The sequence below is a fragment of the Agelaius tricolor genome, unplaced genomic scaffold (genome assembly GCF_023055355.1).
Source record: "Agelaius tricolor isolate 1412-34295 unplaced genomic scaffold, bAgeTri1.0.p SCAF_6, whole genome shotgun sequence".
Classification (NCBI taxonomy): domain Eukaryota; kingdom Metazoa; phylum Chordata; class Aves; order Passeriformes; family Icteridae; genus Agelaius; species Agelaius tricolor.
In genome coordinates, this window is record NW_027269266.1 from 1,488,185 (window position 1) to 1,774,884 (window position 286,700).

At 44.1% G+C, this 286,700-nt stretch overlaps 2 protein-coding genes across 6 annotated transcripts; one reads left to right on the plus strand and one right to left on the minus strand.

Moving 5' to 3' along the window:
- Positions 1-44,753: 44,753 nt before the first annotated feature.
- Positions 44,754-198,073, plus strand: CRHR2 (corticotropin releasing hormone receptor 2). Of its 4 annotated transcripts, XM_071428496.1 has the most exons (13): positions 44,754-45,302; positions 59,995-60,088; positions 89,525-89,644; positions 126,223-126,308; positions 133,491-133,597; positions 149,972-150,089; positions 152,327-152,480; positions 155,080-155,140; positions 159,790-159,862; positions 172,764-172,849; positions 175,902-176,037; positions 178,473-178,514; positions 196,285-198,073. In XM_071428496.1, exons 1-13 carry the CDS (start codon positions 45,237-45,239, stop codon positions 196,423-196,425), a joined length of 1,284 nt encoding a protein of 427 aa, XP_071284597.1. In that variant the 5' UTR covers positions 44,754-45,236; the 3' UTR covers positions 196,426-198,073. The 4 variants fall into 4 exon arrangements, with proteins under 4 accessions (XP_071284597.1, XP_071284599.1, XP_071284598.1 ...); XM_071428498.1 differs by lacking the exons at positions 44,754-45,302; positions 59,995-60,088 and adding an exon at positions 85,812-86,015; XM_071428497.1 differs by lacking the exons at positions 44,754-45,302; positions 59,995-60,088 and adding an exon at positions 88,905-89,380.
- Positions 198,074-259,112: 61,039 nt separating this feature from the next.
- On the minus strand, positions 259,113-285,514 carry GARS1 (glycyl-tRNA synthetase 1). 2 transcript variants are annotated; one of them, XM_071428502.1, is made up of 17 exons: positions 285,312-285,514; positions 281,838-281,939; positions 278,951-279,053; positions 277,775-277,916; positions 277,047-277,135; positions 275,632-275,708; positions 273,190-273,335; positions 272,558-272,707; positions 270,921-271,083; positions 269,793-269,957; positions 267,499-267,607; positions 267,039-267,183; positions 265,777-265,862; positions 265,195-265,304; positions 263,426-263,519; positions 261,955-262,145; positions 259,113-259,470 (listed from the first exon to the last, which is right to left on the minus strand). In XM_071428502.1, the coding sequence occupies exons 1-17, from the start codon at positions 285,450-285,452 to the stop codon at positions 259,345-259,347; spliced, it is 2,139 nt and encodes a 712-aa protein (XP_071284603.1). In that variant the 5' UTR covers positions 285,453-285,514; the 3' UTR covers positions 259,113-259,344. The 2 variants fall into 2 exon arrangements, with proteins under 2 accessions (XP_071284603.1, XP_071284601.1); XM_071428500.1 differs by having other exon boundaries at positions 267,039-267,179; positions 267,495-267,607.
- Between the last annotated feature and the right edge of the window lie 1,186 nt (positions 285,515-286,700).

Consider the following 286,700-nt stretch of genomic DNA (forward strand, 5'->3'; position numbering starts at 1 on the left):
GGAAACAACAAAAGATTAATTTAACATTGCTGACATTTGTGAAGTATTTAACTATTCTGTGCTTAAAAAATGAAAGGCTTTGTTGTACCAAAGAGAACAAAAGCCCTTTGTCAATCACCACGTGTCTTGTGTCCCATTTTAGTGACTTTAAACATTTGTTTTCCATAGGTTTCCACAGGAAGCCTCTATTAGCCTTCTGCAAGGAGCCATGGTTAATTCTTGTTGTATTTTCTGTCTCCTTTAATTTGATAAAATAAGAATAGCTCAAATCAATCACCAGGAAGGATGTCAAATCATCAGAAAGGATGTCACACAAAGCAGCTCAAAATGAGATGGTGGGGGAAGCAGTGAAGGTGGAATATAAGGAGTGAGAGTTGCCTGGAAGAGCAGGAGGTGCTGGGTGCCCTCTTTGCCTCTGCCTTGAGTTTCCAGCTTTATGTCTCTGTGGCAATGGGCATTTCCCTCCCTCTGAGCCCTGCTGTGACTGGGTCTTGGTTTGGAAAGACAGGAGTCTGCTAAGGAAGGCAGGAGCCTCCCCTGAAATGGAGAATGTAAACCCTCCCCACCCCTCTGAATTGCTATGAATTTGAAATTAAGGGGCTCTCAGGCAAAATTATGGGAGCAGGAAATAACAGTCCTTTAATAGGGAAAGGAAAAAAAATAAAAGGATAAAATAAACAATGCAGTAAACTAGAACAACACTGACAGAGTCAGAACCCAGCCTGACACCCTGTGGGTCAGGCTGTTGGCAGCAGTCCCATTGGAATTGTGGCTCAGCCCTCCTGCAGTGTCAGGGGTGGCTCTGCTGGAGCAGGGATCCTGTAGAAAGGTGCAGTCTCTGCCTCTGAAGATCCAGTGGAAGGAGAGGCAGCTGCTGTTCCTCTGGGGAATCCAGTGGAGAAGCTGTGCTGGTGTTCCAGAATCTCTGGATTATATCCAGGTAGGAATGCTTGGCTCCTCCCCCTGGGCTCACATCTCCCAGTGGGATGCTGTAGTTCTTATCAGCCATGCAGGGACATTCAATGGCTGTTATCAGCAGGTATCCCCTCCTGAGGGAGGAGTGATTGTGGTCACTCAAAAAGAGAAATAAGGCAAACTGCCTACCTGACAAAGATAATCTGCCATACAGATGGTAATTGAAAACATCTTGCATTGCAATCTTCAAGAGACTGACAGCTGAATTTTGAACCTCAAGGAGCCATTTCAGGTTCCTGTGACCTCAGTGAGTCTGCTCAGCATCCCAGGGGCTCCTTAGGGTTCTGTGAGACACCACTGCAGCCCTGGCAGAGGAGCCCCAGAATTGCAGGGGGGTCCCAAAAGCTCCTTGGATTTCTGGAGGAACTTCTGCTCTTGCCCAGCTCTTGGCATCACAAATGTGAGCATGGAAGGGATGGGGCAAGCTCTGCCTTGGGTACCCCAGGGTCACAGGCAAGGGAATATGGGGGAATTGAGTAGTTTGGGCTGTGAGATGGGCTCCCAGATACAGAATCCTCTTCCAAGCACCATCACCACTTGTCTTGTGAGCAGGGCTCAGGGCTTGTCCTGGGATGTCAGACAATGCCCACATCCTCATTATCCCATCCTCAATTTGCTGTCTCAGCTTAAAAAAAAAGATGCAATAGTTTTCATGCTCCAGGATGTGCCTCCCTAAATCATCCTTTATTCCTGGCCTGTGTGTGTGTGTCCCCTGTTGCAAATGGTTTCCTGCACTGACGTGTTCACCAAATGGAAAATTGGTCCTTTCTGTCACCTTCAAATGCATCATTTTGGTTATCTTGTGAACAGTTCTTCCCTCACCCCCAACAAGACACAAGACAGTTTTGTGCTGGCCAGTATTCCAGTTTTTCATTTAACTGTTCATGTCTGGCTATGGAGATCTACTGACATTACCAGGGATTTATCACAGGGACAGATCTTATTTGTGTGAAAACACCCTGTGCCCATTGCTGGGGCTGGAGCAAAGAGTGCTCCTGCCTTGAGAAACACACAGGAAACAAAGGAAAACTTCTGCCTTAAATCTACAAGAGCAATTATTTAGAAGCATGGACTCACAGAATCATTTAGGTTGGAAAAGCTGTCTGAGATCAATGAGTGCAACATTCCCTCAGCACTGCCAATCCCATCATTAAACCCTGTCCCCAAGTGCCACATCTACACAACTTTTAAACACCTCATGGGATGGTGGCTCCACCACTTCCCTGGGCAGCTTGTTCCAATGCCTGAGCAGCCTTTCAGGGAAGAAATGTTCCCTAATATCCAACCTAAACCTCCCCTTGCACAACATGAGGCCACTTCATCTCCTCTTGTTCCCTGGGAGCACAACCCGACTTCCCCCCACTTCCAGCTCCTGTCAGGAGCTGTGCAGAGCCACAAGGTCCCCTGTGAGCCTCCTTTTCTCCAGGCTGAGCTCCTTCCCAGCTCCCTCAGCCTCTCCTGATGCTCCAGACCCTTCCCCAGCTCCATTACCTTCTCAGGACACGCTCCAGCAGATTTGGGATGTCTCAGGTGAATTTAACCCCTCTCCTCTGGGAAGCCCCAAACTGGAGGAGGATCCTGTGGCTCTGCCTGGATGGGACCATGCAGATCCTGGAAATCAGCTCTGTTTCTTGTGTGGGGTTTTTTGTTCTGCCAAAGTAGATCACACAGTTGTTACTGTCATATTTTCTGGAAAAATCTCTTTGCTTGGATTTTTCTCTTGGGAAGCTGAGAAGCCTCAGAGAAAAAGGAAAACAATAATTATCTCATTTGCTTCTCCTGTGTTTTGCTGCTTTGGAATGTGGTTGGAGATTGTTTATCCAACAGGTGGTTGTTTCATTGATTTCATGTGAATTGTTTTGACTTAATGACCAATCATGGTCAAGCTGTGTCAGGACTCTAAAAGGAGTCACAAGTTTCATTATTATCTTTTTAGCCTTCTGTGAGTATCCTTTCTGTATTCTTCAGTATAGTTTGTATAGCATTCTTTAATATAATAGAGTATCTTAAAATAATAAATTAGCCTTCTAAAACATGAAGATTAATCCTTCCTTCCTTCATCTGGGAACTCTGCAAATACAACACACGGCCCTCCTGTGAAGGCAGCAGCGGATAGATGGAAGTTTATAGGTCAGGAACAGAGAAAGGACCCATCCATGTGGGAGATGCTGCTTAGGAAGCTCCCCAGAAACGCCCCCACTCTCCCATTACATCCTGTATATTCTCTTTGTTACATGCTGAACCCAAATAACCAAATTCTTCAGCTCCATGTCCACAAGAAACCCCGGGGGAAAGACTGGGCTATTCCTCCGAGGAGTAACAAAGGTGGGATCCAGTCTAGACAACAAGAAAACCATCCTGGCTGACCTTTGAATTTTTTCCAAGGTCATTGTGGAGTTTTCAAATTGGTATAATTAATTTCTCTTTTTTTTCGCTCTCCATAATTACTGGGAAACGATTTGTACTGTGGCCTCAGAGACAGGGAGCACTGGGAGAGCTTTGCAACTTATTATTCAGTGTGAGAGGCTTTCAAAGGAATTTTGAATGTATAATGAACTGTGAACATGGAGAGGGATTTCTCCCCCTCTCACCTTTTTTTCTGAATTCCCAGCACGATGTGGATGAAATGTGAAATATCAGGTCAAGACAAATGTGGCTGCTAAACTGTGCAGGGAATAACTGTGTTCCCTTATAATAAGGCCTCATTTCCCAACTGCATCTGTTTAGCAAAAAGGACTCCTGCAGCAGGGTGTTCTTTCATGCAAGCTTTGGAATTCAGTACTTTCTTAAATTCTTTTTTGATTCCTTGTATTGGCTGCTTAGGTTAACATGTGTCCTGAAACTAAAAGGCAGGAGAGCAGGCATGTTGTAAAAAAAAAAAAAAAAATCACAAAAAAATCAAAACCCAAAATAAACAAAAACAACAAAACAAACAAACAAAAACCCCACAAAAAACAACAAAAACAAAACAAAAACCCAAACAAACAACAAACAAACAAAATATAAAACAAAAGCCCAAACCTTAGCAAGAAGAAAACAGGAGCAAGGGAAAGTCTAAATATGAGGGAATTTCAGGGGAGTGGTCTGAATGGTAACTTCTGCACCAAGAGTGTGAGGCATATGCTGGCCTTACTCCACATCAGAGGAGGATTTGTTTCAAAAATTAAAATTAATCTTTTTAGCCCCCTAATGTTAAGCGTCCATCCATAGTGAAAGAGGATTATTGGCTGTTGGGGGAGAAGGGAGGGAAGATTTACAATAAACTCTTGAAGCCCAGCAGCTCTCTGCAGAAGGGAATTTAGAGATCTCTGGGAAAATGCTTTCTCTGGGATCTGAACAGCTCACCTGGGTGCAGGATCAGGCCTCATGTGCACCTGTGTGAAGGGGACAGGGTTTGGTAATCTCAGTGCCAGCCCTAAAAACAACCTCTGCACTAAACATGGTCAGCTCAGCTCAACCCTCAGTTTCTTAAGTTCAAACTTTAAACTCCACCATTCACAGAATCAAAGAATTGTTTAGACTGGAGAAGCCCTCTAAGATCACCAGTTCCAACCACTGACCCAGCACTGCCAAGTCCACCACTGAAACCACGTCCCCAAGTGCTAAACGTACACAATTTTTCAACATTTCTAGGGTTGCTGATTCCACCACTTCCCTTCACTGCTCCAACCCCTGGCCACCCTTTCAGTAAAGAAGATTTTTCCTAATATCCAATCTGGACCTCCCCTGGCACAACTTGAGGCCATTTCCTCTTGTCTTCCACCCCATTCCTTTTAAAAAAACACTGGAATGCAGCTAATTAGACAAATTTCAATATTGAGGCTAAAATCTGCTTTAAAAAACACATCTCCACTTAGAGGTTGAGATGATTTATTAAGTACAAGAAGCTTGGTGATTAGCCAATGTTCTGTGATCTGGAAGTAAATTTCAATAAAAAAGATGTAAGACTGCAAGTCAACATGCAAATTAAGGAAGGAGGAATGCACAGCTGATTTTAGTGCTTGCAAAGTGAAGCTGAAAAACAGGATTCTCCCATAATGATATATATCTGTATGCACAGACATCTACTTAATGCACAGTTATCCCATATATTTTAAACTTGAAGTGGTGAATGTAACTCAGAATAGTAAAGGAGATGCTAATTTGACTGTGTAACAGAGAGAGAAAGGCAAAATAGAGGCGTGTAAAGTACAGGCTTTGTGTTTTAATGGAGAAAAGCAACTCACCTTAGGCTGGTGTCCATCTTTAGCTCAATGAAGCTGTAAGAATGTGCACACTTTGCCAACATCTGCAATATATCTGCAGATAGATTATGATTTATCTGTGGTTTTATTGCATCTACAGCAGAAAAAGCCCTGCCATTTCCTAGATTGTTCCTTTCCCTGCTTCATGACTTCTCCCAGGCTTCATCCTCAGGTTTCGTGTGTCAGCAATTGAAGGAGACAAACCTCATAAATTATGGAGCTTTAAGACAGGTTTTAATTAAACTCAGTGGTCCAACAAAAATGAAAGGGTGCAGTGTTGTGGTGGGGGAGGTTGATGTGCTCCCCTGTGAGTGGTGTCAGCTCTCACTGTCAAGCCAAGGTCTTTCAAACCTGGCTGAGACACTTCCCTAGAACCCACACATTTAATAATGCTGGGAATTCAACAGCTCATACAGACTGTCTTGGCAATCCTAAACTCAGAGCATCTGTGGTCCCATGGAAAATGAACAGCACTCACATTTCCCTCTGAAGAAGTAGCAGCACAAATATCCCATCCAAACCCTCCTCTGTTGCAAGGAAAAACCAAAATTTTTCTTCCTGACCTGTGTTAAGTCATCCCCAAAGGAGATAGATGACCCAAGGAAAATGGTTTGAGTTATTCAAGCTGAGGAGAATATCTGCACCCTTAGGCCACCAGTCACTGGTGTAGAAAACATATTTTGTGCCCTACAAAAGTTTCTTCTCAGGGTGATGGTCCCATGTGGGGCTGAAATGCAGTGAGAGATGTCTCCCATCTCACAGGGCTGTGATCATGGCCAGCAGCCCTGGTAAGGGGAAACTGATAAAGGAAACCTGAGAGATCTGCCAAGCCCTCACAGAAAGTCTTATCCAAGTATTTCAGTAATGATCAAGCATAGCAGGAAACAGAAAAATCAAAGATTGAGTACAAAGAATCCATAAACAGCAAACTAATAATATTGTGGCATTATTTAGACAAAGCAGTGGGGGCACAGGCTGAGCCCAGATGGGTTTCAGGGGTGGTCTGGTGTTACTGCTATATTTCCCCAAAAATACCACAGTCTGGTACTTTTTAGAAGGAATAAATTCCAACCACGTTTGCATTAGTCTGGCATGGAGTCAACAGCAGGGTGAAGAAGGAGAGAAGTGCAGAGAGGAGGCAAATCAAAGGCAATGGGGATCTGTATGCTGCAAAATGAAAACACTCAATCCTGGCCATTTGCATCCTCTGGAATTAGAGACTTTTGGGTTTTGGTTGCATTTGATGGGCAGTAGCAATCAGGTGAGAAAAGGTTCAAAAGTTTAAGCAGATTCACCAAAAGTCCTACCAGTCAGTTAATTTTTATTTATTACTCCCCTTGATATAAAGACAACCCAGGATTTACACCCAAGTTCATCTCTTTGGTAGCTGGGGGGACTCAGGAGCTGTGGGTAACCAGCAGGAGGAAAGGTTTTATATCAAATCCTCTCAAAACACTCCAAACCACCTGAGATGCCTTATTTCAATTATCAATTTAAAAATAGAATTGGTTTTTGTTCCCTGATCCACTGATTCCTGCATGGGTGATGTTAGAATCTCATTGAGGCCCAGGGGCAGCAAGCATTTAATGAGGATTTAGCTAAATGGGTGATTATTTCGCTGTGTCTCTTTTCTTTTTTAAACTTGAAGTGGCTACAAGTTATCCTGTACTGGTTGAACTTTTAAAATATGTCACCAGGTTCTGGTCTGCAGGTTAAAATTTTTAAAAATTAAAAAAAGCCCAAAGTTATAACAGATAAAAGTACTTAAAACTGAGTTAGATGTTACTCTATCCAAAACTAATACTCAGTCCCAAATCTTGCTGGAGATTTTTTTCAAGTTTTGAGGGGTTTTTTTGTTTTGGTTTTGGGCTTTGGGGTTTTTTTTGTTGTTCTTGTTTTGTTTTGGTTTTTTGTTTGTTGGCTTTTTGGTTTGGTTTGGTTTTGGTTTGATTTTTGGGTTTTTTTTGGTTTTGTTTGGTTGGGTTTTTTTTTGTTTGGTTGGGGTTTTTTTGGTTTTTGGGGTTTTTTTGTTTGTTTTTTGTTTTTTTGTTTTGTTTTGTTTTGTTTTGTTTTGTTTTATTTTGTTTTGTTACTTTTTTTTTATTTTTATTTTCCCAAAGTTATTTTTATTTTATTAGAAGAGCTACAGCATTTCAGGAAGAGAGAGTCAAAGATTTCCTTGGACATTTGACCTCAGTTGTGACTTAGGCCATCCCCAGCCACTTTTCTGCATGTGGCCTCAGTCCCCCACTTTATTTGCTTGTGCCACAGTCTGACTCCAGCAGACAGGACTGTGGGCAGCAACAACACCATCTTGATTTCTGTGTGAGATGTGGGATGTGAGATTAATCATACATTCCCCCCCAGCTTCTTCCCACTGGCAGCAGCGTGTGCAAGAACAAGTGGGCATTTAGGGCCAAGGGGGATGCGAGTTTGGGGCTGCTGAAATCTGAAAAGGTTTCCTAAAAAGGAATCACTATGATGACAAGCAGGAGATGCCTGTTTCTCCAGGGAGAGACTGGGGGGGATTTCTGATGCATGAGAAAGGCAAGTCAATAAATAAGCATTTGCTGAAGAATAAAATAATTTATAGCCTCATCAGGAAAGCAGCTTTCTCTAAACATGGATGGCAGCATGAAGGAATTGAACATCTGTGTAGTGCTTGTCTGCAGAGCAAGGAGGATATATAAAAAATAATAATGTTTCTGAGAGCAGGAGGTCTGGGGTATTGGGTAGTTGGGTTTTGAGGGGGCTGGTTTTGGTTTTTGAAGCAGCTTTCAGGCAATTTGCCCAGAGAAGTCTGCAATACAGATATCTCAAAGATCTAAGCCCTCATGTGAAATGGAACTGGGCTTAATGTGCCTTTCTCTGGCAGTCAATAAAATGGGAGGGGAGAGACACAGAGAAATTTCATTGTTGGAAAAAACCCCACAGATCTGAAGAGCCAGGAGTGTCATTTGAAGTAAATGAGGGCAGATAGGGACACAATCGATTTTAGGGAGATGTTTTAGGTCCTGCGGTTAAAGGCTTTTACCCTGCACATAGAGGAGCACAGAGAAACATTGTGGGAGGTGACAGACCCCAAAACCTACAGAGGAGCAATCCCAGGACCCTGCTGGCCCCAGGGCTCCCAGGGGAGGCTCAACCCCACGTGTTGGGTGACAGAGGTGATGGAGACAAGAGGCTCCTTGCAGGATGGTAGGGAGAGCAGTTAGAGGGGAAAGGGAGTATTTTGGCTGGTTGGGGAGGAACAAGCATGGGAAAACAGTGGGATGAAGGGGTAGGTCCGGGAGATAAGAGACGTGGAAGCCAGATGTTGGGATGGACAAAAGTCTGAGGTGGATATGGGAAGATGCAAGACTGCTGAGTTGGCTGATGGAGGGAGAGCCAGAGAGACCATGAGGCCTGCGGGTCTGCTGAGAGACTTCTTTGCTTCCTTATGGGTCAATTCTTCTTCTTCTTGTTCTTCTTCTTCTTGTTCTTCTTCTGCTTCTTGTTCTTATTCTGCTTCTTCTTCTGCTTCTGCTGCTTCTTCTGCTTCTGCTGCTTCTGCTTCTTCTTCTCCTTCTTCTTCTTCTTCTCCTTCTCCTTCTTCTCCTTCTCATTGTTCAGGGTAGGGGATTGAAAGCACTCGAGACGGTATTTCTTGTTGGGACTCAGATGTTTATCAGTTCTTATCTCTGTCACACTCTCACAAACCCTGAGTTCTACAGCACTTCACTCTAAAATACTACAAAATGGCCCCATGTCTATCTCTACAAGGTCTTTTAAGAATAAACTGTCCAATTAAGAAATTGCACCTAAATTATTTTTACTTTTAACCCAATAACCAACACCTGTGGCTGCAATGGGGACTTTTTTATCCAATTACACAAAACCACCCAAACCCATGGAGAAGAAGGGGAAGAAGGAGGAGCAGCCTCCACCCCAAAACCTCCATCTTGCTTTATATCCATTCCTGTATTCTAAACCCTTAAACTCTGAGTTTCCCACCCTGTGCTATCACACACTTCTATCCAAACTCCACACCCACAATCCCAGTTCTGTCATTCCATTCTGGAAACTTCTCCAGGGCCTCAGGTCAGTGCAGTGTTCTCTTGGGGGTCTGTGCAATTCAGCACAGAAATCTGAAATTCTCAGCAGCCAGGGTTCCAACACTGATGTGTCTGTGCATGAGGCAACTGGAGAGGATCAGATCCAAGATCAGCTTCTGGGTGGGCAGGGTCCAAGGCCACTTCCTGGAGGGATCTATATTTTATTTATTGCTGTAGGAATCATCTTGCTCTTGGAATTCCATTTCACACACCAGAGAAATTGCTCTTTGTGGGAAATAGTAAAGGTAAGAAGATTTTTAAAAAGATTTTTAGATTTTTTTCCTGCTTTGCTTTTCCACTGTCACATTCTCCAATTGTCATCACTCAATGTTGTCCTTTAGGATTAAAATCAACTTTCAGCTTCTTAGAACCATCTCAACAACATTTCCTTGTCTCCAGCTGCTGCTCCCCACCCTGCAGGGAGAGTTCACTCAGAAATGTCACACAAGTGGTCCAGGTATCACTGCATTATTTCCTGGTCCACCAAAAGCTGTTTGCCACAGCTTGTTCGATCCAGGAAGTTCTAAACAATAACATGACATAACTCCCCACCACCTGAGACAAAAATTGCTTTTTCTGAACCCTGAAAATGCATCTGCAATTTTTAAGGGTCATTTTGAGATTTGGAGTCAGACATGGCTCAGGAAGGAATTATACAGTTAGATATTTATCTGGCTGTCTCTGCCTAATTTCATTCCTGAAAACTACTGCTCTTTGCTAGGAATGGGTCTTTTAAATGAAGAATTTATTATCACTATGGTTTGCTTTCTTTTCCACTATTTTTTTATGAAGCAAAACCATTTATAATTTCACACCACATCACTGAGCTTTTCTGTCATATCTTTCAAGTTCTTATCATAAAATAAGCTTAACTGACTGGTGGGTAAGTCCAAACTCCACACAATGAGCCAGGATCCATTTCTTTATTCCACAAGTGTGGGCAGATTATTTTATCTATTATTTCAGGTTTCTGTTTCTGATTAAACATAGGTTTTAAGCTCTTCTTTAAGTGCCTTAATGTGTTGGATTTGGCATTGTTATAGGTTTTTTATATGGGAGATGCTGTCTGGAGATTGGGACAGCAACCTGAGAGCCAAAAATACTAAATGGGATTTCTGAGGTTATGAGCAGCTTCTGGCAGATTAATTTTGTCTTCTGATTCCTGCTATGGAAACAGGGAAGGAAATGGAAATTCTTTCCAAGGAGAGCCATGGCTGGTTAGACAGCAATCTAACACTGGGTCCAAATTTTCCTTGAAAACCAAATCATAATTATACTGCAGTGAATTTACAGAATTCCCAGAATGACCAGGTTGGAAGAGACCTTCAAGGTCATCGAGTCCAACCCAGCCCCAACAGCTCAACCAAACCCTGGCCCCCAGTGCCACATCCAGGCTTTGTTAAACACACCCAGGCATGGGGACTCCACCACCTCCCTGGGCAGCCATTCCAGAACTTTATCACTCTTTCTGTAAAAAACTTTTTCCTGCTATCCAACCTGTATTTCCCCTGGTGCAGCTCGAGGCTGTGTGCTCTGGTTGTGTCAGTGCTGCTGCAGAAAGAGCCCAGGGCCAGCTGAGCACAGGCACCTTTCAGGAGCTGCAGAGAGTGATGGGGGCAGCCCTGAGTCTCCTTTGCTCCAGGCTGAACCACCTGGAGAAATCTGGGTTTACAGCCTGTGTATTAGTGGAGTGTTTGGAGACCTTCAGAGAAAAAAAAAAAAAGTAAGAGAAGCTCAATAACCTTCAGGGGTGTGAACTGTTCCGGCTCTGACCAAGGCTTGTCCACACCTGAGTGCCCAAAGTTTCTGTTGCCTGGGTCAGACATGGCATTGATAAATTCCTGCCCTGGAAATCAGGAGTATCAGGCACCTGCTGGGAGGAAAGGGAGCCAGCTGGAAATGAAACAGGAAAATCACCATCCTTGAAATACTCAAATCTCAGCTGGGAAATGTTTTGGGCAATCTCCTCTAACTTTGAATCCAACCTGCTTTCAGTGAGAGGTTGCACTGGAGGCATCAGAGGTTCATTTTCAATCTAAATTATTATAAATCATTATGAGTCCCTGGTCAATTTATATTCTATATTTTATTACATTTTATGACATTTCTGATCTTTTTATGAAGGCTTATAATGAAATCTGGGAAACTTTGTAACTTTATTAATCCATTAAACTGGAATACACACAATATTGATCTGTGTATGTGATGGCTAACTCCATCCCAGTCTGACCCAATACATTTGGAAATGGGGGACACATTTCCCTTAATTTATTTTATCTTCTCTTCCTCGTTTTCTTGTCTTCCTTCATAAAATACTGTTTTCTGAAGCGATTTAATTTATTGATTTAATGCACAAGAAAGTGTCAGTCACTGAGGAATATCCTGTCACTTCACACAGTTTTTCCCAGGTTTCTCAATGGAACTGTGGATGGGTGCTTTAAAATCATCCCTATAATGAGAATTTGGCAAAAAAGTCATATATATATATAGATATAGATATAGATATATAGATATATATGGAAATGTAAATAATAACAAACCAAAACTAGCAAAACATTTAATTAAAAAAAAAAAGATACAACAGGAAGTTTCCACAGTGTTAAAGCACCTTTTCTTCCCTGTATTCTTCTGGGAAAAAAAAAAAAAACAAAAAAACCAAAACCAAACCAAAACAAAAAAAAAAACCACCCAAAAAAAACCCCACAAAAAACCCAAACCCCCCCCCAAAAAAAAACACACAAAAAAAAAAGAAAAATAAAACAAACAAACAAAAAAACCCCCAAAAACAAAAACAAAAACAAAAAAAACCCCAAAAACAAACAAGAAGAAAATTTTGGTAAATCAATCTAGCATCTTGGGATGTTTCAGGCTTTTTCTAAGGGTGTATTTTCATAGAACACTCATTAATTAAAAAAATATTTGCTCTACTGATGGTGCCTCTCTGAGTGTGACCGACCCAGCTGTCTTCCAGCAACAAACAGGGCAGATTAAGTTGTTCCTATGCCCCAAACTTTTGTGATCTTGGCACCAGGAGAGAAAGAAGCTGTTCCTGCTCTCAGGGAGATGTAACCTGTGGCTGCTTCTCCAGATCCCCAGCTACAAGCACAGCCTGTGCTGTTAAAATTCCATCAGAATGGGTGAGCAAGCACACACCTCTGCAGGGATGATTGCTGTTCTCGCCCCTCTACAGATATCTGCATTTGCCTGAAGATAAACACGAAACCACTAAAAATGAGAAGAGGGCCATGGGTCCATGTGAAGTGGTGGTACTGGAGGAAAAGTGCAGAAATTCAAGAGACTCAGATTCAAGTACAGGAGCAGAATAAAATCTCCTACTCACTTAGGAACGTTTCCTTACCCCTTCCATGCCTGTTTTGGCTGTCTTGGGTCAGAGCTGCCAGCACATGCTGGCCCTGTACAAAATCCATGCAGTGCTCTTGAGAAAGGCTCCAGTGCCTCCTCAGAGCCCTCCAGCCCTCCTGAAGGAGGAATAGCAATGAAGGAAGGAATGCCAGACGCCAGGAAGAAAGTCTTGACTGTAATGCCCCTCTTTATCCTCAGGTTTTGTTTGTAATGCTGTGGATTTAAAGGTTTGAGGGGATTTTGTTTAAAGACTACAGAGAGGTATTTAAGGGCTTGGGCCAGGTAATACTTAAGCAAACTTGTAATTGGTGAGCTCTGGGGTGGACTCCACCTTGTGACAGTGGTAGGGATGCATGTTGTGTGTGCTGGTGATGCTTTTTTGAGAGTTAAAAATGGACCAGGCTTCCTGTCTCTTTATTTTACCTGCTCAAAGAAAATATCCATGAAGCCTCCGAAGCCCAGTCAAGATGCAGATGCAAAAAAGCAATAATAAATTTGTGTTTTTCCTTTTTTCCTGCTATTCCTTTAACTGGTATTAGTGTGTTTTTCAGTCACAAGCAAAGATCTGAGATTTTAAAAGGCTATTCTTCCTTCACTGAACTTCAGTGCTAAGTTTATTTTGCAGATGGTCTCATTAGGCAGTAAAACCAAGAGTAAAAAGATTCTGCCTTCCTAATTTTTCCAGTCAGAGCTTCCAATGGGTGCTCAAGTGAGCTCTGCCCATCACCATCAACCTGCACACGAGACTGGAGGTGTTCAACACTCAGAACCCTCCTGTTCTCATGTGGGCAGTGGCAGAAAAGGCTGCTGCCCAGAGATCTGTTTGTTCTGAGAGAGGAGATTTCCCACCCAGCAGCATTTGTGTGACACAGACACCAGGAGCTCCCAGCTGCCTCTCCTGTCCTCACCAGCATCTGTTCAGTGCTCAGCTCCAGAGAACATCTGGCTCCTCCTGGTTATTCCTGGAGCATCTGCTGAGGGCAGGGGCTTCCTCTCCAGCCCTGCATCACACCAGGGTGTTGTGTTATCAGCTTGCCCTGATTTGGGCGATTCAGTGGGTCTGAAATACTCTGGGGGGCATCAAAGGTGACTGGCCAGCTGGTCCTAACAAGGTGTGGGAATCAGAACAGCAGGGAATGGGACTTGGCAAAGTTCTTCATTGAGAGAATGCCTGGTGCTCCTGGAGAGCAAAGCTGAGTGACCTAGGAAAGACTGGTGGAACAATCTACAGAGGAGGAAAACTCCCTTGGGACAGCAACCTTAAGGAGCAATAAACAGATGTTTCATTTTGCTTGCACAGAGCAAGTGCTTGATTTCCCCCCCCAGCTCCCAAGCAGCATTCCTGCCCCTGGAGATGGTTAATCAGGACCAAACATCAATTTCTTGTTCACCCACACCCACTCCAGGCCCTGAAGTGGACAGGGAAGCTGGAGTCACACAGGCTGGTGTTGGCTGCAGGGCTCAGGTGAGTGCATTGAGAATAACTCCAAGGAAACCCTGTCAAAGTCAACAGCTGTCTCTGGTCATCTTTCTTCACCTATGGGTCTTAGAAAATACATGGATTATTCCTAAGCAGGGAAGTTGTGATTCTTGGCTTGGTGGAGCCAACTTTGCATGGGAATGTCTTTGTGGAAGTTTATGAGAGTGGGTTGTTTCCCACTCCTGAGAGTGCTGTTGAAAAATTAATAGCTGCTGAGTTGAAAATCTGATTTTTCAGGAAGGTTTCTATGAGATCATATTGGTATAACAGGGTAAAAAAGAAAAACAAACCAACAAAGAACTGACTCCAGAAAAACCATTATCGAGTGTCCACATGGCTTTTAATATTTTTGGTGGAAATTTCAGTTGGTAATTACTGAGTAACCTGTTATATCAGCAGAGGGCATTTTGTGAATCTAATGGCATCTCACCTCCTTGTTCCTGGCAGGTGTCCCTGTCTTAAAAAGAAATTAAGTGATAAGAAGCAGAGAGGGACATAAATCCTGCAAAGTAGAACAGCAGGGACTCCAGTGAGGTGGATGTGATCAGCACATGAAATCCCATTTTCTTTGGACCCATTAGGCTTTAATAGAGTAAATCTGGAGAGGAGGGGGCACAAGTGTAGGGAGGTTCCATCAGGAGACTGAAAAATATTGTGGGAGTGAGCCCAGGACTTGCAGACAGAGATCATTTGTTGTTGAAGGGATGTAGAGTACACGTGGTGCAAGTCAAGGAAATTTAAGTGGTAGCTGGGATATTCCTGCAAGAACAGAGTAGGATGTGGATATCGAGTTACATCAGCTCTCACAATCTGAGGTGACCTTTGGTAAAGGTTACTTGAAATTGCAAGAATAAGGAGAAAAATAGCACTGACATAGTTTTTTTTAAAGGTCTGGTATTTAAATTAATTAATAGTTTTCTTCTCAAAGTTTAAATTGGGAACTTGACCTGGTCTCTTGCTGAAGGGTTATTCCAGCTCCTGCACTGCAAGTCCAAGTCATTCTCACAATGCAGTTTCTTAGACCAATAGGGCTTTGTCCAACTGACTGACAGCTTAATTATTTTTGTTTATAAATATCAATTTCAACATTTTTTGTTTGTTAATAATCCACATTAGGTTTGCTGTTGGCACAGGATCAGTCCCCTCAGCAGTAGCACATCCTCCAGATATCCCTGGTGGAGGAGTGTGGAAGGAACTTGAGATGCTGTGGCTGGCAGCAAGAGAGAAATTAGGAGGAGAGTTCTGACACTGAAAATGAGATATGAGAGTCAAATTATTCCCATTACTGGCAATGGAGACAACAAAGGGCAACAACCACAAGTTGCAGCTTGGGGAGCTCAGGCTGGACACAGAGTGTGAGGTTTCCATCAGCAGGGGAGGGAGCAGAGGAATTGGTTGCTCAGAGTGTTTTGGTTTGAAAAGCCAGGTGTTTGCTAAGGAAGGCAGGAGCCTTCTTTGAAATGGAAAATGTAAATACCCTCCCTCTGAATTATTATCATTTTGAAATTAAGGGGATCTCAGGTAAAGATCTAGGAATAGGAGTAACAGGTTTTTTAATAGGAAAATTTAAAAAAATACAAATGCAATAGTACAAAAAAACCTAAAACTACTGCCAGAGTGAGAGCAGTCCCTGCCCCCTGTGTGTCAGGGGGTGGCACAGCCCCATCCCATGGGGGCTCAGCCCTCCTGCAGTGCCAGCTGTGGCTCTGCTGGAGCAGGGATCCTGCACAAGGGGGGAGTTTTCCTCTGCAGCTCCAGGGCTGCTGCAGATGGGCCTGGGCTCCCTCTGGCCATGCAGGGCAGCAGAAGCTGCTCCTCTGCCAATGCACTGGGCAAAGGCTGCTGGGCTGGGCCAGGCTCAGATTGGATCCAGGGAGGAATGCTTGGCTCCTCCCCTGGGCGGAGCATCTCCCCATGGGATGCTGGGATTGGCTCAGCCCTGCAGGGACACTCAGTGGCCATGGACAGCAGAGATCTCCTGCAGGGAGGATTGGCTGTGGGGGAGAGAAAGCAAAAACTGCCCCATGGACAGCAGAGAACTGCCCCAGCTCTGACAGATATTAATTAGATTACACACCTTTATTTCTAACTTAAGACACAGGGAATCTGTCAGATTTCCATCCTTGGCCCAGCATCCAAGACTCACCACCCCTGAATCAATCCAATGTTTGTGGTTTGCTTGCTTCAAGCAGGAGGTCAGGCTGGAGGCATACAGAGGCTCGTTCCAGGCAGGGAAGAGAGAATCAAAGCAGCAGAAATTCATGACATTTTAGAAACCTATCTTCCACTCAACAATCATTGCAAAATTCACTGACTCTTTCCTCCCCTTGTTTATTGCTTAAGTTTTAATTTGCACACTACACGTGGTGAGATATTCCTAGGAAAACGATGTTCAGCACCTCAAGATTAGTACAAGAAATTCCTGGGAAACCTCACAAATGTATTTTCCAGACAGCCTGCAGGTCAGAACAGAATCATTACCCGATTCCTTACTGCCTCCTGTCCAACAAACACCTTCTGTGAAGGAGCCCAGCTCTCAGCTCACACAGCACCTTTACAGCCCATGGAGCTGTTGCTATAACTGCTTTTAATCTCCAGTACACATTAACATATTCCTTAGTCAGGAGTTATCAGGAGAGGATGTTGTTATTTTCTGGAGAAAGGCCAAATATGTTTTTCAGTTGGTTGGTGTGTGATTTGGGGCAAGGAATAACAGCTGCAAAAGTGTTCTTTTATCTTGCTGGCTGACACTGTACTTTTGTTCCCCACAGCTCAGACAGCCTTGTTGAACAGAATACAGAACACAAGACCTTTCCTCATATTCCCCTCTTATGACTGCCCTGAGGACTTCAAAATGCCATCAAGTTGTTGAGGCCTAATAGGTTATCAGAGTCATCTGAGATGTCTGTGCATTTGTTCTTATCCCAGGGCAAATGGCAGGGGATACAAATTATCCTTCATTGACAGCCACACACCAAAATAAATGAGCTCCTCCAGCCCAGGGGCTGTAAGCACACACTGTAACCACATGGCTAAAATGGGCAAGGCTGTGGATACCCACAGCTGAGAACATTACCTGGTGCTTCATCTGTCATTGAAGAGAAATGGGAGTTCTTAGGGCACCAGGCACCTGTCAGGTTTGAAAAGTCTATTTAGGGCAAGATGAATAATGCCCAGCAAGCAGCTCTTTCTTCCCATTATCTCTGCAGAGAAACCAGGCAAAAAGCTCAAATGGCACTGTGGTCATCTGGCCTGATGAATCTCACCCACTGTCACTTTTTAAATCATCTTAATTGAGTGTCTGACATTTAAACTTGCAAACAAAGAGGAGAAAAAGAGGTGTCACACACTGCCTGTGCTAAGAGTTAATACACCAGCAAGGACTGGGTAGACAATCTTGATGGCTTCTCCATCAGGTTACTGTTCCAAGTTTGGTTTATAAATACAGCCATGTGGTATAATCAACAGATTTCAGGGCCCTAAGTGGATTCTAAGTGACATTCTGATTGGAAAAAGTACCTAAGGGACACATACACAAATGAAGAGCAGTTAAATGTCACAGCTTGGAAATGTCTGTCAGTAAAGGATTGCTATTACATAGGATATTTGTGAAGTTTTTCAGGAACTGGTGTTGGTCCTCGTGCTATTGAAGATTTCCTGCCACTTTTTGGGTATAGATAAAAATGATGTGTGACAATGAGGACAGATGAAGGCAGGACAGCAGTGCCCAGACTTTTCCTTTTGATGCTTGTAACAGAAAATCATCTTCCTTTCCATGCCCAGGCCTGTGGTCTACACATTGACCATATTCCACATCTGAGTTGAGGATATTTGGCTCATTTCCTTCAGTTTTTCCCAAAAGTGGACTCCAGGAATGCAGTCCAAGCCCTTACCAGAGTGGCACAGAATGCAGGCTGATTCCCTGATGGGAACAGTCAATATCTGGTCAAGCAGTGCTGGTTTCTTTTGTAACAAGAGACAATTTTGCATCATGAACAGAAAATATATCTGGGGCTTCTCCTCCACTGTTCCTCTCAAAGAAAGACCGTGGTCAATTCAGTCTCCCTTTTAACTGTTTTGTGGCATTCACATTTTCTGAAAAAATCCCTTCACCCAGGATCTTTCTCCTGGGAAGTTGAGAAGCCTCAGAGAAAAGGAAAACAATTCTTATCTCATTTGCTTCTCCTGTGTTTTGCTCACATGTGGAATGTGTTTGGAGATTGTTTACCCACAGGTGATTGTTTCATTGGATTCTGCTGGGAGTTGTTTTGATTCTTTGGCCAATCAGGGCCAAGCTGTGTTGAGGCTCTGGAAAGAGTCAGGAGTGTTCATTATTATCTTTTTAGCATTTAATACATATCCTTTCTGTATTCTTTAGTATAGTATAGTATAGTATTCTTTAATATAATATAGTATTATAAATTAATAAATTAGCCTTCTGATAAGATGGAGTCAGATTCATCATTCCTGCCTTTGTCTGGGCATTCCCTGCAAATACAATACTGTTTCTTTAGTGATAAGTGTTAATTAAATTTTAGCACCCAAACCATGTTGTCCTCTGAGGAACCCTCTTACCTTGTCCATCCTATTGCCTGGTATTCACAAACCTTAGAAAACTGTGAGATTTAGGTCAGTTCTTCAACACTTGTCTCTATGCCTGACCTAGTGCCCCCTTGGGAATTTGAAATCTTCCAAAGGATCTTGCTGGTCCCTCTGGCAATGAGTAGAGAAGTCTCTCAATGGCAACTTTTGAAATTCAGTCCAGTCCTAGCTATTTTGGCCAGGTGAAGCTGATTTAAATATCCAATTTGCCATAGTGGCAGTGGTGTACAGAGGGCAAGAGGAGCTGTGATTAAATCTGGTTTGAAGCACGACAAGCCTGGTGAGCAGGAGATCCAGCCTGAAGTTTGTGGCAATTTTTCTTTGTGGGAAAAATTGCAATTTGATTGATCTGAACAGTCTGAATGACTAACCTGGAATATTTTTGTAGTGTTTTCCATGTTCTATAGTCTCTCTCTGTGTCAGATGCCATGTAATGAACCATTTTTGTTTCTATAGCTGTCTGCTGTGAGGTAACATAGAGTTGCTGTGAAAAAGGAGGGGCTAATTGGACAGTCCAATGTCAAAGGGAAAAATAAAATCATCTGCTGTGCTTGTGGGAACAAAACAATTTGGGTTAGTGCTCCAGTGTGTTTGCAGAAAGCATATTTGAAATGTGTAAACAGAATTATTCCCTGAGGAAAAGACATGCTAAAAGCTCTGTTCTCTGAGCAAGGAACCAAAATGCAGAGCAGCTCCCCAAGACATCCTGAACTCTGATGCCTGTGTTCAAACCTATGGAAAAAATGCTTGAACAGAAGGTGCAGACTTAGAATCTCTCACAGATGTGATCTGACAAATATATTCATTCTCTGGACTGTTTGCACAAAGCAAACATGGCAGGAATATCAGGATAAACCAGGGTTTATTTAAAACCAGGAGTAAATATTTGCTGAACATCTCTTGCATTTTTGTAGATAAAAGGATCAAAAATAAAACCCATATGTACTCTATCTGCTCTGCTGTTTAAAGATTCTCCTTATTAATAAGTCTACTTATTTTTAGTATTGCTAAAAATCTGATTTCCATGTTCTCTGTGCACCCTGAATTAAAATGTTCTAACCTTTAGCTTATGCATCATTCCTGCAGGGGAATAAAGGTTTTTCTCAGCATAACAATCTCAACTTTTTCACCATTCCTGAAGCACTTCACAATTTAGGCTTGTCAACTGTTGACACTGAGGCAGCAAAATGCTACTGTTGTGGGTGGGTGAGGAATCTGAGCCAGCTGTCTCCCACATCCACTTTTTAAAGTGAGGAACAGGGAGGAAAACCACCCTTTGAGCACTGCAGCTCAGTGGCACAAGGTTCCCCAGATTTCAGGAGAAGGTGATGTCCTCTCAGGCCACAGGCCATGGCTGCACACACAGCAGCTGCAGGAACTCCAACTTCTCCCTCATTAGGTTTTTTGGTTTTTTTTTTTAGTATTTAGATTTTATTTAGAATTTTTTTAGTATGGACTCTGGTGTATTTTTGTTTGGACTTTGGGTTTGTTGGCAGGGATCACCCCACACACACTGGGATGGTGCTGTCCCAGAAACCATCAGCCTCATGAATTGTGGAGTCATTTGGGTGGAAATACCTCTAATATCACCGAGTCCAACCTTTAACCATGTTCACCACTAAACCATATCTTCACGTGCCACATCCACACCTCTTTTGAACATTTTCATTTGAACATTGCTGGTGACTCCATCACTTCTCTGGGCAGCCTCTTCCACTTCTTGACAACCCTTTTTGTGAAGGAATTTTTCCTCAGATCCAACCTAAACCTCTCATGGCACAACTTGAGGCTGTTTCCTCTCATCCTTTCACTGATTCTCTGGATGAAGAGACCTCCTGTCCGGGAGTTTTAGAGAATTACAAGGTCTCTCCTGAGCCTCCTTTTCTCCAGGATGAGCCCTCCCAGGTCCCTCATCTGCTCCTCATCACATTTGTGCTCCTTTGACCACTTTAAAAGCTGTTTTATTTCACTGTCTTCTGTCTGGATTCCATGGTGTCCCAGAAGTTTTGTTAACCTGTCAGAAGTTCAATGAGGAGAGAGTGATGAATTGTCCCTTATTACCTCTCATCTGCAGGAAAGAAGCCATTTCAGGTACATTTACATATCTATGTGCAGGGCTCTGGGTTGTGCTGCAGCTTTGATAATATTTATATATGAGAAATCATATCAGAATCCTTCTTATTTGGTAAATAACAACACAAAATAAATTAGATTCAGAAATGGCTGTGGAAGCGATTGCTCTGAAAGAGACTAATGTGATCCTAAGCAGGTTTGATAAAAAAAAAAAAAAAAATCCCTGGCAATTTAATTTTTTCCTTCAAAACTATCAGTGTTTTATGGAAATGAGCACAGCATTTCAACAGGGCTGTAATGTCTGGTCAAGTAAGGGTCTGACTGAATGAGCAATAGTTCATTGTTCATCCCAGGAGCTTTGGGACTGCAATTCAAATCACTCTCCTGTCAGATTTAGGCCAGGGACTTGTACTCACACTCCTGTGTCACCAAGGCATGCTGGTGCTGATTTATCCTTTAATCAGTAAACACCATCTAAGAACACTTTTGTAAAATAATTCTTTTTTCTGCCATCCACTCTCTGTCCTACAGACTCGTTCTGCTTATTTTCAGCCACACAGTTTTTATGTTAGCTGAATAACAATAATAAAACAATTATCACAGATAAAAGAACAGCTGTACCACTGCCCAGGAGAGAGGATTGTGTGGGGATGTGTGTGTCTGAACAGGCAGCAGAAATAGAGAAATGACAGCTCTTCTCCCAGTCAGTCACAGCTCTTGGAAATATAAAGACTCAATACCCAGGAAACAACATTCTGGTTTCATAAACACATTCACAACAGGGAAAAAGCTCTCTGGGAGGAGGCAAAATGAGGCTGCCATAGGCACTCACACATGGGCTGGCTGCTGTTGTTGGTATTATCACTGCAGGACCCTGCCAGCACCCTGGGGGGAAATTTGTCAGGAGATCTGTTGCAATAATCCTGCACCAGGCTCAGGTTTGATTAGCAGCCACTCTGGCCTGTCCAACGAGGCCAAGAACTGCCAACTCTTTAAACTGTACGACATTGCTGCCTTTCTGAGAGCAGGGAAAGCACAGCAGGGTGGGAGCTGGGAGCTGCCCCTCCTCTGGGACTGCTGTGAGCATTCAGCCTCCACAAAAGTGTGTGGGGCAGGACAAGGAGTGGCTACAGCACAGCAAAATCTCCTGTCTGGGGTTGGCTTGGGGTCACTGCTGGACCAAATTCTTCACCTGGTGCTGGTCAAAACCATGTGGAACTCTGGATGCTGCAGTGTCTTGGTTTGAAAAGCCAGGTGACTGCTAAGGAAGGCAGGAGCTTCCCTTGAAACGGAAAATGTAAACTCCCTCCCTCTGAATTATCTTAATTTTGAAATTAAAAGGCTCTCAGGCAAAGATTTGGGAATAGGAATAACAGGTTTTTTAATAGGAAAATTTAAAAAATACAAATGCAGTAGTATAAAATAACCACTGCCAGAGTGAGAGCAGTCCCTGTCCCCTGTGTGTCAGGGGGTGGCACAGCCCCATCCCATGGGGGCTCAGCCCTCCTGCAGTGCCAGCTGTGGCTCTGCTGGAGCAGGGATCCTGCACAAGGGGGGAGTTTTCCTCTGCAGCTCCAGGGCTGCTGCAGATGGGCCTGGGCTCCCTCTGGCCATGCAGGGCAGCAGAAGCTGCTCCTCTGGCAATGCACTGGGCAAAGGCTGCTGGGCTGGGCCAGGCTCAGATTGGATCCAGGGAGGAATGCTTGGCTCCTCCCCTGGGCGGAGCATCTCCCCATGGGATGCTGGGATTGGCTCAGCCCTGCAGGGACACTCAGTGGCCATGGACAGCAGAGATCTCCTGCAGGGAGGATTGGCTGGGGGAGAGAGAAAGAAAGAACTGCCCCATGGACAGCAGAGAACTGCCCCAGCTCTGACAGGTGGGAATAGAACACACAGCCCCAGCCACATCTTGCAACCTAAGACACACAGCAAGTGTGGAGGCCACCACAGACACAGCACTCTGCTGATGGAACCCAGTGCTGCAGGTGTAGAACATAGGATTATCTACAGGGGATTATCTACCAGTGCCTGAGCAGGGCTATTGTTTTCCCCCTCTTATGCCCAGAGCAGTGTCAATAACTAAAAAAGTGTTGGACAACTTATTTTTTAATGAATATTGCAAAAGAGCCTTGATAAAAAAAGAACTGTCCTGGTGTTCCTGCCCATTGCAGAGGGGCTGGAACTGACTGATCTTTTATGTTTAGACATTCTTATACAGGCAGCAAATATAAGAAGTCAGTCAAACCCTTCCAACCCAAAGCATTCTGTGATTCTGGGATTAGTAAGGGCCAAGTAAACCCAGCACCCCCCACAATAAGTGACAGAAAACATGACACACAAGAGTACCCCCCTCTCCAGCAGGCTCTGCTGGCTTGGAGCAGAAAACAACTGCTTGTTCCTCAATTAAGCCTGGTTCTTAAGAGTATAAAAGCTCCTTACTCAGAAAAGACTATTTACTGCTAATTGCTCCTTTCAGCTGGTAAACATGGCTCTGTGCAATCCAAGGATAACTCATCTTAAGAGTCATTCTCTTCCAAGGGGGCACAGAAACCTGCCACAGCCTCTCAGAGCAGGCTGCTTGCTCCATGTCATCCATTTCATTCTGGCACAAACTGCTGGGGTGCAGGTCAAAGGCTGGGCGTTACTTTCCGAAGCCTTTTGATAGGAATTTTGGGGAGGTGGAAAGGGGAGAAGAGAAATGAGAAATAACTGGGCAATTTACAAAGAGAAGCTGGAGAATAAATCACTCATCTAAGGGTATTTGTTCACTGTTGATGAATGTGTTACAATTCCCTTCATGCTCTCTTTCCCCGTATTGCCCTGATCAAGTTATGCTTGACCTTCTTTGTCTTTTTCAACACGACATTGACTGTTTCTATTTTTATTGATCCACATAATCCCTTCATGGACTTGGTGACATTAATATCCTCAGGGGTCTGTCTGGGTTCCAAGTCACTGAGCTGTTTTGCTTTCCCTTTCCCATCTGTGCAGGGCAATGGCATTGCTCCTGACAATTAATTCAATAATCCACTGGATTGAGGAACGCCTTTCCAAGAATCTTGTGTGAAGTGTCTTGTAAAAACATCAGGCTTGATTAGACTTTCAAACTGAGCATTCTGAGCTGACAGTGAGCTTTGTGGTTTAGCAAGTACAAACAAATATCCTGATTTGATCTGCCTGATTTAGAGCTGAAGGACTGTTATGAAACTATGAAAGAAACTAGAAAGGTATCACACATTTTGTTAATCCATAGGATTGGGAAGGTTGTTTAGTGTAAAAGATCAGCCTAGTGGTACAGGGCGTAATTTAGTGATAAAGGGACAGATCCAAGGTTGGGATATGTGTTGGGACATGTGTTGGGACATTGAGATTATTCAAACCTGGCACCATTTTCTGACCAATAGGAAATGCTGGAGAGAAGAACACAGCAGAAACACTTTCTCCTCTTGATTCAAGCACTTTTGGGGTAGTAGTTAAATACTGCCACAAAATAGGGTTCAAAGCCCAGAGGATCCCTTGGGGTGGATGTCTGAATCTCACATGGCAAGGGGAGGCAGAGAAATATTCCCCTTGGGTTGTTTCTAGAATTTGCATTAAATATCCAGGAGAGAAAAAATTCCCCTGACTTCAAGGTCTGATAAGGTTTCCACTTCAGGCTTTGCTGAGTGCTTGGCCTGTAAGGTAATTGGAGCAACATCTGGGGCACAGCTGTGTGCTTGAACCATCCTGGCTGTTCTCTGCTTTGCTTCAGCTCCTCAGAGAGCTCATTCCTTATGTGGGGGCTCTCTCCTGAAAACAGCCTGACTTCACTCCTGGGTGAAACCAATGCAAAAGGTGTCATTTTTATTTTGTCAATTTTATTTTGTGCTACTGTCACCACAGTGGTGAAACATCCTCTGCATAAAATCAGCAGGAAAAGCAATACCTGACTTTGACTTGAGCTGGGAAGGAGCTGAGATGCCTGGACCTGCTGCTGCACACACTGGTTTAGTATCTTCAGCTTCCTTTACTTCGCAGAATTTACCTCGAGCTGCTCCTGGGCAAAGGAGGACAGATTTAGACTGTTTAAAGCTGCCTTTCTAAAAATAACCCGACTAAAGCCCTCACCATGAGGGTCCTGCAGCTGCTGGGATTTCAAGGAAGAATTTGAAAGTTTGGCTCCACCTTCAGGGTCAAAAAGCCTCGTGCTGACACAATGGGAAACGCAGTGGTGAGGGAGGATCCTGTGGCAGAGACAGGCAGGCAGTGTTCCCAAACACACACTGCTATTTTTAAAGGAGAGCTGTCTTATGAAACAGATGACTTAGTGCTGCAGTCTCAAACAGGAAGTGTGAATGTGTGTTCTGCTAGCTGGGCAAGCAGGAAGATGATATTTGGCATTATTTTTGAAGTGGAGAGACAGTGGGCACAGGGCACCAGGCTGGAAAGGGTTGTTAGGATAGAAGAGCAGCATCAAGTCAAGGCATGAATATCCTGGATGAAAAAAAAAAACCCAAAAAACAATGCCTAAACCTCCTCAAATTTTCATGGCTATTATGTTTCCATTACAAACTCTGAAAACCTGATCAAATAAGCTTTCTGCTTCTCCCTGGCTGGCACACTGTAGGAAAGCATCAGTGGCTCATAATTTATTGCTGAAATTCTCTGGTTACTCTGTGCTACCCACCCCTGTGGAAGAGGGGTATGAATTTCATGAATCCAGACATTAATTTCATACCACACCACAATTTACTGCTGTCAACTCATACCCTGCACTATGAGTACCCAACTAGTTCACACTTCACTTGTTTCTCCAGATTCTGTAGTAAAACCACTGGAAAGAAAATTAGTGAAGAAAACCCTCAGAGCCCTCCAAAACTCTTTTTATTTTATTCTTATTGGTTATGGAAAGAGTTCTGAACACGTGGTGCAAGAAAAACAGAAATTCCCTATAAATACATGGAGAAGGTTGTAAATAAGCATCTTCAAACCCTGCCATTTGAAAGAATTTTCATGATTTTGAAAAGTTTAGCACTGGCAAGATCAATTTTAAAAATCTCTTCTGATCTTCTGGGTATTTACCAGAAACTGCCCAAGAAACAGAAAATGTTAAATCACAGGGCTGGTTTAGCTTGCTGTGCCCAATAACAATAATAGTTCTTGGATAACTTTTCATTAGATCTTAATAATTAGAGTCAAGATTGGCTTAGCCTAATGAATGAGACTTGGCAGTGGAGGTTTTTTTTTTTGTTGTTTTTGCTTTGGTTTTGGTGTTTTTTGGTTTTTTGGGGGTTTTTTTTGGGTTCCTTTGGGTTTTTATTTGTTTTTTTTAAAGTCTTTTACAAAGCCTTTTAAAGGCTCTCCAGCAATAAATACAAAGCCTGATTTATGATGCACAATGGAAGAAGGAAGGAAAAAAAAAACCAATCTATCTTTTCTTTTTCTTTCTTTGAGTTGTTTCCTTACCTGCTGGGTCCTCAATAACTTTCATTGTGATCAATATTTCAGAGGTGTGACAATTTCACCTGAGCAAAAGTCTTGGTTCCATATGGCATTTTCTGCAGCAGCAAGGATGCTTTGTGCTCCCTCACTTTTCTCTTCCTCACATCAGTTCAGTTGCACCCTCATGGAGCTGTTACAACTCAACAAACCAGATCCCTAAATCAACTGAGGTGGGAAAAAAAAAAAACAACCAACACAGGTAAACATTTTTTCTGCTTGTTTCTGCCACTTCACATGTCCAGAATATCACCTAAATGCTCCTCAGGTGCACTGCTTTCAGGAGGCTGGTGTAAATGGATTTTTTGACCATAGAGTTGAAATGTTTTGGCATTTAATCTGGAAAATACTATTTGCTGCCATGGTTCAGGCTGATTTGGCAAATATTCTTTGACCTTATCATCAGCTTGGCCTTTAAAGGAAAAAAAAACAAAACAAAACAAAACAATTAGAGACCATAATCTCTTCTTCCAGTAAGTGCCAAGAAATTCAAGTTTCATTCATCTTGTTAGAGAGCTAAACAACTGTTTCTTGGAATAAAGGAATTATGGTCCCCTCTCAAACTGACTTCTTGCATTTGCTGCCTGTTTAAGGATATTCAAATGTGATCAGCCTGAGTTTATTCAGGTAATGCCTCCTGGCTGAAGCAAGAGAGGGGGGGAAAATACCTGTTAATAATAGCTATGTTTTTAACTCCTAATTTAACCTACTGGTAGAGTAATGCTTGGCTTAAAGATCAAAAGTTTATCAGTTAGATTTATAAAAGTACTTCAGAGGGGAGGTTCTAATCAGTCATTGAATATATGCTCCTCTCCAAACTGTTCCATGATTTTATGATCACTGCTACCCAGTAGCACAAGATAGGCACTTATAATAAATGATGGAAATAGAAACTTTCTCTCCCCACAGATGAGGTTTTGGCTGCTGGGATTGCTCACCTCAGGGATTTGGAGCTATGAGATGCTCTTTAAGCCAGATCCCAAGTAATGAAAAATTTCTCCCCATTTTAAGGGGATTTGGCAGTTTTTCTGATTTTCCTCCCCTGGTGCAGTTGCAGGTTGTAGCAGACAGCTCTGAAATGCCCATGGCAGGGAGCAGCTGCTTCCCAAGGCAGGGGGAGCCAGGAGCTGAGGGGGATAAACCAGACAGGAGCCCCAGGAGCTCCTGGCCCTGATCCTGCCCTGCAGCACCCCAAAAAGAAGCTTTAACCACACCTGTCTTCATAGAGAGCAGGCAGACACCACTTCCCAAGGATATTTCCTGGGAATCACAGTGAGGAACCTCAGAGAAAGAAAAAACAATTCTTCCTCTATTCTCTGCTTCTGTTGTTTGTGCACATGTGGAATGTGTTAAGGAGATTGTTTACCTGAAGGGAGTTCTTATCTGGATTCTGGTGATGGTTATTTGTATTTTAATTAATTTATATTAATAAATTATTTATATTAATTGGTCCAAGCTGTGTCAACTGTTGGGGACAGTCACTGGTTTTTCTTTAGTATTTTTTCAATCTCTTTATTATAGTAGTAATATAATATCATATAATACAATACAATACAATATAATATAATATAATATAATATAATATAATATAATATAATATAATATAATATAATTTGAATAAAGCAATTGTTCAGCATTCTGAATCAATGGATTCAGACACCAATCATTCCCAGGTGTCAGGGGCACCCTAAATTCAATAGGAGGCGAGCCCAGGGATGGCACTGAGCTTCAGCCACAAGTCCAAAATCCTCAGGCAAGCTCATGGTGATGAGGCAAGTGCCAGGTTAAGGCTGGAAGTCAAGGCTGGATGAGGTGTGGGTAATCCTGCTCCTGCCATGCTGGCCCATGGTGACAAGGCAGGTCACAGGTGAAGCTGGGAGGTGTCTGAGTCCAGATCAGTGGTGTCCCTGTCCAAACACAGCTGGCACTGGCAAAAGGCAGATTTTCACCCAGCATGACCCAGGCCAAGGCTGGAGGAGCAGGACTGGACACAAATGCAGGTGGTGTCCTCAGGAGGGGTTGGTAAAGCCCCTCAGTGGCCTCAGGACTCTGTTTCTGTCCCCTTTTCCTATAAAGGGAACAGATGTTAATGTTCAGGAACACATAATCACAGAATGATTGTATGCAGGTGCTTTTATTGACAGCTCTGGGTGTCAGGGGTACAGACCCAAATCTGACTGACATGGGTTTGGGATAAACATGTTTTATATTCTATTGTTATACAACTTACATATTATTTATTAAACTTACATTGTTCTATTGTATACATTGATTTAATCCAAGCATGGGTTTCTCATGATCCCCCTCAAACTCCTAACATAGTTTCTCATGATTCTTTAAACAATAATATCTAATATCTAATGATTCTTTAACAATTATATCTAATCCCATCTAACAATTATATCATTTATCATGCACTGACTTCACATGATCTAGCAAATACAAGGTCTAACATTTTCCCAGGGTCTACCTTTAACATTAGGGCCTACTAAGCCTAACTTTCTTTCTAGCTCCCCGAATTTTGTGATTTTAAAATCTTTTACTATCACAGAGACACCTGCAGCTCATCAGATGCATCTCCCATCAAATCTAACACCCATATTTTCCTGGGTCATAGCCTAAATGAAACTCTGCTTCAAAGGAAACCTTTCACCCCAGTTAGAGGCAGGGCACTTTTGAAAACTGGAATACCAGTTATTCATGACTATATAGTTTCCATAGGAGGGATATACACTGCTTTCACAGAAGGGAATAACTGAATTAGACAATCCCTCCTCAGGATCTTTCAAGATCTGTCTGCTCTTGTGTGCAGGGCAGGCAGCAAGTTGAGGTCAGTGAAACCCAACCTGATGCTGCTGAAATGCAGTAACCAAATAGGCAAACTAGAATTTGTATCCCTGAACCATTATTTAGGAAGGTGGCATGAAGCCTTCATGAATAGTTTGACTCCTAAATCTTGGAAAATCCAGATTTTCCTAATGTGTACTGCATCTTTTCTGATGATTGCCATCTTTTTCTCCTGCTAAACCTCAGGAATCCATGCATTCATCTCCTTCAGGCTGTGCCATGGTGACTCTCTCAGTCACCTGGACAGCAGCTATAAAGAACATGACTATTTGTTTCCCCTGGGCTCTGTCAATTCAGTGTTTCCCAAACCAAACTATATCAAATCCCAGGATAAATCCCTGTGTGCCACCCATCTCCTTCTGTGGGACAATCTGCTCAAGAAGTTCCAGCAGCTCCATTCCCTGGTTTTCTTACTGAAAGATTCCAGCCCCTCAGTCTTGGAGGAGATCTCTTCCATTTTGAATTTCTCCCACACTTTCTCTCACCACCACAAAACAAAACAACTGAGCCAAAAAAGCAGTGTAGCCTTAAATACACTCTGAATCTGGGCAGGAGAAATGCCAGAGAATCTGTGGAATACTGCTGTTGCTCCTGATCCTATATGGAAAGCAATAACATATTTTTGTGATAGCTGACAGCAGATAGATTATGGATCTGTCTCCTGGGAAATATCTACGTTCTGCCAAGGCTGAGATATTCAGTCTAGTCTCAGCTAAGCTAATTCTGGACATGGAAACAATATAGTTGTGTTAGTAGGATGTTCCACTCAGATGAATTAGCCTTTGCAGCTGACCCATCCCTGCTCCCATCGAGAGGGATGTGGCCTGGGACACGATGAGTTTCCATGACTGTCATCCACAGCTTCCCACAGAAAGGAGGGCTCACACCAGGACACAAGGATGGGTAAAGCAAACCACTCTCAGACTTCCCACAGAAAGGAGGGCTCACACCAGGACACAAGGATGGGTAAAGCAAACCACTCTCAGATGTAAAATATGCCAAATTGCACAAGGATTAAGTCCTGTGTTCTTGCTTCATTGCTAAAATCAACCTGATTTTGTGCTGGTTATCCCATTGGAGTAGCCCTGGTAGCAGCCCATGCCTGGTAAAGTGAAGGTGTTTGTGTCCATGGAGATTTCTGTGCAGTCACCCAGAATCCTAAGGTCAGCTGGTATTTACATGTCTTTGCATCTTAAAACCCTTCACAAATTTTTTCTTCTAAGAATTTGCCCTTGCTACTGCAATACTTACTCTGATTTTCCTTATTAAATCTAAATATTTCTGTGGTTTCAACATTTTCTTTTCTCTTTCTGAGAGTGCCTAATTATGGTGAAAAATACACATTTTTTCTGTTCTTCCCAGCTTAACGGTGAAGGAGAATTTGAATCATCTTCCCCTTTTCTTAAATTAGGATATCTTGCCACAGCTACACACTGAGTCCTCAGCACCTCCCACCATGCACTTTAACCATTCCACTTCTGATTTGGGAAATACATGTTTTAATTAAAACCCGAGAGGGAAATAGGTTTTCTTTTTCACTTGAAATTCTGAACGGGGGAAAAAAAAATTGATTTTTCAATGGGTACTAGAGAAACAAAATTCCCCCTAAAATTAAATTAACAATTGCATTGGATGTCATTTTTGGGGGGGACATTAAAAATGTTTAATTATGATTGCCCCATCCCTGGAAGTGTTCAAGGCCAGGCTGGATGTGGCTCTGAGTAACCTGGAATAGTGAAAGCTATCCCTCCCTATCTTTAAGGTCCCTTTCAACCCAAGCCATCCCAAAATTCCATGATCTAGGATTCTATGATTTCTGCTCTCTTTTTTTTTTTCATGGGAAATAATGTAAAAATAAAAGCTAGTTTAAAATGGAAATCACACCCTGCTGCCCCTGAAAGACTGACAGGAGAATATTTCTATGGAAGTGTTCTATTCTGATTTTTCAACACAGTGTTTTATCAACTTGACATATTTCCATGATACAATTTTCTTTTGACAGGTTGACATTTCCTCATGGGAAATTCCATAGGAATGTTTCTGATGGGTTCTTTCAGATGATCTGCAGTTCTAAAAGTGAAGGCACCACTTGTGGGATGCTGAAAAGAGTTATAATCATTCTGGTGGGGGAGTTGGGAGCAGACTGATCACTGCATTTTGTGTTCTGCCTTAATGAATGCATAAACAAATTACAGGGCTTAAAGGAGCAGCTGACCTGGTGCCTCTTTATCATGAGAGCACAGATGCTGTACAAAATCCTTAATGTGACACTTAATGCCTTGGCTCTTGATGAGCATTCCCTCATTAATTGCTTAAGTCTCCAGATTTAAGCTCAGACACTGAGAAGGCAGAATTTACTACCAGTGTAAAATACACTGACTGAGAGGCATTTATTCCTTGAAAACAAATGAGCAGGATTGAGACTCAGCTTTTAAGCAGAGCTTCCCCACTGAGGCTGATGAGAATTCCTGCCTTTTTTGCATGCAGTGAGGGCCAGATCTGGCTCAGTAGTTTGAGCATTTTAAAAGTCTGAAGCCATATTCTCACTGGCTATGAAAGCAGAATAATTCCAGCTAAGTTGGCCTGCTTCAGCAATAGCACATTATCTCTCTTCTGCTTTAGATGATGTTCACAAAAAGGCCTGCATTTTTGTCATTATTTAAAATTAAAAAAAAAAACAACTTGTGTGCTTTTATGTCCTCTACAAAATGACTGTTTGTGCTATTACTTTTACTCACAACCAGTCTTCAGCCATTGAACTTTTAACTCAGATGCATGAACCTGGCAGTCATTATGTCCTCAATTCTGAGACAACCAGAATTATTGATCTTGGACCTTGAACTATCAGAGAAGGACAGGACAGTCTGTTAGCCAGTGGACCAAAAAAGGGCATGGCAAATGCAAAATCAAGGGGATATTAGCTAGGTTACCCTATTTTCATTTCACAGTTGTATTCTGTGGCTTTCAAATGGACTATATTGCAAACATAGTGGTGTCTGGAAGACTTGGAGCCTGAAGCATTTGGAGAAGGTGGTCAGGGAACATTTGTTTACTGTTTTCTTGCCTTGAAGAAGAATTAAGGATTGTAAAACAAAACTACCAAGGGTCACTGCCTTGAGCTGTGAAACTTCTGTGCTCACACAGACCTGTCAGGAATCAGTGACATCTGCATTTTGTGTTCATTGCAGACAGTGTGGTTTCATAACCATTTATTTCTTCCAGCTGAGCAGCCAGGTACATAATTTCAGATTTCAGGGAGGATGTTTGCCAGGGGGGCATTGTGCTGCTGAGATGAGCAGAGCAGATCTGCTCAAAGGATGACTCTGAGATACAAACCTTTACTAAACACATCCACCCTGATCGATTTTCCATGGCTGTGTTTCCTCAAGCTCCTGGAAAGTTTATCAGCATGTTTGTCATTGAAGTTTCCACTAACTTAAACCACCACTGCCTGTTGCTACATGAAATTAATCCAGACCTATTCACCTGACTGCAGACCTATTAATAACATTCTTTGCATGCTTCAGTAATCACAGACAAGCCATACATCTAAAAAGTGCTTTGGAACTACTGTCAAGCTCCTTTTTAAACCTCATTAAGATTGGATTACTTGGTTACATTAATCCTGGTGGCCTTATGCCAGTGGTCCTGACTCACAGTGGTTATTGTAACACATTGCCTGTAAGAATACAGGAACTAGCAAATTCAAAGGTGAGACTGAAAGAAAAAATCACAGAATAGTTTGGGTTGGAAGTGACTTTTTAAAGGTCATCTGGTACAGCCCCCTGTAATAAGCAGGGACATCTTCAACCACATCAAGCTGCTCAGTGCCCAGTCCAACCTGACATTGAATAATTCTATGGATGGATCATTTGTGCCACTGTTTTGCCTCTCTCATACAATAGTTCTTTCTTATATCTAATTTAAATCAACCCTTCTTCAGTTTAAAGCTGTTACCCCTTGCCCTGTCACTCCTTACCATTGTAAAAAGCCCTTCTCCAGCTCTCTTGCAGCCTTTTTAGGTACTGGAAAGTGCTCTCACTTCTCCCTGGAGCTGTCTCTTCTCCACACTGAAAGAAAAGCAGGAATTGGTCCCCCTGGCCCTTTTAGTGTCACAGAGTTGTCCACAGGTCAGATGAAGTGAGGAGCCAGCATCCTGTGCTTTCAGGATTCAATTATGGTGTAGCTGAGGCACTCAGAGCTGCCTTTAGATCACCTCCAACAAATTCAGTACCTGGTGCTCCCACCATGCAGTGGAAGGGAGCTCCCTGCCTGCCATCCAAGCACAAAAATATTGTTTGTGGGTATAAACACCACAAGTTCCATGCTTTGCAAACTGATGCTGAATTTCATGGTAACAACAGAAGCATTTTGGCCCTTTCTAAGTGGGGAAAGCAAAGAAGAGAGACTTAGCTTAAAACACAACATGTCAGCAGTGGAATGTGTGAGATTTGAATTCCTGGCTCTTGTGCCCTTGACATTCAAATATGGTGGTCTTTCCTTCATTTTATGTTTTGGGTTGGTTTTTTTTTCTGAATCCAAAAATCAAGATTCCTGCTACTTTGTTAGTTTCTGATGATTATGGGAACTGCATGTTCTAGAAAGTCTCATAGTGAAAGAGACTCATTTTATGGAGAGAGGGAGGTGAGGGGAGGATCAATGGGCTTCCTGCACAGAGAAACTGGCATAATGTGAGAATGCAGAGTATTATATCCTAATCTCTGGAAAATTTGATACAATCTAGCATTTGCATTTTGAAAATCACCCATCAGAATCATACAGTCATTTAAATGAGAAAAGACCTCTAAGAACATCGAGTCCAACCACTAATCCAGCACTGCCAAGTCATAGGCTTACCAACAAAGGGAGGAGAAATGGGAGGAGAAACATTTCTAAATATTCCTCTGAGTCCCCTTGGATATCAGTGAGGAGGAATTCTGTCAAAAATGAGCCCTTTTCAAAGCCAGCACCACAGGGGTAGAGGCACTGCTGGGAGGGCTCCCACCACTCACCACCACAGTGGCTGATGCCAGGTGTATTTAAATTTGCCTTTTCTTGGTTTTAAGCTTTACTTGTGTATCCTACAGTGTTGTTCTGTAAGTGTTTCCCCACTGGGCTCACGAGGATAAAGCCTGCTGCCTGTTTTAATCCTGACTGCTGCTTGAAGTAGGAGAAAATGATTCCCCTGGACAGAGAGGTCAAGGGATCAGTTGGGGTTTTTTTGTTAGAATTTTTTAGAAGGCAGGTGTGGTTCCATGCCAGGAAAGGGGATGAATCCTCCAAAGCAGGCAGTGTTCTCTGGAGACTCAGCTCTGGGAAAGCCCCTGTGTCATAAATGCCTTTTCCTTTCTTTCAGAACAAGTATTTTTGTCTGTGTTTCACTCTGTGGCTCTGTGAGCTCTGTTTGTCTTCTCCTTAATTTTAACCAGGTAAAATTTTAAAAATTCACTCAAAATTCACTTGATTGACACCATCCTTGGGAGGGAGGTGTGTGGAAAGCAAATCCAGGTGTGTGGAGAAGCAGGATATCAAACCCATCTATTCTACACCTGGCTCCTGGTGTAAATCACACAGGTAGAGCACAACCTGACAAGGACCACAATCTACTGCTGATAACCCCACTTCACTTTTTACCCCATCAGGATTTCTACAAAGACTTTTCCCAAAGGAAAAATGTAAAATAAATTGCAATGAAATACAAAATCATAGATAAACCTGGGTTGGAAGAAACCTCTGGAGATGTCGACTCTCCTGCTGCTCAAAGCAGGGCTGACGTCCCAGTCAGGCTCAGGGATTTTTCCAATGAGGTACAGAAAATCCCCAACCTTAGTTTTTAAACACATTACTTCCCTGTGGCACTGATAGGAGCTCTTTGAATGTCTTTTCCTTAAATAATGTAAAATACATTGGAGCTCTTCCCAATTTGGATCAGAAGAGATGTGCAAGCATGGCAAGAGACAACGTTGGTTTCATTCATTACTGCTGGTTCTTTCTGCCTCCATGTAGGGGAATTTCAACATTTGTACCTTTTATGGAATACTGAAAGACATGGAATTCTTGTGGAGCAGCTGCACAAATTTTAATTCAAAAAATATCCAAATATCCAAATTCTAATTCAAGCCCTATAAGGGTGATGTGGTTTTGCAGCCCAGCTGAATTTTGTGCTCACACCTATCAGAGATTCCCAGGCTGATGTGCAGGAGCCACTGTTTTCAGGACATGAGTTGTGTCTGTACCTCTCAGCAGCATCCTGAATTTTTCATGTGGCTGGAAAGAAAGATCTGTGGGGTCTGTCTGCCATTCAGCCACTAATGCTGACAGCTGCAGGTATCTGGGGAATATTATTCTGTCCATCCTTACGTGCTTTACCCAGCAGTTTTAAAGATTTGAAATTACTGAATAAAGCCTTTGTTAAGTCTGTCAAACACTTTCTGTACCTGTTCTTGGGGCCAAAAGGAAGTTGAACCATTTTAGGCACAAAATTTCAGTCCTATACAGACTAGAACTTGTTTTGTTTTGTTTTTTTTTTCTGGGATGAAACTCAAGATTCAGTCAAATGCTCCTACCAGTTTATCTGGAAGGAGAGTGTCTGGCTTGCTTTCCACCTAAAAAAAGAACACAAGACAAAAATTACACACCCTGAAGCATTTCAACAGCAGGTGTCTTTAGCTTAATATCTCTACCTGTGTTTTCATTAGAGGGTAAATTGCCTCAGCACTGACAGTAATCTCTTCCTTTCCTTTTCATGCCTCAGGATGTAAAGCAGCATTTATTGACAAACAAGCAATACCCAGAAAACTCCCATTTCTGAGCAAAAGGAAATTCTTTATTATCATATCTCTGATAAATAAACATGAAATGATTCATCCCCTTCCTGCTACCATAGCTCACAAAAATCCTGCTTGCAAAGGGTGCTGACACAGCAGCTCAGTACAGACTGGACCAGAAAAAAAAAAAAAGGAGAGTAGATGGATAAAAAGATGGTTTAGAAATGCAAAGTGGTGAGCAAGCAGCATAAAAATCTTTTCCTTAAAGGTCTGGAAGGAAATTTCTCTAAGTGCTTTAGTAGCTTCAGCGCTGCTAAGATGAATAAGTTGTGGAATTTCAGAGGAGTGTCTTTATATTTTTATGAGATGTTTTCCTGGTTAATCCACAGGCTGAGTCCACCCACTTTGCCACCTTCTCTGCAGTGTCCATGGAAACACTGGGGTAAAGCTAGAAATTAATTTTGTGGGCCCAAAAATCCAAATTGTTTTTATTGGCAGTGGGGCATCCCCTGCTAACTTCATCTGACCTTTCAGGTGAGAGGTTACAGTCCTTGCACAGGATTCAGGTAAAATTCAGCCTGGAAAAGGCTGAGCCATCCTAATCTTAGGCAGTGTGAACAAGGCCATTATTTCTGCCTTAAAGAAGTTGTGAGCTAAAAAAATCTGATGCAGAGAGCTGCTCTGGAAAGGGATTTTGACTGATAGTCAGCCAGGCCAGAGGAAATAAGACAAGCAATGCTGGCTGAGCCACAGCAGGCCCACCAGCATGTGTTTTAATTAGGTACTGCCTGAGTGAAGCATTATTCTGTAAAATCTCAGACCCTTTGAAGCTGCTGAGGCTGATTGCTGCAATATTTAGAGGAGTATTAACATGAGTGACTAACAGGTCCTCCAGCTCTCCTGCCTGGAAGAGCTCTCACGTACAGCAAGGCAGCACAAATAGCTTTGGTTCACACTCTGGGAGCCAGATGTTCATCACAGGGAAGGGTTGCCAAAGGTGGCACTAATTAATTGCTGTGAACAAGACAGGCTTCAGAAATCAAATGCTCTCATGCCTGAAGCTGGTGCCTCTCAGTGAGGATTTAAAGGTGTGGGGCCAGAGCATCAGTCACTGTGCACTGTCCTAATCCTGTGGCACTGAGGAACAGCAAAGTGGATGGCAAGTTGTAACATTTTCAGGGTGATTTCTTCTGTAGCTAAAGATTGGGTGGATTTGTGGGATTCACCTAATTTCAGTTATCTCCAATCCCCATCTGAACTCACTGTTTTCAGCTTCTTTCACAGACAAGGGAAGAAACAGGCCAAAGTGGGATGTGGGTGCTCAGATGGGCCACAGACACTTAGTCTGGGGTGTTGTGGAGTGAAGCTGGGCTCAGATCTCTGCTGACTGCAAAGGGGGAATGGAGAACACCCTATAAGACACCCTATAATAATTATAATGTCTTTTTTCAGCCCAGTCCTCCCTGTGATGGTAATTTGTTAAAATATAAGATGTCTTAGGAACTGACATCTCATTTCCTATGTCCTTGTTAAAAGTTTAGGGTCCCATGTTGGACATCTGGTGAACATCTTATGCAGAGACTGAAGTGCTAACAGGAACCTGTGCTCAGTATTCAATCTGTGTGCTTGCATTTATTTCTATTTATCAACATCATTTCCAGACCCACTGTTTACCACATGGAGCTTTGTGCTGCTGCTGGCTCCAGTGACTGGCAACACTGAGACAGCTGAAGGGCAAGAAGTGAAAGAGAAAAAAAAATCATTATGTGCAAATCCCTTGTTTCTCCTTTCTACCAGAAGATAAATAAGTTATTTGTTTATTTATGAGTGTCTTGGTAGCAAGATTTTTGCAAGCAGTTGGTATACCAATGGAAAATTGTAAAAGGAAACTCTATGGTCACATTCAGGATAAATGTTATATCTGTGTCCAACCTAAGGGTCCTAACTCACAGGGATGCCTAATTCTCATTTTTTTAGAATGTGTTGCACTGCCACAGGTTGCCCAGAGAAGCTGCTCCACCTCTGGAAGTGTCCAAGGCCAGGTTGGATGGACTGGTTTAGTAGAAGTTGTCCCTGCCCATGGCATGGGGTGGAATGAGATGAGCTTTAAGGTCCCTTCAAATTCAAACCATTCTGGGATTCTGTGATATTTAGTTTTAAGTCTGAAGTAACACAAATGCATTTGCCTCCATGCTTTGAGTCATTTCAGCCACTCAGAATAGAAAAAAAACCTGCAATAGAAAAAAACCCAGCAAGCACGATCCAAAATAGAAGGCAGCTATTCCTGGGAAGAGTGATGCTTTTCTTCAGGGATGACACAGCACCATTAGCTAGAGATAAAGAGAGATAAATTATGTTGACAGCTGAATTCTAGACAAGTGGATGTAGAAAATCCCCATTTCATGCATTCCTCCACTAGCTAAGCCTGGTTCTTCTCCTGTGTGTACCTCCAGTGTGGATTCACTGAAACCCACATGGCTACAGAGTGTAAAATTGGATTATTATTGCTGTGACTGACAAATGGATATTTGTAAAACTGCTTCTGATTCATTCACCTGCCAACTGCTGAGTCAAATTTCCAGTCCTATCCACTAACACTGACAGTGTCAGGCAAGAATGGCAAGAAATATCCTGAACCTTTTTGTTTGTTTTTTGGTTCATGATATTTCTTGCCATTCTTGCCTTGTTCTGTGAGCTTCCAGAGAGCCTGCAAACAGTTCTTGGGGGGAAAAAGGAGAAAAAAAAAAAAGTGATTTTCAAACCTTTCACTAGAAAAGGTAAGTGAGCAGCATTGCCAGATGATGGCAAGAAATAAAACAAACATTGCACTGGCAAAGAAAAAGTTTTTTCCAAGGAAATTCCTGATGGGCTGAGTGATAACCCCAGACAAGGAAATCCTAAAATGACTTGGCAGATATGGGGACAGAAATTGCTGATAGCTCAGCTGCTAAAATAATTGACACCTCAAGGAATTCAGAGCAGCCTGTCAAGGGAAGGATCCTCCCAAAGCTTTGTCTGGTGAAACTGCACTTCAGCAGGGAAGTTTCTCAGGCAATGATAAAGCTTGTCAGAAATGAGAGTGAGCCCCAAGAGACATCTTTATTTGGCAGAAAAGTATATTATTTTTGTTTCATTGGGTTCCCTAGATCTCCACTGATTACAATATGGGCTCAGCATTAAAATATTGAGGCACCTACAGTTATTGATCTCAGTCCACAAGAGAAATCCTGTCCATAGTAACATTTAAATTGCAGAACTACATTGGATGTCTGAGCCTCAAGACAGAATGAAAGCTACTCTAGCATGTAAGGGGACATGGCAAGCTGAAAATTAATAACTTACTTGAGCCCAAAAACCCAGACATAATATTGAACCAGAAATATCCAAAGAGGAAGGGAAATGGAAGAGGAGAGGAATAAGTTCTATGAATTTCTTTGCAAAGCAGTGAATCTTCCAGTTTTGCTTTACATTCACAAAAGCATTGTAATAAAAGTTCTTTTTATTGAGGCCTCAACACTAAGTTATAAGTGATTTCAAGCTAAAAGAACTGGGAGTTTAGCCCTTAAGTTGTGACATTTATTTTAAGACTGCTGATATAAAAAAATCACTCCTTGAAGAGTGAGCATTGTATGAAGACACTGCCTGCCAAGGGGGAAAACAAATATAAAATTTAGGAAAGAATCCTAGAAACTACATCCTGAAGAAAGAACTTCAGCAGAAAACTCATGAGTCAGATTTTAGTGTAATCACAGTGGATTAAAGCTGGATGGAACTGTCTCAGTCTTCATTTGTTTAGTGCCAGATCTCCTTCAGTGTGGTAAAATACAGGTGAACACTGCAATCTAAATGCAAAATGCAGAAGACATTTCTGATAAAAGAGTGAAAGAGAGAGGCTGAATCACACATTTCTCTCTGCTATTTGGAAATCCAAGATTTATTTCCACAGAATTAACTTGAAAGTTATTTGGAAATAATCAAGTTTTACCAAGAATCCACCAAAATGTCTTATCTACTTAGAGATGTGTTTCTACTTATTCGGTGTGGCTTGAAATTCTTGAACCCAAATTAGGTGATTCCTCTCATGACACATTTCCCCCCTCCCCCATTTTTAAGGTGAAACATCTCTTGATAATACTTTTCACCATATTTTTAAAATTTGTCTCTGAAACTGCTTTGCCAGGGAACTTTGAACAGCATCCAGGTTGCCACTTGTCCTTCCCAGCCTGGAGCAAAGCACCTGAAAGCCCCAAGTAGCCAGATCAGCATCCCCAGATGTGGCAGCCTTGCTGTCCCACATCTGGCTGAGCAAAGGGGAACACCTGGCAGGGCCTGCAGCCACCAGAAGAATTCTACCAGCCCATTTTGGGCTCGGTGCTCCCTGAGGTTTGTGGTGCCCTTGGGAAGTGAAGAGCCAATTGCATCTCCTTGGCAATGGGATGTGCCAAACACTGAGCACCAGGAAAAGCCCTGGGTTATTCCATGAGAATACAGTGGCCACATGAGTTCCACAGTAAAGAAAGCCAGAAAATCTATTTTATGCTGAAGGGGGTGATGCTTTCAGATAATTTTCCTTCTTTCTCCCCACTCCCAAGGTTAATACTACACCCCAGAGACTTCACTATTAGGAGCCATTTCAGACAATGGAACTTTCTTTAAATATCACCATTTTTTCCTCCATCCTACTTACATCCCTCCTTCCAGTGCCATTGCAAGTACTGACCAACTGAAGAGGAAGAAGCTCTGTGCCTTTGCTTTGTCAGAGTTTTCCTGTTTTCCTGAGCCATGCTCGTTACCAACTCTGACCCACCATTATTTCAGGAAACCATCACATTCATAATTAATAACAACCCTCCAGCTAACTTTCCTCCCTTGAAGAAATTATTCTGGTTTCAAATGTCATCGTGGCACTCACTCATTCTGCAAGAATCAGGGGGGATCTCCTCCCATTCCTTCTCCCAGCTTGGCCTTTTCCAGGTCTGGCACACCCAGATCAATTCCCCTGCCACTCTGAAACAGAGCTGAGATGCAGACAGGAGGGAACAGGACAGCACAACACTTCAGAGAATTGTAGCTGTTCTGAGCTGTCACATCCCTGAAAGGGCTCTAACTTTGTTCCTTTAGGGGATGAATAAAACATCTGATACATTGGATTTAAAATTAAATTTAAATCCAATGTTAAAATTGGATTTACTCAGATCTTGCACAAGAGGCCTAAAACCTATCCAAGTTCAAATGGGGACCCAATTTGTCCCCAAGTGGGGACACATAGAAGAGGGCTCTGGAACTCACCTGAAGGGATGTATTTGGTATTTTCTGATGTTTCCTTTCAACTGAAAGACATCTCATCACCCTGAGAGGTCCTCCAGTGTTTCAGAGAGACAAAGTTGGCACCTGATTCAGCCCCATTTCACCCTTGGTAGCTGATGTCTTGTGTGATGCTTGTGGTTATTATTGAAATTGCTCTTCAAGTTATTTCATTGTATTTTAGAAATTCCTCAGGGCTATGGACACAGCAAGGACCTAGCTGTGTTAGATGTGACACCAAGAGCTGCCCATGCCCTTCCTCCAGTGTGGATTCTTTCTGTACAGCTTCACCACTGAGAGCATTGGGGATACTTAGACTTGAAGTTCTTTCAGGAGCTTTAAAGAGGAATAAAAATCACCACCAAACAAGCAAAAAGGAGTCATCCTTGTATGGGCATGACTGCAAGCCATGTCTGAAAGTCCTCTGGGCAAGGACTGAGCCACTGGGTCCTTGCCATGATCCCACGTGGAGACTCACTCCATCTCTGAGCATTGATCTCAGGGGTCTTGGTGCTCCCTGGAAGAACAAGGCTTACATTTCTCATGCCATATCCACACATGGCTGTGAGGGCAGGGAGTGATAACTCTGCTAGACACAGGAACTGGGCTCCAACAGGCTCAGGGGCATCCAAAGCTGTAAGATTCCAATTCCCTGATCATCAACATCCATCCCAGAACAACCAGAGGGCCAGAAGCTCCTTGGGCAAGTCAGCAGGAAGATGAGGGGTGACCTTGCTCTGCCTTTCCTGGCACTGGGGTCAAGCCTGGCAAATATCTGTAGTTAAGAGCAGGACAAATGTCTTTTGTTTCAGAAACAATGGCTGTGTGGATATCTGTGTGTCTGTAGGTCTCTGTTTCCATGTTAACATTGACCAACCTCCCCCAGAATCCCAGCCAGTAGAATTCATGATCCTACAAGTTTTAGAAAAGGACATGACTGGGAGAAGAGTCCCCCAAATGAAGGAAAAGCTGCAACATGAGCTCCACCCTAAAAGAATATCCAAAAGGCAGTGACCTTATAAGCAACCCAGGCAACAAAAACCTTTGGTAGGACTTTGCAACCCAGCTGCAAGGGAAAAAGCCTCGGGCACGAGACTATGGGAATGATTTGTTTAGTCCTCAGATAGTCACAGTTTTGGGGTTGTTTTGCTCTGTTTCAATACAACTTTAAAGATTACGAGGCTCTGGACAGCGCAATAAACACAGATAAATCAAAAGAGAAAGTCATGGAAAACCTTCCTGGTTCCAGGGCACTTGATGTCTGTGCACAGGCAGCTCCAGGCCTCTCTTACCCATTCCCATGAGTTCATGGAATCCTGTCACGTGTGAGTTTCCAGTCCCGGAGGTGGATGTTTAAATGCAATAAAAAATTGGGCTGGATTTATTCCGCCCTTTTGCATTTTCATGAACGAACTCATCTTAATTGGAAGCATGCAACTTTGGGATATGGCTTTGTTTTCTTTTAATAATGAAAGGAAACAAATGCTGGTGTGCAACAGGCAGAAAAGGGAAAACTAGGCAAGCTTAAATATTTACATGTATTCAAACTGTTGAATAACCAGAGGAAAAGGGAAAATAATGCTGTTTTTTGAGAACTTTTGCCAGTGTCTTAGGAGGATTCCAAGTTTTCTAGTGTATATAAGCACCCATCTCCTTGCTGTGATGTTCATGTTGTCCTAAATGGGATTCTCGGAGGAAATTAGGAGTGTAAGTCTTGTTATAGGTGTTTTAGAGAGGGTCAGAGGCTGTTTTATCCCTTCCTGAGCAAATGACAAAAAGCAAAATAATTCAGCAAGGCCTTAAAGGAAGATGTCCAGGTATTTCTGCATCTGAGCAAGACTTGCTAAGCTTCTGCAAACCCTGAAAAATTTGCTGAAACTGTTTCCTCTGTGCCACTATGACCTTTATGCCAGTTGATTTTGATTTAAAAAACCCCAACAAACAACAAGGAGGGCTGTGGAAAGACACTGACTTGGGGGAAAAGGAAGAAAAGGCTCCATCTCCCTGAAGGAAACAGCTGGCAACAGGTGACTACACAGGCAGGGTATGGCACTGCTCCCTGAGGAAATCCAGCTGGGCTGGGAGGGAGCTGCTCCTGTCTGCTCCTGCCCCAGAACTGTGACTGAGAGCTGTGTGCCTCAGGACACAGCTGGCCTTTTGGGGACAGTCCCAGCTGCAGCTGGGGGAAGGTTCTGACTGTGATTCACGCACAGCTGGCTGTCCTCTGGGCAGATGGGGTGGAGCAGAGGGGAAAATAATCTTATTAGGCTCATTGCTGGCATGGAGAACCCCAGGGCTTGGCCTGATGCCCACACCTAACAATGCCACAGACACATCCATTGTATGGAGAGGCCAACTGGACATGGAGGGCAGGGAGTGATAACTCTGCTAGACACAGGAACTGGGCTCCAACAGGCTCAGGGGCATCCAAAGCTGTAAGATTCCAATTCCCTGATCATCAACATCCATCCCAGAGCAACCAGAGGGCCAGAAGCTCCTTGAGCAAGTCAGAAGATGAGGAGTGTCCCTTCTCTGCCCTTCCTGGCACAGGGGTCTAGCCTGGCAAATATCTGTAATAAGAGCAGGACAAATGTCTTTTGTTTCAGAAACCAAGTGTAAAATGGTCAGCCAAATAGGCAAGTTTGGGGTTGCCTGGATAGAAGAGTGTACATGTATTGGGGAGTCCTACAAGGCTTGGTGCTGGGGGATAAAGGGCTTCTCATGGCAGCTGGGAATAGCAGAGGAGGTGCCCCACAGCCTTTGGGAAGGGCATGTGGATGAATTTGGTGACCAATAAGCCAGAACCTTTTTGCCCTGGGGTACAGAGGGAGATGGGAGATTTGCTTCTCATTATCTTTGAGGTGGAGATCCTCATCACACCTGGTAACATTGCATGTTGGGCTTGAGGGATGTCGTGTTACTCTTGGAGGACAGGCAGGTGGTTCAGAGCGCTCAAGGTCAGGGAGGATTCTTCCTTTCCTTCCCAGGCTGGTAGGCTGCCATAGAATCATAGAAAGACTCTGGTTGGAAGGGACCTTAAAGATCATCCTGTTGCAACCATCCTGCCAAGGGCAGGGACACCTTCCACTATCCCAGATTGTTCCAAGCCCTGTCCAGCCTGGCCTTGGACACTTCCAGGGATGGGGCAGCCACAATCCAGGGAAGGATTTCTTCCTAGCATCTAATATAAACTTTTAGCTTAAGAAGCATCCTATTGCTATGTGCTCAAGCAAAGAGTTGTTCTCCCTCTTTTTACAAAACCCCTCTGCACACTGTGCATGCAATGCAGTTTGTACCTGGGCACTGGGGGAAGCCTGTTGCTCCTGAAAGTTTTCAGGCAGTGGAGTTAACATTTTACCTAATGCCTGGCAAAATGGGGTGGTGAAGGGATTATTAATGCTCCTGGGGGGCTGTAAGGGGTGTATCCAATGCACCTAATTTTGGAAAATGATCCCCACTGCACCCAGAGCGTGGGCAGGGAGAATCCTCTTTCTCCTGGCCACTTTGGAGGCAGTGGAATTTCCAGCGTACGGGAGGGTGGAGGAGGCTCCCCGTTATTTCTGGAAGCTGGTGTGGAAGGAGTCCCCATCGCTCGGGGAAGAGGGATCTCCATCACCCAGCGCTCGGCGAGGGGGCTCCCCACGGCTGCCGGCCGAGTGCGGCCCCGCTTCCACCCAGCGCCCCATGGAAGGGGCAGCCCCTGTGGCGCTCGGAGCCGGGGCACAGCACGGTCCCCTCGGCTGCTGGAGCCTGTGAGGGTCGCGCTCCCCCGGCGGACCCGGGGGCCCCCCGCCGCCTCCATCCCCGAGGAATCCTGGGCGGAGGGCGGGCTCGGCTCCCCCTTCTCCCTCCCTCCCTGCCTGCCGGGGGTTTGCTCTGGGACGCGGCGGCAGCGCCGGGCTCGGCTCCGGGACGGCGGGCAGGGGTCAAGGGCAGCAGGCGGGGGGCGATGCCGGCGCCGGGGCAGCGCCGAGGGTCCGGCTGAGCCCCGGGCACCCCCCGAGCCCTCATGGCGGGGCGAGCGCCTCAGCGCAGCCTCCCCGCGGCAGCGGCCGCCGCGCTCCTGCTCCTGCCCGTAAGTGCCGGGGACGGGAACGGGAAAGGGACGGGGGGTGCGGGACCAGGACAGGGACCGGGACCGGGACAGGGAGGGAGCGGGGGGACGCCCCACGGCCGCGGGGAACGCAGCGGGGCAGCCGCGGGCGCTCGGGGCTCCGTGCGGGGACCGTGCCCCGCGCCCTCGCAGGTGCGTCCCCGGCTCTGGGGCACCCCGGGCGGGCACCGCTCCCTGGCAGCTGCTGCCCGGGGATCCGTCCGTGCCCGGGGCCTTTTCGGGCTCCATCACAGGTGCTCTCAGAGACACCCTCTGCCCGCTCACCTCTGGAGCGAGTCCCTGCGCCCTTTTTAGTGCCCCCTGCCCTGTGACACAGCTACCTTTGCTCGCCTGAAGAGGTGCCAGCACAGGGACCCCGCTGGGCTGGCAGCTCCTTGCCCCAGCGGGGTTTTCTCTCAGATCTCCTCGCTCGCTGGCGGTGCCCGGTGCCCCGGCCTCTGTCCCGGCACCATGTGCTCCAGCAGCCCTCGGCGGGCAGGGGTGGCGATGGGCAGGGCTCAGCCCATGCACCCAGCCAAGCACTTGCTCCGAGTTTCTCCCGAGTGAAACCCGCAGGAAGCTTTTCCGCGTGGTCCTTCTCCATCACCAGCGTCCCCCTGGGAGATGCTGGGATGAGGTAGAAATCAGGTTGGCCTCTGTCGGACAGGGCTTCAAGAGCTTTCCCGATTTGTTTGTTTTGAACGATGGTTTTAAGTGTGGTTAAGCCAGACTTGAAAAGAAAATGTGAGAGGTTAGGCAGCTTTGAACCTGTGCAGAATTTGTAAAGGCTGTTCCCACAGCTTAAAAAAAGTGGCAGTGACCCTTCTGAACCACAGTGTAATTGGTCTATCTTTAACATTTCCTTAGATAAAGAAAGAAAATCTGTCCAGTTTCCCTAAGTTCTGTCTATTTTGGTTTGGTTTGGGTTTTGTTTGTTTGTGGGCTTTTGTTTGTTTATTTTTGGGGTTTGTTTGGTTTTTGGTCCCCTCTTTAATTTAGAAAGAAAAAGAAAAGCCAGGTCAACGACAGGATTCAGAGACAAGCAACAATTTAATTTCATTTTATTTTTCACAGTAGCTTTCTTAGAAGTGAGAGAATACTTTCTCACCTCCGCCAGTGTCGGGTTTTTTTTATCCCCAAAAGAAGGAAGAGATCAGTGCACATAGGATCACAGTGGCATGGGTCTACACACTTGCTGTTTTCAACCCAAAACCACTTCTTTCTGATCTCTGTTTCTTATTATTTTTTGTCTCCTAGTCTGTATTTTCTCTTGCTGATTTATTTTGGTCCGTAAAAATCTCTCAGTTTGTCTTTAGAGTGTGGGACTTGTCAGTGAGGTTATCAAAACTAGTCAGGTACTGAGTATTTAGCCAGACTGATCCATTCTCAGTCAATCAAGAAATGCTATGTGTTTCCTCTGTGGATACAATCTTTGGATTTTCCAGGTTTCCAGTTCTGCTGCAACTTTGCATTTGAATTATTTCTGCTAATTTTGGTAATTGTGTCGCTGCTTTAAAAACAAAACTGCCTCAAAAGAAAGGGAGAAGAGAAGGTAGATTAAGGATCAAAAAGTGAAGTTTCCATAAAATGATTTAGTCCAAGAAATGTGAACTCTGAGTGTATTCTGTGCTTTTATAGAGGAGCTTGTTTGGGTGGAACATGCTGGTGTCTATCAGGGCCTTTTGTATACCTGTGTGGGAAAATAACATTTTGAATCTTCAGCTCTGGTTGCTCCAGCTGTAGCAGAAGGTTTTGCTGCTCCTTTGGGGAGTGTTTTAATCCCTGAATGTTGTCAATAAATCTGGATCTCTGCTTTCCAGCTGGAGGGAACTTTGCACCAAGAAGCTTAAGAGCAGCGTTTTAAAACTTTGGCTTAAAGCCAAAGCTCTTAAATTCTTGTTTAACTTGAAAACACTCGAAAGTGGACTCAAAGTCAGTGCCTTTATCCACATTTGTGGATTTGAGGAAAATAGCTGCCTGTGAGAGCAGGCCCTCACCCAGTTAAGGGAGTTTAAGTTTTCACAGCAGCCGAGCAATTGTGTTTTATGGGAGCTGCAGGTTTGCAACACCCACGAGATGAGGCAACTTTGTGGTACAGAATTAGATCTGCCACATGAAAATGCTGGTGCAAATGACCTGACAGATTTCACAGGGCTGGTCAGCAAAAGGGTGAAGACTTGAACTGAGATTTATGTTCTCTTAAAGGAGTTCTGGACATATGATGCACTTGAAAACACATTTAACTGAATGTGGGAAACAAAAAACAAACCATAAAACGAAGGCAAATGAGTCTTATGACATTTTTATATAAAGTCCTTGCTAAGTTCACGTAATTTGGAGAAGGGGGGATTATTCATCAAAACCAAAAGCAAGGCTTGCTATCATTTATTTGTTCTCCTGGAGCTGTTAAAAGAGCTGGGGCAGTGTGAGTGTATCAGCCAGTGATGACAAGTTAAATAGTATTCCTGGTCTGAGGCTGCCAAAATTCAGCCCCATTGTGAATTAATGCAGCATAAACATCTCATCAGGAGAAGCCTCTCCTGGGGCAGCACTTTGTCAGGGTTTAGTTTGTAACCATCCCGTGGCAATTACTGGGTGTTGGAGGGAGGTGGCTGTGTGCTGGTGTTGGCTGGCTGTAGTTTTGCCATAAAACATTTCAGTGATGATGTTCATCCCTGCCCTTAGCCAGCAAGAAAGCAGCTTTAGCTTTTGTGCATATAAGGCAGCTGCTTACATATTATTATCCTGTCAAGAGCAGAGGAAAAGTCATGATCAAGTCCTCTAAACTCTGTGACCTTCATATTCCAAACCAGAGCGTGGTTGTGGAGGAAAGGAGAGCTGGGATCTCTTTGCAGCCTGTGCATTCTCAGGTGCAGAATTTTAATTTCAGCCTCACAGGTTCTAACTCCACTGCTACATCAATATTTCCAGGAAAGCTCTCCAGAAAAAAATGCCAGGGAGTGACTTGTGCTCATGTGATTGAGCTCCTTCAGCATCTAAAAGAGGGAGATCCTGCACAGGCTGTGCACAGAGCTGGTCCATGCTGCTCCCAGATCATTCCCAGGAACTGGGTGAGATCCCACCACATTCCTTGGGGCAGCAATGTGGCCAGGAGACATTCTAAAAAACTGAACAGTAGAAGTGATTCAGGACTTAGAGCAGGCCTTTGCACTGCTAGATTTTTTGGCTTAGATGGAGAGTGCTGTGCTGCCATCGCTCTGGGCTCGCCCCAGGGAGGGGTTTTCCTCTAAGGCCAACTCTTCATTGCTTTGAATTTGGTGATGAGCTCTCTTTGTGTCAGGGATTCCCAAGTTCCTGCTGCTGATGTGCTGATCTGAGAGGTCCACCACGAGAAAAATGGGGTAGTGGATGTTACAGACTTATTAAGGATGCATTTTCCTGTTTTCTTTTTATTTTCATTTTGCCCTATATATTAGTAAACCAAATATTTAAAAAATATTGTATTAGAACAAGCATTTGCACATTTCTAGATTCTTTTAATAGTTCTGCAGATCTTATTTTTTGGGGAGAGGGGGAGGTGAGGAAATGTGGGTGGCAACAACAAGCTGCACATGCTGCTGAATCTGTTCCTTTGTAGTTTATATCACTTTCAGGTCTTGCAGAACTGCAAACCCAAAAAGGAGATTTAGGGAAAAGCTGATTTACTCTAGATTAAAAGTTGATCCAGCAGATGACTTTTTGCAGGAATTTTCTTTCCCACACCATGTCTATAAATTGCAACAGATCGTATCCACGCCCTTATTTCTTGTATTTTACACCACTTTTAATCCCAAATGTAGTCTGCTCTTCCTTAGAGTGCAAACATTATTTATTGGATGTAGAGCTGGAGCTGTCCAGCGAGCCCCTCTCACCTCCCTGCCTCATGTGGGTGCTCAATGGCCTGTGTTAAAGCAGGCTGTGTTTATTGCATAAACATTGTCTTTGTCTCCTTATCTTTCTGTTCATGACAACTAAACTCTTTGTGATGCTTTGCTTTATCAAGCTATTTCTTCATACAGAAGTGCTTTCTTTAACTGCTAATAATTCTTTTAATCTTAACAGCTTTGAAGGTATCTATATTTGATTTAAGTGTTGGGTAGAGTATTTTAATTTTCTTCTCTGACAAGTTGCCTAAATTTGGCTGTGGTCCTTGCTACAAGAGAAGACAAATAGAAAGTAGATCAGTCAACAGACAGGGCTGTCCTTGGGGTGACTGTCTGCTTGAATCTTGTCAGTCACATCCAAATACATGAAAATTTCATTTCCAGTTCGTGGTGCCAGCATGGGGATGTTTGTGGGATGCTCCCTGCAATGTTCCTTGACAAGGAGCACATTCTGTGATAGGCACTGCTCAGCTCCCTGGCCCTGGGCTCATCTGTGTTGGCTCTCACCAGCAGATGTTCTGCTGGATCTTCTCAAGGGCTGGTCCATCTGGCTGTGGAAGGGAGAGAGAAAAGCACCTCACAGAGGTGAATTCCAATGTCCTGTCCTGACCTCTGATTCCCAAATCCCTCCTTGCTGTGCAGAGGAGGCAACGCTGAGAGTCAGGTGCTGCGAGCATGCTGCTCCTTCCCCAGCTCTGGGGTGGAGAACTTGGAATCTGCCTCTCCAAACATCCCTTAAGCCTCCTGCACAGAACCTCAGCATGTTTTCACTAAATAAGAAAGAAAATCCACTGGATAATTCAAGAGCTGAAAAGTGCTTCTTCCACGGAGCTGCAAGAAAATGAAGCTAATTCCACGAAGCCAATTAAAGCTCTATAAACTTTTGCATAATGCTGGCTGAGTTAACTGTCCACTCTGGGCTGGGTATGCTGGGAAAGTAAATAGTGAGTAATGCAGATGGAGATTAAAATACATTAGCTGTCCTCACTGCAATGCTAAACCCTTGCCCTGGTAATAGTAGCTCAAGTGCCAGAGGGCTGCAGAGGAGCTGCTGCTTCCGAGGGCTGGGGGATAATCCCTGCTGCTTTCTTTCCCCAGCTCCCTGGCAGGCAGCAGAGCTGCTGTTCTCTCTGCACTGCCATGGTTTGGGAAGTGCTGTGCCCTGGCAGGGGTGGCTTTTCCAGCACAAAGGAAGGAGGAAAGGAGGCAAAAGGGAAGGGAAGGAAGTGTGCTGACGGGCCTGAACAGGTTTCCTGTGGGGCTGCCAGCCAGGCTCTGCTCGCTGAGGTATCCATTCCCTTTGAGTGGCAGGAGCAGATCCCAGGCCTGGCCATGGCTTGGGTTTCAGGGGGCTCAGGCCAGCAGAGGCTCCTGAGCCACGCCAGGGCTGTGCTGGGCACTGTGGCCATCACAGCTCTTCCCTTGCTGCTCGCTTGTTTTGTGAGCAAACATCCCTGCCAGGGACCAGGCTGCTCCTTCTGCTATCAGCTGGCTCTTTCAAAGCAGAGAGGAGGCCCAGGGTGTCCCTTGGCTGCTGAGAATGGTGTCTCAGAGCTCAGGAAAGCATTTTTGACCAGGTGTGCTTCCAGTCAGATGCACTGAGGATCTTTCCTCATCCTGCCTCAAAACTCACCTGCTGGGACATCAGCTGTTCAGTCTAGCTTGAACTTGAGACGCCTTCCAAAGTGTAAGAATCCCCTACTGTATCAAAAGAAGTATCCTCATGAGGGTTTTGAAGTCTTGTCAGACTTGCAGTATTTCTTTCCTTCAGAAAGTAAAAAAAAAAAAAAAGAATTAAAAGAAAATTTTAAATTTTATCTTTAAACAGAGTAATAATTTGAAAATGTATTTTTATAGTATTTGGAATAATATTTCAATTATAATTATGTGAACACAGTAAAAAATCTTAGAAACATGAGTGAGAAAAACCTCAAAGCCTCTGGATTGCTGATTATTGTTCAAGATACAGTCTGTAAGCTGTTTACTGCATTGCCCATTGAAAGGCTTGGGGAATAATTGTTATCTGTGATTCTTTTCACTGTAGGGACTATAAATCAAATAAAATCGAGGAATGAGAAAATAATTTGTGCTGGAAGGGATTGCTAGAAGGCAGGGTTAATTCCAAAACCAAATCATTCTCGTCCACAGTTCAGCTGTGAAAATCTGCAAAGATGGAGCTCTCACATCTCTGAAATGTCTTTTACAACATCTCTGTTCTGATGCTGTCGTTGTCATGGTGCATAATTTTTTCTTTATGTTCTATGAGATTTCCCTTCAGTTGGTGAATGATGCCTGTCTTGATGCTGTGCTGTCAGCTCTTGAGAGGAATCTGACTCCTCAGAGAAGAGTCTGTGATTCCCCTTCAGGTAGTGAGAGATAATTCCAGACCTGGAGTTAAATTTCACTGTGATACTTGGTTTTCAAATCCAGAAGTGGGCTCCAGCCCAAGAATTAGCAGTTTAAGGAAAGATGGAGAGAAAGTTCACTGCTAATACCCAGTGCCATCTCACTGGCTCATTTTTAAATCCCTGTCAGGAAATCTTGGGTCAGAGGAACATTTTGTGGAGGATACAGAGGTACCACTGTGGGCATTCCATGGGAAGCTGAGCAGATATCTTCAGCTGATAAAGTCTTGATCCAGATGGGTTTTTTTTATCTTTTTCAGGTGGCAGAGACATGAAAAACGAAGATTAGGAGCTCAGATTTGTTGAGCTGGGAGAGCCTGTGTGGGGTGGCTTTGGAAGGGTAGTGGTAGTGGTGACAATGGATGGGTGAATGATCCTTGCAGGGGCTCTGCATGTAGATAAAGGTTAGATGAGGGAGGTATTGGCATTCACTTGGGTAAATATGACTTTTAAACTTGAGCTGCTCTGGATTCCCTGAGTGTTTTGTCTCCAGTGCATGATTATCTCACCCTGGAGTCCATGTTTAAAACACAGGTGATGGATTGGTCCTTGACAGTGGTTCCTTCTTCTGCTGAGCACTGGGGAGCCTGAAGCAAAGGCTGCTGGAATAGGGGGGTGAGGTGAATCCCATTGGAGCTGCTGAGAGGATTCACAGGAATGGGAATTGGGTGGGGAAAAAAATTACTCACAGACCTAAGGAGAGGGCAGACATGAAGGCAGGAGTGCCCTGAGGGGCTTGCTCCCCTTCCAGGCTCTGACTGTGATACCCACAGGTGTGGGGAATGACCAACAAAACTCTTCAAGGATGTGAGATCTGAAAAGTTTTTCCATTAAACAATCTTATATCAGGAAAGCTGCAGATTGTGATTCAAATGGAGTTGTGCTCATTTTTAACATCTCAGGTTGCTTTGGAAGGGCTTGGAGGCCTGGTTGGACAAGTCCAGCCCGTGTGTGGCCTTAACCAGGTTTGGTTTGTATCCCATGATTCAGAAAATCCCTCAGCACCTGCGTGGCTTTCAGTGGATGAAGAACCTCCCCTCTAAAAGCTGCTTCAGCAGAGCATGTGCTCACTGAAGGCAAATCTCCAAGTTTCAAAGACAACAGTGAAGTTCAGTGGTGGGTTCAGTGTAGCAGGTGCTCGAGGGGTTTTTTAAAATTTATTTTTGTATAAAGATTGATTTCATCTCATGCCTTAAAACTGAGCATGTGTTCAGTTGCTTTATTGAACTGGGGTCCTAATTCCCATTCCATGCAGACTTTAAGTCTCTTTTTCCAGACTTCCTGGAAGAGCTGCAGAATACATCTGGCCTCTAAGATCATGGAGCAGTGTCTCCTGGAGCATTTGGTGCTCTCTAACAAGTAGCAATGTTTTATGTGGCCACTTGGATTAACTCAGAGGGAGTTTCAAGGGCTGAAGGATGATTTGAAAAGGAGCCTATTTTTCTTGAACTGTGCTCAGAGTCTTTCCCTTTACTGTAACCTTAGCTGGCTCAGGTTTCAGGTTGCAGGCTCCTGTGAAAACTTGTATTTAGACTTTCTATCCCAAATGGAAATTATTTTTCTGGTGAAGCCAAGCCAAACAATTGTACGCTGCCAAGTGCTGCTGCACGAGTGATTTTAAGTCACTGTGTTGAGAAAGGCCAAAAACATCTTCATGCAGAGGGCTGACCTTTTTGGTTCTCCAAAAAACAAATATTTCCAACACAATAGCCCTCTGACTACTGTTCTTTGATAAGCATCTTTTTCAGATGCATCTTGTGGATGAAATCACCACCTGGCAGTGAATATAAATCCATCCTGGCCGCTGTGAAGATGATTTTCCTCTCCTCTCCTGTGCTAATCTCTGGTTTTGTCCTAAAGTAGCAGCTTTCACTGTTCTGATCGTGCATATTCCTTCAGGTGATTGGTAGTCAGCAAATATTCCAGCCCTCCTCATTCTCTCCCATGCGTTGCCATCTCTTAGAAGGAAAGAGCTAATCAGATGAACACTGGCATTTTTTATAAGAGCATTCCAAGGAATATCTGATGGGTTTTTCCCCAAAGCATCTGTTTCCCCACACCAGTGATGTAGAACTTGCCAGATGCCCACCTGCCTTGGAAACTGTTCAAACAGAGGATGGATTTTGTCAAGGAAGTTTGATTTTGCTGAGTTGAGCTCTTTCACGAATTACATTTTCATTGTGAAGTTAGATGCCTTTGTTTCCCTAAACTGAGCTTCTCTGCACACAAACTAAATTTTTGCTTTTAATTGAGCCACCGTTCAGAGCATGCCCATCCCAGAAGTTGGGGTGAGAACTCAGTCTCATTGTGGAGATGGAGTGAATTTATTTGCATTGCCTAATTGAATAACTAAAAATTAAATACAGGTTTCCCTTTTCTCTCACATTCACTCTTTTTTTTTCTTTTTTCCCTGTGCAAAGCTACTAAGCAGCAGCTTTTCTGTGTGCTGAAGACAGTGTTGCTGCAATTTTGATGTTGAAACGAGGCAGCATTTGCAACCTCAGATATTTTAAAGAAACACATGGGAAAAGCTGGAGTCTTGAGAGCAGTGGAGGTTCCCAGAGATGAAGGGCAGGAAGAAGCATCCTCCTGACCTGATCCATGCCACTGCCAGAGGTGGTTTCTCAGGAGTGGAAAATGCTTTGGCTTTATAGAGAGCACAGTTAATAGTGCAGGGTAAGACTTTGTGTGGCAAAGAAGACATGAGATGGACCCTTCTCCTGTCAGCTGTGGGCTGAGCACATTTTGTGTTAATAACTCCACATTTTTCCATGTTGGAAGGTCACTTCATCTTGCTCAGTAAAAGAAAGAGCACAGATGATCAAATAAGATGATGGTGTGCTTGTGTGTTCTGCAGCCATCATCTCTCCTTTTGTATGCAGTGTCTAAAGAAAATTTAGGAGGGATGCATCTAAGTGACTCTGTCCTTATAGTGCAGAAGACCCAGGCAGTGGAGGTCATTCCAATTAAAGATTTAAAATACTGCATCTGGAAAATTCCTGCTTCTCTTCCTTAATTCCAAAGGAATCCCTGTGTGATCAGCTCAGCTGCTGCTCTCTGTTTTGAAGTCTAAGCTATTCAATACAAATCTCACTGCTTTTCTGGGAGTGGCTTTCTGCTCAAATGCTGTTGTACTTTAATGGGATGGATTTCTCTGGGACCTCGGGAGTACTAGAAACTACTTTTTTTTTTTTTTTTTTAAGAGTTTTTGCTCTGTTGCTTTGAGGCTGTGTCAGATGTCAGCACCTCTCAGCAGGCCACCAGCAGATGTTTGACAGGGAGGCCTAACAAGTGGCTTTTATTAGAGCACTGCAGTATGGCATCTGGGAATTCTTGTGTGAGGATGGGAAAGGGGAGTGTGTGCATCTGTCCGTGTGGGGCAGCACCCAAACTCACCTCCCCCTTGGCAAGGGCTGTTCCACTGTTGTGGGTCACCCTTTTCCTCTTTGGTCCTCCCCTTCAGCTTGCATTCCTGCTGACTTCTCCCACTGTGCTGCTATCTACTGTTGGATATTTAAATTTAGCAGATGCTCCATTGTGTCTTGTGGTGCTTGTGAGGGTCCCCAGGGTGAGGTGAGAGATGAGAATTTGACTCCAAGCTCTCAGAAGGCTGATTTATTATCATATCATATCATATCATATATCATATCATATCATATATCATATCATATCATATATCATATCATAGAAATTATATACTAAAACTATACTAAACTATAGAGAAAGGATACATCAGAAGGCTTCACAAGAATGAATAATAAAAACCCATGACTGACTCCTCAGATTCTGACACAGCTGATGGTGATTTGCCATTAATTAAAAACAATTCACATGGAACCAATCAAACATTCACCTGTGGGTAAACAATGTCCAAGCCACATTCCAAAGCAGCAAACACAGGAGCAGCAATCAGATCCTTATTGTTTTCATTCTCTCTGAGGCTTCTCAGCTTCCCAGGAGAAAGTCCTGGGCAAAGAGGATTTTTCGGAAAATATCATGGTGACAGTGTCTCTGTGGTAGCCCCATGCTTGTGTTGACATTTTTGGATCCTATCCATAGCTTTGGGGGCTGGTTTAAATTCCAAAGCCACTCCTTTATATTCCTGTCACCATTTCTTCCATGTTTGAGAGGAGAAAACAACCCCTCCCATGCAGGTGAATTTTACAACACCAGTGTTCATTTGGTTTTACATTTCTATATTGCTCCACAGTGGAACTCAGTATTTCAAACCAGGACTCTTTGTTAATTCTTCTTAAAATGATGTTACAAATCCTCTCTAAGCTGGATGAAATAACCACAAATACTGGTGGGAACTGTGAGTAGGCAACTCTTGCATCTCATAGTTGATGTCCTCTGACAGAGATAAAGATCTTTCATGAATTAATGAAGAGCAGTGACCATGTCCAAGGGGAAAGGCCCAATAAAATGCCCATTAGAGAGGCAGACAGTGACACCAGAGCAATTCATCCTTTTCCCAAAGTCCTCCCAGATGTAAATGGGAAGTTGACCAAAGGCTCTGTATCTATTTTTTTTGGAAGACTCAGAGCTGGCCTGCTCTTAGTTGGTGTCCCTGCTTTGGAAAGTAAAAGATTGATTTCCACCTCAATCTTTGGCTCAGCACATTAGTTTTATTTGTTCATAAATGTTCACAATGGCTCAGAGGAATTAAGTTGGACATTTCTGTGCATGATTTAGGTAAATTTTCAGGACAAAAAAGAACTGATTTGGTGGGCAGAGGTTACGGAATAGCTGTTTTAAGAGAAATACAGTTTGAGTAAAGTCATGCATTAGTGACCCAAAGCCATTATTTCAGTACTTCAAAATATAATTTCTGTGCAGTCATGGGCCCAATTATTTATCTTTAAAATTCTACATTACTGAAATGTCTCTCTTTCTTTGTTTGTTTTGCTGGTTTTTATTATTGTAAGAGGAGTTTCTCAAGGCTGACCTAGAGCAGAGGCTGGACAGAGCTAAAGAATAAAGCAGGGATTTATTCAAAGGCCTCCATGGATGCACCTTGGGCAGCACCAGAGCCCAGCCAGGGCTGCACCCAAGATGAACCAAAATGGCCCCAAAATGCACCAGCGCTCCCGGGGTCTCTCCCTGGGATCAGTTCTGCTCCATTTGCATCTTGCAGTTCATTGTCCCATTCCAGCTTTAGCCCCTGCACTCCCACCCTGCTTGTTTTTCTCTCTCCAGCCCACGGGGTTTGTGCTCTTGGGCTGAGATTTGGATCATTTGTCCTTGGTGCCCAGCTGGAGCAGGAATTGTTTTGTCTCCCTGCTCTGTGCACAGAGCTCAGCATGCCCTGATGTGAAGCTCAGACTCACACACTGAAGCAGTACAGAACCTAAAAAATATAAAAGCTAAACCTGAGGCATCATTTGGGTTTGTCTGCTTTAAATATAATTAAAAAAAAAAAAAAGTTTTGCACACAGCAAGTCTGTTCACTGTGGGTAGCGGAGAGAAAATGAAACCAAAAGTAACATAATCTGTGGAAGGCACTTTTCCCCCCAGCCAAATTAACCTGAGCTGACCCTAAGGCAAATGTGACATTTAACCTTTCCTATTCCTGCCCAAGCTGTGCTCAGCTTGACCTCTGCCTGTTCTTCCCCACCGTCCTGGGGAGGGCTCGGCTGAACACGCGGCGTATTTACAGTACACGGGGATGGCTTGAGTTTCTTCTTTGAAGTGAGGCAGCGCTTTTGGCCTGGGAAGTGGCAGAGGGGTGGAGGGGTGAGGGATGGAGGGGGAGAAATGCCTCTGCTGTGTCACTCCCGTGCCTGGGTCTGTCATGAGATGTGGCCAGTGCAGAGCCTGCGTTTCGGGAGCTCTGTGCCTCGGGAGGTGGAATCTGTTCCTGGCTTTATCTCCCTGACCTGACCATGTGGGGAGGGTTTGCTGCTGGGGGCAGGAGTTCAGGGCCTCCCTGGATGTTGGAATTTGAAATGTCAGGAACACTCAGAACTTTGGGCCTGTAAGGCAAAGTTTAGAATTTAACACAAGGTTTGATCCGAGAGTTTAGAAAAGGCTTCCAAACTTAGGTGCTAGAAGTGAGAATGTAGATTTGTAGTTTAAAGCAGAGAGCTGTTAAGTATGCGAAAAATGTGTATTTTATGATTGGCTTTTCGCAAATATTCAAATGAATATTGTATGTGTTGTGTTAGAAAGTAATGCTGTATTAATTCTCTTAAGTAGTGTGTTAAATGTAGTTTTAGGTTATAACAAAATGTTAAAATAGAAACTATGCTATGTAAGAGACTTTTTAAGGAAAGGACTTGCACTGAGATAGCAGCCACGGGACACCTGAATCTTTCAGAGAAAGAGAATTTATTGCTCCATTATCAGAAGAAACCAACTTCTTCCTGCCTCACTCGGGCAGGATGACACCATCAGGATTATGAGGAAGAAATCAACAATGACCAGACAGAATCCTGTGTTTGAATGGAATTTATGCATCATTTATGAGATGTATGAATATGCAACAGGCTGTTGTTTTAAGGGTTAATCCTTTGCTAATGTGGGTCCCTTTTCAAGCTTGTGCTGCCTGTAAAAAGGTACCTGGATGTCAGCAACTCTTTGTTTCTGTTGCCTCATATTGTACTAATTCAAAGTGTCCAAATTATTATTACTCTAATTGTATTACTATTTTTAAAACCATTTTACTACTATTAAACTTTTAAAATTTCAAAAACAAGTGATTGGCATTTTTCACAAGTAGAAGAAAGTTTAAAGTTTTAGAGTACAGTACTGTAAGTTTGTGTGTTATAACATGATTAATTAAAAAAAGCTTACACTGTGCTATGACTCTATAAAACAAAATAATTAAGAATTAGGTCAATTTGTTAGTAGTGTTTTATTAGTTAATAAATCTTTAAAAGGTCTTGTAACTAGAAGTCTGGGGAGTTTTTGAGTTATGTGGTGAAGATGTGATCTGAACTCACCTTTCCTACCTATGTAAAAGATAAGAAAAATAAATCACATTATCTAAAGCAACTTAGAAGTCCCCTCTCTAACTCATTCAAAATTCTTCACAAATCCTCACACCTGGAGGAGAAAACAGCCCCTTCATGGAGTTTTCTGTATGAAAAGAATGAAGTCTGGGAAAGACTTTCTGTTTGTACGTCAACACTTCCTATTTTATAAAATAACAGCAAAGTGAGAAATAGGTAGAAGAAGATGCTGTACAAAGAACAGTTGTTCTTTAGACACCAACATTGCTGATGGATTCTATTGTCATGAGCATTTACTCTCCTTTTTATTAAGCAACAGAGAATTCAGTGACATAAAATGGGTTCCTCAATCACTTCACACACTTTAGAGCACTGAAATATAATACCAACCTTCAAGGGATAGGGTTGTTTCCCTGAGTAAAAGCTGCTGAATTGTGTTGGAGTCATTCTGTGTAAACAGAAAAGCAAAGGCATTTTGTGTGTTACCATGGCTTTATATCCCCCCTCAGAAAGATTTTCAGCCAGTTTCATAGATGGAAAATGGAATTTTCTGTCATTGATTTGTCACTCCTGAATTTTCCTGCGACGTTTTGTTCTGCCTTTCTTAAAGGAATTTCCAAGAGCTTCTCTTGCTTCAGGCAGGATCCCAGCTTGGCTCTGTATTTTGGTGTGGGCTTCTCTCCTCTGTCTGCACTGGGTGCTTCATTTTGAGTGTGAAAATTAAGATATCCCCATTGATTTTCAACTCTATGTCCTAAAATTTACTTGGGGTTGTACTGTTACCTTGTACTGAACCTGCAGCTTTCTCAAAGTGCCCACATTGGCATTACTGCTGTTTCTCACTGTAAGTTGCCCCAGTAGAAGGCTCAGCCCTGAATGCTGAGGGTCAGAAACTTGTGTGTCTTCCATTGACTAAAAAGAGTCACAGGACACATTACAGGGATGCCCAGTTATCCCAAATATTCCATGGGAACACCTTCTTCAAGCCCTCTGAACTGCTCTTTGCCAATTGCTGTAATCTCTTGAATGTGCAAGGATCTTTGGCACCCATATACCAATTAAAAGTTCACTGAAGAAACTCAACACATGATCTTTAATGGGATGTGATTCAGCTTTGCTATTTCAGGTGTCTCCTTTTAGGTGAGACACAGTGGATCCTGAGCTTTGTTAAAGGCATTGAGCAGCTCCCACAAGGAGAGATCCAGATTGGGTGGTTAATTTGCAGTTTCCTGCATTAATCAGGTGAACTCCATGTGATGCCCTGGAGCTGAGCAAGTACAACCACAAACCTTCTGTGTCAGGGGGTGTCTGCACCTGAGTAAATCATGAATGGGAGCTGCTCTGAGGCTGCTGGGGGCTTGTTGTACTCATGAATGAGAAAATCTGTTCCAGGCTGCTGCTTTACCTGCTTGGTTTCTTTCTGTTCCTCCAGATCGTTCTCCACTGTGAATCCTCTGTGAACCTGCCCTTGTCTGTGCTGCTGGAAAAGTACTGCGAAGCTTTGTCAGCCCGCGCCAACGTCACAGGTATTTATTCCTCTATTTCTTGGTGGCTTCTTGTTACTGGAGGATCCATTTTCAAAGTGTCCTTGCTCCAGGCACATCTTTTCCTGCTGAGATAAATATACTGTCTCCAGCCTTGGCTTTCCCTTGGTGACAATGTCCAGTGGTGTGACAAGGAAGGAGAACTTGGAATTTTACACACCTGGAGTAGTTCCCTTCAGGGGAACTACTGACAGCTCTTTCTCATAGTTTAATCTATTGAATTAACTGTACTTACTGACTGATGTGATAGTTGAAAATTAATATATTTGAAATGTCTTCTCCATTTATCCAGACCAGATTTTAGAAGCAGGGCAAAGCACTTGTCTCTTGGCTAAAATGCACCAGCACAGAAATGATGCTGTAAGAAATCTGAAACTGGATCCAACTTTGTTTCAGAAGTGGGAGAAGCATGCTCAGAGCCACTCCTCTGCTGCATGACTTGTGTGCTGCAAGGAATGGTGCTTCTGGGGGAAAAAACTACATTTCTTCTCTTCCTCTTCACTTTCTTTCTCCCCTTGGTGAATATTTGTGGAGGGAGGAGCTTAAAATATAATGTAGGTATTATCATTCAGCCAGTTCTCCATCCCTGGAGAAATAGCAAAGGAAACGAGGCTCAGGGAATTAAAAACCTTTCTGAAAATTATGTTGGATCAGTGGTGTTTTATTCTGACTTAATCTATTCCTTAAGGACAATAAGCTGATCTAGATATCAGACTGAAGTGTGAAAGTTGTGGTGCCTGAACTGCCTCTCAATTTGCATATAAATGGGTGTGTTGACCTGTATTATGAACCTGCCCCAAGCTCTGCCCCTTGGTGCCATTGTGTTCCAGGAAGCAGCTCTGCCTCATGTAGCAGGTTTGTTTATATCACTTTAATGACCATCTCTTCCATTCCTTAGCTGGAAACAAAGGGAAGATAAATGAGGTTCTATATTTGGACCTTTCTTTTAGGTGTTCTTTGCCTCTTGAATGTGTTTGTAAATATTATCGTAGAACTTGCCATTTATTCATGAAGTGTTTTTCCTTGTGCAGAGCTTCTATTTTAGAAAAAAACCCCAAATTTTCACGCCAGGCTGTCTTAGAAGTGAGCAAACAATTTATTTTTCAGTTGTTGACAAAATATAATTTTCTGGGCTGTTTATGTGATGCATGAACACACAGCATATTCTCCAGTGGAGTGTGGCTACTGGAACAGAATTTTAATGGCAAAAGGGAAGGGAGAAGCTACAGAAGCCTCTCTTCCATTCCACTATCTTTGTGAGGTATCACTGATCAGAGGTAAAGCAATGGAAGTTGATATTTATTTAGTCAGTGCAACCTGCAGCTTATTTTAGAACAAACTTCCCTATGATACGTTAAAATCCTGAGAACCTTGAGAGTGGTTTTATACAGGTGATAAACCCCAAATATAGTAAAATATAGTAAACCCCAAATCTGCTCCATGGTCAGCCTCAGGTACAAGCATGAGGTGAACTTTGGGACACCCTAGGGACAAAAATTCACTTTAGCACGGACCAGTGATCTTTTCTCAGTGTGGAGGGTCATTAGCAAAACATGGTGGTTGCCATGACCTGTTGGTTTTGTGCTCCATGAAAACTGGATCTTCCAAACAGTCTGGGCTATTCAGCTGTGAGCCTTCTCATTAAAAATAGAGGTCTGAAATGCAATCACCACCTCTTCATGGTCAGTAGAGCTCTGTTGGTACAGTTAAAGACCAAAGCACCATTTAATCCTAAATTAAAACCTAAAATGGAGCAGAAATTAAATGCTTTTCCTTTATTGGGGTCCAAGCATAATGAGCTTCTGGAACTAGGTCTGCTGTAATATTTCAGTGTCCAAAATGAGGTGAGCTGTGTTGCAGCCCTCATTTTGAACCTGATCATGACAAGGATGTGTCCCCTGGGAACATTGGTGTGGATGGAGAGAGCCAGACCACAGAGCCTGCAGTGTCTGAGTCTTTCTCTGGCTCCTGTTCTTTGACATAGTGCAGATATATTCTAGAAGGGAAAAAAATCAAGAAAAGAAACCCAAGGAGAGCCATATTGAACAATCTTTATTTAGCTAGGAGAACAGTAAACATTAAGCTTTGTAATTCGTTATCTTCCCTGTTTCTTTTCCAGAAGATGCTGTTAATTAGTCCAATATGTTAATTTCCTCCTCTTATAATTACTAATTTCACCCCCAAATATGTTCACACTAAGTATCCCAAACAGATGGCATAAAATGCTTTTGAGAATGTAATGCATGGGTAATTTCACAGAATGGCTGAGAGAATGACATTGTAAATTCATTCTGAAACAATTTAAACCAAGAAATACTTTTTCAGAGCTTGAAAGCAACATAACTCATTTTCTCTTTTGGGCATTTTTTTCCTTGAAAAATCCCTAGATGGCACCTTCAGGATTGCTTGGATTCAGTTCCTGAGCATGATGGTGGTGTCAATGAGTGGTTTAGGGCATTACAGAATCACCATCAAAGCCATTAGCAGAAGTATGTTTACCATGAATTTGTAAAAGTGTGAGTTAGCAAAGTTCAGTGTCAAGGTCCACTCTATCACTTTTCACATGGATGAATCACACAGAGGAAAACCAAGTTAGAATTGAGACAGAATGATTTACACAGAGATGAAAAATGCAAAACGGCAAAAGGGACCCTTCTGTTGAGTCATGAGGGTCAGAGTAGACCTCCCTTGCTTGTTAAACTCATTACAGAGCTTAGGTGCAGCTCAGTTCAGCCTTAGTCCCAGACCTGGTGAATGGTTTGTCTAATCTAAAGGATTACAGATGTAATTAATTAGCATCACCTAAAGCACCACCATCAAATGTATCCCAGCAAAAGGGGATCTTAATGGGATGTTGTAAAAACACCAATTCACCACAGATGGAATTTTTACACGGCTTCTGAACCAGCAGCAGGATGAGGTTTGTTCACAGTTTTTAGTTGGAACTCTGGATGCTGAGAATTTCAGACTTTCTGTGCTGACAGGCACTGACCCCCAGGAGAACACTGCATTTGACTTGAGGCCATGGAGAAGGCTTCCAAAATGGAATGACAGAACTAAGATTATGAGTGTGTAATTTGATTAAAAGTGTGTAATATCACATGGTGGAAAACTTAGAGTTGAAAGTTTAGAATATAGTAATATATGTGAAGCAAGACAGAAGTTTTAAGGCAGTAGCTGGTTCTTCTTCACCTTCTTCTTCATGGATTTGTGTGGTATTTTTAATTAGACAGAAAAGTCTGCATTGCAGGACACAAGTGATTAGTTATGAAGTTAAAAAATTTAAGTGTCATTTCTTAATTAGATAGTTTAGCCTTAAAAGACCTTGTAAAGAAAAATAGTTAGACATTTTGTGACTTATTAGTGAAATACTGCAAAACTCACGCCTTGTAAGACTGTAATATAGATAAGAAATAATCAACATCGAAGTCTAAACACGAAATATCATCTCAAGAGCTTCAATCCCAAACTTAACAGAGGCAGAAAAAAGCCAAAAACCAACAGTGGATTACAAGATTTTTAGCAGTTCCTAATCACTGACTAATTTAACATTTGCAGAGGCTGTCAGTAGAATTTATTACAACTACAACAGTCAATCACAGAGCTAAGATGGCAACATTCATACTACACTTTCTGTAGGTATCTAAATTTCCATCCTGGCTACAATCTGGGTGGGTAATTACTGGAATCTTTAAAATTCTAGTAACAATGGAAGGTAAGAAATGTTCCAAGGCTGTCGGGGAATGACTGAATATTCCCACTGTCGCTCCCCACCCAACATGGTCTCTGCTCCCACCCTGGACACACAGTAGTCCTTGCTATGGGGTCAGGGACACTTCACCAAACTAATTTCACAAAGACCATGGCCTAGCAGGAATTCCTGGGATCACAGAACAATCCAGAAGAGATCTGAGTAATGGGGGAAATGCATCACACCAGATGGGAAGTGTCTGTGTGTTTGTGTACCTGAAAAAAAAAATTGTGTTTAATTATTACTTCACTTTCATATATAAGAGGAATTGGTTGAAATGGCAGAATTTTTTTTTAATAGGACTCAGCTTAGGATGTTTCTAAAGTTGTAATTTCCTGGCCTGGTTTGACTAGAATTACAATGATAACCAGGATGAGCAGGTGGCTATAATTCTATATTTGTGTGTGATACAGGCACTGAGTTACAGCTTGAATTTTTATAGGAACTTAGAGAACAGAGGTCCTCAGTTCACACTGATATTCCATGCATTGTGGAATGTTTTTGCATTATTCCCTTCACATCCCTTGCCTTTCCCATCTAACGTGTTTCCACAGGAGACTGCAAGTCTTGGCTTGCATCTGATCCTGCTTAATCTTGATCTGCATGGAAATCTTTTGATCCCCCTGTTTGTTCCATTGACACATTTGACCACACAATCTTTAAGACCTTGTCAAAAGACAATTCATCTGAAAACAAATTAAAAAAAAAAAACAAAACAAAAAACCAGCATGTGGATGGCCAATGCTACTGTGCCTTATCAGTATACAAATCATATTCTCTGTTTTTCTTCTCTTTCTTCCCTTTCAGTCAGTTTGAAGGTTGCAGTTTGCATTTATGGTGTTTAAGTGTATTCAGACAACCCAGTAAAGGAGAGGCAGTAAATCAGATGTCGTGCACTTCATTTCAAGAAGTCCTGGGATGCGCTGAAAGGAAAAATGATTTGTTCCCCCTGGTGACTGGATCCTCTTGAGCTGGGGGTTGGTTCCTTGCCCTCATTCTGGTCACTTTGTAGTGAAAAGTGAAAGGCTGTTGTCTCCCAGAAATGGTGGAAAGATCCTGATTCTGAGTGGCGCAGGATTCCACCCGTACAAATCCAGGCTTACACTGCTCCTGTGTTGTTGCCTGTGTTTTCCAAGTCTCTGGGGAAGCTGTGGTTTAATGAAAGTGTTGGTGCATGTGGGAGAAGTGTATCCAGGGATAGATCCACAACTCATCAAAGATGCTCATCAAGTCTCCAGCTAACCTGACATCACTTGGAGTTTGCCATCATTTTCCCAGTTGCTGGGACAGTGTTTTATTCCAGAGGCTCTGCTCAGAACTGGGAATGTATGAATAGTGTTGTTCTTGGCTGCCTTGTTGGTTTTAAATAATCAATTTCAATCATTCTTGAATCAATGATCCTTTCAGTGGATGAAAGTTTTATGACACAAGCATATTTGATAATTCACTTTCCATCCCCAACTGCGAAGGTGAGCCCCTCTCTGCTCCGGGGGTTATTTATTTCTGTACATCACACCATTCTGTTTCCTGGAAACAGAAGATTTGGCATCATTACATCCCTAAATGTCCCTCCAGAGTAATGGTATGGCAGAAATTCTCTCTGCTTCCCTCCTGATTTTCCCAGCAGGCCACATCAATGAGCAGCCCCATTTGGAACGAGCTTTGGATGGGCAATTTATTTTCACAGATGCTTTCACTCCCTTGGCTGCAGCTCCCCACGCTGCTCCTGCAGCTGCCTGGGGGCCAGGGTCACATCCACAGCACCCAGTCACTGCTCCCAGGCAGAAAGATAACCTCAGACATCAATGTTTGCACCATCACCACTCTAGCTGGGCACCAGCAGCCTTCCCAGTGCTTCCTATTTTCAGATGTTGCAACAGCACTGTTTAAATAGAGGTGATGATGTTGGTTTACTTTCCCACTGCCCCAAATGACATGCCAGGCAGTCTAGCTCTGCTTGCTTGTGCTTCCCAAAATAAAGTTGACAGTGCTGTGTGTTGTTGAACAATTTGTATTACTGCCCTTATAATTTTAAAAAGTTGCATTTTTTTTTTGAGTCTGGTGCAGCTCCAAACTGAGGATATGGAAATCCCTTGTGTATTAGGAAACCGTAGACAGTCCAACAAGTTTTGTGGTCCACTAGAGAGGATTATTTAGAGTAATAGAAAAATTTCATAATGCCAAGGTTGTGGGTTTGATCCATGTATGACCCATTCACTTAAGAGTTGGCTTGATAATCCTTGTGAGTCCCTTCCAAATCAAATTATTCTGTGATTTAGGTTGGAAAAAGCCCCTAGGACTATTCCAGTCCAACCACTAATACAACACTACCCTGTCCACCTCCAAACTATGTCCTTAAGCACCACATCTAATTTCTAAATTTGCTGTAGAAACAAAATATTTATGAGGGGTTTGGGGGTTTATTTTTTGGGTAAATGATTTATGGATGAGATAGGTAAACACATCCAAAGGTTCCCACTTTTATCCTAGGTGTCCAGAGGCTGATGAGCTCTTCCAAATCTACAACAACAAATCTCTAAGCTGTGCAAAAGAGGCTGTAAAATCTCAACATGAAACATGTTTCAGTAAGAAGCTGCCCCAGTGCCTTGGCCCCATGGAAAAGTGCTTTTGCAGAACCTCAGTAAAGCACCAAAGGAAGTAATCTGCCCTCTGATTTTACATGACACAGGAATGTAAAGACCCTGGGAGCAGACACTGAGGTTTTTTTCATATTTCAGAAGTGTGGCACACCTCAGTCCTGGCTCTGTCACCTCTGTCTGGTGCATTCCCAGCAGACCCTCAATAGTGACTGTTAAAATGCCCCACTCCATCAAATATACCAAATCTTTGAATTTATTCAGTTGGTACAATAAACACCATTTGCTGAAAGTGGTTTCTAAATTACATACCATTTTTTTTTGCACACCTGATAGATAATAATACACACTGTAGAAATTCTCATTTTGTCAAGTTCCACAGAACAGATCAAGTGCCTTTTCTGCTCACACAGAATCATCTCAGTGTGTCTGCTCCTAAATGAAAACACACCCTGCCCTTTAAATCAGCATTTCTTTCTGGGTTTGGGGGGTGATGAGCCCTACAAGGGTTAAAATAACACTGTGGCCAATCTAAGAGTAAACCCATCAGAGTGGTACTACAGAGGGCACTGGTCTGAAGGATGGGTGGGTCAGAGGATGTCCAACATCTGCAGAGCTGCAGGATGTTATTAGGTGCACTGTTATTAGGAAATGGGAGAGATTGGGTGGAACAGGCAATTTTTTTCTTGTTGTTTCTCGTTTCAGTTTAGTGCCCAAATGTAGGAAATGGATTTATAGAAAATTCTCCAAGCCTGACAGAAGGCTCACACAGTGTGTGCATCTGTATGCAAACCTTGAGATAAGAAATGCTGACTTAGGAATGCCTGGAATAGGACAGACCTTGTTGAAAGAGAAATTGAACTAGAAGCAAGTTTCAAAGGGTGGCCTTGCAAATAAGACTGGATACTTTGGGGAAATAGAACTAGGAAAGATGTGTTTTAATAGGATGTGTTTTAATAGGATCCATGAGGGGTAATTTTAGATGACTGGCTTTAAAGCATTTACAGCGTGATGTGGCAAAAGCTGATAGGTGATAGAAACACTTATAGTGTATTGTAATTAGGAAATAGTTGGCTTCTGATGTGATTGTGGTGTTCTGGGTCAGAAAAGAGCTTAGTCCAACACCCATGAACCTATGAATGAGTTGACTCTCCAGGTTGACTCTCCAGCAGTGAGCCTCTATGTGACCATGGTCACAGGGGTTCTGGGATGAGGCAAGAGACGAGAATGTTGACTCTATGATCAGAAGGCTTGATTTATTATTTTATGATATATATATATTACATTATAACTATACTAAAAAGAAAAAGAAGGACAGGTTTCCTCAGAAGCTAGCTAAGATAAGAATAGAATAAGAAGAATGAAAACAAAAGCAGCTCTCTTGGACTCTGTCTGAGATAGCTCTGTCTTGATTGGCCATTAATTATAAACATTCAAGATGGCCCAATCAAAAATCTACCTGTTGCATTCCACAGCAGCAGATAACCATTGTTTACATTCTTTTTCTGAGGCCTCAGCTCCTCAGAAGAGAAAATCTTAAAGAAAAGATTTTGGACAAAAGATGTCTGCGACACCTCTAGATGTGCTCTTGCTGACACACAGTCATGGTCTCACCTTTGTCTCCCTGCTTTGGACAAAGCCAATGTTTCCATGCTTCTTTTGAAGAGGTCTTCTGACCACACTCAGAGGAAGATTCACCACAAAGCCAGACCAAGGTGAGGCTGAGCTCCATCCATTTCCCTGTGAGGGTAAAGTCTGTGTGGATAAAATCATGTCTGCTGGTGCTGCCTTCCTTCAGTACCAACTACTGACAGCAGAAAAAGAGGGTGACCTTCCACCCTCTGTTCTTGGTGTGTTCAAGATGTGCCCAAATCTGTTTGAGGATCCAGCAGTGGATGCTTTGAGGAAGAGGAAGGGAAAGGAAAGGATACTTCATACTTGCAGGTGCTGTTCTACCTTACCTTGGACTAGAATTTGAACACAGAAAATGGATCAGAGATTCAACTTGAAGAAATCACCTGATGCAAAGCTGTAGCTGGCCGCTCCTTGTTTAACTCTTGAGTTGCATCACTTGCTTGAACTTTGATGAATAAACTCTGTTATGCAGGGAATTAATTGGCCTTGGCCAGCCTTGAGATAAGAACATGTTATTGTATAGTCATAGAACCACAGAACAACAGAATTGTCTGAGACCTTTAAAATCACTGAGTCCAGCCCTCAACCCAGCACTGCCCAGTCCACCTAAACCCTGTCCCCCAGTGCCACATCTACACCTTCTAAATACCTCCAGGCTGGTGACCCAGCCACTTCCCTGGGCAGCCCACTGTCCCATGTACATAAAAATAATAGTTAAGCACTAAAGCTTGTCAAAGTGCAAAGGGAACCTGTAGAGCTCCAGCTCTACATTGCTCAGCTTTCTTATTCCATTACCAAATAAGAACCAGAAGGGTTATTTTTTTCCCCTCCAGGCATTCATCTTACTTGTTAAACTGTCAGAGGGTGGACACTGGCTGTATAAGAAAGAGATAATGGAAAATGTTAACATGGTTTATGTAAGCCACTTGGACTTGAACTGTTCAACACTTCATGCCCTGTGCATCTTTTTTTGTAGCAGATTCATTCTCTTTGTCGTGCTACTGCTGTGCATAAATGGTCAGACAAAAGGGTTGTTTATGGATGCAGATATTTCAAGTTGCACATACCAGTAGCTAAGAGGTGACACAAATGAGAAACAGATTGCTAAGGGTATAAAATGCTGGGTGGTCTCAGCTCCACTGATGTAGAACAGGAGCCTGATTTCAAGGCTCCCTGCTCACCCTCTGGACTCTCCACCTTGTGCAGATATCCCTGGTACATCAGGCCAAGCATTTAGAAGCTGATCTCTTGCCTGCTGTCACTGTGAAATACACAGGGAGTTATTACCATGCCAGAGAAACCTTGTCCTGTATCAGGAAATCCTCTGGGATGAACATGGGAGCTGGGAGAGTGTTCATTTATCTCCTGTCTCTGTGTTGTTCCCTAAATATCCACTGCTGGAAACTGGAAGATGCAGTAGGTAGACCCTCAGGCAGAACCAAAAGGGCTGCCCTGGTATTTTTGAACAAGCCTGGGTTTTTTTTATTTATTGAGTTTAAAGGCAGCCTAAGGCCTGCTCAGCTGAAGATGCCTACTTTGCAATATCCAGAGTTACAGGAAATTAATCATTCCCCTAAGAACCTGCTCTTTCTTTGAAAGTATCCCTGAGGTAATTCCACAGCAGGTGGGAGACTATTACTCACTGCCTCCTGTGTAAATAAAGGGGAAAGAGTTAATATCAGCAGTGAGATGTATTTGCAATTTTGCTGTTAATCTGTTCAAGGAGAGTGCTGGTGAGTTCATCCCTGTGGGTGTGAAATCTTTAAATGAATCCTCAGTGTGGAGCCATACCTCAGTGGGCATGAGCTCTGAAATGTGTATCAGCTAAACACAAGATTTCTCACTAAGATGAGAAGCTTCATATCTGAGCAATTTGTGGGTTGTTAAACATACCTATATATTATACCTATAGAACCTATACCTATATATATTATAGGTATATATATTATACCTATATGTTAAACATACCTAATATATATTTTAATATATGTGTAAAAATATACACATAGAAGTATGTATCAATATCTGATTATTTTAGAAATCAAAAGTATCATTATGCTGAAACTGTCCTTCCAGTAACCACTGGGTAAACTCAGTTCTAGGATTTAGGAGTATGATCAGTATTTTTTGCTGTCTTCTCTCCAGAAAAATGTTTCTGTTCTCTTGTTTGAGTTAATTTAAAACTTTGCACAGATCTCCATTTTATTCATGGATAAATAAACTCAATTTACACATTTATTTATGCAGGATGCTTACCAAATTTTTTTCCCCCCTGTTACTCCTAGAGGTTTTAAAAGTCTTTATTTTCAGAGGAAGGAAATGGTATTTCAATGCCACTGTTGCCACCTAAAGTGCTTGTCACTTCTGCTTGGGTGAGTGCCCAGTTCACTCAGATGTGGCTGCTGTTCTCTCACATTGTTTTGATGGATTACTGGTCTTCTTTTATTTAATTTCTTATGAAACCTTCTCAGTTCCAAATGTAAAAATCTTATTAGCAGAAAAAATACAAGTTTTTTTTAGGTTGCTGTAAAATAGCTTGTTGTGCTACAAATCTCTGATGTAAGTAATACAGAAATTCACCCACTAGATCGACTTTTTAAAAAAGGAATTATTTTTTACATGATGACAGTGAAAATTAATGTAGCCATCCATAATATTAAATTCTGGGCTGTTATTTCCCCTACCTAGAGGATAAAATTTTATGACCATTTTCAACAGGGAGACAGAGAGCTCAGGGCCAGCAGCTGAAACATGCACAGTAAAAATTGTTATGTCTTCTATTTTTCTGTTAAAATAATCAGAATTTTATCAACATCCACAAGACAATGAAATAAATGTGTCTGTTTGATTGGGGAAAACACACAGTAAAGGAAAAATCTATGCAGCTTTATATGGTATCTGTAACCTTGTTTTTCTGCAGTCCCATAGTCCACAGATGGAACAAGCAAAGAATACTTGATTTTTGATCTGCATTGCAGATTTCAGAGCACTTTGTCACTTTTTATCTCATTCCAGGAGGCCTGACTGTGGTGTATTATGTGAAGTCCACAATTCTGCAGTTACTTCTTCCTTCCAGTGTTGCAATGAACAGAAATACTTTGTTCCGGTTAACTTTGTGTAGACTAAAACATAAAAAACTCATAGCAAAAGCAGAATCCGGGTAAGATGAGGGGTGGATATTTTTACCTCTGTTCTATGTACGGTGAAAGATGAAAAATGAAATTATTTGCCAAGAATTCAAAGGCAGCCACCAGAGGAATATCAGAACTTGAGCCTTTCTCACTCTGCAGGCTGCCTGCACTACTTGGTTGGGCCTGAACCCAGAGCAATTAAAAGCAGCTGACATTTTTGCATTGCAAAAGTTTTAAATATTCTGTGGTAGCCTGGCAGGCCCACACACAACCTGAGAGCTTTCTAATTGATTGATGCAACTGCTCTTGCTTTTAGCTGAGTGTCTCAAGTGTTGATATCTTCATTTGATCTTCCTCAGAAGTGAAGCTCATCCTTACAGTCCCTGCTAAAAGAATGGATTCCATTTGAATTTTTGTGGCTGTTGGGAAGTTCCAGGGAGCAGAGGCAATTGCTCTGGAGAGGGGAGTGCTGAGGTGTTCACAGTGAATAATGCAGTGACTGCTAAAAGCTCAAGTAAGGGCAGTGGAGATAACTTGTCCAGCATTAGCTGGAGCTGGGTTTGAAATTCCTCTCTCTGCACCACTCTCTTCCTGTATGAAATGTGCCCCTTAACATGTTCTGATGTGGAGAAAATAGGATATAAATGTTACGACACTGACAGTGGTTGGTGTGTTTTGTGCTGCAGAAAAGCCTTTATGTCCCACAAAAGATGGTATTTAAGAGGTTTTATGGAGCATGGGGAAGGTGATCAGCATTATAAAATCATCTGTCCTCTTTATCTGTGCCATGGATACAGCTGGTTACTGATATGGAAATCTTAATGGGGGATGCTGTGGGTGTGTTTATGGGGTAAATAAGTATATTTGCTTAATTAATTAATAGGCAAGGTGGGCAAGGATGTTATGGGAGAGGATGAGGATGTGGGCAAGGCAAAATCCTCATCTGAGCATGTCCAGCCTTTGTGTGATCTGAGCAGTAGCTGGGAAGTCTCAAACACGGGATCAAACCTGACAAGGAAATTGAAACACAGTCCAAGTGAGTTAAAGCAAGCTCTTGATTCACTTTGGTCCTGGCAGACCTCTCTGAATATTGCAGAATATTCTGGCACAGCGCCTAGGAGGGGTCTGCTGTGGGATTTTCCTCAAAGAGAATTTGCCCAAACACCTCAGCACACGCAGTTACAGGGTTTAAGGTGTGACAGAAGTGCTGCTAACCTTGTTCCCATGACAGCCTTTGGTCTGTCCAGCACTTCTCCTCCTGGAATCTCTCAGGCTGTCCATGAATAAGAAGCAGAAGTGCTGCATTCCAAAACTCTTTTTTAATTTCTCTTCATGTCAGTGCTGTCTGAGTCAGTGTTTGCCTTCACCTTCTCTACCCTGTTCCTGAGACAGTGAAGATTCAATGCTCATTTGGGAATTTCACTGGCTGGGGAGGGGCTGAGCAGCTGGGGCACAGCTGAGTGGGTGTCTCTCCCCTCTTCTCCACACTTTTCCTGTACTCTCTTCCCTCTTCCTTCCTGCTCCTTCCCAAATTCCTGAGATGTAAGACATCCATCTCTCACTCCATCTTCTTCTTTGGACCCTCAGGTCCCGCTCTGCACCTTGGTGCAGATTTTTAGGTGGCCCCACCAGTGCTTATTCACTTTACAGAGCCTGCTGGGCTGTTGGGAAGATGGGGGTCCTGGAGATGAGGTGGAGCAGGATCCAGAGCTGGACTTTGCTCTGAAAATCAGGGTGTTTGGGACTTCTTAGGGTTTTCTTCTCCTGCTGCCATTTCTGCACAAGCTCAGTGGTCTAAGACTGAATGGAGAAGCAGCTGCCACGGGATATTCCAAGAAAAATTTTCTTTCAGTTCCCCTGATGTACTGAGGGATTCCCAAGGAGGAAATACAATTACAGCCAGAGTGTTTGCTGTTCCTTTCTGGTTAGGAATTTCCAACATGATGGCAATGATAATATAAAATTTCCCATAGGTAAAAACAAACTTTAAAACATCTGCTTAAAAGCTTAATACTTCTGGTTGCTAGTCATTGCCTAAGCGAGGGTAAACTGAATTTTACCTTTAGGAAACTCCAAATCATGCAGATTTAGGAATGTGTTTCATTTTCAACAATTACTGCTAGAGATCAAAAAAAAAAAATCTTGATTTCTGTAACTGTAAATATTTTCCTTTAACAAGGGAAAATATTTTACAAGCTTGGAAAATCCATTTATTAAAAAAAATCATATTAAATCCATAAAGGAAAAAAATGTCCTTAAAATCTATTTCTCCCCATTATGTCTAATCGGAAAATGATTAGAAAATTATTAGAAAGTTAGAGGCTTGTCTGAGTAAATGCTGAGATTTCCACACTTTAAAATAATGAAGATAAAACTCACTCTCCACTGTGGATGCCTAAAATTAGAAGAGAATAATTCTGCCCCTCATTTTTATCCTCCTATTCTCTGATTTCATTCATTTTAGTGCAATTAAGGTATCATCAACATTTTGCAGCCCTTGGCGTGCATTTTTTGTGTGTTTCTCCAATAAACTGAATAGTAAATATCCAAGGAAATTGCTGTTCTGAACAACAGGGGTTCAATTAGGGAAAGCAGCAAGTTCATTTTGAAGAATGATCCTAGAATTACTGGAATCATTTGTGTGGAAAAGACCTTTACAATCATCAAGTCTGGCCATAAATCCAGCACTGCCAAGCCCAGCACTCAACAATGTCCCCAAGTGCCACATGTACACAGTGACTCCACCCTTCCCTGAGCCTGGCTCAATGCTTCCAGCCCTTTTGATGAGGAATTTTTTTCCTAATATCCAATTTAAACCTCCCCTGGTGCAGCTGGAGGCCATTTCCTCTAGTCCTATCACTTGCTGCTTGCCATAGAACATTTCTTTTCCATTGCTGTGGGCTTCTGCTTCCACAATTTGTGTGCCACTGAAGACCAGTTTTGGTGATTCATAACGAAGGAATCTACTTTAATGCTGAAATAACAGCATTTTTTGTGTCATCAGCACACTTTGGTGTAGATTATGTATGTTCAGAAACGTAAAGGAAGGGGCTGTTTAGACTTTGGCTCCTTAGAACTGGAATGGTTGTTAAAGTGCAGGCAGAATTACTTGAAAACTTCTCAAAAAACCTTTTGTGAGTAGCAAGAGGGACAGCTGGAGTCAGGTGATAAAGCCAAAGAGGGCTGGTTGTGCTGCTGCAGCTGGGAGAGGAGGACACATCATGTCCAAAGGCAAGGGAACAAGGATTAAAAAGATGCAGAGTCTGTTTCTAGCCTGTTCATGCTTCAACCTCAGTATTTTGTCCTCCTGCAGAGGGCCAGGTCACCCAGGTGCCTGCCTGCCTCTGAACCAGCCACTGTCTTTGCTGATTTACAGTCAGTGTAAGGAAAGAGGCATCTCCAGAGGGATGGCTCCTGCTAGGAGCAAGTCACAGGATAAAATAAATTGATTCATGAAGGAATTTGTATTCCTTGCTGGAAGGTTACCAGCTCTTCTTGGAAAACTTCATTTTCTATACCTGGTTCTTTGCAAATCCGTGTAAACTCGGCATTCATAGGTTCCCAGCTGCTTTCTATTTTAATCGTTTTTCCTTTGTTTTTACTGTTTCAGCCCATTAATGAAAGTTTTTAGGAGACCAGTGAGTTCTGATTTTCTGGGGCACTGCTAATCTCAGAGATGGAAACTCCAAATCTGGCTCATGGTTATAAATCATACTTTTATTGTTAGGATTCATTTTCTCATTAGGATAGGATCTAGAAGCTAAACCAGATCAGCATGTCTCTTGGGATAAACACTGCAGATCTCAACATAATCAGAATGGAGGAGAATTTTATCCTTTAAACAGTAAGAGTTTATTGTTGCTTGTTTGCCTCCTTCCTTCCCTTTGTATTTATTCTGGAAAGGATGTGCTTCAATGAGATTTTTCGTCTCTTAACTGCTGCTCTTAAAATTACATCAGTCCCAAACTGATGGGCTGTATTAAAAGTACAAGTGTAAATGCTGAAAAATTAAAATCTCTTTGTTATGCAAATGGCAGATACTCAGCAGAAAATCCCCCAAATCAGCACTTTGCAGTAGCTGGATATTTTCTGAGTGCTTTGCAGGAATGTGGCAATGTTGAGTTCTTGGTCCTGAACAGTCCAACTCCTACTGGGTCCAGAAAATGGGGCAAAATGAGCTGGTTTAGTGCTGTTGCTCTGGCTGGTTGTTTGTTACAGCCTCCCCCATGCTTCAACACACACCATGGATTTGTCAAGTCAGCAGGTGCAGTTACAGGATACAGCTCATTATTTCTAATTATTTCTTCACTTTATTCTTAGTTGGTGCTGTTGGTTGGTAAAAACAAATTTTAGAGTCATAGAATGGTTTAGGTTGGAAGGGATGTTAAAGACAATTTAGTTCTGGGCAGGGACACCTCCCACTGTCCCAGGGTGCTCCAAGCCCTGTCCAGCCTGGCCTTGGGCACTTCCAGGGATCCAGGGGCAGCCACAGCTGCTCTGGGCACCCTGTGCCAGGTTCCCACCCTCACAGGGAACAATTTTTTTCCCAATATCCAACCTAAAGCTCCTCTCTAGCAGTGGGAAGCCATTCCCCCTTGTCCTGCCAATCCAGCCCTTGTAAAGAGCCTCTCTCCATCTTTTTTGTTGGCTCCTTCAGGCGTTTGAAGGCCACAATTGGGTGACCCCAAAGCTTCTCCTCTCCAAGCTGAACAAACACAATTCTCCCAGTCTTTCCTCCCAGTAGAGCTGCTCCATCCCTCTGATCACCCTGGTGCCTCCTCTGCTCTCACTCCAACACCCCCTTGTCCCTCCTGTGCTGGGGACCCCAAGCTGGACACAGGACATCAGGTTAGGAACAGGATTCCTATATAGCCAAAAGAAAATCATCACAGAAAATTGTACAGAAACAAAAGCCAAAGCAAAGCCTCAGTGGAAGTGTTCAACTCTGCACAAAGTGAGGCTGTTTCTACAGGAGAGATCTTCCAGGCCTGATTTCAGATGGAATTCCTGTCCCTTTATATTTATAGCACAGACATGTCCCAGGGAGCAGGTGAGCCCAGGTTGTTTTGTTTTTATTGCTAATTGAGAAAGAGACACTTTCAGAGGACAGTTTATCTGATCCAATGTAAGTGTCTCCTTTATGGTGACAGAAACCATCCCAGAGAATCCACTGACTTCCCAGAGTGGATCCCTCTTGACTTTTAAGGGAACCTGGAAACTTCTCTGCCCTGACAGCTCCTCTGCAGACCATAAACTGAGACAAATGATCCCAGCCACATCAGCTGCAGCTCACAGGAGTGCTGGCATGAGCAGTGCCCATCCATCAATTTTTTATGGACTGCTTAGTTTATATTTTCTGCAGGTTTTGCCTCCAGAAAAGACTTTCCATAAAAACCAGTATAATTCTGCTGAAGAGGGGTGGTGTTTTCTTCTAAAAAACATAAATTGCTTATTCTTATATAAGAAGTTTTTTATGAAGAGATGATGCTGTGTTTGTTTGGGTTTTTTTTAATCTGAAGAGGGTAAATTGGGCTGCTCTTTTTTCTCCATAAAACAGTTTTAAATCCATGTCTTTCTTGCTGTGGGGGAACACTCAGCTATTGATTTCTGTGGAGAGTGGAATTTTAATGTTAAACTCACAGGACTGTGCTGGAGAAATAACTTTCACTTATAATCATAGAATGGGTTGCAAGGGACTTTAAAGTTCATTTAGTTCCAATGCCATAATAATAATAATAATAATAATAATAATAATAATAATAATAATAATAATACCGACAACAACAATAACAACAACAACAACAATAACAATAATAATAATAATATTAATATTAATAATAATAATAATAAATAGATAAATCAAAATATTGCAATAAAAAATAGAGGTGGAGAAAGCTTTAAAAAGTTTAATGTTTAATATACATAATGTAGACAACCACCAGTTAAGTCAGACACCTCAGACTCCACTTCTAGGACATTGCAAGTGTTGGAACAGGTCTCCAACAGGTCCAACCTGGCCTTGAACACTTATCAACATCTAAAATTTAAGGATCCAACCCATTTATTTCATCTGGGAAGCTGCAGATTTAAAAAAATAATCTAGGAAACTGATGTAAATTCCTGCTCAAAATCTTACACCTTTATTCTTCTACATTTTCTGTCACCTGGCAAGCTTAAAATCCAGTACAATTCTGACTAAATAATTAAGGTATAATTTAAATGACCCCTAGGATGTTTCAGCCCAACTCTAGCTAATTTTATATTCAAAGACAGAAGCAAAGGCCAAGAAAATCCATTTGTCCATTATCACTGGCATTTTTTTTTCTATCTGTGTTAGACTGTCTCAAAGGATTTGGGATAAAATGACCACAGCCAAGGCTCTTTATTCAAAGCTACTTCTAATTCATGGAAAATAAAGTATTTTCTGCCATGCCTGATGGGCTGGCTGGCTTGTGTCTCAGTTAGAATTAAAAATATTCAAGCTAACTCAGAGAAGTCATACAAGGATAATGTTAAAATCCACTTCCCTCTCTGGCTGGTGGGGAAAAAATTGATTTTGATTCAGGATATACCCAAGAGTTTGGGTGATCAATGAATGACAGAGATGTAGGGCACAGTTCATCCCAAATTATTATTCTGGGGTGATCAAAGCCACTTATCTTTTATTCTGGTACTCAATATGGCTTTAAAAAAAGATAGAAAAATGTGTTCTGTTTCCACAAAACAATTTAGGTTTGACTAACTCAGCCCTTCTGATCCAAAAGAAGCAGGGGAGAAAGAAACAATCAGAAATGTTCACTTGGCAATGGTCTGATGTTTGATGATTGATCCATCAAGAGAAAAATGAACCAGCCTGGGAAATTGGTATTGGGGTGGGAAATAAGTCAGAAATGAGCTGGCAGGAGGCTGAAATCACACTTAGCTGGAGAAGGAATTGGGTTGTGATTTCAGAGCAAAGCGATGGGGAGCAATGGGTGATGAAGGCAGGCACTGCTGGCCTCCTCAAACCCATAATCTCTGTGCAGCTCATAAACTTGGGTGGAAAAGGAAGTTTTCTCTTCAGGGAAATTCATCTCTTACTGTAACAACACTTTTTGCTGCCAAAGGCTGGACAGTAAAATGCATCTTTTTCCACATGTGGATCTCTGGATGAAGCCGTGAACTCTTCCTATTTTGATAGCTTTTTGATTGATTTTGATTTTGCATTCAGGTAACTCCAAGCAGGATTTTTTTTTTATTATTTTTGCAGTGTTTCTGTCCTCAATCAGACGTTTCCTTTGCAGTAATGAAGAATTAGGAGAGCCCTCCAGTGGCCGAGGGAAAGGGATGAGCTCTGGCAGAGAGCCAGACCAGCCTGGAAACCAGGGGCAGAAATAACTGCAGCATATTTCAGAGCTAGGAACTGTTAGGGATGGCTTCTACCCCACTTGCATTAGTCCTTTGTGCCAGAGGAATCCCACAGCACCTGAGAAACTCTGTGAGGGAAATAATATGTGGGTATTCCTTCATTATTTCAGTCTAAAAAGGGGCTATTTGCGTGAAGGGGATAAACTTTAGGGATAAACTGATTGTTTTTATACTTAATAACTTTACAGGAATTGAAAATGAAAATAAATTGGTGCTCACAAAGGTAAGTCTTAGTATTCAGAATGCAGTAACTGCCAAAAAAAAACCTCTTCAAAAGAAAATTAACAATTATTATTTCTTCATTTTGTAGTCCCCAAAGGTAAAGCTGTGATGAGCAGGTTCTTGTTGCCTGAAACATTGCTGTAAGTGATGATTCTGATGATCTTATTAACTGGGAAAGGGTAGAAGTGCTGAAAAATAACTTTTTCCAGGCATCAATCACAGATTTTGACATGTGCTTATGATAGCTGGCAGTTAGCAGCATCATGGATGGGCACTCTGGGGGGTGGTGGGACGTTTGGAAGGTTAACAAGGAGATTTGATGAGTTCAGAAGAGGAGCATCACTTGCTTAGCAATGAGATGTTGTTATCTTGCCTTTGCAATTGAGTGTGAGAGCATGTGAGTGACAAAATGTTTAATCAGAATGTTCCATGTTTTCCCCAAACTCATTCTTTAATATTCATTGGGGCGAGACGTGCAGTTTTCCAAATAAAAACCACATTAACACATCCTGGGGAAAGAAACCCAGCTGTGCTGTCAAGCAGATTGGGAGTGCCACACTTCCCAGGATTAATTTGTTGCTGCACCTGTTATTAAAATCTCCATCCCACTGTCAGCTACTTGATGACATTTACCCATGTTTTACAACTATGCTGAAATAAATCTGTTTCAATGTTGGTGCTTATTTCAGTTTTCAGGGTTTTGTTATTTCATTTTTTGCTTTGAATTCTTGTGGATTGATCCATGGCTTTTATAAAAATTCACTATAACCAATGCTGGTGGAACCAGTTACAGATTGAGAGCTGCATCTCCAATGTCTTGATAAGAACAGAAGAAACTTGGGTTTTGAGGCTTTAAACTGTTTTCCAAGGTTTATACTTATTCTGAAAGTTCTTAGCCATAAAATGGGCACAGACAATTTACAGGTGGCTCAAATTGTATGATTTAAAATAATAGGTTTCTGTAGGTTTTATACAAGATCATTAAAATTCAAATAAAAACATAGCATTTTAACAAATATATGTGCATTTCAAAGCAGCAGGAAGTCCTAGCTTTCAATTTCTGTCTGACATGTAAGTGAAGCTCCAAAACCCATCTCAGATATGTGATGTGTTAGCAATTGACAGCTCTTTCCAAAGTACAAACATATCTTGGGGTGAGTAATGTCCTACTAAGTAGAATATCTAAGAGTTGTAAATTTGAAGATATTTGTCTCCAAATCAAATGAATCATCATTCTCTGAAAGTGTCCATTTCCCTGGAGACTGTTAGGGAACCTGATTTAGTCTAGACACCCAAATTTTTGGTGGCTGGAATTAGGTGAGATGAATCCTTCTGCCTCTATGAACCTCTCAAATACCCTAAACCATGCAAGACCTGAAGTACCCGGAGCTGCAGAATCAGAAATACTGACCCTGGTGGTGAAAACATCAAGGGGTAGTGAGCCAAGCAAGGGAGGAGATCTGGAGAGGGTTTTTTTATGCCAGGAGGTGTCCAAAATTCTGTGAGGTGACTGATTCCAGACACAGGCACAAACTATTGCAGCAGAATTAATGTTCTGACATCCTCCCTGTTCTTCTGGGGCTGCAAATGTGTGCAGCAGCAGTTTGAAAATCACAGATCAGGCAATTATTACATTCTTTTTCCTCAGTTATCATGGCCATAATAATATTATGATAATCCATTTTCATGCCTAATCATTCCAGCTGGGGTTTGGTGTGACTGGATCCTCCTCACTGTCTGGTGAAAATGATGTGTTTGAGAACCCCTGTCTCAATTCTCAAAGTATTCTCAGTATTCTGTTCATCATTCCTGCCACTTCATTTCCAGGCTTTTTCTCTGGTGTTTGCTGAGTGGTGGCTGGCAGAGAGATGCAAATCTATTACACAGTGTTTGTGTTGTATTGATTTCCTCTGGTAAATAATTCCATTAAATCTAAGACATGGAATCTCTGAACATAATGCTGCTGGCATTGTGATAGTCCTGTCCTAACAGGACATTTTTCTTCTCATATTTATTCCTGATGTGTTTAATTTCAAATAGTTTTGCTTGGTCTCCTATGAAATGATATGCCCAAAGTTAGGGGATTACAGCTGCCAAACCCTCCAGGGAGACAAGGTGGGCGAGTGTGGAAAAGCTCAGCAAACAATTTGATATTTGTTCAGGGCATCTGGAGTGGGATTAATCTGATTAATGCAGACATTTACATCAATCCAAGCTGGTTCCTCTTCTAGACAGCAAAGATCTACTCAGGGTAATGGTTAGAGCTGAGGACAAAATCAATCTCATCAGGTGAATCTCATTGCAAAAGTTCTTGGTTTTTTTCTGTTGGAGTTAACTGGAATCTCTGGAAACATTTGCACTGGGGACCCCATAAAGGAAGTGTCCAAAATTTGTTTCCTCTCTGGGATGTGTTGTAAACATAACAATTCAATAAAGGGGAGAAAATTGTCAGGAAAACTTTAGTTGCTCTACAAGGCTTGTGCTACTCTTTGTCTTTTAGGAGGTTTGCCACATTTATGATGAATGATTTAAATTAACTCAAGGAATAAAAATCTACTACATAGAGTAAAGCCTATGTATAATAGTGAAAGCCTCCCTGTGACATGCTGCTGATGGGATTGTTCCCTTTTATGACAGGCCCAGGTTTTGCCCACTCTGATATCTCCAGGTGTCCCAGAACAGTTGGAATGCCTGAGTGCACAATGTTTGCCTTGTGGCTGCTGCTTCAGAAGGGATGGATCTTCCCAAGGTCCTGAGTTTCTCTGCCAGCCTCATGTGGCTATTCCAGACATGCTGGAGTACCTCAGATCTTGCAGGTCACACACTTCTGGGCAGTGGAATCAGAGTCTAGATCCTCCTTGCCAATAAATGGCAGCTTTGATAACTCATGGAAAGCAGAGGCTCAGAGCAGTCTTGAGAGCTGGCAACTCTGCAGTGTTTCACTCTGTTACAAGTCCTCGATTTTCCACTTGGCTTGGGCCCAAAGGAGTACAGAAGCCACTGGCCCAGGGTCCCAACACCAGACTGAGGGTGCTCCTCAAAGAAAACCCAAGCAAATATGAGTTGGATGGGAGTCACAACATTGTAGCTACCATGTGTGCTAGGCCGTGAAGGCAGGGCCCAGACCCCAAAGGGTTAATTTTCTTACTTCCTCTCTTAAAGCTGCTTAGGAAGCCCTATTAATTAGATCATGGCAGTTTGAAACAGGCTGGTTTTGTTGGTGTGTCTTGGTTTGAAAAGACAGGTGTCTGCTAAGGGAGGCAGGAGCTTCTCTTGAAATGGGAAGTGTAAACCCTCTCCTTCCAAATTATTACAATTTTGAAATTAAGGGGCTCTCAGGCAAAGATGTGGGCATAGGAATAACAGTTCTTTTATTAGAAAAAATTAAAATGCAGTAATACAGAGCAACTCTGCCAGAATCAGAGCAGTCCCTGTCCCCTGTGTGTCAGGGGGTGGCACAGCCCCATCCCATGGGGGCTCAGCCCTCCTGCAGTGCCAGCTGTGGCTCTGCTGGAGCAGGGATCCTGCACAAGGGGGGAGTTTTCCTCTGCAGCTCCAGGGCTGCTGCAGATGGGCCTGGGCTCCCTCTGGCCATGCAGGGCAGCAGAAGCTGCTCCTCTGGCAATGCACTGGGCAAAGGCTGCTGGGCTGTGCCAGGCTCAGATTGGATCCGGGGAGGAATGCTTGGCTCCTCCCCTGGGCGGAGCATCTCCCCATGGGATGCTGGGATTGGCTCAGCCCTGCAGGGACACTCAGTGGCCATGGACAGCAGAGATCTCCTGCAGGGAGGATTGGCTGGGGGAGAGAGAAAGAAAAAACTGCCCCAAGGACAGCAGAGAACTGCCCCAGCTCTGACAGATGGCAATAGAACACACAGCCCCTGCCACATCTTGCATTTGCAACCTAAGACATGGTAGCATCTGATTTGGGTCATTTTTAGAGCTGGGATACTGAGCAGCATGATCCTGTGGTTTTTGTCTCTCTTTGTGCTTTCTGAGCTACCTGCTGTTTCAAAATCAGGCACTGTGCAGTGCCTGTGAGTGTCCAGAGGAAATGAGGGATTGACTTCTGAAAATTTTGTTGTCTTTTGTTTCTGTACGTCCTCCCAGTTTATGCTGCATGGGAAGACCACTCAGATCTTCCCAGCATGCACTGAAAGGCAGCACAACAAAGCAGAGTGGGGGGCGGGGAGAGCAAAAGTTTGGCATATCCTGAATTAAGCCACAAGGAACTTTGTGGCTGATGTGTGCTGAAGAAGAGAACAGGACAAGACCTCTGAATCTTTACATCCTTTCTGACTGTGGTCCCATTGTACATAATAGAACGAGTGGGACTAATGAAACACATCCTCATGGTCATCATTCGTTCAGATGGGACTTAACCTTCTTTATTTTTGCTGTCTTTTGTGCTTATGCTGTAAACAGAGCACCAGGCCATTGCCAGGCATAGATAAATATATCAGATGGGTTCCTTTGTGTTTTTGTGTGTCTGTAAAGAGCTGACTCTGAATTTGACCCTGTATAAATTCAGAGTTATTCTGGAATGCTGCTGTGCTCTTATGCAGTAGATGATGTTCTGTACATTCATCCAAAGCAGCTCACTTCAAGAAAAATAGCTCTGGCAGTTCATTAGTGTGTCAAGGTTGGTTCTTTTGTGTGTTTTGTGTTCTTGTAATCTCCCTGCAGTGTCTCATCGTTTGTCTCATGTAACATGATTCACTCATGCAGGTTTTATAGCTGTAGAGAATGACAAGTGTATCAATGTGCCAAAAGAAATATATTGATACTGTATTGAAATGGCTACAAGCCATTTATTATTTACACTGTTGGATCTTTTTATACCCCCAGTAAATATTTTCTAGCATCAATGGAGCTGCAAAGATTCATCACCACAGACCTGCATTTATTAATTTTATCTTTGCTCAGTGGAGTCATACTTCATTTCTAGCAATAAAGAATGTCTCCTGTTTCTAACAAATGAGTCTATCAGCTGAAACGAAGATCTCTATGTATCTGTGTCTAATCTTCCTCTCCACATACAACAATTTTCAACTCTGAACTTTCAGTGTAGGTCTCAAGTAGATGCAGAAAGGACCAGATTTTGATTAAAAGTGTAGCTCTCAGTTTGAGAAGTTTTTTGGTTTTTTTTTAGCAGCGTACTCCTGCAGCAGAGTGGAATTCATTGTGAGGAGCTGGGGTGTGGTGTGGCAGAGAAGTCAGCAATATGTGACATATCCATGGCAGTTCTGGAGCTGTCTGTGGAGATCTTTAAGCTGTCCCCAGTCTCTTGCTATTTGAATTACCTTGCTCCCTATGGTCTGAACGTGCTCCCACTCTGTAAATTGCATTTACACACCTGGAATGGGAAGATAAATATTCTACCAGCTCATGGCCATGTTGTCACTGCATTTGAGGTGTGCAGGGAGAGCAGTTTTACAGTGCAGCTTGAGAAGGAGGGCCTTGAGTTTTGTGGCCCAGAAGCCACTTTGGTAAATTTGTACCTTCCTCAAAGTTCTGCATTCCTTACCAAGCTAAAAGGCAGGTAAGGACCTGCCTGCTCAGGTTAGAGTAGGCAGCCAACCTGTAGAACACCCATTCATCATCATTGGCCAGCTAGCCTCATTCACCTACCTCACAATCAGCCTAGTTTTATTCCCCCTTGCAGCACCCCTAGAGAATAAACTACTCAAACTCTAGTTAACTCTAATAGTTTATAAAAACATTGGTCTTGTAAGCCAAAGATTGAAGACTAAACCCCTTCTTAGAGTTACCCCACCATCCTATCTCAGGAAGAAAGGATTCAAACCCTCATCTCCAACTCCCGAAGCTGGCATTTTGAACTAAAAGGAAAGGACCAAGCTGCAAAGTCCCAGTAACTTGAAAGTTTGATGCTGAAAGGTCATTGCAATAACACAGGATAACTGGGGGACACTTTTTAGAGAGGAAAAGGAGATGAGAAAATAAATTATTGTGCCATTTGAAACCATCCAGCCTCATATTTAGAAGTGACAGCTCCATGAGCGAATTAACCGAGCAGTTTATACATGAGATGAGGAGTCTGGATGTGGATATACACACCTGGGTTAGGGGAAGAGAGCTGAAGAGCCAACACTGGGACTGTGACTCAGTGTGATACCTCCACACTGGTGAGGTAGAATTCCTGAAAGCCAAATGGCACTGAGGTACAGAGGACATTGGTGTCACCAGATGGACAGGGGATGTGCATTTCCTGCCCTGAGCCTTGTTGGTACAAAGCAGAGCACAGGGTGACTGCTGTGCCTGGAGAGCAGGAGCTCTTCACACTGACAGACAGAGAACATGAGTGATCAAACTGTCACTGTGGTGGGAGGCTGAAAACAGCACCTTTTCTTTCTCTGAGGAAGGGAAATGAGGAGAGAACTTGTGTTCTGGGTTTTTTCTATTTGTTTTTTTTTTTGTTTTTTCCCCCCTCCTCTCAGTTATCATCCTGGGTCTTGAAATACACCAAGGAATTTCTTGGTTTTGTGTAGATTGAGTGTCTGAGGAGAAGTCAGGTGGTTCTGGAGCTCCTTCCACCCTCTCCAAACACTTCCAGTGACTGCCTGAGTGTGCATAGAGCTGAATTTGGATGTTGCTGGGTAATCACAGCTCATCCTTGCTGCTCACTGTTAGTGGGGCAAACGAAAAGCTGTGCTCTGGCTAATTCCATCAGCTGTGGCTTGGAGTGGGTTGGAGATGAAGAAAGCAGCTGTGTAGCAGTGGTGGGAGGGCTGACATACAGAGGTTTCCACTGCCATTTATGAGCAGAGCTCGTTCCTTTCCCAGAAGAACTGCAGGTGACCTTTTAACAAGTCCTCTTTAAAGGGTCTTACTGAGCTCAGGTTTATTTGTCTGTCCTGTTCTCTTCCAGAGCCTTGCACATGCACCCAAACCAAGCAGTGAATAGCAGCATGCAGGAATGAGCCCACTTGGAAGCTGGCAAAGCTTTTCTGCCTGCCAAGAACCAAATCCCAGCTTTCTTGGGATGCTGAGGAATTTCCAAGGCAGATCTCTGCTGCCTGCCAAGCTCTGATTTGTGTCATGTGCACCACGGCATGGGCAGGGAAGCAGAAGTGTCAGCAGCTGCAGGATTTCTGTCCATCTTTCATATCACTGAAATTGCTTCTTGCATGAAGATTTTCACATCAAGTGAGTCCAACTGACAGAGTCAGGATTTCACTAGATCCAGTCAGAGGGAAACTTTGGTGAAGTGGTTAATTGTACCCAGGGATAGCTGCAAAAGTAGTTTTTTCATCAAGAGGTTACAGTAGTACTGGGATTATTAAAGAGTGGTGCTGATTTGTGGACTGAGGGACAGTAAATTATTTTCTTCATTCAGACTTAATCCTCAACATTCATCCCCTCTATATTTATTTTTGCAGTGGGTTTTTAAATTAATATTAAATACATGGAACACAACAGGATTGTGCAATACATAATGCTTCTAAGATTTTCTAAAATTTGAACTGAAAAGATGAAAATCAGTTTAGATTGAAGATTTTCTAGCTCTCCTCACTTAAATGAAGAAATCATTCTCCTGATCCTGAAAAAATATTTAGTTTAATTCAGGGCTATTGTTTCAGGTGCTAACCACTATAAAGAACAGAATTGAAATGAAATCCAGCTTAGTGTTCAACTCTGTAATACTTGAACCATTAAAAAAATCTTCAAGAGTTTATTCTGGAAAACACAGGGCAGAATTAGGAACATGAAACATTTACCAAATTTAAAAGTAGTTACTTTTTTTGAAACTGTCATTCTTTTTTTGTAATTTATTGAGTGATGAATTCCTCAAAAAATTCAGGAAACTCCAGTACCCAAAGCCTCTGAGCAGGATTTTGATTCCAGTGTGCTGAACAAACAGCATGAAAAAATAGAAAGGGCAGACAGTAGGTGAGAAATGAAGACTTTTGGCCAGGCTGTGTGATTTTTCTCCTGCAGAGAGGCAGCAGAAGCAGGAAAAAAAAATAAACTTAAAACCTCCTGGACCAGTGTCCTGCTGACTGCTCAGTCCTGCCTGGGTGGGAGCAGCCACTGGGCACATTCAGGTGCTGTCCTGTGAGGAGGTCTCAAAGCCACCCCTGAGGAAAAAAGGGAATTTTATGAGCTCAACTGAACTGTCAGGAAGGAGAAGATGAGGGTTTAGAGCACCCTTTATCCCTTACTCTTGGAAGCTGAAGAAAAAGGGTTTTCTCCTCAAAGCACTGTTCAAAGCCAGCCAGTGGGTTGGTCGTGGTCATGTTACATGACTGATGCTAAAAAAATTTCCTCACCTTCTTTTTGGGGTTGTAGGTGCATGTGACAAAGAGATCTGTTGGTGTTGAGAAGGGTTAATTTGTTGCAATTGAGATTTCTCCAGAGGGGCTGCAGTTTTGGGAACGTTCACTTGGGAAGGAGATCAAGGCTCCAGAGAGAGAAGCAGAGAGATGCATTCACTTCCTCAGTGTCTAGAGAGTTAGTACACTTGTTATTCTCAGGGGTTTTTTCATATTTCAAATAAAAATACTTATCCCAAAACCACAGTGGCACTCCTCCCCTCTCTGCCACTGCAGTCTGAAAATGTTAAAAAATCTCCAGATTCCCACATGGCAAAATAACATCCTGGCTAGTTCTCTCCTCAGTGCATGTTGTTAATTTATTTGTTGTTCTAACCCAGTTATTTTTTCTTTTTCCTCTCTCTGGATGCCACAATTCTTTTAGTCCTTCAAAAGCAAAGACTAAAGCCCTTCAGTCATAAATATGAATAAAAGGAAAGTCCAGGCCTTTGCAGGGTGGGAGATAAATATTATAGGAAGTACCACTGCTTTGAGCTCAGTGTAAGCACCTTGTCCAACCTAAAGCTGTGAATAGACTGGAAATGTTTCATTTTGCTATCTTCGCCTTCTTTTTCTGCATTCCTTTCTGCCACTTCTATATCTACTGATCTTGGTCTACTCCCTTACAAGTCAGTTTTTTGTTTGCTTCCCAAAATCCTTCTGAATCTGTAATCATAAATGATTCTCAGAAACCCTTTTTTTTTAAAGAATTTCCTCATAGCCTGGTATAGCAAGTCAGAAAGGCTGGCCAGGTCTGAGCTGCTCTCCAGCATGTTCCAGGGTGCTGCCCTTCACCCAGTTCCCACTCTGCTGAGTTTTGATTTCCCAAAGATAACCAGCCTTCTGGGCAGGCAGCTCCTTCCAAATTTCTCCTCCTTCCCCTTCACCAGACCCTTCTCCTCCTGTCCCACACTGACCTCAGTTTGTCAAGCCCTTTCCTCTTCCCTCTCTCCCCACACCAGGATTTGCTGGTTTAGAGGTTCCTCCTCTTTCTCCTGGTCAGTCTGGGTGCTCATCCTTTCTGAAAACCTTGCCCCCTGCTACCACTGGAAAATCACAGGGGCATTTCTTTTCTTCCTCTTCCCCTGAATGATCCATCCTTTGCTTCAGAGCCCTCTGTGCCTTGCCCTGCTCTGCTGTTCACCCCGTCCCATCCATGTGAGGGGCTGAAAGGTGTGTTCCTTTGGTGCCCTACTCTTCTCACTCTGTCTCTTCTGTGGGTCATAATTCCAGATTTCTTTACTCCAGACCAGGCTGGATGGGGCTTGAAGCAAGCTGGTCTGTTGGAAGGTATTGGAATGAGATGACCTTTAACATTTCTTCCAACCCCAACCTTCTGTGATTCTATAATTACTCCAGATCCCTTTATCCCAACACCTCTCTTCTGTCAGATCATCTCCTTCATCCCTGCTTTTATTATTTCTCTCCTTTCTCAAGGCCTGCACAGCAGCTCCTGGACCGGGTCCCTCCTTCCCCCCCTGCCCCAGCATCCCTGCTCATCCTCAACTCCACGCAGCAAAGGCAGGAATTGCTTCACTCCACACAAAACCCGAGGAGTTCTCCTCCTCTGATGGCTTTTCCTGTTCTCCCTGGCTTTCATTTGCAGCGAGTATTTTTTTTTTTTTTCTTTTTGCAAAAGCTCTCATCCCTGGAGCTAACAATAAAACTGTGCCTCAGTGTGTCGGAGGGAGGGAGGGAGAGGCAGCAAGGAGAGAGAGGGAGGGAGGGGGATGCAGCAGCACAGCGCTCTGGCACGGTGAGGCGGCATCTGCGAGCCCAGGGACACCGAGGAGAGCAGAGCCCCTCGCTCCGGGCTCAGCCCGATGCCATTGGCTCCCGAGCCGCTGGATTTAAAGGGAAGAGCAGCTCGGAGGGCTGAGCCGCACAGGCAGACGCAGCCTCAGCCAAGTTGTCAGCGCGCTGCGAGCAGCAGAGGCTCGAACGCACCAGACTGCGGGGTGCCCGCGCCTTGATGCTCCTGTGGCTCCAGAAAGGGGGGAAAAAAGAAGAAGGGACCAAAAAAAAAGCAGCCAGAAAGGAGTGAAGGAGCCTGATCCAGTCCAGCAGTCCCAGAGGGAATAATGGATGTGACCATCTCTCAGTTCATCTTAGAAGAATTTGATGTGAACTGCAGTCTCCTGGATCGTTTACACGAGACTTTTTTAGAGAGTTCCTCTCTCCCTTTCCTGGGCTTTGATGGTAGGAATTGTTACCTGGTGCAGAGCTCGGGAAAAGCTTTAGAAGTGCTGAGATTGGGTTTGTTTTGTGATGCAAAGTGCGTGGCTTTTGTGCTTTCTGAACCGCTTCTTTTTTGCCTTTCTGTCCCGTTTTTTCTAACCCCAGGTCCGTACTGCAATGCCACCACGGACCAGATCGGGACCTGCTGGCCCAGAACCTCCGCGGGGGAACTCGTGGAGAGACCCTGCCCCGAGTTCTTCAATGGGATCAAGTACAACACCACCAGTAAGTACAAACTCCTTTCTTCTCCCGCAGATCTCGTGTTCAGAAGGCGCCTGGGGACACCCAAAATCCATTTCCATTAAAGAAAAAAAACCAAAACAATAAAATAAAACCAAAAAGTTTGCTTGGGAATCAACATTTCCTCCACATTCCAGCCTGTATATTCAAAATTTTTGCCTGGAATGGTGCAGATTTCTCAGAAGCGCAGACTTGTGGACACTGTTTCCTCTTTGCTGGAGTGCATTTAGGGAGATCCAGGCAGAAAATATCCTCTGCAGTCTGGGGAGGGTTTGTTGTGTGTTGTGCTTTGTGTGTTTGTGCATGTGTAGCTGCCTACAGCTCAGTGTGTTCGTAGCAGTGCTTCGCCCACCTGGGTAATTAGACAACCTTGGGCTCATGGAATACTTAATCCTACCACCTAAACTGTATTTTCAAAAGACAGACAGTGCCTTTTCCAGGCTGTGTGAGCAGGGGTTCAGACCCTGCTGGGAGTTGGATGTATCAGACAGAAAGAAGGCTGAGGGCTGCAATCTGTTTTAGCAACTTCATCAGGGACTGGCTGCTGAGGCTGGAGCTGCATCAGCTCTGCACGGGAGACAGGAGAGGAAATTAGGAGGCAAATAATATTCAGAGCAAGGGAGCGTGGGGGCTCCTTAGAAATCTCCTGGATGCTTTATTCTTTGAGGTAAACAATCATGATGATTCACTACAAATTTGTTATTCAGGCTGTGGGACCCAGGCACTCATTTCCTTTTGCTTATCTGTCAATACCCTTTGGACCTTTCATTAAGAGTTTTTAAACATATTAATTCCAAATATGTGCACCCACTTGTTTGTCTCTCACTTTTTCAGTGTAGTTTTGATAGGGATAATTTCATTCCATGTAGGGATAATTTCATTCCATGTTTCACTCTGAACTTTTGCTTGGGTGTTGGTGATCTCACTTGCAGGTAGTGTTAATTTTGTGTGGCCAGCATCCCATAAAAGAGTGACCCTGACATTTTAGATCTTATTTTTAAACTTGTAGAAAGTGAATTTATTCCTTCCCCAGCTCTAGGTATCATGGTCAGATAACTGGCCAGAAGTTTGGTGTGTTGGTTCTGTGAAACAAAGTCCCCTGCCAGGTTTGTTGTCAGGGACAGACTTTGAGCAGAGTAAAAGTTGCCTCAGAGAGCTGCAAAATCATCCTAAAGCCCTCTAATCTCAGACCTGGCTCTTTGCAGTAAAACAGGGGGAACCTGGAATGGGCTGGGTGATGCTGGCTTTGATTACAGCAGGTACTTCACTGCTTGGACAAGTCTCACTTGAGACCAGAAGAAAATTTCTGAGAATTAAGGGCAGTGCAGAACACAGTGGAAAGAATTTAAATGTTTTTTCTGTATATGAAAGAAAAAAAAAATATTGACTGCCCCAGTTTGGTTTTTATAAACTCTGTTGATGCTTTCACTAGTTCATCAATGACCTGATTTAAAGTTTTCTTCCCTGCTCTCCTTCTCAGTGGTGGCTGGTGCTTGTATTGCAGTGCTAATGAGTTTCTTAAATTCTTTGCTCTTAAAACAATGGCATGTTAATTAAATTGAAGACTAATAGAAATATGTTACTTAAATGCTGAAGCATTATTTTCTGAGGAAATGGATATTTTTCTCTTTTCAACATAAAGTGTGAGTAGCTACCTCCAGTTGATTTTATGCATTTCCATGTATGTGGTTCCTCCAAGATGTAGTGCAGAAAACAGAGGGAAGGATTATATAAAAATTTGGTCAAATTTTGGAATCAGCAGCTCCTTGGGAAATAGCAGTTAAGTGATTAAAGCTTGGGAAAGCAGTAGAACAGCAGGTTAAGGTTTCAATACACAGGTGCAATCTCTTTTGGCATTTGAAAAATAAAATTACTGCATGCAGAACATGTTCAGAATTTGGGAAAACCAAATACTAACTAACACATTCTGACCACTTGCATGATTTCACCAAGTTGGTTTGTGGGCTGCCTCATTTGTAATGAGGCTGATTGTGCTGAAAACCTCAGCTGTGTTCCCCATACAGATGATAAAATGAGCACAGACAACTGATTAAAGAATGGGAAATGGATCTTGCAAATCTCAGAGGTGAATAATACAGCTCAAAATGAGGGTCTGATAGGAGATGGCTTGAATCAACATAAGATTTCTGCCTAGGACATGTAGTTTTGTTCTATTTTGGTTTGCATTTTGATGAGGCAGAGGGAGAAATGATGGTTTGTTATATCATACTGATTTTTTTTTTTTTGGAGAGCAAAATCAGACCAAGTTAGAAAAACCACCTTGCATTGCCTTTTTTTTTACTGAGAGCTTATCCAGCTCTAGGTTGTAACTCAGCATTTATTATACTACCAGGTATCCCATGTTCGTGAGCTGCCACCTTTTAGGAACTACAGCTTTTTTTTTTTTTTTGGCATTGATTTTGTACATCTGTGAGTATATTTTGTATATCTGTGAGTATATTTTGTATATCTGTCAGCATATTTCTCATTTGAAAGCCTGTAAAAATTTTGGATCCGTTTCGGTGATTTCTTTTTCAGTTTTAGAAATCAGGCTCTCAAAGATTCCAATTTCCCACCAGTTTCCTGAAAGCAGCTCATCAGCTGCAGGGAATGAACCCAGCAGCATTCCCTGTCAAGGAAAGCTTTTGAATTGTAGACACTGGCAAATGCAGACTGGGAAGTGCCCAAACTCGGTGAAAAGCTTTTGAAAAACTCAGAGAAGCACCACAAGACACTGATCCATGGCCAAGTTTTGGTACTCATGGGGCTGTTTCTGCCCCTCACTGTAGTCTCTGTGCATGTAGGGGATGGAATTCAAGACAAAAACTGACAGGTAGGTTCCTGCACAGATCAGCTCATCAGAGGCTTTGGCTGCACCTCCCCTGCTTTGTGTCCATCCTGTCACCTCTCAGGCTTTGCTGTTCGCTCTAACTCAGGTGGGGAATGCTATCAAACCCTGCCAATGCCAGCAAAATCAATCAAAAAGCATTTTAAAAGCTCCTTAAGAAAAGGAACTTGTGCTGAAAAAACTCCCCTCCTGTTTGCCACACTAGAATAAACTGTTTGTGTAAAATATTTCCATCCTAACTGCAAGAAATTCCCGTGGTGATTTCTGTGCCTGGGTCTGTGTTTCTCTGTGTCTCCTGGGAGCTGCTGAGTGACTCAGATAAGTTTCAGCTGCATTCATAAAACAAAGTCTGTCAGTCTGTGAGGATTTTTTATCCCTGACATTTTGTTATTTTGGTGATATGTTGGGGGTTTTTTCCTCCCTCTTTATTTGGGAAGTAAAGTCACGTGGACAGATCACACTCTGGTTACTCTGAAGTGTGAATATGGGCAAAATGCTCTTTGACCAAGGATCTGAAAATTATGCTATCCACTTACAACTATGCAATTTTTATGTATTATTCTCAAAGGGGAAAAAAATTAAAAGAAACAGGGAAAAAAAAAGTCTGTGTTGGTGCAGTGTGTGACTGTGCACTTGTCTCTGCTCAGGTTCTATATTTAGTGGAAAATGACAATATCATTGCTGCCCTCTAGATGTGTTTATGCTTTGACAGTGTGAAGCTTTTAGTCTTGTTTTAGGAAACAGATTAATTCACTTACTAGGATATCCTGAAGCTTGATTAATTCAGCAAATGGCCCATAGTGAGCCTGGTTTTGCTGCTTGCTATAAAGCAGCTGTTCAAGCACGCACTTAGAGCGTGTTACAGGCTAAAGTATGTCTCCATTAACACTTCCCCTACAGATTGCCCTGCGCAGAAGGTAAAAAAGCAGGGTTAAATGTTCATCTGATGGACAAAAAGTGTTGGCTTTTGTAGCCTCAACTGAATTGAGTTTGTCTCAAACACCTGGTGTGGCAGGGGGGTGTTCTGTGGTGACACCCCTCCATCACAGGCTGCTCACTTTGCTCTGGGCTGCAAGCATTCAGAAGATTTCTCAGAATTAAAACCCACAAAGCCAGGTATTTCCAAGTAGTATCAACAGCTAATTTAAGAATTTAAGCTCTAATACAAGTCAGAGCTCTAATTGACAGAAGGGGTGAAGCCTGGGGAGTTACTGAGCTCAGCCTAAATGAGCAGCTCAGCTCAGCTCAGCAGCTCCTGCAGAAGTGACAGTGCTCTTAGACATGCCATGGGGTATTTTGGTGCTGTTTCAGCCTTGTTGTAGGTTTGTGTTTCATCTCTCAGGCCACACAGGTGTTGCAGATGCTCAGTGATAAATGATCCCCTGCCCGTGTTCCGGCAGTTGAATTCCTCCCTGGGCGTGTGTTGTGCTGAAGTGATCCCACACCTGGGGATTGAGATCAAACTGCTTTTTTGATCCACAGGAACAAAAGGTCTCTGTAGTTCCAGCTCCCTGCCTGCAGATCCCCCTCTCTCTCTCTCTCTCTCTCTCTCAGTTTAGGGAAGCTCTTTGACTGAAACAGCCACTTCTCAGGAGCGTTTTGGATATCACACAAAGCATCCTCCTCACAGGAGTGTTTTGGATATCACACAAAGCATCCTCCTCACCTTCTCCGGGAACTGTGCAGCTGAGAACAGGCACATAATCACTGCTAACCTTGTCCTGATGGGGACTTGGTTCCTCCTTGTTCTGAGGGGGTGGGCACCACCTTTTCCTTGGCCCTGCAGCTAGCTGCCTGCTGAGGAAGCTTTGGAGAGGGTTGGTGACTGAGCAACTGCTGTTCACCTGGATGGGCATGGGGGAAGGAGCCCCTGGCACAGGGATCACACCTGTACCTGCTAGCAGGGCTTGCTCCACAGTGAGAGAAGAATTCCTGCAGTTCATGGTTGTCTCATCTTGAAAACAGAGAAATAATCTTTTGTGTGCTGAGGGAAGGGGGAAGAAGTGAATTAATAGCTCTTGTGGTATGCATTTCCCCTCTTTGGAAAGGGTTTAAAGGGATGAGCCAATTTTTAAAAGAGCTAATTTTCATAGTTTAAAACCCTGTTCTTTTATGGAGATCTAACCTTTGCTCCTTTTCCTTCTGATTAATTATTGTTCAGAGTTCTGGAGATGTGGCTCCAGCCTGCATATAGAACATGAGCCTTGCTAGGAAATCAAGTCTCAGAGTCTTGTTCGTGTTTTGTGGGCAAGCCCTGTCCTGATAATTACAGAAATGTGCACTTTTAGAAGTGGCTGGCCCAGAGGCTCAATTAACATTTTCATTTATGTTTTATCTCATGTATTTTAGTGTCTTGACCACTTCTGTTGATCACATTCACATGACTTACTTGTTCCCCAGAGGTTTTTCTGGCTTGATTTCTAAAGGCTGTGTTTTTGAAAGCAAAGTCCTGCTGTAAATGACAGAGAGCCCTGAAGTTCTGATGGCTTTTCATCATTATTGGAGAGAAATAAAATGTCCATCAGGGGCATGCATATGTGTTTCCACATTAAAAAAAATTACTATCAAACCCTAAAACTACTCTCACCTCCTCTGTCTTCTGTAACCTTGTTAGATGTCCAGAAGGCTTTTATCCCACTGTTTAATGACAGGGGATTTGGGATAAAAATAAATGTTTTGTAGCCAATTTTAGTTATGGAATCACTAGAAAAAGATTTTCTTTTTTGTTAAAAAAGTCTACAGCCTTGCAGTAGCCATGTATCAGCCATCCTGGGGGGTGAAACACAATATTTTCAGCTAGGAAGTCAAGAGTACATGAAAACACAGTATTTTCACAGCTAGGAAGTCAAGAGTACATGAAAGTTAAAGGAAGGAGACTGATGAGAAATGCAACAAACTCGACAGTGGAAAAAAAGAAGTCCAGAATTGGAATTCTGGGGGAGGAAATAAAACATCATTTTTAAGCTCGTAAAGGTTCTCTCTGAGGAGATCAGATCTGCAGCTGATTAGGTCAGCTTGTCTCCAATAGCGCTGTGTCCAGATTAAGATTTCAACCATTTTTGTTCATTTTGTCTTGCTAGTTTTGCAGAGAAACACAAATACACACATCTTCCACAAATACAGTGGGAGGCTCTGGATTTCAGTCATGCACAGATGGGAGAGGCTTCACTTGCTCCCCCCCAAATTTTTCTTCTTTTTTTTTTTTTTTTTCTTTCCTTTGTGAAGCATAATTTGTGGGATGAGATGGCTCTGATTTTGTAGTCTGGAAGAAAAGTGTTGGAAAAAATATTTACGAGGAGGAATGAAAAGAATCCATTTTTCTTGCTCCCACTACTATCATCATGTAAAACATGTGATTTCTTCATTGAGCCCAGGACACAAGTTAATTGCTGTAGTAAAATAAGGAGGTTGTTAATGTTCCTTCAGTCAACATTCAAGGACCTTTTCTCCAGCCAGTTAAACATGGATTTGTACTTTTGTTCTTTGCTAATGACTTGAGGTAGCTTTGCTGTGGTCCTGTTGCACCTGATTTGGATTCTCTTCAGTTTAGGCTTGGCTTTGGGGCAAAATTCACCCAAAACTTCACCAAAACTGGAACTGTAGCTGCCATTCTGCACCAAAGTCAGTCAGACCTGAGCAGTGGCACATCTTGGAGAGGGCTTTAAACCCTGGGCCATCTGGAGGCTCAGCAAACAAAGGGTTGCCCACATTATTTTGGAGGCTTCTTTGTGATTCTTTCTTTCCCTAAGGCAGCTGCCCCATCCATCTCTCTGGAACTTGCTGTTGTCTAAGCTGGCAGTGACTTCCAGCTGGCAAACAGATGGACTGAAGTCCATTTCTTTCCACAAGTTTGGAATTAGATGATACTTGCAAAAATGTGTGCTTCTAGAGCATGAGGAGGAACAGGGAATGGCTCAGGAGCAGGTGGGGAAGGGAAAGAAGTAAATATATCACAAATCCTCATCACACCATACCAAAATGAAAGGAAAAATCCCATCCAGCTGCATGCAGCGTGGACATGGGATTTCTTGTTCCTTGTGGATTGGGATTTTTGTTTCTTTCTTGTTTCATGGTGCTTTATGAGCCATTTTCCACCCAGACAAGCTGTGGGAGGCTGAGGTGGAACTGTGAACAGTTGGGGCTGTTCTTGCCAGGTTCTGAACACCTGAGACTCTCTGGGACTCACCTGAGACACTCTGGAGCTCACCTGAGACACTCTGGGGCTCACCTGAGACTCTGGGGCTCACCTGAGACACTCTGGGACTCACCTGAGACTCTCTGAGACTCTCTGGGGCTCACCTGAGACTCTGTGTGACTCAGGGGGCTGCAGCCTGTGTTTGCTGTCGCCAGAGCTGGGGGACAGTGTCACCGGGGCCCTGGTCACCCGCCATTCCGCCTGCCAGCCACAGGGTGTCACTTAGAGTGCAGGTAAAGCCAGTGTCCCCTGCAGAGTGACCCTGCCCTGGGACAGAGCTGCTCCCCATCCTGCTGCACGGCTGAAGAGCCTCGCTGAGGTGGACAGGGACAAGGACACCGTGGGAAGGACGTTCTGGGATGGATCCTGTGTCCCCTCTTCTGTGGGGTGTCGCCTGTTTCAGCAGGGCTGCTCTGGAAAGCTGCAGGAAGGGCAGTGCTAAGCTTTGTTCCCAGCGGTGTGGTGGGGCAGAGGATGAGGAGCTGTGCAGGGCACAGTGCAGCCGTTCAGGGGTGAAACAAAGCTGTCAGAGGAGCCTGAGCAGGCTGCAGGAACCGGCCCTTGGATGATGCAGGGGTTGCTCATGGCTGGAAATGCTGTTTTCACCATGGCATTGCTGCCCTTTTTACCCTTCTGATGTCTCAGTGCTGTCCCTGGCAGCAGCTGTTGGATTTTCCCTCAGGACCTGGCAGATGCTCCAGGTGCTCCCACTGACCAGGACCCCTGCCAGGGGGCTCAGAGACCTGGCACAGAGCCCAAAACACCTGTGGGTTTGATTATGACCCATGGAGCAAATTACCAACCTTGGGTGAAGATCTGCAAGCCACAACGTTTAGGTTAGAATAATAGATTATTCTATTAGAATAGGATTATAGATTCTAATATAATTATTAGATAATAGAATTATAATTCTAATAGAATTATTAGAATAATATTATTCTAATAATTCTATTAGAATAATAGTGAAGTTATCACGGAGTGGAAAAATAGATTTTTGGGGTTTTTAGAATGGGCATTCAGGAGGCAAGATGGAGGGAACTGGGCATGTCCAGCCTTTCTCCTTCTTCTTCTTGGCCTCCATCTTCTGCTGTGATGTTGGCACTTTTAGATTGGTTTAGAGTAGAAGCTCACCGTCTAACATAGGTGATAGGTATTGGACAGTAATTGTAAACATTTTATACATTGTAGTTTTTAGTATAAAAGATAACACAGCCCTGGGGCAGGCAGAATGCCTCTGTCTGTCCTGCTGAGTGAAGAACAGGAGAAAGAATTTTATAGATAAGAAACAATAAACAACCTTGAGACAGAGAACTGAAGAGCTCTGACTCCTTCTTCAACTGCTGGGCTGGGAAAAGAGACTTTCCAACACATCTTGGGGTCACTCTGAGCAGCAGATCCCAGCATGTTACCAGTGGGGCAGTACCATCTCAGCTCTGACCTGCCTGCTGTGCAGAACAATTAAATCAATAAATTAGGCAGATTTAGGTTCTTTAGGTTTCCCTCTGTGCTCTGCTGTGACTCAGAAGTATCTTTGCTGTTCATGTAATGGTGAATCTTTGCAATTTCTGTGGCTTGGAAGAACAGACATTCAAGCTGCATCCTTGTCCAAATAAAATTCTCAGGCTCTGACAGTCATTCAAGGCTTTGCCTAAGGTTTGCTGTCCTGGGAAAGGGAACCTCCTACACAGTTTTGGACCCCAACATCCAGACTTGACACCCAGATTAGAACAGCCATTCTTAGCAGCTTGAGAAGTTGATGAGAAATAAGGTTTCCCATGGAAATTGAAGTGGAATGGATTTTTAGTAGATATTTTCTTTTTTTTTTTTTTTTCAGTGTGGTTTTCATTCCCCTCAGATGTTATTCTTGGAGTTCATAATTGGTAGCTCTTGGGACAAATTCATAAAATCAATAAAACTAGGATTGCTTTATGCTGACTTCTTTCTCTGCAGGGCTGGGAATAACAAAGGAGCAGATACTGCTTCATATGAGACTTGTGCTGGGAGAAGCAATACTTTGAAACAAATTATAGGAATAGAAACTCAGTGTTTTTTTAAAGAAAGAAAATACTCTCAAGTCTCATGAAGAGTTTTCCCTGGGAAACCAAAAGAGGAAGAACCTTTCCCAGTTTGGTTTTATTGTCCCAAACCCCTGGTGTCTGGAATGCCCTGATCATGCTGTGAGAGAGGAATTAATGCAGAGGAGCTGCATCCTCCTCAGTCAGCCAGGGAGTAGTAAACAGAGCATTGGAAAATAGAAAATGTGTTATGGAAATGAGAGAAACACAGAAAATAGGAAATTAGTTTGCTAGTGCAGAAAATAGGAAATTGGTTTGCTAGTGCATCATCACCATTTTAACTAAACTTAGATGTGACTTCCTAAGGATTCTTTTTCTCATTTCTAAGAATTTTTATCTAACTTAGGAATTGCTGAATTATGCCAGCAATCCCTGAAACATTGGCATTTGTGTATTTCAGAGTACCTCCTGAGCAGTCAGGACTTGTTGCAGGATCTCCAGGCTCCACACTGATTCCTGCTCTGCAGCTGGAGCAGCTGATGCAGAGTTTGGGAGCAGAAGGATTTTCAAGATTGTTGGTTCTGGGCTGATCTTAACACACTTGAACAACTGAAAACTCTGATCTCTGTGTGGGAACCAGTGTGGAAAATGGGAATTTGGGTGCTGGAAATGGATTTCTAGGATTCACAAGGAGGGGACACCCTATTCCTTTGGAGGACAGCAGAGCAAAAAGCTGGGGATGAAGGGGAAAGGGAGAAGCAGGATTCAGAGAGATTTCCCCATGTTGGCCTTCCACAGAGAAAGCTCCTCACAGGTTCCTTCCTAGGGGGAATTTTTCCTGTTCCAGGAGCTCTGGGGGGGACAGAGAGACTCCTGACTTGGAAAGCCCTTTTGAGAAGTCCTTCTCATCAAGGGCTTATTTTCCTTTTCAGGATGTGGATGTGGAGGGTGATGTCCTGGGTGGGATTGCAGGGATCTGGACAGGGCTGCACCTGTCTGGGTGAGTGGGGACAGTGACCCCATCACCGACAAACAAGGCCTTTGGAGAGAGAGCCCCTTTAAGGGGAAAACGTTGTATTAAAGTTTTACTGTACTTTGTATTAAAGTTTGTACAGGATCTCATAGGTTCACTTTTTGGTTAATTTTGGCCTTCTAATCCAAACTTCTGGATTTCCCACTCTACAAAACTATCCTGTATAAACTCACCCACTTGCCCCTATGTCATTAATTACCAAATTAATGTCTGAAAATGCACATTTCCACTAGAGCTGCCTGTGACTCAGGAAGTCTCCTTAGCAGCCCAAAAATCAGAAGGCTTTTGTTGGCTGTGAAAGTGAGGGAACAAATTGCCACTTGCTGCTTTCTGTTTCCAAGCCTGTCTCAAATGGGACAGGGATGAATCCAAGTGCAGTTGTGGTGGTTCACTGCATCACCCAGTTCCAGGAGTGGCTGTAGCAGTGGGAATTCTGAGATTTGCTGCTTCTCACTCCTTTTTGGGAAGAACTAAAAAGATCCCCACAAAGATCTTTTCACACAGTTAAGTCATCCTTGTCCACCTACAAATCCATTTTCAGTCTGGGTTTTCTTTTTTGCCTTAATCTGTTTTGAATCCCTTCATCTCTCCTGTGTTCACAGCATGTTTCTCCTGAGAAAAAAAAATCCAACAGTAATAACAGCAGTTTTATTTTCCATGAGCACTTTGCTTTATTCCTTCAGTGAATGCTGAGGGGGATAGAAGGATCTCTGAGCTGACCCAGTGAGGTGAGTGTGTCAGAAGAGCACAGACATCAGAGCAGGGTGTGATTCAGTTTATCCTGGGGATGTGTAAAAAGCTCTCCTGAAACTAGAAATAGGCTGATCAGTAGTTGGATTTTTCAGCAAACAGGGGCAAAGTCTTTGCTGTTTTACTGATTCTCTGTTAGATCTCAGCTGCAAATCTGTGGCTGAGTTCCTGAGATTACAGATGACCACACTCACTGCAATTACAGGGCTTTGAGAGAATCTAGGGGGTTATTTTTTCATCACTTCTTTGAGTGGTCAGATACCTGCCTGTCTCCTGGCTGAATTCAGTGCATTATCCCTCCTGGGCTCTTTATTCAACCCCATTCTCATTTTCCCAGGCCCTGAGCAGGCACAGAGAGGCATGAATGGGGTGGATGTGAATGAGTCACTGATGCTCTGGGACCAGCTGAAAATCAACTGTGTGTGCACTCAGCTTCTGGTGCACCTGAGCTAAAATTCACCTCCTGAAACCTCAGGGAAAGAAATTGATTTCTCAGTGGTAGGTCAGTTATGTGTGTGTGAGTCTTTAGGTTCCTGAGTAGCTTTGAAAACCTCACTGGGATTTTATTTCATTTCCTTCATGAAATGAAGCACTTCTGTGAATTTTGAGCATGGAGCTGAAGAAGCTCTAGCTTTGCTTGGTGAAAATAAGCCTGATGTAGCAATAGGACATTGCAAGTTAGATCAGATGTGTAGGGGGATACAGTATGGGTAAATAAAGGTGGTATAGAATGTAATCTTACCCCCTAAAGAGCTGCAGCTGAGCCAATTACTAAAGATTAGGAGCAGGCCTGATGTTAACAGGCCACACCTGTAGCCAATAATTGGAGTGTTATAAAAGAGTGGATGGGTGGGATCTGGAGTCAGTTGGCTGCTGTGAGGACAAGGAAGAGTCAGTGCCTGGAGGAGCTGCCTACAAGAAACATCAAGGAGGTACAAAACTCTGGCAATGTGGAACCCTTCCAATGTAATGATAACAGAACTCTTGCATGCTGTATATGACAGCACAGATGAACTCTGCAGACATTTCTGTGGTTCTGTGGTGTCCCTGCAGATCTCAGATAGATCCTTTAATAGCCCCTATCACCAACTGTTTGTTTTTCATGGATACCTGTGAGTTAGTGATGGTGTTTTCTCCATGAAGAACTTGAGCTACCAGATGTGCATCAGAGTGAGAGTGATCTCAAGCTCTTGCTTTGATTCCATTTACCTATTGATGCAAAATATGTGATTTTCCTGCACCATTAAAATGGTTTAGTTCATCCTTTGCTTGCTTTTAGGGGAATTGAGTGATACTCATGGGGCACTGACCTTTGTCTAGTTGCCATGTTACCTCAGTGAAAATCAGCTGGAAAAGGCAGGGCTAATTGCTTTGATTTAATCCTGAAATGTCAATGACTCAGTGATGGCTCATTCATGGAAGTTATCTGCTCGAGGTGGAAAGACTGGATAAAAATAAAAATAGCTTCCTTGGGATGAACTTTTAAGTGCTGGAAGTTTCAAATCACAGTATCAGAGAATGGTTTGAATTGAAAGGTGCCTTAAAAATCACCTAAATCTGGCATCTCTGCTATGAGAAGGATAAAGGGATGGGGCAAACCTATGGGAAGCATGCAGAAAGCATTTGTGTCTCAGAACTGCAGTGCCTCACCACTGGCATAGCAGGCAAAAATCTGAGTTGCCATCCCAAAGAACAGCAGGTGAGAGAAGGGAATTGAGGGTTAAATACCAGATGTAAAGAGTAAGGTGATACTGTCCCACATCCAAGGCATAACAGACACAATTCCTGAGTGCAGGGCCCCCAGAGCCTCTGAACAAACCAAAATTCAGCAGAAGAAAATGTCAGACCCAAAGTATTTGTCTTGTAAATGAAAAGGGGACATGCAGCTTGATTTTTAGTATGTTTGGCCTAAGTACCTTCTCCCTTCCCTTATCTCAACAGGAAAGAGATGTCCATAAATTGGTTTTCTTCATTATTTTTCCTTCTGTCTCTCAGAGGATGTTCCTGTCCCCTGATTTGGTGGGCAGGCACATTGCAGGACCACAGCCTCCCATTAGAAGCACTCTGGTTCTGGCTGTGTTGCCTTCAGAGGGAATTCCAGAGCTTCCCTGGCCCCAGCTGGCAGGGATCCATCTGGGTGGGGCTGTCCTGGAGCCCTGCTGAAGCCAAGAGGCAGCACTGTGTCCAGTTCTGGGCCCCTCAGTTTGGGAAGGACGTTGAGATGCTTGAGCTCATCCAGAGGAGGCAACGAGGCTGGAGAGGGGCTGGGAACACAAACCCTGTGAGGAGCCCCTGAGGGAGCTGGGGGTGCTCAGCCTGGAGAAGAGGAGGCTCAGAGGTGCCCTTATTGCTCTCTCCAACTCCTGCAGGGAGGCTGCAGACAGGTGGGGTTGGTCTCTGGCAGAACCAGAGCACACAGCCTCCAGCTACAGCAGGGAAGGTACAGGTTGGATATTAGGAAGAAATTTTTCACCAAAAGAATAATAAAGTACTGGAGTGCTCTTCCCAGGGAGGTGGTAGAATCACCATCCATGGGTGTGTTTAAAAAAAGACTGGACATGGCACTTGGTGCTATAGTCTGGTTGGGGTGTTAGGGCATAGGTTGGACTTGACAATCTTAGAGGTCTCTTCCACCCTCATGATTCTGTGATTTGTGGCTGTGCCAGTGTGAAGGGAAGGGATGGAGGCAAGTTCCACCTTGTTTCTGTCAGAACAGGCAGCAAATGGGACCTGTTCATACCCTGCAGCTGGTCCCTGCTCAGGCTCCTGTCCTTCAGCCCTGCCCTTTGTAAGTTAACTCCAATATTTCAGCCACTCTGAAGCTTTCCAACTCTGGAAAGACTTCTCTCCTCCTTTTTTTTTTTTTTGGTTTAGAGTGCAAGAAGTTCCCTGCTAACATGTCACCTTTATTCCTCAGTGTCATTAATTTCTTTGGGGCTGAGCAGGAGAGTTTTGAGGAGAGAATCGATGTTTTGCAGTGCTTTTTAAGAGTTTCCATACAAAGACTTTTGGATGTATCAAGTGCTAAGCAGGCAGCTGGATTTTAGTGCCTTAATAGTGTTCTTTTCAGGTCTCTTTTTCAGTAGTAAAAATCTTCTGTTCTCAATAAAGAGATGTGAACTAAATGGAAAGCATCCCTTTGTGTGGTCTGGGAAAACCAGAGATACTTTCATTAATCCTTTAGAACTGCAGAAATATCCACAAGGTTGGATATTTAATTTGTGTAAGTGCTGGGTACAGTCACCAATATATTTGTGAGTTTAGCCACAAGATTTCACAGCTCTGCGGCATTCACATGTTCTCAAAAAATCCCTTTGCCCAGGATTTTTCTCCTGGGAAGCTGAGAAGCCTCAGAGAAAAGGAAAACAATTCTTATCTCATTTGCTTCTCTTGTGTTGTGCTCATGTGGAATGTGTTTGGAGATTGTTCACCCACAGGTGATTGTTCCATTGGATTCTGCTGGGAGTTGTTTTCACTCATTGGCCAATTACGGCTAAGCTGTGTTGGGACTTGGAAAGAGTCACAAGTTTTCATTATTACTTTTTTAGCCTTCTGTCTGTATCCTTTTTGTATTCTTTAGTATAGTTTAGTATAGCATTCTTTAATATAATAGAGTATCATAAAATAATAAGTTGGCCTTCTGAGAACATGGAGTCAGATTCACCATTCCTCCCTGCCACAGGGGTCCCTGTGAATACAGTACAGCTCTGTATCTCTGTTTTCATGCCTTGCTGTCTTGGTGCAGGCCTGCTGGTCTGTAGCACCTGCAGGTTTTCTGTGTGCCAGATGAAGTGCTCAGTTATCACAATCACATTTATGCAGCTATTTGCTGCTCTTCTGCAATGCAGAGTTGTTTCCTAGGCTACATTTCCTAGTATAATACAGACCCTGTTGTCAGATCCCTTCCAGTGGTTTTGGCTTCATTCCTTGATCCAATGAAGATAAATTAGTGAACTATCCCGTTTTATCAGCAGAGATGGGCTTTGTTTTCAAAAAACTGAATTTTATTTTTTCCATTACTTTTTTTTTTTCTGAAAACACACTTCAAATACATCAGGCAACTTTGTAGCATGGATGAAGAGGAATTTCAAACTCTCAGGCAAAGTGATGTGAGCCACAGAGAGGAAGAAGCAGCCTTTGATCAGGCTCTGCATTACCTTTTTCTAAAGTGCTAAAACCTAAATAAAATGCAAAAACTTAAATAATAATGTATTGATTCCTTGAAGGCTTCCCGGTGTCACCCCTTGGGTGCAGGGGGCACTTTGGGTGTGATGAGGAGTGCAGGGTGTGTGTGACAGGGTCAGCAGCCCACAAGTGCAAGAAATGCAGCAATAGTGAAACCAGCAGCTTAATTCTGGGTCCAAAATGTGGGAAATGCATTTATAGAAAATTCTCAAAGCCTGACAGAAGGATCACCCAGTGTGTGCATCTCTGTGGAAAACTTGAGATGAGAAATGCTCTTAGAAATGTCATGGAATAGGACAGACATTGTTGAGAGAGAAATGGAACTAGAAACAAGTTTCTAAGGATGGCCTTGCAAATAAGACTGGATACTTCGGAGAAATAGAACTAGGAAAGATGCATTGTAATAGGACCCATGAGGGGTGATTTTAGATAATTAGCTTTAAGGCATTTACAACATGGTGTGGCAAAAAGCTGATAGACCAAGAAATGCTTATAGTGTATTGTAATTAAGAAATAGTTGGCTTCTGATTGTGATGGTGTGAATTATAACATCTGTATTGTCTCACCCTTCTTGTGAGACTGAAAATAAAATAGAAGTTTTTAAAACACCTCTCAGTTGCCCCAGCTCTGGGTCAGAAAAGGACTTAATCTGACACAAAAAAGTGCAGAAATCAGGGTTTGTACTGAAAATGTAGCAGAAGGCGAAACAAAGCTACTGTCAGGAGATGGAAGGAAAGAAGAAAACAAAATAGGAAAGTGTGGAGGTCCCAGTTGTGGGTTTCTCTGGGTCTGGATTGAAGGCACTTAAGGCAGTATTTCATGTTCACACTCAGGTGTTTATCATTTCTTATCAGTAAAACAGTCTCACTGCTGTGAGTTTGGCAGCTTTTCATTAGAAGGCACAAAATGCCAACAATCTCTTGTTCCAAGGTCTTTTCAGACCAAATTATCCAATTAAGAACTGACACCTGGATTATTTTCCCTTTTAACCCAATCACTGATCCCACAGAGCTGCAATGGGGACTTTTCTGCCCAATTACAAAATGCCACCCAAACCCATGGAGAAGGAGGAAGAAGAAGCATGGAGCAGAAACCCAGGATGACACCCTGTGCCCTCCATCTGCTTCCATCCACAACACACTAAAAACCCCAAAACCTCAATTTCTCACCCAGTGACACACCTGCACTGCTCTCTATAATCTATTTCACACTTGTGTGGATTCCAGTCTATCTTGAAGTCTGGAGAACTTTCTCCATGAATGAGGGTCAGAGTCAGTGCTGCCCTGGGGGTCAGGGCAGCCCAGAGCAGACACAGAAACATTCCCAGTGCCCTGGGTTTCCACAGGAAGGAGAGGGCTCAGCTTGTCCTGTGCCTTGTGGGGTTTGATGCACAGTGAGTCTGACAGGCTGACTCTGGAGCTTTGTGTGTCTGCTCAGCCCAGCTCTCACACACCCACCTGAAGGAGCCACAGCACTTGCAATAAATCAGCATTTTTGAGTGCCCCAGGCAGTGCTGATCCCAGCTGTGCTCTGGGGCAGGCAGATTTCCAGGTGCAATCCTTATTCCTGAATGGGTGTCATTAGCTCTCCCCTCTGCCCAACCTTCACAGCTGCTTTCACTGCCAGCAGTCGCTGAGATGAGCTAATTACCCAGATTATGCAATTTTGCTGCACATAATACATGTAATTTTGTAATGAAGGAGTGGTGCTATGTAATAACAGTTCACACAAACCTGCCTTTGACATGAGGCTCTGGCAGGAAGCTCAGCAGGAGAAACTTTGCATAAAAGAGTTAAATAAGACAATCAGATCATTGATAGGGAGAAAGATCTCCAGACATTTTTGTGTTCTTTTGGAATTGCTAATATATCCACAGAGATTTATTTTTTAATAAGTAGATTTCAGCTGCAATAGTAGCAGTGTCATGAATAATCAGATGAATTTCATGAATACAAGCAAACAAATGATTCACAGAAGACTTGAAATCATCTTTTATTTGCACGATCAGGCAAAATATTAGTTTTGCTTGTTGCCACACTGTGGCTTGTTGCTGTCCTGGTGTTTGTTGCAGTCTTCTCTTCATAAAATAATAGAATAATTAAGGTTGAAAAATACCTCTAAGATCATCAAGTCCAACCATTAAACCGGAACTTCCTGTTTGCTTCTTTCTGTGTGGACAAGATTATTGATTATTGATGGTAAAATTAGCTTCATTTTGCTGGCACTGTTGTGGGGCTTAAGGACCAGATTTTTTTTATTTTTTTAATAAGCTCTAAACAAACTCTGGAAAATATTTTCCCCAGGCAACTACTGGGAGTCCAGAGAAGAGCTGTGCTGGGTTCGCATGGCAAAGGTTTGGTAGCAGAGGAATGCAGGAGTGGTTATTCTGACAAGAGGTGGTCAGGGGCTGCCCCTATATTTACCAGAGCCAAATTAATTAGCTAAATTGTTAATTACTCACTAAAATGTCTTTTTCTCATGCTCCAAGTTTTCTATCTTATTTTATCCCCTTATTCTGGTGAGGAGAGATGGAGAGCAAGAGGTCTGGTGGGCACCTGGCAGTCACCCAGGGCTGATATCCCAGGGGGATATCACATTAATGCAGAAAAATTCATCCTGACATATTTTTTACAAAATTCTTCAAGCTTGGGAATACAGTTGGGAGGGCTGAATGCTGCAGAGCTCAGGCTGCTGTCCTAGGGAGAGACTTCCAGAAGGCAAACTGGGGCATTTGATTGGAATTTTAAATTGGAATATTTATTCAATCTCGTCTCTGACTGTATTTTACACCAGGTGGAAATGCTTTAAATCCAGCCTGTGGTTTATGGCTAAATGCACTCCCTGGTTTTCAGTCTCAGAGCAGAGTCAGGATTCAGAGTGCTGACTCAGAGACATTTTTATCTCTCAGTGAAGTCATGAAGAAATTCTCTCTGCCTGTAGCAGATATCTTTCCCAAAACAGACACACCAGACTAAAGTGGTGTTATTTTAAGTGAAATTCCAGCTCAGTTGTCTCACTTCAAAGAATATCAAAATTATTCATTTTTCATTGAAACAAAGGCCTTGATCTGGGGGATCATCATTCCCTAGAAACATTTTTAAACTTCCCTGAAGTTTCTGATGTCATTTGACATGACATATCCTGTTTGGCATGGTCCTTAAAATCCCACAGTAATGAGAGTTTCTGCCTTAGCTGAGGATCTCAGGCTCCAGCCTGGTGCCACCAGCTGATTGTTGAGGAGCTGTACCATGACACCTCCAAGCTCTCCTCCACTAAATGATCTCCATTCAACTTCAGGAACTTCAGTTTCTGCCATTTCAGCAGCGTTTGTGAATCAAATTCCCTCTCAGTTATCACAAGGAGGGTTGGCTGTTAAACTGCTGCTCTCTGGCTGCCCGAACCCTCCTACAAATGTGTTCTGTGTAACTCAGTGCTTCAGTTCTGAGGCCAGTCACTTCAAAACAGACCATAAACAGCACTGTTTCAGGGTGGGGAGAAGTGAAAGTGTGAAGAAAGTGGTAAAAAAACAAAGGAGAAAATAGATGTAAAGGAAAGTTTGTAAACTGGCAGTGGTCACTTGTAATCAAGCAGCATTTCCTGCAGTCTGAAGCATCCTGTGAGTGGTTTTCATAAATTATTTCAGTACAAAGGTAACAGATGCCCTTGGAGTCATTGGCAAATGCATTTTGCACTGTAAATCTGTTTAGAGAGATAATGATCTGTATTGTTCTCTCAGACTGAACTAAATCCTTAGTACTTCTCTGAAGTTAAATGTTTCTTCCTGACATATTTGTGATGTGCAGTCATGTAACAGCTAATTACAGTGATTAATTGCATATCACAGAAGATGACCAGAAGAAACTGTTACATGAGGTATATTGCATCTCCTTTGTGTTTCAAAAATAACAAGAGCAAATTTTAATTACCTTTGTGCTGTCATTAGAATAATCTGCTAGCTTCTTCTATTGATTAATCTAAAGATAAATTCTTGTGCACAGGAAAGTAAGAGACATTTTCTTCTAAACACTTCATGTGTAATTACTTAAAGAATCTTCTATCTATAGAAAGATTTAGATTCTATTTTAAGAGGAGAAGTGTTTGAGGGTGGTGCATCAAATTATCTCATTTCACATGATATAATTAAGATCAGACAGCTGAGAAGGGAAAAAAAAATCTTGTTAATCATTTAATTTTAAAAGCCATTATTGGGAACTACTCCAGCTACTCCAGGATGTTGTAGCTGCGTGACAGTAAATCATCTTTTACTCACTAACACTTCATTTGTGGGCTGCTCTGGGGGAAATCTTTCTTTATGAGGCACAGCAGGGGAAATGAAGGTTCAGCTGTGAACTCCCTCATCACAGAATCAGAGAATGGTTTGGGTTGGAATGGACCTTAAAGATCATCCAGCCCAACCCCCTTTGCCATGGGCAGGGACACTTCCACTAGACCAGGTTGCTGAGAGCCCCATCCAACCTGGCCTGAAACACTCCTAGGGATGGGGAATCTCTGTTTTTGTTGTGGATAGAATTTACAGAATCATAGAATCAGAGAACATCCTGAGTTGGAAGGGACCCACAAGGATCATCCAGTCCAGCTCCTGGCCCTGCACAGACACCCCAATAACCCCACCCTGTGCATCCCTGGGAGCTTTGTCCAAACACTCCTGGAGCTCTGGCAGCCTCAGGACTGTGCCCATTCCTTGAGAGCCTGGGCAGTGCCCAGCCCTCTGGGGAAGAGCCTTTCCTGATCTCCAACCTAAACCTGCCCTGACTCAGCTTCAAGCCATTCCCTCAGGACTTATCACCAGAGATTTGAGATCCATGTCTGCCTCTCCACTGCCTCTCAGGAGGATGTTGAAGACCACAGTGAGATCTCCCCTCAGTCTTCTCCTGTCCAGTTGAACAAGCCCAGTGCCCTCAGCCTCTCCTCATAAGATTTCCCCTCTAGACCCTTCACCATCTTCACTGCCCTCTTTATTATGAGTCAGGAGTGTCAAGTCTTAAGGTCGGGATTAAATGTGTGAGACTGAATTTCTTGTTCAGATTCAGATGTTTATCAGTTCTTATCTATGTCAGTCTCACAAACCCTGAGTTCTACAGCACTTCTCTCTAACAAACTAAAAATGGAGCCCCATCTCTCTCTCTGCAAGGCCTTTTAAGGACAAAATGTCCAATTAGGGAATGACACCTAAATTATTTTTACTTTTAACCCAATAGCCAACCACCCATGGCTGCAATGGGGACTTTTTTATCCAATTACACAAAACCACCCAAACCCATGGAGAAGGACCAGCCTCCACCCTAAAACCTCCATCTTGCTTTATATCCATTCCTGTATTCTAAACCCTTAAACTCTGAGTTTCCCACCCTGTGATATCACACACTTCTATTCAAACTCCACACCCACAATCCCAGTTCTATCATTCCATTTTGGAAGCTTCTCCAGGGCCTTAGGTCAGTGCAGTGTTCTCTTGGGGATCAGTGCCTGGCAGCACAGAAATCTGAAATTCTCAGCAGCCAGGGTTCCAACAAGGAGTAATTAGTAGAAGCCATCCTTGCTATGCTTGTTGTGGCCATCACTCTTTTGAGCTGGTGTTTTTTGTTGTGTACTTTGAAGTCTCCTCACTGCCTGGCTTGGATCCTGCACCCAGCCTCCAGTTTCTTGTTCTTACACTGTTTTTTTCCTAGCCTTAGCTCACAGGAATTTTGGAAAGGTGCTGTTTTCAATCTCAGCACCACAAGGTCTGGGTCTCTGCCTGAGGCTTTGCTGCTGGAAGTGAAGCCAGTGCTGTGCAAAACCTCCAAGTAGAAAGACTCCAATTCCTAAGACTCAAAATGTTCTTTTGTGGGTATTAATCCCTCACTACACCTGCTAAAATCATGGAGGAATCAAAGTCCAGACTCTGGGAGTGTTAGCATCTCTTCAGGCTGTGGCTTTCTGCATGGTCTGTGTGCACCTTAGGTAACCCTGCCACACCAGCCCATCCTGAGAGAATGTACAATTTCATTCAGATTTTATTACTATAGAATTCTTCTAAGCCTAGTGCTAGAAGACTGTAGCACTGAACCTCAATATCCAAAATAAAGGGGGTTTTGTCCACATGAGGTGGGCTTTACCTTGCTGAACTTGAGCCATCTCTGAGTGATGACTCCTCAAAGCCTTCTTAAATCCACTTCTGGTCAACAGAGAAACGGGAAGGGACCAAATCACCCTCTGGACATGTCCATCTTTAACAGTAATCCCAGAGGTCTCCACATCTGAACTGTTTCTGTGACTAAAAACAAGTGAGGAAAGCCTTTTATCTCATCTTGAAGATGGACGGGCTACTTGCACGGGCTTGGAGGGGCACCACTGCAATACAAGCGGAAGAGGAGGCTTGCAGAATTATTTAGGTGTATTTTGTGAACTGATAATTAGAATGTAGCACTATGGACCTTTGTATCATCATTTTTAACAAGTTTTTTCCCCCCCTTTTCTTTATTCTTCTCCTCCTATCTTGTCTAGAGATAAGTTCTGACCCAGCTCTGGAATTTCATTCCTTCAGGGGTGACAAATGGATCCTGAAGGAAGAACTGCAGGTGTTCCAGAAGGTCTTTGCCATTTGGCTTTGCTCTGGCAATGGGAGGTGACAGAGTAGTTGGACACAAGTGGGTTTCCCTATTGCTCTGTTTTAAAATAAAATTCATAGGGTAAAAAAGGGAACAAGCAGAGCTTAATAGAACAGCCCTTAGTTCATCCCTTGAGGCACTGGTCCAAAATGAGCATTTCCAGTGGAACTGTTAAGTAATTGCTTATTTTTCTTAGAGAGGAGGCTTGAGGATTTGGATGCACATTTGTGCAGAGGTTTTATATTGCACTGCAGATTTTTTTCATGTTCTCATTAAATTGAAAATAGGTCTAAACTTTCAAGCTAGCATATTTTTCAAAAATATCACGTAGCTTTTCTATACCCCATTCATGATGCGCACAGGAGGCTTTTCTTGCTGTAAAACATAATTCACTGTTCTTCAGATGCAATCAGTATTTCACTCCACCTTTTAAAAAAATGAAGCTACCTTTTAATTCGTCTATCAAAGAAAACAGCTTTAGTATCACCGTAGCACCTTTCCCACGTTTGATATACAAGTCAGTAGCTCATTATTACTTGGCAGAGGAAGTCTAAAGCTGAATTAATTTGAAATGTGTTAACATTTCAGACATTTTTTCATGCACTTTGGGTTCTTTGAAGTCCAAAGCAGTTCATCTGCCCATTCAAGCATCTTCTTTTCCTGGTGTTTGTAGGATATATTTTTTCTTTTTTTGTATTCTACACCACATTTGTGGCAAGTTTGGGATTTAAGGTTTTATGGTTTGGTACCAAGGAGAATATCAATTAAGCAGTCCTCACTTGACTACCCAGTGGTTAAATATTGTTCACTAAATTTGCTCTTGGGGAGCTCGTTTTGTAGTTGAAAAGCAAATGGCATTGAGGATAAATCTGCCTCAGTGTAAGAGATGTAATGTATGAGTTTTCAGTAGTTTTTCTTGTCATAAGAGAAGATCTGAGAAAATCTGTTGCCAAAGTCAGTAAATGTCTAAATGGCAGTCTCAGCTAAGTGGAAGTGAATTATGAGCACTAAACATTTCTCTGAGGTGAATGAGCACTTCCAAACATATTTTACCTGATCTAATTGCTCTCTTTGTTGAAGGAGATGGTAAATCTTTTTTTAAGAGATCTTTTTTCCCATCTAGTTTCTAAAACTCTTCCTGCATTGTCACTGTAAACAACCAATCTTAGTGCCCATCTTCTACATCAGCACGACACGAAACCAGCAGGTATTTAAGGAGCAAGAAAATCCAGCTCTGAATGACAGGAGCTTTCTGCAGCATCCTCCCTTCTAGCCCTTCCTGCAGTTACCTGTATTAAACTAAATCTGGGAAGTGCTGAAGCATCACCAACTCTTTTATCCTCGTTGGAACACTTGGAACATTTCCTGCTCCTCCAGTTCTTGGCTTATGTCCTTGCTGGATGCAGCATTTCTTTAGGGATGGTGTTGGCATAAGAAGACTGCCCTGCTCCCCTCTTTTATTGTTTAATTTCAGTCCAGATCAAATTTATTGTGCCATTGCCAAATCCCTGGTGCCACTGTTTATGTCAGGACAATGTCCCAGGAAGGTGGTACATAAATCTGTGGCATGGTTAAACCAGCAAATTTGGGGTCTGGAAATTTCTAGATTTGAAGAGAAGATCTTCATATCAGCTTTAGAAAAAAAAGGGAAAAAGTGAAGTATAGGGAAAGAATGTTGAGGAAAACACTGAGCTGAGCTGAAACAGTGACAGATGTCATTTTAGTGCTCTGAGAGGGGTCTAGAATATTTATGGGGTGGGGAGAGAGCTGTTCTGTCCTTTTTTGTACTGTGAGATTTATATGAGAACCCTAATATTAATGCCCTGCTTGTAAAGCTGTGCAGGGTGTGCAGTGCTCAGTGCCAGTGTGAGATGATTTATCCTTTCCATCCACATCCTTACCATTGTGGAACTGCATGGAGAATGAATCCTCCTATTTCCTGCAGTTCCCAGAGCTGTTTGAGTGCTTCAGGCAGCACTGAGATCACAGGTATGTGGGTCTTTAAAAGATGTGTGTGATGATGTTGGAGCTGCCACACCACGTTTGCCAGGCTGCAGGGAACCCAAAACCACATGGGATGCTTCAGAGGTGGCCCACTTATCATTCCTGCTTGAAATAAGCTCAGGATCTTAAGATTCATCAGGGAGTTTAGCCAAGAAATGAAGCTGGTGAAATGCTTTTCTTAGACTGTCACAGCATGTGCTGACAGCATTTTATGTGCTATAAAATTAGAAGAGGTTTTAAAATTCTCTTTCTCCCTCCCATGACATTTCAAACCCCCAAAGAGACAATCATTAGCAGGTGATAAGAAAGCACCTTCCCACATAACAGCAGGCTTCCCAAATGAGAGATGCATTGTATTAATCAGTTTATAGCAGGGGAACAACCTCTTCACCTCTTTTCCTCTTCCTGGCCAACAAGTGATCACTCAGCTCCTTGTGCATGGGGGAATCTCTTGTGGACAATCATTTGTGTGGGGGCTGAGAGATGTCTTGGGAAGCTGGGCTGAAGCAGAGAACCCAGGAGCAGTGCAGGCAGTTCCATCTCACCCTCAGAGAGCCAAAGGCATATCTCTGATCTGCATTTGCTGGTTGATAAGATGCTGTGGGCATGAAAACAGCCCTTACAGAACAATATGGTCCTTCACAGTTCCCTCTCAAAATTAATCTTGTACTTCTTCACTTCCTTTTTGATATCACTTGCAAACCAAATTTCCTGGTGTCTGTACAGCACTAGCAAACATTATATGAAATATTATTTCTCTCAGGTTTCTGATCTCACTTTAAGTTTCAATAAGTGCTGTCCTGGAGGGAAGGACTGGCACATGATTCATATTCCATGCTGTGTTTTGGGGAAGTCTAGAAATGCAGCAATGGAAGCAACAATATAAAGTATGGAAAGGGGAGCCTGGAGGGATTCAGCAGTTGGTCAGTTGGTGAACTTTTAAATCCAAGTAGCACCATCAGCCTAGCAATTGCTTATCTACAAACTCAGCTATCTCCTGCTGCCCTTCTCAGCACAGAAAGCATCTCTGGACACTGAGGTCCCCAGAGCAGTGCTGTGCTGGGTGATAATTCCATAAACTTTTTGGCACTGTTTTCAAGGATGGGAAGAGAAGAACTGAGAAGGAGGCAAAACTGGAGCTCAAAAGCCCAGTGCTCCTTATTGTAATTTATTTAATGAAAATTTCCTGTTCCTCGTTGTGGCTGTGTAAGAAAGAAGATCTGAGGTAGGTGTTGCTTTTCTCCTGGCAAGAACTGTTTTTAAACCTTATCTTTCACCCAGTGGGAGAAGGAATTTATGTGGAAGGACAGCCCACAGCAAAATGTAACACTGTTAAGTGTGTGTAAAAGGTTTCTGAGACTTGGAATTACTGTATTTCGCTGTATCTGCAGGGACTTGACTTTCTCATCTCAGACAAACCTAGTCTGTGATGGCCTAAAGAAGCTATTTATAACCCCCACATCTGCAATCTCCACAGACAAAATTCAGCCTCGTGATGTTGCTGAATATTTTGCTTGTCCCATAAAATTGTTTGGTTAGAGAAAGGGTTATATTCAGACACCTTAGGTTCACTTCACAGAAACTGGGAGAACCTGCCCATTCTCATCCCCTTTTTAAACTTGTATTATTAGAAGGGGAAATGTGGTTCAGCAGAATGGGCTCATATCTGCCAAGAAACATCTGGAATTTCTTATGTTCCTATATTAGGCTTTGCTATGAAAGCTGGCAGGGGCTGCTTTGGCAAATGGTCACTGGTCTGATGTTTGCAGGGTTTTTTTGTCTTGCAGACAGTCTGTTTCTTGCCTGCCTTCTCCTGATGAATATTTAGGCTTGGGGAAAACACAGGAACTTCCTGGCAAGCACACACAGCACGAGCTGACAGCAGCGGATGTTGTGTTTTTGTCCCAAGATGTGCAAGTGTGACAGGACCTGTCTGAATCATCCCCTAGCGCTGGCGTTTTTAAAAGGCAAGGGTTCTTATAAAATGCTGGATGTCTGATCTGGACAATGGTTTGAAATGGAAAAATAAATAAAAAAAACGACCCAAAACCACCTAACAAAGAGAATCCCTGTAAGGCCAAGCAACTGTTGTGGTTCCTGTGGTGGAGGCAAACCCCCAGTGCTGACTCAGGGATAATAATCAGGTTTTGCACATCCTCCTGGCCTTTTAGCCTAACTCATTCCCTGTGTTGTGTGTGATATTTCCTCTCAGCTCTTATTTTCTGTCTCTCCTGTGTGCTGCTTTCCTCTCACAGCCTCTGCTGCTGGACCAGAGGTTTCATGTGAATTCCTTGACAAAAGGTATTTGAACCTTGCCAGGCAAATACCACATGAATGAATGGGTGCATTTTTGGAACCTGCCCTCATCTCTCTTTTTCTCAGCTACCTTTCTCATTATTTTTGCAGAGTTCTAAGAGCAGGTCAGGATTATTCCCAGTGAACACTGAGTCTCTGCTACATCACAAGCCATCCCTACAGCTGCTGTGCTTTGCTTTTGTGACTTGGACTCATAAATTCCTGAATAAATTCCAGGCAGTGAAAGCTCTCTGAGAAGAGTATTGCTTCCCACATTCCCACTTTGCTAAGGCAAGAACTAAAGCAGAGGGAGGCTGCACATACTCCTTTCTTTCAAGGGGTTGTGCAAATTGTCTTCTCCAGTCATCTGTCCTAAACTCCAGCCTCCAGCTCCTTTGCTCTCCCTCTCCCTCCTGTGTTAATCAGTTGGAGTTTCTCAGTCCCACAGTGCTTTACTACAGGTAATAAAGCACAGTTACACCTCTCATTATCATTGCCATCTCTCTGTGCATTCAGTAATTATGCCAGGTGACTAATTGAATTTTGAATTTCAGCTAAGAAGCAATTACCATAAAGATGAAACATCATTACCAGCCTGTGCCCTCCCAGCCTTCCAGAAGGGGGTTAGGGAGGGAGTTTCATGGCTCTGTGCTCTCCTGGTGTGTCAGGCTCAGGCACAAATGGTGCTGCAGCCCTGGGTGATGCCTTTCCTGCTCCTGGTGCCCTGCAGGAATTCACTGCCACTGCACAACAAAGGAAGAATTACTGACCTCTTGGACTAACCAGCAGGAAGAACATTTTCTTAGCCTACACCTTTCTGTTTTTTAGGGAGCTGTGTATGTGGAAGTTCCCTCTCCATGCAGGTGGAAGTGTTCTGGGCTGGGGAATCTTTCCTGGTAATTTGTGCATGATCCATGCAAACACAGCTTGGATGATAGCCTCTTCCTTAAAACAAAAATTGCATTACTCAGAGTCAAATGAAGAAAGTCTTTAAAATAAACATAAAGTGATTGTTCCACATCAAATTACAGACCCATCCAGGCCAGTGTTTTGTTTACCCCAAGCACCTAAATTTAGGATTGAAGAGGCTTCTATTTGCTGTAGGTGATTAAATCCCTCCTGTTGTCATTGTGGGGTCAATGGAAGAACAACTCAGCTCCATAAAGTGAATGGCCATGGATCAGCTGAATCTGTCTCAACTGTGCTGGCTGCAATCTTGAGATCAATTAATTAGCTTAAATTTGGGGATTTAGTACAGTTTAATGGCCTGGGTTGAGTAGATGCCATGGACATGACAGGTGACCTCAAATAGTGCTGGATGTCTGTGGCAGGATGGACATTGGAACCTTCACTCACACATCAGCATCAGGACATCAGAGTTTAAATGGATTAATCTTGAGCTCCTCTGTAGAGAGCAGTGTAAGACTAGGACAAGTAGGACCATCACAATCAAAACCCAACTATTTCTTAATTACCATGCATTATAAACATTTCTTAACCTATCAACTTTTAACACACCATACTGTCAATACTTGAAAACCAATAATCTAAAATTACCCCTCATAAGTGCTACTACAATACATCTTCCATGGTTCTATTTCTTAAAAATATCTAATCTTATTTGTAAAACCATCCTTTAAAACTTATTTCTAATTCAATTTCTCTCTCACCAATATATATCCCATTCCATAACGTTTCTAAGTCAATATTTCTTATCTCAAAGTTTGCATACAAGTACACAGTATGTAAACCTTCTGTCAAACTTCAAAAATTTTCCATAAATCCATTTCCCACAGACTCTCCTGGGTGTTCTTGTAGTTTCCAGCAATCCAAGTGTCAGTGACTTGCTGAAGTACAAGTGATGTCTGTGCATCTTCTTTTGTGTGACACCTGTGTGACACCAGGCCTGTCAGGAGAGATTAATTTGAGTAACTGGGTGTGGAAATAAGCCCAGCCAGAATTTTATTTTCAACAGGGTTTTGGGGCGTTATACAATTTCTGATTTCCGTTCAGCTAAAAGTGAACAGGTTTGGGTTGGGAGTTTGGTTTGACTTCTATATTTTGTTGGCTTTTTTTTTTTCTCTTTTTTTGTGCTGAAAAACAGATGAAGGCAAAAAGATGATAACCTGAGGAATAACCTGTGCTTTGTAATCTCCCTCTTTTATCTTTCTTTTAAAAGATACACGGAGGTCTGAGCTGGAAACCTTTGTGTTCTGTGTGTGCTCACCCCTGGGGTTGTGCTGTCTCAGGGCTTTTCCTGCAAACTGCACAAAGCCTTGGGAGGCTGCAGGCAGGACTAACCAAGCATTTGTCAAGTGCTGCTGAGCCTCTTCACTGGGTTTGCTCTCCCTGTCTGCTGGGTGTTCCTCAGCTGTTTCTGTAACATTTCAGAGCAAGAGTTTCCTCAATCACAAGCCATGAAATAATTTCTTAAGGAAGTTAATGTAATGTAGGGATAATAATGATATATTTGAATACTAATTCTTTTATTATTCAGTTATTAATAGGAGGGTTATCACAGGAGCTATGAGCAATTTGGGATGAGGAAGGCAGCTTCAGGATGATTCCTAAACCATCCTTCTCAGGAGTGATTGTCTTAGGAAAGGGCAGCTTTGGGATTTGCCTGTCAGTGCCCACACCTCAATCCTGAAACAATTCAAAACAAAGCTGTGATGAAACAGAGTATTTGCTATAAAAAAGTTGTATTTTATGGAACAGTTTTTGCTAACCCTGAAGGCACAAGGAGTGAAAAATATTGGAAGAAATTGTGTTTCCTGAGGTGAATCATGTGGGATCAGAAAGTCAAACAGAACATGTGGTATTTTTTGTGAGAAGCTTTACATTAGCAGGTATTTCACTGAACAGGGTTGAAAAGAGCCACTTTTCTGCCAGTTCTGCACAATTTAGTCTATGGGATGTTCCTAATGCCACTGTCAGGAGCCCCAGCCTGGGCCAAGGAGAGTCCAAGAGCAGGTTGGACAGGGCTTGGAGCACCCTGGTCTAGTGGAAGGTGTCCCTGCCATGGCAGGGAGTGGAACTGGATCATTTTAAACTCTTTTCCAGCCCAGAATATTCTGTGATCCTCTGTACAAACAGAACTGAGTACCTCAGGTGCCCTCAATCTCTGTAGGTCCAACAGAGGGTGCCTTGGGCTAGAAACCCACAGAATGTTTTTCTAAACTCTGAAGGAGCCTGGAGCACTTCTAAATTTCTGAAAGGTTCTGTTCCTGCCTTTGCTTTTGACCTGTTCTGTGACCTGGGTGAGCCACTTGAGCTCTTCAGCTGATGGGAAATCAATGCAGCAAGTGAGCATAATTAGGCTGCTCGAGGTTCTTGCAAACCTTTTTAGGATTTCTTGGCAAAGGAAAACAATAGAAACCTCATCAACATTTTTAATGTGCTTGAAAGCCTGAGGACACATCGCACTGAGCCAGACAGAGCTGAGTTTAGAAATATTTTTCTAGGGGAACATTTCTTGCCTAAATTATGATTTATCTGCCTTCCAAGACTCTCCTATAAGTGCATTATATTTCTGTACAAATTAAAAAAACCCAGCTGTGACATCCAGAGAAAACCTCTTGGCTTTCAAGCTGATGTTGGCTGATGTACAATGAGCATCAGTTGGATAACTGTTCTTGCCTCTCCTTATTTTTGTCAGAATATCCCTCATTCACAAATAAAATATGTGGAGAGAGATTATTTTTATTTTTTTTCCAGTCTCCTGGATGTCACAGTTCTATGCTGCTGTCACTTACAATTTCTAGAAATAGTAAGCAATTGTCCTGATGCTTTGTGAATCCTACCTGGCTCGAGTTGTCACTGCAACAATCAGGAAAAAATAAAGCACCAAAGAGGGAGTGTGGCACATGAATAAATAATTTATAGCCCCATGATTCAGCCCCTATTTTTAGAAGCTTGCTGTTTTTCTGAGACTTTGTAAAGGGGCTAAGAATAGTCTATACATGAAGGGATGTGTGCCTTATGCAACACAGGTTTTTTTCTGTCTCATTTGATCAGACTCCTGTGAAATCTGAGCAGCCAATCTGAGGAATTTGTATCATGCAGTTCCTGCTGGATTTACTGGGGATCATGATGGATAAATACCCAAGAGAAAAATTTTTTGCCTAATACTAAGCAAAATGTCTTGAACATTAAATGAATACAAATTGTTTGGAGGAGACACTGGGAGAATCTTGCAATGTTCCAGTGATTAGAACTCCTTGGAAAATAGGAATCCCTTAAAGTGGGTTTGAATTCCTCATGAAATCCAATATTGGAAGAAACAAAAGTTGAGCTTCATGTTGTGAGCAACTCCTAGGCTGCAACATTGGGCACTGGGATATTTTGGGCATTTTTGCTGTCCCAAAACTGCGCATTTCAAAATCCATTTATCCAGCTTTAATCATGGCATTGAGACAAAGCAGGATTTCTCAACTGTCTCTTCTGATTTAACAGACCAGCATATCACAGAAACTATTTGAATTTATATCTATGGGGAAATCTCACTTACTTGGGCTTCTTTTCCACTGGAAAATTTGGCATAAACACCTTCATGTTGGGGGCACCATGGGCTGCTGGGCTGTGCCCTGAAGCCAGAGCAGGAAGGGATTAGTGAGATGTGGACAAGACTGGCTGAAAGCTGATATTCCAAAATTATAAATTTGAACTCCACCTGTGGCAAATATGCAGAACTAACCTAGCCTGAAAAGGATGGCAAATTGCTCAGCTAGATCAGAAGTAAAACCAGTTTAATAGTTGTCTTAAAAAGTGAGAAAAAAAAAAAAAAAGCAGATATAGGATATTAACAAATAAGAATCACAGTGGAGAGATTTACCAGACTGTCTGTAAGAGTTTTACAAAATAATTACTGAAAATTCCTGAGTCTGTGCCACAGTCACCCCTAACCCCACTTCCCAAACCCCTCTGTGCTCTAGGGAGTGTGTTCAGGGGTGTTCTGGTTTTCTGGTGGAAGGACCCTTCATTTCAGCTCAGCTGACAGCTGCCATGGAGCAGCAAGCTGCCAAAGCAGCCACATACCCTCAGCTCAGGAATTTACAGGCTGTTTTATTTATTTATTCATTTTTCCATTTATTCTCTTCCCTCCAGTAGCTGATGAACTTGGCTCAGGATTCCGTGGCCACTCTGTAGAATCCAGGAGATGAGAGGCATAAATAGCCAGAGAAGTCAGATTTCCATTTTAATGATAACTGGAAATGTAAACCTTATCAAAAAGTCATCTACATGAAACGTGGCAAGACAAGTAAAATCTCTTTCAAAAGCAGCTTAGTTCCAGTAGTAAGGGACAAGGTGCATGATGGCAGTGCCTGCATGCAGGGTCTGGAATTGTCTTTCACTCACTAATGGCTGGGAGGAGGTGGTGAACTCCCTGCTGAGAATGGCATCCACTTACCTGCACCCAGTGCTCCTGTCTCCTGTTTGTGTCGTGCTTTTAATGGCCTTTTACTGACTAAACACCAGCCTGCCACCAGGCCAATCCATACATATTGAGTTACCACTGCCTTCTGAAAGGCTGTGTGCTCTTCAGCAGGGTCAATAAAAAAAGAAAAATACAAAAATACCACTCGTCAAACGCTTCCCTTTGCATACCCCACTCGGAAATGCAACATAATCTGCAGTTAGAAATGAAATTACGGGTTAGGTTTTACCTCATAAGATGATGTAGAACATTGTACCTGAGCTGTGTTATAAAGCTGTTCCAGGGGATAATTTTATGCAGTTAATCACAGAACCACAGGATGGCTGAGATCCACCTGCAGCCAGTTGCCCAGGAGCGTGTCTTAAAATGTTTTTAAGTATCTTCAAAAAGGGAGACTGCACAACCTCCCTGGGCAGCCTGTTCCAGTGTTCTGTCACCCTCACAGCAAAAAATTTTCAGTGGATTCTAAGGAGGGGACAAATCACAGCGAGGATGACAAATATTGGATGTTGCTGCTCCATTTTCTGTTTAGACACACACTGAGGGCTCTTCAGAAGAGCCCTCTCTGGCAGTGTTCTTAATAAAGGTGAAATAAATCGAGGTGGAATTCATTTTACATGAGTTCAGATGTATAAAAGGCACATTTCTGTTTGGGATAAAGGTCCTTGAGCTGATTTGTGAAAAACTGCTCTCATCCCATGCAAGTTTTCCCAGAATTATTCTGGTAATGGTGGTGCTGAGTCGCAGGGATGCTGAGGAGAGTTATGGGAAAACTGCAAACAGAGTTTGGATGTCTGCCCCCTTTATCAAACAGCAGAGTGTGAGGAGTCCTTCAAATGGGTAAATAAAAGTCTGTGAGTTTCTCTCATGTTCTTCTACGTCAAATGAAAATCACTTTCCATTATTATTGATGTATGGGCTCAAATCTAGCTTGATCAGCTTTTTCTTTTTTTCTTTTTATTGAAACAACAAAGATGCTGGAGTTCCTTAAAAGTCTTATTTACCCTGCAAACAGACAGAGCTGTGTTTATCACAGTCTGGGTTTGTTTTTTTTTTTAATAAATGCAATGTTTCCATTTATAAGCATTTTGATAAATACAATGTTTCTAATATAAGACTTTTATTACTGTATTAAGAATTTCTCTTTATTTGACTTTTTATCGTATGTATTGTGAATCTGTTAAAATTGTGGTGGTGATATATCTGTAGTCATGAGGTACTAGATCATAATTGCAGAAAGTGTTCTTTAATAGTTTTTTGAAGTATGGAGAGTTTAGATTACTCTCTTTTATTGTTTGTTTTAAGTTTTTAATTATGTCGTGTGTCAGTGGTATTTTTGGGATTTGTTTTTTCTCTGTTATAAAATAGCAGATAATAAAATACTATAAAACTCACAACTTATAAAACTATAATATAAATAAGAAATAATCAACATCTAAATCTAAACACAAAATATAATCTCAAACACTTCAATCCCAAGCTTAACAGAAACAAACAAAAAAAACCCACAAACCCAACAATCCAACACTAATTTTCTTCTTTATTCAAGGAACTTTTGCTCTCCACCTTGAATTTCTCACTTGCTCTTAAATGGTTCTACTCCACTAAGAATAAAATTCAGGCTCTCTGCAGCGTGGGTGTGTGTGTATAAATACATAAAAGTGAGACATTTCTGTGGGTGTTAGGTTGTTTATCTGGATATATTCTGTGAAGAGCTATAAAATAATAGACTGAGCTGGACTTTCCCAAGAGCTGGAGTCAGGGAGAGTTGGGTATCCCAGCCGTATTCCTGCCAAGGCTTTGCTGTGGCCATGCTCAGATTTTTTACCTGCCTTTTTGTGGTGTGGAATGAGGTTTTTCAGGGGTGGAGACCCCTTTTACATCACCTCAGTGTCCAGGAGAGCTGTGAATGGTGCTGCTGCTGTTATGTGTTGTTACCATCATATTTTCTGGAAAAATCCCTTTGCCAGGATTTCTTCTCCTGGGAAGCTGAGAAGCCTCAGAGAAGAAAGAAAACAATAATTATCTGAATGCTTCTCCCTGTTTTGCTGCTTTGGAATGTGGTATGGAGATTGTTTACCCAACAGGTGGTTGTTTGATTGGTTTCATGTGAATTGTTTTTACTTAATGACCAATCAGGGTCAGGCTGTGTTGGGACTCTGAAAGCAGTCACAAGTTTTCATGATCATTCCTTGTAACCTTCTGTCTGTATCCTTTCTCTATTCTTTAGTATAGTTTTAGTATAGTATAATATGATATAATAATAAATCAGCCTTCTAAGAACATGGAGTCAGATTCTCAATTCCTCCTTTGTCCTGGGGACCCCGAAAACACCACAGTGTGACTGGGCTCTGCCTGCTGTCCTTGGCTTTCCTGGTGGAGTATGACTCTGACCAGCACCCCTGAGTCAGCCCTCGGGGAAATAGGATGATGCATTTGCAGCCTGGAGGGGCTGAAATCCATTCTGTGGAAGCTGGAAACCCTGAGCACTCCTGGAAATTCCTTTCTGTCCAAGCAGTTCCCTTTTACCTCCCTGCCTGTCTCCTGGACTTGATGATTAGGCAGAAGAAACCAAGAGCCACTAATCTACAACGAAAGGAAATCAGCATTTTTAAAGTGGAAGGAGAGACCATAGACTGAGGCCCAGGAGTGAATATTGGATGATGTGTCAAGAGCTCTGTGCATAAAGGCTGAGTGCTGCCTGTGCCATCCTGACTCATCTACTGCTCATTATTCATTTGCATGAACATTCAATCTCCTTGTCCAGCTGTGTTTTACAATGACAATATATTATTGTGTTATACAATAACAGCATATTATTATGTTATATGATATTACTGTATTATTATATAATAAACAAGTGCAAGTGCACACAGAGCACAAATAACCACATCTTGTAACAACCAAATCTCTATTTGGTGTATTCCTTCTTGAAAATAAAGTCAGGAAGGAAGGGGAAATTATAAGATAAAGTATTCTGAGTTCTTCAGTATGTCATTTGTCTAGGAAAATGAGATTTTACACAATCGTTTTTCAACTAGGAAAAAATTAGTGCTAATAGCTACATTTCTTTATTATTAGCTCTTGTTGCCCTAGAAAGATCATGTAAGTGTTCTTTTCTTCTTGGGTGTTCGTTGTTTGTTTCTACAGTGGCGTTCTCAATTATTCAATTATGATTCTTCCTTTTTTTTTTTCCTTTTTTTTTTTTTTTTTGTGACAGTCACTAAGAAAAACTGAACTTAATCCAGTGTCTTTCTGCACACAGTGCAGGAACAAGAGCTGCTTCCTCCAGGTGCCTCCAGTGTAGGTCTTACCTCACCCAATAAAGGAGATGTTTCTCCTTCAAAGCACTGAATAAAAGAGCTGCATTTTGTCATTAAAAAAGAGAGAGGGAGAGAAAAAGAGAGAGAGAGGAAGGGGGGGAAGGGAAGTTCAGGGAAGTGAGAAGAGAAGAGAGAAGAGAAGAGAAGAGAGAAGAGAAGAGAAGAGAAGAGAAGAGAAGAGAAGAGAGAAGAGAAGAGAGAAGAGAAGAGAGAAGAGAAGAGAGAAGAGAAGAGAGAAGAGAAGAGAGAAGAGAAGAGAGAAGAGAAGAGAGAAGAGAAGAGAGAAGAGAAGAGAGAAGAGAAGAGAAGAGAGAAGAGAAGAGAAGAGCTTTACTGTGGAGTATAAATTAGCAATGACAGCTGGAGTTTGGATGAGAGGTTCCCAGAAGCCAGATCTGCTTGCTGCTGGTGTTGAGAAATGACTGATACTGGAGGAGATCCTGGACAAGAGAAGTTCAGAGTTTGATTTCCCCCCTCCTGTTCATGCCCTCACCCTGTGGGAGATGTGCTGTGACAGCTCAGAGAGCTGCACTGATGTGGGTTGTGCATCCCCAGTGCCTCTCAGCACGGATTGTGTTTGTGCTCTCCACAGCTGAGCTGGAGCGATACAGTCAGGGAAAATGAAGAGTCAGAATGAGTAAAACAAGGGTTTGAATGAATAAAATGATGGTTTCATGTGAGCAGTACTCTGGAAGTGGGACTCAGCATCCGACTAAGCATCAGCTCATCTGGAGAGTCAGGAGTTTGCTGCAGAGGCTCAAAGTCAGCAACAATCCTGCACAGGGAGCTTCAGCACTGGCCAAAGGAGGGGGCAAATGCAAGGGCTTTTAGGGATGTAAATCAGATCCTATCACCTGAACTCCACTCAGACTGTTTTGTTTAGTTTGTCCTTATCACTCCAAAAAGGAGCTGTGGAAAAGTGTCTCTAGACACCAGCAATGAGAAATTCAGTGATGTGTGCAGGTACAGTGTCATCTGGAGCATCTGCAAGGACTGTTATTTGTTGACTTCCCTTCTCAGTAAGAAAAAGGACCTTTTCAAAAGTCTTTTTACCTTTTTCAAAAGCACCTTTTCGAAAGTCTCTTGACCTTTTTCAAAGGCTGGTGTCAGCAGCACATTTAGGACCATTTGATTTTCCTGAACTGAATGACCGTGGCAAAGGCCCAAGAAGAAATTGGGTAAAAGGCAGCAACAACATCATGAAGAGTCCATCAGGAAGTTGCCTGTATTGGTCCTTTGGGGATCTTCCTGGATTTCCTGTTTTATTTTAATTCTCTTGTTTCTAAGAAACAGTTCAAAACAAGAATGGAAAAAAACCAAGGACCTCTTTCTTGGGATTGGATGTGCCTTTGAGGAGTGGAGGAAGGTTTGTACAGGAAAACTGCAGTTTTCTCTTAGAATTCCTAGGGATGAAGAGAGTGCTTGCCAGAAATTGAACTCCCCTCTTCACTCCAGTATTGCCATGTGTAGTTCCCAGAGCCCTGCAGGGTGATGTTGAATTTGGACATTAAATCTCTGCTTTGGCAATTTGTGATTTTCACTTAGGATCTGTGAGAACTGGCACCTTGGGACAACACCAGGCGTGGTTTCAGTTGAAGTGTTCTCATACCTTTGCTGTCTTCTGAACTGATACTCTGTAAGAAAAAGCTGTTAATAAATACCTTTAAATACTCATGGTCTGTAGATGTGTTTGTTATTTATTTCTCCTCTTCTGAGTGGGTTGCTCCAGTTATCACAGAGGTGGGATAAGTTGATTTGCCTTGTAAATAATCTGTTCTGTCAGTCTTGTCTTGAACCTGTGAAATGTCTAAGCTGTTCTAAGTCCAGCACAGAGTGTTCATCTCTCTTTTATTTTGGTCTGTACCAGGAAATGCCTACAGAGAATGCCTGGGCAATGGGACATGGGCTTCCAAGATAAACTACTCTCAGTGCGAGCCTATTCTGGATGACAAGGTCTGTATTTTTCCCTTCATTCTTCTCAGTGAGATTTCTCAGCATAAATGAATGCAAAACTAAACTTAAGGTTAATGTGCTAATTTGGGACCTCTGAAAGAGATTCCATTTCTGTCTCTGCAACAAAACCTCCCTGTGAATTGAGGCAAATCACTTATCCTCTCTCCATATCCCCTACTCACATGTTTTCTTAAAAAAGGATGCTTTATCTCACTCTGTCCCTGATGATGTGTGTTTATGCAGATTTTTCCTAGCTTTGTTCAGAGCCTACAGCTGCTACAGTAAATGTTAGCAATAATAACAATAAGACCTAAAGCCTCTTTGGCACTAAAAAATAAGTTCAGCCAGCTGATTCCACCCTATATCTGCCCATTCTGAGGTCTCATCAACAACTGACCTTTACAGATCTCAATGTCATTTCTCCTTAAGCAAATATGTAAAGGGGCAGCAACAGAAAAAATACATAAGAAGTAGACTCAGGACCCAGCTGTCTTTAAGAAATTGAACCAGTCTTGCATGATGTAAGAGTTATCGGATTTAAATTAGCATATGGGATTAAGTTCCTTCAGAAGGGCTGTGAGGAATTATGCAAAGCCCTTTTGTTTTCAGATGTCTCAGAGACATCATAGACATTCACCCTCACACAGTTTAAGCCTTCAAGCCCTTCATACTCTTCCTCCTGTGTTGAGTGTTGTGGTGGGACACAACCCCATAAAGGCTTTGTGCTGTCTCTGCCAGGAGTGGCTTTTCCCTCTGGGAACCAGGGTGGAGCCCAGCAGCTCAGACTGGTTTGTTTTGGTGATGCCTTCAGAAGGCTGACCTAGAACAGAGACTGAATGCAGCTAAAGAACAAAGCAGGGATTTATTCAAAGGCCTCCATGGATGCACCTTGGGCAGCACAAGAGCCCAGCCAGGGCTGCACCCAAGATGAACCAAAATGGCCCCAAAATGCACCAGCGCTCCCGGGCTCTCTCCCTGGGATCAGTTCTGCTCCATTTGCATCTTGCAGTTCATTGTCCCATTCCAGCTTTAGCCCCTGCAGTCCCACCCTGCTTGTTTTTCTCTCTCCAGCCCACGGGGTTTGTGCTCTGGGGCTGAGATTTGGATCATTTGTCCTTGGTGCCCAGCTGGAGCAGGAATTGTTTTGTCTCCCTGCTCTGTGCACAGAGCTCAGCATGCCCTGATGTGAAGCTCAGACCCACGCACTAAAGCAGCACAGAATCTGAAACTATAGAAGCTAAAAGCTGAGGCATCATTGGGATTCATTCAACTCATTGTGTCCTTGTAGTTGTGCCATGCCAGGGACAGAGAGGAGGAAGATGAGATCCCACATTTAGTGCTCAGGGGCTCTGTGCTGCACCCCAAAGATCCAGGATGTGCTTTGGCTCTGGTGCAGCATCCATCCTGTAAGGTCCACGTGCTTGGTCAGTCTGGGTTTTCTCTGGTGAATCAGAAAACAAATAACACACCAGCTGCTGAGGAGGAACCTGTTCTTACCCTCTGGCTAATTTAACCCCCCTCCTTTTCCTAGAGGCTTCTAGGAATTAGGAGAAGTTGTGCCAGTACCTGACTGCCACCCAGAGGGACATTCAAGGTGTTCTAGCACAGTGGAGAGGCTCCCAAGGCAATTTAGGCCAACCTAAGCTGGGACCACCCCAGTGCAGCCCCTCATCCTCATTTAAAATTAAAAGCTAACTTGCTGCTGGGTCATTTTTTTTGATGAATCAGGTCCCTAAAGCATCTCAGTGCATTGTTGCAGGAGTGCTGGGGCCAGCACAAGCTGGGGCACTGGAGCGACAGACTGGCCATGTCTTAAAAGGGAGCAAGAGAGGGGATGTGGAGCAGCCAGTGCTGATTTGGAGAATGGGGAGCAGAGCTGGGCCAAGATTTGAGATCTGTGGTGTGGTTTAGGTGGTACAGGAAACCTGAGCTGGGAGCAGTGAGCTGCAGCCACTCAGGAAAAGGCTGCTGCATTTTAATAACACTCATTATGTGTTTGCATGGGTCCCAACAGTGGCTGTCTGTGCACAAGCAAATACAGAGGGGTTTTATTTGAAAAGGCTGGAGAAGTGTTGTGACTAGAGGACAGGATTATTCCTTTTACTCTGTTTTGGCTTTTAAAAATTTTGCAGCTATGGTGATAGCTTAAAACTCCTTAAATAGCATGTTTCTTAAACAGATGAAAGTGCAGATGTTCCCCCACCCTTGCTTACAGAGGCTTAAAAACTCATTTATTAGATCTTTAAAGATTTGTGACAAGCTTTGCAAATATTAATATTTGTGAATATTTTTGAAATCTCTCATAATGCTCAGTGTTACAGATGAATACTTTGTGATCTCAAAAAAAAAAATAGAAAAAAGGAACAATCCCCACAGATTTGCTCCATTTTGATTAAAGGTGAGATTCAGGCACACAAGTGGGTCTATTGTTATTTGTTGAGTTTAGCAGATGCTAAACATCAGCTGGGGGGGTAATGCCCTGTGACTTGTGTTGATTTTTCATCCAAAAAACCAACACTGCTTTTAAGCTTGACCACTCACAGGCAGAGTGCTAAAGAATCACCTGATTTTAATTCAGTGATTGATAACAGGGGACAGGAACAGGACTTTTCAACATCAATCCCATGCTTTATGACAGAGTTTTGGTAATGTACCAATAGAAATGTTATGGTTTTCCCAGCTGTGGGTCAGTCTTAGGGGCCATCAGCTCAGTAACACCCATTCACTGGGTTTATTAATGCATCACTGCTCTGCTTGTGGTTGAGACCTGTAGAAGCAGCTGCTAAAACTCTGCTCTGGGACTGATTTGCTGCAGGATTCCCACTCTGACTGAGACCTAGTTCCTTAAATGTAGTTGTGTGGTGTGGTTTAAAATGTCCCTTGGAATGCCTGTGTCCTTCATGTCCAGAGAAGGGAATAGAGCTGGTGAAGGCTCTGGAGGACCAGGAGCAGCTGATGGAGCTGGGAAAGGGGCTCAACCTGAAGAAAAGGAGGCTCAGGGGAGACCTTGTGGCTCTGAACAGCTCCTGACAGGAGGGGACACCTGGGGGATTCAGGCACTGCTCCCAGGGAACCGGGACAGGAGGAGAGGAAATGGCCTTAAGTTGTGTCAGGGGAGGTTTAGAGTGGGTATTAGTGAAAATTTCTTCTCTGAAAGGGTTTTCAGACATTGGAACAGGCTGTCCAGGACAGTGGTGGAGTCACCATCCCTGAAAGAATTCAAAAACTTGTGGATGTGGCACCTGGGGACAGGGTTTAGTGGTGAACGGGAGGGTTGGAGTCAGTGATCTTCGAGGTCTTTTCCAACCTTAAAAATTCTGATTCAGCAGCAGCCATGGAGGTCCTGCCAGGACTAGCTGGGAATCACAAGTGTCCCCATTGCACCTCAGGGGACACAAGGTGCCTGTGTGTGCACAACTGCCCCTAACCCTTGCCTCGGACAGGTACCCAAGTGCTGGTGTCCTCCTGTCAGACTGATCTCACCCTCTCAACAAATAGCTGGCTCCTCCTCCAGGCACAGGAACAAGATACAGAAATAATTTTGATCCAGCTGGATGTTTAGTGGCACAATGTGTGACAAATGGAAAGATTCTCCTCAGCCTACAAGCTCCTGTGTTGAAAAGGCCTTCACTGCATCTGACACAAATCTCTGTTCTTAGTGAGCGTCTCAGGCAGCACAAAAAACATCTTAGCCTCCAAAAAGAGCTATAAATCAGGAACTTTGGTGCTGTGGTCTGTGGCAGCTGTATGTGAATTTGCTTCTGCTGATGTTTTGAGGTGGCTTCAAGCTGAGTAGCTGAGTTAGCACCACGCTGGGCTCAGGCTAATGTATCCTGCATAGGAGCACGGTCACTTCAGCCACAGCAGCTCCCAGCTGGCTCAGGATGGGAAAGCAGTGAGCTCAGAGTCATCTGGCATGACAAAGATACTTCCCAGTTGCTTCTGAAAGTCTTTGGAGAGGTGTCCTTAAGCTGTGCTGGTGCTGAGATCATCCTGGCACCGGGAGGAAATTGGAAGTGACTGACTGGCAGTGGCGTGTGCAGCCTCCCAGGGAGACATGAGCTGTAAATGCTGGCAGGACCTGTCAGTAAGTTCTGTTAGAGGAAGCCAGATCCTTGGCACATGGTCTGAGAGTGCTCTTATTAGGTGGTTATTGATTCAAATCACTCACTGAATTGTTTAGGGCAGGTTAAGCAGTCACATTGCAGCTGAAGCAAGGGGTAAAGTGCTCTAGACAGAACGAGTCTGTCATTAGCCTGGAGGGGAGCCCAGCATGCCTTAGATGTGCAAAGCCAGTGCAGGTAAAGACATTGTGCTGTCATTCCTCAGTTTAGAAGCTCTGGAGACACCTCTGCCAGGTTTTAGAAGCTCTGGAGACACCTCTGCCCCACCTGGTGTAACACGATTGTCACGTCTAAAGTCATGGAATGGGATTGCAGTGATGTGACCTGCTGTGGCCAGGGGGTAAAACCATCTTTGGATTCACCATCCCTGGATTCCCCATTCCTGTATTCCTCATCCTTGGATTCCCCATCCCTGGATTCTTCATCCTTGGATTCCCCATCTCTGGATTCCTCATCCATGGATTCCCCATCCCTGAATTCCTCATCCATGGAAGTGTTCCAGGTCAGATTGGATCAGGTCAGGGGTTCTGAACAACCTGTTCTAATAGCTAGCACTCCTGGCCATGGCAGGAATCATCATTGAGGTCCTTTCTGACCCAAACCTTTCCAGGATTCTGTGATCTCCTTCTCTAGCTCATTTCTAATTTCTAGCTCATTTCTAGCAACTCTCCTCCTAAGCCTGAATAGAATTTAAATCTTTGTTTTAGTGAAGCGAATCTTGCCTGCAAGCAGAAGGATATTGGGTAACAGGAGAAGGTTGTTGACATTTGAAATGTATTGGTGTCCAAGAGGGCGAGTCAGAAAAGAGCTGTGCAAGTGTTTGACATGAGCTGAGCTTTGGGGAGCAAACACATAATTTCTGGGCACGTGCTTTTCAGCCCTGAAGACGTTGCCTCCCATTCCAGAGATGCAGATTGCATGTAGGCTGGTGGAAAGTGATCTTGCCACCCTGTCAGCTTAGTTTTCCCTAGGCACCAAGGCAGTTCTTGTTTCTGTGATGTTTGAATTTGCCTTCAGGAAACCTCGTTAGCATCAGAAGCAGAAAATACGAAAGTCGTGCCTGTTTTTCCTTCAGCATCGGTGCATCAAAAAGGAGCTTCATAAGTTTATTTTTTCCAATTAATTTTCTCATGTTTTGAACCACACCTTCTTAAAACTTGAGTGAAGTTCAGATAGTGTTCAGGAGCCAAAGGAGGGTCAGACTGAAAGAGCAGGAACCTTGTGCTGGAAAAACACAAGGTTTGCCATCTCCCAGAAGATTTCTAGCCCTAAATGAGCAATTCTGAACACAGTCAGATGGGTTTGGGTTTTGATAGTTCTGTCAGAAGCAGTGGATTCAATGATCCTTTTGGGTCCCTTGGGATGCTCTGTGATCCTCTGGCTCTGTCAATTAAGCAGGAGAGTCAATGAGCCCTGCAGTTTGCCAGGGCATTGTTAAATAAAACAGCATTGCACAGGTAGGCAGAGCAGGTCAAGTGACTTTTCTTTCCCTTCAGGTGTCCCCTCAGCTGAAGGATCAATAAAACACAGTGTGGAATTTGAATTCTGTAGCTTCACTTTGTTGCTTTTTTTTTTTTCTTTTCACCTCCAGGCAATTCAGAAAATGGGCCCGTGGATGGGGAAGTTTATTTTAGGGGATTTTATAATAGACTTAAAAATACTGTGCGTGGTTGAGTTGTGTCCAGAAACAGCACATTTACTCTGTGAGCTGAAGATGCAGGCAGGTTTCAGCACAAAAATGATTCCAAGAGAGCTCCCTGGCTCTCTGGCAAAGTGCTGGAAGATGCTTATCTTCACAGAACAATGGAACAGATGAGCTACAGCTGCTGGTTGTAGTTTCAGCCAAACATTCATTCACTGACAAATTCCTTTCACTGGAGTAAAATGTTAAGGGAAATTGTTGGGGAAAAAAATGAAAAAAAAAATTCAACCAATTTTTTTTTAAATGATGCCATTTGTAGGATTTTACTTTCATATTTTTATCACAAGGGAGGAAATGTAGGTGGTTGGTTTTTAAGAGCCTTGTTCTTCTGAAGGAGGGCAACATCCCAATGTGGGGAAAGATCTGCTTAACTTGAAAAGAAATAAATGTCAAAACCAATAACAAATATATTTTTCAGGGACATTTAGTCTTCCAGTAGCAAACCTCTTTTTAGCCATCTTCAGTATTTATCTGAATAGTGTCTTTCTACTTCTTCCTAGCCAGGCAAAGAGAGGAGATGCTTCTGCTTTCTCCAAAGCCAACAGCAGCCCACCAATAAAGATGTTTCTGCAAGGCCAAATTTTGGTCTCTAAATCCCTAAATTCACTGATTTAGATGGGAGCACTTCTGTACTTAAAATTTTATTTACAGGATTAAAAACTTGCCAACAATCTCCCCCACATGCAAGGAAATAGACACTAATACAGAAAATTTCACTACATATTTGGTATACCTGCTAAAAACAACAGGATCCCTGGTTTATCAGAACTGAAGGGACAGCACTGGATTCCAGCTTTTAGTCTGCTTTGGTTTGAAGGATAAAGATCACAGCCTGCAAGGAATGTCCCCCAGAGGAAAACCTGCCTGTGTGGGAAGGGCTTGTTATTTATTCTTGCTGACATTTTTGTTTGAAAACCAAGCCATTTGAGTAGGAAAATGGCATAACCTGGCTCATTAGGACCATGTTGTTTCCTAAGAAAATGATGTTTTATAACTTCTGAAATTCTGAGATGTGTCTTTAGGTTTGTCGCCTAAAATGACAAAGGTTTAAAACAAATAAATCTGAGGAAATGGGAAAAAAATAATAATAAAAAAAGGGGAAAGTGGGGACAAAATAACTTTTTTTGCAGATAATTGTAAGAAACTGTGGACAAATCCCAAAGTGAAATGACACCAAGCCTGTGTGCCTGGACAATATATTTGCCTTACACAGAGGCATCAGCCCTGGTACTATTATATCATTATAAAGTTGAGAAAAATAGAAGTAATGACTGTTTTCTGAAGTGCTAAACTGTTCCTGGATGGCAGTGCTGGGAGACTGATGCTGATTTAATGCTGTTATCTCTTTACCTCCAGAGGAAGTATGCGCTCCATTACAAGATTGCTCTCATCATAAACTACCTGGGCCACTGTATTTCAGTAGGGGCCCTCATAGTTGCCTTTATGCTTTTCTTGTGCTTGAGGTGAGTAATGTGTTTGCATGTTTCTAACTCCCTTGGGTGACACTTTCTGGGTTGCTCCAGCCCTCTCCTGACTCTGTCCAGGTCATGGGTGGTCCTGAAAGTGGTCATGGCTTTTATATTCTTGAGCAGATCTGTGGTGTTGCTGACTAATGTGCTGGATGAGCTCCTCCTGAGTGTAGGAGCTGAAGCCTGTTTGGGTCAGGGAAAGAACTGAACATGATTTATTGATGCAGGAAAAAAATTCAGTGAGCACAGTGTTCTTCATTAAGGGAGACCAAGATCTGAGTGTGTCAAGCTGCAAGTTTTGAGGGGAAATTTTGTTTTCTCCCAAGGCAGAGCATGGTAATGTCTTGCATTCCCTGACAGCTAAAACCTGGATCTAAACCAAAGGAGACAGAACAAAATCTTTCCATTTTGTTTTGGGTTAATTTTGGTTTTTCTTTCATTAAAGGGCTTAGAGTTTTCTTAAATAAAAAGAGGAACATCATTAGTGGAGCTTAATCCCCAGCAGTGCTGATGAAATGATGAATGCAAATCAAGGGGACTGCATAGAAACCCTTCCCTGATCTGGCCCAGGGTGCTGAAGGGAGTTTGGCAAATGGAGATGTCAGTGAAAGCAGAGTGAGGGCTACAGGGAAGAGAAAGGACAAGAGGAAAGGCAAATTGGTGGAAAACAAGTAAATGTGGATCAGTCATCATATGTATCTCCACAGCCTGAATCACAGGAATGTATTTTCATAGGAGTGGCCTGATGGGTTAATTCTGGTTTATTTCTTGTATTCCATGCCTGCCATTTCTGTATAATTTGTGCTGTATTGTCCAGGAGAGTACAACCTCAACTTCAAACCAGCTGCACTGAATGCTGTGCAATGATAATCCTTAAGAAAAACCTTGTTCTAATAGCAGAGGATGAGCTGTGGGTGGAGGACATCCTCCCCCTGGCCAGGAGTGCAGCAGGATGATTGACAGTGACCTCAGTGCAAGAATTACTGTTTTCCTGGAGCAGAGCATCCCCAAAGCCTTAGCTAAGTCTTCTGAGTATCCCTAACAAGGCCTTTTCTAATAACAATAGGAATCTTCTCGCACTCCAGAATCTAGAAACAGAATAATCTATGCTAATGGAAAGAAAAAAAGCACCTTAAAGCATTAAATGGGAACTTTTATGATGCATCAGTTTAAACTTCCATTTCAAGCCCTCTACAGTGCATACAAAGCTAATTCCCACAGTGCTTGGAGACCTGAATGAATTTGCACTGCATAAAGAATGCAAATTATTCATTGCAGGAGCTATATTCCCTGCTTTTATGCTCAGTCTTTTATAAATGCTTGAGTAAATAACACAGAAACAATTAGGTAGGATGATATAAATGTTATCCAGCTTCAAACACAGAGGTGGCTCACCTGCATTCTTCTAAATTGTTCTTCTGTTATTTAAACTTTAAGGTTTAAATTTTGCACTCAGCTTCAACATTAGAAACAACAACTGAGTAGTAGCAATTAAGAATTTCCTGTACGTGCTGTGAATTAAGATAGTGCATCTCTTCAAATCCCCAGTGCAAAACGTGTCCAGTGTGCAGCCAGAGTTAACCAGCAGGAGATTCCTCAGGGTCTTTCAATATACATCCATTTTCTAAAGTTCTAGAGATGTTCCAGGAAAGGCAACCCAAATTCATGTTTCCTTGCAGGTTGTCCCTACTCAAATTTTGGGCTATGGACATCTTTGTCAAATTTCCCTCTATAAAGTGCCCCAAGAACAAATCCGTTTTGATAATCAATTTCTATTATGTGAGGCTTTTTAAAATGCTGTTTTATTTTGGATGGAAGAAGGTATGATGGAATTGGGTGGAAGGAGAGAATTTAGGTAATTCCTGGCCAAAAAAATACAATCTGATAGCTCCTCATCTTGACCTAAAGTAGAAATCTGCCAGTTCTTTATTCTTGCCCTACTCCATCCATCTACCTCACTCCATGAGTCCCTGCTGAGGATGAAAATAGAGGAAAATGCAAGGAGGGTGAATCCTCACTGAGGTCCTCAATAGAGGACCCCCAGGAAGATTCAGGTTTTACATCTGCTCCCAATCTTTGTGCTTTTCCCCAGGACCTGCTCAATTTTCCTTTGCTCTGACAGTGCAGGTGGATCCCAAAGGCAGCTCTGTCTCAAGGGGGAGGCTGGAGCACACCAGAACTGCTGGCAAGGCTTTGGGATCTCTCACTCCGGGGGTTTTAGGAGCAGGTGAAATATTTGCCTGGCATGACAAAAGGTATTGCTGTTTTGAATCCAGTAAAGGATTTGTTCAGCTGGTCAGGAGGGTGTTCTGCTTTTGGAAATGAACTTCACCATCACTGGTGCTGCCCCAGCCCAGTGGGGCTTAGGCCTCAGTTGTGCTGAACTGGGAAGGGGGAAGGAACTGGATCTCAACCTGATTTTTCCAAATTTATCCTGTCACCTTGTACCCAGCTTCATTCTTCCTCCATTCCTTAAGCAACTTCATCCTTCGTTCACATCCCGCCCTTCATTTAGCAGAAAAGTCCTGCTGCCCTAAACACTGAGGAATCAGAGTGTTTTAAGGGTCAGGAATCTCAGATGGAGCAGCAGGTGATGAAATCATCTGCCATTTGTGTCCATAAGACCCCAACACAACTGGGAGGGGATGAGAGCTCAGCCAGGGCCCCCTTTTCCTGTGAAGACCCATTTCAGCCTTGTTTTCTCCAGTTCTGTTGCACCTGAACCTCTGCAATGACAACCAAGCCAGTAAACATTTCATTTAGCACCTAAATAATAAAAAGTGAAGGAGAGGCCTTGATTATTGCTGGCACAGTGGCTGAATGCCAGTGAGTCACTGTGGCAGCAAGTCAATATCACTTTCTCAAGGTCTAAATGTTGGTGGTCTAAAAATTGTGAGAGCTGTTCTGTCTGTACCATGTGAAACAAAAGAAACTCAGCAACAGAAAAGAATACAGCAAGAAGGAAAAACAAAGGACTTGTGCACAAAGTGTGCTGCAGAAGTGGATTGATGTCCAATACAGGCCTTGGAGAGATTTGCTCAGGGTACTTCATTTGGTATTGTTGAATGGATCTGCACTGCTGGGATTCTCAGTCTGTTTGTCCTCATTAATAGTCAAGGTTTGCTCCCTCCCTCCACTGACTCAGCCTCATCATCCCACAGAATCACAATCTCACACTGCTGAAGCAGAAATTTTCCATAGGAGGAATTCTGCTATCAATAATACCAATCAAGCTGAAGAAAAGGAAAATAATAAAAAAAATAAAAATCCAAAGGATTAAAACACTTGGTTTGAATCACATTTTTCCTTTGCTGTTGCTGATAATGCAGAAACCCAAATTGCTTTGTCCTGGATTTTCCTTTGTCACTGTGCTGTTAGAGCATCCTCTGAGGTAGAATAAGAGTCCTTTGTAAAACTCCTGACTTGTTATTCAACAATGTGCTGGCAGTGGCCAGCAGTGACCTGGGTGGATTCCATCAGAAGAAGTTTTATTTGTGCAGTGGTTATCAGAGAAGAAGTAGGGGAAGAAAGGTATTTGTTCTGGGAAGCATCCACGTCCCTGCTGAGTTTTGAATCCAATAAAGGACAGTGCTGACAGGAACACAGGCTGGAGATTAAAAATGCTATGTCCTTGCTGGATAAAGGCAGCTCTAAAAACAACCAAACCCAGAAACATTGTCATAACATCTTCTGTCACTGCTGTGGTGGCAGTGAAAGCAAATTGAGGTTTTGAGGGAAATTCTGCTTTCTTGTAGCCCTTAAATATAGCTCTTTCAATTTCCCCAGTAAAGCATCTGATATGTTCTTTTCTCACAGGCCTGAGGCAGTGTCCCCATTCTTTTTTATGATTACACACAGATTTCCTAAATCTCACATATTATTTCTCCCCAAAAGACTGGAACTTTTTATTTCCTCAAACAATGTAATCACTTTTTTTTTCATTCTTCTCCCCCCTAACCATCTCCTATCTACTTTCCTTTATCCTCTCCTGTTCCAAGCTCCTTTGAACTACCCTGTTGCTCTTCAGTCTGCTGCAGGCTTGGCAGGATTGCTGCTGCAGGCCTCTGTTGGTAAGAATGGAAGAGTTTGATGAAATAATTGTAGAAACCTGTCAGGAGAAATGCAGAGCATCAATACAGAGCAGGTTTCATAGAGCAAAGTGAAGTGACACCTCTCAGAACCTGCAGACTGGGGATATCTCAAGTGGGAAGGAGATGTGCACAATTAGTTCTGGTTTGCATTTAAAAGGATGAGGTTTCTGGTGTGATTAAAGCAGAGTAGACTCCACATCTCAGGCACGATCCTTTCTTCTCGTGGAGCAAGAGGCAGGAGCAGGTTAGAATATCACTTAACAGAGTTGATGTCAGTGCTCCATGTCCCCCCTCACCTCCTGCCTTCCCAGCCAGCCCAGCTCAGTCTGCTCCATCTGCCACTTCTAACAGCAGAGCCTTCGTTCATGGTTCAACACGTGGCAATTTTAAACTTCCCCATGAATCCTGGGCTGGGCTGGGGGCAGTTGGGTTTGAACACAGCTCTGTCCCACCCTCTAACAGTCCACAGTGAAAGCCCCAGAGAAAGGCAGGTATCACTGCTAAAAATGAAGGGATGGGACTATTTTTGGGTTAAGGAGGATTTATTGCTCAGATAAACATCAGTCTCAGAGCTGTGAGGTTTTAGAGGAGCAAGCAGTCAGCCATAGCTCAAGAGTAGTCACAAGTTTCTTCATTACAAGGTAATACAGAACTTAAGTTTCTAACTTAACAAACAGTTGCTATAGGGTTTATTTTGGTTTTCTAACCTATCACTTTTACTCACTTTTGCACTGTGGATACTTTTGTTCAATAAGCTTCTGTCTCACATGCACATAAATGCTTCTATTATAACTTCTAAACTCAGCTTATTCTATACAACTAGACTTTTACATTATAAACCTTTCACTATCTTATTAATACAATTTTTCACTTATTTAAGGCATATTCTTACTTACAACTGTAGAAACTTAAGTTTATGATTTTTCTACTTTATATCTGTATATTATTTATATTATATCTGTATATCTGTATATTACATCAATCTAGGCTTCATCTAAGGTTGCAGATCAAATCTTTCAGTGTCTGCTTTTTTGATTTTGCTTTTCCAATTCCCACAGGCAGGAATGAAAATTATGGAGCTCTGTAAATAAGAACAAACCCAATGAGGGAGGCATCTTTAAATACAAAACATCTGAAGTGCCTGTACTGCCTGAATCTCTGTGAAGAGTCTCATCTGATGAACTCAGATGAAGGCCAGGAACACTTTTCCTATTGATTAACCCCAGGCCACTGCCTTTGCTTCCCACTGCCTTTACTTGTCCCCTCTTCATCTCACATGTGCAGGACTTGTTCTTTACACTCTTTGTGTAGAGCCTACCCCTCACAAAATAAAATCCCAGACAGCGGGGCCCTCATGAGCTCCTGCAACAATACCAGTAATTAAAAATGTGCCCAGAGAGCTCTGTTCTTAAAATGTGAAAGGTTTCACAAGCTGCATCTGAAATTGTGGTATTGTAACCTAGCACAATGAAAGCCACTGAGGAGTGTTGTTGCTGCCTATAAATACATCACCATGGGATAAACACTGGAAACTGAAGAGCTGCTTATGATCAAGGACAGTGTCAGTGCAAGGAAAAATGGGTATGGGTGCTCTACAGACAGATTTGTGAGTGGATATGAAAGGATGATTTCCAGCCCAGAGCAGCATGGTAGAGGAAAAAAATTGAGTCAAACTAGAGTATCAGGAACTTATTAAATGTTTTTGCTCAGTTCCTTTCTTGATCTGAGGTTTGGAGGCCACTTTCTATCCTGTGCTAGAAGGTTGTCACTGCTGGTATGTTTCTGTTGCTGCCAAGATTTTGGCTGTAAGTTTTTGGAGATGGATATGAACTTGTTTGAATTCTGATAATAGAACTGCTCTTACAAGGTCTAGATCTATGTTGACTGACAGGCTAGAACTTGCCTGTGTTCTGCTTCTGATGATGATGGAATGGTTTTGGGAACAGTGGAGGAAATATTGCAACTTTTCCAACATTTCGGAGAAAGGAGGAAAGCAAAGTTGGGTCTTTGCAGTTTATATATGAATCATGCTCAGGAGTGCAATTTGATTAAAAAAAAAACACATCCTGAGTCATCTCTGGGAAGGAAAATCAGAAAATATGTTTTCAAGATGATGTTTAGAGTTATGACCTGCAGATGCACCTGCAGCTGTTCAAGTGCTAAATGATTCAATTTCAGTTTTCACCCATAGAATTGCATACATAGCTCCCTCACTAACTCCACTGTAGTTGTTCAGCACTCAGGAACCTTGTCCTCTGCCTACTCTAAAAGATCATTTAGGTGCTGGAGGGTGTCCAGAGAAGGGGATGGGGCAGGGGAAGGCTCTGGAGCACCAGGAGCAGCTGAGGGAGCTGGAAAGGGGCTCAGCCTGGAGAAAAGGGGGATCAGGGGGGACCTTGTGGCTCTGCACAGCTCCTGACAGGAGGGGACAGCCAGGGGGGTCAGGCTCTGCTCCCAGGGACAGGAAGAAGGGAAATGGGCTCAAGTTGTGTCAGGGGAAGTTTAGGTTGGATATTAGGGAAAATTTCTTCACTGAAAGAGTGATCTGGCATTGGAACAGGCTGTCCAGGGCAGTGGTGGAGTCACCATCCCTGTAAATTCTCAAAAACCTGGTGGATGTGGCACTTGGCGACAGAGCTTAGGGCTGCTGGGTCAGTGGTTGGATTTGATGGAGGTCTTTTCCAACCTAAACAATTCCATGGTTCTGTGAATTCTGCTGCTTCACATTGCTCTGTCAGCTAAAACATGAGAGAGGGGAGAGGTGGAGATTTCTGTCACCCCTAAATGGGCCATGGACACCCCTGGCAGCCCTGGGTTGCCTCTGCCTGTTATGGGAACAGCAGCTTCCCTGGGGACGTGCCCAGGCTGAGCCACTGGACACGATTCCTAATGCCCAGAGCACCATGAGAATGAGGAATTTAGACCAAGCTCAGGAATGATTATCTGGGAGGTTGCCAATCTTTCCTGAATTCCTGGCCAAGTGCTCCAAAATAATTAAATATTTCACACCATGTCTTGGTGTAAATGAGGCCAAGGAGAGTGTGAACAGCAGCATCAGCAAGTTCAGGCTTTCCTCCTTGGTTTATCACCACAGTACCTGCAAATGTGGATAATGTAATAAACTTTGCTAATTGTGTAATTGTATTAAAATTAAAAAAAAAAAAACAAAAACAAAAACATATAACCTTTGAATTCTCTAGCCGGTCATTTAAATTAATTTGGTTTCAGATTTTTTTTTTTTTTTTGTATAATCCCATGAGGGGATTATGAATGAGGACATGCTGTGCACTGTATTTCCCAAACAGCAGCTGTAAGGCAGATCAGCCACTCTGAGCTCTCACTGAGTGGCTTCTGAAGTCCTGTCTCTGATTTGTGCAATCTCATTGCAGTGGTCACTCTCCATGGAAAACATTCACCTTTCCACAGTGGGGACTGATAACTACAACCTGTGTCAGCAAACCTGAGCTGCAAGGTGCTTTCTGCTCAAAAAGACACTTTGCAGCCCTTTTTCTCTTTGTTCAAAAATTACTGGCATCTAACCACCATTGAGCAGAGGAAATTAGAGCAGAGTCCTAGACCTTTTTCTTCGGCCACAATCACAAGCTGCACTAAAGAAAGTCATCTGTATTTTTATCATTCTTGTGAAAATTGGGAATTTTCTGCAATGGATGTCTTGATAGCGCAGTCAAGGCTGGAGTAGTGTTTGTGGAGTTTGCAGGGGCTGGGTTTCCCTTATTTAAGGGAATTTGAGTTCTCCCTTATTTAGGCAGTGAGCACAGCCAGTCTGGGGCTGCCCTGCCTGTTGTGTGTTTTGTTGGCTGCATCCCTCCCACCCCTGGAACATCAGTGCTGGAGGCCCTTGTGTCTAAAGCAGGCAGGATGCCCCATGTCCTGTGATGATTAAAAACTGGCTTGAAGGCAGGAGAGTGAAGCTTTGGAAAAGACAAGCACACAGATGCTTCCACAGTGGGTTTATTTTTAGGGTCTTTGCACATCCTAAATACTCATGGAAGCTGCTGCTTCACCTCTTCACCTGAGCATTTCACTCCTGTCCTCCTGATAAAGCTGTCACCTCCTTCCAGGCTTCCATTCTTCCCTTGCTTTTCCTGTGGGAATACTTACATTCCCCCAGGCCACTGCCATCAAGAAGTTGATTTTCCCTGCCAGCCTCTCCAGCTGCTGTTCCCATCTGGAAGCATTAGCAGTTCCAGAATATGTCACTGATTGAGCACACAGGGGAAAGAAACCATGGGGGGACCTCAGGGGAGGCTTCCATGTGGGTGAAAGCAAATAGGCCCTGACAGGCACAGAGCCTGGGAAATAACTTGCTGTGAGGTATTCTTCCCACTCTGTGCCATTTATGGCTTGTGGATGTGCTTTGCCTGCCTCAGAAAAGACTAAAGAGGGGAAATAATTTTTTAAGTATTGTCCATGATTCTCCTTCTGGCCTATTCCAGTCGTGGGATGGGAAGGGTTCCAGCAAAGGGCACTCCTATTTCTCCTATCAACTGTTTCCAGAGAGACTTTGGGACAGCAGTCTTAATTGAGCATCATTATTAATGGAATACTACATGAATTAATAGAAGGTTTCCAAGCTTCCTTAATAAAGTTTTCATTTGCAGTTATTTCAATGCAGATAATTCAACTGCTTCAGCGAGCTTTCAACCATGCTGGCACATTATTATGATTGTTAATGTTAATTGTTTGTCTCATGCTTTGAATCAGAAAATAGTGGCTCTGTGCATCCCAGAGGAAAAATACCACTGTATGGATAGAGTGAGAAAAAACCCAATAAATGAACTGAAAGCTACTTTGAGTTTTAATAGGACTATTTATGGATGTCCATTTCTGAATCAGCGAGGCCACCTTTACAGAAAGGATTGATGTGATTTTCTTTCTGCCTTTCCAGATCTCACAATTTTGCAAGTAAAAGGAATGGGGTTTCTATTCCTCTGCTTTCTCTGTAGAATCACACAATTAAGGTCATTTGGTGGAAATAATAAGCAGGACATCCTCTCTCTGCCAACAACCAGAAGCTCTTCCTGCCCACCTCTGACCCAGGCTGCAGTCAGCTGCTGGAGAATTTTGCTTTTTTTCCCTTTGCTGATGTTTTCTTTCATGGAAGCCCAGCTCTGACACCCTGCACACAGTTCAGGATGTTGGTGGTAGGAAACTGAGTCAGGGAACAACATGGTCTGTTCTCAGATCAAATGAAGGGGTTCTTGTGTGCAATTGCTCACAATACACCTGGCTCTTGATTAACTAATTAGGAAAGCCAAGGAGAAGCATGTTGGCTTTCACCTTAATTGCTTCTTCATGTCCAACCTGCTGCAGAGCTGAGCTGAGTGCTCCGTGTGTGTGTGTGGTGAGAGGGAGGCTCATCCCAAATCCCAGATAATCTCATCTGCTTTGGCCAGCAGTGCCAGAGACAGGCTCTGGCACTCTGGATTCACTGGAATACACACATCTTCCTACAGACCATGGAGATTCACTGAGCTTGGAGTAGACCTCTGAGATCATTGACTCCAACCATTACCCCAGCACTGCCAGGTCCACCACTAAACCCTGTCCCCAAGTGCCACATCTGCATGGTTTTTGAACAATTCCAGGGATGGTGACTCCACCACTGCTCTGGGCAGGCTGTTCCAATGCCTGACCACTCTCTCAGCAAAGAAAAGTTTCCTACCACTCAATCTAAACCTTCCCTGGTGCAACTTGAGGCCATTTCCTCTGGTCCTGTCCCTGTCCCCTGGGAGCAGAGCCTGATCCCTACCAGGCTGCACCCTCCTGTCAGGGAATTCTAGAGAGTGAGAGGGTCTCTCCTGAGCCTCCTTTTCTGCAGACTAAACACCCCCAGCTCCTCAGCTGTTCCTCATCAAACTCCAGATGCTTTCCCAGCTTTGTTTCCTTTCTCTGCACAAGCTCCACTGGAGTTGTCCCCAAATTCCTGCAAATAACAAGGCACTTCATAACTGTCTCCCATGAGAGTGGGCTGTCACTTGCTACACGCCTCTACCCAAAGCCTCACTTCATCAGCCTTTGAAACAGGTTTGGTGTCATTTAGACCAACCCATGATGAAAAAAACCCCAAAATTCTCCTGGTGACACCATGCCCAGACCAGGTACTGATGATCTGCTGGCTCTTCCTCTTCCTTTCTTCATCATTCCCTCCAAATGGAAGGACAGAGAATGGTATTTGTGATTCTTATCCCTTAACCAGTTGTCTGGGTCATGAAGACATGAAAACATGAGGAGATAAAACATGAGGAGATGAAGACATGAAAACATGAGGAGATAAAACATGAGGAGATGAAGACATGAGGACACCTCTGCATCAGGCCCTTGTCAGAACCTCCTGCTCTTTCAGGAGGAGGTATCTGGATACCTTTCAGCAGGGAAAGCACTGGTTCTTAAGAAATCATGAGGAGCCAATCAACCCCTTAATTCACAAAGCCAAGATGCCTCCAGTGGCGATATCTTTGCTCTCCATGTCAGAAATTGTCTGTCCTTTTCTCTTCTCAAGGAAATCCTTTTCCTTCTGCCTGCTCCTTCACTCAGGGTGACACACACCCCTTGCTTGTGCCTGTCTGACCCTGCTGTATTTCAGGGGGATATTTCCTGCCCAAAATCAGCTCTCAGGCACAGCCAGAAGTGAAATTGCTGCCTGAACTGCGTGGCTGCAGGGTGCAGCACCAAGCACTCCTCCCAGTTTGCTCCCACAGCCCATGGATGAGCAATTTCTTGCTGTCCAGATCCAGGCTTTTTTTGTTCCTTCACCTTGCAGCTCCCACAGGACAGGAGGGGGTGCATTTGTGAGGAAATGCCTCCTCATCCAGCCCTTGGGAGTGGGCAGACAAGCAGAGAAGAGGAACCCACACAGACAAAGATGTTCTACTGGGAATAACAGGTTATGAGCTCTTCAATCCATCATGTTAGTGGAGTAACCCATGGTCTGACCCCAGTGAACCTAAACCACAAAAGGAGTCCAGTGGCTCTTGGGAGGAGTTGGAGCCACCAGTGAGGTCATTTAATGCATGTAAATGCAGCCTCTGAATCAGGAATATCTTCTGACTGCCAGGAGCAGGGAGGTAAGAGCAAGGACAAACTTGCAGTTCAACTCCCTTGTTTCCAATGCTCCTTCCCAAATTAATTTTTACTGATCCCCACAGGGACTGACCCCCAGCCTAAATGGCACATTGGTCTGGGTGAACATGGAAGTTCTTATGTCTTTATGTTCTGACCTCAATCTTTGAGTCTGTGGTCAGTGAATTCCTGCAATTTCTCTCTTTATTCCACCCATCCTCAGACCCATGCACCAGGGAAGAGCCAGCAGAAGAGTCCAGCCAAAGCTTTGAGCAGTGATTTTTGTCTGAAAAGGATTAGGGTAGGAAAGAAATGATAAATTCCTCCTCAGTGGAAGCCTGTAGCCTCAGTCTGTGGTGTCTTGTGATGTGCCAGCCTTCAGGATCTCTGGGGTGGTGATTTGTGCTGCTGTTCTTGCTCCATTCAGCACACATCAAGCCTTGTAAAACAAGTGGAAATGGCATAAGTGATGTTCCCTGACATGAAGAGGAATAGGAAACCTTCCATCATTAGATCCTTTGGGCTGTGGAGCTCTGCATGGCTCTGTAAGTCACAATGCCTTGCCAGCAGTGCTGTAATTGTGTGTGAAGCAGTTCAGCACTCATTTCTCCCCTCTCCCACGAGATTCTTTCCCTCTTGAGAGGCAGCTCTCTGCTCTCTGTGCTCTCATTCCCTTCATGTTGCCACTGCCACCACCCCTAGATTGGGATATTCCCCTCCTGAGGTAAGAACAACCCCCAATTTCTTAGCTTCTGGATTTTGGGGGAATTCATTCATGCCAACCCCCGTGCCTCCAGAAAAGCTCAGTTCACTAATTTGTAACACAGCTTGATGTGTTCTGAATTCCACCTCCTGCCAGTTTCAGAGTTATAGGAATATTCTTTTTCTGTGCTGCCTGTGAGGGCAGTTACTGCTGCTCCTGGAGCACAGGTTTGGTTACTTTCCCACTGCACAGAGCAAAGCCAATAATTAATCAAGGAGAAAGGAACTGTGGGGCTCATTGGCATAGAAGACTGATAGGAGTGTTTAAGTTTTCAAAATGGGACAGGTCATTTTCATGACTAACAGGGGTATTTACATTTAAATTAAGGCTCATAAATTTAAGCTACCTCCTATTTAACAAGAGCCAGGAAAAGACCTGTGGAGGATGAATTACTCCTATGAGTATTCTGAGTTTTTTTTCCTCAGGCTTTGAGATGAATGAGTGTGACAAGGTCAGCTTTGTCCTTTCAGCAAACATTAGCTGTGCTGCAGGTCTCCTGTTGTTCAGCACTTTGGCTGCCCAGTTTGGGAAATGTCCTTCATTCAGTGCCCACCTCAGACCCCAGCCTGGCTGCAGAGGTGCATTCTGTGCACAGGGTGAGCTCCTGAGCCCAGCAGAGCAGTCTCACCTGAAAAAAAAAAGCCTGGAATGGGGAGACCCTTTCCCCAGCACCCCTCCACATGCTTTACACCTGCCAAATTGCAGTAACTGCACCCATCAGCAGTGCCTGAAAATGAGAGCAGCTTTCTCAGGTGCCTGCCAAGAGATTGTTCCCCTGTTCCATGGACTGCAGCCCTGCTGTGCCCTGCAGCCTCCACACACTTTATTATCCTGCAGATTCTCCCTCCCCACTGCAAACCTGACACAGTTATTTCCCAAGCTTTCCCTGCCCTTGGCTGTTAATTGCATTATTGCCACTGATTTCTGTGCTGGTGGTAGTTAGAGGAAAGAACAATGGGCTCTGGGCTCATTGTGAGCAATAACAAACTTTCAGTGTCCAGTTGGGACTCATTAAAAGAAAATAAAATGGAAAAAAAAAAATTAGGGAAAAGGTTAAAACCATTCTGTGCCTGGGGTCACATCACTGCCTGAGTTATTTGAGAAAGTCTGTGACACTTTCAGTCATCTCTCAGGTTCCCTTTCATGGCTCTGTTAGCCCCAAAGACAGGAAGCTTTTCAGCAGGTAAAAGGGGCTGTTGACCATCCAAGCCACACACCCAGTGTCTCCAGAAGGGAATGGGGCAGTGGTGTGAGGTCACTCATACCCAAAAGATGGCTTTTGCTCAAGGCAGTGGGACAGGAGAGCCAGCTCTCCTTGTTCCATGTGCAAAGCCAAAGCTTCGGGCTTCATTTTGGTCAATTCCAGCTGCTGGCCACATTTATATACTTCATTTTACACCAGGAACACGCCTTCCCTCAACAGACAGGGCTTTTTGAAAACAAGAGTGTTTTAATGATTATCTGTTAAAATTGGGGGTTTCCAGCACAGACCAGACCCTCTTGCTCTGGGTCCTGCACAGATCACTAAAAGTCTGAAGGGTGCAGAGTGATGGGCAAAGAATAAAAACCAGTAGGAACCAAGAAGCAGTAAAGATCATGTAGGCAATAGATAAAAACACAGAACCATAGAATTGCTGAGGTTGGAAAAGAAGGGATCATCAAGCCCACTGAGTTTGTCAAAGAAGACAATGTGGTTCTGATGACTGGGGGAAAACCTGTTTTTTATGATCCCAAAATCTACAACTCTTTATTTGATCCTCTTTGCCTGTGTGTCCAGTCCAATGTCCTGCTGTAAATCTTGTGGCAATAAGATTTCCCCTAGCCAGATTCAGTGATGTTCCAGCTTATGGAATGATTAAACTAAAAAATATCTAAATATATCTCTATCTAAATAGATGCCTGCAGCAAGGATTTTTTTTCCCCACTCCTTTATCTTACCTTTGCCAAGAAATACATTCAAGTGTGCCAAATCTGTTTTGTTGTTAAAGCTCTCAAAAGCAATTCCTTTCATCTCAATAACTCACAGTTTGACCTGAATTTCCTTAGTTTTAGTCCCCTGCCTCCTTCTCTCCCTAGAAGCAATGTTTCAGACTCATCCTTTCATTTGCTAATCCTTGACCTGGAGGGGGTGAATAAAACACAGAGGTGAGGGGGAGCTGCAGGACATTTATGGGCAGGAGATGCACAGAGGACAGCCCTGAGCAGGATGGTTCAGAGCCAGGGGCTCTCCTGGGGCTCAGCATGGGCAGCTTGGTTTCCTCATTTCTTTGAAAGCCAAACCCTGAACCTCAGCCTTTTGTTAAAAGTGAAATTCTCCAAGTGAGGCTGGTCTGACATGTCTGAGAGCAGCGTGTTGGAGTTTGTAGCTTAAATAAAAAGAGAAAGGGGTCTGAGCAGCTGGAGATTCGTTCTCCAGATTCACTCACCATGAGTCACTGAGGCTCTCAAACCAAACACCAATTTAATTCTGGCAGCCTGACTTGTTAAACTCAGAGGTGATTTACCATTGGCTTAGCAGGGTTATACCTCTGAGTGTCTCTCTGTGATTTTAACAGAGGTGATTTTAACATTGGCTTAGCAGGGTTATACCTCTGAGTGTCTCTCTGTAAGTGTCTCATATGTGGGAGGTCTTCTGTTGTTTTTTTGTTGTTTTTTTTTTTTCTGAAGTGCTTGAGATCTCTGAGAGATTTGTGAGGCTGAAGGACACCACAGAATTGCTTCTGGCCCTAAGACTGACTCATTTAGCCCTAAGAACAGTACAATGAGCGAGGAAAATGATGTTTGTTGTTAAGAAGAGTGGCTTGTTTGCCTTGCAAAAGGCCTGAAGCAACAAAAAGTTGGTTTCTGGATTGTGCCTCTCTTTTTATTGTCCCTGGGGTGAGATCAGTCCCTTCCAGCTGAGAAGCTTTGAGCCACTTTCTGTGTTTGTCCCACATTATCTGGCAGCTTCCCTGGCAAGCAGGGAGCCTGATATGGCCACTGCCAAATCCCAGGAAGTGCTCTGGCTGCTTGAAACCCTGTGGAAGTGATTTTCATAAATGGAGAGGTGTTGTATTTGTGGGATGCCCCAGGACAGGGAAGGAATGATGAATCTGACTCCATGTTCTCAAAGGCTAATTCATTATTTAATAATACTATACTATATTAAAGAATACTATACTAAACTATACTAAAGAATACAGAAAGGATACTTCCAGAATGCTAAAAACATAATAATGAAAACTCCTGACTCTTTACAGAGCCCTGACACAGCTTGGCCCTGATTGGCCAAAAAGTAAAAACAATTCCCATGAAACCAATGAAACAATCACCTGTGGGTAAACAATCTCCAAACACATTCCAAAGCAGCAAAACACAGGAGAAGCAAATCAGATAATTATTGTTTTCCTTTTTCTCTGAGGCTTCTCAGCTTCCCAGGAGAAAAATCCTGGGCAAAGGGATTTTTCCAGAAAATATGAATGCCACAGAGAAGGGGTTTGCTTTGAGCTGAGAAAAGGCAATTTAATTGAAGATTCTGTAACTGCAACGCTGCAGCTTGGCACTTTCCATCCTTTACCAGTTCACAAAGAATCAAAAATGTTTTGGTCTTGAACGACTGAACCTGTCACGAGTGACTCTGTCTTGCTTCAGTGATGCTTTGTTTTCTGGCAATTGCATCATGCCCTGGCTGCCTCCTGGAGCCATTTCCAGCAGCAAGTATATTTGAGATGTGCCCTCTCTCTTTTGTTTTATGGCACTGCTATGGCACCCCAGCTTACTGTAGCTCATATTTTACATTGTGCTCATAATTTACATTGCACCAGAATGGGGGCTGGGGAGGGACTAAAGCCAGACACAAATATTTCCTGATGAAGGAGGATGTGCAGCTCTGCCTCATTTTAGGTACAAGTTTAAGCCAGCTAAGCCCAGGATTGAAAAGCAGGCAGTTAATGCTCTCCTGTTACATTAATTCAAACTCACACAGGTGAACCTGTTCAGGAATTAACCAAATGTAAACTATTCCAGCTTTGCCACTCCAGCACAAATATTTGTCACTAAATCTCCTCCTGTGAGCAACTCAGCAGCCTCCAGGGCAGCCTGGTTGTTCAGAGGCTTTTCTATCAATTCCAGTGGTTCTAGAGATGGAGGGAAGGGGAGCAAAACTAATAACCAAGGATGAAAGAACAGTTTGAATGTTTGATTTTTTTTTTTATCTTCCAGTAGATCCAAGCAGTTTCACTTGCTTGACTTGATTCAATTGTGTTGTCAAGACAAATTTGTTGTCCATGGCTTTGCAAAAACACAAACCTTCTTTTTCACAGAGTAACAGAGGGATTGCAGGGGGATAAACTATGCAATGAGCAGAATTTACTCATTTGTTCTGTATGGTTTTTGATGTGTGGGTGGATATATTCATTATATATGTTCACTTCAGTGTGTTTCCCTGCTCAGGAGTATCAGATGTCTGAGGAATATTATCCACTGGAACTTGATCACCACGTTCATCCTGAGGAATGTGATGTGGTTTCTGCTTCAAATGATAGATCACAACATCCATGAGAGCAATGAGGTGAGTGCAGGGAAGTGGCAGGGCCCTGCCCTGGAGCTCAGGGTGCTGAGTTTCTTTGTATGGATATTTCAAGGGACACTTATGACACTTATGACCCTTACACCACATGCTCAGAGAGGTTTCCATGCTTCTCTTCATTCCAGTGTCAGCTGGGCACTCATCATCCTTGATTAGCTCTTCAAATGTAAGATCTGACATCTGAACTTCAGTCCCATGCTTTGGGAAAACAAATAGAAATCATTAGTGCCCACATAAAGAAGATGTCTATGCATAAATCTCAATTATTACTCTTCCAGAGCTCCTTGGAGAAAATGTAAATTCTGTTAATTCAGTGTTTGCTCTGTCTGTGCTTCTGGCAGTGTCACACTCCAGAAAATGGAGTTTATGAGCTTTATGGTCAGCAGTTCCATGCTGTGTGACTTGCCCCCTCATGATAATGCTGCAAATCTCTAGTGAGATTTTTACAGTTATTTAGGAAAAATCTGTTGGAGACAGGACTCAAATACCTCTTAAAATGTGAGCACAAGGTGACAATGAAAATATAAACCTGCAAATATAAGGATGGGGCATCACATGCCCCAGTTTTCATTAACTCATCTTTTCTCTGCAGCCTTATTGGGAAAGGTGCTTTATACAAGCTTGGTGAATACTTTGTTATGTGATTGTGGGATAAGTCAGTCAAAGTAGCACCACCAGAATTAATGGGAACATCATTTATTCTGGCTATTGATGTGATCTCTTCTGTGCTGATCAGTGGAGATTAAATAACACATACAGAAGCATCAATGTGGAAATATTTTGCATTAAGCTTATAATGCTTGCAAAAAAAATCAAGAAGGAATGGGTGAAGTTATCTGGAGCCTCATGGTGGGTACATGTGGGGATCAAGAATCCTCAGTTAAATAAACAGAGAGGTGTGAACTAATGAGCTCTGCAATTTTGGTTTACTGTTCAATTTTAAAAAATCCACAAAGGAATTGCTCAAAATTCATCAGAATCTTCCCAATCCACCATCCTGTTCCTCTTAGTTCTGACACAGGAAAAATTGACTTGGATATAAAGGTTTTTGTACAGTTCCAGGAAAGTGAAAGGAAAAGAAAGGAAATTTTGTTTAAACAAACATTTGAAAACAAAATGTTTAAGCTTCTGGGTTGTTTTAGGCTTTAATCCTATTTTAAGGGTGAAGCCAAACTAATTATCAAATATTAATGAAATAATACAGAAATGAACGTGTTAACACATCCAAAAGATTTCTTCTTTTTATTTCCATTCAATACACAGAAGTGATCACAACTTGTGGATGGGCTGTCATTTTGTGACTGTGCTTCTTGCCCAGTAAATTCTAAAACCTCAGAATTTTACTGGGCTTGGTGGTGCATCTGTTGCTCTGTTGGCTGCCTGTAGACCATCAGTATCTCCTGTCTGTGAAGGCTAAAAAAAATTAACTGAGGGTCAGAGTTGGAAATACTTCACTAGAGCTAATTAAAAGGCTGGAGAATGGTGAGACCAAAATGACCCAGGTAATTAGAGTTGTTCCTCAGATGTCTGCTTGGCAAGAAGGAAGTTTTCCCAGATTTAGGTGAGCAGCACTGTGGAAATTACCCTCGGTTCCCTGTGATTTATTGCTGGGATGTTCCCATCTGGAGCTAATTGTGCCTCCCACAGCTGTGCTCTCACTGCACAGCCATTCTGGGGAGGAAAAACACATTTTCTCACATTTTACAAAAAATTCCTGTTGAGGTTGTGGCAAAATTCAGAGGTGACATGTGACATTGTGTGACTTACAGAATGAAGCACCAGTGGCAGGAACAGAGGGGATAAATTGGCTGGTAAAAACATGCTTTTAAAGTTTTGGTTTTTTTTCTTTAAATATCAGTTGTGCTTCTTCTCCTCAGTGGAAACCAAGCAAGACCATGACATTGACACAGCTCACCTGTGGTGACATGACTTGCTCCTCTTGGAGGCTTGTTCTGGGACCTGAATTTTCCAGACAGGTTTGGATACAGCAGATCCTGTGTGTTATGGTCAGAGCCAGCCTCAACAGAAGGTCACAGATGGATCTGGGAGTTCCTGTCAGCACCTAAAATACTGTGATTCCAAGCCACAGGATAAACCTGCATCCCATGAGTGAATTCTACCATTGATTTTTTTTTTTTTTTAAAGGGAATAACAACATACAGAGTCTTTGAAATGTTCTCACCATGACTTTAAAATATTCTTTTCTGTTCCCTTTCCAGCCCTGGTGTCGATGTATTACCACTGTCTACAATTACTTTGTGGTGACCAACTTCTTCTGGATGTTTGTGGAAGGCTGCTACTTACACACTGCTATAGTGATGACTTACTCCACTGATAAGCTGAGGAAGTGGGTCTTTCTCTTCATAGGATGGTGTAAGTGACCTTTGTGGTTAAAATGGTGCTCGGTGGTACCTGGCATTAAAGTGTTAAAGACAAAGAGAGGCAAGAATAGATATTATAAATCCCCCTGGGGTGAAATCTGGACCACTCACTCTGAATAGACTTTTCTAAGTGTGGAGCTGACTTGAAAAAGAGCCTCATTACCCACAGCTGCTGAGGGATTTGTTCCTAGAAAACAGCCTTTAGCAAAGAGTCACACATCATCTTTGGACTGTCCTTGGGGCTGCCTTTGGGATGCTGTGGTCAGTTTTGGTCCTTGAGGTCAGAAAGGGATGTGGAAAAACTGAGGAGATTCTCCAGCTGAAAATGTGATCAGGGATCTGAAGGCCATCAGCTGTGATGTGAGGCTGAAGGGGCTGAGCTGTTTTAATGTGGCAAAGAGGAAGATGAGGAGGGATCTGTTTGGTACCAGGAGTGATCTGAAAGAGAATTACAAAGATGATGGAGCCAAATGCTGCTTGGTAATAGCAGGTGTTGTAAAAAGGGACAAAATCCATAAACTGCAGACTGGGAGGTTCCAGTTGGGTGTTAAGGAAACAGAAAATGTACCAGGGGATGGTGGAACACTGGAATATGTGACATAAAAGCTGTGAAACCTCTGACCTTGGGGTTATTAAAAATTTAGCCAGGCTGTACCCTGGGTGAGTATTGAAGGTTCTGCTCAGAGTAAGAAATTGGAGCAAACACCTTCAGAGATCCTTCCCAACCAACATCTCCATGTTTTGAACTCTGCCAGGAGATGTTTGCCAGGACAAGCCCATGCAGGCAGTTTGTTCACTTGAATGAAAATCTAAGGTCAAACAGAACTAGTGAATCTAGTAGTTTTTTTCTGTTGAAGGAAGAAAGGTGGAAGAAAGTCACCAATACTTTCTTTTGTGAAAGCAGAATGACATTTTGTTCAGAAGTGCCTCTCCCTCTCTGCAGAAGTAATTGGATTGCAATTCTGAAGGCAGAAACAGCCTTTGAAACAAAATATGTCATTCAATCCAAAATCAAATGGGAGGAAAGAGGAGTTGTAGTAGAAAGAAAATGTTTATTTGGGGAGTTGATTCAATTTTTTCCCCAATAGTTTTCAATTCTCTCAGCAAACTGGAAAATCAGCTGCTTACACAGCTCTCACACACCCACAGACTGCTTTGATCCTTGGTGTTTTCACTCCCTACCTCTGTCAGAATCCTCTGGGTCTCTGATTACCAGTGTAGGAGTGTTGTGAGCTGAATAAACCTTTCCAGCCACCTTGTGGGTGCACTCTGGCTCTGCTCTGCCTCCTCATACACATTTTTTTACCAGTCTTATTCTCAAATCCCTATTCTTCACTTAACAAGGAAAAGTAAAATGTTTTCCTTCAGGAGAGAGGACATGGCTCCATTTTCCCTGTCCATTCCTCCAAGAACATGGGGAAATGAGTGCACCAGACCCTTTAAATGTGTGTGGTGAACAAGATGGAACAAACCCAATTATCTGAAGGGCGCAGGAGCCACCAGGGATGATGGGGCAGGAGATCAGAGCTGCTGAGGTTCAAGATGACCCCACAGCAACTCAGCCCCTCTGTGTTGTGGTTCTCTTTCCATCTCTTCCAAGTCTCCATTGCCCACAGAATGGGCAGCAAGAGGGAGGTTAAAAGAGACAAATTTGTGTCAGAGACAAATGCACCTCTGCTCCTCCATGGGGGTCAGAGTCACTGGGGCTCTGTCCATGCTCTCACCTCAGTGATTTCAGTGGTTTCAGAGACATCAACCTGCACTTTGGAATGGGGAATGGAGCTGCTGAGTCTGGGTTTTCCTGAGGTGAGAAGTTTAAGGGGGAATGGAGAGGCAAAAATCTCCCCTTTGAATTTTGACATCCCCTTGCCTAAGTGTGAGTCAGGAGGCCACTTCCATTTACTCTTCCTCCCTTCCAGGTGCCTCCTACAGCAAATCTCCTTCAAACCAGCTGGTTTGGAAGGCCTAACACAAACCCTTTATAGGGAGTGCAGTGATGTCTGTAAAGTTAAAAAGTAGCTGGATCCTTCAGAAAGAGAAAAAACCCCAAGAATTCTGATACTGCAAGATACCAAGCTATTCTTTCTCATAATCCTGTTTCATAAGGAACACTGAACTCAAAAAAAAAAAAAGTGGAAAGTTTTGAAATTGTGTTTCATCTAGAGATCCCAGTATGTTTACAAGCTTCTTGGAGCCTGGGAAATAAAAACCTAAACACTCACTTCCAAGTACTGTCTTTAGAGATTCTGCTGTACCAACTGCAGGAAAATGAAAAGGGACCGAAACTGCCTTTAAGTCAGCCAAAATTCTTCTGGTCACTTCTATGGAAGCATAGGTATTTATGTGTGTGTTTGTTAATATTTTTATTAACTTTCCTTACTAAAGTTTTGTTGGGATGATCTTTTTTCATTTTTAAATGAAAGGATTTTAGCAGTTGTGATGTCTCAAGCAGACTAAGATAGGACCACTATTGTTTAGAGTCTCCCATTCATTAACTGAGACTCTCCTCACACAGATATGAGTTTAATTTGGTACCATGGACACATCCATCCATTATTAACTCCTAATTTTTTTTTTTTTTGCCCCTGCAGGTATTCCCTGCCCAATCATCATTGCCTGGGCCATTGGCAAGCTGTATTATGAAAATGAGCAGTAAGTGATGTTAATGTTTGTGTTTGTATGGCTGCCTAAACAAATCAGGAAATGAGTACATATCTGAACCATGTCCCAGGTCACATATTCCTGCTTCCCCTGGCTGTGCATTTCCTTCTTCCTCAGTTTGAGGAGCTGCTCCTTGCTCAGCCATTCCCAATCCCTGCCTGTCCTCCCTGATTTCTCACACGTGGCATTGGGGAGCTCTTGTTCCCCAAGAAAAATGTCCCTGAAGAGCTGCCAGGTCTGATGAGTTCCTCTGTCCCTAAGGACAGGTTCCCAGGGGGATCTCATTCTCCAAACAGCTGGAAGTTCCTCTTCTAAAATGGAGGGTCCTGACTTTGCTCCTTGCCAGAGCTTTTGTCCATTTGTCCTGAGCACTGGGGGAGTCATGTGCTGCTCCCAGGAGGTCACACCCAGCCAGATGGACACAGGCAGCAAACATGGACTGGCTGCAGCTTCCTGTGGAAACCCAGGGCACAGGGAATGTTTCTCTGTCTGCTCTGGGGTGCCCTGACCCCCAGGGCAGCACTGACTCTGACCCTCATTCATGGAGAAAGTTTCCCAGACTTCAAGATAGACTGGAACCCACAAAAGTGTGCAATAGATTATAGAGAGCAGTACAGGTGTGTCACTGGGTGAGAAATTGAGGTTTTGGGGTTTTTAGTGTGTTGTGGATGGCAGCAAGATGGAGGGCACAGGGTGTCACCCTGGGTTTCTGCTCCATGCTTCTTCTTCCTCCTTCTCCATGGGTTTGGGTGGCATTTTGTAATTGGGCAGAAAAGTCCCCATTGCAGCTCTGTGGGATCAGTGATTGGGTTAAAAGGGAAAATAATCCAGGTGTCAGTTCTTAATTGGATAGTTTAGTCTGAAAAGACCTTGGAGCAAGAGATTGTGGCCATTTTGTGCCTTCTAATGAAAAGCTGCTGAACTCCCAGCAGTGAGGCTGTTTTACTGATAAGAAATAATAAACACTTAAATCCAAACATAAATTACTATCTCAAGTGCCTTCAATCCAAACCCAAAGAAACCAACAAGTACCCCTACACTTCCAAGACTGTTTGGGACTGCCCAAAATTCAGGAAAAATGGGAATTTCCTCTTTCTCTGTCTGGAGTATCCATTTAAGCTGTGTGGAGGTTGAGCTGGGGTTCAGGTAGTGCAGCTCCTCATCGTAGTTTAAAAGCTTAAAATAGAAAGAATGTTAAGAAAATGCTTCAAGCAACTTCTTGACTTTTTAATCTTTGTATTTAATAGAGATCTTTAATATCTATTAATATTATTTTAATAGAGATCTTTGTATTTAATAGAGATCAGTTGCTGCACAGTGAGGCAACTATAATTGGTACTGTGGCAAATATCCTGCCTGGGGTTTATCACTTCTTTAGCAAAATATGGCAACTCTGGGGAAAAAAAAGTGCTGTTAAATCTCAATTTAAAAAATCACCCACAAATTATTAAGAGCTATTGCAGTAGTTTCATTGATGGGCATTTGTTAAGGGGAGGAACATTAGTGAGATCTAATTAACAATAGTGATAAAACCAGTGGTGGATTTGGTTTTATAAAGAACTATCAGAGATCCCTGAAGAATATTAAGTAGTGCTATTCAGCAGAAATATGTTTTACATATCTGAGTCTTATCACAACTGTCTTCCTGAATTGTCCTCTTCAATATTCAGGGGGTGTTTATTTATCTTTCCAGAGGTAAAAAAAAAAAGAATAAAAAGTGGTTAAATGGCTTTTATTTCCCACAGATGCACCAAATAATAGTCAGTGATTTAAGTTTCGCTTTTTGCTTTCAATGAAATTATTTTATTGCAGGAACAATGGCTTGTGTTGGATTTAAAGTAAGAGTTCAGATGATTGGCAGAACAGTTTGCAATGTCTTAGCTAAAAGTCCTAGTTGGAACAGTTAAGACTCTAAATATGAAATATTTTTAATCAATTGCAGACATTTGTAATGTTTCTGGCAAATGACTGTCTCCTCTTGGCGTTACTCACCCAATTTATTAGAAATATTTACATTACAGTATAACAGATCTGGTTTATTACTAATGAGAATAACACAGACCTAAAAAAGCTGTTGGATTTTTTTTTCTTCACTACCTACAAAAGGAACCTTGGAGCATCAACACCCCTGGAGAGTCCTGTGTTGCAGAGTCTGTCCTTGGCCACAACCTTGTTTCCTCAGTGTGGAAATAAATCCACATCAATTCTTCACTCAGCACAACCTTGGTCTAATACTGGACTTCAGATAATAAATTTCAGCATTTTGGTCTTCGAGCTAAGCAACATTTAAATTCCAGAGAGCAACAAGAGCAGCCTTTGCCTGGAACCTCATTTGTGCTCTACCAGCTCAGTTCCAAATTCTTTGCTGCCTTTTTCTAGCCCACTAATTTCTGCCACATGCCTCAGTCCTGCTTCATGTAAGTCCCACTGCTAGGGCAGCCAGCTTCCCAGGAACTCTTTGCTCCTCTTAGTTCTCTGAGTTTCAGGCAATAAAAAATAGTTCTCCCAAAATACCCTTCAAAATCTGCTCTCAAATGTAGATCTTGCAAGTTGTAGAGAAATTTGTTTCCTGCCCTTGGCATATCTTGTAATTTTTTTTTTCATGTCTTTCCAGCTACATTAAAAAAAATAAAATTCAAAAACACAGTTTCATTCATTTAAGGCTGCCCTGGGGATTCTTCTTGGATGATAACTTGGCTGGAGGAAGAACCTTATTCCAACTCTTGCTCTCATGCCCAAATTTTGGAGGATGAGTTGCAAAATTATCAATTCACGCTCAGTGCACCGGGGAATAGCAGACATCTTTCACATTTCTAAAACATTCAAAGCTCCCTCATTCATTTGGAACTTAAAGGATGTGGGAACTGAGCCAAGAAAAAGCAAATAATTGTGAGGTACTGAACTGTTGCTGATTCCAGCTGTGTACCTCAACACCCCTGTCCAGTCAGAGCATCTTGCAATGGTCAAGTAGCTCCTCCTGTTTTAGCAAACACCACATTTTGGAGAGGGGCTTTGAGGGTGTGGCGTGATCCACAAGGATCCCATCTGAACCAGAGCTTTCCTGATCCCAGCTCATTTCCCCTGGACTTGTGAGGTTGTGTCTTACAGACTCCAACCTCTTTGAGGCAACCCATTACATCTTGCTGCTTGTAAAAGTGCAAATGTGGCTCTGTGGTCTCTGTGGCTCAGGAATTATCTCTGTTTCCATGGTTCCAGTGGCACTAAATTATCTGTTTCACAAAGAAAGCATGGGGAAGGCACAACTTTTACTGTATAGATTTGTTATGGGGTATCCATGACAGGGAAGAAAACTCCCAGACCCTTGAACTCCAAAATCTACTTCCTAAGGGATCTGGAGCTCCAATGATCTCAACCTTAAGGAATTATGAATGCGAATCTGTCTTAGCTTGGTGGAATCCTGGATGCAGACCCCATGGCTGTATCTGTGAAACTGAATTAGCTGGGCCTGGATTAATTCCTAGGGCTCGACTTCCAAATAGCATGGAATAATTCACAACCCCATCATTAAATCTTCTTGGCCTCCAAAATCAGGGGAGCTGCAGTTTGTGGACTATTGGGAATGTCCTCTGGCTCCTGCTAGCTCCAGATTTGTTCCCCAGGAATAGTTTTGGCCTTGGTTAGTTTTTGGCCTGGACCAAAACTACCCCAAGGAAAAGGGAATGGTGTGAGCTCAGACCTGAGCCCAGGCTCTCATTCATTTACCAACACAAACAGAGCAGATTTATTATTCTCAGGGAGGAGGATGAAGGGAGTGTCAGTGTGGGTTGCTGTGAAATCACGGGGCTCTTCTGTTGTGTAATACAGCAGGGAGAAAAACACTTGGGATTAGTGGAAGTCAGGCCATGTGTGGGTCATGTGTGACACATCCAGGCTCTCCTCTGCTCTGGGGCTCACCTGTGATTTCTCTTCACCTGAGTCCATTTCCCAGCCTGTTCTGGGTCATCCCAGACAGCTTGGAAAGGAATGTTGGAGCAGGAATTTGGTGGCTTCACATGATGGCTCTGCTCTGTCTGCTGGCTCTGGTGGCCATGGAATCATTAGGGTTGGAAAAGGCTTCTCAGATCGTGGAGCCCAGCCACTCACCAACACTGCCAGGTCCTCCACTAAACCCTGTCCCCAAGTGCCACATCCACATGGTTTTTGAGCACTTCCAGTGGTCCCCAGATTCCTTTAAAGCCAATGGGATGACTTCTCATCCATTCAGTGTTTTATTTAGACAGCATTTCCATGCAACTTGAGACATTGCTTTAATTAATTAATGTGTCTCTGGGCACTGCAATGGATAACAGGGGTTTTTTCTCTTACACAGAATATTTCTTTAATTCCATTCTCAGGCATCCTTCTTACAGCAGGTTCTCATATTTCTTACCAATATTCACATAGGCAACAGCCAAAACCATCAAGGGAACATGAATGTTCTAATGGAGGGGAAAGTGGGGCTCAGATCTGTGTCCAACCACAGGTCATGTGCAGCAGAAAATTCCATTACTTGCTAATTATTTTTATATAAACAGTGCAGTGAGCAAAGGAACACCTCTCTATAGTGTCCTTCATATTGCAGCCTAAAAGAAGTGAATCTATCTTACAAATTGCTTTCTTATTTGTTTTGTCTTTCACAGGTGCTGGTTTGGAAAAGAGCCAGGGAAATATATTGACTACATCTACCAAGGGCCAGTGATTCTTGTTCTCCTGGTAAGTGTTTATGTGGGTGGGAGGACACTGCCATCTCCCACTGAGAGAAAATTTCATCTGTCATGTTCCACGTCTGCTTTTGTGAAAAATAAGACACAAACAAGGCCAAACATCTTCAGGTGTTCTCTGAAAAGGCCACAGCAGATAACACTGCAGGAATTGAAGTGATTTGGTTTTGGCTGTTCCTTTGGGTTTGGGCAGTTCTTTCCTCCTCCCTCTGCAGTGCTGTTTGCCTTTGTAGAAGGTTTTGAGGGTAGAAAGGAAAAATGTTAAAATCCAGGGGAGCATTACAGTATCTGCTCATCCATCTGGGGCTCATGACAACTACAGCAATTCTGTCACACACATTATTTAGAAAAAAAGTAATAATCATAGTGAGGAATTTTATCTTGCACAATCAGCTCCACTTTCTCCATCACCAGCACTGCTGTGTGTTTGTTTCTGGATTTCCTGTTGTAAAGTTTCCTTCCCAGTGCTGCCCACGCTTACCAGGCTGTTTATCTGTTTACCCAACACTCCATCTCTTGTGCCAACCAAGATTAGGCAGAGGGAGAAGGAAGCTCATTCATAACCCATTCTGAGCCTTCAGCTGAAGCACAGTGGTGCTTTCCCAGAGACAAAACAAACCTGGGTGTGGATGGAAAGTATTAGTTAGCTGTTAGTAAGGACAAAGTTGAAAAGAAATTATTCTGCTCTTCCAGGTAGATGAACCAACAGTGAATTCCCAGGACTCAGTGGGTTCCCCCTGTTAGGGAACCAAGGTGTCTTGGTTTGGAAAGGCAGGTGTCTGCTAAGGAAGGCAGGAGCCTCCCCTGAAATGGAAAATGTAAACCCCTTCCCTCTGAATTGTTAGGATTTTGAAATTAAGGGGCTCTCAGGCAAAGATATGGGAACAGGAATAACAGTTCTGTACTAGGAAAATTAAAAATACAAATGTAATAGTATAAACAAAAAAAAAAAACACTGCCAGAGTCAGAGCAGTCCCTGTCCCCTGTGTGTCAGGGGGTGGCACAGCCCCATCCCATGGGGGCTCAGCCCTCCTGCAGTGCCAGCTGTGGCTCTGCTGGAGCAGGGATCCTGCACAAGGGGGGAGTTTTCCTCTGCAGCTCCAGGGCTGCTGCAGATGGGCCTGGGCTCCCTCTGGCCATGCAGGGCAGCAGAAGCTGCTCCTCTGGCAATGCACTGGGCAAAGGCTGCTGGGCTGGGCCAGGCTCAGATTGGATCCAGGGAGGAATGCTTGGCTCCTCCCCTGGGCGGAGCATCTCCCCATGGGATGCTGGGATTGGCTCAGCCCTGCAGGGACACTCAGTGGCCATGGACAGCAGAGATCTCCTGCAGGGAGGATTGGCTGGGGGAGAGAGAAAGAAAAAACTGCCCCATGGACAGAGAGAACTGCCCCAGCTCTGACAGATGGCAATAGAACACACACTTATCTTACAACCCAGGACACAAGGTTTGCTGTAGCTGTCCCTTATGTCACTCCAGCCCCCACAGGGAAGGTGCAAATGCTCCTGAGCAGGCACCACTGGCAGCTTTCTCAGGGCTAAGGAGCCTTATGTTCTCACCTTGTCAGTGCCCTGTTCATGGGATTCGGTGTAAAAAACGTTTCTGTGCTGCCCAGCAGCTGATCTGAGTGTGTGTCCTGAGAGCAGGAGAGTTCATTTCTGTTTAATTGTTAAGATTAACAATCTTAACAATCATTTCTGTGTTAATTGTTAAGATACAGCAAAAAGATCACCTGAAAAGAGGAAAAAGAAACCCATAATAGAGACAATTTTTATGTAAAAATTCTTTATGTTCTAAGGAGAGAAATAGCAATGGGTGTGATATACAAAATATAAATTGTGTAGCTCAGGGAGCCATCACAAAACCAGAAAGAGCCTCACAGTAAATTGCCCTCATTGATACAGAGATTCCCTCACAAATAAATCCTATTTAGACAACACAAGGTGGGAGATTTGTGACGCTTGGAGCATTTGGGTTTCGCATCATTGCCTGGAAATTTGTGACTCTGAATTTTCTATAAGCCCTTTAGTCCACAGGATCTGTGAAATCATTGGGCAGCATCTCTGACAGATACTATAGAGTCATGAAAATGGCTTTTTTCTCCCCAGAACAGCACTGTAAATACTTAAAGACCCCAGAGAGATCCAGAAGATGGAGGTATGGTTAGGGGCTGCCACTTTCTGTACAGGTCATTGTATCTGCTTCTAATTTGGAACAGCCTTAAGCCCCCTCTAGACTGGGCCAGTGACTGAAGAGCCCAGAGCTGACACTGAACTGAACCTTCCTACCTTGGCCTGCCTGCACTTGGGCCCTAATTAAAACACTAGTGAGATAACAGCAGTAATTGCACTGTGGGGTGGAAAGGAGCTGATAAAATTTAAGGACAAGCCCTTCCTCCCCTCACTTCAGGGTTATTCCCTTAGAGAGCACTGCTGGGGCAGGAAAGCATCCCTCTGCAAACAAAATCTAAACTGCAAATCTGAAACCTCCTGTTACAGCACAGTCCTGATTCCTAAAATCTGCTGCCCTGCTTTGTTTTATTTTTTATTTGAACTGTCAGTTCATTTTTGGAGTGTTTCTAATTAAAACCCACAACCCTACAGTGTCTTAAAGCCACTTGACATGCTTGCTTGTTTGATCCTTATGAGAATAAATTAAAACTGGGGATAATGACTGAAGCATCACTTGCTGTTATTGGAGTCAGTGACCCTTTCAAGGGTGCTGTGAAAAGTGCTGGATGAAGGGCACTGAAATTTGACATGTGCCATGTACCCAGGGCAGCACAGTCAGACATCACTGCCCTCAGATGGGATTATGTCAAAATTCCATTTTGACACACAAAGTGCTGCCTTCCTCTTCCCTCCAGTGAACAGTGGCCACCACAAGTGGAAAACAACAGGGATTTCAGGAAGAGGACAGTTCTGAGACATCTTTCAGTCACTGCTCATGAGCTGGAGTTGAATTAATGAGGAATTGAAGTGGAGCTGTAGCTCTGTTTTGTGAAATAAGAAACAGGACAGGGCACAGGCCTGATGGGACAAGGGGGAATGGCTTGGAGGTGATGGAGAGTAGCTTGAGATGGGATATTGGGAAGAAATTATCTCCTGTGAGGGTGGGAACCTGGCACAGGGTGCCCAGAGCAGCTGGGGCTGCCCCTGGATCCCTGGCAGTGCCCAAGGCCAGGCTGGACAGGGCTTGGAGCACCCTGGGATAGTGGAAGGTGTCCCTGCCATGGCAGGGGGTGAAACAGGATGGGCTTTAAGTCCCCTTCCATCCCAAACCATTCTATGACAACTCTGTGGGACAGCTATCCCAGGCCTCTGCTGGAAAAACAGAGAGACACAGAGGTTACAAGGAGAAATTGGTGTTATTTCCAAAAGAGGACTAACTAGAGGAGCACTAGAGGCTTTCCAAAAGAGGAGTAGAAGCTGAAATTCTAAATACTCCATGAAATTGCAGTTCCTGTGCACCTGGGGCAGTTACAATTGGCTTCAGCCACCTGAGTGAAGAGCCAAGAGCTCAGTGTCCAGCTCAGGTGAGCTTTGGTGACCCCCTGGACACATCTTGGTGTATTCCAGAAGCATCATTGCACCAACCAATATGATTGGAGTGCTGAATATTCTTAGAGGGATAAAACTTGCTTCTAAAGATGCAATTCTGTTGAAATATTATTTTTAAGGATTTTTTTTCTGTCAACAATTATTTCCACTGGCTTTGATTTCTCATTTTCTCACCTCTGTGCACTGAGCTGTTGCAGCACAGATGGTGTAACACAAGGATCAGGTCATGCAGGAGCTCTAAGCCTCACTGGGAAATAAAGATTGACCACAAAAATGCCTTTGATCATGGCAGCAGCCCTAAAGTCCATCTCCACATCACATTATTGTGTTGTGTTTTGGGTACAAGACCTTGAGTGAAGCAGTGGAGTTGTTGGATTGATTGATTGATTGATTGATTGATTTTCTTCTTGTCTGTGTGTGTAGAAGGAGCTCAGAGATTGACTTGAGCTGAAAACAGGCTAACTATTTTAGAGAAAATTGCAGAAAAAAAGGAAACTGAATATAAGTGCTGAATCTGTATATTGGGCAAGAAACCTGTATTTTTATTGACAAAACATCTGAAGGAGAAAATTTAGGTAATGATCTTTTTTTTTTTTTGTTTCATTCCTGAATGGATTTTGACTTCTACATATCCCACAAGAGAATTAATAATTGAGCACATTGGATGCTTTGAAATTTAACTTCTCATAGCATGGAAAGACACACTCTATTAGATATTTTCTCTTCAATTGAACACATTGGGTTTTTTCAATTCTTTTCTCAGAGTCACATAACCAAGTTATAATCACTGAAGCTAAAGAAGAGGCAAAGGGTTGGATAAAAATGCCAGGGAAGTGAATTCCTTAATAAAATCAGTGTATCTTCCTGATTTCATTAAGGAAAACACATTTCTTGTGTTCACTTTGAGATGTAAAACTGCCAAAGAACTGGTGAACCACAAAAACAGAGCAGGGTCAGAGGCCAAGTCTCAGAGAAGAGGCATCAGAGGCATCAGAGGCAGTTACCTGAGCTGTTTTTCCCTCAGTGAATTCTGCTATGAGCTCACCCCAGCTATGAACTGCTCTGCAATATTTCTCAGAGTTAAAACTGTATAAATTTGTCATTTTTCAAACAGGCAGATCAATTTTTTTCCCCCAAAACCTTTCATTCAGCTTTAATAGATATCTTTTTTTTTCCCCCTCTTGTGCTTGAGAACTGAAGAGTTTTGCACCCTCTGGAGTTTTTTGTGTCTGGTTAAAAATAATTCACTACAACCAGTTAGTTGCTGCAGTGAGTGGGTGTATGAGGTGGGGGAGGCCCTGGAGTTCACTTCTGCCTCTGCCTTCATCATTTATTTAACTTTGAATAAGTTAGATTGCTGCTCAAAGCTCAGCTTCTCCAGCTCTAAAGCCACTTTAATTATTATCTATTTAAAAATGATCTATTTAAAAGCTATCCTCCCTTGCTTTGAGATTCCTGGGTGACAAGTAGAGGAGTTAAGGGTCCTTATTTCAGTGTGGGATTTTGCTCAGGAGGGAAAACCAGAGATAGCCAAGAGGTCTTTATGATGTGCTGCTCTTTAAAGATGCAGCATTTTTGTGGTGCCAAGATCAAACCTAACCCCAGTAATCAAGGTGTGACCACACAAATGGATTTCTACATCTGCATCCTCTTGCCTGGTTTATCTTCTTTCTCAGTAATTCCAGGTGGGTTTTTTAGTTTCCTTTCTTCTGCTGGGAGCTGAGATGAGGTTTTCAGGGAGCCAGTGAGTGCAATTCCAGCATTTCTTTTGTGAATGAAAACTCCCAAAGCTCATAACCCTCCATGTAAAGCTGAGATTGTTTTGTCTCCCCATGGTGGTACCTTCCCATCAGGTGATTTCCAGTGCCAGGTTATTCCCTGATCACTCAGTCCCTGGACAGCCCTTTGCAATCAGTCTTGGTTTTTGCTGCTCTGAGCAGTTTGATGCCACTAAAAATCTGTCAGCCTGTTCTTCAATCCCTTTTACAGATCACTGGGATTGCTGTGAAACAGCACAGACCTGCTGCTGGCCTCTTTCTATTGAGAAATCAGAATAATAGATGTGTATATATCCATATATATATATATATGTATTCCTGCCCTTTTCCCTTGTGTTCTTATGCACAGTGCTCTTCCCCACAAGCCTGTAACAGCCAAATTTCTCTGGGAACCTCTGGAGTGTGGAATTGGAATTCCTTTCAGGGAATTGTCCACTGGGTCTCTCTTGTTCTCTAATTGGCTCTTTCAGAGGACTTCACAAACCACATCATTCTTCCCTTTGCACCTGGTTTCTCTTCTTTACAAGGAATTTGTCCAGACCAGCTTCAGGTTATGGGAAATATCAGTATCTCAATGCAGCAACCACTGGCTGATGCTCTGCAAGGCCTTGATAGGAAAAAAAAAAATAATTCAGTAAATACCTGAGATAGTTCAGTTTTTCAGAACCAAGGCTGTGGAAGGACAGGGTGTTTTTAAAGTTTGTCACATCAGAGAGTGGAGGTGCTTAAGCTTATCAACAAAATCAGCTGATTAATTGACAAAAAGGGATTTTTCTTAAATGAGAGTTATCCTTATCCACTGTCCCAGGGTGTTCCAAGCCCTGTCCAGCCTGGCCTTGGGCACTTCCAGGGATCCAGGGACAGCCACAGCTGCTCTGGGCACCTGTGCCAGGGCCTGCCCACCCTGCCAGGAAACAATTTCCTCCTAATACCCAATCTACACTAACTCTATTCCAATTTAAAGCCCTTCCCCCTTGTCCTGTCACTGTCTTCACTTATATTGATCTGTCATGCTCCATTTCAGACACCATAGTCCACATTGCTGAAGTTCTTCTGATCTGCTAAAGAAATCAAAGTTTTCTCAGCCACTATTTTATGTAAATAATTATCTCACCTGTGTATGTAGCTCTATACATTTCATTTATGGGTTTTTTTTTGCTGAAAAGCATTCTGTAGTCCTGTGTAAGCATCCTCCTTGCTGATACAATTGCTTCTCTGAATATTTTCTTGGTTTCTACTGACTCTCTTCACACTTCTGTTTCCACTTCTGCATTGTTCTGTTTAGACACTGAGATTTTATTATTATTATTATTGATGTATTTTTTCATTTCCCCTTCTCCTTCCTATCTGAATGGCTTATGTTTTTTCTCAAACACTGATCAAATTAGTTTTCTTATTGATTTTTTTTAAATCTCTTTCTCTAAAGATGAGCAGTTCCTCCACTTCTGCAGCTTTGCAGTTCATGACCTGTTGACATCCTTGAGTTCTTCTTGCAGGACTTTTATCATAATTTCTGCTGTTCTGCATGCAGGCTGTGCTAGCTGCACAGAGCACAAAGATAATGTGCTGGTTTGATTACAGTCCATCCAGAATTTATCTCCAATTTTGCCACCATTGCTATTATTGACCTTCTGCTATTCATATTTTGTAGCTGTGGAGTCAATAAGTGCCCAGCAAGGTGTCCAATATCATGTACCCTCTACAAATTTCCTGAAATTTCTACTTCTGTTTGTGAAATGTTCATTCTTCTTAATCACATAAGGATTTCTTAATCAAATAAGGATTTCAGGAATCCTTATTCCTAATTGTACATAAAAGTGTTTTCCAGCCCTTTGCCCAAAGGACTCATTGTGGTGCCTGTGACCTTTGAAAAAGAAACTTCTGTGATAAAAAGCTCTGTCTGAGGATCAGGTCAGGCCAGCATGGTAGAACAATTAAAACAAAGCATTAATTAACTGGTAGAGTGCTCATCTGAGGTCAGGGTGGCAGCATCCAGAGCTCTCACTCAAAGGACTGCTCTGATCCCAATTTGGGCTACTTAACCCTGAGGTGATTTTACAGCACTGCATAAAAATATGAAATCTAAATAGAATAATTTTTATGGTCCCTGGGAGCAAAGAGGAACAAACATTCTAGGAAGCAGAGGAGCACAGGCTTTCTGTGAAGCATGAAATACAAAACCCAGCTGAAAATGAGCAAAATAAAAGCCAGTTGTCCATTAAATTCTCAAAAGAAAGAGCAGAGCTTAATGACCTCCCTTTTAAACTCCTGGGCTTGAGGAAAACTGCAGAGAAGCCCTCAGAGTCAGCATTGCCTCTTTTGTGCACTTTGGCTATTTCATCTTCATAAGGGAGATAAATTTCCTCCCAAGTGGAGTTTGCTTTTTATGAGAGAAAAATTTTACCACCAAAATCATTTACTGAGAAGTTTCTTTTGGTTTAGAAGAGTTTCTGAGCTCGTGTGTTCAGGTTGTGATAGAACAGTGCCAAAACAGATGGCTCAAATACTTTCTGGATCACTGGCTTGTAACTCCATTTTGGGGGTCTGAATTTTCATCCCAATTTAGAAATGGAAAGACTAAACTTCTGGCAAGAAATGGAAACTTTTTTTTTTCCCATCTGTACTTGGAGAGGGTCTTATTCCAGTAACAATGATATTCTTAGCATGGCATAAATAAAGGAGAAGAAGAAATAAGCCATTTTATTCTATCTTCAAGACTTTGCCTTTGGATTCATTTTATTTACCAGTAAATGTCAAGGTAAAAATCCTTAGTTATATTTTCCATTAGGAAGCAGAAAACATGGATAAACAGAAATGGATGAAAATAGAAAATGAGCCTAAAGAGAAATAAAAAGGATGCACTGCCTTTTATCATTACCTCTCTTAAATGACCTTTCCTGGGTTTCCATTGATGGAACTGATGTGTGGGTTTTGTTAGAGCTGCCCAGCCCTGAGGAATTAATCTGTTGACACAGAGCTCTGATAATAACAAAGAAGTCCTTGACAAATAATTGTGAGCTTTGGTTAATACAGCACTTAGGCTCTTTCCTAGGAAAACTCACTTTGCAGTGGAGTGAGATCCTTCTCCCTCTGAAACACTGTGATCTAGCTGAGGAACAAAGAGCAGAGCCTTCATCTGCTCTGCTGTAAATCAGGCTCAGTCTGGTAGCCACTAGAACTGGATGGATTCTCTCCAGCTGAGAAAACAGCTCCATTTTCATCTCCCAGCCTTCAGCCCTTGCAGGCTGTGTGCAGCAGCCTCTTCCCTGCTTGATTCCCAGTTCATGTCCCCTCTCCTGAGCAAACTGCCCCCATCATCCCCACGAGCTGTGGTCTCAGGCCCAGCAAGGACAAATAGACAATTAAAACCCCATCTGATTATGCACCAAAAATTGATCTTCAGATCAATTCAGAAATAGTTAAAATAGTTTACTCAGACATCTCTGAGTGCTGCTAAAAGACCCTACTGAGCCAAGTGTCTTTCTGAAATGGAGTTCAGAGTGCCATCAGAGTGGGGGTTTTTTTAAAGAAATCATTAAAAGTGAACACACTGAAATGTGCTTCTAGAAAAGAAAGTATTTTTCTGTGACCACATTTTCCTCTTCTCCCTTGGATTTTTTGCTTGCTAAGATCTGCATTGTAGGGGTGACCCTATCCAAGTCTTGGAGATCTCTCAGAGAAACCTAAAGAGAGACAAAATGTTGGTGCCTTCAAACATTTTTGAGTTTCCATAGACTGCAGTGTCACAGAACCTCATTGACACAGCCCCATTCACTTCATTGAAGCTCATGTGGGATAACTTCTGAAGATCAGTGGAATATTTGTGTGGGCAACTGCTTCAAGTCCAAGCCCTGTTAGCTCAAAGCCACTCATTTAAAATATGTCAAATGAACCACTGTTGAAAAGTTTCCACTTCTTTGCAGTGAATACAAATAGATCTTGGGATAACCAACTGCTTAATCTGACAAGAAATTATGCCAACCCAGCTCAGTTCCTTATGCTCTTGCTCTTCTAATCCTCACTCTGGGATGGAATTGATTTATAGCCAAGGCCAAATCACTTCGCTTTTTTCTCTTAGGTACTAAATCCAGAATGGGGAAGAATCAGTTATTCCTTTTCCTGGAGAAACTGTGGGATGAAGCCAGCAGCATGAGCTGTGTGTGTAACAGGAATGCACCTATGTCCTGTTCTGCTGCAGAAACAGCTGGGCAGAGAAACTTAGGAGAAAGTGGAAAACTTTCTCCTAAGTAAGGAGATAGAATGTAAGAAAATAAAGATAGTGCAGAAAGTAATCTTATCCCTCAGGAGTTGCAGCTGGGCCAATTATCAAAGATTAGGAATAGGCCTGACTTTACCAGGCCACAGCTGTAACCAGTGAGAAGAAGATGCTATAAAAGAGTGGGGTGGCCCCTTGAGAAGGGAACTGGAGTCAGTTGGCTGCTTTGTGAAGAAGAAGGAGTGAGTGCTCTGAGGAGCTGCCCACGAGGAACACCAAGAAGGTCTGAAACTTTTGTGATAAGGAGACAACAGTATGGAACCCCTGCAATGAGATGACAACAGAAAACCAAGCCTTGAAGGAGCTTCACACATTCTAAAGGAGATTCTAAAGCCAAAAGGAGTTGTGTGAGGAGTTGTCCGGTCCAGCTGGAAAAAGATTGTCCTTCTGGGATGTCCCTGCTAGCTATCCAGCACTGCTAGCAGTATGGGGGCACTGTCCTGATCTCCATGGTTCGGGACAGCACCTGAGGCCAACGCTCTGTGCTGTGACAGCAGCGTGACTTTGTAGTAGGACATGGCTTGGCTTGTGGCTACAGTCAGCAGAAATCAGAGCGCGCTCTCCAGCTGTGGTGAATCCAGGTTTATTGGGTCCCAGGGGAAACCAACAGCCAAAGAGAATGAGGGAGCGGTTGCAACAGTTTATAAGGAGGGAGGGACACGGGAGGAGGCAGTCCTTGGATGAATAGGGTTTCAGAGGGGAGTGGGATACAAAAGATTGACTTAGGGAGAACACCAATGGGGATAACTTGAGGGTGGGGCCCCGGCCCCTGAACCAATCACTCGATGCTCTAGCTGGAAGTTTCCAGAGAGTTCCAGAGAGAAGGGTGGGAGCACCAAGTGACGGACAGGGCACCGGGGAGGGATTTGAGAAAGGGTACCTTGATCTCAAGGCAACTGGGGAGGAGTTGGGATAACTGGCACCATAAAGGAGGGAAGGGAGAACCAGGGCAGAACCATTGCATGATAGGGGAACAGAACAGTCCAACTTACACAGACACAACACAACAGTTGTGAATTATTTTTCTAAGCTCCCTTCATGTACTGAAAAGGCCAGAGGATTCTCCTGACTCAGTGGTGGTCCCCTGCATCCAAGCCATCACCTCTTGGGTGCACACATGAGACCCATTTTTCCAGCACCTTCCTTCCAGCTCAGGATACTCTCCTTCCCCCTGTCCCATTCACCAGCCTTTTAAAAAAAAACCCAATTCTCTGGTTTGCAGGTAAAGGCAGACTGGTAAAAGACTACAACAATGATGGAAGAAGCAGATTCAGAGTCACTCTGAAGTTCAGATGAGATTACTCAGGAGGAGGATTCAGTTTGAGTGGCCAATGCTGCTGTTACCTTCTCCTAGAAAATGGACTTAGAAATTATGTTCTGGCAGGGTTCCTTAGACACCTGGGCAGTTTTTTAAGTCAGCACTGAGGAATCTGCCTTCCTGGTGCTCCTGCAGAGAGGTGAGGTCTCTCACCAGCTTTGTGTCACATGTGCCAGTGCCACTCACAGGCTTCAGGGGTGCCTCAGGTGCTGCTCTGCTCTGGGCTTGGGCAGCTGAACTGGGAGAATTAAACCCAGACTTTTATAGGACGAGAGTGTTTCTGGTGAAAGAACTCCCAGAATTTTCAGCTAGCAATTCTTCTGGACTGATGAATCACGCCTCTGCAAATGAATTTCACAAAAGGCCAGAATCCCTCATTTTCTGATGCAGGCTGTGGCAATTTGAATTTCCAGTTCAGATGGCAGGATGCTGTCACATTGAAGCAGGACTCATGAAACTTGAAATGCCTTCTTCACCCAGCTCATCACTATAATGCCATGTGATCAGCCCCACTGATATTTGGAATTTTCTCTTACCTTGGAGTCTGTAATTCAGTCTGGCACTTTTCATTACAATTGCAAAACTGGCACATTTTGGATTGATGCCTTTTTTGCACCCTTGTTAGAAATAACTCAAGCATGGCTCTGAGCTGATAGAGAACCTCAAGATTCAGCAGCAGAATTGCAGAGGGAAGTTTTCATTCTGTGGGTGAAGGTCACCCCCATTCACCTCCTGTTGGGCAGAGTCTATCTGAACATCTCTCTTTGTGTTACTGAGAAACAGGGCAGGCACCAGTGTGAGGAGTTTAAGATTCAATTCAAAACCTCAGATATGGAGCTGCTTTTGTTGCTGATAAATAAAGCATGAACCAGTATCAAGCTCTTAATATGACAAAAAACAAATCTGAGAAGAACAAGCACACAGGCTGCAGTGCTTTGTTTACTTCTTGTACTCCCCAGGGCCCTGCTCTGCTGAGGAAATCATTTCCAAAAACGCCGTGTTAACTACTAGAACAGCATTTTTGTATCTCACATAGGGTGTTTACACAATTCCCAGTGCTGCCAGTCTCCCAGAGTCTGCTCAGGTGTTTTATTGCTCCATTTGTTCTGAGCCATGGAGCAGGAGCCACAGGGAATGCTCTGATGGATGCCAAGATACGTAAACATTGAAATACACCCCATAGCATGGGGAAAAAGGAGCATATTTTGAGAACACCTTTCAGTTGGCAGCTCTGCTGGGGTGTTTGTAAATATTCAGATGTCAGTCACAGAATTGTTCCATTCAGGGGCTGAAAAATGCCAGGAGCCCCTGGGATTGTGTGTCAGGTAAATATTTTTTCCCAAGCTGTGCTGGGACTTCAGCAGTTGTGTAGTTCTGACAACTTTGGGACAGACCCATGTCTTGTAAGCTGCCCTGCTTTATGCTCTGAAAGCAACTCCAAACCTGCTCCTAAGAGCCAAATCCTTCCACTGATCACAGCCTAAAAATCAATCTTCTCTTCACTTTGTTGGGTTTTTTCATCTCCTGTTTGCACTATGCAAGAAAGTTGCCAGCAGATGGTACAGCAGTAATTAGAGCAAATATCAGTTCTCAGTGGTGAGGCTGCAGCACAAATAATAATTAGCCAGCTCAGCAGATTGAAAAGGGGAGTGGCAAATCCATCAATCCCACCTTTAGTTCCTCGCCAGAAAAGGAGAACAGGCAGTAAAAAGAAGCTCTTTCTTAGGGCAATAATGTACTCCATTTTCACTGCTGTTTTGGAAGCATTAAGAGTTGTTGGATCTTTGTTGTATAATCTGGTATTTCTAGTAAACTTCTGAGTCTGTTGCAATCAGTGGTAAAGCCAAAAGGCTGTTTTCAGTCAGATTGAAACTATAAAATGTGCTTTTTAAGGTGTATCATATCCTGCAAGCCATTTTACTGACTGGTTGCATTTTTTTCCTCTCTCTCCCTTCTTTTCCAGATCAATTTTGTATTTCTATTTAACATAGTTAGGATTTTAATGACAAAGCTGAGAGCTTCAACCACTTCAGAAACAATCCAGTACAGGTAAGTCAGCTTGTGATTTCTGGTGCTAACAAAGCTCTGCCTTGATTGTCCTGTCCTCGTCCCATCTTTGTCTTTCCAGGTGCCACTGTTGATGGAACTCATAAATTAGACCCACAGTATTTATGTGTGCAGGCTCTCCAGAAAAGCCTCCCTGCATTTTTCTGTCCACTCCATTTCAGTTCAGGCGTGCCCCAACACACAGAGAATCCCCTCCTTTCCATGAAATCTGAAGGATTTGGTCTCATGTGAGGACAGATTTACCCATTTCTGTATGTACACAAATGTTTATAGAGTAAGTGCTGCATCCAGCTCTGGGCTGCCCAGCACAGGAAGGACCTGGAGCTGCTGGAGCCAGTCCAGAGGAGGTACCAGGATGATCCCAGGGATGCAGCAGTGGGGAGAGGATGGGAGAATTGGGATTGCTCAGCCTGGAAAAGGCTTTGGGGTGACAGAATTTTAGCCTAAAGGGAGCCTGCAAGAGGGTGGGGAGAGACCATTGACAAGGGTCTGGAGTGACAGGACAAGGGGAAATGGCTTCAAACTGACAGAGAGTAGGTTTGGATGGATATTAGGAAAAAACTCTTCCCTGTGAGGGTGGGAACCTGGCACAGGGTGCCCAGAGAAGCTGTGGCTGCCCCTGGATCCCTGGCAGTGTCCAAGGCCAGGTTGGACAGGGCTTGGAGCAGCCTGGGACAGTGGAAGGTGTCCCTGCCATGGCAGGAGGTGGAACTGGATGATCTTCAACCTTCCAACCCAACCCTGGAATTCTGTGATTGATGTATTGTGGTGGTTTGACAGGAAATGTGTTTTTTGGGATGCCAGTATTAAAATCTGAATATCCATTGGCCCAACCATAGCATCCCAAAAAACACATTTCCTATCAAACCACCACATGTATGCATACAGGTATTTAATGCTCCATTTAAAATGTAGGGGAGGGGAACGAGGGGTGATTGTGCCCCTTCCTTCCAGCTGCTGCCAGAATTAGTGTAACCACTCAGGGGCTTGTAGCACAGAACTGATCCTCAGCTAATCAGTACCTTCATTTGGGTTTGGCTTCTCAGGGAAATGAGTTCCCACACCCAGCAGACCCCACAAGCACTGGGATGGCAGAAAGGAAAAGGCAGGAGGGAAGGTGGCCTGGCCCCTGCAGACAGCAGTGTGGGCTTAGATCAGCCTTAACAGCCTAAAAGCAAATTCTCAGACACCAGGAGATGCTGAGTGCCCTCCTCTTGTCATCTGCAGTATCTTGGAAGATATTTGAAGGACTTAGGGACTATCAGGTCCTTGCAGTAGGAAATGGCACAGGTTTTGTGGAGTGAGATCAGTCACTCTAACTCATTTCTGGATAAAATCTCAGCATATCAAGCTGAGTTGCATCTTGATGTCCTCAAATCAGGCTGCACTTTGGAGGCAGTTTTGCTGCAGTAATGGGCTCTGTTGTTTTGCCTGATTCCTTCCTTTTGCTCCTGTCAGGGTTTTGTTAGTGAAGTTCATACAGGGTCTGAAGTTCAGACCCTTCTCTGCACATTTCCTGAGAAATGAAGGGAAGAACATCCCTTTTTCTTGCTCAAACCTCATGCCATAAAACTAAAACTGGCCTGAAAAAGCCTTGATTCAAACCTCAGTACATTTTTATCCCTTCAGCAGCTTGCAGGGAGGCATTAGAAACATTAGAGTGAATCAATCTACAGCAACTGCCATTGTTCCTGAACAGATGACAATGATCCTTGCAGGCTCTCTGAGGGAGTTGTCTTTTCCAGCCTAAATGGAAACTTCTAGAATTCCAGCAAAGCCTTGATGCTCTAAGGCAGAGCAGTGCAACCCTTTGCTAAGCAGATATTAAATTGTGTGGCAGCTGGTTCCTTAAGGCTGGCACTTTATCCTGACACTGGTTTTGTGCTCCCCTGCCTGTCTTTATCTACCTCTTATGGCATTATCCAGGGATTTATACAGATTTAGCCAAATTTCAGCCTTGGTATTCATACAATGACATGCTGCTATCAGCTGACAGCCCAAGACACTGTTACAGCACCAATAATAAGGATTAGTTCCTAATAATTCTGTTAATCATTGATGATTATTTATGATCACTCTTTCACCACCTGCTTTGTGATTTGTGGTTCCTGAGACAGCCCTGAGCAGCTGAGTTGGGTGGGCAGATGTTGCAGAAAGTGTTTACACTGCAGACAGCATCAAATGCTGGGCACAGAGCGGGTCTCAGCTGAGCTGGGCACTGATCACATCTCCCTGGGGTGTCAGAAATCACTCAGCAAACCTGCAGAGAATCCCAAGGCTGCAAGCCTCGCTGGTAGGAGAGAAAAGGAGGAAGAAAGAGAGGGATATAAATCAGGTTCCCATTCACCCCCTGGAGTTCAGAGAGTGGGGGAAGCAGCAGATTCAAAGGCTGTCCTGGGACACTTCCCCAGGTGGGCAGGACTGCCCAGGCAGGGAGGGTGGCACTCTGGCCCTGCTCCTCCTTTCCATGGTTGTTCTTCCCTGTGTTCATGTTGTATTTTCAGGGTCCCCCATCATGGGGAGGAATAATGAATCTGACTCCATGTTCTTAGAATTTATTATTATATTATATTTTTTATATTTTATTTTTATATGTTTATATTATATTATAATTATATTATAATTCTATAATATTATATTATAATTCTATAATATTATATTATAATTCTATAATATTATAATTATATTATAATTATATTATATTATAATTATATTATGGAATACTATACTAAAGAATAGAGAAAGGATACAGACAGAAGGCTAAAAGATCGTAATGAAAATTGTGACTCCTTCCAGAGTCCTGACACAGCCTGACCATGATTGGTCATTAAGTCAAAACAATTCACATCAAACCAGTCAAACACCCACCTGTTGGATAAACAATCTCCAAAGCAGCAAAACAGAGGAGAAGCTAATGAGATAATATGGTTTTCCTTTTTCTCTGAGGCTTCCCAGGAGCAGAATCCCAGGTAAAGAGGATTTTTCACACAATGTGACAGTGACAGTTCATTTGTTTCCTGTTCCCTGCCCACAGGAAGGCAGTCAAGGCCACGTTGGTTCTCCTGCCCCTGCTTGGCATCACCTACATGCTTTTCTTTGTCAACCCTGGCGAGGATGACATTTCCCAGATTGTTTTCATCTATTTCAATTCCTTCCTTCAGTCTTTTCAGGTAAGAGAGCAGGCTTACAGCTGAAAGCTCTATCCTCTATACAGCTCTGTCCTCGCTGCTTTTCAGCCATGAAACTTCAGGCAATGAAGTCTGTGATAGAAATTATAGTTGCAAATTGTTAGGAAGGATGAAAGCTTGACAAGAAATCTCACAGATATGTGTGCTTGGCAGAAAAATTTTTGAATGTAGAATCTGATGAAGGAATAGAAATGAATGCAAGTTTTGATATAGAAGGAAAGAATTGCTGAGCCAGTCTTACTGGCTAACCAAGGAGGCAAAGGCTGTGTGAGTTAGAAGGGGTTTTTATGGCTTAGAGCAAAGGATAAACCCACCTCAAACAAGAAGATGTTTTTACCAAGCAGAAAGACAGCACAGGCAAACAAGGCAGCAAATGCTGCAAGTAAAAAAAAAGGTCTCAGAATTTTCCACTGCAAGAAAGCTGAAAAACAACTTCTAGCTTAAACTGTAATGTACTAACTTTTAGTGATTGGAGAATAGTAACATGAATATGGTAATTACAGTAGTTATGACAGGCTATAGATACTAGTTAAGGCATAGATTGGTTCTTCTGTATGAAGAAGCTCAGCAAAGGAAAGTATAGAATGCATTGTAACCAAAACCAAAGGGTCTGCAGGGCTGCCTGCAGCTGGAGCTGGCAGCTGTGGGCACAGGCTCTGTCACCCACACCCTGGGCTGCTGTAACACCTGGGATGCAATAAACTGCATTTGGAAGAGCTGCCTGGGGTCCCGCATCTCTCAGCAAATAGCTCAGCTTAGTTCACACAGGAACAATAGATGTACAAGAGTGTCATGTGGAGTGGGAAATCCTCTCAAGTGTGGACTGGAGGGATTCATCTCCCCTAAGTCAGCACTGAGTTCAGCTCCTGACATAAAATCAGTAGAGAGAGAGATGTTCCATTCCACCTGCCTGAGAGAGGATGAGGGGTCCCCCTCCTGAGGTGCCTCTCTCTTCCCAGGGCACACACTGGGCTCAGACTTGGACTCAGTGTTGCTAAACCAAAGGGAAACAGCTCCTTCCTGTTGGACTTGCTGCTCTGTTTGGCTTCTAAGAGTCTCCAGACAAGTTTTTGTTTATTTAATCCATCAGTCTCACCTTTAGTTCCTCATTGCACCCAGAAAAGGAGAAACTCTTTGTTAGGGCAGTAATGATATGTTGTTCTGTGCAGCCAACAGCCCATTATTTAATTAATGTTAGAAGTTATGTAATGTGGTGATATTTATTTTTAAGGGATGTTAGGAATTTATTTTAACTATTTTCTCTGATTCAGAAAAAAACGACATGGTGAGTGTAAGTTTAGAACTAGTTGGTTAAAAAGAAAGGAAGACAACAAAACATTAACCAGCTGCTTTCAGAGAAATTCCTGATATTTTCCATTATTCAAAGATCATTCATGTTTCAAGGGATGGATCACTGAACAAACTTTTGGTAGGAATTTCTCTGGGAGGAAAGGGACAGTGTTTCAGACACACTTGAGCTGTGCTGCCCAACCTGCTCTGAGCCATCAGCCCCATCTCCTCCCTGCCCTGGATTAACTGGAGCTCTGACAGGATGGAAAAGGCAGTGGAATGTGAGAAATTGCCCCAACTCTGTGAATCTGACACAAACCCAAAAACAACTGAACACCCTGAAGGATCTTTAGCCACTCCTTTCTGCCCAGGTGGGTCCTGCAGCTTTACCTCCTGAACTAGGGTGGGAATTTGTTTGACATTGATGTTTTTACCTCCTGTGTGCAGGAACAAGTGCTCTGATGCCCAGGATATCACTACAAGCATGCAGCTGGCAAGCCAAATCTAGGGTTGGGTTACTGCTCTTACTGATTGCATCCCACCAGAAATCACAGCTGAATATCCAAAATAAAAAATGTCCCCTTTAACCTGACAAGGGAGGAAGCTTGGCCTTTACCTGTGAAGTAATTCCACACTTTGATTCTCTAAAATTGATTGTATTTTTTATCTGCTGTTGCTCAGTATCTCAAAAAAATGCTGCATTGCTCTTTAGTTCTATGAAGATGTGTGTAAGAAAGCAGGCACAGGGAATCTCTGGTGGCTGGTTAATGTCTCTGGTGGTTCATGGTGATAATAATTACAGCCCTAAAACCAAGATGGGCAGAATTCCACTCTCAGGAATTCCAGCCTTTGCAGTCACTGCTGTCAGCAGATTGCCCAGAGCCTTTGAGCTCAGGTGAATTTAAGCAATCTGATGATGCATTTGCCCTCTTGGGACCATCTAAAGCCATTTAACACCCCTGTGAGTGCCTGGGGTGTCCCCCCAGAGCTGTCAGCCATGGCACAGCTCCTCTGAGGGGGATTGGATAATGTAGAGATGTTTCAGCCCAGCTGCAGGGACAATCCCCTCTGTCAGTAACAGTGTTCAAATATTTACCTAATAATTGCCTGCTTTCTCTTCTCTCCAGGGTTTCTTTGTGTCAGTATTTTACTGCTTCTTGAATGGTGAGGTAAGTAATTCACCCCTGGGAGGTGGAATTTGTTTGGGTGCCTGATTACAGAGACCTGAGATTTTTTTTACAGGGGGTCCCAGTCCCATCAGTCTCTTGTAGAAGGCTCTTAATGTGCACCTGAATTTTCCAGCCTTTGTCCTCAAAACTAAATCAATTTCAGACTATTACCTGTGAGATCAGGGCAGAGGGAAAGAAGTTTTGCCAGATAATAAATTTTCTGTTCTTCATCTTAAGACTTCTTTGAAGTTACTCATTAATTTAAAACTACAATTTCTGGGCATAGCTAATTACTTCTGAGCTGGACTCTGGTTAAGGATATGCTGCATACCCATTTTTATAGTACCATGCTGATCTGAGTGAGTTTGTCCATGTGGGTCACTACCTCTGAGTGATCACTGCCTGTTGCCTTCAGAAAAGAGGGTTGAAAACAGATTAAATCAGAATTAATATGAGGTACTGCTACTCAAGCAAGAAATGCTTCACTAATAACCCTCAGGGTTTGACTTCCACCCCAAAGTGTGAGAGATTTAAATCTTTCCCCTGCTTACATTGTCATTGACTCATTTACCTGCATTAAAATGTGTCATCTTTGTCCAGCTAAAATTTTAGTCTCTGCAGAAATCAATTCCATATTTCATTATTCCTGCTGTATTGGTATAAACTTTGTTTGTGCTGCTTCTTAATTTCATTGTGGGCTATGAGAAAGAATGGGCATGGCTTAAAGAGGCAGAATTTTATTTTAAATATTTTCATTTTACAAATTTATTTTATTTTTATTATATTTCTTTGTTTTATTTTACATTAATATCTTTCCCTCTTCCTCATTAATTCTGAGGTGATGCTTACAAGAAGCAGCTCAGTTTTCTGAGCTAAGCACATCCACTTTTATATCCTGGCATCAGGTTTCTCTGTTCTCTTTCCAACTTTCCTTCCATAAATTGTCACCATTACATTTGCCTCTTAAAAAACAGGGAGTTTAAATCTTTCTCCAAAATACAGGTGCCTGTAGAACTGCATTTACCTCAGGCTGTGTCAGGGGAGGTTTGGGTTGGGTATCAGGGAAAGGTTTTTCCCCAGAGGGTGCTGGGCACTGCCCAGGCTCCCCAGGGAATGGGAACATTCCCAAGGCTGCCAGAGCTCCAGGAGTGTTTGGACAACACTCCCAGGGATTCACAGAATTCCCAGAATGACCAGGTTGGAAGAGACCTTCAAGGTCATCGAGTCCAACCCAGCCCCAACAGCTCAACCAAACCCTGGCTTTGTTAAACACACCCAGGGATGGGGACTCCACCACCTCCCTGGGCAGCCATTCCAGAACTTTATCACCTTTCTGTAAAAAACTTTTCCCTGCTATCCAACCTAAATTTCCCCTGGTGCAGCTCGAGGCTGTGTGCTCTGGTTGTGTCAGTGCTGCTGCAGAAAGAGCCCAGGGCCAGCTGAGCACAGGCCCCTTTCAGGAGCTGCAGAGAGTGATGGGGGCAGCCCTGAGTCTCCTTTGCTCCAGGCTGAGCACCCCCAGCTCCCTCAGGGCTTCCTCACAGGGTTTGTGTTCCCAGCCCCTCTCCAGCCTCCTTGTCCCCTCTGGATGTGCTCAAGCTGGGATTTTTGGGATGTCTCTGCAGGAGTTGGACTCAATGATTCTTGTGGGTCCCTTCCAGCTCAGGATATTCTGTGATCTACTTGTCATATTCATCAGGTCTGCACTGTTCCAGCAGAAGGAGAATCTTCCTGTAAATAGCAGGCTTTTATTAAGTCTTTTTTCCTTTTTCCACTGGTGTCCCAGTGACCATCAGGGGCTGGAACCCAGGCCATGTGATCTCACAGCCAGTCAGGACTTTCTGTCACCCCACTTCCATTTTGTGGCACTCAGACTTGGAGCTGTTGGCTGTTCACAGCAGGTTTTCACTCTTCTGGATGTTCTGGCATTCTTTCAGCTGTTTTTACTGGGAGAAATATCCACACTTCCCCTTGCCTATACCAGTCTGAAGCTGTCTCTCCAAAGCCATGAGCCAACATCCCATGTCCTGTGGCCTTGATGAGTTCAGACATAATCGACCCTGTCAAAGGAGGGTGATTCACCTCATGCACTTCTAGGCCTTGAGAGCAATCTACTGGGAGATCTGGACTGATTCCAGACCTGACTTTCCAGCTGTATCACACTGGGAGTAGGTATTTCTGAGGGAGTCTGTCCAAGGTTGAGACACCCAGCTTGGGATGTTGATTCATGTCCCTAAACTCAGATATCTGGTGCTGCTGGGGAGGCTGCAGAGGATCTGAGGCAGCCCCATTGCTCTTACCAGCTGATCCAGGATCTGGAGGAGATTCTCATCTGTTGTATTTGCAGGGACCCTTGTGGCAGAGAGGAATGATGAATCTGACTCCATGTTCTTAGAATGCTAATTTATTATTTTACGATACTATACTGTACTAAAGAATACAGAAAGGATACTTACAGAAGGTTAAAAAGATAATAATAAAAACTGACTCTTTCCAGAGTCCTGACACAGCTTGGCCCTGATTGGCCAAAGAGTGAAAACAACTCCCAGCAGAATCCAATGGAACAATCACTTGTGGGTGAACAATCTCCAAACACATTCCACATGAGCACAACACAGGAGAAGCAAATGAGATCAGAATTGTTTTCCTTTTTCTCTGAGGCTTCTCAGCTTCCCAGGAGAAAAATCCCGGGCAAAGGGGTTTTTCAGAGAATGTGAATGCCACACTCATCTGGCTGGGAAGTGGGAAAGCCAGCTGGGATCCAATGGGGTTTTTCAGATGGCTCTTTGGCAGTAATTCAAGCCAGCCAATAAAACCTTTTTGCTTTTGGAGTTTTTTATCAGCTTGGTTTACAACAAGCATCTCCATCTGCTCACCTGAGCAGCTCCAGTCTGGGCTGGCTCTCCACTGCATGCCCAGACACCCTGCTGCCATGTGGGCACCCACAAAAGCTGAATTTGGGAGGGAAATCTTCCCTGTAGCTTTTTTTGACATCTAATGTGCAACTTCCACTTGATTGACTAAACCATGGCAACTCTCTGACTGCTTCTTTGAGGTGAACCACAAGTCCAAACCCCCAAATATTAAATATTGTCTATTTTAAAACTGTGAAAAAAACTTTGGGTTCATCTTAATGTACTGTGACAATGTTTTTTTGGAATATCAGGAAGCTTTTGCAGGATAAAATTTCCTGTTCTGTTCAAGCCTCAGCTTTGCACAGCACTGAAGGAAGCAGCAAACTCAGTGAATTTTCAGAGCTTTCTGGGTGTGTAATCACATTGTCCAGAACACAAATTTGCATTTCACAGTGCACTATTTTAAAAGCTGAGCTGCTCCCAGCCAGGCATCCCTACTAGAAGTGGTGATGAAGGCAATGCCACTCAATCCCCATGAGGTGCCAGATTTTGCTCAAAAAAGGGAAAAATAACCTGTGAGGAGCAGCCTTTCAGTAGCCTGAAAGCTTCATAGAAATCACTGAAGCCTTGTTGGTATCTCTTCAGTGAGATATCTCTTCAGTGTTCATGGCTGTGGTGGATGGATTGATAACTTGCTGTCTCAGAAGGTTTTAAATAATTCAGGTTTTCCAGTTACAGCAGAGCTGGGTTCTTTAAATGCATGTAAAGGTCTTTATCAGCTTACTCATCACCCCCCCATCCCCAGTGCCAGGCTTTCTCTGAATGATGACACAAGCAAAAAGCCTGGAAAATCCATCAATTTAAGCTTTAATAATGCTGTGATCTCAGCTCCATCCATCCCATCCTGTGTTTGATACGCATCCTGCTGGGCACTTACAAACTGCCAGTAGCTGTCTGTAGTAGAGCTCAAAAATTATGGATTGCCCTCAAAAAAACCCCAAAGTTTCCCTCATAAGATCTTCAATGAGTGCTTCATATCTGGGAGACTTGTCCCTTCACAATTCATGTGTTTCCTTTTGCTATTGGACTAAAAGCTGCTGCATTTAGTGGAAGGCAGAGGAAACACCATTGTGGGTTCCTCAGGTGTGAAAGAATGGCTGTAGGGATGTTCTACTCCCTAGGAAACAACATTAAAAACCCTGATTTGGGTTTTTGTTTTTTTTTTTTTTTTCCTGAGGCTCAGTGTGCGATTTCACTGAGTTTTCTCATCAGGAAGTATTTTTGAGGAAGAAGGAGAATAATAGGGACTAAAATAACAGACACATTCCACATGAGCACAACACAGGAGAAGCAAATGAGATAAGAATTGTTTTCCTTTTCTCTGAGGCTTCTCAGCTTCCCAGGAGAAAAATCCTGGGCGAAGGGATTTTATCAGAGAATGTGAATGCCACACTCATCTGACTGGGAGGTGGGAAAGCCAGCTGGGATCCATCCAGATGTTGCTTTCAGCAGCCACTGAGGGACCCATGCAAAATTCCTTCCCTGTCCAGGCTGGAATTGGATGCAGCCTTTGAAAAGTTGTGATGGATTTTAATGTTCTCAGAATAAGGAGAGCCTACAATTAACACCAGTCCCTTGTGAGGAAAGGAAATTGTGCAATGAATTTACTGCTTGTGTTTTAAAGTGCACGTAGAGATTTTGCAGTGAGATTTAGTAAATGTTGAGACTATTTCTCAATCTGATGTGAAAAAACACTTGGTTTGGGTACAGGGAAAGCATTAATAGCAGTTACTGGAATCTGAGCAAAAGGCAGAAATATTACTTAAGGCTGCATTTTGACACAGGAAATGGGACCATGTGTCCTGACAAACCTGCATGAACTGAAAACTAAAGAGTAAAATTCTGCTGGCTCTGGTAGCTTTATGCTGTACCCCTCAGTACAGTTCCCACAATATCTGAGCAGTGCAGTCTGTGTAGCTCCAAAACCTCTGCACAACTAAAACTGGGTTTAAAAATCAAAATCAGCATCTTAAAAACACTCAGGATGTGAGAGGCTGTTCCAAAGTAGAGTTTGCCTACAGAATTGGCAAGGGTTGAACTCGATGATCCTTATGGATCCTTTCCAAGCTGAGATATTTTGGGATTCAGGGATTCTGTTCTGTGAAGTTTCTGTCCCTTTGTCTGTGTTCCTAGAGTTCTGTCTGTGAAGTTTGGAAAATGAAACAGCTGAGAGTTTTTTCTCTGTAACTTCTGTTGATTTAAACAAACATGCCTTGAGATCTAACCAAAAATGACACCTTGGTAACCCCTGATACCACCACAAAATGTCCTGATTTTCAGGGATTTGGTCTCACAAATGTGGCAGCACTGGAGGGGAAAAGTGAAGCTTTAAAATTCAGTCCATGCAAAGAATTTCAAACAGTCTGATTTTATTTCCTTCATTTTTGAGTGGACATTTGACCTGGGCTTGCAGCCACCTCCCCTGCCCTCCTTTCCACAGAACACAGTGCTTCACACAGCTCCTGGACTGTGAAGCTGAAATAATTTCAGGCTTTTTTGGCTGCATGAGAGAGGCTGTCAGGCCCCTCAGCTGAAGATAAAAAAATCAGTAAATCAAAGAAACAATCTAAGATAATCAAGTTCAGCCATTCATCACACACTGCCAAGCCCCCACCACACCATGTCCCCATCCACAGCTTTTGAACACTTCCAGGGATGGGCATTCCACCACTTTGTCAGCCCTTTCAATGCCTGACCACCCTTTCAGTGAAGGAATTCTTCCAAATGTCCAATCTAAACCTCTCCTGCTGCAATTTGAGGCCATTTCCTCTTGTCCTGTTGTTTCTGACTTGGGAGCAGAGCTCAATCCCCCCTGGCTGTCCCCTCCTGGCAGGAGCTGTGCAGAGCCACAAGGTCCCCCCTGAGCCTCCTTTTCTCCAGGCTGAGCCCCTTTCTCAGCTCCCTCATCAGATTTGTGCTCCAGACCCTTCCCCAGCTCTGTTCCCTTCCCTCTTTCCAAGCCTTACAGACAAATTATTGCAGTGAATCCACGGAGGAGAAGCAGTTTGGATTAAAAGTTTGCAGCTTTTTGTGTTTTATTGCTTCTGAAAAGGTCTGAAGTTGTTTTGAATAAAGTGTGTGTGTGCCATGGGTGGGCACAAGGGGCCCTTGGCACTTGACTCATTAATTTGCTTAGAGACTTTATGGAAAAAAAAAAGTTACATTTTTTGGACAGAGAGAAACACTAGAGGGCAAAATATGCAAATTGCATTTAATCCAAGTGGAAAAGAGCATCTCTGGACTTCCAAGAAAATTGACAATGAGTGGTTTCTGAGAAATTGAGGTGTTATGAAAATTGGCATAATGAAAAATCAGTATGCATTTATGTTGAATGCCACTTCAGAGTGAATGCAGCTTGTGAACTTCTGTTTCAATGACTGCAAAAAAACAAGATGCTCCTCAAAATGTTTTCAGTCATCTCACAGATCACAAGACTGAATTTAATTTCAGGTAACACTGGATTTAAAAAAAAAAAAGGGTTTAGAATGGAGATTTTTGGAGCAAAGATAGACTTTACGTGAGCATGTAGTGACAGGACGAGGGGGAATGGCTTCAAACTGAAAAGGGCAGGTTTATACTGGGTATTAGGATGAAATTGTTCCCTGTGAGGATGGTAAGACCCTGGCACAGGGTGCCCAGAGCAGCTGTGGCTGCCCCTGGATCCCTGGCAGTGCCCAAGGCCAGGCTGGATGGGGCTGGGAGCAGCCTGGGACAGTGGGAGGTGTCCCTGCCATGGCAGGGGTGGGATGGGATGAGGTTCAATGTTCCTTCCAAGCCAGGCCATTCTGTGGTTCTGTGAATGGTGTGAAACTGGGCTGGAGGAATGAATGCCCACACACCTCCTACTGGAGCCTTTTCACTGCTGGTCAGTTTTTCCTTTCAGTTCTTTAGGGCAATGTCACCATTGAGTCAGGAATGGGAAGAAAGGTGACACTTGACTCCAACATTCTCGGAGGCAAAAGGCTCCTTAATTGCAATTTGACAATATTTCTAACCAGCATCATTCACCCAAAACCTGAGTGGTTCTTAATCAACAGCCCTCACATGATTTCTAATTAAGGAAACACCCTTTGGTGAACATCTTATGAGAAAACAACTGTTCAAAACACCAGCTGCAAGACTGTATTCATTCTTTCTCTCAGTCTTCTTAAAACTCCCCAGAACAATTCCTGGCAAAGTTTTTCTGTTTCTCTCTCTGACCAAACTGTCAGTATCCACAGGGGAAGATGGTACAGCACCCCCAGCATTTCTCTCCTGCCTTTGACTCATCCAAAGTTTCTTTAAAGGAAGAGGGATCTTCCATCCATTACTGGTGTCATGTCTACCTTTTAGCCAGACTTTAACAGTGATGGTTTTCTCCTGAGACAAACTAAAGTATTTCAGAGAGAGGCAAAGAGTGCATTTAAAGTGTTTCATATTCCAAATAGGGCTGGCTGCACTCCTGCTACCTCAGCAGTGATGATGGCAACCAGAGGATAACAGAGGAGTAAGAATCCCTGCTCCAGAAATCACTTTTCCTTGTTATCAAGTGTTTCTTGCAATTTCCAATTACCACCAGTTCCTTTAGAGAGTTTAGTGATCCTTGCAGACCTTTCCAACCATGATGGGAGAGCCCAGCATGGCCATCCCTAAGCAGGAGCTTGGGAATGGCAATTCAGTGATCCTTGCAGACCTTCCCAGCCATGATGGGAGAGCCCAGCACAGCCATCCCAGAGGAGGAGCTTGGGAATGGCAATTCAGTGATCCTTGCAGACCTTCCCAGCCATGATGGGAGAGCCCAGCACGGCCATCCTAGAGCAGGAGCTTGGGAATGGAGGTGAGAGGGTTTGAGAACAACCTACATCTACAAAGGGATGGTGCTTGATGAGGGGGTGCTCATGGAAAAGCAAGCTCCACTCTGAAGCTGAATGAAGGGAGCAAGGCAAAATTAAACAGGGAAGAAAAAATACAAGAGTGAGGATGATGAAGCACTGGAAGAGAGGCTCAAAGGTGTTTTGAGATCTCTGTCCTTGTTTGTGCAGAAAATGACTTGGTAAGACCCTGATATAATTTCAAAACTGGATAAAACCACTGTGTTGGATGTGCTCTGATCACGGTATGGGACCAGAGGCCTTCTGATATCCCTTCCTACCTTAATTATTATATAATTATGAGTTCTGTGTCCATAATAAAGTGCCTGTCCTTCATTTCTATCCATATCCTGGATGGATACATAACCAGCCAGACCTGAGTCTGAAAACATCCTTTTAGAGCCTGAATTCTTAGCTCAGGACTCAGACTCAGTATTATCTGACCAATATCAATAATCATCCATGAACCGACATTTAAAATGCAATTAACTGGCTTGGAGAGAAGACATCATCAGAGAGGAATAGATCAGATGCCACTGTAAATTATTCTCACAACAAGGTGCAAGGCAAAGATAAATATGTTTAATTTTTTTTTCTGTTGACCCTTTAGCCAAGCATCATCTGTCTTTCAAAATCTGTTAAGCTCAAAGTGGCTTGCTTTGATCTGATCATCTTGGGAGGCTGTTAATTAGAACTGCCAGCTCTGAGTCACCCCTGAAATGGTTTCTCATCCCCTGCCCATCAGCCCAGGCTGGCTCCACATTATTCATCCCAAGCCCACAGGATGTGCATTAAGCATTCCTTAAAATCTCTGAAAAAATATGAATATGGAGTTGGACTGGAGGGCTAAAGTTTAATTCCCTTTGCCCTGAGGGTCCTTTCCCATCCCATTTTCCTCCTCATTACACCACTGCTGATGTGAGGGTGACTCCAGAGCACCCCACAGCAAAGCCAGAGGGGCTTGGGGTGGGCTGGGTGCACCCCTGGCCTCGCTCTGCTGTGGGCAGTTCTGGTGCTTTGTGGCCCAGAAGAAAGGAGCAGCATTTGTTTCCAGACAAAAATGTGTGGCAAATCTAATGTATGGCTGGTCAGAATTATTGCAGCTTCTTGAACTGTTATTTAGGATACCAAAATTGCACTGCTGTGGCCTTACAAATAAACTTAGACATCCCAGGCTGTGAAAATATCCCCAGATTGTAATGAATTGCTGCCAAAGACCCTGGGAAAAACAACCAAAAAAAAAAAGGGATTGCAGACTAATTAAGCAGGATATTTTTTTTTTTAGGCAGAAAAAAAAAACCCATAACAATTACATAAATATTGGTGTGATAGAGGGTACCTGCTGAAACAAAACCCAGCATTGTGCCCAAGCTTTGTTTTTGTTTCCTTTGAGCCTTGCAGGTTGTTTTGACTACATCCCTTCCTGACCTCAGGAGGATTAAATCCAGATAATGGCATCTTCCTGGGGATGTTCAGTTCAATATTTTTCTGATGGTAACATGAGCACCCTTAGCCTGAGGGGTTGGGTCTGTGGGAGCCTTGCACAGGTGCAGGTGCTCAGTGATGTGGTTGATTTATAAAACATGGATAGAGACACTCCTGTCTCTCTGGGAGCATCAGAGCTCCTCACCTGGAGATCCAAGGTCTGTCAGCCCAGGGCTCTCTGTGCTGAGGCCACTCTGCTTCTTTGCCAATATTTGACCAATACAACATTTGCTATTAAATCCAGCATTTGCCATCCATCCTCCCTGAGGAACTGTCACAGACATATTTTATGAAAAACCCTTTTGCCAGGATTTTTCCTCCTGAGAAGCTGAGAGGCCTGAGAAATGAAATGTAAACAATAATTATCTGCTGTGTAAACAATAATGCTGCTGTGGAATGTGGCAGGTCCATCTTTGATTGGTCTCATGTGGTTGTTTTTAATTAATGACCAATCACAGGTCCAGCTCTGTCAGGACTCTGAGCAGTCACAAGATTTTAATATCATTCCTTTCTTTTCTAGCCTTCTGATGTCTCCTTTCTCTTTTAGTATAGTTTTAATATATAATTTTCTTTTAATATAATATATATCATAAAATAATCAATCAGCCTTCTGAAACATGAAATCAAGATTCTCATCTCTTTCCTCATCCTGGGGACCCTGCAAACACCAGCACAAGGAACACCCTGAACATTTGGAAAACTTGTAAAGTACCATTTAAGGCATCACCTTACATTTATTTAAGTTCTGCTAATTAATGGATGGGATTTTCCCACCCCTCAAATCCTAAACACCTAATACATGCACAGAACCAGCTGAGCTTCTCACCTTCAGCTTCATTTATGGGCAATGATTCACACAAATGGAGACCTATTTTAATTGTCTCTTTTTGATGAGGTGCTGCCAATACCTTAGGTCTTATTAAGTCTCTACAGGGAGAGGCCAAGACTTCAAAAATCTCATGAAAATTAATTTCACTGCAGAGTCAGGCACAGTGAGACCAGTGCCTTGAAATTTAAAGATCCACTTTGCTCATCTGGACATTGTTTGAAAGTCCCTCTTGTTCATCTGTAGCTTGCAAAAAGATCCATTCAAAATTCATCAGCCTTCCACAATTTGCAGAAATAAAGTCCAGAGTTATTCTCCAGTCACCTCCAACTGCAGCACAAGGATCTGGAACACAGCAAAAAAGGTGCTTAGATGTAGGTGGAAGTTGTTGAATTCACCACTGCAACCTGTTTTCAGAGAAAAAAAAAAAAAAATCAGTCTTTTTTAAAGCCCATCGAGATCTATGTAAACTTTACTCATTTAATTAATTTACCTTCTTATCAGGATTTCTGGGAATAAAAAATGGCATTTGAGCAGAGCAAGAACTTAATCAGCCACAGACTGCTGAACACCATGAATATACAGATGAGATGTGAGGAAGAAATTCTCCCTGTGAGGGTGGGCAGGCCCTGGCACTGGGTGCCCAGAGCAGCTGGGGCTGCCCCTGGATCCCTGGCAGTGCCCAAGGCCAGGCTGGACAGGGCTTGGAGCAACCTGGGACAGTGGGAGGAGTGGAATGAAATTATTTTTAAGGTCCCTTCCAACTCAAACCATTCTGGTATTCTGTGACTATTCTACAGACAGAGAGTGTTGAGATAGATATAGAAATAGGTATAGATATAGAAATAGATATAGATAGATATAGATATAGATATAGATATAGATATAGATATAGATATAGATATAGATAGATATAGATATAGAAATAGGTATAGATATAGATAGATATAGATATAGATATAGATATAGATATAGATATAGATAGATATAAATAGATATAGATAGATATAGATATAGATATAGATATAGATATAGATATAGATATAGATGGGTTTTTTGTGCTACTGTTGGGATTAAATGTGTGAGATGGTATTTTATGTTTGGATTTAGATGTTTATTAGTTTTTATCTATATTATAGTTTTATAATCTGTGAGTTCTATGGCACTTTAATAAATTAAAAATGGAGCTGTATTTTTTTAAATAACATCTTTAAAGAGAAATTGTTTAATTAAGAAATAATACTTAAATTATTTTTATTTTTAACTTTATAATTAATTATGTGTGGTTTGTAATGCAAATTTTTTTTATTTAATTATATAATAGTACTTAAACCCATAAAGAAGAAGGTGAAGAAGAATTAGTTTCTGTTTTAAAAGTTTTATTTTATTTTTTACATATATTATTATATTTTAAAATTTTAAACTTTAATTTTTTTTTAATTATGTGATATGTTATACTTTTATTTAAACTACACACTTGTAATTTTAGTTTTATTATTTAATTTTGGATGTTTTCTCTATGGCTTTAGGTTAAATGCAGTGTTCTTTTGGGGGGGTTAGTGTTTGTTGGTACAGAAAGGTTACAGTTAGGATTCTAACAAGAGAGGACCTGCTGTCCTTCTGGCCCTCACTTGTGAACACTTCCAGGTGAGGGATGTCCCCTGGGGACAGAGGGTGGTGACATCCCAATAGCCTTAATTCCAGCTTCCATTGCTGTGGCAGCTCATTTATTCCCACTCTTCTTACTGTTATAATAACTATTATATTTTAGAATATTATTATTTATAAAAATAAATAATTAGATATATAATTTAATATATATTAAATATACACTATTTAATATATTTATTATATAGTAAATATATATTTACTATATAATAAATATATTAAATAGTGTCTATTTAAATTTATATATACTATTATATATTTAAATATATATATATTTATTATATAGTAATATTGTATATATTATATTTAGTATATTTATATATAAATATTATTTTTATATATATATAATATTTTATTTTATATAATATTATATTATAAATATTGTTTATATCTCTATATATATAGATAGATAATATTTTAGTATATTTTAGTTTTATTACATCCAAAAGTTCCAGGTGAATCGTCCCCTTTGTTCTGTGTAAGTGGATCAAAACTTCTTCCTCTCTCCTAATGATACATGACATTTCTTCCAAAATGTTATTTCTAATGTTACTCAAGGCTCTTTTCTCAGCTCATTTCTAGTTGAAATGCAGTTTCTATCAGTTTCTTGCAGATGCAATTTCTTGCAGTTTATTTCAGCAGTGTCTAGCACAGGTAATAGCAGCACAAGGTTGATGTCTATTTTGTCAACAGAAAACCTTCTCTGAATGTTTTCATCCTTCTCTCCATCTCTTTCATTTATTTTGTTACTCTGCTGTGGAGGAGGGAAAAAAGAGGTTTTTAACAGTACTTTTTATTTAATATGCTCTATAAGTCTGACAGGTGCTCTGATTAGGTGATCCAGTCAGAAGAGAAAAAGTTCCCCACTGATTTCCTTTCATCCCATTATCCAAATCCTTTTTCTTGACTGTTCCAAAGCAGTGCCCACGCTCTGTAGGCACAAAGAATGTTGGCAAACCTGATTTGACCACAGCTCTGAAACTGGGATTATTGACTTTACACATGGCAGAAAGAGCTGAAAAGGGCATTTCTGAAAAAGGACCTGTTGCAAGAAAGAGACAGACCAAGGGTCAACACAGGCACTCTGTGCTCAGAGCAGGGGAAATTTTGGTTCCTCTCAAGCAACTAAAGTTCCACAGAGGTGAGGCTGATAATTTGTGTTCCAGGGCTCCTTGTGGAGCTCTAAGCACTGATGACAGCCCAGAGCATCCTTGGGCAATTGCAGGTCATAAATGTGCTAATGCTGACCCTGGGACATGGTCTTGACTCTAGAAAGGCTTAATTAATAGAGGAGGCTGCTCTTACAGAGATTAACAACCATGTTTGATAGTTGGTATTTTGCATTCTCTTTTTCTTTTACTCTTCCACTGTGCTATAGCCTTTTTTTGGTGTCTTTTAACACATTATTACAGTAGCCACAGCCACTTTTTTTTCTTTTCTTGCCTAAAGTTAACCTAGCATCTTGTTTCTGAGTTCAAGTACAGGATATAAATTTGGCCTTAACATTTTCTGCTTGCACTCTGGTCACATACTAATTGCAGTTAATTATTCTGTCATTAAAAAATGCTTTGCCCTCACCCTTGAAAGTGCAGAGCCCATTTCCATGTGCCCAGTCCCTTAGGAATGGCTCCAGCTGTACAAGAAGACAGCATTTTTGTTATTTTTTTTTAATCCTGTCTCAGACCATATCACAAAAGCCAACTGCTTGTTTAGACTCACATCTTTATCTCCAGGTGGCTCTTTTTGACTTGGTTGGCTTGAAGCACAAATGATAAATCTAATCTGGCTTCAGTGGCTGAGTAAGTATCACTTCACACTGGTTCCTCAGGGGAAAAAAAAAAAAAAAACCACAACAACAAAAAAACCCACAAAAAATAAAAAATATTAAAACCCAAACAACAACAACAACAAAAAAAAACCCAACCCACAAAATTTCACTGCAGAAGAAAGGAAGAAAATTTTTCTAAACCTCAGCATTTGGTGACATCTGGGGAGAAAGGAGCATTCAAGAAGCAACTTCCCTGTGCATCTCAGGGCTTCAGGGGACAGCTTCCCATGACAGTGGTTCATGTGTTACTTAAACCACTTGTCTGGTTTAAGCATTCAGTTAGGCTGGGTTTGTCCCCAGAGGAGCAAGGAGTGTTTAATTCCACAGGTCTGAGTGCCATCCTCAGGGCAATTGTGTCTCTTTCTCCACTGTCTGTACTGGAAGCATAAATAATGGATCCAATAATTGGATGGGGGTTGGAACAACCTGGTCCAGTGGAAGGTGTCCCTGTCCATGGCAGGGGGCTGGAATAAAATGAACTTTAAGGTCTCTTCCAGCCCACACCATTCAGTGATTCTGTGATAATTGGCCAAGATTAGGAGTGAGTCTGTCAGGGGAGGTGCCTCCTCCTTTACATGGACTCTGGCACATGGATTTGCTTCTGGGTGTGCTTTATATCCTCCCTCCCATCCAGAACCTGGGGCAAGGATCCCACTGCAGGTGGAACCACGGTAGGTTTGCCAATAGTGAATTCCCAAGTACAACACCATGGCACAGCTTTCCAGTGTTCCTCCTGGTTCCCAGGAGGGCTCAGTGAGCCAGGGAGGTCATTTTGGGGAGAAGGGGATGATGGTCCAGGCTGCTGCAGTTGGTGATGGAGTCCATCCCTCCTGACTCTGCTGTTTCATATAACTGTGCCATTCAACTCATTTTATAACCTGATCAAACCCCATCATGAAACTGCTGGAGAGGTGTTGAAGCTACTGCTCCATAATGAGAGGCTCTTCCAGAAATCCTCTGCACTGTTGTTGAACCACATTGTTCTCATTCTCATCTCCAAATCACTCATGATGATCATGCTCTTCCTGGCAGTGCTGTCTTTAATTTCCCTTTTATTGGTGTTCTCTCTTCTCTTTCTCCAGCTCTATTCCCCCATATTCTTTGTTTCATTAGGTTCTGTCTGACCCCTACTAAGTGTAAAAAACATTATTATTTATATTGAAACAAATCATTGATTGAAAATTAGAAGAAACCCAGAGTAGCTTTCTCCTCACCTTACCTTAGAAATCTGCAGCTGCTTGTCTTAAATCACAGAAGCATCAATTAGGTTGGAAAAGACCTCTGAGATCACAGAGTCCAAGCTATGACCTAAAACCACCATGCCAACCATGGCAGTAGCACAGATCACAGCTGAGAACACAACGAAAGAAAGAAACCCTCTGCTCTGATTTGCCCAATCTCTGCCTCTAGAAGGGCTCTGATAGAAAAGCCACATTTCCAGGTTGAGGATTCCTCTGAAAAGGCCCTAAAGAGGCAATTGCAAAAGTGTTTTCCAGGCTGGTACTCAAAGACCTGCAGTATTCCATGGGCAAAGCTGTGCTGGGAGGGGATTGTCTGCTCACAGTTTCTCACAAGCAGTGCTACAGCCCAGGGCTCTGAAAGCCCACCCAGAAATGGGACAATTGAAACCAGCCAAGAGAAGAGGAGCAGTTTCCCCTTTTCTGTGTCCTCCTTGTGAACTCTTCTGTGTTTTAACCATGGGGCCTTCACCCTGTTCATCTGGGGCACCTAAAACTGACAGGGTGTGTGGTTTGGGTTGGAAACACCTCCAATCCTGAGGTGTTGCAACTCATCTGAGCACACTTAGACAGGACATTTGAGCTGCTCTGAAGTGGGGCTGGAGACTGTGTGTTCCTTGTGTTTTGAGTAGACCTCACAAAGCCCCTGCAGACAGTCCCCAAGCTCTCAAATAAATGAAGAAAAGCAATGTTTCTTCATCTTTGAGCAATTTTATTTTCAACTCCACCTTCCCTGCAGCGCCAGTGGTGGTGACAGACACGCCCAGGGTGGCTTGGGTTGACCTCACCCAGGTGCTGAGAGCTGAGAACCTGTGCCAGCAAGGGCTTCACAGGCTCTGAAAGCTCCTCCCAGGCCTTGTGCAGTTGCCATGGCAGCTGATGCCTTTGAGGTCTCCTCCACAACAGCATCACTGCTGATAATGCCCAAAGTTCCCCTTGTCTGTGGTAAAATGGGGCTTCAAACAATCCTTTACTATTGGGGGATGCAGTGAAAATAAGTACATGATAAAGACTAAAAAATATCCATGATTAGATAACAATATTGTCTGAACTTACCTAAATTTATAATCCAGACATCTTAAATAGAGCTTGTTGTCTAGACTCATTTTATAACCAATTAAAGGAAATAGGTATTTTTCATCTGACCACAAATATCTGGTCTGTTTTGGACACCTGCTTTAGAAGGAGATGAATCATCCTCTTTGACCACACTGACTGGTTCCCTCTTGGTGAGGAGGAGATCTATAGGAGATCTATAGATCTATAGGTTGAGGTGTAATGTCTATATTGCATTATCTATAACCCCTCTTTGTAAAAAACGATGGTTTTGGTTAAAGGAGGCTCTGGCTTGATATAGTTTTATGTAACAATGCTTCTTCCAAAGTTCACTAGATTCCAGGTTGGCAGCAGAACATCAGCATCCTTTCCAAGTGTCATGAACAGTCCAGGCTTTGGACTCTTCAGAAATCTGGGCCCAGATTCCTCTCACCTAATTTTGTAGGCTTATTTATCTCCCTGGGTTATGGGTTTGAATTGGTTTCCTCTCTACAGTAAGCAGATATCAACAAGAATATCCAGAAATTGGTCCAAATGCTTCATGCCAGGTTCTGACTTTGAGTCTTCCCTGCCAGGGATTTGGCAGGGATTTGGTCTATTTTAGGAGTATTTCAAGCCTTCCCTTTCATTGTGTTTAAGGTTTAGGGTTCCCTTCTCCTGTTTTTCTCTTGCTTATATATGTATATATTTGAGCCAGAGTTCCTGGGCTCTCTCTATACTCCAAGGGAGAAAAAAAATTACACTTAAATTCAAGGTTCATCTGACCTATGGGTCAGCACCTGCTTGAGGATGACCTTCTGCTGATGTGGAGCAACTTCCACTGCCTGCTGGAGGTGCTGGGTCAGGTGTGCCAGAGCTTGGTGAGATCCCCTGTGATTCTTCACATCCAAGGGCAGCAGGGGCCCCTGGGATGGGGCTCTCCAAGAATTCCATCAGGTCCTGGACAGACCTGGATGCACCATCCATCAGGTCCAGCCATCCTGAGGGCTCGATTCAGTTGTGAATGTTTAGACTTGTTGGAAATGCTCTGGGGTATTTAAGACACCAGATACAGGACATGAGGTGTGTAAAATGTTTTTTCCCTGAGTCAAGTACTCAAGAGAACATCAGTGAATTAGAAGCTCCCATTCAGGCATTTGAATCAGTCCCTGTGGTGCCTAAAGAGGCTGACCTGGAACAGAGGCTATACAGAGTTAAAGGAATAAAGTAGGGATTTATTAAAAGGCTTTCAAAGGATACACCTTGGGCAGCACAAGAGCCTGGCCATGGCTCTGCCCAAGGTGGACTCAAGAGGAACCCAAGATGGATGCTGGGTCATCAGTTTTCACACTTTTATAAGTTTTGGTCCATTTCCATATTGGGGTTAATTGTCCAATTACAGCTCCAGGTTATGCAGTCCCATCCTCCCAGATTGCTCTCCTCAATTTGCTGTTGTTTGCACTTTTTGGGCCCAAAGCTGCAATGGTGTCCTTGGTTCTGGGGCTGGAAAAGGATTGTTTTGTGTGACTGAACTGTGAGGAGAACCTGCTAACACTTTATATGAATTTCAGAGTTATATACCAATGCAGTACAGAATCTGGAAAATATGAAAGCTAAACCTTAAGGCATCACTCCCCCCCCTTTAAAAGCTTAAGGCATCACCTGTGACAATTTCAAGCCTTCCCTCCCACTGTTTGAGGTTTAGGGTTCCTTTCTCCTGTTCTTCACTTGCTTGTCCCAGCACTGTCCAGCTTCCCTTTACACCTGAAATGGTGCCTTGACGTTGTCCCCTGTGTTCCTCCCCAGGTGGGTTCTGCTGCCAGGAAGAGGTGGCACCACTGGCAGGACCACCACTCCCTGCGGGTGAAATTCTGAAATTAAACCTGAAATTGTGCCTTCATGTTGTGCCCTGTGTTCCTCCCCAGGTGCGTTCTGCTGCCAGGAAGAGGTGGCACCGCTGGCAGGACCACCACTCCCTGCGGGTGCGCGTGGCTCGGGCCATGTCCATCCCCACGTCCCCCACGCGCATCAGCTTCCACAGCATCAAACAGACCGCGGCCGTCTGACCCGCCACCGCCGCCACCACCACCAACACCACCACCACCACCCCGTGGCCTTCAGAGCTCTCCTGTCTCCACTCCCGCCCCAGAGCCCCTTCCTGCAACCTGCAAACTCTGCTCCTTTGGCCCCACTGATCTCTTTCCAGTGAGGGGCCCATCCTGTTTCATCTCCCACGTCCGCGATGCTGCTTGGAGGCAACCAGGAAAAAGCCTCTTGGAGTTGGTGGTGGTAAAACAGATTCAAAGAAGGAACAGGTTCGACCCTGACTGCATCCTGTGGAAGTTCACAAGGCAAAGTCTAAAACAGCACACTGGCAGGAATAATCAATTTTTTTTTCACCTTACTTTCTTTTTTTTGTTTGTTTATATTCCCCCTTTCATATTGCGGTGAGCAAACTGTTTTGAACACACTGCCCATCTCACCCTGTACATTGATTCCCAATGATTTCAACAGTTTTGGTGTATAATAGCCCATCCCTTTCTTGTTTTCTTTGTAAAAATGTTTCTTCTGTGCAAAACTGTCATTTGAGAACTTGTGGCAGCAAGAAAAAGAGCGTCTGAATGGTGAAAAGGTGTGAAAAGCCTGAATTTATCTGCCTTCCCCATTTCTCTCTTGGACAGACTGGGAATTGTCAGGGCATCGCTGGACTGTTCCACACAGGGCACTTTGCCTGGTGAGCACCATGCCCTGCTCTTACACAGATTTTCAAAGGACAGGAGTAGCTCTAAGTGGCTCTACAAAATACTCTCATTCCTCTTAGCCCCACGCTTCCAAGCACAGTGTAAGTGGAAAGCCTTTGGAAAGTGGTTTGTTTTCAGCTCAGAGCATTAGGGCAGGGAAGGACAGCTCTTCTGGGTTTAAAAAACACAAAAGGGAAGCACTGTAAAGATAATACGGATGAGAAGAGGATATTTGTGTTCCAAGGATAATGCTACGTGCTGCACAAAAGTATCTATTGAGCATTTTGAACTAGAGCAGTTGTATCTACCAGGCTTTTTATGTGATGTTCAAGAAAACTGTATATTTTCAATAATAAACACTACTCTGGGTTGGTTTCAATAAAACCAGGCATCGTTTTCTTTAACTCTGGAAAGGAAGAGGACATCTGTCTTGAGAGTGGTTTTGCAGCTAAAATCAGGGAAGGAAATCCTGTTTGGTATAGTGAGCCAAGAAGAAGAACAACCTCATGATAATATCCTGACATGGGGGCATTTAAATGCAAGAAGAATTGCCTCCCTTCTCAGCTCATGGTTTCGTACTGGATCCCTGGCCCTCTGCACTCTCTCCACTGGGCTTTGCCACAGCAGTAAGAAAAATGTTGTGTTATACATTCTCCATCACCTGCATCTCAACAGAGCTGGAGTAATTTGCTGTTTCCACTTTTATCAAGCTTACTCTGAATTTTCTTCAGATGTTTTATAGGACTTTTCAGCACGAGCTTGATTTAAACCTCCAGATTTATGTTGCTCTAGTTTTCAGGGGCTGGAAAATCTCTTGGAAAACATTGTTATAAATCCCCTGCTTATGGGGGGTGGGGGGGGGGGGGGTGGTTGTCTGTCCTATCAGCTCAGTCATATTCAACTTTGAGCTTGCTGGCAATGAACAGCAAATTTAAATAAACAACATTTTGTAACTTTTCCCTCTCCTAACTCATTTGGACTCATGTGCTTCAAAGAGATAACAGAGGGAGGAAGGAGATTTGAGTGCCTGACGAGAGAGGACCTGCTGTATTTTCTGAGACCCCTGATGAGAGGAATGTTGAATCTGACTCCATGTTCTTAGAAGGCTAATTTAATATTTTATGGTCTATATTATATAAAAGAATACTAAATTATACTAAAGAATACAGAAAGGGTACAGACAGAATGCTAAAAGAATAATAATGAAAACTCCTGACTCCTTCCAGAGTCTCAACACAGCTTGGCCCTGATTGGCCAAAGAGTGAAAACAACTCACAGCAGAATCCAATGAAACAATCACCAAACACATTCCAAAGCAGCAAAACACAGGAGAAGCAAATGAGATAAGAATTGTTTTCCTTTTCCTCTGAGGCTTCTCAGCTTCCCAGGAGAGAAATCCTGGGTGAAGGGATTTTTCCAGAAAATATGACAGTGACAAGGATTGGGTCAGTTCTTTTATTCCTCACAGCAGCAATGCACAGCCCCTGGCATCTTGTGTTTGAAGGGAGGGACACATCTACAGGTTAGAAACATGCACTGTGAGTATCTCTGTGTTTGCTCTGGCTCTGGGCCATGCTGGGAGGAAAAAGGGATTTGCAGGGCAGCAGATTCTGTCAGAAATTGCAGGTTATTGATGCTGCCAGGAGTGTAGCAGACATGGAGCAGGTCTGAGTAGAGATAGAGAAGAAATTTGGCAGCTGAAGCAGTGAACTAATGGTTAACTCTGGGGTCCTTTAGAGTTACCTCAGTGAGCCACTGGAATGTATCAGAGCCAGGGCACCCACTTTGTGCCAGTGTTTTGGGCTTTTGCTGCAATGCCCCTAGTCTCACTTACAATAGTATTCCCTGAACATTTAAGACAATAAATAGGTGAAGACAGTTAAATGTGGTTTGTGTCTTAGTAAGTCAGGTGGCTGATCTTCCACTCCACTTGGTACCTACCCAAGGAAATTGTGCAGCATGAAGAAAATTAAAATAACCTTGTCAGCTCTGCAAGCTCTCACCCCCAGGACTTTGGAAGAAGTTCTCAGTTCACTCTCCTGACAGCAGTTGTGCTGCTCTTGTCTCTGCTGCATCTCTGGTCCCACAGGTGGACAGCTAACATCTGTCACCAACAGCATTTGGGACATCCAGGCTGGATGACAAAATGCTCTCCTTTCCTGGGAACACCAGCCAGAGTAGCTGCTGGTGGCATCCCAAGGCATGGGGTGCTCAGAAATTGATTAATTTGACTTTAGCTCTTTGGAAATCAGCCCAGGAGAAAACACCTGGGAGCAAAACAGATAAGCAAGAACTTCCATTTTCCCCGGGTAGCCCTTCATAAAAATGCTGGAGGTGAGCCACACACCCTCATGCCAAGAAAACAAATAAATATTTCTGAATTTGCACTGAGTGATGTTGATCTTGCCTTTTAACTGTGAATCAATGGTTTGGTGATTATCCAGGATACCTGTGAGCAGAGCTGCTGAGCTGTTCCCCAGATGTCTTGGGCAGCAAAGGGGAGTTCCTTGGCCTCTCCTGAAGGTGAGGACTTGGCTGAGGAGCAGCAGTGTGGAAAAGCACCCAGGGAGCTCATGGATGCTGAAATCAACCCAAACCAGGCGTGTGACCTGGCAGCAAAGCTCTGGGATGTTTTGAAGGAAATTATTATTCTACTTTGCACTCCTTAGACCACAGCCAGATGCTGTGCCCAGTTTGGTGACCCCAGCACAGGAGATATTCATAAACTAAAGCAAGATCAGCCACAGGGGCACCAAAGTGCTCAGGTCTGGAGCACTGTCCATGTGCAGAGATGCAAAAGGACCCGATTCAAAATGAGGAAAGGATTTTGGATGGAGCTAACTACAGCCTGCCAGTACCTCAAGGTGGCTGACAGACCCAAGCCCTTCACAGTGGCTTGAGGCAGGAGGAACAGGCAAACTGTAACAAAAAAGGGCCAGATAAGATGGAGAAAGGAGGAAGTTTTTCCTCAGAAAGGCAGTTAAGCAGTGGCAGAGGTTTCCCAGTGAGGGTGGGAGATTCTTTGAGGATTTTTTCAGACCCAAATGGATAAAGCCCTGAGCAATATTCTGAGCTTGCTGTGAGTAGGGGGTTTGGACTGGAGGCTCCTGAGGTGCCTTACAACCTGGATTATGCCATCCTCCAAGCACTGGTATTGTCAGTCATGCCTCTGAGACAAGAGAAAAATGAACACGATCAAGGTCTGGCTGCTGCCTTTTTCCCTGTGCACCAGAGGCTTTGGAAACATGCTCATGTCTCCTCCCTTCAAAAGAAGCTTCTTCCTTTGCTGTCTCCTGGCAGGAAGGCAAAGATGAATAAAGTCACTCTCTTTAGGGAAAACTCTCCTCTTTACTTTGTGATGCCTTTTAAAGCCGTGCGTCCCTTTCAACAAAACAATCATTCATGGCACAAGTCTGGGCTGATTCAGATGGAGCTTTTGGATCAGCAGGAACAGTCTCAGCTCATCAGTGCCAGGAAAATGGTGGTGGGTCTGTTGCAGTGACAGCATCTGTGCACGCGTGTGTCTGTGTGTGTGCTCATGCACACGTGTGTCCACGGCCCCCTGTGCATTTGAAGAAAATGGATCAAATTTCTCTGGATTTATGGCTTATTTTGCAGGAGGAAAACAAAGCTGCTTGTGTTCAGTGAGTCATTATGGAAATGAACAACTATGAGCACTCAAGTGCTTGAAACAAGACTCTCCAAAGCTCTTCCAGGAAAATGTTTGCAGTGCTGAGCACCACAGATCATGTGTGTGCCAACTGGCTGGGGCACAAGTGTAAGCTGACTTTGGAGCTGGGCTAATTGCTTCCCTCTGACACTATTTAAATCTTTTTTTTTCCCCTTCTCCTTTGCAGTAAATGCCCAGTTCCAGCTTGCAGTGGAGCCAGCTGTGCTGCAGTTACTGAGATGCAGAATTGAGGGTTGGATTCCATCACTGAACATGTGCAGGACAGCCAAGGGATTGGGGCCTGAGTAGAGGGTGTGAGATCCACAGCTCCAGCTTCCAGCAGAGCATCACACCCCTGGGGATGTGCTCTGCAGTGAGACGAGGTCGGGTTTCCACCCCAAATGGCTCTGGGGTGGAAAATGAGTTTTGAATGCAGAGATGGAGTCACTCAGTGCAGCCTGGGGCAGGAGGATGGGCAGAGAGGAGTTGTGAAGGGACAGGCCCTGCTCTGACCACCCTCAGACTCATGGTTCCATTGCTACCTACTCCTGCAGACAGCCACCACAAGGCTCTTCTCTTAGTCCATGGGGAGAAAAAAAAAAGCAATTTTGGGATTGCAGTCCTCTGAGTACTGGGTATCCCTACATGGAAAGGATATTGTAGGTTCATTAGTGTGAAGGTTTCACATCAATCCTTGAAATTTTCAGAGATTAATTCACTTCATTCCTTTTCTCATATATGTCTTCTACAAAGCTGGAAGAAGCATCTCAGGAGAAACTTTTGGAAAAGTGAAAATATGTAATTAAACCAAAAACCTGGATCACCTGGACAATCCTGTTGGGTTCTACATTGGTTTCTTAAGTTTCTCCACTTGCTAATTAGTGCAGGAGAAAGCAAATGCTGGTTGGTGTAATTACCACAGAGCAGTGCTGTAGTGACCTTGTGCTCTGAGGGGCCAAAGCTTGGAAGAAGAACTCCTCCAGCTTTAATGAGATTCCAGCTAACGAGGCAGGCAGCCTCCAGGAGGGCTGTGTGTGCTCAGCTCTGTGCACAGGCTGTGAAATGACAGAAATGACCCTCCTGCCCCATCTCCCCTCTGCACCCCAGGCCTGCAAGGGCTCATCTCAGAGGCTGAGCCAATTAATTGCACTCTGCTGATTGACAGCTGTCAAAGGAGCACTGCAGCCTGCCCAGGTGGCAGAAGGACAAATTGCTGGGTGCTGCTGGTGAGGGCACAGGGAGCAGCAGGGTTGTGTTCACAGTGCTAATGAGCTGGGAATAGTTGTTAACCTGGCTCATCCCAGCCCTGGCCAGCCACAGCCAGCCTAAAAGTGCATTTCCACAGTAGAAACCCTGCATGTCCTGCCTGGGGTTTGGTGGTTGACTCACTCTGACCTTTGCTGGTTGCTGACTCTCAGCCCAGCAGTTCAGCCAAGGAGCAGCAGCAGTGGCAGCCCAGGGATGCTGGCTCAGCAGGGATCCCCTCCACGAGGGAAACTGGGATTGCTGCTGCCTGGCAGGACAGGAAAGCTGGATCTGAGGGCAGCCCAGCTCCTCTGGGGGAGATCTGAGGTTGCCATGGTGTGGTGGTGCTCACAGGGGTCCCAGGATGAGGGAAGAGATGAGGATCTGACTCCATGTTTCAAAAGGCTTGATTTATTATTTTATGGTATATATTATATTAAAACTATGCTAAAAGAATAGAAGAAAGGATTTCATCAGAAGGCTGGCTAAGAATAGAAAAAGAATGATAACAAAGGCTTGTGACTGACTGAGACAGTCTGTGCCAGCTGGGCTGTGATTGGCCATGAATTAGAAAGAACCACATGAGACCAATCCCAGATGCACCTGTTGCATTCCACAGCAGCACATAATCATTATTTACATTTTGTTCCTGAGGCCTCCCAGCTTCTCAGGAGAAAAAATCCTAAGGAAAGGGTTTTTCATAAAATATCATGGCTACAGCCATGGTTCTGTGTGTCCCTGCAAGCCTCCCTGGCAGGGACTGCCCCAGTTCTGTGAAATTATCCTCAGGATAATCTGGGATGGAGGGGACCCTTAGAGGTGATCTGGTCCAACCCCCTGCACTGAGCAGGGGCATCTTCAGCCAGGGCAGGTTGGTCAGAGCCCTGAGCAGGCACCTGTGCTCAGGGACTTCAGAAATTGAGACTAAGGATTAAAGAATCCTTCTCTCTAACAAAAGGATTGTGTTCAGGATACAGAAACAGGCATTTAAAAGATGGTTTATTGCAAAATCAGTCTCATGGAAGGGTGAGACTGTAAGGTTGTTGCATCCAAAGCCATCACATCAGAAGCCCTTATAATTCTAGTTACAATGTCTTTTATAAATTTCTTATCCAATCAGCTGCTTCCACAAAGCTCACTCTTATCTTCATAACCAATTAATTGCTACATTTTACACAATTTGCTGCAATGATTGCAGCAAATAATGCACTTATTTTCTATCCAGTCATAACTCTACGGAAACTTATTGCTCTATCTTTTTACCAACTCTACAAGTTCTATTGTTAGACTTTAATTGTCTAACAATAGAACTATATGGTTCTATAGTTCTATAGAAGTATAATTAGTAGTTATAATTAATTAATAATTTATTTATAGTGCCATACAAGTGTAATTAAATACTATCTTGCTTAGTCTATTTGTTTTCTTATATGAGCCATATTTCTACTTGTTTAAAACATATTTCTACTTAACCTACCAATCTTTATTCTTATTTTGTGTTTGTTTCACTACTGTATTCTAAAGCTCCAAGCCTTCCCCAAGGTCTTAGGTCAAACACTGTACCTCTCTCCATCTCTGTCTCCATCTCCATCTCTGAGCTTGTCTGTTCAGGGCCCTGGGAGCTCTCTGTGCTTGCATTTCCCACAGGACTGGATAAGCTTTTGGAGAAAGAAACCCAAACACAAATCACAGAATCATAGAATTCTCCCTTTGGGGTGCACAGGTCCCTCAGTGCCTGTTCACAGAGCAGCTCACACAGTGTGGGCTCTTCTTGCAATGTGCAACACCAAAATGCACAAAACCCCGTGACAAACTGACAGGCTTGCACAACTCAATGCACATCTGAAACCTGCTTTATCCATAGATTTCTGTTGAAAGCATGTCAGACTCAAGTGACTTTATAAATACCCTCAAACATTCTTGTGTGGTTTTCAGTGTATATGAACTTGACATATTTCTGACAGATCTGCTGCAAATATCACAGATCCACTGGAGCACAGAATGGTGTGGGTTGGAAGGGACCTTACAGATCATCTCATTCCAGCCCCTGCCATGAGCAGGACGCTTTCCACCAGAAGGAAAACACTCAGTCCTGGGTTTGGAGTAGGAGAGTGATGATTCCACTGGTCATGAGCTGCCTCCTGTGCACGAAGGTGCATTGTCTGCACAAAGCAGCTCAACACAAGCATCCACTAAATATGCTTCAAGGTTTTGTTTCAGCTTTGCTGATGGGCATTTTCTCCTTTTAATGAAATTACTCATTCTGCATGTTTTACACACTCCCTGAGAAAAATCTGCACCCAGCAATATTGCTCCACATTTGTGCTGTGCTCCAGGCTCACCTTCACCTGTTTGCAGCAGCTGCCTCTCTCATCCGTGTGCTTTTCCCCCTCTTGGTGTGCACAGCCTTTCAATATGTGCACATACTTGCTTTGCTCAGCACTGACAAGCATTGGGAAGTTGCTTGCAAAGCAAAAAAAAAAAAAGAGAAAAAGTTGCATAAAAACATTTTCTCAAAGCTGCCAACATCATAAATCTTCAGGAACCACGCAGTTCCCTCTCCTGCTGAACTCATAAAGGCAGGGATGTAAAAACCCAAACAGCTCCAATCTGCAGCCTCTCCAACTCACAGGGCTCCCAGGGGGTGGGAGGAAAGCCTTGAGCCTGTGCAGCCCCCCAGCTCCTTCCATAAATCAGATTTCTCACAGGTTCTGCAGTGACAGGAGCTCCCAGCCGCGAGATGTTTGTGGTTCACGTGGGACAGACTCCTTGTGAAATGATTGCAGCAGCCCCAGCTGAAATGCTGGGCAGCCAGAGCCAATTAAAAACCAAACCCATCAGACTCCTGGTCCCTTGTTCAGCAAGTGAGGATCACTTTGCTTTTCCCTGTCACTCACACATCAGCATCTTTTTGGGTGGTGTTATCCAGCAGTCATTCAGAAATGAATCAACAACCTGAGCAATCAAACCCAGCTCTGTTATTTTGCTGCTCACAGACAGTTTTAGAGGCACAGCAGTGTGTGTGCCACTGGAGCAGGCACATCCATCCCATCTGTGGCACTGCTGAGATGGGGATATTTTGTTTGCCAGGACCAGATTAACATCTGCATCCAGAATCAGGTGGAAGACTGTCTTAGGTTGAAAGATGTTAGTGGGGCTGTGTGTTCTGTTCCCATCTGTCAGAGCTGGGGCAGTTCTCTGCTGTCCATGGGCAGTTTTTTCTTTCTCTCTCCCACAGCCAATCCTCCCTGCAGGAGATCTCTGCTGTCCATGGCCACTGAGTGTCCCTGCAGGGCTGAGCCAATCCCAGCATCCCATGGGGAGATGCTCCGCCCAGGGGAGGAGCCAAGCATTCCTCCCTGGATCCAATCTGAGCCTGGCCCAGCCCAGCAGCCTTTGCCCAGTGCATTGCCAGAGGAGCAGCTTCTGCTGCCCTGCATGGCCAGAGGGAGCCCAGGCCCATCTGCAGCAGCCCTGGAGCTGCAGAGGAAAACTCCCCCCTTGTGCAGGATCCCTGCTCCAGCAGAGCCACAGCTGGCACTGCAGGAGGGCTGAGCCCCCATGGGATGGGGCTGTGCCACCCCCTGACACACAGGGGACAGGGACTGCTCTCACTCTGGCAGAGGTTTGTGTTCTTTTTTTGTACTATTGCATTTGTATTTTTAATTTTCCTAATAAAGAACTGTTATTCCTATTCCCATATCTTTGCCTGAGAGCCTTTTATTTTCAAAATTATAACAATTCAGAGGGAGGGGTTTTACATTTTCCATTTCAAGGGAGGTTCCTGCCTTCCTTAGCAGATACCTGTCTATCCAAACCAAGACAAAGACTCACCTCAAACCCTGCAGAGATGAAGCCAAATGTGCAGCTCTTGCACACAGGGAACATTTGGTGTGTGGGATTCAAAACAGGCTTTCAAAAGGTGGGGGATTCCCAAATATCTTTTTGCTTTATGACAACTCCACAGGATTACTGGCCCACCTCTGTCCCCAGTTAAGCAGGAATCTCAAATCTGCTGCAGGAAAAGGCACCAACACCTCAATTCCTGCTTCTCTCCAAGAGCAGGTGAAGCTTCCACCTTTCCGTCAGGATTCACCTCACTGAGAAAGACAAGCAGAATGAGGTACCCCCATGTGTGTTTTCTACATCCCCTGTTTTCTGGTAGGATTAAACTGAGAAGGGTAAAAAAAATTAGAGAGAGCAAAAGCCATAAAATAATTGTAACTCACACGAAGTGCCAAGGAAAACATTCCCAAGTCACAGAGGAGTTTTTCACGGCAGAACTGCTGGTCTTGGATGGAGAGCTGAAGGAAGAAAAGCCCATCAAAAGCAACTCTGAGGCTTTCCTGACTCAGCTTTGGGACTGGGATGTGCCATAACCCCTGAGGCAGGCACGTGGCTGCTGGGCAGCTGGGAGGAAGCCCCTGCTGTGGAGATGGAGATGGGAGCAGGCAGTGCTCCCTTCCCCAGCCTGTGGGTGGGGAATGGCTCCTGTTTGCCAGCCAGGGGCACCAGCAGAGCCTGCACACAGGGAAAACCTCTCCTGTGAGCAAAGGTGTGGGATTGACAGGGGTAGGACGGTCAGGACGGATGGAGATGAGAGATCTCTGCAGCCAGCTCGTGGAACTTGGGGTTTATTGCCAAGGGCCTGGGTGCAGGGCCCTGCTGGGAGCTGCCAGACACAGCTCAGAGCAGGCTGAGAGAAGAGAGGGGGAGAGAGGATGAGAGAGGGAGAGAGTAAAAGGGTAAGAGAGTAAAAGGCAAGAGCTAAGAGACAAGAGGTAAGAGTGCGAAGTTCCCATTACAAAACCATAACTCTTCTTCTGTGTTGAATATTCTGATTCTCACTAACCAATCTAGTACAAGATACAAATCCTACAGCATTTACATACAGCCTATAAGAATCATTACATTACCATACTGTCTTACATTTTAAACCCTAAAAACTCCTCTTTGGGCCTCTTCTGCCAAGCTGGCAGGGTCTGCTCTGACCCTTGGGCCTGTCTGCAAGCAGAGGGTGTTGTTTCATCAAAAGGGGATTACCTTCAGCTGGCCACACCATTGTTTTCCAGTTGTTCAGTAACTGAGGGATCTCAAAGCTTGCTTTCCTTTCAATCTCACTTATAGTTTCCATATTCTCAAAATCTTTTGCCAGACAATCATATTTATAAGGCTTTCCTGTTTCATCTTCCCCAACAAAAAGGGTGGGAGAATTGCTCAGCCTGGAGAAGAGAAGTCTCTGGAGAGACCTCACTGCAGCCTTTCAGCACCTAAAGGGGTTACAGGAATCCCAGAGAAGGACTTCTGACAGGAGAGGGAATGGCTTCAGACTGGCAGAGGACAGGGTTAGGTGGGATATTGGGAAGAAATTCTTCCCTGGAGGGTGGGGATGCCCTGGCCCAGGGTGCCCAGAGCAGCTGTGGCTGCCCCTGGATCCCTGGAAGTGCCCAAGGCCAGGCTGGACAGGGCTTGGAGCAACCTGGGACAGTGGAAGGTGTCCCTGCTCACACTTGGAAGTTTTTAATACTCTTTTTTAATACTCTTTAATAATGCCTTTTACATATGAGATCCCCTGGCTCACCAGAGAATTTTTGCCATTTTTCCACATGTTACAGAAGAGATCTTGCAGTTTTCAGTGAATTTAATTGCCTCCTTCATGAACAAGAAGGTAAGCAAAGCAGGATTTCACATGGGGCCAAACATGATTTATTTCCAGTCTTCTGTTGTGGTTTATTAGCTAATTCGTACACAGCTTGGATCAAGAGTCATTATGAGCTCGTGTTTTTCCAGCATAAATTCACTGTAAGTAAAGAAAAAATAGCTGCTCACATTAGTACTCAGCATAAAATTAAAAGGGAATTACTCAAGGTTTGGCATGAATTAGTAAATGCACAGGCAGTGGCATTTTAGAGTCAGACAGAGGATAGTTAAAAACCTCTCTTCTGCCTTTTTCACAGATGCAGGTTTTATTTGTAGTGTTTTGGAGAAATCAGTGAGTTTAACTGATTCCTGGCCATTTCATAATTGTCTAATTTCACAACAGTCAGGAGCTTTCAGCAGGTGCCCAAGTGTGAGATGGAAAAGATCTAGGATCCTCACATCCCAGCTTTTCCCAGATTTTTTTCCTTTCTTTACTGATCAGGAATATATGATTAAATCTCTCTATATAATGGATCCATCAACAGGTTTTTCAGACTCTAATAATCTATCCACAGAAGTTCAAAGCCAGGTTGGACAGGGCTTGGAGCAGCCTGGGATGGTGGAAGGTGTCCCTGCCCATGGCAGGGGGGTGGAAGTGGATGAGCTTTGAGGTCCCTCTCAACCCAAACCATTCCATGATTCCCTGACAGTGATGAATGAGGCATTAATTGAAATAACATTTTCCACTCTTGTTTGCTTTGTGCTGTTCCTGGCGAAGGGGTTGTGCAGGCCTGCAGGTAGCAGTGGCTGATTTTGAAGCAGCCTCAAAGCTCTTCCATATCCCTGAGGCTGGGAGCAGCCTGGGTGATGAGAATTGTGGAGATCTGAGTGTCATGGGCATATTTTATGAAAAATCCTTTTGCTAGGATTTTTTCTCCTGAGAAGCTGAGAGGCCTCAGAAACAAAATGTAAACAATGATTATCTGCTGTATAAACAATAATGCTCCTGTGGAATGCAACAGGTGCAACTTTGATTGGTCTCATGTGGTTGTTTTTAATTAATGGCCAATCAGAGTTCAGCTGTTTTGGACTCTGGTCAGTCACAAGATTTCATTGCCATTCCATTCCTTTCTATTCCTTGCCAGCCTCCGGATGAAATCCTTTCTTCTGTTCTTTTAATATAGTTTTAGTATATAATATATATCATAAAATTATAAATCAGCCTTCTGAAACATTCAACATTCTCATCTCTTCCCTCATCCTGGGGCCCCTGCAAACACCACCACAATCTGAGTTCACAGAATTCCCAGAATGACCAGGTTGGAAGAGACCTTCAAGGTCATCGAGTCCAACCCAGCCCCAACAGCTCAACCAAACCCTGGCCCCCAGTGCCACATCCAGGCTTTGTTAAACACACCCAGGCATGGGGACTCCACCACCTCCCTGGGCAGCCATTCCAGAACTTTATCACCATTTCTGTGGAAAACTTCTTCCTGCTATCCAACCTGTATTTCCCCTGGTGCAGCTCGAGGCTGTGTGCTCTGGTTGTGTCAGTGCTGCTGCAGAAAGAGCCCAGGGCCAGCTGAGCACAGGCACCTTTCAGGAGCTGCAGAGTGATGGGGGCAGCCCTGAGTCTCCTTTGCTCCAGGCTGAGCACCCCCAGCTCCCTCAGGGCTTCCTCACAGGGTTTGTGTTCCCAGCCCCTCTGCAGCCTCCTTGTCCCCTCTGGATGTGCTCAGTGTCCCAAGGTCCTTCCCAAGCTGAGGGGCCAGAGCTGGGCACAATCCCCAGCCCAAACCATTCCAGGATTCTGTGACAGTGATGGAAGAAGCATTAATTGAAATAACACTTTCCACCTTCTTGTTTTCTTTGTGCTGTTCCTGGCAGAGGGGGTGTGCAAGGAGCAGTGGTTGATTTTTAAGCAGCCTCAAAGCTCTTCCATACCCCCGAGGCTGGGAGCAGCCTGGGTGACAATTCCTGAATTCTTTCAGGAAGTTCATGGCAGGGTTTTAACAAACTCCCAGGAATGTTTGGTTTTCCAAAAAACTACCCTTATTATGGAAAGTTCTCCTTTGCCAAAAGTTAACCCCCGGATGAGATCTCAGACATTTTCCTCCAGCCCTTGTTCTCAGCACATGGGAGAGATCAGAAACGTGGACACTTTGAGATAAAAACTATGAATGTTCTCAAGCAGCTTTTATTCAGATATTTCCACTCTCAGGCACCACTTTGTGGCTGAACCAGACCAAGCCCCAGCCATTCCAGGCTGATGGCAGAATCATTCCTGCTGCCACAAAGGGTGCATTTCACTCTCAGCCACTTCTGCAGGGAGAAAGCAAAACCCAGAATCCTTTCCTTCCCCATGGCTACAACAGCTCTGTCTGTCAGGAGTTCCCTGGAAATCTGTCATTGCATCATAGCAGAAATTAACTTCACCAGGACCGTCTCAAAGGGAGGGAAAATTGGAAGAAAACATTTTGCAAAATGTTAATGAACTTGTTCGAAAAAGAAATTTCTTTTTTATATTAGTCTTCTAAACTTTTATCACTTTTATCTTCTACACCTTTATCACTTTTAATGAATATTAATCCAGAGTTTGGAACCAAGAATGATTTTCATGATGAAAAAAAAAATAAAACTATGCAAAAATGGACAATGTCAGGAATGTTATAACAAATTAATTTTGGGTATTCATAGCTTTTATCCCTTGAGAGTTTACAAAACAAATGAGTTCCCTTAGTCAGCTCTTTTTTCAAGTGCTTGCTACCTTCTAGAGTTTGATCAGAAAATTCAAGGCCTCCTTTTTAATCCATGGTTACTCTGTAATTTAGCCCTGTCATAATTCAAACCTTGGCCAGGAGAATCTGGTTAACATTAAAATAAACCCCTAAATAAATTCGAAGTGCAGATCTTGCTGTCTTCATTCAAAAAGTCTTAATGCCACCCACCAATTGCCTTGATTTCCTCTTTCTTTTTTATAGTAGAGGAAATGTATTGTATTTGAATATCTGTATAGAGGCTTTGCCCCAGAGGTCCCGGTTGTCCTTGATGGGCTGCAGCTGTGACCAATGAGGATAACTGGGATAAAAGGGGGTGGGTTAGCCAGTCAGGGAGAGCCTTGGAGGAGCCCTGAACTGAGGGAGAACAGCATGCAGAAGAAGGAGTCAGTGCTGTGAAGATCTGCAGCCATGAGAACACACCAAGGAGGTATGGGCTTTAGAAATCTGATAACAACAGCATTATGGGACTACAGAAATAGAACAACCATTGGTGACCCCGATGTGATAGTTGGTAGAACATGAGACAGCTAAGAGCTGTGAGAAAACATAGCCTTTGGGTCAAGGAGCTGTCAAAGAGTATGGCCTTTGAGCAAGGAGCTATGTGTGTTGTACATGGCCTGTGAGTCATGGGGAAATGGATGTATTGTACTTGAAGTATTGTATGTAAAACCTGCTTCTGTAAGTAAAAGAAAAGGGGGAAATATAGTAGAGGAAATGTATTGTACTTGAATATCTGTGTATAAGCTTTATTCCAGGAGGTCCTGGTTGTCCTTAATTGGGCTGCAGCTGTGACCAATGGAGATGACTGGGATAAAAGGGGGTGGGTTAGCCAGTCAGGGAGAGCCTTGGAGGAGCCCTGACCTGAGAGAGAACAAGATGCAGCAGAAAGAGTCTGTGCTGTGAAGATCTGCAGCCATAAGAACACACCAAGGAGGTATGGACTTTAGAAATCTGATAACAACAGTATGGGACTTGAGAAATAGAACAACAACACTTTTTGTCCTTTATGACTAGAATAAACTAAAATCAGTCACTTTAACCCCAATTTGTGTTATTTTTGGACATGGCCTTGCCCTGTAGATGACAAACTCCAACAGCTTCTCAAGGTACAATGAGGATGCATCCTCTGGTGATGGATGAAAGGATCCATCCTAGCTCATGTGGGACGTCCAGGATGAGGGAATGCACCTTTGAGCTCCTCACTCAGTAAAAGGGAGAGGAACAGGCACTGTAAGGATGAATTCTCCTTTTATTTTATATATGTGCTGAATTCCCTCAGCACAGAAATTATCCACATTCTGAACCTGCTTCAATCCACCTGGATGGTTTCACTGGGGCTTCACTTTTATTTTGGTCTGATGTGATGATGAATCACATCCATTGTTTTCCATGGAGCTCCTTTTGGATCCAGAGTGGTGCAAGTGGGAGGAGAAAATTGCTAATGATATCATTATCATCCTTTTAGGGGAAATCAGCTCCTGAATCAGACTGTCACTACAAAATTCATTTTGCCAACTTGAACACTGCAATATGTATTTATGCAGAAATTCTATGTGGGGAAAAGTACAGAGAAAAAAAATATATTTTAAAAATCTGTCTTCAATGGAAACAATAGGGGTAAAGCAACCACTAACTAAAAAAAGAGGAGAAATCTCTTCTTCTGGAGGGATAGATGATATGAAATGAATCAGACAGAACAGAAATGAAAATACTCAGAATCTTCATTATCTGCAGTTTCTTTTTCATTCACTTTCAGAGGAAGCAGCCAAGGAAAACCTCAGGAGATCCCAAAGGACAGGAGATACCTGAGTGCTGCCAAGGGAATGAGACCCCTGGACAGTGCCTGGGGCCATTCCCAGTGTGCAATAGGCCTTTCCAGACTGTCACAGGAGCTGGAAATCCCCACCAGAGGCAAATGTCACTCTCAGAATTACTCTTCACTTCAACAGTTTTACTCCATTATAGCCCCAGTGAGTCCTGCTGCTCTGGTTTATATCAGCATTCACCCAAAACATTCCTTGAACACCCTCAGCATTTATTAGATATTTAGATATTAGATGTTTATTTCTACATATCTCTGGTGTGAACCACAGGGAGATTTGGTTGTGGAATCGGCTCTAATTTAAAGAACATAGAGGACCAGAGTGAGATCTAGCAAAAAATGCTCACTCTGTCCTTTTTTGTTTTGTACTTCCACCCCATGCTCCAGTAAAACAAAGCAATTTGGTGCTTTTTTGGGGCTGCCTCCTCTCTTATCTACATATCCATCTACCTGAGGCACCAAAGAAACACAGAGCACAAAGGGCTCCCCTAGAGGGATAAGAATATGCCAGAAGAAAATTCCAGGTTGGACAGGGCCTGGAGCAGCCTGGGACAGTGGAAGGTGCCCCTGGCCATGGCAGGATGTTCTTTAAGGTCTCTTCCAACCCAAACCCTTCTGGAATTCTAGGATTTCAAATGCTCCTGGTGAGGCCGTGGAGATGGAGGTGCCACTGCAGGAATTCCTCTCTGCACAATTCCTTCTCCTGGGCCAGGAGAGAAAAAGCATAACACAAGTGAGCACCACAGAAACTCAAGCACCTCTTATTTTTTAATTTTTTTTTTTATTTGTAAGAAAGAAGCAACAGAGTGTGGAGTGAAGCCAAATTAAAGAAAAAAAGTCAGAAGAAGGAGGTGACCTTGTATTTCCTCTCTGATTAATGCAGGTTATTTATTGTGAATAGCACCCCTAGAGACTGTACCTTGTGCTTGAGGCACTTTTCTGTCTATAAATAGAGAGTGCTCAAGGCTGTTTGAAAATATATATAAAAAATGAAGAAATAAAACATCCCAAGAGATCATCCAAGGGCAGCTTCTACGGGAGCTGAGGTCATAGAAGAGAAAGTACAGTGAGATTTAGAGGTGTGTCCTGCCTCATCCCAGGATTCTGAGATCTCTGGTGCCTTGCTGGAGAAAAGCAGTGTCTGTGGAGAGATCTGAGATGATCTCTGTATTGTAGGTGACTCATCCTGAGCTGAATTCCCTCCTGGAGCTGGGGACTCATTGGACTCACTGGAATTCCCCAGGGTACTGGAGACCTCTCCATGGAGCTGGGCCAGGTAAAACCAGCTGGGATAACCCAGGTGGGGCATAGAATCATCAAATTGGAGAATAACTGAGGTTCAAGAAACCCATCAGTGCCAGTTCCAGTGCTAAACCATATCCTCAAATACCTCCAATGGCAGGAGATGCTGTCTGGGCACTGAATCAGGACTCCAGTGTTATGTACTAAATGTTCTCAGTCTCCTCCATGGGGCATTTTTCCTTCCCTCGTAGCCCCAGAGAGCCAAAATCTGGTAGGATCTGTGATCTCAGGTGATTTGTCCTTGTCCCCAAGCACCTCACCACCTCTAACATGGTTCTCCAAGGAGAGGGAGTTGTGCTGTTGTTTTGGACTCAGTGAATTTCAGGGGCCCATTTCTGTGTGGATGAGGCACTCACAGCTTTGGACTGTCACAGTCACTTACCCTAAACAGTAAACACCTGCATTCCCTGGGAGTGGAGGGCATTTGGTGTGGAAACACTGAAATACAGAGCCTGAGCAAGGCTGATCTTCTGCAGAGCCACTTCTCCCCACTTCCACCACAGCAATTTTGTCCATGCAATGTGAAACCATTGCAATTTGAGAGTTTCTGCTGCACTGCAACCACTCCACTTCCCAGCCCCTGCTCTCCTAGAGAGAAATAACTTCTGTGTGAGAAGGAGGTAGGGAGGTGAGGTCACATTAAAGTGTTCATTATCTGGAGAAAACATGGTGTTTTCTCCAGACAATGGTGTTTACTCCTAGAGTGCTACTTGGGAGAAGATCAGAAAAAAAACCAGAGGTAACTAACTACATAGATTAATAATAATAGTAATAATAATAACAATAATAGATAAATTATTAATTGATATAATAATGATTATGATAATTGTAAATGATAAATTATTAATTGATATAATAATAATGATGATAATAATAATAAAAAAAGGAAAAAAGCCTCGCTGAGATAATCCAGTCCTGGAGACAAGGCACACCAAGCCATGGGGTGTTGGCCAGGTCAGAGCCAGGTTTTGCCTTGCAGGTCAGGTGGGTTGAGGGAAGGAGCACAGGGTTACCATCCATCAGCTGAGCCCTCCTGCTGCAGCACCACGTGCAGCCCTGACAGGCAGGGAAAGGCTGGGGCTGCCTGAATCAGCTGCAACAAAGCTTCTTTTTCATGATCAAATGTATTGGTGTGAAGAGACAGGTGTCTGCTGAGGAAGGCAGGAGCCTCCCTTGAAATGGAAAATGTAAACACCCTCCCTCTGAATTGTTAGGATTTTGAAAACAAAAGGCTCTCAGGCAAAGATATGGGAGTAGGAATAACAGTTCTTTATTAGGAAAACTAAAAATACAAATGCAGTAGTACAAAAACAGAAAACAACCCACTGCCAGAGTCAGAGCAGTCCCTGTCCCCCTGTGTGTCAGGGGGTGGCACAGCCCCATCCCATGGGGGCTCAGCCCTCCTGCAGTGCCAGCTGTGGCTCTGCTGGAGCAGGGATCCTGCACAAGGGGGGAGTTTTCCTCTGCAGCTCCAGGGCTGCTGCAGATGGGCCTGGGCTCCCTCTGGCCATGCAGGGCAGCAGAAGCTGCTCCTCTGGCAATGCACTGGGCAAAGGCTGCTGGGCTGGGCCAGGCTCAGATTGGATCCAGGGAGGAATGCTTGGCTCCTCCCCTGGGCGGAGCATCTCCCCATGGGATGCTGGGATTGGCTCAGCCCTGCAGCGACACTCAGTGGCCATGGACAGCAGAGATCTCCTGCAGGGAGGATTGGCTGTGGGAGAGAGAAAGAAAAAACTGCCCAATGAACAGAGAGAACTGCCCCAGCTCTGACAGATGGCAATAGAACACACAGCCCCAGCTGTACCCTGCAACCTGAGACATCAAGCTTGAATGGTTTAACTGCAAAAGCTGCCTCTGTCAAAAGTCACTCATTTCTGCCACTGTGGACACAAATTATGTGTCCAGTTTGGCAGTGAAATCCTGCACAGGCATCCCCAGCACCCAGCTGCTGGCACTGACCTCGGGTAGAAAAGTGTCTTCTATTTGATTGCCCTGTGTTCCTTCTGTGGTCCACAGAGAGCCAGTTAACAGCATCAGGAGGCCAGAGATGAGATAATCATCTAAAAGAGGAATTTGTAAGAGATTTTTAGGCCTCTGTAAGTGTCTGTTTCTCTCTGATGGTAATAAGTGAACTGAGGGGAACTGGTCTGGGTTTAAACAGAGACCCATTGAATCACAGAATAACTGAAGATGGAGGGGACCTTTAAAGGTCAGAGAGTCCAATGAGCAGGGACAACTTCAATGAGATCAGGTTACTCCAGCCCCATCGAGCCTGGCCTTGAATGATGGCAACTGTGACAAGGCCTCACCCCCTGACTGTTAAAATCTTCTTTCTGGTATCTACTCAAACCTACACTCTGTTGTCTTGTTTTTTTAAGTTTTTCTAAGCCTTCTGATGTTTACATTCTTGTAACAAACTTTCTCACACACTTTCTGTAAATAACTTATTGTTCTGCATTCTTTTACAGAAGAGGAGAAATTTAACAGACTGTTAGTTTGTTCAGTGTCATTGGAGAGGTGGCACTGTCACCCTCCAATCCACTGTCACTTTTAGAAATCTATAAAGGTCAGAGTCAGAAATTAAAAAGACTCTTTTTTACCTTGGAGAGCTGAGTGTCCACGCTGTTTTATTTCATGTCCTGTGCAACAGCCCTCTTTCAGTTTGAAGCCATTGGCCTTGTCCTGTCACTCCATGCCTTGTCCCCAGTCCCTCTAAATCTCTCCTGGAGCCCCTTCAGGCACTGGAAGGGCTCTGAGGTTTCCCTGGAGCCCCTTCAGGCACTGGAAGGGCTCTGAGGTTTCCCTGGAGCCCCTTCAGGCACTGGAAGGGTTCTGAGGTTTCCCTGGAGCCTTCTCCTCTCCAGTTGAACACTCCCAGCTCTCCCAGCCTGGCTTCTGAGGTTGTCAGATGGATCTTTCCTGATCTGTTTTTCCCCAACCCACACAACCTTAACCAAAACTAGCTGAGGATCCAAGGCATTTATTGAGGACAATTCTGTGGTAAAAGCAGAAGACACCACCACAGCACAGCCTGGTCTGAAACAGCCCAGCTGTTACACACAGGCAGCCAGAAAACCCTGAAGAACAGCAATTTTCTTGTGTCAAAATGTTTTGCTGACTGCAGGCTATAATTAAAGGAGGGAAAATAATCTTGAAGGCTTCTTTTTGTCAGTTCAAGGCAATGCTTTAAGTTTTAGCTTTCATATTTTCCAGATCCCGTACTGCATTGGTATATAACTCTGAACTTCATATAAAGTGTTAGCAGGTTCTCCTCACAGTTCAGTCACACAGAACAATCCTTTTCCAGCCCCAGAACCAAGGACACCGTTGCAGCTTCAGGCCCAAAAAAGTGCAAACAACAGCAAATTGAGGAGAGCAAACTGGGAGGATGGGACTGCATAACCTGGAGCTGTAATTGGACAATCAACCCCAATATGGAAATGGACCAAAACTTATAAAAGTGTAAAAACTCGTGACTGGAGTCCATGCTGGGTAGAGCCATGGCCAGGCTCTTGTGCTGCCCAAGGTGTATCCTTTGAAGGCCTTTTAATAAATCCCTACTTTATTCCTTTAACTCTGTCTAAGTCTCTGTTCCAGGTAGCCTCTCTAAGCATCAAAGGTCCTGTTAAATATCTCCAGTTCATGAGTGCTTTGATGCAGCTGAGAAACTGCTCCCAAAAACACATTTTCCCTGGAGCATCAACACACTGTGATCTAAAGAAATAGGGCAAGAGTTCTCAGCAAAAAATCCCAACCTCTTTAGGTCTGACAGTGTGTGCAATTTTAAATCCATTATCCACCAATCTGCCAGCTGTGCTTCTTCCACCACTTTTTCCAACAAAAGTATTATATCAGAGGCTGATAGCTGTCATAAGGCTTTGATCCATCTTCAAATTGCCATTCTGGATTGAATATGACATTGTTAGCTGAGTCAAAGCAAGAGACATTTCTCTAATTCCAGCATTTAACAGCCTTTCTGTCTGCTAGCCCTCCTCAGCCATGGGAACAGGGGAATATCTATCTTGGGTCTGTGTCCCTGTGCTCTGAGATAGGCACTGGCCTAATCTTTGTGTTTCAGGCACAAAAGTAAACCCACAACACAAGCCCACCCCACCCTCTGAGACTGTTCCCTGACTCCTTTTTTTTTTTTTTTAAAGTAGGAGATAAACAGCTTTGACAAGATAATCTACTCACTGCAAGGGAAGGAGCTGATGGAGACAAAGTGCCTGAAATAACCCCCAAAACCCAGTTCAGGGGCATCCACAGAGCAGTGGCACCATTGCACCATCCAACAGTGATGGATTTCTGCATTTTCCATGGCATTTTCCCTGTGGGGGAGGAATCAGGAGCCCAGAATCAGCTTTGTGCAGGCTTTGGTGTCAGTACAACTCACGTGCACACCCACAGTTTGCAGGGCAAGCCCTTGGCAATCCCAGCAGAAACATTTGGGATTCAACAAGTGGCTCTTGACTGGAGCTTTCCAAAATTAGCAAACTCACTCCCCACCCACAGAGGCCATCCCTGCCCAAGCTGTGAGTGCTTTTTTGGAGTAAAGTAGTATTTGTGTAGCTTGTGGAGCTCCAACACAGCGTGGAAAATGCTGCTTGTTCAAGCACCTTGTTGTGATGTACAAAAATAGACAGGGTGTGTGTTATCCTTCCATGTGAATGGGAACAGGGTAGGAAACAGGGACCATGGAAGGAAATTATGGAGGGGTTGTGCTGTGCTTTAGTCCTTTGAACAGCCTGGGCTGGGACACCAGCTGAAGCCACAGCAGGAACGTGGACATCTCCTGCAAATCTGATGGGAAGAATGGGTCAAGGTTGTGATTTCCTGGAAAACTGATGGGAAAAATGGGTCAAGTTTGTGATTTCCTGGAAATCTGATGGGAAAAATTGGTCAAGGTTGTGATTTCCTGGAAATCTCAAGGGAATAATGTCAAGGTTCTGATTTCCTGCAAATCTCAAGGGAATAATGTCAAGGTTGTGATTTCCTGGAAATCTCAAGGGAAAAATTGGTCAAGGTTGTGATTTCCTGCAAATCTCAAAGGAATAATGGGTCAAGGTTGTGATTTCCTGCAAATCTCAAAGGAATAATGGTCAAGGTTGTGATTTCCTGGAAATCTCAAGGGAATAATGGATCAAGGCTGTGATTTCCTGGAAATCTCAAGGGAAGGATCTTCCTCAGAGATGTCCAGGAGCCAATCCCAATGAAAGCAGGTAGAAGTCATGGGATGAGGCAGTCACCCACTGAGGCTAAAGACTGGGTGTGTCTTGGTGTTCAGCTGTGAAAAGACAGCAGGAATTTCAGAGTAAAAAGGTTTACTGGCTCCTCTGGTTTATGCAGCAGACTCATTTAGCTGTCTGGAGTGAATGCTAAACCTTCAGAAAGGAAAATAAATCAGGTTGTAAAAGGAATCAAGGTAAAAGTACCCAAATAAATGCATTGAACTGCTGAGCACCAAGTGAAAATGCAAAATGCTGAACACAAATTACAGATGTGTACCGAGAGCAGCCATTCCTCTGTCCCTTCAGAAATGCCTCAGTGAGAGCAGGCCTTTCCCTATGAGCATCCCTTTCTCAGGCTGGACATGTCACATTCCTGACACCATCCAGGGGCTGTTTATTGCCACTGTGAAAACTCCAGGGCAAAGCAGGACAATCATGGAGTCCCTGCTCAGCCTGGTTTCACCTCACAGTGCTGCAGAATTGTCTTCTCCTGATCCTTTCTTACATCTGCCAGGAGACTGCAGCTGCTCAAAGAATCCAGGAAGTGCAATCTGAGAAAAGATCCTTCCTACCCAGGTTGGGTTTATGTCATGAAAGCTTTGAGAAGCTTTCTGTTCCCACTGAGGAGCTCTCAAGTTCCCATTCCACCTCTGAGTCTGAAATCCTTGTTGGATTTGCAGAATCTGTGCTCGAGGGGCCATCAGATGCATTGGACTGGTGGGGACTGGAGTCTTCTGTTCTCTCCCCATTTTCTTGCAGACATGGAAGCCAAAGTTCTGCAAGTTCAAGCAGGGATTGGCCTTCCTGTTCCCAACCCTCATCTCCCTTTTTAGCCTCTCCAAAAAGACACCTGTAAGCCCTCCTTAAGGATAATCTTAGTCGGCATCTTCTCCAAACACCTTGAAAAGCTCATGAAGAGACCCCAGATCCCCAAGAAAGCACCAAAATTCCACAGCTCTGGGTGTAAGATCCATAATGAGGGATGCAGGACCCCAGGCAGCTCTTCCAAATGCAGTTTATTGCATCCCAGAGGTTACAGCAGCCCAGGGTGTGGGCGACAGAGCTGTGCCCACAGCTGCCAGCTCCAGCTGCAGGCAGCCCTGCAGACCCTTTGGTTTTGGTTACAGTGCATTATAGACTTTCCTTTGCTGAGCATCTTCATACAGAAGAACCAATTTATACCTTAACTATTATCTATAGTCTGTCATAACTACTGTAATTACCATATTGATGTTACTATTCTCCAATCACTATAAGTTAGTACATTACAGTTTAAGCTAGAAGTTGTTTTTCAGTTTTCTTGCAATAGAAAATTCTGAGACCTTTTTTCTACTTGCAAATTTGCAACATTTGCTGACTTGTTTGCCTGTGGAATCTTTCTGCTTGGTAAAAACATCTTCTTGTTTGAGGTGGGTTTATCCTTTGCTCTAAGCCATAAAAACCCCTTCTAACTAACACACCCTTTGCCTCCTTGGTTAGCCAGTGAGACTGGCTCAGCAATTCTTTTCTTCTATATCAAAACTTGCTTCCATCTCTATTCCTTCTTCAGATTCTACATTCAAAAATCTTTCTGCCAAGCACACAAATCTGTGAGACTTTCTTGTCAAACTTTCATCCTTCCCAACATTTTCCTCTCTGCAGACCAGAGAGCTCCGTGAGCTGCCCTCCTGAGGGGTTTTGTTGTTACCCACGGAGCAGCCCTGGGAAATTTCCTGTGTGGTTTGGAAACTGCCCCTGCTGGTTCTGGGCAGGGTCAGTCTGTCTGTCCCCCCTCAGAGTGCTACCCTGATGTACACCGGCATGGCTGTGATGTCCCTGCTCCTGCGCCCCTGGGCCCTGACATCTCCTCTGCCTTTCCAAGCCCTCGCCTAACCCAAGCTCCCCTGCAGGTCATGTTGGCTGCAGCTTTCCCCCTTTCTAGAGAGCTGCTTCCTTCTCCTCGTCCTCCCAGGCCTGCTGAGGAGCTCTCCAAGGAGTTTGCAATGTCAGAACCCCCTCATAAATCAGATCTCTGCAGCTTTCCCAAGAAGGAGCGCGCCGGCGCCGCCGCGTCCCTCGGAGCCGTTTCCCACCCTTCCCTTCCAGGGCATCCAAGCTGCTCCCTGCATTCTCAGCCCCCAGAAATTCCCCCAGTGTTTTTTCTCACTGCGTTTCAGAGAGCACGAGTAGGTGTTTGCAAACAAGCCCAGCCAAACACGACGCCCCACGCTCCCCCATCCTGACTCAACCCAGGCATCAGGGGGGAATTTGACAAATTGCAATGCATTATCTCATCCCTGCTGCAGCTTTCACCCACGCCCTGTCCAATCAGCAGCCAGTTAGCCCACTAAAAATGTCAAACCAGCTCAGAAAAGGATGCTCAAAAATACCTCATTGCTTTACAGAGCCTTATGCCGTTCATAACTCTTTTCTGCAAGGTTGTTTTGGTTTGGGGTTTTGTAATTGTTTCAGCAAACTGGCAGCTCACCCAGCCTGTGACACTGAACAATCAGCTGGGTACTCAGCAGCAATGAAAGAACACTTCTAAAGTTGCCATCCCAGCCTTCAGGGCCTGATGGCTGTTGGTAGCAAAGTGATTCCTCACACTGACACAGCTGAAATCCACTAATAAGCTCCTGCTGAGATATTGCTTTCTCACCCATCCAGCAGCAGAGCTGCTGAGAAACTCCCTGCCAAAATAAATGCCACTGAGAACTCCACCTGTCCTTCCCTGGACTTTCCAGAACAATGTCTTGAACAACAACAACAACAAAAATAAAATAAGTGGCATCAGGAGAGGAAGAGAGTCTGACATAAAGCCCATCTCTGACCTTATGATTGCAATGAGTCTTTTATAATACACAGGAAAACCAAGTGACTCTGGAGAAGACAAGGAGGGAAGGGGGACCATATGTCTCACCTCTGTGGCTGTCAGCACGTTTCTGACTTGTTAGAAAACCTGGTCCTCAGCCAAACGCTCTGTTGTCACTTTTGTGAGCAAGGCCTGGAGGGCACAGCCTTGCACTGGCAGTCCTTGGCTGTGTGTGAGATCCATGCTGTCTCCACAGCAGCAAAATGCCCTCAAGAAGTGCAGTCAAAAGAGTGATGTGGCTTGGGGTTGTTTGATGGGAGTAACCCACTGAAAACCCCAAACCCTGCAGTCGGGAGGTGGTGCTCTCAAACTGAATTCTCAGAAATCTCAGCAGTGTCTTTGTACCCCTCCCTCTGTGCTCTAAATACATCTCAGATTTTAGCACAGCACCAGCACAATAGGATGCCTCACTCAGAATATTTGTCCCCCTGTATTTTCATTCTGGAAAAACGTGCCCATGTTTGAGACAGGGTGTTAGATTGTGGCTGGTCTGTCACCCAAGTCCCCAGGCTCTTCCAAATGCCAGGTGTCCCAGGGAGAAGCAAAACCCACTCACCTCTAGATGGCAAAAGGCATCCCCAGCATGCCCTGTCTGGTGCCTGGGGGTAATTCCTACTACCCAGCTGTGCCAGAGAAACTCCTAAAGCTTTCCATGAGATAACCCCACCCCAGAACCCTCAGGGAAAGGTAGGATTTGGTGCACCTGCCATGGCAGAATGCCTCCATACCCCAATCATTGGGGACAGCAGCTTTGCTTTCCCTCCCTGGAGCTGCACAGCTTGGTGCCAAATATCTGTCAAACATCAACATCCACCCCCCTGCCCTTCATGCACAGTGTCCATCCTTCTGTCCTCCTACCTGCCCATCTGAACTGCTGAAAATCCTGGGGTCCCTAGAACCCCCAAGGATTTTCCCTTTACCAGATCACAAATAAGTGAAGCCCTTTCCATCCTGCTCACCACATCAGTTGATAAACCCCATCAAACTCCTCCCTCTTTCACCTCCTTCTGCTTCTCCTCCCCCTCTATCCACCAAATTACCCAAACCTGCTCCAGCCACAGGTTCACAGCTGGTTCATGAGATCAGTGCACAAATCTTGAGGAAAATCCAGGAGGAAAAGCCAAACATCTGGTTTTTTATCCTTAGGGCAGATCCAGGAGCCATAGCTGCTCTTTAGCCAGGGAGAATATCAAGGAATAAATCTCTGGCCAAAACAGCTTTTAAACCTGAGCTGAGCTAAGGTGTCACATTGCCTGGACTGTGAGCTGTGGCCTTACCCTAGGACAGGTAAAGGACAGGTAAAGAGTTTCCCCCAACCCCAAACTGGCACTGAGACTCTGTGAGGGCTCCCTGGCCTGGGCTGACCCTCTGTTAGCACAGCCAGTCCTGCCTAGGAAAACACTGACTAAAATTAGCAGTGGGAAACACAGAAGGGCTGTCATGAATAAGGTTCATAGGCCAAAAAAAAAAAGAGCTGGAAGTAGAAATAACTTTGATTAAATTAACTGGTGGGTCTATAGAAAGTAAACAAACTGTTGGGTGCACAGGATGTTTCCTCCAGGAGCAAATTTTCCTCCAAGCTGCTACTCAGCCTTCAAAACTCAATGTGATTTTGAGCAATCACACAGATTTGTAACCAGTTGCTAAATCTGGCAGAAAAACAAGGCTTCCTTGCTGTCCCAAGTGCATATGGAATTCAGGATGCTTGCCAGGGAAGGGAGGATGGATGTCTGGGAGTGTGATGTGCTTGAGTGATGGGGAGAAGGCAAAATGTTTTGTGTTTATTTTTGTCTGGGGTCAGCGTTGACTCAGAAGGAAGGCAACAGAAATTTGGGCAAACAAATAAAAAACAACCAGGTTTTCTGATGGCTGGAGCTGCTCATGCCTGCAGGTGCTGAGTGGTCACTGGTCTCATGAATCATTTGGAGGTGTGAGGACACAAAGCCCTTTCCTTTATTTCTCTGAAAACCAGCCTGGGGCTGGGAAACTCACAGGGAGAGTTCATTGAAACCTGGATTAAATACTCCAGCCTCAGCCTGAAGATATTTTTAGACTGAAGTTTGTTTTGCTGTAGAATCTCCCACAAGCTCTTCTTAGCTTCCATCAGCTTGGAAAGCACCAAAGGAGAAAAGACAAAGGAAAAGCTCCCTACAGGTCCCTAAGGCCATGTCCATGCAGCTCTGCACCAGGCTGAACAGCTTAGACATGCCCAGGACAAGGGTGAAAGAGCAAAGAAATCCACAACTGGGCAGCTCATCCCAACCCAGACATCACAGAATCACCAAGCTCCAGGTTGGAGGGCACCTCAAGGATCATCTGGTCCAATATTGCCTGGGAAAAGCACAATCCAGACAAGACAGCCCAGCACCCTGTCCAAAAGAATCACAAAAGTCTCCAGTGTTGGGAATCCACCACTTCCCTGAGAGATATTATTCCAGTGGCTGATAGTTCCCACTGAGAAGAAATTTCCTCTTGTGTCCAGCTGGAATCTCCCCAGTGTTGGAACCCAGGAAATTCCTGTGGCTGCCCTGGAGGGCTCCAGCCCCTGCCCAGGGAGCTCAGAGACCTTGGCACAGAGCCCAAGACCCCTGTGCCTTTGATTTAGCCCTTGGAAAAAAACAATTCCCAACCTTTATATGAAGAATTACAAGTCAAAAGAGTTTAAGCAGAATAATAGTGAAGTTATCACGGGGTGAAAAAATAGATTTTTGGGGTTTTTAGAATGGGGGCTTGGGGTCCCAAGATGGAGGAATTTGGACTTGCCTGTTCCTTCTTCTTCTTGGCCTCCATCTTCTGCTGTGATGTTGGCACTTTTAGATTGGTTTAGAGTAGAAGGTCACTGTCTAACACAGGTGATGGGTATTGGGAAGTGATTGTAAATATTGTACATGTAGTTTTTAGTATAAAAGATGAGGTGGTCACAGTGCCTCTGTCTGACCTGCTGGACAGACCTCTGCAGGCCAGGAGAAAGAATTTTATAGATAAGGAGCAATGAACAACCTTGAGACCAAGAACTGAAGAGCTCTGACTCCTTCTTCGACTGCTGGGCTGGAAAAAGAGACTTTCTGACACATCTTGGGGTCCCTGTGACCAGCTAGAGATCCCAAGACCCCAGGAGTAACTTGTACCCATTACCCCTCATCTCTTCCATGTAGCTCCCCATAAAAAGTGAATCTCCATCTCTGCAGCCACTCTTTAAATACTTTGAAACACCAAGAAGACCTTGATCCATTACACTGAGATCCATGGAAATGGACACAGTCCTGTGCTCCAAAATATCTGTGTCCCTGAGCTCCAGACCCAGAAAGTCAGAATTATGAAGGAAAATAGGTTCCTAGGCTCAGCCTGGGTAAAGCTGAGCCCATATTGCCCCTGGGACCTGAGCCTCAGACCTAGAGGGTCTCTGTCTTTTCTCCTCTGGAGACACAAAGTTTTCTGGTGTTCTGTTACCTTCCAGACTGCAACAGATTTCCCTTGCCAGAGAAAAAAGAAATCCATGTTCACCTGCTTGTACAGGTCCTGGAGGAATCTCTCTGGCAGGCAAGAAAAAGTCCCTGGGAAGAAATTTAATCCCTAATGTAAAATGTAATCCCTATTCTTCAATTAATCACTTCATCTGCAATTAGGCTAAAGCAGTCATATCAGATGTCTGGGTCAGACCTCCCAGTTCCACTTCCATCTACCAGGCTTCACCTTAATCAGACACAGAGAGTGATAAGAGCTGGTCTGCAGGGAAGGTCACTCATTTCTGTGGGTAATTAGTGATCCCTGCAGTAAAAATGCTGTTGTGCTTCCCCTCACAAGCTCAGTGCTTCAAGGGACTGTACTCCAGCCAACCAAACAAACCCAGGCTGTTCATTCCTTCACAGGATGCATTTTCAGAGCTGTGACTGTGCATGAACTGTGACTGTGTTTTTCTGTCTCACATTTACATTGTGCTGGTCTCTGGGGGGAAAACGTGACAACAGCACACAAGGCACAGGGCCACAGGGCTGGAGAGGGCTCCACGTGGTGCCACGGATGGATTTATTTATTTATTCCTCTTGCACCTTCCAAGGCTCCTTGTGCTGTGCTAAGGAAGCATCATGCAGGAATGAGGAGAGCCCAGAGGCAGGAAGACTGAAGGCAGGAGTTGATAAATTGCAAGTGGGTAAATGAGGTGAAATGGGAAAATTCCAGACACACAGTGCTTGACTGTATAAAACTTCTCCAGGAATAAAAAAACAGTGTTGCAGTAGCCATGTCACCATTGCCTTTCAGACCATCACACCATCAGGGCTTTGGAGCTGGGATCCAAAGGACCCAAAGGATCCAAAGGCTGGATCTTTTGGGAAAATTGCTGGTAGACTCCCAGCAGAACTTGTCTTTCCACATTTCCAGAGCTGCTTTAGAGAACTGGAGGGAATGTCACCTTGTTAGGAGAAAGATTCCCAGGGACACTTCCAGGCTCCTCTGGAAGAGCATTTGCCCAGTGTGCATGTCTGTGCATTGGGAGGACAGGCTCAAAAGCAGAGCAGAGCAGGTGAGGGGTGCACCTTGCACAGACTGTCCCCTCTTGGGAGCAGAGGGATCAGGGCACTGGAGCTGCTGGGCAGCCACACAGTCCAAATTCTGGCTGCAAAGGGCAGGGGACTCAGAGGAGAAGACAGCAGGTCCTGTGTGCATCTCTCATCCCAGAAGAGGGATATGATGAGGTGTTCATCGTTTCTGGTGGTTTTATGGATGTGTTGGTGACAATTTGTCTCTAGTTCTTATTTACCACATGTAGTCTGTTACATACATTCAGAACATACAAAAATATTTATATTTTATAGGGGTGTTTTTATACTAAATCACAGAATCACAGAATAACGAGGTTGGAAGAGACCTCTAAGATTATCAAGTCCAACCCATGCCCTAACACCTCAACTACAGCATAGCACCCAGTGCCATGTCCAGTCTTTTTTGGTTTTTTACACTCAGAAAACCTAAATATCAGCTCAGCCCAAATAAACCTTGATCCCAGGACCCACTGTACCACCACTGGCACTGGCAGAGGTGACAAGCACCTTGCTTGCTTGCTTGGCAATTGCAGTTTCCAGCTGTCTGCTGAGTTTTCTGCCTCTCTGAGTCATCTTATGGAATATTAATGGCACACAAATTACTCTTTGAAATGCTCTTCATAGGCTGTCCAGGCCAAAACCAAGGCTGAATCCAACAATGTCACTGTTTAGGATGAAATTGCCTGGGTTGGAAGGGGAGACAGGATGTTCCCAGCTCTGGGGCTGCTCTCCTGCTGTTCCAATTAAATTTATGTGAAAAGGCAATTTTATAAGATTAACCAATTGGAGTAGATTGCCAAGAGCACGACAGTGCAGGTGGAAATATTTCAATGGCAATACCCCGTGCAAAACTGGCCAACCACATTTGGGTAAATCACAACGAGCTCTACCAAACCACTCACAGTTTGTGAGAGTCTTTGCTGAGAAGCAGCTGGGAACATATCAGAGGAATGAAATCTGGGGTGAAAAATCCTGGAAAACTCCAAGTTACAATTCCCGATGAGTCAGGCCAGCTTGCCCTTTCCCACACATCTCCCAGACAACGTTTGGAATTCAGCAGGAGGTGGGACACATCCATCCACATCATCCCTGTGAACAAGCTGCACCAAAATGATGTTCATCCCTTTTTACAGAGACATGGAAGATCTTGGTCTCAGGAAAGAGTTAAATTAGAAGCTTGTTGCTTTTTTCAACGTATCTGTATCTTTTAAACACAAAGGATAATACCTGCAATCACATAGCACAAGAGATGTTTTCTGCTAGTTGGGATTTAGCACAATAAGACTTCTTTGTTTGGGAAGGAAAAAATTATTCTCTGCTTTAGGAAAAAGAAAGGGAGAAAAAAAAATCATATATCTTCCATTTAGGCTTCTATTGAGAGAGATTATAATGAAAAAAACCCTCATTTTAAATACAATAATTTCATTCTGCTCATTTTAACTATTATGAATTGACACTAACAAGTGAAGAACGTGGCTCCTTTTTCATCCCTTTCTTCCTGTGCTTTTACACTTTTGTCAAGGTCAGAGCAATTAAGCTTTACTCTTTCCACATGATCAGCTGGTCAGAAGCCCAGGAGAGGAACAGGCTGACCAGGCAGAATGTGATTCCAAAGGCAGGATGCTGAGGAGAGAGAGAAGAGAAGAAACACTCAGGTGCCATTTCTCCAGATTAAATATTATGCTGGGAGGCATTCAGCCCTTGCTCACTGCAGAAATGTGTGTGAGACCTGGTGAATTTTATGTTTATTGCTTACTTTTAATGACCAAGATTGTGATCAGCCCAACCCAACAATGACCTCCAGCTCACTGGAGCCTTTTTGGTGCCTTCTCTGGAACACTCAAGTTGAAGATTGTGACAGTCTGCAGAATAAAGTGACAGAGTGCATCATGACCAACGTGAATTTCTCTCACAAGAATGGAGTGGTTGGGCCCATGGTTCACCTTTCCAGCCCATGGAAACTTCGGGGTGATCTCTCTAACCTTATTTTTGGGTGTTAAATAAGACAATAATAATTTAGATAATTTAGAGCATCCTGCCTGGCTGCTGATCCAGAATGTCACAGCAGACACCATTAGAAATCTCCAGCAGCTCTCATTAAGCTGACTGAATCAAGCTCTTGCACTCCAGGGAATGGCACTTAGACACCTAATTCATGAATAAACTGAGTTTGGACTTTGAAATGTCTTTGCCTCCCCCACAAGTTGTCCTGTCAGCTCCAAAGGCAGCCACCTCCACTCACCACCAGAGTCAGACACCTCCAGGCCCATTTGAGGTCATCAGAGAGAAACTGGCTCTTCTAGATCACAAATTACCTACCCCGGGTTTGGATGAGTGAGATCTCCTTACGAATGTCTAATCCAGAAAATATAAACTTATGAGTGATTGTCTCCAGCTGCATGAAAAAACATTTTGTCTTCTCCTTCCCAGTTATCATCAATGATTTAGGCAAAGCCTTCCAAGATTTCTGTTCCCAGTGGGAGGGTTCATGAGTAGAAACTCCTATTTTATCCAGGAGTCAGTATTCTCTATTTTATCTATTTTAGATATTCTCTATTTTATCCAGGAGTCAGTAGAGCTCTCCCTTTTATCCAGGGGTCAGTATTCCTTGCCTCAGGAGACCTGTAGGTCACAAGACAGGATTTCCAACCCATTCTGTTTCTACATGGAGTAGGTGGCTCAGAGATGACCAGACCAGGTCAGGGTTGTGGAAAAAAGAGATTGAATAGGATTGTTTGGAAAGCACTCTGAGCTCCCCACCATAACATGGAGGTATGAGAGAAGCAGAACATTTCAGCCAGGGGCTAGAGCTCCCCTTCTGTCCCTTGATGGCCTTCAGCATTGTATTGGTGAGTTCTCTTCTCTTCTCTTCTCTTCTCTTCTCTTCTCTTCTCTTCTCTTCTCTTCTCTTCTCTTCTCTTCTCTTCTCTTCTCTTCCCATGTGAGCTGTCCTTCCTGGAAGAAGAGCAATTGTTTCCCACTCAGATCTGCCTCCCTTCCTGTGGCACTCCTAACTGGAACCTAAAAATGTCATAAACTACAAATAATGAAAATACACTACAAAGGCCCAGAAGTCTAACCCATCATCTCACCACACAGACTCCTCAAAGGATAACACAGGAACCTTCCCCAAGTAATTCCACCCCCTCTCCTCATCTCCCTCACTTCTTAATATCTCCATTTTTCATCAAAACATCCTGTTTGTCTAAAACCACAGATCTCTCATCTGGGTAAATCCTATAGCAGTGGATCTCATTTGTATGTAAAAAAATATATCAAAAGAGGCACCAGTGTTTTTGAAGAAGCTCACTGTGTTTTCATCCTAACAATTTTCCCCTCCTACTGTCAGGGAGCTGTTTCTGTCACTCGTTTCAGGCAAGAATAAGAAGTGGTGATAAAAGGAAGAAAGCTTGTGAAGTGGCACCCTGCCAAAACAGCAAAACTTGCATTTTCCCCTTCCTCCATAACCATATCAAACCCAATGGTTTCTCACAAAGAGGAACCTACAAACTGAGGGGGTTGCAGAGACATAAATAATAACACCAGGGGAACAAAGGAATAGAGGCCATGGACAAGGAAACCCCAGGGACAAGGGTGAGAAGGAAAAGGCTCCTCAAAACCCCATGTGCTGCTCTGGGAGCCACTGCTCACCAGGAGCCACAGGCAAAGTGTGTCTGCAGCATTTCCTTTTTCTCTCAATTGAATTCTTCATTTCTGCCAAAAAAATTCTTCAGTGGTCTGTGGTGTTTTCAGAGACCCCCGCTGAGGGGAGGAATGATGACTCTGACTCCGTGTTCTTAGAAGGCTAGTTTATTATTTTATGATCTATATTATATTAAAGAATACTATACTAAAAAATAGAGAAAGGATACAGACAGAAGGCTAAAAGATAATAATGAAAACTCCTGACTCCTTCCAGAGTCCCAACACAGGCTGTGATTGGTCATTAAGTTAAAACAATTCACATGGAACCAATCAAACAACCACCTGTGGGATAAACACTCTCCAAACCACATTCCAAAGCAGCAAAACACAGGAGAAGCAAATGAGATAATATTGCTTTCCTTTTTCTCTGAGACTTCTCAGCTTCCCAGTAGAGAAATCCTGGGCAAGGGGATTTTTCAGAAAATATGACAGTAATCTATCTCTTGAAATGTGAATGATCTCTGAAGGCAAAATATTAGAATTTTCTCTGAAAGCAGCTGGGTAAAGTTTTGTCTTCCTATGGGAGTGTCTGCCTCAAGTTTCCCTTTAAACAATTATACCCACCATGTCTTATTTTTCTGAATCAGAGAAAATAGAAATACATTCCTATCATCCCTAAAAACACATCACATTAAATAATAGCCTCTAATATTAATTATAAATTGGGCTGTTGGCTGCAGAGAACAGCACATAAACTTTTGGCTGGTGATTCTTACAACCTGCATCCACCTGCAAACATCCCTAAAATTCAATCTTTCAACTTTCTAATGCATTCACTTTTTCAACTCTTTTCTTTTTCAACTCTTTTCTTTTTCAACTCCTTCTGTGTGTTTGGGAGCTGGAATGATTGACCCTCTCTGCAAACATCACTGCCAAGGCAGACACAGCCTGCTGAAGTTGTCAATTGGCTCCTGTTGTGTTCTCTGTCTGGGGATTTCACAGGCAAAACCTGCCAAAATGAGCAGTTTTCTGTCTTATCACAGCTCCACAAGGGTTTTGCAAGAGGAAAAGTGGGCTTTCCATGCTTTCCCTTTTTTTTGTGGGATAACTAACGCATGTTTGGGGAACTCGGCTCATCCTGTGGGAATTTTTCAACTTTGGCAGTGGTAAAAATCTAGCAAATGGGGATTTCCTGGTGGTAATTAATTACAAAGGCATCAGTTAAAGTTACAGATTGTTAAATTTGAGCATCACTTTTAGGCGTTTTAGAGGGTCCATTCTGAAGCAAGATTTTGTCAAGCCCTTGAATGAAATCTCAAGACTGAACCCACAGAGTCCCATGGATGGCTGAAAAAAAGCATAAAAAGCTGATGATGTGGGTGTGATTTTTGCAGGAGAGGCTCTGAATCTGATGTTTATTCCACTGCCTTGGGCCATGGCAAGGCAGAAGGCTTGACTGATTTCTAGAATGAAAGAATGTACAGCTTGATAAAGAGCTGACTGATTAGAGGCACTTCTCAGCTAATGACCGTCAATTAATGCTAATTTCCAAAGAGCAGCAGAGCAAAGAATGGATTCCCTCTGGCTACAAGGAGCTGTCTGCAGAGATCAAATAACTTCCTTCTCTGCATGGCTGCATAAAGCAAGGAGTGAAAAGTCTCAGAGCACAATTGGGTTGGGCTCCATGATCCTGAAGGTCTCTCCCAACCTGGTCATTCTGTGAATTCCAGGCTGAAGGATCTGGAGCATCCTGACTGTGTTTACACTGTGCCTGCCTGCTTTGGATTTTAGGACTCAACATTCCTGTCTGTCCACACTGCTGAGAAATATATCTTGGTGATGCCTTCTCCCCTGCATCCTGTAGCACAGAGCTGACTATTGTTGTAATAGGACACATAATGAGTGACATGGAGGCTGAAACTTCTAAGGTAAAAAGAAGGAAGTTGATTTCTTGACTTCAATATATATAGAATTTCCAAAGTGACTCTGGATTGGAAGATGAAATTGCTACTTTTCTAATGACACTGGTTAAACTAATAGTCTATCAAATTTTTCTTCTTCCAGAAAGGAATGCAAAAGCAATTATTATTTACATAAAAGTGCATGAGAACTCTATTACAAAAATGTAGACATCAGAAGGCTTAGAAGAACTTAGAAGAACAGGGTGACAGACTATGGCACTGGCATCTCCTGGGCTGGTGGACTTCAGATTTTCTCTTGAACAATTCTCTGACTTTTCTCAGCAAGTCTCAGACTCCCATCAGACACTGCCAACACCTTCCTACCATCCAGAGGATGGCTCTGACACAGAACAGCTCTCAAATAGACAAAGGAACAGGAATTCAGCTGTTTCATGGCTCCTCTTCACCCCCTCCTTAACACTGACAAAGCTTCAAGTAGGGCCAGGGCAGGGCCCTTCAGAGAAGGGGACACAACCCTGTCACTACCTGGCACCAGCCACGCAGGGCTGGCACTGCTGGGACACTCCAAGAGTAGTTCTAGAGGCTCCCAACAGACCCTAAAACTGGATACTGGCAGGAGACTCCAATCTCCAACCTGCAATTCCCAGTGCTGGGGCACAGACTGATGCTGCAGAAGTTGCTCTGCCCAGCTGGAGTTACTCTGGGCAAAGCTTCCCATGGACTGGCCTTGCCTCTCACACTGCCTGGGCTTTAGGAAGGGAAGAGGAGAGGAAATGAGAGCTTGGCAGGTGGATGGGAATGGGAAATGGGGGGATCACCACCCCTGGAAATGCTCATAAGGTGTACCAAGGTGGCACTGTCTTAGGTTGAAAGATGGGGTTGTGTGTTCTATTTCCATCTGTCAGAGCTGGGGCAGTTCTCTGCTGTCCATGGGGCAGTTTTTTCTTTCTCTCTCCCACAGCCAATCCTCCCTGCAGGAGATCTCTGCTGTCCATGGCCACTGAGTGTCCCTGCAGGGCTGAGCCAATCCCAGCATCCCATGGGGAGATGCTCCGCCCAGGGGAGGAGCCAAGCATTCCTCCCTGGATCCAATCTGAGGTGCTGGCCCAGCCCAGCAGCCTTTGCCCAGTGCATTGGCAGAGGAGCAGCTTCTGCTGCCCTGCATGGCCAGAGGGAGCCCAGGCCCATCTGCAGCAGCCCTGGAGCTGCAGAGGAAAACTCCCCCCTTGTGCAGGATCCCTGCTCCAGCAGAGCCACAGCTGGCACTGCAGGAGGGCTGAGCCCCCATGGGATGGGGCTGTGCCACCCCCTGACACACAGGGGACAGGGACTGCTCTCACTCTGGCAGTGGTTTATTTTCTTTTTTGTACTATTGGATTTGTATTTTTAATTTTCCTAGTAAAAAACTGTTATTCCTACTCCCATATCTTTTCCTGAGAGCCCCTTAATTCCAAAATTATAAAAATTCAGAGGGAGGGTGTTTACATTTTCCATTTCAGAGGAGTCTCCTGCCTTCCTCAGTGGACACCTGTCTCTTCAAACCAAGACAGGCACTTGGGTTTAGTGATGAACCCAGCAATGCTGGGTTAGTGATGGACTCAGCAATGCCAGGTTAATGGACTCAATCTTATAGGACTTTTCCAACTTTAATAATTCTATATTTTCCCTAAAAAGCATTCCCCTCTCAGCAGAAATGTTGTCACAAGTGCTGAGAAATTTTCTTGGAGATTTGTGGGGGAGCCTCTGGAGGGATTGTTCCTCATGGGTTCTGCTGTGTTGAGCATGTCAGCTGCCATCATCACCTCTTTGGGGTGTGGATCATGAACCCACCAAGTTTCACAGGCAGCCTTTTCCCCCACAAACTGCCTGGCATATGCTGCTCCAAATGAGAAGGAGGAAACTGGGTAGGGATTTTTCTGGGAGAACCTTAGGTGTGTGAAGGGGGCCAGATGGAATGAAATAACCCAGAAGAGCTGAGAAGTCACATGTTTGGGAGCTTCTTAATTTTTTGAGTGCCATGGAAATGAATTTTGCACTGCCCTTTGCTACAAAAGTCCCCTTGTTGATCACACATCCCCCAGAGAAAAGAATGGGGAAAAGCTTCACATTTCTTGATCATCACCAAATACAGATAACCTGAATTCTCCTCAGGAAAGATGATCACAGCACTGTCCTCCCTGCATTTCCAGCCATCATTTTCAAATTACCACTTTCAAATTTTCGAATTCCCATCATTTTCCTCCCTGTCAGTTTACAAACACATCCATTATCATGGGACATGACTTTTGCTTTGTTAGCACATGAATGAAGGGATTCCAAGACAAGGCAGAAGTAGAGTTGGCAGTATTCTCCTTCCACATTCCTGTAATCACTGTGGGTCAAATAAAAAACAGGAGGAAAACAAGAAACATGCAAATATGATTAAGTGGGACCTGCAAAGTCAGGAGCAGAGACACGAGGGGCTTCTGTGCAAAATGTCCAATGCAGAAAGGCTGGGAGAGCTGGAGGGAGGAATATTCACTCAGAAATAAATACCTGGACAGTAAATACCTGTCCAGTTCAGTCAAAAGTAAATGCCTGGCCTCCATCTGAGTTAACCCCTTCAGAGCTCCTGAAACCAGCAGAGATCTGATCAGTCTGGGGAGGGCACAGCTCAGACATGACCCAAAACAACCCAGATAGACCATGATGTGAAAGAAACTGTTTTCTCTTTTACAGCAAGGTACTCCACAGTGATTAACTCAGCTGCCTGCTTGGTGAGGAAGGACAGTTGCTTTGGACATATTGGCTTTATTTTACTGGAGCCTTGGTTTTTCTCACTCTCTGGACACTCAGTTCCTCTGTGCAGAGAGACTAAGCACTCCTGATATTCCTGGAAACCTCAGTTATTCTGTTTCACTTACTGCTGCACCGCTTGAAATCACATTATTACAGAGAATCTCAAGTTTCAAAAGATTTTTTTTTTCAAAAGATAAATTCAGAGCAAACTTTTTTTTCCCCCTTATCCTTAAATCCTTTTTAACAGATTTCATTATTTTAGAAAGAGTTTTAACTCAAGGGGTTCAACTTTGGCAAGTTCAACCAGCATCTCTGGGGAGCAGCTGACAGGAGCTCCAATCTGGCTGATTTCACAGGTCCTGTTATCTTTGCTCTGGAGGAAAAAAAAATTCTCCATCTACTGATAAAAATATACTGAGAATTCTAAATCCTGACAAGTATCTTTATTTCTGACTGATGTTTTTCCTCAAAAAAGAGGTCAAAGCCTGAAAGTTATTGGAAGAAACAGCTTTCCAGCACAAATGTCCTCCCTTGGGTGAGGAAAATGCTCTTTTCTGCTCCTCCCTTGGTGAGCAAAGTGGGCTCCTGAGTGGAAATATCCATCTGTGAGGACATTTGGATCACACAGAATTGGCCTGGTTTTGTCAAATGCAAGTTCACCTGCTCTGATGTGGAAGAATATTCCAATTAGCTGCTGAAATGTAGATTTTTATTGCCTTTGCACAGCCTTGATACCCACAGAGGGAAGAGAGCCATGAGACAGAGCCTTTAGAGACTTGTGCTCCCTTGGGATACAAGCTGGAAGATGCTGGGGCAGAGCATCTCAGAAGTCAGGAAATATTTATGTTTAATCCACTGAGCCAAATCCACATTTTCTTTCTAAACCAACCTCACAGATATCAAGGAGACTTTCTGCAGACCAAGCAGAGGGTTTATCTCCCCTCCTTTTGGTGATCTGGGTGTCCAGTCTAAGGCAGATGTCCAGAGAAATAGGATTCCCTAGAGCACAATTTCATCCCTTTTTCTTTAGGGTTGGGCTAAAACCCATCATTTATTGACAGCAGAGGGACTGCAATGAGCAAAACTGCCTCAAATGTCTGAACTTAGCTGAGATGAGATGAATCCCAATGTGCTGCTCAGCATGGGTGGGGTTTTGGGATCTGCTCCACAGCAGGATGCAGCAGGCTTGGAAGGGTTTGGGATCTGCTCCACAGCAGGATGCAGCAAAGCTGGGAAGTTGTGGGATCTACTCTACAGCAGGATGCAGCAGATTTGGGAAGGGTTTGGGACCTGCTCCACAGCAATTTGCAGCAGACTAGGAGAGTTTTGGAATCTTCTCCACAACAAGATGCAGCAGAAAAGGGGGGTTTTGGGATCTGCTCCACAGCAGGATGCAACAGAGCTGGAGGAGATTTGGGATCTGCTCCACAGCAGGATGCAGCAGAATGGAAGAGTTTTGGAATTTGTTCCGCAGCAGGATGCAGCAGGCTTGGGAGGTTTTGGGATCTGCTCCATAGCAAGGTGCAGTAGGGCTGGGAGGGTTTTGGGATATGCTCCACAACAAGATGCAGCAGAATATGTGGGTTTTGAGATCTGCTCCACAGCAGGATGTAGCAGAGCTGGATGAATACAGGAGAATACAGCAGATCTGGGAGGGTTTGGAATCTACTCCACATCAGGATGCAGCAGAGCTGGATGAGATTTGGGATCTGCTCCACAGCAGGATGCAGCAGAGCTGGGGAGTTTTGGGATCTGCTCCACAACAAGATGTAGCAGAACAGGGGGGTTTTGGGATCTGCTCCACAGCAAGATGCAGCAGAGCTGGGAGGGGTTTGGGATTTGCTCCACAGTAGGATGCAGCAGAGCTGGGAGGTTTTGGGATCTGTAAGGTGCAGCAGAGCTGGGATGATTTTGGGATTTGCTCCACAGCAGGATGCAGTAGAGCTTGGAGGGTTTTGGGATCTGCTCCAGAATGAGATGCAGCAGAATATGGGGGTTTTGGACTTTTTTCCACAGCAGGATGCAGCAGAATAGGGGGGTTTTGGGATCTGCTCAACAGTAGGATGTAGCAGAGCTGGGAGGGGTTTGGGATCTGCAAGATGCAGCAGAGCTGGGAGGATTTTGGGATCTGCTCCACAACAAGATGCAGCAGAGCTGGAAGAGATTTGGGATCTGCTCCACAGCAGGATGCAGCAGAGCTGGAGGAGATTTGGGATCTGCTCCACAGCAGGATGCAGCAGAATGGAAGTGTTTTGGAATTTGTTCCGCAGCAGGATGCAGCAGGCTTGGGAGGTTTTGGGAGATGCTCCACAACAAGATGCAGCAGAATAGGGGGCTTTTGGATTTTTTTCCACAGCAGGATGCAGCAGAATAGGGGGGTTTTGGGATCTGCTCCACAGCAGGATGCAGCACAGCTGGGAGGTTTTGGGATCTGCAAGATGCAGCAGAGCTGGGAGGGTTTGAAATCTACTCCGCAGCAGGATGCAGCAGAGCTGGATGAGATTTGGGATCTGCTCCACAACAAGATGTAGCAGAATAGGGGGGTTTTGGGATTTGCTCCACAGCAAGATGCAGCAGACTTGGGAGGTTTTGGGATCTGCAAGGCGCAGCAGAGCTGGGATGATTTTGGGATCTGCTCCACAGCAGGATGCAGCAGAGCTTGGAGGGTTTTGGGATCTGCTCCACAGCAAGGTGTAGCAGAGCTGGGAGGTTTTGGGATCTGCAAGGTGCAGCAGAGCTGGGAGGAGGAGCCAAGGCAGCAGGCAGGAGAAATATGGATCCAGAACTTGGAAATCCTCTCCAAGCACGAGGCTGGGATTGTGCCACCTCTGTGGATTGCTGTTGGATAAACAGCCCCATTTGTTTCAGACACACCACGTTTCCACTTTGCAAAGCTGAAACACGCTCTACTAAATAGACACAATCCAGCAGCCCTCTCAAAGGGAAACCTCAGGAGCTCATTACCCAGCATTAGGACTGTGGCATCAATTCCGCTTCCTTCTGGAATGAACACTGGGATTTATTGGCTGAGAAGACTGGAGCTTCTTCATCCCTGGAGGTTTCAAGCAGGTGTTAGACATCCCTGGATAATGTGAACACTGCATTTCATAGAAGAAGGATTTGAAGTTTGGCTCGTTTGGATAAAGCTTTCTTCATGCAGGCCAAAGAAATGCAGTGGCACTGCTTTCTAAGCAGGATTGTGCCAAAGAAACACAAAAGAGAGGGATGTTCCCAGCCAGGATGAGTCACTGATTTCTGTTTAGCTCTTCAGAAAGAGCTGGTCACTAACAACAATAAAAAACTAATTTAAAATCATTCCAAGAGGGAATAGAAGCACTGTAGGCTAGATGTCCTGTCCTCCTCCTCCCTTGTGGGATTCAGGTTCTCTGAACCTGAGAGAAGCAGAGAAGAGAATGATCAAAACAATTCTTATCTCATTTGCTGCCCCTGTGTTTGTGCACAAGTGGAATGCATTATGGAAGATTGTTTACCTGAAGGGATTTGGTAACTGGATTCTGGATTCTGTGAGTGTTTTGTTTCCTTGACCAATCTCTGCAAGCTGTGTCCTGAGGGTCGGTCAGGAGACAGTCAGGAGATTTTGTTCAGTTGAGTTCTTGTTCAGTTTCAGTTTATATGTAGTGTAACATAGTACAGAATAATATAGTATAATAAAGTAATTAATTAGCCTTCTGAATCAATGGAGTCAGATGCATCATTCTTCCCTTCATCAAGGGGTTGCCTGCAAATCTGATACTCCCTTATTGACCATCTAGGAAAGTGGATGGAAGCTTGGGGTTTATTCCCAGCAGTGTGTTAGTGCTTTATAACATGGGGTAAAAGTGCTCTGGGCCTTGTTTTGCCCACTGGTGAAACTGGAGATCCTGGCACTGACCTTCCCTTCCCAATCCCCTGCCAGGGAGCAGCAGGAGTGAGGTGTCCCTGCTTCCAGGAGCACCCAAAGCTGCCTGAGGGCTGAAGGGGTTTGCAGTGCCCAGGAGTGGCTGAGGAGAGGGAAACTGCACTGGGATGTTTTCCCAGGCTGCAGGGATCCACAGGGCTGGGGTGCCTGAGGCTGCTCTGAGTGCAGCAGCTCTGGTTGGTGTGACAGCAGCATCTCACTGTGCTGTGCCAGTGATGCCTTGTGCAGGCTGACCTAGAACAGAGACTAGATGGAGCTAAACAATAAAGTTTAATAAAAGAATAAAGAATAAATAAAATTTATTTAAAGCCCTCCATGGATGCACCTTGGGCAGCACAAGAGCCCAGCCAGGGCTGCACCCAAGATGAACCAAAATGGCCCCAAAATGCACCAGCGCTCCCGGGGTCTCTCCCTGGGATCAGTTCTGCTCCATTTGCACCTTGCAGTTCATTGTCCCATTCCAGCTTTAGCCCCTGCAGTCCCACCCTGCTTGTTTTTCTCTCTCCAGCCCACGGGGTTTGTGCTCTGGGGCTGAGATTTGGATCATTTGTCCTTGGTGCCCAGCTGGAGCAGGAATTGTTTTGTCTCCCTGCTCTGGGCACAGAGATCATAATATGATCATCCCATAATATGAAGTTCAGAACTACACAGTAAAGCAGCACAGAATCTGAAAAATAGAAAAGCTAAAACCTTCAAAATATAAAAGCTAAAAGCATCACCAGGAGATCAGACACAGCTGCCAAGGATGGCACAACCACAAGCAGGTTCCACTCGTGCTGTGCTGACTCCAGGCCACAGAACCATAAAACCACAGAATGGTTTGGTTTGGAAGGGGCCTTAAAGATCATCTCCATCCATGGGCAGGGACACCTTCCACTAGAGCAGGTAGCTCCAGGTCCCATCCAGCCTGGCCTGGAACACTCCCAGGGCCAGGCAGGAAGAGAAGCACCAGCCTCTCTGGGTCTGGAGGCTGTTATAGATGTTTGTTGTATTTTTGTTCAGGTTTAATAAACCTTTTAGAATTTTTAAAGTGAGCAGTTGTCTCTCACAAGGCTGAGCAGGCTCCTGCCAGGAGGATCCTCCATGGCCTGGGTCAGGACCCAGCACAGAGCAGGGCAGACACTGGTGCTAACCTGAAACACAGCTCAGACACCCCACAAAACACCAGAGCAGACAAACTCTGACCTAAAATTTGGGGGACTGAAAGAGCAGACTCTCAGAATGGAGAGAGCCTGGTTCCTCTCCAGCAGGAGCCCATATTCAAAATCCATTGACTCCAACAGCAGAACAACAAAGCCCTGGCACATCAAAGGTTTCTTTTATGGTGCTTTTCCCGTTAATAAGCATCATCTGCTCCTTTCAACAGGAGAGCCATCCCCTGGTTTGCTCCCAGCACTTGGCTGTGTTTGTGTAACCAGGGGTGGCCAGAGAGGGGACTGACAGCTTCCCAGAGCACAGGAGCAGCTCTGGGTGACAGCAATGGGGCATTTGGCTCCCAGCAAAGGCATTGTGTCTGCCTGGAGAGTCCTCCTGTTCCCAGTTCTGCAGCACAAACCACCAACTCAGCCCACAGAGCTGGAGATGAGTGTTTGGGGTCACTTAAAATGACTTTTAATGACACACAATTAGCGTTTGTACCAGGGAGTTGCAGCAGTTTTTCTGGAGTCCACAATACAATGGATGTTTTTTAAGCTGGGAAAGCTCTTGGAGTGTAAAAGCAAATTTTTTTTTTACTAAAAATTGCAGAAATTGGAGGTATTCAAAAGTCAGCTGGGCATGGTCTTGGGCAGCCAGCTCTAGGTGACCCTGCTTGAGAGGAGGATGGGCCAGGTGACATCCAGAGGTCCCTTCCACCCTCAGTCAGTCTGTGATTCTGAGTGAAATCCCTTTAAATACAGGAATAATCCATCTGCTGGGCTTCATGCAGTTTTCCTAGAGAGCAATTTGATATCACCATGGACAGCCCAGGGTGCACACCCAAAGTAAATCTGTGTATGGCCTAAGGAAGAAAGGAGAGAAGAGGTAGGAAAAGAAGTATTGTTCTGAATTTCTGCTCTAACCCAGTGGTGCCAGCACGTGGGGCAGGGTGGGTAGGGCACAGAGGGTGTGAGAGCCATAATGAGGGATGCAGGACCCCAGGCAGCTCTTCCAAATGCAGTTTATTGCATCCCAGATGTGACAGCAGCCCAGGGTGTGGGTGACAGAGCCTGTGCCCACAGCTGCCAGCTCCAGCTGCAGGCAGCCCTGCAGACCCTTTGGTTTTGGTTACATTGCATTCTATACTTTCCTTTGATGAGCATCTTAATACAGAAGAACCAATCTATACCTTAACTTTTACCTATAGCCTGTCATAACTACTATAATTACCATAGTCATGTTTCTATTCTCTAATCACTAAAAGTCAGTACATTACAGTTTAAGCTAGAAGTTGTTTTTCAGTTTTCTTGCAGTGGAAAATTCTGAGACCTTTTTTCTACTTGCAGCTTTGCTGACTTGTTTGCTTGTGCTCTCTTTCTGCTTGGTAAAAACATCTTCTTGTTTGGGGTGGGTTTATCCTTTGCTCTAAGCCATAAAAACCCCTTCTAACTAACACACCCTTTGCCTCCTTGGTTAGCCAGTGAGACTGGCTCAGCAATTCTTTTCTTCTATATCAAAACTTGCTTCCATCTCTATTCCTTCTTCAGATTCTACATTCAAAAATCTTTCTGCCAAGCACACATATCTGTGAGACTTTCTTGTCAAACTTTCATCCTTCCCAACAGGAGGGGTTTTTGATTTGGGAGCATCACAGCCACAATCCTTCCTTCTCCCTCCTGACAGAGCAGGACAGAGTGACCAGGAGCTCTCCCCAAGAAAACAAAACCAACATCAGGTTCAAGAAGTCTATTGACTGTAGGAAGCAGATAAGTCACTGTGATCTGGCCAGGCTTGAAATCAGCACTGGCCCCATTTGTGCTTACACCAGTTTTTCATTTTGAGCTGTTATCAGATGAATATGATGGATATGGAGGCAGCCACAGACACTGCAGTTGTTTTCTTTGTGGCAGGAGGGGAAACTGTGGGCTTGGGCTGCACAATGAAGCTCTAAGACGCAGGTCAAAAAAAGAAAATATTTCCTTGCTAATCAGATGCTCAAAAGCAATTAAAGAAAAGCAGGGGGTTGGAATAGCATAGAAAATTAGTTGTAATTTTGAACACTTTATTCTCTTGTATCACATTTGCCTTGCTGTGAGAGCTGTTTCCTAAATTAACACAAACAATCCCTAGTGCAACAAGGCAGTGAGGGGCTCCCTCAGCCTCAGCTGGCACCTCTCATGTTTGCAAATCTCAGGAGCAATCACAGGCTCACCTGAACAAATAACTGGGCTCCCTGCTGCCTTCTCTGCCCACACCCAATTGTCCATCCCTCCTGCATTGTGTGTACCCAGCACAACATCCCACCTCTTGCTCTGAAGCCTCCTGGATGTGATTAATTGTGGCATCTTTAATAAAACCTCTGGCAATACTTCCTTCTAAATAGGAAAAAGAAAAGATTTCGTTTACCCATCCTCCTTCATTTTGCCAAATTTCATTTTTATTCCACTGTATAATTAATCAGGCAGTGGTGCATATGACAGCTTGGCTTAAATTTGGTTCTCACTTCCCCTATGTAGCCCTGTCAGACACAGCTGGCAGGTCAAACACGGGGTTGGGGTTGTCTGAAAAAGCCACACAGAAATCTCCAGCCTGGATCAGATCTTTTCTCCACCAATTTCAGCATCTTGTCTCCAATGGCAACCAGCTCCAGGCCCTCCAGAGAGCGAGAGGTGCACGGGTGCTGGAGGAGAAGGATTCATAAACACCCAACCTGCCCAAAGGTGTTCCTGAGCTAGGGGGGTCCTCTGCCATCAGAGGGTGGCAGGACACACTCCCACAGCCCTCCTCTGCCTGGTGTGGCATTCACATTCTCTGAAAAAATCCCTTTGCCCAGGGTTTTTCTCCTGGGAGGCTGAGAAGCCTCAGAGAAAAGGAAAACAATTCTTATCTCATTTGCTTCTCCCGTGTTGTGCTCACATGTGGAATGTGTTTGGAGATTGTTCACCCACAGGTGATTGTTTCATTGGATTCTGCTGGGAGTTGTTTTCACTCATTGGCCAAGCTATGTTGAGACTCTGGAAAGAGTCATGAATTTTCATTATTATCTTTTTAGCATTCAGTATTTTTTCTGTATTCTATAGTATAGTATAGTATAGTATAGTATAGTATAGTATTCTTTAATACAATATAGAATTATAAAGTAACAAATTAGCCTTCTGAGAACATGGAGTCAGATTCATCCTTCCTGCCTTTGTTGGGGCATTCCCTGCAAACACAATACCCTGGGTGGCTGCTGATCCTTGTTCCCTCTGAGTGCCCATGGGACAGTCCAAGCCACCCAGAGCTTGGTGGCTGCTCAAGGGTTCAGCCCTGTGGAAATGTCAGGGGGTAAAATGGGAGAGGTAATTATGTTGTATATCATTAAAAATTATTTTCTGCAAAGTACAGGACTTCAGGCACTCTAAGGCAGAATTTGAGGTCATTTCAGTCCTGTGCTGATCTCTGCACAAGGGAAGTGCAGCACAGAACCTGCAGGTGCACAGGGCTGTGAGATTGACTTTTCACCCTTTCTCCATGTAGGATTTCTCTCCTAGTTTCATTCATTTCACCTTCCCACCAAACACCTGCAGGCTGGTTATAGGCACCACTGCAATAATTTGCTTCTACTCCTTGATCCCTTCCCAGCTCTGTGCAGATCTGTTCTTACAGGTTATTAATGCCACAGATGGGTAAGCTGGACCTGTGTCTTGCCTTTTGCTGACCTGATATGAGGAATGATCTCCCAAAGGAGGACAGGGCTTGGACATGCCATGCCAGCACCTCTGTGTTTCCTGGAATGACTGTTCATATCAGGACATCAGATCATGATGCAGAGGAGAGGATTTGGCAGGTGAAAATCTTGGAGGATTAGGGGGGTTTATGAGGAAAGGAGCTTGGGGGTGAGATCCGGGTCTGGGAAGACACTGGGAAATAATTCTCATTTAAATAAGAGCAAACAAAGGCAAGTTTATAATATATATTTGGGAAACAGAAAGAAATGTGGAGAGAAACAGAGAGGATGAGAGCAAAACACGTTCACACATACATACTGCCTAAATCCAAGAGACTTTATTAGACCAAAAGTGAAGCATTACCTTAACAAACAAAATAAAACAAACAAACAACAAAAATAATCACAAAATCCCCACAATGTAACAGCAAATTGTCCCAAGTGTGAGGCTTTCTAAGTGGGAGAACCAGGCAGGGCTTTCACTGGCATCTAGTGGTGGATTGCAGAGGCAGCTGATGGCACAGCTTCACTTCCAAAGTGGATTTCCCTGGGATAGTGGAGACACTTCAGGCTGGGGCATCACCACTTCCAAACTGGGTTTAAAGAGATGCTTTTGGACCCAGCCTAACTCTGTCAAACTGTCACAGTTTTCTGTGTGAAACACTTTGTGCCTGAACATAAAATGCTTGGAGTCTGTGTTTCACCACACGAGCAAAACCTTGGGATCGTACCTAGGAATATTTGGTCTCTGTTTCCTTGGATTTTGGGGCTTGGCATGAGTCTGAGGGGACATCAGGCAGATCTGGTCTGTTTGGAGGAGAGGCTGAGCTGGGGCTGGGGAAATGCAGGTGTCAGTGGAGAGGAACAGGAGCTCTGAGGGTGCAACTCCTCTGCCCTACAGGAGGTGACCACTTTGGAATAAGCTAAATTGTGTCCCAGTGGACAAATGGACACATCTGGGATGGCACAATCCTGGCCCCTTCCTCCAGAACCTTCTGGAAGGCAAAGAAGTCAGACACAGACAGTCTCCACCCCTCCAGTTCTTCACCCTGTTCCCACAGCATCCATTCCAGCACTCTTGGATGTGTGTGTCCTGGTGGTTTTTGCATCCTCACAGATGCTCCAGCCCCACTGTGGCTCTGTTGTACCCACCTGGCAGCCACTGAGAACCTGCCATGAGGGACATGGTTAGGGTGAGGGTGTGAGGAGTGCAGGAAATCCTTCAGCAAGAAGGAGACCCTGAGGTGGCACCAGCAGATCCACAGTGTGGGGGTGTTCACAGGGGTCCCAGGGCGAGGGAAGAGATGAGAATCTTGACTCCATGTTTCAGAAGGCTGATTCATTATTTTTTGATGTATATTATATTAAAAGAAAATGATATATTAAAACTATACTAAAAGAATAGAAGGAAGGATTACATCAGAAGGCCTGAAAGGAAAGGAAAAGAATGGAATGATAATAAATTTTGTGACTGACCAGAGTCTGAGACAGCTGGACTGTGGTTGGCCATTAATTAAAAACAACCACATGAGACCAATCCCAGATGCACCTGTTGCATTCCACAGCATCAGATAATCATTGTTTACATTTTGTTTCTGAGTCCTCTCAGCTTCTCAGGAGAAAAGATCCTAAGGAAAGGATTTTTCATAAAATGTGCCCGTGACACCTCAGGGGAGCAGAGGAGCTCTTCCCTTGTGGGGCTTCACCTGGGACCACCTGGCCACCCCCAGAGCATCCACACAGGGGAGAGACCCTTTCCCCTGGGGATGTGCCTGCCTGCCCAGCAGAGGACTCACACCAGGGTGAGATCTGCCAGGATGTCTCCAGGATCTCCCCCAGGGCCCAAACACACACCCCTGGCGAGGGGAGCGCGTTGGCCTGCGCCCAGTGCCAGAAGAGCTTTGTGAAGAACTCTCAGGTTTGTTGTTGCTGAAATGGCTCCCCAGGTGTTAAAAGTCTTTTTTCCCAGCCCCGTGCTCGAGGAAGAAGTTGGGATTCCTCAGCTCTGGTTTTCAAGGTTGTTTATTTTCTCTTATCTATTACATTCTTTCTCTGACCTGCTGAGATCTGTCCAGCAGGTTGGTTTGTGGCACACTGACCACCCTTGGGGTGATGTTGGCTTTTTATACTAAAACCTATGTGTACTTTATTTACAATAATTTTCCAATACCTATCACCTATGTTAGACAGTTTGTCTCTACTCTAAACCAATCCAGAAGTGCCACCATCCCAGCAGGAGATGGAGGGCAAGAAGAAGAAGAGGGACAGGACACACCCAGATTCCTCCATCTTGTGTCTTGAACCACCATTCTAAAACCCCCAAAATTCTACCTTTTCACCCTGTGATAAATTCACTATCATTCTACTCAAACTCTTGTGGCTTGTAACTCCTCACAGAAAGTTGGTAATTGTTTCCATGGGCTAAAATCAAAGGCACAGGTGTTTTTGACTCTGTGCCAAGGTCTCTGAGCCCCCTGCCAGGGTCTGGAGCCCTCCAGGGCAGCCAGAGGGATGTCCTGGGCTCTGACAAAGAAGGGCACCCTCACAGCCCACAGGGAGCTGCACAGGCAGGAGAAGCCCTTCAAGTGTCCCCAGTGCAGCAGGGGCTTTGGGCAGAAGGCCATGCTGCTGGCTCACCAGAACGTGCACCTCTGTAATGTCTCCTCAATAAATAAATATTTAAAGAATAGAAGGAAAACTGAGCCTCTTTTCTGGTTTCTTGGGTGGTTTTATCACAAGCATCAGTGAAAGAATCCACATTTTTTTCTCCCCACACCGCAACAGGTGAGCAGTGCCAGAGCCAGGTGTGCACCTGTGGCAACCAAATGGGTTTAACTGGAGATTATCACAGAATCACAGAATGGTTTGGGTTGGAAGGGACCTTAAAGATCATCCACTTCCAACTCCCTGCCATGGGCAGGGAGATCAGGGTTGAACAAAGCAAAATCTCCTCAGTAGCAAAACAGCCTTCATCCTTTTCTTTCTAAATCCATTAAAAAGGCTTCCAGATAACAACAAAATGCTTAAAACCCAAATCATTGGCCCATTTTGCACTGCATAGATGTAACAAAAACCCACCTTTGTAAGCATTCCCTGAGAAGTGTCTGTCACCAAGGAAAAGGATGCCCACAAGTGAATTGAACAGGTAAAACTGAAACCAATGGAGTTAAACCAAAGTAAAAGTCGTGTTAATGAAGAGAGATCCAAGCTCTGATGACTTTTAAAAAGAAATCTGGTTTTGCACTATAGTAAGGTGTTGCTGTCGAGGCGGTCACGACATAAAGCAGAGACTACAAGCAGTTTCAGTTGGTAACACTTTATTATTGAATATGGCTGATTTTTATACACTTTCTAATTGTTTATCTTTCTTCTATCTTTACTATTGGCCACAATAAATCAACATAATACTATTGGTGAGAAGTTATAGTGACTTAATTAACTTTCTAAAAATGTTTCATCTAGTTGCAAAGTTCTTCTATCTTTCTTCTCTCGGTCTCCTTGGCTACAGCCTTGGAGAGAGCTCCTTATCAGTTTCTTCTTACTTCTCAGCTTCTTCTTGCTCCTTTAGCTAACAGGCCCACTGTTAGCCCCTTCCACAGTAAGGCTTGTCTTGAGACAAGCTAGGCACATTTTTTCCACAGAATTCAGGAGGAATTTGGCCGACGACTGTAGCCATGATATTTTCTGAAAAATCCTTTCCTTAGGATTTTTCCTCCTGAGAAGCTGAGAGGCCTCAGGAACAAAATGTAAACAATGATTATCTGCTGCTGTGGAATGCAACAGGTGCATCTGGGATTGGTCTCATGGGGTTGTTTCTAATTCATGGCCAACCACAGTCCAGCTGTCTCAGACTGTCTTGGTCAGTCACAAGCCTTTGTTATCATTCCTTTTCTATTCTTAGCCAGCCTTCTGATGAAATCCTTTCTTCTATTCTTTTAGTATAGTTTTAATATAATATATACCATAAAATAATAAATCAGCCTTCTGAAACATGGAGTCAGATCCTCGTCTCTTCCCTCATCCTGGGACCCCTGTGAACACCACCTTAGAGGATCACCTCACTGACCATCTGTGTGCAAGACCTCAGCACCAGTTCTGTCTCCAGCCTTCAGCACAGCCTGCCTGGATGGAGATGGAGCTGGGCACAGGCTGTGGTGGGAAGTGTTTGAGCAGGGGAGCTCCTCTCATGCTCAGTGGGACACACTTGGTGCTTGGCGTGTCCTCTGTGGTGGGAACCAGAGGGTCCTTGGCTCCAGAGCAAACATCTGCTCCAGCAGAAATGCCTTGGGATGTTTACTCGTCCTTTGAGAACAGGATAGTTCCCATGAGAACTGCTTGGAGAATCCCAGGCTGTGGAGAGTCTGATGTCCCCAGAGATGGGGAGTGAGGGGAGGAAAGAGAGCAGGGTGAAAGCTGGGTGAGCAGCAGGGCTCTGAGTATCCCACACTTCCAAAGGAGCTTTGCCTTCTCAGATTTGACACTGAGGAATGAGTATTTGCCCTCCAGCACCCCCCTGGCTGCCTCTCATGCCATCCAGAGCCGAGGGGAAGCTGCCAGGCAGCACCATGTGGGACCATGTGGGGCTCAAGGTGTGCTTGGAGCCACCTCCTCCATCTCCTGATCCAAATCCCTCCCTTCAGAGGGATTTCTTGTGCAGGAACAAAGCCAAGGGCAGAGATCTCCATCAGAGCTCCAAAGCTTCTGGTTTGTCATCCCCTGCAGATCTTCTGAGGGGATGAGGCCCTCAGGAGGCCCTAATGAGGCCGTAGAAAAATTTTCTATGGCCCTTATGAGACCATATTAAAATCTGTGACCTCAGCCAGCTTTAAGGTCCCTTCCACCACAAACCATTCTGTGATTCTATGGTTTTATCCCCAGGAAATGTACCTGGTGCAGCAGCACAAGGTCACAGATGTCAGGGGAGCTGTTCCCTTCTCCTCTGCCTCTTTTCTCCTGCCTTCTTCTTCAACAAACCAACTGCTTCAATGTGTCACCCCACATCCTTAAACAAAAACTGACAGAACCAACAAAAACAGAATGAGAATATGAAAACATCATCTGTGACAGGGCATAATCCAGAGTGAAAAATGGAAAACTGGAGCTGTGCTTCCCAAGATTTCAAATATAATGGCATTTCCTCCCCCTGAGGATACGAAATTCCTGTAAAAGACAGGTATAGCTTTTCTCCTATGGAAAGGGAGAAACTAAGGGAAACATTGGATCTCAGCAAAATCCCAAAAGCAGGATATGTCAGAGGCACACCCTCATCCTTCTGTTCCTCCATCCCATGCTTTGAAGCAGTTGTGGGCTCATTTAATCTGAATAATGACTGAATAAGGAGAAATTGGTTTGACTTCTAAGTGACACACATGTGAAATCAGAAAGCACAAACTGCACAAAATATGCAGTGCCCAACACAGACTGAACTCCTTTTCACAGTACTATTTTTTTTTTAATTAATAGTGAATGAATTAACAACATTTTCTTTAAAACCTCCTAATTCTGAGAGTGTGTCCCCAGCATTTTGACCTGTGCTGCCAGAGGAAGGTGCTGCTGATAAACAGCCAGGCTGAGTGGCTGTGTCTGGAGTTCAGCCAGGCCAAGGACACTTCTCCAGCCCTGAGGGCACCCAGCTGCCCTGCACCCACACAGATGAACCCCATTTGGGGTGGCATCATCCAGCTCTGCCATGGGACCCATCCCTGGCTCCAGCCCTGGCTCAGGCTAAAAGTTTCAGCATGAGAGTTGAGAAAATTGTGCTGTGTCACAGACACGTTTTATGAAAAATCCTTTCCTTAGGATTTTTTCTCCTGAGAAGCTGAGAGGCCTCAGGAACAAAATGTAAGCAATGGTTATCTGCTGCTGTGGAATGCAACAGGTGCATCTGGGATTGGTCTCATGTGGTTGTTTGTAATTCATGGCCAATCACAGTCCAGCTGGCTCGGGCTCTCTGTCTGAGCCACAAGCTTTTGTTATCATTCTTTATTTTTCTATTCTTAGCCAGCCTTCTGATGAAATCCTTTCTTCTATTATTTTAGTATAGTTTTAATATAATATATATCATAAAATAATAAATCAGCCTTCTGAAACATGGAGTCAGATCCTCATCTCTTCCCTCATCCTGGGACCCCTGTGAACACCATCACAGTGCTGTGCACAGGAATATAATTTTTTTTTTTTAGTTAGTTGTCCCTTCAGCCTGAATCAGCACATGTCCAGCAGCCACCTGATGCTCCAGGAGCTGAGCCAGGCAGGCAGGAGCGTGGATTTATTGTGGCTTTCTGAGGGCATCAGCACTGCTGGTTGTAGCACAGCCTAATCCAGGCAGGCTGCTCCAGAGCTCCCAGGAACAGGCTTCCCTTGGAGCTGGAAGGAACCATTTTCCTGGACTCCACCTCACCCTGTCAGGCAGAGGATGCTGACCTGGCTCTGCCACTATCACCCCAAATGTCCTTTTTCAGTCCCCTCACTACATTTCCCTTTTGTGGGGAGTTTTGATCTCCACAGACAAAAAGGTCATGGAAGAGGAGAGCAGGAGAGCTCATGGAGTGATTCCTGGGGGTGTCTGTGCAGGGCCAGGAGCTGGGCCTGATGCTCCTTGTGGGTCCCCTCCAAGCCAGGATATCCCATGAATTCTGTGATTCTCTCCTTGCCCAGCTCTGAGGGGTTCAGCCACAGAGCAGAGTGAGAGCATCCACGTGGACAACACGGAGGTGCCTGCTGGGGTTTTATAATGAGCAGCTCAGTTTAGCTGCAATTAAAAATCAAAATTATTAATTTTATTAATAATTAAATTATTAAAATTAATTAAAAACAGCAATTAAAAAAAGACAACTCTAGTAAATAAAAAGCATTTCCAGCCTGCTGCAGCACAGGCACTGCATCCCCCTAAAACAACACCAAACTTTTTATTTTTGACAGATTCCATATGCTGCATTCCCTCACTTTATTCTCTCCCAGTAGATCTGTTTGATTTTGAAGATTCCCTCCAGCATTTCTGTCCTTTCAATTGGCCTTTTTTCCCCCTACATTTGTTTCACTGGTGGTAAATCCATCAGCCCTAAACAGGCAGAGTGATAACAGACCGTGATAACAGCAACACACACCAAACCCACATGAAAAGCTGAGAATGAATCCATTCACTGGGAAACAGGCCGTGGTGGAGGACTGCTGCTTCCTGAAAGCTTTGTAGCCTTTTTTTTCTTTTTGTTTTGTTTTGTGCAAGATGTTCTTGCTCCAGTAATCTTTGCACAGCTCTGCCCTATTTCTGCAAGCTGCAGACACAGCAAGGCTGGCTCAGCCCTTGTCCCCAGTGCCCCCCTCCTCACCCCTGGCTCGGGGATTTTCTTTCAGGAATGAAATGAAAGTGGGGAATAAATTACCCAGAACGCCTTTTCTCACTTGTTGGGAAAGATGAAAATTGGACAAGAAAGTTTTACAGATATATATGCTTAGTAGGAAGATTTTTAAATGTAGAGTTTGATGAAGAATAGAGATGGAAGTAAGTTTTGATATAGAAGAAAAGAATGGTTGAGTTAGTTTTACTGGATAACCAAGGAGGCAAAGGGTGTGTTAGTTAGAAGGGGTTTTTATGACTTAGAGCAAAAGATAAACCCACCCCAAACAAGAAGATGTTTTTACCAAGCACAAAGACAGCACAGGCAAACAAGTCAGCAAATGTTGCACGTAGAAAAAGGTCTCAGAATTTTCCACTGCAAGAAAACTGAAAAACAACTTCTAGCTTAAACTGTAATGTACTAACTTTTAGTGATTGGAGAATAGAAACATGAATATGGTAATTATAGTGGTTATGATAGGCAATAGGTAAAAGTTAAGGTATAGATTGGTTCTTCTGTATTAAGATGCTCATCAAAGGAAAGTATAGAATGCATTGTAACCAAAAGAAAAGTATAGAATACATTTGTAACCTAAACCAAGGGTGCAGCTGGAGCTGACAGCTGTGGGCACAGCTCTGTCACCCACACCCTGGAGTGCTGTAACATCTTGGATACAATAAACTGCATTTGGAAGAGCTGCCTGGAGTCCCACATCCCTCATTTCAGCTCTTCCACTCACTGATTTCTTTTGCCTGTGTTTTGTATTGCTAATTATCCCTCTGCACACAAACAAACGGGAGCTGGGATGGTGGAGAGGCAGCCATGGACATCACAAAATCGTGGCAAAACTCCTGCCCTGATGAGGTGACAGCTTTTCCAGCCAGGGGATTGTGAGTGATGAGTACCAGACTGTGTTCCTGGAGCAGGGATACAGGGAGAAAAGGCTTTGCCTCAGCATCTTCCAAATGAGACCCTGGAGATCAATTAGAGAGGGAGCAGGGCCTGGCTGGACACAGCTTTGGAAGAGAGAGGCAGCTCCCTGTTTATGGGATGTGCCTGGGGCTTTCTAGAAAAGTCTGACAGCTGTGGGGTGAATGGAGATAAATTCTCATAACAAAGCCTCTCACCTGCAAATCTTCCCAGTGTGAGTGAGGAAATTCACAAAGTTTGGAATAGATGTGTTTTTCCCTGCCTCAGTGGCTGCAGGTCCACAGGGTAAGATTTTGGGGGGTGCTTGTGCAGGGATAGGAGTTGGACTCAATGATTTTTGTGGGTCCCTTCCAGCTCAGGGTATTTTGTGGTTCTGTGATTCCATTTTGAGTTGGACTCAATGTTTCTGTGAACTCAGGGTATTTTGTGGTTCTGTGATTCCATACTTTATCTTACCTGAACTGATGGAAACACCTGAGCTGGCCACCCTGTATTCAAAACCAAGTGAAAGAAACAAAGAGATGGGGAAAATGATTTTTCTGCTCCATTTACATTATGACTCTGGGATCAGACTCCAGGACTCTTTCTGGCTGTGTCTCCACAAGCAGCAGAGGGGAGCCAGGCTTGGAGTGAGACATCCCTGTCAGTCCATGGTGCTTTTAGCCTACAGAATAATTTTATAAATTATTTTCTTTATAATTTATGAAATTATTTGGGAAGAACAGTGAGGAGTTTTTACTTATCAGACAGAATTGGTGCATGGGGTCAGCACTGCAGATGCCTCTGGTGCAAAACCTCTCTCTGGCAGAGTTGGCTGTGCTGGTGGAGCTCTGCCTGCAGGATCTCTCAGGGAGATTTCTGCTGCAGGCAGGAGGGTGGAGAGGCTGGTATAACCCCAAAATTTCCCACTTATATCTTTTATGACTTTGTTTCCATTTAGTGGTGGGCAAAAGGTATCTGGGCAGGACATGGAGTAACATGGAGTAAGTAGCAGGAGTGAAATATTAATATATGATCCAATGTTGTTTGCTGTTCACGGAACAAAATAAATGGAATGTTGTACTTATCCTTCATTTTAACATCACATCCCAGCATGCTTTTGCTGTGTAGGATCCTCCAGCTATGAGACTCACTCATCCCCCTAGATTTTTTTGTGTACGTGCTCTGATTTGCAGGTAATTTGCTGTAAAAGAAATGAAATAAAATAAATAAAATAATTAATAAAATAAATATATATTATATAAATATATAAATATATGAATATATAAATGATAAATTATATAAATATATAAATATGTGAAATTATATAAAAATATGTATGTAAATATATAAAATATGTATAAATATATATCTAAATATGTAAATATATAAATATATAACGGTATAATATATAAGTATTAAATTATATAGATATACAAATAAATATAATATAAATATATAAATATATAGATAAAAATAAAATCTGTACTAGAGAAAGATGTGCATCAGTGCTGTCAGATTCAAGTCATTCTGAATGTGGGGGGAAGTGAGAGCTCAGGATGGAAGCATCCACTTGGGACCATCACCCTCATCTTGATCCAGCTGAGGGGAGGATGGTGTGAGGCTGAGGTTTTCCTGCAGGAATCACTGAGAAGGAGCTCAGCTTTCCAAGTCTCTCTTAAACATCTTGGAAAAACACACTCAGGGTCCTCACTCATGTTGGTGTAAATCAGTCAGGAAAAATCTGTCACGAACAGAGGTACCTGGGATGCTCCTCTGGGGACATCTCTGGGCCAGACATCACCTGGTGACCCAGTGGGATGTTTCAATCCAGGCTGGATGGGTTTTGGGGCAGCCTGGTCTAGTGGGAGGTGTCCCTGGACATAGGAGGGGGTTGGAAGAGGGTGAACTTTCAGGTCCTTTCCAACCCAAACCCTTCCATCACTCTGTGATTGTTTCCTTAACTGTTTTCTGTCACTGCCATATTTTCTGAAAAATCCCTTTGCCAGGATTTCTTCTCCTGGGAAGCTGAGACGCTTCAGAGAAAAATGAAAACAATAATTATCGGATTGCTTCTTCTGTGTTTTGCTGCTTTGGAATGTGGTTGGAGATTGTTTATGCAACATGTGAATTGTTTTTACTTAATGACCAATCATGGTCCAGCTGTGTCAGGACTCTGGAAGCAGTCACAACTTTTCATTATCGTTCTTTGTAACCTTCTGTCTGTATCCTTTCTGTATTCTTCAGTTTATTTTTAGTATAGCATTCCTTAATATAATATAAGTACATAAAATAATAAATTAGCCTTCTAAGAACATGGAGTCAGATTCTCAATTCCTCCTTCATCCTGGGGACCCTGAAAATACCACATTTTTCCAAGCAATGGATACCACATTTTTCCAAGCAACTCTTCACTGAGCAGGTGAATTTCTGGATTCTCCAGCCTCCATCAATCCCCACTTCCATTTGCTGGTTGAGGGAGCAGCTCTGCCCCTTCTCCCCCACAGAGGACATTTGTTATTCAGAACAAAAATATTACATTTCTGTATTGATTTAATCAAGTCAAAATTCATAGGCAGCATCTGTGCAGAAGATAAAATGTTCTGGGACAGTTTAGTCCTTTTCTTATCTGAGTGATTAGGGTTATGTAAAGTCTTTTCTCTCAAACACAGAGATGGAGTTTCATAAGCAATGGACCAAAATAGTGCCAAGTATCCAACCACCTCCCCTCAAACACACAGGATTAGTACAATTAATCTGTGGGCATTAGTGACCAGCAGGGTTTTGCTTGGAGGATATAATATATATTTATTATTTCATATCTGATTTCCCCCAAGAGCAGAAAATTCACCTGTGGGCTTTGCTCTTCATCGTTATATTTTTTTTCAAATGGCTCTGTGGGATTTGGAAAATTATTGAGGGGCTCCTGCTGAGAGGAAAATAAAGCTCAGGGGTATTGGTGAGGTGGGAGGTGATTGTTCCCCTGTACTTCACTCTCAGGTAGAGCTGTGCCCTGCTTTGGGGTCCCCAGCACAAACAGGATTTGGATCTGCTGGAGCAAGTCCAGAGGAGGCCATGAAGATGCTCCAAGGGATGGAGCCCCTCTGCTCTGGAGCCAGGCTGGGAGAGCTGGAAGTGCTCACCTGGAGAAGAGAAGGCTCCAAGAAGACCTTGGAGCCCCTTCCAGGGCCTCCAGAAGGGCTGGAGAGGGACTGGGGACAAGGACCTGCAGTGATCAGACAGGGGCCAGAGCAGCCAATGGCCACCAGAAAATGCAAAGCAGAGGAAGAACAGCCTAAACACAAATCTTTCCTCCTTCCCTTCTTTCAAAGCTGTCACCTTCAAATTCTATAAATTATTCACCACTTCCTGTATTAGAAGAGAAAATGAACTTTTCAATTTTACTCCTTCTCTTCAAACACTTCCTGAAAGTGGGGGTGATCCTAATCTGAATCCACAGCTGATCCAAGGGATGGAAGGGGAAACCCTGAGGGGCTGAAGTGTGTCCAGGGAAGGGAACAGAGCTGGGGAGGGGGCTGGAGCACCAGGAGAGGCTGAGGGAGCTGGGAAAGGGGCTCAGCCTGGAGAAAAGGGGGATCAGGGGGGACCTTGTGGCTCTGCACAACTCCTGACAGGAGGGGGTCAATATCTTGTCCCAGGCAACAGGAGATAGGATAAAAAGAAACAGCCTCAAGCTGAGACAGGTGAGGTTTAGATTGGATATTAGAAACAATCTCTCCACCAAAAGTTGAGTGGTGGGCTTGGCAGTGCCAGGTTAACAGTTGGACCTGACCAGCTCAATGCTTTTCTCCAACCTAAGGGATCCTGTAGTAAATTAGAAAAAAAACCAGCAGGGTTTGCCAGCACTTTTCATCTTTCTGAGCTGTATGAGATGAATGGGCAGTGTTCTCCTGTCCCAAAGCAGGGAGATGGCTGCAGATTACAGAGGTGTTACATGATCAGCCTGGATGGGAACATGGAAATGAGGGTGGCAGAGCCATGTGGACTCAGACTGAGGCTCAGCAGCCCCTGCTTATAAATACTAAACTCTGCCTGTGTGGCACAGAGGGTGAATTGCAGGTCACAGCAAAGATAGGAATCAAAAAGGTTTAAGCTGAGCTTCCAAAGTGCATCTGTTGGAGCCATCTTTGTTAGGACAAGCCTGTCACCTTCATCAGTTTTTCTTTTTTATCAGGGTGATTTTTGCAACGCACCAGCGAGGTAAGGTTAATGTTGTTACCTTCAGACTCCTTCCCACAGCATCCCATTCCAGCAGCAGAGCAAAACCAGAGGTTTCATGACACCTGTTTGCAAAACCTGCTTGAGACTGAGCCAAATCGTGTCCTGGGCTCTGCCAACCACAGAGGCTGCACCACAACCATCCACTCTTGGGGTGGTTGGATGGGGCTTGGAGCCCCCTGCTCTAGTGGGAAGTGTCCCTGCCCATGGTAGGGGGTTGGAGCAAGATGGTTTGAATCTCCCTTCCAAAACAAGATGGTTTGAATCTCCCTTCCAACTTGAACTGTTCCATGATTCATTCCAGGCACAGTTCTGTGCACTCCCCTGAGGATGAGCTGCCACAAGTTACATTTCTCAGCCTCTCACAGGTTTGTTGTCCCACCTGCATTAAAATCCATGCTGCAAAGCCATTTTCAGCCATTGAATTAACAAAGAGCATTAGAGCCAGGCAGTGCTGGAGGTTCAGGGCTGCAGCACAACGGAAACACCCAGGAGAGTTAAAAATAAGCCATTTCAGTGCCTGAACACCATCTTTCCACTGCTATTTTCTGCCTGACAGCTCCCTCTCCTGGGAAGCAGGTGCTGTGCTGGCTGAAGGTGCTCCCTGCTCAGCTCCCATCGGTGCTGAGAAGCAGCAGGACAAGGACAGAGCCTCCCAGGGTGAGTTCAGGCAGAGTGGCATCAGGCAGCCCCTTCTGAGCCATTTCCTGCAGCTGCCTTTGGAGGAGTTGGAGATTCCTGCATGACCAAGTGCTGGTCAGTCACAGCACCCAGGTATGGGGGACCCACAGGGGATGGGAGCAGCTCCCAGCACTGCTGCTTGGGGGTGCTGGAGTTAAATCTGCACTGTCCTGCCCTGAATTTCTGTCCTCAGATATGTCCCAGCCCTTTCATTTGTGTGAAACACAGGTGAGCCATCAACTTTTTGGAAATCGTGTGAGTTTTAGAACAATTGTGTTCAGCTGGGTACATCTCCCAGGCTGTGAAATAAAAAGGAGCTCAGGGATGCTGGGCAGGGCTGGAGCACCACCATCAACATCCATCCAGCAGGGGTCCAGGTCCCACCTCCTCCAAAATCCTCATCCTTTGCCCTCTGCAACAGCAGGAGCACCTCACTTGTGGAGGAGTTCAAACCCCTGTGCCTGGCACTGGTCTGGTCTCCACTTGAATTAAACATCATGCAGCTGGCTCAAGAGCTTGTTTTATATTTCAAATAACAAGGTTTTTAACTACAAACCACACACAGGGTGACCTGCATCCTGGGCTAAATCTCCCCTTTGAAGCCCAAGCAGTGAAGTCATGACAATTTGCTGTTTAATGAGTTCCCTGGCAGTGGTTTCCCACTCCCTGTGAACTTTCCCAGTCACTGCAATGTTTGCTGATTTTCCATGAAGGATATAGCCCTGCTGCATCTGCTGGGATGTTTAATTACTTTTATCAACCATGGACAGCAGCAGGGGCTGGGAGATGGATGGAGAGGAGTTGTCCTGACTCTTCAGCCACTGCTGAAAAGGTGGACAGAGGGAGTGTCTGGCAGTAAGCAGGTCTCACACTTACTTGGAGGCAGACAGGTCCTTCAAGGCAGCTCCAAACCCATATCATTGCAGGGACTCCTCAAAAGCAGGGACACCCCAAAGCACTGATGGCATTGGAAAGCCCTTGCTGCCCTTCTCCAATGCCCCTGGTCCATCTGCTTCTGGAGAAGCTTAGCTAAAACTGAAGGAAATCACTCAGAAACCTTCCCTAATTGCTGTTTGCCTGCCAGGCTGAAGAAGGCATCAGCTGCCAGTGCAGAGAAAGCTCCCAGTCACATGAATCCCATTGATGCTTTCAAGCATCCTCTCCTGCATCCTTTTTTTGAAGCTTTTCCCTGCTGAGTGTCAGAGCTTCTGATGCCAGGGACTAACACAGCTAATGCTTCCCAAAGAGGATCAGTGCCCCTACAGCTGACAGAGCCAAATCCTGCTTTGGGATGCAGAAAGGTTGGGATCAGTCCTGATTCAGTTCCCACAGGCTGCCAGGTGGGGCAGGCAGGTAAAGCACAGAGGGGAAAGTGTCCTGAGCTGCATCAGAGGCAGGGCAAGGAGGGGGATCCTTCCCCTCTGCTCTGCCCTTGTGAGAGCCCACCTGCAGTGCTGTGTTCAGCTCTGGGGATCCCAACATGGGAAGGACCTGGAGCAGCTGGAGTGAGTCCAGAGGAGGCCACAAAGATGCTCTGAGGGCTGGAGCCCTTTTACTGTGGAGAAAAACTGAAAGAGCTGGGAGAAGAAAAAGCTCTGGGGACACCTGAGAGCCCCTTCCAGTGCCTAAAGGGGCTCCAGGAGAGCTGGAGAGGGACTTGGGACAAGAGCCTGAGTGACAGGGCAAAGGGGGATGGCTCAGAGTGCAGGTTCAGATGAGGTGTTAGGAGGAAATTCTCTCCTGTGAGTGTGGGCAGGCCCTGGCACAGGGTGCCCAGAGCAGCTGGGGCTGCCCCTGGATCCCTGAAGTGCCCAAGGCCAGGCTGGATGGGGCATGGCACAGCAGGAGGTGCCCTGCCAATGGCAGAAGGTTGGAACTGGATGATCTTTAATATCCCTTCCCACCCCAACCATCCCAGGATTTGTGTTTTCTGACTTCTCTTTAAATGAGTGTTTAAACCCAAGCAAGAACTTGGAGAACACTTCCCAGCCCTCTAAAGGGAAGGTTTCTAGCCCAGGGATTTCTCAGTGGGATGAGAGTCTGCAAGACAAACTGTGAGGCCTCTCCTACCTGGCTCAGGTCAGGAGGGTTTAAGGCTCCTCAAAACCAAGGTACTCCAACAGCACAGGGATTTGAACTCCTCCAGTGCCCAGGGAGGTGAAAGGGTGCCTGGATCTTCTCCCACCTGCTCAGGGCAGTCTCTGGTTTCAGCCCTTGCTGCCAGAAGACACTGAATGAAAAAACAACCCTGCCAGCTCTTTGCTGCTCGCTCCCTCAGCCAAGGAAACCAACCGTGTCCAGCAGGAGCAAGAACTGGAACAGGATTTTCCAGCCCTGCTCTGTCCTCCTGTGTGCAAGTGCTCCCAATTCTGCAGAAATACAGGTATGAAACACCTGCAGCCAAAAATACAGCACTGAAGCCATCTCTTGAGGTGGCTGCTTGAACCACAGTGGAGAAAAGAGGACTGGCACTGGGATCACCCCTTCACAAACACAGCCCATGCACCTGGAGCACCTTCCACCAGAGCCCAGGGTGATCCAAACCCAGATGAAATCCTGTGCATGAACCTGTAACACCCACAGCCCTGAGCAGGAGGGCAAAAATGAGAGAAAAAAGAGGCATTTCTAAAGAAAGCACAAGGCTGCAGGAACAGAGAGGCAGGCATATACAATGGTGGTTTTATTTGTAACACCTTCAGCTCAGGCTGCAATTATTTCAGTTTTTAAAGTTAAATCTGATCAGCAATTGAGGAAAAGAAAAAAATATCCAAATAGTCCCTGTGTGCACAAATAATGCAGCTTTGAATAATACATGGTAAGTTTATTTCATATTAACATGAACAGTAAAAAGTGGACATTTTGACAGGATTTTACTTCAGGTCCTTTTCTTTATTCCTCTATTGTGTCCTTTTTGCCAGTCTCTTGTCCCTCAAATTGTGGATACTTTGCCTCAACATCAGCCCAGGTGAGATAACCGTTGGCCAGGTCTCGGATGATGCCAGGAAGTTCAGAGATCTGCAGGAAAAGCCACAAAGACAGAAGAAACACAAAGTCACCAAAATCAAGCTGGATATTGGGCATTTTTTACATCAGCAATAGAATAGGTTCAAAGTATCTCCTGGAAGATCATTTTTGGGGAGAAAAACATTAATTAGGACACCTTAGATCAATCTGTTATTAGGGTGATCCAGGAGGGAAATGGTCAACCAAAGCAAGGTAAGGTTGTGCAGCAGTTTGGGAAGGGAAAAAAAAACCCAAAGTTTTTTTACACACATCCCAAAGATGCTGTAAGCCAGGATTCAGCTAGGCCCTACCTACTGTAAGACCAGCACCAAAGAAGCTGCAAGTTTCCTTTTCTTTGCTGCTCACAGCACACTGTCATGGTGCAAAGGATCAACCAGAAAGCTGAAAATGTGCAGAAATTGAAGGATAGCAAAGTCTCATCTCTGCTGGTCAGCAGTGAGAGGTCACCCAGGTGACAGAGAGACAGAAGAGTGCCCTGAGGAACTGGCACTGCCTTTTACAGCCAGCCAAAACCCCAGCCTGCTCAGCAGCCCCAGGCACTGCAGGTGCTTCTGTGGTGCTACAGCTCAGCCTCACAGGTGAGCACCATCTCCTCCTGTGCCTGGAGTGAAGGCCAGGGAGGAAAGAACATCAGGGAAAAAAGAAAACCCTGAAAACCTCCCAAGACTGCAGATCCACAGCTCTGAGCAGAGGCAGAGCCCACCACACGGAGGATTTTGCTATTCCAGTCTGCACTGCAGCCACACTGGCAGAGTGTGCTTAGGGCACACACAGCTTTGGGGCAGTGGTTCATCAGCTCCTGTAGTGCTGCACAGGCAACACCAGCTGCAAGGCAAACCCCAGTGTTCTGCCTCTTGGTGCCTGTGGATTACAAGGAGCCCAGCCTTTGAAAGCCAGACACAACCCAGTCAATGATTGAACTCAGCAGCCTTCTCTTGGAAAGAGCCACTCCAAAGAGCAGTGTAGTCAGCACAAGGCATGGCTTCCAGGTAAGATCAACACCTCTGCATGCAAGAAAAACAAAAGCTTCTGCTCACTTTATCAGCTGGGCCAGCACTTTCTGTCTGACCCATATCTGTTCCTGGGGATTTGTCACAACAGCTAAATTGTTACAGAGCTGGAGGCAGCTCCCACAAGGATTACTGACAGATCAGAACCAGCAGGGGATGTTGTCCTCAAGGCCAAAAGGAGCACCCTTGCCTGTGCCAGCCCTGAGCCTGGTGGGGTCACACCTGGAGTGCTGTGCCCAGCTCTGGGCCCTCAGCTTGGGAAGGAGCTTGGGACACTGAGCACATCCAGAGGGGACAAGGAGGCTGGAGAGGGGCTGGGAACACAAAGCCTGTGAGGAAGCCCTGAGGGAACTGGGGGTGCTCAGCCTGGAGCAAAGGAGACTCAGGGCTGCCCCCATCACTCTCTGCAGCTCCTGAAAGGGGCCTGTGCTCAGCTGGGCCTGGGCTCTTTCTGCAGCAGCACTGACACACCCAGAGCACACAGCCTCGAGCTGCACCAGGGGAAATACAGGTTGGACAGCAGGGAAAAGTTTTTCACAGGAAGAGTGAGAAAGTTCTGGAATGGCTGCCCAGGGAGGTGGTGGAGTCCCCATGCCTGGGTGTGTTTAACAAAGCCTGGATCTGGCACTGAGTGCCAGGGTTCAGTTGAGGTGTTGGGGCTGGGTTGGACTCAATGATTTTGATGGCCTCTTCAAACCCAGTGATTGTGTGAGTTGTGTGAGCTGTGTGAGTTCTGTGTAAGATGTGTGAGCTCTGGGAGCTCTGTGAGCTCTGTGAGCAGTCTGAGCTCTGTAAGCTGTGTGAGAGCTGTGCAAGCTCTGTGAGCTGTGTGAGAAGTGTGAGCCCTGTGAGCTGTGTGTGAGCCCTGTGAGCCGAGTGTGAGCCCTGTGAGCCATGTGTGAGCCCTGTGAGCCGTGCCCTGCCCTGTGAGCTGTGTGTCAGCCCTGTGAGCCGAGTGTGAGCCCTGTGAGCCGTGTGGGAGCCCTGTATGAGCCCTGTGAGCCGTGTGTGAGCCCTGTGAGCCGTGTGTGAGCCCTGTGAGCCGTGCCCTGCCCTGTGAGCTGTGTGTGAGCCCTGTGAGCCGTGTGTGAGCCCTGTGAGCCATGTGGGAGCCCTGTGAGCCGTGTGTGAGCCCTGTGTGTGAGCCGTGTGTGAGCCCTGTGAGCCGTGTGTGAGCCCTGTGAGCCGTGTGTGAGCCCTGTGAGCCGTGTGTGAGCCCTGTGAGCCATGTGGGAGCCCTGTGAGCCGTGTGTGAGCCCTGTGTGTGAGCCGTGTGTGAGCCCTGTGAGCCGTGTGTGAGCCCTGTGAGCCGTGTGTGAGCCCTGTGAGCCATGTGGGAGCCCTGTGAGCCGTGTGTGAGCCCTGTGAGCCATGTGGGAGCCCTGTGAGCCGTGTGTGAGCCCTGTGAGCCGTGTGTGAGCCCTGTGTGAGCCCTGTGAGCCCTGTGAGCCGTGCCCTGGCTGACCTCGGCGCGGATCTGGCGCATGGAGTCGCGGTCGCGCAGCGTGGCCGTGTGCGGGGTGCGGTTCACGGTGTCGAAGTCGATGGTGATGCCGAAGGCCACGCCGATCTCGTCCGTGCGGGCGTAGCGCCGGCCGATGGACCCCGCTGCATCATCCACCTTGTGGGAGATCCCGGTCCTGGTCAGTGCTTCGGCTGCAGGGAGCAGAGCAGGGATTGGTGCATGGCCCCAGCACAGGCTCCCCCATACCCCTGATGCCTTAAGTTTTAGCTTTTGTATTTTTCAGATCCTGTACTGCCTTAGGGTGTGACTCTGAACTTCATATAAAGTGTTAGCAGGTTCTCTTCACAGTTCAGTCACACAGAACAATCCTTTTCCAGCCCCAGAACCAAGGACACTGTTGCAGCTTCAGGCCCAAAAAGTGCAAACAACAGCAAATTGAGGAGAGCAAACTGGGAGGATGGGACTGCATAACCTGGAGCTGTAATTGGACAATCAACCCCAATATGGAAATGGACCAAAACTTATAAAAGTGTAAAAACTTGTGACCCAGCATCCATCTTGCATCCATCTGGGGCAGAGCCATGACCAGGCTCTTGTGCTGCCCAAGGTGTATCCTTTGAAGGCCTTTTAATAAATCCCTACTTTATTCCTTTAACTCTGTCCAGCCTCTGTTCCAGGTCAGCCTCTCTAGGCATCACCCCATGAGGTCACGCCTGTCCCAGGTGCAAGCAGCATCTCAGAGCCCCAGTTTTACTCTGACAGAACATCCAGTGTTCCATTCTTTGTAGGACCACAGGGTCAGACCCACCCCGTTCTCCCAGCTCTCCACATTGCACTACAACCCTCACTCCAAGTGCAAAGTCACCAAGTTTTTCCCCTTGTCATCAGTGCCATGACTCTGCTTTAACACCAACCCCAGCCCCACTGTGCAGGGCACATCCAGAGCAGGGAGACCAAGTCCAAGGCAGAACTGGTGCTGACAGCAAAAGGCACTGTCTGACATGCAAGCCCTGTTCCTACCCTTCCTCTGTTCAGTTTTATGGCCCCTATCTTTGCCCATGATGCTCACTACCAGTGGGCAGCTTGACAGAATGGTTGCAGGCTCAGCAGCTCTGGGACAGACTCAATATATTAGGTGGCCAATAAAAGCAAAACAAACTTTAATTACAAAACAAAAACCCCCACTGCTCCAGCTTCTCCTAAGCAGTGGGAAAGATTTATTTTTGACAAAAAAGGAAAAAAAGCAATGTCTTTTACACTCCAAACTAACAGAGAGACAAAGATGGTGGTGGGTTTTTTGAGCATAGCTGAAGAGTTTGATGGGATACCCAAAGCTTGTGGACACTCAGCTGGTTCAGGTCAACAACTCTCCTTGTGCACTTTGGAGAGCCACATGATCCAAATGCTATTTTGAGAGCCCTCTCTTCCCCATGCACAGCCCCATCAGCCCCAAAGTGCTTAACACACTTACATAATTCCTTGACAAAAGGCATGAATTCCTGATTCTGGCTCAGAGGAAGAACGGAGCACTTGAACGGTGCTACAACAGCTGGGAAGCTGAAGTACTGTGGAAAAAAGGAAAAGCACAAGTCAATAAATACAAGTTTAATGGTCAGATCAGACTCAGAGGTGAGAATAAGCTCTGACTGAGGCTGGAGGCAGGGTGAGTGTCCATGGGGAGTCTCTGGCCTACTCTAGGGCATCAGCAGTGACATCTCACACCACTGGAGCAGGACTGGTTTTCTCCAGCCTCAATTCCCCCTTATTTCCTGACAGGTAAATGTTACCTCCCACCAGAACAGGTCTATTAGAGCCTTCCAAAGAAATCTAACCTCATCTGAATTACAGAAAAATTAAGGGTGGAGGTGTCTTTCCAGGAGATTTAGTCTTAGGCACAGTCTAAACCAAACTGTTTGAGACTCCACACACATGGAGCATATGCAGCAAAAAGGTTTTTAGAACCCTTCACAGACACCCTCAGAAAATAAAAATGTACCAGAAGTGAGGGGAAAAATAGTAAGATCTTTCCTGGCAATCAGCAAGGTATCAAAGGGACAGAAGCAATGCATGTGAGATGTACCACAATATAAAGCAGCCCAGGCTACATGAAAAGTAAATGGGTACTAGAAGGAAGGTAAACCCAGTATTTTATACTTCAGGAGCAGTTTGGGATTCCAAGTCAGCTGTGTCCTAACTCTGGGCTCCTGAACCTTGTTCCCTCAGTCATAAATGTACCATCCTGTGACACCCCAGAGACACAAAGAACACTTTTTTAATGTTATATTTCTTTTTTATGAACACAGTCCAGGAGCCAGGAACAACGAGCAGGAAGCAGCACAAAGTTTCCAGCCAGCTTCTCATGTGCCACCAGCAATGGCACAGAGCACCACACCTGGGCACTGGCTGGAGGAAGCTCTGTCTGAAACACACACTTTCCTCTGGCCCCTGCTACAACAAAGCTTCAGGTCAAGGTTTTAGGGGTGTCCAGAACCAGAAAAGGCTGAATTTCACAAGGGACTGAGCAAACAGTCCATTGTCCACCCTGCTGCACAGAAGTATGATTCCAGGAAAAGCAGCAGCAAGAAAGGGAATTAAACACTGAAGATATGCCATTCTCTGAGCCATGGAACACTGTCAAGTGTGGATCCAGAGGAGGAATTTCTCACCCCCTTGCCAGGAATCCAGCAAGAGCCTCATGCACACCTGAGCAGAATGCTCTCATGTAAAAATGAAAAGTACTCCGGTGTCACCACGATATTTTATAAAAAATCCCTTCACCAGGATTTCTTCTCCTGGCAAGATGAGAAGCCTCAGCTTCTCCATGTTTTGCTGCTTTGGAATGTGATTTGGAGAACTGCTTCCCCAGCATGTGAATTGTTTTTAATTAATGGCCAGTCACAGCCAGCTGTGTCAGACTCTGAGTCTGTCATGGGTTTTCATTATCACTGTTTTCTAGCCTTCTGTCTGTATCCTTTCTCTATAGTTTAGTATAGTTTTAGTATCTCATTTCTTTTAATAGAATATCATAAAATAACGAATCAGCCATCTGAGAACCTGGAGTCAAATTCTCATCTGTCACCTCGTCCTGGGGACCTTCACAACACCAACACTCTGGCAAAACCAGCAATGCCACAGCCCAGCTGGGCTTTCCCATCTCTGCTGGGCATTGTGCAGTGCTGTTTCAGCCCTTTCCCTGGATGCCAGGGGAGGGCAGGTGCCTGCAGCTGGCCCAGCCCTCACCGTTCTCTGCTCGTCTCCTTCGCGGATGCGGAATGTGTGCTCGAACACTGTGTACATGATCCTTCCGATGCCAAACGACGGCTCAATGACATTTGGGATGATTTCTTCCACTGGAACACAAAATAATGCACATCACCATTAAAAATGTGTTTAGACAAGAAGAAAGATGTGGTTGCTGATGCTGTCCTTTTGCTCATGTGTGGATGAGTATATGGAATAAAAGATTAAACATTTCTGCTCTAAATACAAATACCTGAAATAGAGATTTGGACTTAGCTCATGTACAGGACATATTTAGGCTGTAGAAAATAACTCAGGGCCCTTTCTCTGGCTTCTTTGAGGAACTAAATCCATGCATTTTGGAAAAAGTTTCCTTCTAGCCCCCTTTCCTGTATCAGGACTTATCTCTGTGGAGATGCAGTCATTGACTCTCCAAAAGCCTTCCTACTCTTAAATTTTGAGGAAATTACATTTGGCATTTTTCCTATTCTGTGTTACAATACTAACAGGACAATGCTACCAATAAAGTTCATACTCAAAATGTATCCTGATGATGCTCAAACAACAAAGAATCAAATTTACCATGTAATGTTTTCTGAAATCTCTTCACAGTAACCATGTCCTTTGTTAATATAAAAGTTTTCCCTTCAGTTTCAACAGTGAATTCCCTGCAAATGAAAAAGAAGTCATTTAAAAGCTACAGCAATAAACAAACAAGTTTTATTTCCTTAATTGCATCACTTGTTTGACTCTGAGAGTGTGATGATAGAAGCCAGGGAAAACCCCAGAGATGAAAGAAACATGTAGCATACCCATTAAAAGAAATTTGCATTAATAATAAAATTACTACGTGTACATTAAAAGCAACCATTTTCATAATCACAGTGAATTTGCTGTGGTTAACAGCCTGAAGCAAAGTCAATTGGGAAATACTCAGGATGAAGCCTACACACCAAAGAGATAAAGGGAGGCACACAAAGCAGGCACTGGACTATCAATAAAAGCAGGGATATTGCTTCTAACTCATCTACTGAACCATTCCAGGGAGATTCTGGATGGACTAAGTTTCTTCTCTGCAATCATTTCTCTGCCCATTTTGAGTGCTACTGTTTTTTCCTACACTCTCACATTCATAGAGATGTGAAAGAAATACATTTTAGCTCAGGGGAAGAAAGAAAGATGTAAGTGTTACCATGCTGTAATGTGTTCATTTATCCTACACCTTGTACCATTTCAAGCAGGAAATTAAGTTTATTTTTTTGTTACTGCACCATTAGCTTTCCCCTAACACAGACTGCTGCTGGCCTGCTTCAGCCAAATCTGACAACTGCAAAGACTTCTCATATTTTCAGTTGTTAGGAGGGCAGGTCAAAGAAAATCATACAAATTACTGCCACAGTAAATTAAAGGCTGTAACAGGTCCTAAAGCAGCTCACTAAACACTGGAGGATACTCAGGCATACTTTGTTTCTCATTTAACTATTTTGTTCCATTGGTCACAGAATTATTTTATTAAAGTTTTAAATCAGTCCTGGTCCACTCTCAAACCAGAGTGGGGAAGCTGTTAAACAATTCCCATTTCACCGAACTCTTTCTCTTCTGGGATGATCCTACTAAAGCCAGCAGCTCATTCCCACACAGACAAACAAATATTTATGTGCATACACCCAGAAATATGTTGATGAGTGACCAGCACTGCCTGGTGAGAGCACTCAAACATCTCAGATGACCCACACAGCCTGCTCTCAGCAGGAAACTGGTTTCAAGTGGCTCAAATAAATGCAGCAGCCCTTTGGGGCCCACCTCAGGGTGTCAGAGGAAGGTACCACACACACAGGGCTCACCCTTTCTCGTTGAGCAGCTGCTCCATCTCGCTGATGTAGCACTCATCACACATGGCAAGGTATTCCATCACCACCTTGGCATCCTTCTTGTAAGCTTTGCCAATGGCTCCCTTATTTGCCTCAAACTGAACAATGTTGACTGTTCTGTACAAGGCTGTTAAGGAGCTTGTGAGGGTAGAAAGCAGGACCTGGTTCCTTCATTATGTCTAAGTTAATTGCTGCACAACACAAAGACATCTCCTCCACTACTGGATGAAGGAACTTCCCTCCAAGAGAGGAAGGGAGTAACAAATGCTCAATTCTTTCCAGGTCACTTCCCAAAGTCATGCTGGCCTGTAGTTGTAGGTTTCCCTGTTAAATAAACAGATGTAACTTGAAACAGAGCTGTGCAGATCTCCAAGACATCTCCCTGCCCAATCCCTTTCCACTTGAGGAGAAGCTGCTTTATTCTGAAAGGATATAGGTTCTTTGAGATGCTTCTCAGCTATGAGAGGAACTTTGGTGGCACGGGCATGGCAGGAAAGGTCATAGCAGGAACGATCAGCACAGCCAACGATCTCAATCCAACCCTGAAAAAACAAAACTGGAAGCTTTCACCAACTCACTTTTTTGTCCACTTAACCATCAAATATGTTTATTCACCCTTAAGCCCTCCCTGCTCCCATGGCTGTTTTTTCTACATAATTAGCTCTGTTACAATAAGCAGCCCTCCCTCACCAGTTGCTCCCTCATTTGAGTGATTCCATTTGTTTCCAGAGGAAACAATCAGTCATCTGCCCAGTGCCTGTGTTCAGGGCCAGCTTTTCCACATGGCTTGGCAGAGCAAAGCCCTGTGCCAACAGCTCGGGCTGGGGCCAGAGCACACGGCCCTATCACTCACATGCCACAGGCACACAAGGCATCATGTCCCCATGGGACACACAGCAGGGAATCAACCACCCTGGAATGGCCAAAAGCCTGGCTTAGGAGCTGCTACAACAAAGATCACATTCAAGGGAAGCTCTTAATTCAGTATTTCAGCATGTATGGCAAGGAGCAATCTCAGAATACCAGTCCCACTGGATTGGTGAAGCAGCAAATCCAACCTCCCTCTGGATTTCCTAACAGACAATCCCATGTAAGACAAGGCTCAGCAGCTGCTTCCCACTCACTGTCACATCAGTGTGGGATGTACAGGCAGCCAGATGTTGTATGGCTTTCCAAGCTGGAGTGATATAGGAGGGTGTCAGAAAAGGTGTGTCAACAGAAAAAATCCCTGTGCTTGACAATCGTGGTGCTTCAGGGTATGTTGGGAGGATTTTTTCAGAAATTTGGCTATTAGGGTGTTGCAGCTACTTCTCAGAAAACACAGAATACAGGTTTATGTGGTTGTTCAACCTGGAGAAGAGAAGGCTCTTCCAGTGCCTAAAGGGGCTCCAAGAACTGGAGAGGGACTTTTGGACAAGGACATGGAGTGACAGCACAAGGGGGAATGGCTCTAAACTGAAAGATGGCAGGATTAGATTAGACATTAATAAGAAATTCTTCCCTGGGAGGGTGGGGAAGCCCTAGCACAGGTTCCCAGAGAAGCTGTGGCTGCCCCATCCCTGGAAGTTCAAGGCAGGTTGGATGGGGCTTGGAGCAACCTGGGATAGTGGAAGGTGTCCCTGCCCATGGGAGGTGGGGTGGATCTTGGAATCCCTTAACCCACACCATTGTGTACAATACATTTCTAGGATGGATTTTAAGCTACTCAGACCACTTCCCTTCTTACAACTGAGTGCTGCAAACATTTCTGATCAGACTTAAGCAACAAACCAAAGCATGGTCCAGCTCCCAAGGTGCTCCTTTCACACCCCTGGGATTGCTGTGCTCACTCCTGGGTTAGGCTGTTGGACACCCTGCTCTGTGAGCATTGTCCTAAGGCTTGCAAAGTTGAATAATCTTATTTACATGGTGGGGCTCACACCATGTCCAGTTTTGGGCTGGCTGGAAAGATTGGCTGTGAACTTGTGGAGGTCAGCTATGGACATTTAGAGGAAGCCATTCCTTCAGGTCTTTTCTATATGAAGAAAAATCACTCATCTGAGCTGCAGGAGGTTTGGTTTTTTCCTAAAATTCTTCAGTTTGGCAGAATTTTACTGGCTGCTATTCCTCTAAAATGCTGTAATAGAACATCACTAGTGATGAGTCTAAATCCAACCAACAATACATGAGGGGAAAAAAAGGCACTCAACAAGGCTTGAATGAAAAAGCTCTTAATGACTCAGCAGGAAGATGATAACAAATCCTTGAGGAATTTTTCTTCCAGTACCAGCTGTCTGAACTGGCAGGAGTGAACTCATTTCTCACAGCATGGAAGAGGGAAAGGAAGAGTAAGCATTCAAACAGGAAGCAATCTGCCCTGGAATAACACCTCCAGCAAAACAAATCCTTCCCCACTGCTGTTAGAGAGGTTACAGGATTTGGAAAGCACCAGGACTCAGTTTCCTTTAGCTCCAGATGAAATTTGACCAGTGAAGTGTCCCCAGGCTACTTCAGGCTCCAGCAAAGAAGCCTGGACCTCCCAAAGCAGCATGAACAGTTCAGAAACTTTGTGCAGGGAGCTGAGCTGCCCCTTGGTCCTGGATACAAAATATTTCAACTGCATTATGTGTGTTTAGACCAACATGAAGCCATAGAGATGCATCAGACCCACAGCCCTAACTTTAAAAAGCCAGAAATCAATCAGATCTGACAGGGCTTCCCCTTGCTGTTTGCACTTTTGCCACTTACATAGGAGGTTTTGGACTCTGCATCCCAGCAGTCACAGGCATAATGAGCCATCTCATTCTCCATGTGCTGGCGGAAGCGCAGCTTCTCCGGGGATACGCCGACCTTGGTGAGGAAGAGGTAGATTCTGCCGATGAAGTAACCCAGGACAGAGTTATTGATCACACCCTGCAGGGAGAAGAATAAGGAAAAAACCCATGTGAGTTCCTAAGGAAGCAAAGTCATGATTTGTTGAACTTCTGCAGGCAACCTGACATGTTACACATAGAACTTGTGGTTAAGTTCTGTCTCCCCTGGAGCTGTTACTTCTCTTCAAACTCACCTCGTGGCACTGGCACCATCTCCATCTGACCAAACAGTGGGTTCCTGTCACTCCAGGACTCATCACCCACTGGCTCTGAGGATCACCTACTTGTAAATCCCCCCCTGTATGCAGCAGTGCAGTCACTGGCATTACAACAGCTGCACCTTGCAGTTCACAGCTGCAATACAACAGAGGGGTGGTGTTCTTTTTATTTTTTTGGCTCTTTTTTGGGACTTTTTGCTTTGTTTGTGTTTTTTAAAGGCAGTGTTTTAGTGGTTTTTGGGGGTTTTTTCATTTGGGTGTCGGAGGAAATGGGGAGGAGGAGGAGGTTGGTAAATCAACCCATTCATAATTAGATTAATCAGGTAGTGATTCATCTAATTGTGCAAGCCACATACTCATGGGGATCAGCAGCTGAATATGAGGTTCCCAGATACTGCTTGTATTAATCATCCTTACTGCCCCTCTTCACTAGCTAAGTGTGAAGTTTAGCTTTCAACCCTTATCCCAACACCACCTGCACTCTTCTGGTAGCAAGGACCAGGCCTAGATCTCAGTCTCACTGATTCACTGAAGAGAAACTACTCATAAATCTGGGAGCAAACCCCAGCTGGCACAAACACAACACAAACTTTGTGTAGGCCCAGTGATCCATGCCCTCAGTCCTGGATTCAGACTATTCCAACAACACTACATGAGTTCAGACCAACACAGGACTGGACAGACACATCAGTCAGAGCCCTAATTTTAAAAAGCCAGTTTGTAACTTAGCCTTGAGTGCCATACTGCAAGGAGCAAGCTGGGTGTGGCTGTAGGGGGAGGGTTACCTGCTGGACAGCATCTCCCAGGCGCATGACGTGCGCTGACTGCCCGCTGACCTGCGCCTTGGCCGAGTACAGGAGGATGTTGAGATCTGCCACGTTCTGAAACTTGGGGTGGTTCTTCTCACTGGGGTCCACAAAGTGCTCAATTTCTGCCATGGTGAATTCCCTAGTGAAAACAAACACACACTTATTAAATATTTTATGCATTAGACCCTAATAAACCATTGTGCTTCAGCCTCTCACAGCAAGCCAGTGATTTAAAATCCTATGCAGAACATGGACCAGTCTCATCACTGGATTTAGTTTCATCTCCAAATTCCTAGCAAAACTTTCTACAGATCCATCTAGAGCTCTCCAGGCCGTGGTTAACCCCACTGTGAGTCAGAGCAGAGAACACCACCTTTGGAAGTACTTCCAGAAATTCTCTAGAGTTTTTCCAGACAGCTTTGATGCCCATATTAGAAGCAGTTGTTCCTTACAGGGTCTGCTGATTAAATCAGTAGCTTTAACTCATGTCAGAGGTGCCAAAAATAACCAGGTGAGGTGGTAATTTCCTGAAGATAATGATACTGCTGCATGCAGCAATGGCATGAATTCTGTTTTAAGAACTTGTCTTTAATATATCTTTACTCAGAGATTGATTCTAAACCTTCTCACTTGAAATCACTTTCCACTGAATTAGCTCATTATCAACAACCTTTAAAAAAGCTCTAGGTAATCATTAACTGTAAATCACAGCCATCAGGGTGTAATTTGCTGTGATTGCATAATAACAGTCTCCAATAAATGTGCCACAAGCATATCATTTATATTTGACTGAAGATGATTTCAATGAGAAAAGTTCTCATTTCCAGATGAGCAAAACAGAACAGGAGGAGTGAGGAAATTCCTGAGTTCCCTCTGTGCTAAGGATGCCATGGCCTCTCAGTGACATTTATGGCACCACAAAACAATCAATTACCAGGTTTACAACATGTACTGCCTGTGCATGGGAGCCCTAGTTCCAAATAATATGGAAGAGACTTCCAATTAGGATAGATCAGTTTAAATACAGAGATTATCCCTAGTGAAAGGCAATAATCACTTTTATCCAGAGACAGAACTGCAAGCAATTCCCAATAACCCTGAGCTTTCCAGCTTGACTGATCTTGCAACACCAACACTGGTCCTGAGTCAGGTTATCTCCCAACTTCCTCTCTGCAGCAAGCTGTAGAGCTGCAGAATCTGCAGGAACTGAGACAAGGAAATATTGCTGCAAGGTCAAGCACATTTTGATTTCAGTTTCAAAGGAAATTGCACAAACATAACTAAATAAGCAAAGCCCTGTAGAGAACACAGCTACCTTGGACATGATTTTTTTAGACTATAATGGAAGCCAAATTCTGTCAGTGAAACTGAGTCTATCTCTATTGCAACAACTATTTCAGAGATTCTGCTTCTCACAAGCCAATCTTAAAATTCTCTACTTAAAACCTAAACTCTGAATTCATCTGTAGAGCCTGAGGCTCACCAGGCACAAAACCAGGATTCCTCTGGGAGAAAGCACTAAAGTGAAACAATGCTGCAACAAATCCTGGAAGCAAAGGAAGATGTTCCCTGCTCCCAGGTGCCCTCCTGCTGGAAGAGAAAGTTGGCAGTACCTCACTCTGATAAGGCCGGAGCGGGGTGAGATTTCATTCCTGAAGGAATTTCCAATCTGGGCAGCAGCAAAAGGCAATTTGCCTTGGTTAAACTCCAGCAGACGTTTGAAGTTGAGGAATATTCCCTGTGCAGTTTCTGGCCTCAGATAGCTGAAAAGAGATGGGGGAGAGGAAAAATCAGGAAGATTTAAGGGTGGGGAAAGCGGGGAGAAAGCCACAGTTGTTACAAAACTCACAAGTGAAAGTTTTTCTCTTCAGACTTTTAATTCCAGACAAAATACCCAATTAATCAATAGACTGAAAAGGAAAAAACTTCACCTCCTTCCTCCAACAGGTATCCTGAAGTAGGTTTTCTACAGCCATGAAGTCACTGACAATTGCAGACCAGCTTTATGAAAACTACTCCAACAGCAAGGGCACAGCTGGGATCTGTATTTTGGGTGCTTTTAAGTATTTTCATGTTCTCCAACAGCCCCTCGTTTCTCCTCCTTTCCCCAAGACTCCAAGGAATGCTAACCTGCTACAGGAGGCTGGGACTGAGAGGCAGGGGAAGGCTACTCCAGAGACTTCATTTTTATTCCAAATCATCTCTAAAGCAAGGAGAGTGTGAGCAGAATGAAATTAGCACCTACCCAGGCATATTTCCTCCAGGCCCAATGGAGGTCTTGAACATCAGATTGAAAGAAACAGGAGGGGACAGGTCATTCCCAGTGACAGGGGACTTCACATTGTAGTTCACAAAGAGATCTGCAAGCTCTTGCTGGCCATAATTGTCCAACTAATACCAAAACACAAGAGAATTATTTTAATTACTAGACAAGATAACAGGAATGAATGTCCTCCTTATTTTTTCCTAAGCATGATCTACAGCTCTGAATCACCTGCCCAAAATATTCTCTTCTAACCTAAATTTTCAAGCAAGTTTGAACCAGTGATAGAAGAATATACTTTGCACATTTGCAAACCCATTTTAGTAATAGGTCTGGGATTTAGTCATACCACAGGAGGTCTGAGCTTAAGAGTGGGTGTAAAGCACAAGGAAAGTCATTGGGACTGCACCACCACCCACCAGAACAGACTCTTTTGAACAGATTCAGCTAAAATATGGGGAGATCTGTGCTGGGAGCAAAAAAAATACAGCAATGAGAGAAAAGAGAGCTAAAATTTCTGCAGGGCTTTGTTTGCATTCATTTCTTTTTTCTTCTGCTGCTTGAAACACAATATTCAAGCTATGCATTAGATGCCCTTTCAGAGCTGTTCTGCATTTCTAGTTGTCATGATCTTTCATATATCAGGAAAACAAATCCAAACACAGGATATAAAAATACTCTATTATTGACAGAGAGATTTCCCTAAAGGATGGTAAAAGTTCAGTATTGCAGTGTGGAAAAACTAATGACAGCTGCTCAGTGATGCAAAACACTGACAAATAGTTTCTCTTTCTGGAAGGAAACATTCATTCAATGCATGGCTTTGGAAGCATTTATCCTAGAAGTCATGAGAACAAACATTAAAAACAAAGAAAAACAAAAAAATAAAGGCAAATGTTTGTACAGTTGTTCAGGAATGTCAGACTGAACACCAACTATTCTCATGGTAAACACAGGAAAAATCTTTGTGGGGTGTCAGAGACAGAGGAACAAATCTCCAGTGCTTCAAAGCACTGAGACAATTTCAGAACAAAGCAAATCAGTGCTGAGCTGACTCAAAAAAAAAACCCTGACAAAACTTGTGATCCATCTCTGTTCCTTTGTATGACAATCCCACAGAAGGGACTGAGAAATGTAAAAGCTTTTTGCCAGAGTATGAAGTGAAACAGAGCAGACCAACTCCAAGACTGAGCTTTAGCCCTACCAACCCAACACTCAAAAAATTCATTAATATAACAGCAGAAACTCTCAAAAAGAGGGAGATGAGATTCAGCAGCAAGCTCTGAGTATTTATTAACAATTATATTTTCTGTATTTGAGAGGATCTCTGGGGTAAAGACCTCTGAGCATCTTCAGGAACAGAAAAGAGCAACTGCCTCTGGACCCTATCACACACCCCTCTCTCTGAAGCAGCCACCTCCCTGTGCAGCACCCACCTGTGTTAGAACATTCTCCATTTCCTCCCTGTGCAGCACCCACCTGTGTTAGAACAGTCTCCATTTCCTCCCCATAGAGCACCCACCTGTGTTAGAACATTCTCCATTTCCTCCCTGTTCAGCACCCACCTGTGTTAGAACATTCTCCATTTCCTCCCTGCGCAGCACCCACCTGTGTTAGAACATTCTCCATTTCCTCCCTGTGCAGCACCCACCTGTGTTAGAACATTCTCCATTTCCTCCCTGTGCAGCACCCACCTGTGTTAGAACATTCTCCATTTCCTCCCCATAGAGCACCCACCTGTGTTAGAACATTCTCCATTTCCTCCCTGTGCAGCACCCACCTGTGTTAGAACATTCTCCATTTCCTCCCTGTTCAGCACCCACCTGTGTTAGAACATTCTCCATTTCCTCCCCATGCAGCACCCACCTGTGTTAGAACATTCTCCATTTCCTCCCTGTTCAGCACCCACCTGTGTTAGAACATTCTCCATTTCCTCCCTGTTCAGCACCCACCTGTGTTAGAACATTCTCCATTTCCTCCAATGCAGTACCCACCTGTGTTAGAACATTCTCCATTTCCTCCCTGTGCAGCACCCACCTGTGTTAGAACATTCTCCATTTCCCTCCTGTGCAGCACCCACCTGTGTTAGAACATTCTCCATTTCCCTCCTGTGCAGCACCCACCTGTGTTAGAACATTCTCCATTTCCTCCCTGTTCAGCACCCACCTGTGTTAGAACATTCTCCATTTCCTCCCTGTTCAGCACCCACCTGTGTTAGAACATTCTCCATTTCCTCCCTGTTCAGCACCCACCTGTGTTAGAACATTCTCCATTTCCCTCCTGTGCAGCACCCACCTGTGTTAGAACATTCTCCATTTCCCTCCTGTGCAGCACCCACCTGTGTTAGAACATTCTCCATTTCCTCCCTGTGCAGCACCCACCTGTGTTAGAACATTTTCCATTTCCTCCCTGTGTAGCACCCACCTGTGTTAGAACATTTTCCATTTCTGCCTTTTTCTCTGCCGTGCACTTCTTGTCAGACATCAGTTTCTGCAGATGAGCTGTAAGAAAAGTTGGTCATGAGTTTAGATTGCAACTCCATCATTGACCCCAGTATAAAACAGCTCAGGAGGATCCCCCAGCATGAGTTAAGTGATGTCCACAACTTGTCCTGACAGGGTAATTCCAGTCCTGTCCTCAGGACAGCGGTGACCTACAGTTCACTGTACTGGAGAGCCACAGGGAAAACAACAAATTCTTATCCAGTTCCTTTCCAATATTATGTCTCTAAACCAAATCAGTCCTTTGTAGTCCTTTTCTTGCTTTCTGTTTTACAGACTATAAATTAAATCTAGTCTGATCCCAAGCAGCAAGGCTGATTTTATTCTCAGAGGCAGGTACAGAGCTGGTACTGAGGCTGGACTGCATTCCACGTTCCAGCACAACATCCTCCCTGACACACAAGGGCACACAGTGATGCCAAGGCTTTCCACTCTTGTTTGAAAAAAGCAATTTGACTTTTTAGTCAGTAACAGCTCAGTTTGGCAGTAACAGCAGGTGGCTGTTCACAGGGAGGGGCTGCACAACACAGGGACACACTTGTTTGATGAGGCTGCTCAGCAAAGGAGGCAGAGGTTGGATGGGCTTGTTTTGAAGTTTGGGTTTTTTTGACAAAAGAAATTCTTAATGAATATCATGAAAACTACTTTAATGCCAATATAGGTTGTTCTGCATACTTGAATTTAAAGGAAAAAGCTCAAAAACCAGAGAGCACCACTAATTTAGGCAGAGTGGAACAATCCTTCCATTCACAGTGGAACTGTACCTGTGAAAGTTTTCAAACAGGCTTCTTATTTCTGTGACTTTCTTGGTTTGTTTTTCCAAACAGATTTTAATAACCAGGAAGAAGTGTGAGGACTTTGCAAATCAAAGAAATGCCTGAAGTCTATTTCTAAGGTACACATGAAAGTCATCCACTGCCATGTAATTCACCTCTCACAGGTAAAACATACTCTGACCCCTCACAGCATCAATAAATTGTTTTTCAGTACTTAAAAAAGCAACTGAAATTCAAGAAAACTAAGACTAAAATGCACTGGAGTACAAAAATCTTGTTATCTAGGGAGTCCTTGGCTTAGACAACACAGTAATCTTTCATAGCCTGATGACACTGGGTTTTATTAAAAGGGACACAACTGTGTTTTCACCAGAGATCCTGAACCTCACTTAAGACACAAACAGAACCTATGGGGTTTTTGGTATGGTATGATTAATTACTGCAAACACAAGTATCAAAGTCTGGCCACAGAAGCAGACTTTCCTTGAGAAAGATTCTATTTCCAGTGCTTGTACCACTGCAAGAAATCCCCAGGCCCACCTAGCTTGGAACAAAATCAAACCTTTTAAGAGATGATCAGCACGAAAACATTCCCCATTTTTCACATCTTTCACCATGAAATCAGCAAACTTGTCCACGTGGCCAGAAGTCCTAGAAGAGATGACACAAAACAAGGAATGTGACAGCTGCCACCAGACAGTTCCAGGTCTGTGTGATCCCAGTGGACAGACCTTTATCAAAGTGAAATCCTTCAAAAACTGCAGGCTCACTCCTGCTTCAGATTACAGAGTCACGTTAAGCAGCATCACCCCTCAGAAAATATGATATGTGGGAAGTATCAATGCATCTAAATCTTAAAATGTGTCACAAAGATGACACTTAATGCCTTCAGGAACTGCATCATGATCAAAACTAGACAGAGCTGCAGTAGTGAGGAGTAACCAGTAATTCAGGTGGAGATATTCCCAGTATTTTATATCTCAGCTGAATTGAAGTTTCTGCCCTTTCCTTGTCTTCTTAATCTTTTAGAAAAAGAAATAATGACAATTTCCTAACTAATGGGACTTCTAGGAAGCTTTGAACTCTCAAATGTGAATGCCACTGCTTTCCCTGATTTACAACAGCTTATCACACTGACCTGTGTGCTGGAACCTAATTATGGAATGAAACTGGGTGACCCAGACTCAAGATCTCTGTGGATAATTTTACAGAACACTGTAAAAAGCACCTATGACCAAAAATTACATGCTGCAGGTAAAAAAAAAAAAACAAAAAAAGACCCATATTTACTTTAGAACCGGCTCAGGTGTGAGCATGGTGCAGTCAATCTCCAGGATTTGCTCTTCCTGAATAAAGTGATGTCTCCATGCTTGGATGATATTGTTCTTCAAAGCACACCCAACAGGCCCAAAGTCATACAGACCACTGACTCCTGCAAAGAGGAACAGGTCAAAGAAGAAGTGTGAGATTGTACAGTGTGAGATTGCACTGTTTGGAGGAGATGTCCTCCCTTCTCAGCATTTCCATCAGCTGGTTTCATTTAATGAGCATGAAGCACAGTTCAGCTGCAGAGCCCTGAGGCATCAGGTAGTGACAGAATTTAAAACTGATAAACTCCTGCAACCAACAACTCTAAAAACCACATTCCCTCCACCAATGGATTCTGTTTTGTGGGAGCAATCTGTGTGAAGGAGGAATCTGAATACAGAAGAAGTGACCATGCAGGAGCTGAAGCAGTGTTACTGTCAGTAATAAATAACACATATCTGCAAATCACCAGTGTGGCTGCAAAGATTTTTTAAAAAAGCCAATAAAACAAGTCAGAGTGTTTAATTTAGTATCTAAGGTGAAAGAGCAGTAACCACAGAGGCACTGTGCTGTTTCCTGAGATGCTCATATCAGCCATCTGAAGAGGTTTACAGCCACATTTATTCTGCCATAAAGTTCATTGGCAAAGTTCATTGAGGGAACAGGTTCTAAAGCTCACAGTGGGTTTGAGCACTATTGGTGTCCTGTTGGGTCATTCACTTAAGAGCTGGACTCCATGATCCTTGTGGGTCCCTTCCAGCTCAGAATATTCTGTGATTTATTTGCCAAGAGAAGCTCAGGTAGAGATGAATGGTTACAAATAAGTTGATGATCTCCTTAAGCCCCAAACACCCTACCCTCAGCAAAGAAGCCATCTTCTACCAATGTAATCCTCAGGACAGGCATCTTAAAGTCCACTCATTTCCATTCAGAGAGCACAAGACAAAAATTGAGCCCCAAACCCAACACAAACACTTCAGGAAGGGGGAATTTTTGAAAGGTTTACAGACTCAAGCAGGAAAGTTTAGAGCAAACTTTAAAAAAAAATCTTGTATGCCACATTAATATAGCATTGCTAGAGTGCAGCATTTCACCCAGCTAGAAAGACCAGAAAATTAGCCTAAACAGATTAAAATGTACATTTCTTCAAACCCATACCTCCATAAATAGAAAAGGCTTGGTCATAGAAAAACCTCCTTTTGAGAGTGTCTTCCATCTTAACTCTGTCCACGATGTCATCTTTGGGCTGTAAGGCCAGCTCCTGTAAGTCAGGCAAAGCAGAACCAGTTAATAGCTCCTGATTCTGGCAGGAGGAGAAATCCTCTTCACTCACCACTGTGAATCAAAAGCCTGCAAAGACACTTTGAAGAAAAGGTATCCTGTCAACATGCTCATTTTCCAAAGAGGAATCTTCCCACTGAGATTCAAGTGCTCAATTATGAACATCCTTGTCTGAATGCAGCATCATTTCAGACACTTGAGGTGGACTCATGACCTAACTTTCCCTGAGTGAATTATCCTCAGCTTTCTTCACAATCACTGCCAAAAAATGCCAATTTCCAAACCAATTCTGACCTTCTTCCCTCTCCTGACTATGAAAAGAGCTTTAAGTGACCATCTCAGACTGCACACATCCAATTCTTGGCATACATAAACCTTTCAGTAAGGTGTTCCTCACATGAAAGAATTTTGACTACGAAGATTACAAGCACCATCATCCTCATGCTCTGCCAAAGGAGTGGTTTTAGGTATTTGTGCATGGCAAATCTATTTGCAATTTTTTTTTTCAGCACTCAGAAAACTTAGGAGTGCCTTAATGCCCTGACAAGATACTGTGACAATGTTTAAGAGCAGACTCACTACTTTATCTGAAAACCTGTGATTTTTACAATCTAATCCATTAGTGAGGTCAACACTTAAAGTTTTCCTTCAAGGCAGCTGTTTTGATCATTAAGGCAGAATTAAGCCCAGAAGTGCAATAAATTCAGATCCCCTTTAAGTGTCTCAGACTATCACTTGGAAAAGCCTTTGGGTAACAGAAAGTATTGTGTGTCCATGTATTTCAAATTTCCCCTTTTCTATCATCTATAATGACAAATAAATGTGGTCTAATTTTAAAAGCACTGGACTCTGTGTACTCAGCTGCTCCACCCTGCTCAAAGCTTCAAATTCAGAGCTGCTCTGACATCTTCAAGTAGGAACCACAGAGCTTGAAAACCACCAGTGCTGCCTTCCCCCAAAGGGGGATCTGTGATCCTTGCTGGGAACAGCATCAGGAGAGAAACACTCCCAGTACTGGAGTGCTGCACTCCCAAGGGCAGATGCTGCATTTGCAAGGTCAGCCTTGCACTGACAGCCCACACAAATGGTGTAAGTGCTAAGAAACCTCCCCACTGCATCCTACAGGCACCCTCCAACACAGAGGTGGGGCTCACAGGGATACCAGAACTGCAAACCTGACTGCTGACATCCCCAGGGACACCAGAACTGCAAACCTGCCTGCTGACATCCACAGGGACACCAGGACTCCAAACCTGCCTGCTGACATCCACAGGGACACCAGGACCCCTCACCTGCCTGCTGACATCCACAGGGACACCAGGACCCCTCACCTGCCTGGTGACATCCACAGGGACACCAGGACCCCTCACTTGCCTGGTGACATCCACAGGGACACCAGGACCCCTCACCTGCCTGCTGACATCCACAGGGACACCAGGACCCCTCAGTTGCCTGGTGACATCCACAGGGACACCAGAACCCCTCACCTGCCTGCTGGCATCCACAGGGACACCAGGACCCCTCACCTGCCTGCTGACATCCACAGGGACCCCTCACCTGCCTGCTGGTATCCACAGGGACCCCTCACCTGCCTGCTGACATCCACAGGGACACCAGGACCCCTCACCTGCCTGCTGACATCCACAGGGACACCAGGACCCCTCACCTGCCTGCTGACATCCCCCCAAGCTTCTGAGGGTTGGTACACAAAACTGGGAGAACCCCTAGATGGTATTTCCTGCAGGATGACCAAGTTATCAATGCAGGTTTCATGCAATGGTTTCAAAGCCCAGTCCCTATGCTGAATACTCAGTAAAAATGACATTTTCTTGGGTTCAGTGTATGTAGACAGGCAGCCACAAGGCCAGACCTGACAGAGAGCAGCACCTGTTCATCCCACATGACCCAGCAGGACAAACAGGGTCAATGGGTTTCAGTTTAGGTGAACTCACATTCTCACAGTCAGGCAGCTGTAAAAGTGCTGTATTTACTCATTAAGTCATTATTTACATTACTCATTAAGTCATTATTAAGAGTATCACCCAGGCACAACTGCAAACATGTTTACATGAAACTGATATTAGAACACAGGTGAATCTGCACAAGTGACTGTTTTTAAGCTTCAAGAATTTCTTTTTGTTGTTTCAGTCTGGGAAGGGGAAGCTCACAGGATAAGAAATGTATTTTACTTCTTTATGGATCTAAAACCAACAAACTTAAAGTTTCATCATTTCATTTGCACAAAGACTTCAGAGCTTAGCTGTATTTAAAAAAGGGGATACAATTTCACCTCTAAGGTCAAGAATAACTACAGGTTATTTGAAACATCTACAGAAACTTTGTTACTGTAGCAAAATGGGTGGTTTCTAAAGAAACATATTCTATGACAATCAGGTAATTTCAATGCACAAAAAATCTGAAAATTCACCACAGTGAACAGCATGTGCTCTCACTCTGCACATAAAAAATCTATATAGCAAACAAAGATTAGTGAATATGCACTCAATTTCAGCTTTGATTACAACCTGAACTCATATGTATTTGTTTCCACATTGATTTAATGCTAACAGAAATTAGTGTAACAGGTAAAGAATGAAATTGCCACTAGCTGGAAACCTGTAAAAACTATTTCAGAAGCGATTCAGTCTAAGACTGAATCTAGGACTGAATTTGTTTAGACCAAACCTGCAATCAAGAATTAAGAAGAGATTTCAAGGCTTTTCAGACAAAACTGTGGAGCTCAGAATTTAATTTCCAGACTCACCTTTGCTTCTAGAACCCTCTTCCGAGCTTTGAGCTCTGCTACAGCTCTGTCTATGTCCACCTGGGGAGCTTTCTCTTCCTTCAGCTTCCTCACCAGCTCTCCCTAGGGGAAAAAGAACATTATAGATTCATTCTTTGCCACAGAGAAGATCTCTCTTTCTTCCAGCTCCCCTGGCAATCCAAAAGGAGATTTCTGTCCAGCCTGCACACAGGTCTCCAGAGGCTGCAAGTGAGAAACACACTTTAAAGTTAGCAGACTCTTTTAAACACTTTTAAGAGTTAGCAGAGCAGACTTCATTAGGGAAATCCAACCACCCCACACAACTGTTAAAGCACAGAGCTGCTATTCAATCTCCATGTGGGATTATATATTATATTCCTCTATGTACATCACAAATTCCTGGTTTCTTTCCTTGAGGATGCACTAAGTGGATTCTCAGATGGTGAACACAGGCTTTGTGCTCTCCATCTCCTTCCAGAAGGCTCCTCTTCCTTCCACCCCTTCCCTTTTCTTCAAAGCCTATGACCATTTCAGACTTCTTTTCCTCTGTTCTACCTGATCAAAACTGGCCAGTAAGGACATAAATTTTCAGAAGAAAGTCTCACAGAGGACAGACATTTGCAGCTCAATGTATAAGCAAAGAAAACTATGCATTTTGAGTAAAAATTGCTATCATTTTAAAAACCTGTTCTGTAATTTAGAGATACAACAAAGTCAACAACAAAATAAAAATACCCTTAAAAAAAAAAACCCCAAAGCCTAAATATTTCAGAGCAGCAAAACCCTGCAGTGGGCTTACAGGAGGTCTTGACATGAGTCAAACCACCACCAATTCCACTGAGGTCTCTCTGCCCTGTGGGGATGACTCTCCCCTTTCAGCCCATGGAAATCTCAATCCCTACACACCCAAAAGGGCTCTTCTATGAACATGATCCTCAGCTGTCAAGCCCAGCTTGCTTGGGAGATAAATGAACTAAAAGTCTCCCTTTGAGTCCACTCTTCTTCACCAAAACCAAGATCTAGCTTGAATTACTGAGAAGGACAAAGGTGCTGGAGGAAAAAGCACAGAGATGTCAAAGCTGCCCCAAGTGGGATGTTTTAAAAATGGAATACTCCAAGTTCAGCATTTTTCTTGCACCTTGCATATCTTGAGGGAAAAAAAAAAAAAAGGAAAAAAACCACAATCCATAGAGATTACAACATTTCCACAATACCAACTTTTTTTCCTAAATTTTGAACTTTCCTGACAAAAACATGACAGGTAACTGAGAAAGCAAAGAGAAGAGAATAAACAGATTGCTATTCTGTAATCAGATTAGAAAAGATAAAAGTGCTCCAGAGACTGAGGGGTTCAAAAGTGCATTTTATTAGTAAAAGGATGTCTCCAAGGACTGCATTAAAACATACACAATGAGACGAAGGAAAAATAAGAATCCTGTCAGGATTAACCCCATCAGCTACACCAACAGAACAAATCTGCTGTTTCCTTCCTGTTAACTACTTAAACAAAAACGTGAAAGTTTCACTCTGGGGCTGAGGACTGCAACTGCCATTCCAGGGTAACGTGGCAGAGGGAGGGATCTGATCTGGTGTTTTTCTCTTTTAAAGTAGTGAGTCCAAATTGCCTTTGTTGAGCCAGGGGGGTCGCCAGTGGAAAAACATCAAGGCAGCAGCAAAGCAGCTCCTGCTGACTCAACAGAGCCCTCACCCTGCTCAGTGCTGAGCATCCAAAAGCAGCACACAGCAACTCTTTGTCTTGACCTATAAGTAAGAGTGCTCAGACATACGCAAGGAGAAGGGAAAAAAAAAACCAAACAAACACAACTGAAGCAAATAATTATCCCTGCTGACAGGACTCAATCTAATTAAAGCTCCGATCTCCAGCCCTGCCCAAAAGGAGGAGTGCACAGCAGCACTCGATGTGGCAAATTTTGCTGCAGCTTTGTCCCACAGACCAGCAAAGCAGGGAGGGATCCACCCCTGGATCACGGCAGCTTATTGCATCAGGCACTGCTGCAGGAAGATAGGCTGCTCCCTCTCCATAGGCTGAGTCCCTTAGGTTTAATTAAACCACTTCTCCCGGAGCTGCCAGACACAGACTCCTGCATCCAGAGGCATCAACCACCCCGATCTCTGTTATCCCCTCCCTCTCCTCCTGTGCAAATATCTCCGGGAATTACTACAGCCAGTTGTACAGCACAATATGTGTGGCCCCAGCTGGACTATTGTTTATTTTTCCCTTGGTGCCTCACACCCCAGTTTAAACCCCTGAAAAGAAGGGGTGCCTTGGTATTCACAGGCAAATGACACAGGATTTTAAACTAAATAAATTGGCTGGTTCTAGAGATCATTGCTTTATTTACAAGCAGCTCTCTTGCCAAGGCATTATGCTGTACAGTGATTCATAATAAAAACTCACTGAAGTGCTGGCATAATTAGAGGGCCATAAATCCACTCATTTAATGGGGAAACACACGCACAAATCTGCAAATACAAGGGACACACGCATAGCTCTGTGTGCAGCTCAGGAGAATAATATGGATTCAGCCACTTAAGGGAGACACATGGGGGACACACAGACACAGGTCTGGCAGGTGGAGAAGAGAGGAGAAGGAACTCCACAAGGTCCATTAAAGTACACAGCCAGAGTGACAATATTTATTTAGGAAACGAAAAGACAACCAAATCCTTCTCAGGTAAGAAGAATGATAAAGGTAAAAGGAGGGAGATGGGAAGACAACGCGATGCAGCCCCAGCTAAAAGGACACATCACCCACCTTGATTAATCAGAATGATGAAATGGAAAATATGCAAAGGAATTACCATCCCTTACTGCATCAGACAAATATGCAACTCCAAATGAACGTCATTTACCTCCGAGACCCGGCACAAACTCAGCTCTAAGGGGACATCACAGCGTGACCCCGAAGGGACGAGGGGGCTGCTTTACACGGGGGACACGAGCAGGGGCCTAAGGCAGGGCACAGCCAGGGCCAGCCCGGGCACAGCCAGCCCAGAAGGGGACACCGAGGGCCAGCCCGGGCACAGCCAGCCCGGGAGGGGACACCCAGGTAGGCTGAGGCACAGACCCAGCCCTGCCAGGCAGCCCCGGCACCGCGGCGAGGGCACAGAGCCATGAGGGGAAACCCACACGCGGCACCCTGTGCCTGAGGGACCGCCCCGCACCCGCGGAGCAGCCCCCGGGTGTCCCTATAGGTGTCCCCATGGGTGTCCCTATGGGTGTCCCCATGGGTGACCATATAGGTTCCCCCTGGGTGTCTCCGGGGTCCCCTCCAGGCCGCGCAGTGCCCGGAGCCGGAGCCGCCGCAGCGCCCGGGGAGGATGCGCCAAGACCCCTCCGCAGGGCGGGCAACCCCCGGGGAGGGGGGGACCGGGGGCACCTCCCACAGCCCGCCCGACCCCCGGGAGACAGCGCCGAGCCCCTCGGGCGGGGCGCGGGCCGGGCCGCGTTACCTGCTGCCGCACCGCGTTCCGGAGCGGCGCCAGCAGCGCCTCGGCCTGCGGGCCGTCCATGGCGGGGGGGGCGGCGGCGGAGCGGAGCGGGCGGGCGAGGCGGCGCAGCAGGGCGGGCAGGACGCTACGGGGAAGCGGCATGGGGAGGAGGAGGAGGAGAAGGAGGGGGAGCGGGCGGAGCAGCGCCCGCCCCCCGCATGATGAAATCGCGACTCCGGGGTAAAGCGCGGCGCGGGTGGAGCGCGGCACTTTCCGCACTGGGGCAGCGCCCGCAGATTCGGCACGGGGGGGAACGGGAGGGCGCGCGCGGCCGGCAGGGGGCGCGCGCACGCCGCGCCGCCAATGCGCGCTCCCGCGCCCCCGCCGTGAGGGGAGCGGCGCGCCCCCGGGCGGCGGGAGCGGGGAAAGGCGGGACCTGGCACTGCCCTGAGGGGAACACAGGGCACCCCTAAAGTGCGGCGGTGCCCAGGGCGAGGGGACAGCCCAGGGCACCCCTAAAGTGCGGCGGTGCCCAGGGCGAGGGGACAGCCCAGGGCACCCCTAAAGTGCGGCGGTGCCCAGGGCGAGGGGACAGCCCTGGGCACCCCCCTCCGGCCCGCATAAGAGTTTGTGTATGGTGAGAAGTGCTACACCCTCCCGAGTGGTCTGCCCTGCTCCCCCAGGTGACACATGGCACCCCAAAAGTGTGGGTGTCCTTGGGGATGGGGACACCCCGCTGTCCCTGAGCACGCCCCCAGCCCCGCAGCAGGGTTTGTGTGTGGTGGGAGTACTGCGCCTGCTCCCCCTCAGGTGACACATGACAGCCCCTGAAGTATCGCTGTCCTTGGGGTTGGGGATACCCCATTGTGTCTGAGTATCCCCACAGCCCCACACCAGGGCTCATGCTGTGTCCCCCTGCAGTGTGTGTGAGGCAGGGTGGTTCCTGTCCCCGCCCAGGTGACATGTCACCCCAAAAGTGTGGCTGTCCTTGTGGCTGGGGACACCCCATTGTCCTTGTGCACCCCCACGGCCCCACGCCAGGACTCTGCACCAGCCACCCCCAGCCCTCTGCTCAGTGTCACATCCTGGCCTTGGGGCAGGGACTCTCCGGGGACAAAGGGGATCACGGCGGCTGAGGGCGCTGTCATGTTGTTTTTCCAATCAGCTGCAGTACTTGAGCTCCAAAGGCTTTGTAGCTTTTGGGCTGGGCGCTGTTTTGCTTTGCGCTGATCCACGGCCGTGCCTGCCTGCCCAGGGGCTCTGCAGGGTGGGTTTAGGGCCAAGCCCTGCTCTCCCCACTCTGGGGGGTCTTCCCTGGGAGCCAGGCCAAGCAAGCCCATGGCAGGAGCCACGAGGAGCATGGTGCCACAGCAGAACTTCCCATCCTCAGGAGTTAAACCCTCCATGGAA

What these genes read in the sequence shown, in the direction of transcription:
- CRHR2 (XM_071428496.1), top strand. Translation starts at nt 45,237, where the DNA reads ATGGCGGGGCGAGCGCCTCAGCGCAGCCTCCCCGCGGCAGCGGCCGCC. An exon ending in CCGCGCTCCTGCTCCTGCCC is followed by an intron (nt 45,303 to 59,994) that starts GTAAGTGCCGGG and finishes CTGTTCCTCCAG; the next exon opens with ATCGTTCTCCACTGTGAATC. An exon ending in ACTGCTTCTTGAATGGTGAG is followed by an intron (nt 178,515 to 196,284) that starts GTAAGTAATTCA and finishes GTTCCTCCCCAG; the next exon opens with GTGCGTTCTGCTGCCAGGAA.
- GARS1 (XM_071428502.1), bottom strand. Translation starts at nt 285,452, where the DNA reads ATGCCGCTTCCCCGTAGCGTCCTGCCCGCCCTGCTGCGCCGCCTCGCC. An exon ending in AGCCTTTTCTATTTATGGAG is followed by an intron (nt 277,917 to 278,950) that starts GTATGGGTTTGA and finishes TCCTCTTTGCAG; the next exon opens with GAGTCAGTGGTCTGTATGAC. An exon ending in GAAGCATCTCAAAGAACCTA is followed by an intron (nt 267,184 to 267,498) that starts TATCCTTTCAGA and finishes CAGCCTTGTACA; the next exon opens with GAACAGTCAACATTGTTCAG.